Below are 278,877 nucleotides of genomic sequence, written 5' to 3'. Positions count from 1 at the left end.
TGAAAATGTTTATACGGCATTCCTGTCTGCTGCTTTATGCAGATAATAACTGGTTTATTTTAAATGGTTAACACCACTCAATGGTATCATTCATTCACCATTAATTCACTATTATTACCAAGTCTAATTTGTAGTCTCATCTCTTTTAAGATTTTAACAACAGAAAATAATTGAAGTGCACAGCAGTTTGATCAAACATCTAAAAGTATAAAATGCAGGTCAGTGTTCTGGGTGCGTCCCTGCATTAAAGATCTCAAGTATCATAAAGTGGTTCATAGAATCATAGAATTTACAGTGCAGAAGGAGGCCATTCAGCCCATCAAGTCTGCACCGGCCCTTGGAAAGAGCACCTTACTTAAGTCCATGCCTCCACCCCATCCCTGTAACCCAGTAACCCCACATAACCTTTTGGACACGAAGAGGCAATTTTGCATGGCTAATCCAACTAACATGCACATCTTTGGAATGTGGGAGAAAACCAGAGCACCAGGAGGAAACCCACGCAGACACAAGGAGGAAGTGCAAACTCCACACAGACAGTCACCCGAGCCAGAATTGAACTGGGGTCTCTGGAGCTGTGAGACAGCAGTGCTAACCACTGTGCTTAAGTATTTCATACAGCACTAGAGGCCTTAGTGTTGGAGGTGGAATGGGGAGAGATGAAGGCCAGGATTCTCCGACCCTGCCACGCTGCTTCGACTGCCACGGGCTGCCGATTCTCCGGCGACCCAAGAATCGGCAATCGCGCCCGCGTGGTCGCCGCTGGTCCGGTCGGAGGCCGTTGAAAGCACCCCACCCCCGGCGATTCTCCGCGCCTCGACGGGCCGAGTCCCACCGGCGTGTGTTACGCATGGTCCTACCTGGCGAGACCTCGGAGTTCTGACTGCGGGGGCCGCCCTGGTGGGGGGGGGGGGGATCCGACTCCGGAGGGGGCCTCCATGCTGGCCAGGCCCATGATCGGGGCCTACCGATCGGCGGGCTAATCCGTGGGGGGCCTATGTTCCTCTGCGCCAGGCCCCTGTAGGGCTCCGCCATACTGCCTGGGGTGCACATGCGCGGATCCGCGCCGGCCGTGCCGGAGCAGCGGACACCACTCCAGCGACGTACTAGCCCCCTAGGAAAGGGTAATGCCTGGGCCTGGAGGGCCTTTGATGCCGGAGTCGCTCGCGCCGCTTTTGATGCCGGCATCAGAACTTGCCCGCGGGATCGGAGAATCCCGGCCAAAATGTTTCCGCAGGAGACCTTCAGGAGGAAAATCAGAGAAAAATTGCAGCACAGAAGGAGGCCATTCGATCCATCTTGTCCATGCCAGCCCGACGACACCCAGGTGCCCTTTCTAATCCCACCTTCCTGCACCCAATCCATAGCCCTGCAGCTTACAGCACTTACGGTGCAGATCCAGGTATTTTTAAAAAGAGTTTAGGGTCTCTGCCTCCACCACCAACTTGGGCAGCGAATTCAAGACTTCCATACCTTCGGCGTAAAAATATTCTTCCTCATGTCCCCTCTACACTTTCTGTCACCTTGAATCAATGTCCCCTAGTTCGAGAATTCTCCACCAAGGGAATCAATTTATCCTGTCCATCCTAACTCTTCTCATAATTTTGTAGGCCTCAATTAAATCACCCCTCAGCCTTCTTTGTTCCAAGAAAAATAACCCCAACCTATCCAATCTCTCCTCGTAGCTATACTTTTCTACCCCTGGCAACATTCTTGTAAACCCTCTCTGCACTCACTCCAGAGCAATTACGCCCTTCCTTTTGTTTTGTTAAATTTAGAGTACCCAATTCATTTTAACAATTAAGGGGCAAAGCGTGGCCAATCCACCTACCCTGCACATCTTTGGGTTGTGGGGGAGAAACCCACACCATCACAGGGAGAATGTGCAAACTCCACATGGACAGTGACCCAGGGCCACGATTGAACCTGGGACCTCGGTGCCATGAGACAGCAGTGCCAACCACTGCGCCACCGTGCTGTCCTGCAATTATGTCCTTCCTGTAATGTGCAGACCAGAACTGCACACAATATTCTAGTTGTTGTGGCCTCACCAGTCTTTTATACAATTCTAACATTTTTTCCGTGCTTTTATATTCAAGACCTCTGCCAATGAAGGACAGCATTCCATGTGCTTTCTAAGCAACCTTGTCTACTTGAACTGCTGCCTTTAGGAACCTGGAATGGAATGGGAGCTTGTGGGTAAGGAGGTCAGTTCAAGAATCTGACCCGAAGGACCTGGCTGCCATGCTGGAGATGCCCAATGACTTTGTGGTCAGATTAGTGAATGCATCCTGAAATTACATTTCCTAGCCACTGCCAATCTTTCACACTGTTCAAAGCATGACAGTCCAATCACTCACCCATCACCATTAGGACTCTTGTCTAACATTTTGAGATTTAACTTCACTGTAACAATACTGCCCATCTTATACCTACTTCTGAATACCTCCGCGTTCCTCCAGCTATTCCACAATAGCAGAGACATCAACCAAACACATTTTAATACACTCGCTGACAGTCTTCCCTTTGCCTTGTGGGACATTCTGGGTCATAACCACAGGAACAGCAAAGAACTGACATCAGGCATCCTGATCCCTCTGGAGAAGATGGTGCTCTATATCATGAGGCTGGTTGTGACTGAGGTCATTGCATTCGGCATCAGCGAGAACAGGGCGATGCTCTTTATGCCTTCTCAAATCCCATGTCATCCTCATCCTGCTTCCTGACAACGATGAGCTGCTTCCCACCCAACTCCCTTCCCTCACCCCAATGTTTCCCTTCTGCATTTCTGCTTTCAGATACCCAAGACCTGCTGCCTGGCCAGCCTGTACAGCCTGAACATGAAGGATGAGAGCTAAACCAGAAATCTGATGAAGGAACATCGTCACTAGATCTTATAATCATAGCTACCAACTCAGATATTTGCACTGCACATAGCTTAGAGGGTGGTAGAGTCAGCAATTGGTGAATCAATGGGCATGAGTGGGTTACATCCAGGTCATGGGGAATGTTTGCGTGCAAGCTCATTGGGTGGGGCAAGGTTCCAGATGAGTGTTGTTGCAGAGGAATCAGCTGAGAGCGAGGACAGCATGCTGGAGATTGCTGATCAGAATGCACACTGAGATACGTTGCTGCATTGATTGGGTCTGCCAGACAGCCTCTGGTCACGATTAACAAACATGGAGGTACCTGGTTCCAATTTGGCACAGGGCTTTGTGTAGACTTTGGAAATTAATCCTTTCAGCTGTGGCACACCCATGTTTCTACACACTGATGGTTTGCTCCATGGTGGTCCTGGTGGCTTCATAGCTTTAGTTGTAGGTGAACTGTGTGATTGGGTAGGAGAGGGGGAGCCATGAGGTACATGTAGAGCAATTAGCCCTTGTTACCCAGCAGCCAGCTTCTGGGTCTTCATGGTGAGCCACTGATGACATGTACGGTTGTCTGGCAAAGGACAAAGCTGTCGAGGTTACTGTCAGGTTTTTTTATAGAATCCCCACATTGCAGAAGGAGACCATGCAGTCCATAAATCTGCACCAACCCTCTAAAACAGCACCCCGCCTCGGCTCACTGATGCGACCATCAATTCACACGAGACAGAGAGTTGAAGTGAACAGTGGCTTTAATCAACTAGAACAGTGCCTGCCTGCGACTGCTCTGCACTGAGAGCCGCCTACAGGACAGCTGCTCTATATACCTCCCCTCAAGGGGGCGGAGCCAGGGGCAGAGCCCACAAGGGCACCAACATGATACAATCAGTGTAGTACAGTACAATGGTCCATAGGTGGAGCCCACATGGGCAACAGCATAGTACAATGTAATACAGTTGTGAATGGTTACCATAATACTGGGGGTTGGCGTGAAAGATGTTCATACATCTTTGAATGTTGCCACTCAAGTGGATAGAGCTGTGAAGAAGGCCTATGGTGTGCTCGCGTTCATTAACAGAGGGATTGAATTTAAGAGCCGTGAGGTGATGATGCAGCTGTACAAAACTTTGGTAAGGCCACATTTGGAGTACTGTGTACAGTTCTGGTCACCTCATTTTAGGAAGGATGTGGAAGCTTTGGAAAAGGTGCAAAGAAGATTTACCAGGATGTTACCTGGAATGGAGAGTAGGTCTTACGAGGAAAGGTTGAGGGTGCTAGGCCTTTTCTCATTGGAACGGAAAAGGATGAGGGGCGACTTGATAGAGGTTTATAAGATGATCAGGGGAATAGATAGAGTAGACAGTCAGAGACTTTTTCCCTGGGTGGAACAAACCATTACAAGGGGACATAAATTTAAGGTGAAAGGTGGAAGATATAGGAGGGATATCAGAGGTAGGTTCTTTACCCAGAGAGTAGTGGGGGCATGGAATGCACTGCCTGTGGAAGTAGTTGAATCGGAAACATTAGGGACCTTCAAGCAGCTATTGGATAGGTACATGGATTACGGTAAAATTATATAGTGTAGATTTATTTGTTCTTAAGGGCAGCATGGTAGCATTGTGGATAGCACAATTGCTTCACAGCTCCAGGGTCCCAGGTTCGATTCCGGCTTGGGTCACTGTCTGTGTGGAGTCTGCACGTCCTCCCCGTGTCTGCGTGGGTTTCCTCCGGGTGCTCCGGTTTCCTCCCACAGTCCAAAGATGTGCAAGGTAGGTGGATTGGCCATGATAAATTGCCCTTAGTGTCCAAAATTGCCCTTGGTGTTGGGTGGAGGTGTTGAGTTTGGGTGGGGTGCTCTTTCCAAGAGCCGGTGCAGACTCAGGGGGCCGAATGGCCTCCTTCTGCACTGTAAATTCAATGATAATCTATGATTAATCTAGGACAAAGGTTCGGCACAACATCGTGGGCCGAAGGGCCTGTTCTGTGCTGTATTTTCTATGTTCTATGTATAATACGTTCACCACATTCACCCCCTGTTAAAAAATTGAAGTCTGGCGGGGGTGAAGGGCTCACAGGTCAGTCTGTCTGGCGCCCTGATTGTGCGCTGCGATTGCCGGAGCTCTGGTTTCGCAGTGGGCACGGGTGTCAAACTCGTCAGTGCGGGCATGGGTGTTGAACTCGTCGATGCGGGCACAGGTGTGGACTCTGGGAGCGTGTCTTCTGGAGCTTCATCCCTGTAGGGCGGCAATGGGGGGAGGGGGTATAGGAGGGGGTGTGGAGGCCATGTAGGGGTGGGGGCGCTGTTCGGTGTAGGTTGGGGGTGGTAGGTGATGGTAGGGCATCCTGCGGGTGCCAGGTCCCGGAGGGAGACCGTATCTTGTCGGCCGTCGGGGTCCACTACGTATGTATACTGGGGGTTGGCGTGAAGGAGCTGGACCCTCTCGACAAGGGGGTCGGCCTTATGGCTCCTCACGTGTTTCCGGAGTAGTACGGGCCCCGGTGTCTTCAGCCAGGACGGAAGCGAGACCCCGGAGGTGGATTTCCTAGGGAAAACAAATAGGTGGTCATGAGGGGTCTCTTTCGTGGCTATGCAAAGAAGTGACCTAATGGAGTGGAGCGCGTCGGGCAGGACCTCCTGCCAGTGGGAAACTGGGAGATTCCTAGAACGTAGGGCCAGGAGGTTGGCCTTCCATCGTCGCGTTCTCCCTCTACCCCTGTCCATTTCCCCGGGGGTTGTAACTGGTAGTCCTGCTCGAGGCGATGCCCTTACCAAGCAGGTACTGACGCAGTTCGGCGCTCATAAATGAGGAGCCCCGGTCACTGTGGACGTAAGTGGGGAAACCGAACAAGGTGAAGATACTATGCAGGGCCTTAATGACGCTTGCCGCAGTCATGTCGGGGCAGGGGATTGCAAAGGGGAAGCGGGAGTACTCGTCAACGACGTTGAGGAAATACGTGTTGCGGTTGGTAGAGGGGAGGGGCCCTTTGAAGTCGATACTGAGGCGCTCAAAGGGGCGGGACGCCTTTACCAGGTGGACCTTATCTGGTCGATAGAAGTGCGGCTTACACTCCGCGCAGATTTGGCAGTCCCTGGTCATGGCCCTGAGCTCCTCGGTAGAGTAGGGCAGGTTGTGGGCCTTGATGTAGTGGATAAGCCGGGTGATCCCCGGGTAACAGAAGTCATCGTGGATGGCCCGGAATCGGTCATCTTGCGCGCCGGCGCATGTGCCGCGGGACAGGGCATCTGGGGGCTTGTTGAGCTTCCCAGGACGACACACTTTATCGTAATTATAGGTGGAGAGTTCGATCCTCCACCTCAAGAATTTATCGTTCTTGATCCTGCCCCGCTGTGTATTGTCGAACATGAAGGCTACCGACTGTTGGTCGGTAACAAGGGTAAACCTCCTATCAGCGAGGTAGTGCCTCCAATGCCGTACAGCTTCCACGATGGCGTGAGCTTCTTTTTCGACTGAGAAGTGTCGAATTTCAGAGGTGTTGAGGGTGCGGGAGAAAAATGCTACTGGCCTGCCTGCCTGACACGTCGCTCTCCACCTGGAAGGGGACGGACTCACCTACCACGCGCATCACGGCTTTGGCAATATCCGCCTTGATGCGGCTGAAGGCCTGGCGGGCCTCAGCCGCCAGCGGGTAGATGGTAGCTTTGATCAGTGGGCGGGCTTTGTCAGCATAGTTGGGGACCCACTGGGCATAATAGGAAAATAATCCGAGGCACCTTTTCAGGGCCTTGGGGCAGTGGGGAAGGGGGAGTTGCTGGAGGGGGTGTATACGGTCAGGGTTGGGCACTAGGACTCCGTTTTCCACGATATACCCAAGGATGGCTCGTTTGGTTGTGCGGAAAATGCATTTCTCCTTGTTATAAGTGAGGTTGAGGGCTTGGGCGGTTTGGAGAAACTTCTGAAGGTTGGCGTCGTGGTCTTGCTGGTCGTGGCCGCAGATGGTGACGTTGTCCAAGTACGGAAATGTGGCCCGCAGCCCGTACTGGTCCACCATTCGGTCCATCGTTCTTTGGCAGACCAAGACCCCGTTGGTGACGCCGAAGGGGACCCGGAGGAAGTGGAAGAGGTGGCCGTCTGCCTTGAAGGCTGTTTAGTGGCGGTCCTCCAGGCGGATTGGGAGCTGGTGGTATGCGGACTTCAGATCTACCGTGGAGAACACCCGGTAGTGTGCAATCTGATTAACCATGTCCGCTATCCGGGGAAGCGGGTATGCATCGAGGTGCATGTACCGGTTTATGGTTTGGCTGTAGTCTACAACCATCCGGTTCTTTTCCCCGGTCCTAACGACCACCACCTGGGCTCTCCAGGGGCTGTTACTGGCCTTGATGATTCCTTCTCGCAAGAGCCGCTGGACCTCGTACTTGATAAAAGTCCTGTCCTGGATACTGTACTGCTTGCTCCTCGTGGTGATGGGTTTACAGTCGGCGGTGAGATTCACGAATAGCGGGGGAGGGTCGACCTTCAGGGTCGCGAGGCTACAAACAGTGAGGGGAGATCAGGGCCTGCCGAACTTTAGGGTCAGGCTCCTGAGGTTGCACTGGAAGTCCAGTCCCAACAGAAGAGGAGCGCAGAGATCGGGGAGTACACATAGTTTAAAGTTTGCGTATTCGACGCCCTGTATCGCGAGGTTTGCGACAGTGTACCCCCGGATCTGGACTGAGTGCGATCCGGAAGCGAGGGAGATTGTTTGGAATGCGGGGGAGATTTGGAGAGAACAGCGCCTTACCGTGTCTGGGTGAACGAAGCTCTCCTTGCTCCTGGAGTCAAACAGGCAGGGCGTTTCATGCCCATTGACCCGGACGGTCATCATGGAGTTCCTGAGGTGCTTTGGGCGTGACTGGTCAAAGGTGACCGTGCAGAGTTGCGGGTAGCTGGCGTGGTCAGAGGTGGTGGGGTGGTCCCAAGATGGCTGCCCCCGTCGGTCACACGTGTTGGGCGGCATTGAAGATGACGGCCAAGATGGCGGCGCACGTCGGTTGCACGTCTCGTGCAGCGGTGCAGATGGCGGCCAAGATGGTGGCCCCAGTGAGTCGCACGTGTTGTGTCGAGTCGAAGATGGCTGCCCCCACGGACAACACGATGTGGGTGACGCGTCCGAAGGGGGCGTAGCCGGCAGGCACGCAGCCACGCTGCGGGGTCTGCGGGCCTGTGAGTCTAAGAGTCGGGCCTGTGATTTGGAGGAATTGGACCTGGCCAGGCAAGCTTTGGCAAAGCGTCCTTTCTTGCCGCAGTCGCTACAGTTCGCGTTCCAAGCCGGGCAGTGCTGCCTGAGGTGCTGGCTCTGGCCGCAAAAGTAGCAGGGCAGCCCCCCGGGTTGGGCGGGCAGCCGCGCGGCACAGGCCTGGGGTACTCTCTGGTCGGGTGTCCACGAGAGGGTCGCGTGGTCGGAGGGGAAAGCGTTGAGGCTCTGGAACGCTACTTCTAGGGAGGTGACTAGTTTTACCGTCTCTTCTAGGTCGAGGGCGTCCTTCTCGAGCAGGCGCTGTCTGACATAGTTGGATCGGACTCCAGCCACGTAGGCGTCCCGGACGGCGGGTTCCATGTGTTGGGAGGCTGTGATGGCCTGGTAGTTGCAGCTTCGTGTGAGGACTTTGAGGTCACGTAGGTACTCCTCCAGCGAATCCTAGGGGAATTGACGGCAAGTGGTGAGGAGATGCCGCGTGAACACTTCGTTCACAGGCCTCACGTATTGGCGCTTCAGCATTGCGAGCGCGTCTGCGTATGTGGTCGCTTCCTCGAGTTGCACGGCGATTCGATGGCTCACCCGGGCATGGAGGAGGCTCAGCTTCTGTTCGGCGGTGATGGAGGGCGAGGGGGCGGCGGCGAGGTAGACCTCGAAACATCCGAGCCAGTGTGAAAAAACCCCTTCGGCTTCCGCGGCCTGTGGGTCGAGTACCAGTCGGTCAGGTTTGAGGGATGCTTCCATCGCAATGTTGTAGTTGATTAAATTGATGCGACCATCAATTCACACGAGACAGAGAGTTGAAATGAACAGTGGCTTTAATCAACTAGAACAGTGCCTGCCTGTGACTGCTCTGCACTGAGAGCCGCCTACAGGGCAGCTGCTCTATATACCTCCCCTCAAGGGGGCGGAGCCCACAAGGGCACCAACATGATACAAGCGGTGTAATACAGTACAATGGTCCATAGGTGGAGCCCACATGGGCAACAGCATAGTACAATGTAATACAGTGGTGAATGGTTACCATAATACGTTCACCACACTCACTCCCCCGCCCTATCTCTGCAACCCCATCTAACCCGCACATGGGTGTCGCTGGCCAGGCCAGCGATTTTATTGCCCATCCCTAATTGCCCTTGGGAAGGTGGTAGTAAGTTGCCTTCTTGAACCACTGCAAACCTTGTGTTGCAGGTACACCGACAGTGGTGTTAGGAAGGGAGTTCCAGTGACAGTGAAGGCTCAAAGTCCTGGAACTCCAGGATATAGTTCAGTCAGGAGGTGGTGTGGCTTCGAGGGGGACTTGCAGGTATGGTTTTCCCATGAATCTACTGCCCTTGTCCTTCAAGATGGTAGATGTTCTGAGTTTGTAAAGTACTGTCAAAGGAGCCTTGGTGAGTTGCTGCGATGCCATCCTGCAGATGGGACACACTGCTGCCACTGTGCATCAATGGTGGAGGGAGTGAATGTTTAAGGGGATGGATCAGGTACCAGTCAAGTGGGCTGCTTCATCCTGGATGGTGTGGAGTCTCTTGAGTGTTGATGGAGCTGCACTCATCCAGGCAAGTGGATTAGCAGGGAATAGGGAAGTATTAACAGGGAAAGCAGGGTAGATAAAGACAAATATTCCCACTGGTTGGACATTTTAAAACTAGGGGTCATAGACTAAAACTGAGGACCAGACCATTCAGGAGAGATGTTAGGAGAAACTTCCTGATGCAAAGGGTTGCAGGGTTTTGGAGCTCTCTCCCACAAACAGCAGCTAAAGCTAGACCAGTTGTTAATTTTAAACCTGAAATAGATAGATATTTGTTAAGCAAAGATATTAAGGGATTATGGGCCAAATGCAGGTTAATGGAGTTAGGCCACAGATCAGCCATGATCTCATTAAATGGCAGAACATGCTGAGGGGCTGAATGGCCTACTCCTGTTCCAATGTTCCGATGTTGAGTATTCCATCGTTCCCCTTACCTGTGCCTTGTAGATTGTGGACAGGCTGTGGGGAGTCAGGAGGTGAAATATTTGCCGCAGAATTCCCAACCTCTGACCTGCTCTTGCAGCCACATTTTTATATAGCTAGTCCAGTTCAGCTGCTGGTCAATGGTAACCCTTGTGATGTTGATGGTGGGGCATTCAGCAATGGTAATGCCATTGAATATCACGGAGAGATGGTTAGGTTCCCTCAAATTGGAGACGGTCATTGCCTGGCACTTGTGTGGCAGGAATGTTACTTGACACTTATCAGCCCAAGCCTGCATGTTGTCCAGGTCTTGCTGCATATGGGTATGGAGAGAGAGCGGGTAAATGGAGTTGAAATCAGCCATGATTGAATGGTGGAGTGGACTCGATGGGCCGAATGGCCTTACTTCCGCTCCTATGTCTTATGGTCTTATGGATTACTTCAGTACCTGAGAAGTTGAAAATGGTGCTGAACATTATGCAATCATCAGCAGTTCCTCATCCCTAAAAAAAAGTCTCATAAAACTTTTCTGCACTCCCTCTAATGATTTCATGTATTTCCTAAAGTGTGGTGCCCAGAATTGGACACAATACTCCAGATTGAACCAGTGTTTTAGACGGGTTCAACATAACTTCCTTGATTTTGTACTCTATAGCCCTATTTGTAAAGCCTAGGATGCGGTATTCTTTATGAACCACTGTCTCAACCTATCTGCCATCTTCAATGAATTATGCCCATATACACCCATGTCCCTCTGCTTCTGCACCTCCTTTAGAATTGTACCCTTTATTTTATATTGTCTCTCCGTGCCCTTCTGACCAAAATGAACCACTTCGTACTTCTCTGGATTAAATTCTATCTGGCACTTGTCCACCAACCTGTGTATTGTGACGTTTGGACGATTTTAGGAAAATTGGATTATAAACGTATTGGACAATTTAAGGGCTAAGTGTCTGGGGTCAGGATATGTCTGACTGAAATGGTCATTTTTTAAAAATGATTTTGATCATGGGCCTGGGTGGTTTTAGCAGTCAGCAGGTGAAATTGCCACAGGGATGTGTTTTTCAGTCTGGGCTAATGCATAGTGATTTGATTGGGGAAGTCCCTGGAGAATTAATATGCTTTCAGTCCCTGGAAAGATCATTTGCTTTTTTAGCTTGGGCAGATGATGTCAATGCTGGGTGGAGCTAAAAGAGTATTTTGTTAATTGGAGAAAGGTTTTTGGAAGTGAAGTCTGATCTGGCAACCTTTGTTCCTTTTAGACCACAAGTAAAGACAGATTTATTTCCCAGGAGGATAGTTGAAAAAAAAGAGAAATAATATTTCAAAAGCAGAGCAGTCTTCTCTAAAGACAAGGAAGAGGCTGAACAACCTATTTGAAGCAGCTATTTGAAGATATTCAGCCAGAGTCTGAAGGGTTTATAACAAGACCCAGAATCTGGGGCGTCATTCTCCGACCCGCCGTTGGCCGCCGTGAATCCCGCCCCTGCCCCCGCCGAAGTCTCCGGTACCAGAGATTGGGCGGGGGCGGGAATCGGGCCGCGCCGGTTGGTGGGACCCCCCGCTCAATTCTCCGGCCCGGATGGGCCGAAGTCCCACCCAGAAATTGCCTGTCCCGCCGGCGTAAATCAAAGCTGCCATTTACCGGCGGGACCAGGCGGCGTGGGCGGGCTCCGGGGTCCAGGGGGGGGCGCGGGGTGATCTGACGCTGGGGGGTGCCCCCATGGCGGCCTGGCCCGCGATCGGGGCCCACCGATCCGCGGGCGGGCTTGTGCCGTGGGGGCACTTTTTCCCTTCCGCCTCCGCCACGGCCTCCACCTTGGCGGAGGCGGAAGAGACTCTCCCCACTGCGCATGCGCGGGAAACTGTCGGCGGCCGCTGATGCTCCCGCGCATGCGCCGCATTTCCGCACCAGCTGGCGGGGCAACAAACGCCATTTCCGCCAGCTGGCGGGGCGGAAATCCCTCCGGCGCCGGCCTAGCCCCTCAATGTTGGGGCTCGGCCCCCAAAGATGCGGAGCATTCCGCACCTTTGGGCCGGCGCGATGCCCGTCTGATTGGCGACGTTTTTGGCGCCAGTCGGCGGACATCGCGCCGTTGGGGGAGAATTTCGCCCCTGTTCTGTAAAGCAAGTATCAATATATGCCCTGCTGAATTTTAAGCTGATTGACAGCTGTATGTTTCTTTTCTTGTCGTTAATGGGAAAATGAGTAGTAATGTTAAGTGGTAATTGTAAGTTGTTTTTAGGGTGTGAAGTTAAAATGTTTAATATTGTATTTATAATAATATTTTGTTTTAGAAATACCAAAGCCCTATTTTTTCATGCAATCACTCCTGGAGAGAATAATTTGTTTCCATACAGTCTTACAAATAAACTAAAATATTGGGGTTTCGGTCCAGTATCGTAGTCAATGTTGTGGTCTGGTCTGGGATCGTAACATATGAAATGAAATGATAATGTCCTTTTTCAGCTCTATCCTCCTTATGGTTCACAACATTTCCAAATTTCCTCTCATCTGAAAATTTTGAAATTGTGCACTATACACCAAGATCATTAATATATATCAGGACAAGCAGGAATCCCAACAATGGTTCCGCGACAACTTCAATCTAAATCTTCCTTTAGTCTAAAAAATAACATTTCACTGTTACTCTTTGTTTCTTGTCACTCACCAGATTTTGTATCCATATTGCTACAGTCCCTTTTATTCTAACCTTGCTGGCAAGTCTGTTGTGCGGCACTTTATCAAATGCTTTTTGGAAAGCCATGGACACAACATCGACAGCATTACCCTCATCAACCCTCTCTGTTACCTCATCAAAAGACTCAAACAAGTTAGTTCAATATGATTTATCCTCAACACATCCATGCTGGCTTCCCTTAATTAACCCGCATTTGCCCAAGTGATTATCAATTTTGCCCAAATGATTGTTTCTGAAAGTTCCCCCACCACCATGATTAAAGTGACTACTCTTTCAGTGTTGGGCTTATCTTTAGGATTCAGCTTTGCAATTCTTCAGTCCTCTGGCACCATTCCTGAGTCTAAGAAAGATTTGAAAATCATGGCCTGTACCTCTATAATTTCAACTCCCACTTCCTTCAGTGCCTTGGATGCATCCCATATGGTCTTGGTACTTTGTCAACTTTAAGTATAGACAACCTATCCAATATTGGATTGGATTGGATTTGTTTATTGTCATGTGTACCGAGGTACAGTGAAACGTATTTTTCTGCGAGCAGCTCAACAGATCATTAAGTACATGGGAAGAAAAGGGAAGAAAAGAAAATACATAATAGGGCAATACAATGTAACTACATAAGCACCGGCATCGGATGAAGCATACAGGGTGAAGTGTTAATGAGGTCAGTCCATAAGAGGGTCATTTAGGAGTTTGGTAACAGCGGGGAAGAAGCTGTTTTTGAGTCTGTTCGTGCATGTGCTCAGAATTCTGTATCTCCTGCCCGATGGAAGAAGTTGGAAGAGTGAATAAGCCGGGTGGGAGGGGTCTTTGATTTGTAGCCACTTGGGTTGGCCCCTTCCCGACTTAAAATGGAGATCCGCAAAGACTACAGGGAAATTCAGACAACACAGGCAAAAACTAGCAGGTGCAAAGTTCCTGTGTATTAAAACTTGCAGAAACCCAGACAGCACTGAAACCAGCAGCCATCTGCATATTAATGAGCGATCCCCAGGAACAATTGAAACATTTAAGGTGAATAAGGCCAAGCCAGACTCCTCAGCGCCAGCAGGAGCCAAGGCAAAGGAAGGCCAACGGACACTCAGGGACCGCCCAGCGATCAGGGAACCGCTCCAGTATTGGAGAAATCGATCCAAGTGATCGGAACGCAGTCCAATCACTTGGAACCAGGTACGGGGTCTGCCCAAAGGGGCGGAAAGCCCCTGGGGACTATAAAGTAGAGTCTCCAAGTTCAAATCGTCCTTCTTGGCAGGGTCATTCAGCAGCGAACCAACCCTTGACAGTGAACTGCCTAAGCTGCCGCATCAACCAAGTAAGTCTCCAGTCAACGCATGCTACGGGATAGGCGCTCCTAGCTACCAGTCCATACCAGCTTTTGAATCCTGCAGGCTCAGAATCGAACGAAAGGCCATTTGTTCCCCTGACCTGGTGGGCCAGTTCCAAAGCTAAGTATAGGCCTTTTAGTGATAGAGATAGCCTAGTAAGTAGAGTTTTATGCATGAGTAGTGATTGACTGTGTATAATAAATGTGTTTTGATTTGAATCTTACTAATTGGTGTGTCGAGTTATTGATCAGTACTTGAACTTGAACCTCGTGGCGGTATCATAAAGACACCTGGCGACTCTAGAGCAAAGGTTATAGAAACAGAGCAAATTAAGTAAAGACGCAACGGGCAACATTTAAGAGCCAACCAAAAGTTAGCAATAGATTATGCTGCCCGCTTTCCCCAGGCAGTGGGAGGTGTAAAAGGAGTCAGTGGATGGGAGGCAGGTTCGTGTGATGGACTGGGCGGTGTTCACGACTGTCTGAAGTTTCTTGCGGTCCTGGGCAGAGCAGTTGCCATAGCAGGCTGTGATGCAGCCAGATAGGATATCTCCTCTTTATCAATTTTAAATCCTTCAAGTATCTGAACTAATTCCTCTTTCACTACGATCTGCACAGCATTTTCTTCCTAGGTAAAGATGGAAGCAAAGCATTCATTTACTACCCCAGCCATGCCATAACCTCCATGCCTAAATCTACTTTTTGATCCCTAAACAGCCCACTCCTCTTTTATTTTATTACTTCTTGGGATCTCTGATTTGCTGGCTGGGCCAGCATTTATTGACCCATCCCTAATTGCCCTTTAGAATATGATGGTGAATTGCCTTCTTGAAACACTGAAGTCAATGTGGTGTAGGTAGACCCACAGTACTGTTAGGAAGGCATTCCAGGATTTTAACCCGGTAACAGTGGTGGAACAGTGATATATTTCCAATTCAGGATGGTGAGTGGCTTGGAGTGGAATTTCTAGGTGGCAATGTTTTCAAATATTTGCTACCCTTATCCTTTCACCATTTATATGCCTATGAAGACTTTTGCATTCCTTTTTATGTCTGCTGCCAGTCTCTTGTCATACTCCCGCTTTACTTCGCTTACTTGCTTTCTCAGTTACCTTTCATATTCTGCCTGTTTCTAATTGTACTATCCACCTGACATCTGTTGAGAGCTCATTTTTTTCTGCTTCAACTTAATCTCTATTTCTTTCAGCATCCAAGGCATCCATCTGAAATTGATAACCCTACCTTTTCCAATTGTGAGAATGTACCATGACTCTATTTGAACTCTCTCTTCTTTGAAGGCAGCACATTGTTCACTTCCAGATTTCCCTGCTTTGATACAAATTTACCTGGGCCAGATCCATTCTGCGAGCAAGAAATAGCAATGATACAATCCGACAGAAAGTACTTCACCTAACTACACCAGTAAAAGAAAGTTCGAAGAAAGTTGCATGGTTAGTCCTTCAAATAAAGCTGGGGAAAGGGGCGTTGTGATGGGGGGTGGGGGGGGGGGGGGTGATGGTGAGGTTCTCTCATACAACTGGGAATGATTAAGAGAGGGCACTGTCAGGGCTGTCTGATTAAAAATGGCAAACCATGTGCCAAATTAGCATTCCCACGCTCACACCTAGTCTACTCAATCTCTCCTCCTAGGAAACAGTTATCTCAGAAACCAGCCCAGTGAACTGAAGATGCTGCAGGCCACAGTGCAGAAGGAGACTATTCGGCCCATTGAGTCTGTACCGACCCTTCGCATTAGCACTCAGAACCCTGTAACCTAGTCTGCACATCTTTGGACTGTGAGAGGAAACCGGAGCACCTGGAGGAAACCCATGTAAACACGCGGAGAATGTACAAACTACACACAGACAGTGACCCAAGGCCGGAATTGAAACCGGCGCTGTGAGGCAGCAATGCTAACCACTGTGCCACCATGCCGCTCATATCTCAGCTGTGCCCCAGGGAGCAATGTGGTGGTGTTCTGTCACCACCACAACTTTATTTCGACAGGCTTCAGCTCTTTAAGAAACATTTTGTCTTTGAATTTTGCAGATTGCAATCCTTACATGTGTTGTAGTTTTAGGGTAAGGGAGAATGAGAGTATAGAGGTCAGGAGCACAGATTTGACGTCGCAGGAGGGGGCCAGTGTTCAGGTAGGTGGGTTGAAGTGTGTCTACTTCAATGCCAGGAGTATACGAAACAAGGTAGGGGAACTGGCAGCATGGGTTGGTACCTGGGACTTCGATGTTGTGGCCATTTCGGAGACATGGATAGAGCAGGGACAGGAATGGATGTTGCAGGTTCCGGGGTTTAGGTGTTTTAGTAAGCTCAGAGAAGGAGGCAAAAGAGGGGGAGGTGTGGCGCTGCTAGTCAAGAGCAGTATTACGGTGGCGGAGAGGATGCTAGATGGGGACTCTTCTTCCGAGGTAGTATGGGCTGAAGTTAGAAACAGGAAAGGAGAGGTCACCCTGTTGGGAGTTTTTTATAGGCCTCCTAATAGTTCTAGGGATGTAGAGGAAAGGATGGCGAAGATGATTCTGGATAAGAGCGAAAGTAACAGGGTAGTTATTATGGGAGACTTTAACTTTCCAAATATTGACTGGAAAATATATAGTTCGAGTACAATAGATGGGTCGTTTTTTGTACAGTGTGTGCAGGAGGGTTTCCTGAAACAATATGTTGACAGGCCAACAAGAGGCGAGGCCACGTTGGATTTGGTTTTGGGTAATGAACCAGGCCAGGTGTTGGATTTGGAGGTAGGAGAGCACTTTGGGGACAGTGACCACAATTCGGTGACGTTTACGTTAATGATGGAAAGGGATAAGTATACACCGCAGGGCAACAGTTATAGCTGGGGGAAGGGCAATTATGATGCCATTAGACGTGACTTGGGGGGGATAAGGTGGAGAAGTAGGCTGCAAGTGTTGGGCACACTGGATAAGTGGGGCTTGTTCAAGGATCAGCTACTGCGTGTTCTTGATAAGTATGTACCGGTCAGGCAGGGAGGAAGGCGTCGAGCGAGGGAACCGTGGTTTACCAAGGAAGTGGAATCTCTTGTTAAGAGGAAGAAGGAGGCCTATGTGAAGATGAGGTGTGAAGTTTCAGTTGGGGCGATGGATAGTTACAAGGTAGCGAGGAAGGATCTAAAGAGAGAGCCTAGACGAGCAAGGAGGGGACATGAGAAGTATTTGGCAGGAAGGATCAAGGAAAACCCAAAAGCTTTCTATAGGTATGTCAGGAATAAGCGAATGACTAGGGAAAGAGTAGGACCAGTCAAGGACAGGGATGGGAAATTGTGTGTGGAGTCTGAAGAGATAGGCGAGATACTAAATAAATATTTTTCGTCAGTATTCACTCAGGAAAAAGATAATGTTGTGGAGGAGAATGCTGAGCCCCAGGCTAATAGAATAGATGGCATTGAGGTACGTAGGGAAGAGGTGTTGGCAATTCTGGACAGGCTGAAAATAGATAAGTCCCCGGGACCTGATGGGATTTATCCTAGGATTCTCTGGGAGGCCAGGGAAGAGATTGCTGGACCTTTGGCTTTGATTTTTATGTCATCATTGGCTACAGGAATAGTGCCAGAGGACTGGAGGACAGCAAATGTGGTCCCTTTGTTCAAAAAGGGGAGCAGAGACAACCCCGGCAACTATAGACCGGTGAGCCTCACGTCTGTAGTGGGTAAAGTCTTGGAGGGGATTATAAGAGACAAGATTTATAATCATCTAGATAGGAATAATATGATCAGGGATAGTCAGCATGGCTTTGTGAAGGGTAGGTCATGCCTCACAAACCTTATTGAGTTCTTTGAGAAGGTGACTGAACAGGTAGATGAGGGTAGAGCAGTTGATGTGGTGTATATGGATTTCAGCAAAGCGTTTGATAAGGTTCCCCACGGTAGGCTATTGCAGAAAATACGGAGGCTGGGGATTGAGGGTGATTTAGAGATGTGGATCAGAAATTGGCTAGCTGAAAGAAGACAGAGGGTGGTGGTTGATGGGAAATGTTCAGAATGGAGTACAGTCACAAGTGGAGTACCACAAGGATCTGTTCTGGGGCCGTTGCTGTTTGTCATTTTTATCAATGACCTAGAGGAAGGCGCAGAAGGGTGGGTGAGTAAATTTGCAGACGATACTAAAGTCGGTGGTGTTGTCGATAGTGTGGAAGGATGTAGCAGGTTACAGAGGGATATAGATAAGCTGCAGAGCTGGGCTGAGAGGTGGCAAATGGAGTTTAATGTAGAGAAGTGTGAGGTGATTCACTTTGGAAGGAATAACAGGAATGCGGAATATTTGGCTAATGGTAAAGTTCTTGAAAGTGTGGATGAGCAGAGGGATCTAGGTGTCCATGTACATAGATCCCTGAAAGTTGCCACCCAGGTTGATAGGGTTGTGAAGAAGGCCTATCGAGTGTTGGCCTTTATTGGTAGAGGGATTGAGTTCCGGAGTCAGGAGGTCATGTTGCAGCTGTACAGAACTCTGGTTCGGCCGCATTTGGAGTATTGCGTACAGTTCTGGTCACCGCATTATAGGAAGGACGTGGAGGCTTTGGAGCGGGCGCAGAGGAGATTTACCAGGATGTTGCCTGGTATGGAGGGAAAATCTTATGAGGAAAGGCTGATGGACTTGAGGTTGTTTTCGTTGGAGAGAAGAAGGTTAAGAGGAGACTTAATAGAGGCATACAAAATGATCAGGGGGTTAGATAGGGTGGACAGTGAGAGCCTTCTCCCGCGGATGGAAATGGCTGGCACGAGGGGACATAACTTTAAACTGAGGGGTAATAGATATAGGACAGAGGTCAGAGGTAGGTCCTTTACGCAAAGAGTAGTGAGGCCGTGGAATGCCCTACCTGCTACAGTAGTGAACTCGCCAACATTGAGGGCATTTAAAAGTTTATTGGATAAACATATGGATGATAATGGCATCGTGTAGGTTAGATGGCTTTTGTTTCGGTGCAACATCGTGGGCCGAAGGGCCTGTACTGCGCTGTATTGTTCTATGTTCTATGTTCTATGTGTGCAGCACAGGCCGAGGCCTCTAAGGCAGCTTTGCCTGTATTGAAAGAAAGAGGTTGGACTTATAGCATTAAATTTGTCACCGTTGCTCCCTGGCACATGTTCAGCAATATTTTGGTCCAACACAACCCCCCTTTTTTTGTAAAATCCCAGCTACTACCTCCGATGATCCTGGGAGCTTCTGCCGCACTCCATTACAGGGAAGTTACAAATTTTGAAGTCAATCCAGAAGATTGGCCCTCTCCATTCCATTAAGCAGACTAAAATGGAGTCAGTAGTCTCACCCACCCCTTGCCTGTTTTCCTGAATGTCATTTTGAGTGGCCTCCTTCCATGCTGTGTCATTCGATGATTCTATGACATACAAGCTAAATCACACCACGCAGTTTATATCAAAAACCGTGTCGAAGCAAACTGTGCAGTGCAAGCGTCTTTTCATTATTCTAGGTTAATTGTTTGTTGGAACATTGGTCTCAAGTTCTCTGTTCCAGGTTTTGTCATTTGTTTTCATGCGGTGTGCTTCAACAATTCTTCCTCATAATATAAATAGGTGGCAAAACGCAATTTGCCTTTTGCTAAATGATACCCTGATGATATTTGTTGCTTGACCTGGAGGAACCTCATTGAATTTTCCAAGTCAAAGCATTTCCTGAGCCATGACTAATAATGTGTTGCCGGATGTATAACCACCTTAAAAAAAATGACCTGTGGCTATGCTGAAGTGAACAAACTTCAACTGAACATTATCCAGCTGTTGCGAGGTTTTTCTTTGCGAGCTGAGGTCAATTTGTCTCCTTCTTGTCAATTCTGAGTGCACTTGGGTCACATACGTTGAAGGTGTTGCTCAAACCCGTAAAACAACAGGCTCAAGTCGGGCACTGATTAAATTCTGAGCCGCAAAACAACTAAAAATGAGTGGATTTGTCTGTTTTGTGGATCATTAAAAAAACTAACAGGATTGCGGCCTTGGCTGTACCTCAGCTGTGGCAATGGCAATATTCTTTACAAATCTGCTTTGATTACTTACAGGCAAGGACTTGTAAAGACAGCCAATGAACTGTGTCACCAATCACAGTACAGCCAATCCATGCTTGCCAATATGAAATAAAAGTGTAGCAAGGTCAGGCAGGGTATTATGTTTTTTACTTTTTAATTTCTCTTTCTCATTTCATTGTGGTTGGTTTCACTCATCCCTACCAGGGCAGCACGGTGGCGCAGTGGTTAGCACTGCTGCATCACGGTGCCGAGGACCCGGGTTCGTTGCCGGCCCCAGGTTATTGTCCGTGTAGAGTTTGTTTATTCCCCCCGTGTGTGAGTGGGTCTCAACCCACAACCCAAAGATGTGCAGGGTAGGTAGATTGGCCGCACTAAATTGCCCCTCAATTGGAAAAAATAATTGGGTACTCTAAATTAAAAAAAGAAAAAAGATTACTCATGCCTCCCATTTCAACTGTGCACCATTTGTCTTGCTTAGAGGCTGAACGTACAACCTGTTCCCTGCTTCTCGCTGTATAACTAGTTTCAAGAGTTATATGTGTGTGTGTGTGTATTTGATTCTCCCCTGCGGGGAAATTCTTTGACTCCGGTGGGCTGGCTGATGTTCCCGGAGATCCGTTAGTGTATCTGTTTGCAACGCTCCCCATGTCTTTAGTCTCACATGACCGCCTTATATTGTTTTCAATGAGCATAAACAAATGGCACAGTTTTTAAGTGATCTTGTTTGCAGTGAGGTAGCAATTGGAAACAAATTTAGAAATTGAATTCCTGAAATTAATCTGTAAAAATTAATAAATGTCCTACAAAAGTAAAATACTGCAGATGCTGGAAATCTGAAATAAACACAGAAAGTGCTGGAAAAACTCAGCAGTTCTGGCAGCGTGACGGGAGAAACAGAGTTGATGGCCAAAACCTTCTGTCCTTGTTCACGGCTGGGACTTTCCGGTGATGCTGAAAGTGAAAGGCGTTCTGGATGGAACGCCAAATTCTCCAGTCTCCTTTGCAACAAGTCCCACCATGTGCGAGACCGGAGAATTCCGCCTGATGTTTTGAGTCAGATATGACTCTTTTTCAGAATTCTTATATATATATATATATAGAATAGAAATCTATAGGGTTAGATTTTCCAGTTCCCCCCGCCGCGGGAATTGTCTCAGGTGGGACGGACAGCCTGAGGTACCGGTTAAAGGTACCTCGGGTGGGATTTTCCAATCGAGGGGAGAGTGTGAGCAGAACATCCTGCCCATAGGATATTCTACTTGGCTCTATGATGCTGATTTTTAAAAATTCTTTCATTGGACATGGGTGTCGCTAGCAAGGCAAGTATCTATTGCCAATCCTAATTGCCCTTCAGAAGTTGGTGATGAGCAACCTTCTTGAACCACTGCAGTCTATGTGGTATAGGTACACACCACAGTGCTGTTAGGGAGGGAGTTCCAAGATTTTGATCCAGCTTCAATGAAGGAACAGAAACGTATTTCCAAGTCAGGATGGTGGGTGGCTTGGATGGGAACTTGCAAATGGTGATGTTCCCATGTGTCTGCTGCCCTTGTCCTTCTAGATGGTAGAGGTTGCGGGTTTGGAAGGTGATGTCAAAGGTGCCTTGGTGAGTTGCTGCTGTGTATTAGGTTAATCCCAGAGCTGATGTGGTTGGATTAAGAGGAGAGGTTGAGTAGACTGGGACTGTACTTGTTGGAATTTAGAAGGATGCGGGGGGGATCTTATAGAAACATATAAAATTATGAAGCGAATAGATAGAATAGATGCGGGCAGGTTGTTTCCACTGGCGGGTGAAAGCAGAACTAGGGGGCATAGCCTCAAAATAAGGGGAAGTAGATTTAGGACTGAGTTTAGGAGGAACTTCTTCACCCAAAGGGTTGTGAGTCTATTCATTGCCCAGTGAAGCAATTGAGGCTCCTTCAATAAATGTTTTCAAGATAAAGTTAGATAGTTTTTTTAAGAATAATGGGATTAAGGGTTATGGTGTTCGGGCCGGAAAGTGGAGCTGAGTCCAAAAAAGATTAGCCATGATCTCATTGAATGACGGAGCAGGCTCGAGGGGCCAGGTGGCCTGAATCTGCTCCTAGTTCTTATGCTCTTATGTATCTTGTAGATGGTACACACGGCTGCTACTGGGCGCCAGTGGTGTTGGGAGTGGATTTGATAGTATTGGAAGGGGTGCTAAACAAGAGGGCTGCTTTTCACTGGGGGATGTCAAGCTTCTTGAGTGTTGTTGGAGCGATACATATCCAGGCAAGTGAGGAGTATTCCATCACACTCCTGACTTGTGCCTTGTAGGTGGTGGGTAGGCCTTGAGCAGTCAGGAAGTGAGTTACTCACCACAGAGTTCCTAGCTTCCATCCTTATTTTGTAGCCACAGTATTTATATGGCTAGTCCAGTTCAGTTTCTGGTCAATCCCCAGGATATTGCCACTGGGAGATTCAGCGATGGTAATGCCATTGAATACCAAGGGGAGATGGTTACACGCTGGCTTGTTAGAGATGGTAAGTGCCTGGCACTTGTGTGGCGTGAATGTTACTTGCCACCTATCAGCCGAGGCCTGAATGTTGTCCAGGTCTTGCTGCAAATGTGATCGCTTGAGCATCTGAGGAGTCAGGAATAGTGCTAAATATTGTTCAATCATCAGTGAACATCCCCAATTCTCACCTTATAATAGAGGGAGGGTTTTGTTATGAAGCAGTTGAAGATGGTTGGGCCTAGGACACTACCCTGAGGAAATCCTGCATTGATGCCCCGGGACTGAGATGATTGACCTCCAACAACCACAACCATCTTCCTTTGTGCCAGGTATGACTCCAACCAGTGGAGAGCTTTCCCCGTGATTTTCTCCATTCCTCCAATTTTGCGAGGGATCTTTGATGCCATACTTTGACAAATGCGGTCTTGATTCTCACCTCACCCTGGAGTTCAGCTCTTTTCTCCATGTTTGGACAGTGGCTCGAATGAGGCCAGGAGTTGAGTGGCCCTGGCAGAACCCAAACTCGGCATCTGAGAGCAGATTGTTTCTGGGTAAGTGCTGCTCGATAGCACTGTCAACGACTCCTTCCATCACTTCACTGATTGAGTGTAGACTCATGTGGCGGTGATTGGCTGGGTTCGATTTGGCCTGCTTTTTGTGCACAGGACATACCTGAGCAATTTTCCTCATGGCTGGGTAGATGCCAGTGTTGTAGCTGTACTGGAACACTTTGGCTAGGGGCGCGGCAAGTTCTGAGTTCAAGTCTTCAGAACTATTGCTGGAATGTTATCAGGGTCCTTAGCCTTTGCAGTATCCAGTGCCTTCAGCCATTTCTTGATATTATGTGAAGTGAATCGAAATTGGCTGAAAACTGGGATCTGTGATGCTGGGGACCTCCGGAGATGGCCTGTTGCTCATATTAATGGTCAAATGCTTACTCTGTTTGCATAATATTTTTTAATCTGCTATTATACCAGAGCCATTTAAAATAAAGAGTCATGGAGGTCAACAGCACAGAAAAGGCCCTTCGGCCCATTGCGTCTGCACCGATATAGAAAGTAACATCTATGTTAAAACAGCAGAGAAATCTTTGTGGTCATATGTTAATATTGTCGCCATTAACTCTTAGATTTTAGCTTGATACACACTCAAATTACACAGCATACTCAGTGACACTGGAGCCAACTGCAGAACATTTACTATTTGCATGGTTGAGATCAGCTAACACAGTACAGTTCAAGAATCAAAGTCGGAGGGGCAGCACTGTGGCACAGTGGGTTAGCCCTGCTGCCTCACGGCGACGAGGTCCCAGGTTCAATCCCGGCTCTGGGTCACTGTCTGTGTGGAGTTTGCACATCTTCCCGTGTTTGCATGGGTTTCATCCCCACAACCCAAAGATATGCAGGCTAGGTGGATTGGCCACGCTAAATTGCCCCTTAATCGGAAAAAATGAATTGGGTACTCTAAATTTATTTTTAAAAAGAAATCAAATGAAAATCGCTTAGTCACAAGTAGGCTTCAAATGAAGTTACTGAGAAAAGCCAAGTCGGGGCCTTCCTAGTATGTAAGACATTGCTCTGTGTAGCGTAGATACTGAAGGAACCTTCAGGGACATTCTTCATAAAGATCATTTTTTAACGTTACTAAGTCAGCCCTTGTGGATAGCAAAGATATTTGTCCCAAATACTTTGGGGGGTTGTTTTTTTTGACAATGATCTGTGCAATGTGGTTTGACAGGCAAACTTTCAGCATGGCATTCCTGCACCCAAAAACAGAGTTGCTCAGTGTGAACCTTTGAGTGTGTTTAGATCCAATATCAAGAAGAACAAAGAAACAGCCACATACAAGTCCAAATAAGGAGAAATCTTTTCAAAGCCCCCTTTAACAGTTGCTGTAAAAGTACATTTCATACGATGTAATTCTAGATGACTTTCTATGAGTTTTTTTCCAAGCATTACACGCAGGACTGAATAGGATTACATAGAAACAGAATTCCACAAATGCCTTGGGTTCGCAGGATATGAAACTTAAACTGCTGTAAAAAAACAAAATTGATGGTATTTGAGGAATCCCCTTTACCCTATGGGCAGTGCCAGGGGTAAATAAATAATTTCCCTCTAACAGTTACCATCCAAAGCTTTAAACTATCGCCAGGGAGAAAGAAGAAAGATGGGGGAGTCTCTCTCGCACTCTCTTCACACTAACCTTTCACAGTGCAACACTGGGCTTAGACTGAATCTGTTTTCACTGTCCAGAATGTGGATTTTATAATCATTCATACAAGGACAGAGCGGATCAGAAAATTGGACAAGCAGTCTTTAGCCATGCTTCACACCAGATTAATTCTCGCCATTTTCTGTCCAGCTGTATTTTGTAGGCTGTATTTCTTTTTGCAGACATTTTATGCCATCAGAGGCAATTTTGACCTTAGCTGGTCAGTGGAACCCAGGTGGGTGGGCAATTAAAATTTGGCAGGTCACAAGGTCACCATTGAAGAATATCCTGAAAGCTGATGGGACACTTCTCTTCATTTGTATGTTGGTTCTCGATAATGTAAAAGAGCTAAATCATCTTGCCAGGCCCTTCAGACTTGATTATCTCTACTGCTATGCACCTAGCAACCTAGTCAGTCATGAATGTGAGTATGTACTTGATGCAAAGGTCACAAATGGATTAGGAAAACATGCTTACCTCATTTGGAGAATTTTGTAGCTCAGAAAGAGGCCACTTCACCCCTTGTACCCATTCTAGTCCCATTCATGCTCCACTTTCCTCAGAATCCATTGAATCAACATGCTGCAGAAAGAGGCCATTCGGCCCATTGAATCTGCGCTCCAAAAGAGAACTCTACCTAAGCCCACACCCCCGCCTTATCCCCACAACCCATATCCCATGCATTGATCATGGCCAATCCACCTAACATACACATCTTTGGGCTGTGGGAGGAAACGGAGCACTGAGAGGAAACTAACATAGATGCGGGGAGAATCTTTTGAACTGTCCTTCAAATATTTTCCACTTTCGTTTTAAAATCTGTTACTCATTCTTTGCCCGCCACTTACTGATAGGGCATTACTTTTTCTCTAATAATTTTTTCTGGAAACGTAATTTTCCCTAACCTCATCCTTAATTCAATTGGCGATGATCTTAAACACACACCTCTTAGTTTCTAACTTGTGAAGCAGTAAAAAGTGTTCTTGCCTATGTATCTGTCAAAAAGCACCTCAAACATATCTTTAACCTTCTTCCTTCTATTGTCAAGAGTTTTTCCTCATAACCTATCCCTGTAATTTCTTTGTAAATGTCTTCTTTTTGGGCTTTGCATCCTTTTAAGACTATCCCCAACAACATCACCCCATACAGGCCTCTCCTCTCTCACAGACCTCAGGCTTATCTTCTGTCCTATTTCCAGTGCTTTCATCTCTGAGCAGGACTGTTTTTTTCTGTTGTCTATATCTTTGTATATGTATGATCTAAGCTCGATATTCTTTTATCCCTTGGATGGAGTTATGTTTACTTGTCTTCTATTTTATCTGTCTACATAAAGAGAACCTAACAGCACAGCTCAATGTTTCCTAATTTGCTTCATTTTCTCTTCCATAATGTGCACATACATAGTTGTGATTTCTCTTGGGCCTCCACGTGTGTAAACTACTCCTAAAACTGCAACCTATCTCTCATAAAAAATGCAGCAAGTTCAATCTGCCCAGACCCACTTCCTTTGAGGTAGGCAGCATGTAAACTTCATGCCATCTCCTTGTTTGCATCATTGCAACATGCAGCCTTGTGTGACTGGCACTGCAGGCTGCACACACAACTGGGGCTCTGACAACATGTGGGGCTAGTACATATTCCAACTAGCCTCCGGTTGAAGGGATGTTGCTCTGAATCAATGGAAGCTAATGTTGACTGTCATTGCTGCAATTGGAGAGAAGGGAAATAAAACACTGGGGCAGTGAGTTGGCTCTGCAATCCACCGATGAACAAGAGGAGAGCTGCATGTTTCCACGGGGAGTTAGGACGCCCTCAAGGACTGCACTTTGAAAGGAATGGGAGAAGGTGGCCAGGGGGGGCCAACTCCCGGAGTCAGGCCCAGCAGACCCGAGTGCCAAAGAAGTTTAATGACCTTGCGAGTGTTGTTAAGGTCAGTGATTGCATCTTCAAAGGATCTCATACCAACTGCTCCACCCAACCATCCACACTGCTCAATGTACCCATCCCCATCACTCATCTAGCAGAACTCAGGTCTCAATTCTACAACACTGTAAGTTTTTTTAGGGGTTTTTAATCTCCAAATCTGTCCACTCAATATTTTTTTTGAGGCATTAACCATTCAGGCAATAGGAAACAACCTAATGATGCAACTCAGGAACATTTATTAAGCAACAAAAATAGTACCTAGCAAATTAGCAGCAACTAAACTGGCTCGACGTGGTTCTTGCTCCCCGATTCAGCCTGAGGTGTGAGGTGACACATGGTCTTCTATCTCTCGCAATCAGTTCTGTGGTTGTCGTCTCCCAGCAGGAAAGCAAACCCTAAGATGTAAGGGGCTGGATTTTCCGATTCTGAGGCTATGTCCTCACACCGGCGTAGAAACAGTGGCGTTTTACGACTGAACATTTGGCGCAAAATGGCCACCGATCCTCTATTTGGCTGGGGGCTAGTATGCCGACAGCATAGAGCACCCGGCTCTAGCTGCCGATATGGCCCGGAGAATTGCCAGGTCCGTGGTCGCGCATGCGCACAGCGGTGACCTGCAGTGGCCGCGCCGTGCAACACGCGCCGGCCACACTCTGACCCGGCCTGAAAAATATTTCCCCCCCCCCTTTGGCTGGCTCACGAGCCCCGGACCACCCTGCAACAGTGGCTCCAGGCCCTGACAAAGTTCCCCCTGCCGCAGATCGGCTCTCCCCCGCCTGTGGCAGCGCTGGACTGAGTCCACAGCCGCCCCGCCGAGTTCCCGACGGATGATAGCACACGCGACCGACTCCGTTGGGAGCTCGGCCGCTCAGGGGCAGAGCATCGGGGGGAGTGAGCCTCAGGCAACGTCCGGAGGCCGTCGTTACAGCGTGGCGTACTGGTGTGGCAGAGCATCACAAAAGTGGTGCCGCCTCTGATTTGGTCGGAAATGGGTATACTCCGGCTGATCGGCGAACGCAATTCCAGCGTCGGCGACCGGAGAATCCAGCCCAAGATATCCGAACCACAATCCATGTGCATCATTAGTCCCGTTTTGGATTCTGATTGGCTCGGTCAGTACATGATCAATTTCTGATTAGATTAGTTGGTGCATCACATCATCTATTCTGTTAAGTACTCTTCAGTCCACTCTCATTAACAGTCCATCTCCCTGTTGTTTTATGAAATGTTGTGACTTTCTACTGAGATTACGAGCCTTAAGGTCATTTCAGAATCAGCATTTACATTTGGCGTTTGCTTATTTGAGATAAGAGAGCCTGGTGTCTAGCATGACTGATTAACATTTAGACTCATTAACCCTAACATTTAATTGATATCTAGGTGTCTTGCAGAATTCTTATCTGCCTGTGTTTGGTAGAAGTTAATTCAAAAAATAGTAAAGGAGTGCAGAATATATTCTGTACATAGCCTGGCAGAAATTACAAAGTTACAGACGTTATATAAAGTTTATGTAAATGTGTAGAAAAATCAGTGTCTAGGGATGCTGCTGCGTTAAACTTTTTAATTATAAATTTAGACTACCCTATTATTTTATTTCCAATTAAGGGGCAATTTAGTGTGGCCAATCCACCTACCCTGCACATCTTTGGGTTGTGGGGGTGAAACACACGCAAACACAGGGGGAATGTGAAAACTCCACACAGCCAGTAGCCCAGGGTCGGGATTTGAACCGGGTCCTCAGCACTGTAGGCAGCAGTACTAACCACTGCGCCACATGCCGCCCTCCTGCTGCATTAAACTTAAGGTGAGAAGATACAGGCACGAGATACATCGGAATATATTGCATGTTCATAAAGAATGAAAGGTCAGAAAAATTATAGCTATGAAAATTGATTACAGAACTTAACTGAATGGTTACATATTTACAATACAACAAGTTAAAAAGACTAAACTAGTCCTGATAAACTGTTTAGAATCTTGCAGTTGAGTCTCTGTCCGCGAGAGAACCTGAGAACATCTCAGAAGGTAAGCAAGTGATTTTTACTTTTATACCTTTTTTCAAATTGTGTGTGTCGGGGGGGACAGAAAAGCTGTGACCTGAGTGGCTGGTTGGGATTCTAACCTAATTTTTTTTTTTTTGACTATTTGGGAACTAATTAAACATAACTTAATTATAATTTAGAGGATATCTAAGCCAGAGATCGGAGGATATTATAGTTAGCTATCGCATTTCTATTAGAAATCTAGTGCTAGGAAACAGATAGTTGACAGTAACTTTGTAATTTAAAAAAAAAGTATTTATTAAAAAAAAAAGACAAATTTTAATTTTAATTAATTGACGCAATGTCAGTTAGAGGGGTGCTGTGCTCTGACTGTGAGATGTGGCAGGTCCGGGAGGCTTCCAGCGTCCTGGATGGCTTCATCTGCAGAAAGTGCACCCAACTGCAGCTCCTCACAGACCGCATGGTTCGGTTGGAGCAGCAATTGGATGCACTTAGGAGCATGCAGGTGGCGGAAAGCGTCATAGATCGCAGTTATGTAAGTGTGGTCACACCCAAGGTGCAGGCAGAGAAATGGGTGACCACCAGAAAGGGCAGGCAGTCAGTGCAGGAATCCCCTGTGGTTGTCCCCCTCTCGAACAGATATACCCCTTTGGATACTGTCGGGGGGGATAGCCTATCAGGGGAAAACAGCAGCAGCCAGAGCAGTGGCACCACGGCTGGCTCTGATGTTCAGAAGGGAGGGTCAAAGCGCAGAAGAGTAATAGTTATAGGGGACTCTATAGTCAGGGGAACAGATAGGCGCTTCTGTGGACGTGAAAGAGACTCCAGGATGGTATGTTGCCTCCCTGGTGCCAGGGTCCAGGATGTCTCCGAACGGGTAGAGGGAATCCTGAAGGGGGAGGGCAAACAGGTAGAGGTCGTTGTACATATTGGTACTAACGACATAGGCAGGAAGAGGCATGAGGTCCTGCAGCAGGAGTTCAGGGAGCTAGGCAGAAAGTTAAAAGACAGGACCTCGAGGGTTGTAATCTCGGGATTACTCCCTGTGCCACGTGCCAGTGAGGCTAGAAATAGGAAGATAGAGCAGACAAACACGTGGCTAAACAGCTGGTGTAGGAGGGAGGGTTTCGGTTATCTGGACCACTGGGAGCTCTTCCGGGGCAGGTGTGACCTGTATAAGATGGACGGGTTGCATCTAAACCGGAGAGGCATAAATATCCTGGCCGCGGGATTTGCTAGTGTCACACGGGAGGGTTTAAACTAGTATGGCAGGGGGGTGGGCACGGGAGCAATAGGTCAGAAGGTGAGAGCGTTGAGGGAGAACTAGGGAATATGGACAGTGTGGCTCTGAGGCAGAGCAGACGGGGAGAAGTTGCTGAACACAGCGGGTCTGGTGGCCTGAAGTGCATATGTTTTAATGCAAGGAGCATTACGGGTAAGGCAGATGAACTTAGAGCTTGGATTACTACTTGGAACTATGATGTTGTTGCCATTACAGAGACCTGGTTGAGGGAAGGGCAGGATTGGCAGCTAAACGTTCCAGGTTTTAGATGTTTCAGGTGGGATAGAGGGGGATGTAAAAGGGGAGGCGGAGTTGCGCTACTTGTTCAGGAGAGTATCACAGCTATACAGCGAGAGGACACCTCAGAGGGCAGTGAGGCTATATGGGTAGAGATCAGGAATAAGAAGGGTGCAGTCACAATGTTGGGGGTATACTACAGGCCTCCCAACAGCCAGCGGGAGATAGAGGAGCAGATAGGTAGACAGATTTTGGAAAAGAGTAAAAACAACAGGGTTGTGGTGATGGGAGACTTCAACTTCCCCAATATTGACTGGGACTCACTTAGTGCCAGGGGCTTAGACGGGGCAGAGTTTGTAAGGAGCATCCAGGAGGGCTTCTTAAAACAATATGTAAACAGTCCAACTAGGGAAGAGGCGGTACTGGACCTGGTATTGGGGAATGAGCCCGGCCAGGTGGTAGATGTTTCAGTAGGGGAGCATTTCGGTAACAGTGACCACAATTCAGTAAGTTTTAAAGTACTGGTGGACAAGGATAAGAGTGGTCCGAGGATGAATGTGCTAAATTGGGGGAAGGCTAATTATAACAATATTAGGCGGGAACTGAAGAGCATAGATTGGGGGCGGATGTTTGAGGGCAAATCAACATCTGACATGTGGGAGGCTTTCAAGTGTCAGTTGATAGGAATACAGGACAGGCATGTTCCTGTGAGGAAGAAAGACAAATACGGCAATTTTCGGGAACCTTGGATGACGAATGATATTGTAGGCCTCGTCAAAAAGAAAAAGGAGGCATTTGTCAGGGCTAAAAGGCTGGGAACAGACGAAGCCTGTGTGGCATATAAGGAAAGTAGGAAGGAACTTAAGCAGGGAGTCAGGAGGGCTAGAAGGGGTCATGAAAAGTCATTGGCAAATAGGGTTAAGGAAAATCCCAAGGCTTTTTACACGTACATAAAAAGCAAGAGGGTAGCCAGGGAAAGGGTTGGCCCACTGAAGGATAGGCAAGGGAATCTATGTGTGGAGCCAGAGGAAATGGGCGAGGTACTAAATGAATACTTTGCATCAGTATTCACCAAAGAGAAGGAATTGGTAGATGTTGAGTCTGGAGAAGGGGGTGTAGATAGCCTGGGTCACATTGTGATCCAAAAAGACGAGGTGTTGGGTGTCTTAAAAAATATTAAGGTAGATAAGTCCCCAGGGCCGGATGGGATCTACCCCAGAATACTGAAGGAGGCTGGAGAGGAAATTGCTGAGGCCTTGACAGAAATCTTTGGATCCTCGCTGTCTTCAGGGGATGTCCCGGAGGACTGGAGAATAGCCAATGTTGTTCCTCTGTTTAAGAAGGGTGGCAGGGATAATCCCGGGAACTACAGGCCGGTGAGCCTTACTTCAGTGGTAGGGAAATTACTGGAGAGAATTCTTCGAGACAGGATCTACTCCCATTTGGAAGCAAATGGACGTATTAGTGAGAGGCAGCACGGTTTTGTGAAGGGGAGGTCGTGTCTCACTAACTTGATAGAGTTTTTCGAGGAGGTCACTAAGATGATTGATGCAGGTAGGGCAGTAGATGTTGTCTATATGGACTTCAGTAAGGCCTTTGACAAGGTCCCTCATGGTAGACTAGTACAAAAGGTGAAGTCACACGGGATCAGGGGTGAACTGGCAAGGTGGATACAGAACTGGCTAGGCCATAGAAGGCAGAGGGTAGCAATGGAGGGATGCTTTTCTAATTGGAGGGCTGTGACCAGTGGTGTTCCACAGGGATCAGTGCTGGGACCTTTGCTCTTTGTAGTATATATAAATGATTTGGAGGAAAATGTAACTGGTCTGATTAGTAAGTTTGCAGACGACACAAAGGTTGGTGGAATTGCGGATAGCGATGAGGACTGTCTGTGGATACAGCAGGATTTAGATTGTCTGGAGACTTGGGCGGAGAGATGGCAGATGGAGTTTAACCTGGACAAATGTGAGGTAATGCATTTTGGAAGGGCTAATGCAGGTAGGGAATATACAGTGAATGGTAGAACCCTCAAGAGTATTGAAAGTCAAAGAGATCTAGGAGTACAGGTCCACAGATCACTGAAAGGGGCTACACAGGTGGAGAAGGTAGTCAAGAAGGCATACGGCATGCTTGCCTTCATTGGCCGGGGCATTGAGTATAAGAATTGGCAAGTCATGTTGCAGCTGTATAGAACCTTAGTTAGGCCACACTTGGAGTATAGTGTTCAATTCTGGTCGCCACACTACCAGAAGGATGTGGAGGCTTTAGAGAGGGTGCAGAAGAGATTTACCAGAATGTTGCCTGGTATGGAGGGCATAAGCTATGAGGAGCGATTGAATAAACTCGGTTTGTTCTCACTGGAACGAAGGAGGTTGAGGGGCGACCTGATAGAGGTATACAAAATTATGAGGGGCATAGACAGAGTGGATAGTCAGAGGCTTTTCCCCAGGGTAGAGGGGTCAATTACTAGGGGGCATAGGTTTAAGGTGAGAGGGGCAAAGTTTAGAGTAGATGTACGAGGCAAGTTTTTTACGCAGAGGGTAGTGGGTGCCTGGAACTCACTACCGGAGGAGGTAGTGGAGGCAGGGACGATAGGGACATTTAAGGGGCATCTTGACAAATATATGAATAGGATGGGAATAGAAGGATACGGACCCAGGAAGTGTAGAAGATTGTAGTTTAGTCGGGCAGTATGGTCGGCACGGGCTTGGAGGGCCGAAGGGCCTGTTCCTGTGCTGTACATTTCTTTGTTCTTTGTTTGTTTGATTTACTTTGCACAATAATCTTTTGAATCTCAGGGAATACAAACTGATAAGTTTCAATTGCGACAATATGGTTCTACATTCTAATCTAATCAGCCTTGACTGACTGGCTTTACAGCACTAGCTGAGGGCCGTATGGTGTCTCTCACTTGTCAAGTGTGAATTTGACTTTTAACAAGGGCCTAGTCATGTGATATATCAGTGTCTGTATTCATAGAATCCCCATGGTGCAGAAGAAGCCGATTCAGCCCATCGGGTCCACACCAACCTTCCGAAAGAGCACGACACCCAGGTCCACTCCCGGCCCTATCCCCATAACCCCACCCAACCTTTGGACACTAAGGGCAATTTATCATGGCTAATCCACCTAACCTGCACATCTTTGGACTGTGGGAGGAAACAGGAGCACTTGGAGGAAATCCATGCACGGGGAGAACATGCAAACACCACAGTCACCCGAGGTCGAAATCGAACCCGGGTCCCTGGTGCTGTGAAGCAGCAGTGCTAACCATTGTGCTGGTGTGCCCCATTCATATAATTCAGCAAAATATAATGTTGGATTAAGTGATTAATATACTTTGATTGCTTGGTCATTACACATGACTAAACATTACGGTAATTATTAAACCAAAGCTTCTCCACCTCACTCACATAACTTCCAAAGGTGCTACCCTCTAACTCACTCTTGATGCTACCCGAGTGTGATTTTTCAAATCCGTTAGCCACGGGCGCAAATGCCGTTATGGCCGCTAAATCACGCAAGAGGACCATAACGGGATTTACGAGGGCATGAGCTCGGCTTGATATCTCCCCCCCACCCCCCCCCCCCACACTCGTCAATGACGTGATCAGATTCACACCCAGATGGGTGCAATCACCTTTAATTTACATACCTTTGAATATCATTAAATGGCTTTATGTTGTAGCGTCCAGCCCTGTGCAATGCTTCCCCCGGCAGCACAACGTCACAGCGGCGCAAATGACTCCTGGTGCTCGAAAATGAAAGCCAGTGGGGCAGCACAGTGCCACAGTGGTTAGCACTGCTGCCTCACGGTGCCGAGGACTTGGGTTCAATCCCAGCCCCGGGTCACTGTCCGTGTGGAGCTTGCACATTCTCCCCGTGTCTGTGTTGGTCTCACCTCACCTCCAAAAAATCAAAGAAAAATGTGCATGGTAGGTAGATTGGCCACGGTAAATTGCCCCTTAATTGGAAAAAAAACAATTTGGTACTCTAAAGTTACATAAAAGAAAGAAAATGAAAACCAGCCGTGGGAGTGCGGATGTGCCTGGAGGCTCCAGAGTTCAGAGCTTAGGCTGGGCATTGCCCTCTGGCACCCTGGCAGTGCTCCCTGGCATTGCCCTGGCCGGGGACACTGCTATGGGGGCACTGCCGGGGGCATTGCCAAGGGGTAGCCCTCCCCCATTGGGGGAGTGGGGCTTCCCTTTATGTGTGGTGGGGGGGTGAGGGTAACGCACCGACGAACACGCAGTAGTGGGAGAATGCCCCCGTTAGTTTTGTGGTTGGGGACAGGGTTACCCTGAAGCTTGGATGGGGGAGGGGGGATTGGAGGGAATTTATTTTGCCCGTTGACCAGGGTGCCCTTTAAAGATGACGTCCCGATCTCTGTGTAGATGAGCTTGCTGGCTCTGTATCAGGGTTTCGCCCCACCAGAGTGACTGCACAAACTCTGCTCCCTGATTGATTTTTTACAGCGTGTTAGAAGATCTGTTCAGAAAAGTTGACTATGGCTCAGGACAGAAACAGGCCGGGTTTCGGTTTTGGGATTTGGGGGGAAAGTTCCGCCCCACATATCTCCAACTAAAAAGCAAGGCAGGAATGTGTGTTATGAGGAAGATGTAAAGGGGCTACAGGAGGATTTGGACAGACGTAGTGGGCAGGATGCTCCGGTCTTGTTTGTGGCAGGACCCATTGAGAGCGAGAATGAAACATTTGCAGTTCCAACCAAAACTCCATCCACTTTCAGCGGCACGGGACAATCCCAGTCGGAAACGAGGATGGAAGATTTCAGCCAGTGAGTGGACAAGAACATGGCAGATGCAGTATAATGGTGAAAAATGTGAGGCAATCAACTTTGACAGAAGGAGCAAATGTGCAGAGTATTTCCTGAATGGGACCTGGGTTTCCTTGTCCATACTAACGTGTCGGTGCAGCAAGCTATTTGGAAGGCTAATGGAATGTTAGCTAATATTGTAGAATCTTGGCAAAGTGACAATGTGAAGGGGTGTCCCAGGTCATTATTGAGGTGAGGAATAGTGAAACCACGGTGATTGAAGGAAGTAGTGATATAGGAAGCAGAGTCTGAATGGACATGGTAGGACAGAGCAACCAGAGCAAAGGTATTTTGATGCCGCTTCCCCCTTCCCCCTTCTGAGGTGGCCTGATAGCAACAGCAGCACTCACACTGTGACAATGTTATGGAGGACAGCGCAGACCACCACAAACCTGGTGACAGGTCCCCTGAGTGGCCCAAGCAGCAGAGGTGTTTCTTCGGCACACCGATGGTCTGCTCCATAATGTGTATGATGGCTTTGTGCGTCTTGTTATGTGTCCTCTCATGGTTTGATGAGAAAAGGGGGGTATATGAGCCACGCGCACAGAACAGCCCCCTCTGTTGTTGTCTGGAGTTTCAAATATGGCGGGGTGGCTGACTGTTTCAGAAAGAATGACAAGATGCCAACTAAATGCCAATGATTCAACGAAACGGTGCATGGTTACACACCAGCATCACATTGATGGAGTGGTAGCCCCTGCAGCTCCTATATTTTTCCCCATTGATGAGGGGGCCCACACCATTGGTGATTCCACAATCCTGGCAAATCCATGCGCCCACTTATTCTGCTTCTCATTCCTTACAGATCACACAATGTACTCCTCTCCCTTTCTCCCATATATTGTGAGCAAATTCATCCTGCAAGAGAGAGGGAATCATTTCACAGTGTGTGACTGGGTGTCATTCCTGCCACAGCTGAATAGCTGGAGATATGTGGAGGCGTGGAAGGTGTATGAGGGTGGACTGGAGTATGTGAGGGTTAGAGGTGAGTGATGGCGGTGGAGTGTATAGAGCACCACAAGAGGCTGGTGGGTACAATATGCTGTGCGAAGATGCTTTCACTGACCTTGACTACCCTAGTGAGATCATGAAACACCTCGCAATAATAATGGCAGGTTGTCGGGGCCAGGCTCCTTGCGTTGACCTCCCTTGTCAGTTGTGTGGCCCTCCAGGCCCCCTACAGAATATGTTATCTGTCAACATCACCACCTCCATTACTCAGACCTCTAGTACTACATCGGCATACCTGGGAGTCTTTTCTCTGCCCTTTTATAGAATTGCACTATTATCAGCCAGCAAAGCCTCCTGTGGCTCAGTGCAGCTTCCCCTTAAAATGGATGAACTGCCTTTAAGAGCTAGCAACATCTGCTAGCCTCACAGGCTGTTAGCCCCCTGTTTGCATGTAGCCAGCTAGCCACAGGGATTACACTGTACACAGGCATCATAGGAATGAGGAGGCATTACAATGGTGCATTCAATGACCTTCACTATCCGCACAAAGGCATTAGATTTCTTGGAGTACTGCTGCCAGGTCCTCAGGGCAGACTCCTTTCATTGCCCTGCCTTGCCACCTGCTCCCACAAAGTGCCGTCTGCCTCAGCGGGAACAGGCAGGCGCGGGTCCTGTGCAGAAAAACGGCACAGGCTCATTTTTAGCCCAGGATGCTTGACAAGAAAACTGAAGTGAACAGAAAGTGGGTGACAGGCAAACCGATAATTGTGTGAAAAGAAAAGTTCCTTTTCTTTTGTCTCATCTGCAATACTATTTACATGAAAATAAATAGTTCAAACAAAACTGCAGGATCAAATCTGCTTAGAATTTCTACGTAACATTGTGCTGGAGGGAGAAGCAAATTCAGCCTTACGGAGATATTTAATGATTACTGCAATCTGTCGTTTAGCGACAATATGCCATTCTCTGTGAACAGTTTGAGTGAAACTGGTCTGATGCTCAAACTCCACGGGTATAATAATTGCTATTTTTCAAATGTTTGGATACCCTAGTGTCCGACAACATACAACACACTGGTTCTATATATATTTGTAACTCTGCTCAGGGGATGAACAGTAAAGGTATCAAAATCTATCATGTAAGCTGAACGAACCAACTTAATCGAATATCAGAAATATTCTTCCACTCACTGCACTAATTTTATACCAGAATGAACATGGTAGAGTTTAGAGTTTAGATTTATTGCCACGTGTACAGCGGTACAGTGAAAAGTATTGTTCTGCGCACAGTCCAGGCAGATCGCTCCCGTGAAAAATATAGAACATACGATAAATACATGATGTAAATACATAGACATAGGCATCGGGTGAGCATATGGAGTGCAGTACTACTCAGTAGAGAAGATGTGTGAAGAGATCAGTTCAGTCCATATTCAGGAGTCTGGTAACAGTGGGGAAGAAGCTGTTTTTGAATCTGTTAGTGTGCGTTCTCAGACTTGTGTACCTCCTGAAGAAGATGGAAGGGAGAATAACCTGGGTGGGAGGGGTCTTTAATTTTGCTGCCCACTAACCCAAGGCAGCGGGAGGTGTAGACAGAGTCAATGGATGGGAGGCGGGTTCACGTGATGGACTGAGCTGTGGTCACGACTGTAGTTTCTTACGGTCTTGGGCAAAACACACAAGGATAGGTGTTTGAATCGCCAGTGCTGAAGGCATCAGAATTGCAAAATTCTGAGTGGGGGAGGTTGGAAATGAGATTAAGAAACTAATTGTAATGTCTCTGCAGAAACAGATTAGAGTTTTGCTGCCATATGAACATAAAGTTTAATATCGTGTAGTTTCTCACATCTCTCACCAGGAATGGGCAATGCATCACTGGAGCAAAAGCACACAGCCCATATCAATCCTGTTCTGTCATAAATCTCTCAAAGATAATTTACATCTATGGACTGCCAACACCCCCCCCCCCCTTCCCACCTGCTCACCCCCCCCCCCCCCCCCCCAGACTGGTTCTATTTACTTTTTCCATCTTTCATAATTTTAAACAGCTCTGATTGAGCTCTTTTGTTATAATAGAATCAAATCCAGTTTTCCAAATCCATATTTAGAATGAGTGGAAGAAATGCCCACTTCACCAAAGAAGGTGGAGCGGTAGCGATAATGCAAATGTTGGGAGCTGAACAGAATTCTCTCACCTGAATTAGTAGCATAAGTGGAGATAGATCGGCTGTTCAATTATTGGTTATGGAAGCAAATGATGAAGAGGTTCTGACTCAGCAAGAGTACCAAAACAGGGTTGAATCAAAGGAAAGAAACATTGGGACATAGGAATAGGAGTAGGCCATTCAGCCCGTCGAGTCTGCTCCACCATTCAGTATGATCATGGCTGGTCGAACACTTCAATGCCTTTTACCCACACCATTCCCATAACCCATTACATTATTGTTAATCAGAGAGCTATCAATCTCCACCTCAAACATACACAACGACTGTGCTTCCACAGCCCTCTGGAGTTAGAGAATTGCAAAGATTCACAACCCTCTGTGCAAAGACATTTTTCCTCATCTCAGTCCCAAGTGGTAGCCCCCTTCTTTTGAATTTGTGCCCCTCTGGTTCTAGATTCCCCAACAAAGGAAAACATCAGACCTGCATCTACCCTGTCTATTCCTTTAAGTATTAGGAGGTTTCAATGAGATCACCTCTCATTCTTCGAAACTCGAGAGAATACTTGGCCCAGTTTGCCCAATCTCTCTTCATACGATTACACATCTGCAATGTGTGTTTAGATGGCGTTGGAGCCACAGCCTGGTGCCACTTGGTAATACAGTTAGATGTACCTCTTACATTTGCTTCATACGGACATACAATGCATTCAAGGCACCAGAGATGGAACTGGCAGAAATCCTTGCCAGTGGCGTTGTCCTTCTTGTCTTTCTGCCATGTCAACTTCATTGAGGCAGGTGGAGGAATAGCTAGCCCTCAGGACATCTTGCAGTTACGCAAATGGGATGCAGTCTCAAAAGTAACCAGTCCCACACCAAGCTCTGCTCTAAGTGCACCCTGAGTCTGACATGACGGCCACAGATCTTTGGCTAAGGTAGTTTCACATTTCAGGTGTGAGCTTGCACGTTCTGACAGGGCAGCACGGTAGCATAAGTAATTGGCACTGTGGCTTCACAGCGCCAGGGTCCCAGGTTTGATTCCCTGCTGGGTCACTGTCTGTGCGGAGTCAGCACGTTCTCCCCGTGTCTGCATGGGTTTCCTCCGGGTGCTACGGTTTCCTCCCACAATCCAAAGACGTGTAGGTTAGGTGGATTGGCCATGATAAATTGCCCTTAGTGACAAAAAAAGGTTAGGAGGGGTTGTTGGGTTATGGGGATAGGGTGGAAGTGAGGGCTTAAGTGGGTCGGTGCAGACTCGATGGGCCGAATGGCCTCCTTCTGCACTGTATGTTCTATGTTCTATGTTCTATGACAGTCGCTCCAGCATTAATTATCACCAAGATAGATCCTTAAACCTACATGCGTCTGCATGATGTGAATTTCCTTGCGCAATAGGGGTATGGAGGCTGCAGTTTCTATTCAGCAAAAATGCTGGGAATATATATCAAATCAAACCATCTCATCCAATCACTGTGAACAATAAATTCAGTCCTGGTGTTGTCCAGCATCATCAGAATGACAGTCAGTACTGGGCGCTTTTCCATAATCAATATCTCTTGGGTAGGTTGTGATGCCTGTGAAGTCGCATTTCTGATCTGACCTCTCACAGACCTCCCAGTATATATAATATGCTAGAACTAGTATCAACAGGGTCACCATTTGCAATGTCTTTTTATCTCGACATCAGAGATCTTTGGTTTTGGGTGGAATTTCTATTCATAGAATTGTGATCGGTAACCTCATGATTCTGTCCCCGATGTCATGAATAATACAATGTGTACGATTTACTGGAAAAGTTTCTAAGTGTGGTAGCGAGCGGGGACTGCCGCGAGCTTCCCGGCGCTTGGCGTGGCAAGGCCGTCACATGTATCAAACATTAATTTGTCCACTTAACGAGGCCCCACGGACTTCACGCGCAAATCATGGTCCCGCCGGCTGATTCGCTGGGACCGCGTCCGTCAGCTCCCTGCCAACAAGGGCGGGCAGCACTTAAACTGCTCCTGCAGAGCAAACCCGACACAGCTCACAGCCATGTCACTGAGGAGACCAGCCCCACGATTCGGGGATGCCTACCTGGCTAGATTGTTGGACGTGGTCGAGACCAGAGTAATTTATCTCCTGACTTCCAAAAGCCTGTCCACCATCTACATGACACAAATGAGGAGTGTGACAGAATAATCTCTTCTTGTCTGGGATCAGTACAGCTCCAACACTCAAGAAGCTTAACACCATCCAGGACGGATATGAGAAGAATTCTTGGCCACGATCTAAGAGCCGGTGCAGACTCGATGGGCCGAATGGCCTCCTTCTGCACTGTAAATTCTCTGATAAAAAAAGGTTTCTCAGTGTAATTTGTAGTGGGTTTTGCTGGTAGTTACCCACCGGCTCTATCGATGGGTTTCCCAGCGCAATCTAACCATACTTAGTCATTTTTTGGGGGCCCTGGGGAGTTCCTGCCCAGTGAAGCCCAGACTTAGAATTATTTTTATCACTGGGGAGCTGAGCTCGCTGGCCAGACCAGCTCCTCAGTGATCGGGCCACCGTTTTGAAAGGGTGCCTGGATCTCTAAGAGGGCTCACCCCCCACTCATGGGCAAAGTCACCCACACACCATGGGCATCACCCCTCTCCCCCCCCCCCCCCCAAGTGATGACACCCTGCTGTGGGGTCACTGATGGCCCAGTCCTTTCCAGGACCCCCACCCTTCACCCCGCACTAACCTCCCAGAGACCCCTTCATACCCACCCTACACGCCCACCCCACCCTTCATAACACCCTCCACCCGCCTTTCATGGGCATGGCTACCCAGGCCCTGACCCTTGGCAGTGCCATCCTGGCACTGCTCCTGTTGGCATTGCAATGCCACCTGGGCACCTTGGCAGTGCCAGCCTGGCACCGCTCCTGTTGGCATGGCAATGCCACCTGGGCACCTTGGTAGTGCCAGCCTGGCAATGCCAAGGTGCCCATGTTCAAGGGGGAGGGCCAGTGGGTCACCCTGCCCTGTCCCTGACCACTCAGGGGCCTCTGATGGCTCGGGAGACTTCTGCCTGGTCCATGTTTGTGTGGACCAATACTGAAACAAGCCAGGCTGGGTACTCCCTGAGGAAGCCATTAGATTAGATGCCAGGAGCACGGGAGAGCACGTCCAAGCAGGTTTAAAACCTACTTAGATGCGCGAGGCCTGGTCCCGACAATTGTGGGCTGGATCCTGATCGCAAAACCTCACGGGATCTGGGTAGATCCGCACTCCCATTCGGGCGCAATGCAGCCGTTAGATCGTGACCCTTGTTTCAGAGGGTCATGGATCTTTGTAACTTCTGGAAAGCAGTGAAGCAGGTTCAATGAATATTTTAAGGCATAAGTAGGTAGATTCTTGACTAGTGAGGGAGATGATTGTTATCAGGCGTAGGTGGAACGTGCCACAATCAGATCAGCCATGATCGTATTCAATGGTGGAGCAGGCTCGAGGGGCTGAATGCCTACTGCTCCAATTTATATGCTAGTTTGATAAGGTTCCCCATGGTCGGCTCATGAAGAAAGTAAAGAGGTGTGGGATAGAGGGAAATTTGGCCAATTGGATAAGTAACTGGCTATCACATTGAAGACAAAGGGTGGTGGTGGATGGAAAATTTTCAGACTGGAGACCAGTTACCAGCAGTGTACCACAGGGATCAGTGCTGGGTCCTCTGCTATTTGTGATTTTTATCAATGACTTGGAGGAGGGGGCTGAAGGGTGGGTCAGTAAATTTGCTGATGACACCAAGATTGGTGGAGTAGTGAATGAGGTGGAAGGCTATTGTAGGCTGCAAAGAGACATTGATAGGATGCAGAGCTGGGCCGAAAAATGGCAGATGGAATTTAACCCTGACAAGTGCGAGATGATTCATTTTGGTAGAAAAAATTTGAATGATTACAGGGTCAACGGCAGGGTTCTGAGGAATGTGGAGGAACAGAGAGATCTTGGGGTTCATGTCCACAGATCTCTGAAGGTTGCCACTCAAGTGGATAGAGCCGTGAAGAAGGCTTATAGTGTGTTAGCGTTTATTAACAGGGGGCTTGAGTTTAAGAGCCACGGGGTTATGCTGCAACTGTACATGACCCTGGTGAGACCACATTTGGAGTATTGTGTGCAGTTCTGGTCACCTCATTATAGGAAGGATGTGGAAGCATTGGAAAGGGTGCAAAGGAGATTTACCAGGATGCTGCCTGGTTTGCAGGATAGGTCTTATGAGGAAAGGTTGAGGGAGCTAGGGCTTTTCTCTTTGGAGCGGAGGATGAGAGGCGACTTAATAGAGGTTTATAAGATAATGAGGGGGATAGATAGAGTGGATGTTCAGAGACTATTTCCTTGGGTGGATGTAGCTGTTACAAGGGGGCATAACTATAAGGTTCAGGGTGGGAGATATAGGAGGGATGTCCGAGGTAGGTTCTTTACTCAGAGAGTGGTTCGGGTGTGGAATGGACTGCCTGCTGTGATAATGGAGTCGGACACTTTAGGAACTTTCAAGCGGTTATTGGATAGGCACATGGAGCACACCAGAATGACAGGGAGTGGGATAGCTTGATCTTGATTTCGGACAATGCTCGGCACAACATCGAGGGCCAAAGGGCCTGTTCTGTGCTGTACGGTTCTATGTTCTAAGTATGTAGGACAAAGCAGCTGCTTGATTAGCACCCCAGTCACTACCTTAAATATTCACCCCCTCCACACTGACATACATTGGCAGAGGTGTGTACCGCCTACAACATGCACTGGAGAAACTGGCCGAGGCTCCTTCGACTGCACATTGCAAACCTGTAACCTCTAATGGCTAGAAAAGAACAAGGGCAGCAGACACGGGGAGAGCCACCACCTGAAAATTCTGTTCCCACTCACGCACCGTTGCAAGTTGGAAAAACATTGCCGTTCCTTCATCGTCGGCGGGTCACAATCCTGGAACTCCCTCCCTAACAGCACTGTGGGTGTACCTACACAACAGGGACCACAGCGGTGGAGGGGTGGCAGCTGGCAGTGGACTGAAATCCTGCTTGGGAGTGAATCAAAGACTCAGCAGATTTTTATTTATGGACCCAATTTGAACCTAGGAAACAGCAGCTGGACAGCAGGTCAAGAGAAAAGGCCCGTTGGCCCATTTCGTCATTGCTGATCAAGTACAACCATCTAGGTATTCTAATCCCATTTTCCAGCACTTGGCCCATAGCCTTGTCTGCCTTGGCATCGCAAGTGCACATCTAAATACTTCTTAAATGTTATGAGAGTCTCTGTCTCCATCACCCTTTCAGGCAGCGAGTTCCAAATTCCCACCACCCTCTGGGTAAAAATATTTTTCCTCACATCCCCTCTAATCCTCCTGCCCCTTACCTTAAATCTGTTCCCCTTGGTCATTGTCCCCTCCAAGGGGAAAAGTTTGTTCCTGTCTACTCTATCCATGCCCCTCATAATTTTGTACATCACAATCTGGCCCCCCTCAGCCTCCTCTGCTCCAAGGAAAATAACCCCAGTCTATCCAATCTCTCTTCATAGCTAAAACTCTCCAGCAGGCACAGGCTGCACAGTAGCACAGGGGTTAGCACTGTTGCTTCACAGCGCCAGGGTCCCAGATTCAATTCCCACTTGGGTCACTGCCTGTGCGGAGTCTGCACGTTCTCCCCGTGTCTGTGTGGATTTCCTCCGGGTGCTCCGGTTTCCCCCCACAAGTCCCGAAAGACGTGCTCGTTGGGCAATTTGGACATTTTGAATTCTCCCTCTGTGTACCCGAACAGGCGCAGGAATGTGGCAACTAGAGGCTTTTCACAGTAACTTCATTGCAGTGTTAATGTAAGCCTGCTTGTGTCAATAAAGATTATTATTATTACATCCTGGTAAATCTCTTCACCCTTTCCAGTGCTATCACATCCCTCCTATAATGTCCAGAACTGCACACGGGCGGAATCCTTGAACCCCACAGGGGAGATTTATGTTTGAAAGTTATCTTGATGGGACTCGCAACGCAACCCTAATGCCCCCCACCTCCTCCAAACTAGGTCACCTGATGGGGCAGTTAAAATGCCATTGGGAGTTCCATTGGGCGTGGTTCCCCGGAAAGATGTCTAAGTGTGGTAGAGAGTGGGAACTGCTGTGAGCTTCATTGCACTGGCAATGCGTGGCACCGAGGCCAACACTGCTAGGGTGGCAACCGTAGTGGAGAGCCTGGTGCACGACGTCGGCAGCACGGGTAAAGGTGTCCAAGGTGTCGCGCAGTCGGTGACAGCCATGGCCAAGGGTCTCGACAAAATGTCTGCCTCGCTGGGGGATGTCACCCAATACCAGGCTGACCTTGATGAGGTCCTGCAGGACATGTCCCACTCTCACATGGGAATAGCCAAGGCGCTCCGGAACTTGTCCCAGTCGCAGGTGGGCATTGCTGAGGCGCTGAAGAGCACGGCCCAGTACTAAGGAGCATTGTCGAGGGCGTCAGCTCGGTGGTGTAGATCATGGAGAGCCGCTAGGACTGGCAGAGCCAGATGATGCAGGGTCAGCCGGGACTCGAACCAGCTGCCCCTCCGTCCCAAGGTGAACCCCAGAGCCTTATGGGCACTGACCGGGAGAAGGGGTGCTAGGTGCCAATCTGGACCCATGCCATGGAGTGGCGACGGTGGCCACCAGCGGCCCAGAGTTCCATCCCTCTGCTGAGGCTGTGACTCGAAGTCAGCACACGGGACAGGGCGGCACGACGGTGCATGTGTCACCGACAAGTGAGCCGGGGCCCTCCGATCCAAGAGGACACCTGCAGGGCCATTGAAGACCACAGAACGTGGTAAGCAGCTGGCTGCCTCCACCTCTGATGTGCATCCTGAGGACACACAGAGGCATAGTGGGAAAGCTAGGAACGCAAAGCATGTCGAGGATCACTGAGGGCACTGGTGGAGGGGGTGGGGAATTGATACACACAATGAACACCCTTGTGCACAGCTAGTATGATGCCTCTGTCACTTTCTTCCGCAATGCGGGCTGATCTCTGAATCCTTGGCCCATCTCTCCAGCATCCCCCCACTCCGTGGCACTCACCCACCCTCCGACCATGAACATGTCCCCGGAGCTGTGTCCCATCCCCTGAGTGTTTGACTGTTGGCTGCTGCATGTGTGGTGTTGCCTCCTGCAGTGTTCAGGCAATGTCCTGGCATCACAGTCTGATTGGGATGCTAGGCAATGGCTCCCACATGCTACATGACCCGCCCATCCACGGGAATCCACTTGGGTTGTATGAAGAGCCCACTTCACCATGATTGCCAATTCCCTATGAGCAGTAGCCTTCAGTCGTCTGGCCAGAGGTCTCGGCAGTCGGTGGGGGTTATGGGTGGTCAGTGGGGCAGACGGATAGGGGCACGGGTCGCCCCGAACGGATACACACGGTCTTGGAGTTGGCATGATGGTGGCACACACTGTGCTCCCCCCCTCCCATGGCAGCCAAACCCCCCCCCCGAACACTGGAGTGGCAAGCCCAGCATTTCCGGGCTCTTTGCCTGTGAGCAAAGATAGCTACTCACCTCCTCAGCTCCCCACGGAAGCCCTGCCGTCTGGTTCATGTTTTTTAATAGGAGTACTAATTGACGCCAGCATTACCACTTGCTGGGGAGACCGCTGAATCATGGGAGGCCATGGGATATGGATTGGCTCCCGTTAATTGTATGGAATTGGGGCTTAAGTGGTGATAATTGGTTTCTCACCACGCTACGGCAAGATCCCAATATCACCCACGGGAGCAGGCCGGCTGCATCGCAAACTGTTTGGCAATTGGCACAGTTCTAGTTTTCGGCCTTTCCCGCTATTCACCAAACTTATTTCGTTCGAGGGAGAGTGCAATGAAGACGGAGAATTGACTCCATGTTTATTAATTGGGAGTCTGTGGCAGGCACCACACCTCCCCCCCAAATCAGCCGATTTAAAAATCAGGAACGGAGTAAGAAATGCAGCCGTCCATTTCAATTTCTCTCTGCACTGCTCCCATTAAGCAGGAAGGGTTGATCACCCTGTGCAACACACCAATGTACAGTAATTTGATTTGATTTGATTTGTCACATGTACCGAAGTACAGTGAAAAGTATTTTTCGGCGGCCGAGGGAACGTACACAGTATGTACATAGTAGGCAAAAAGAATAATCAACAGAGAACATTGACAAATGGTACATCGACGAACAGTGATTGGTCACAGTGCGGAACAAGGGGCCAAACAAAGCAAATATATGACAAGAGCAGCATAGGGCATCGTGAAGTGTTTTTACAGGGAACAGATCAGTCCGAGGGGGAACCGTTGAGGAGTCTTGTAGCTGTGGGGAAGAACCTATTCCTATGTCTGGATGTGCGGGTCTTCAGACTTCTGTACCTTCTGCCTGATGGAAGGGTCTGGAAGAAGGCAATGCCTGGGTAGGAGTAGTCTCTGATGCTGTCTGCCTTCCTGAGGCAACAGGAGGTGTATACAGAATCAATGTGGGGGTGGAAAGCTTGTGTGATGTGTTCACCACACCCTGCAGTTTCTTGCGATCTTGGACTGAGCAGTTGCCATAACCCTCATGCCATCACCTGAAACTCTCATTCATGGTCTTATTGCTATGAGAAAGGAAGATTTATATAACACTTATCATTACCTCAAAGTATCCCAAATGCTTTATAGCCAATGAAATACTTCTGAAGTGTAGTCATTGTTGTAATGTAGAAAATGATTTGGACGAGGGAACTAAATGTATTATCTCCAAGTTTGCAGATGATACAAAGTTGGGTGGAAGGGTGAGCTGTGAGGAGGATGCAGAGATGCTTCAGTGGACAGGCTGAGTGAGTGGGCACCTGCATGGCAGATGCAGTATAAACGTGGAATAAATTAGGTTATCTGCTTCAGTACCAAAAATTGGACGGCACATTATTTAAAAAGGTGTACATTGTAAGAGCTGGATATTCAGCGAGACATTGATGTCCTCTTGCATCAGTCGCTGAAAGTAAGCGTGTAGGTACAGCAGACAGTAAAGACAAATGGTATGCTGACCTTCAAGTGAGAGGATTTTTGTATAGGAATAGGGATGTTTTACTGCAAGTGTATAGGGCATTGGTGAGGCTACACCTGGAGTATTATGTGCAGTTTTGGTGTCCTTATCTGAGGAAGGATGTTCTTGCTATGGAGGGAGTCCAGCGAAGGTTTACCAGGCTGATTCCTGGGATGGCGGGCCGGTTAAAGATTATATCCATTGGAGCTTAGAAGAGTGAGAGGGAATCTCATAGAAAATTCTAACAGGATTAGACAGTGTAAATTCAGAAAGAATATTCCCGATGGTGGGGGAGTCCAGAACTATAGGTCATAGTTTGAGAATAAGGGGTGAATCTTTTAGGGCTGAGGTGGGGAAGAAAGCTTTTCACCCAGAAAGTGGTAAATCTTATGGAATTCGCTGCCACAAAAAGTAGTTGAGGGCAAAATGTTATGCAAGAACATATTTCTTGGGGTTAAAGGGATATGGGGGGGGGGGGGGGGGTACAAGGAGTGGGGGGAGGGAGGAAGGCTGGATCAGGGTATTGAACCTGATGATCAGCCACGGTCAGAATGAATGGCAGAGCAGGCTCGAAGGGCTGAATGGCCTCCTCCTGCTTCGATATTCTATGTATGTTTCTATGCAAAACAAGAGCACTCAAAAGAGGTGTCTACAAAGAATTATGTGGAGCTGCCGGCGTTGGACTGGGGTGGGCACAGTAAGGAGTCTTACTCTGAGCAACATAGTGGTTAGCACAGTTGTTTCACAGCTCCAGGGTCCGAGGTTCCATTTCCGGCTTGGGTCACTATCTGTGCGGAGTCTGCCTGTTCTCCCCGTATGTGCGTGGGTTTCCTCTGGGTGCTCCGGTTTCCTCCCACAGTCCAAAGATGGGCAGGTTAGGTGGATTGGACTTGCTAAAATACCGTTCGTGTCCAAAAAGGTTGGGGGGGTTATTGGGATTGGATGGATGTGTGGGCTTGGGTAGGGTGCCCTTTCCAAGGGCCGGTGCAGTCTCGATGGGCCAAATGGCCTCCTTCTGCACTGTAAATTCTATGATTCTTACAACACCAGGTTAAAGTCCAACAGGTTTATTTGGAGTCACTAGCTTTCGGAGCATAGCTCCTTCATCTGGTGTTGTAAGACTTCTTACTGTTTCTACGAAGAATGGTAGGGAAAGTGCACAAATCTATGTTTAGCATAGCCTTTTAACTTAATTAATAGGTGAAATGTACTCCCGGTTTTGATGCCTATTTTCCAACCGCAGTTTTCTTTAACTTGGCAGGTGGCACAAACACACAAGGATTCCCCCATTTTCAGGGAGGCATGGTGGCGCAGTGGTTAACACTGCTGCCTACAGCACTGAGGACCCGGGTTCGATTCCAGCCCCAGGTCACTGTCTTTGTGGAGTTTGCACATTCACCCCCACAACTCAAAGATGTGCAGGTTAGGTGAATTGGCCACACTAAAATTGCCCCTTAATTGGAAAAATGATTGGGTACTCCAAATTGATTTTTAAAAAAAGAACTCCTCCATTTTCGCAAATGTCAGCCATTTTATTAGCCACTCCAAATAGACTACCCAGAGTCTCACCCCCATAACCCCAAAGATGTGCAGGTTAGGTGGATTCGCCATGCTAAATTGCCCCTTAATTGGGTACTCTAAAATTTAAAAAAACTAAATAAATAAGTCAGGCAACCAGCAAAACAAAATAATATATAACCAAAACATACAAAACCAGGACAAAATTGCCCGGGAGAGAGTAATGATCTCAGACCAGCGACTTAAGCCTCGAGTCTAATCAAGTATAAAAAAAAACATTAATCGTTTAAAATAAAGGCAAGATTCACAAAATCAAAGGTACAAAAAGGAAGAAATCAGAATGACTCGGTTTATTACATTCAATGTATAACACACAAGTGTGCAAAGTATCAAAAGTTATTGGTCTTGGCTCTGAAATAATTAACATTTCAGTAATAATAATAAAACATCCAAAAATCCCACTGTCTGAAGTGTATGTCAACAAATCAAAAAATATAAAAATAATGCATGCACGAAAGTTTCTCAAATAACATCACTTTCAATTTCTATTGTAATGTTTTCTTTCACTGACTTTAGAGTATAAACATTTTGAATCTCTATTTGTCATATATTGAAATAAATATTTTCCACTTTTTAGAAATACAAACTAGCTCTAACTTGGTGGAAAATAGCAACAGTACAGATCATAAAGAAGCATTCTTTGAGAAACATCAGCATATTAAAGTTGTCACAATTCCATCGATCCGATTTATTGCCATTATATTAAAAAAAGTCCAGACGCCTTTAAAAATTGACAAAATTTTCAATGCACAAAAACGATTTTTGCAAGGGTGGCATACATCATTGTGACATTGTTCTGTATTAAGGCAGAATGTATGCTGTGCCCGGAGACCTCTTAATGACTGACGGAGATATGGCTCTTCTTTTTTAACCCTTTCAATGAAAACAGCACAAAACGTCTGTGGCTTAGTCTTTGCATTGAGATGAGCACTTGAAACGCCGTAGCATACAAGGTTGTGGACCATGTGGTGGAAAATGGGATTAGAATTGATGGGTACTTGATAGCCGGCGCAGACACGATGGGCAGAAGGGCCTCTTTTTGTGTTCTAAAACTCTTGACTATTATGTTATCTTCAGAAACTGTTTTTGTCCGCCTCTGATCACCTCAAATGGTAGTTGAAAGGTATTAAAATAAATACATACTTATACTTCGTTCAACCGTATACACAGTTTAAACATAATCCAATCCTGCTGGAAACAATCCCAACACATTTTCCTGATACGAAAAAAGACAGGGAATATACAGCCACTGCGTCAAACTCGGTGTTACACATATTTTCTTAATTTTACAGAACAGTGAAGCAAAGGAAAATTGAAAGCTCCTCTGCTTTCAGGTTGTATATGGAGCAGTCTTGTTTAGCTGCATTAATGGACCCAATCTTTGGGATTTTTCAATACCTCTATAATTTCTGCCTCCTTTGTGCCCTTGGCAGGGTCATGCATGTATTCCCATCTGCGAGACAAAAGCAAACATGGAACAATAAAGTGCAGTCCTCACATTTTTTTTTGGGGGGGGGGGGGGAATCCACTCTTGTAATCGTTAATTTTCAGCATGCCAGGGCGGCTAACTGGCAGCAATTAACACTTACAATCTCGTGAAAAGATACTGTAGACTTGCACTGGCAACTTCATTGGCGAGTTTACATCGTAGCCACAGATAAAGGGACTTCACACCGCTTAATGCATTTGAGTGGGAAGTCATACAGACAGCGAGGTGCTGCTTTCACCAGGAATATGGTGAAATGGTACACTGCCGAATATAACGTCTTGATCATTGCAAGTTTGCCCTCGCCTGAAGTTGCTGTGGCATTTGAACTTAAATAAACCCTCACAATTAGTCTCACCATTATTTCGACAGCAATCTTTGGCCCAATATTGCAAACAAAAAGTGTGACAAATGGTACTGAAAGTACAATTTCTCGCATCATAATAGCGTTTGAAATGGCCTTAATCCTCATCTCTCTCTTTCAAAGGCAACTTGCATGCTAAATCAAGGCGGGACAAATGTAGCGCATTATTGTATCTTTCTGGCTGTGTGACGGGGTTCTCTGGTTTCCTGTCTTCCTTCTCCACTCTCCAGCCTCCATCACCTTGCCTAGGTTTTGCATCACAATTCATTTTCTGCTTGCTCCCAATTGAGAATGATTTCACTGATTGGGAGAACGTATCTGTCACGGCCCCTCCACAACACGAAAACAGCGGGCGGGAGTTTCCGCGCAGTCTGCCATGTGTTTCGCTTCGGCAGAGGCGGGCCGCCATTTGGCGGCATCTTCTGGCCCCGCCCATCAATGGGATTTCCCGTTAAATGCACCCCTCGTCGCCAGGCAACCTGGGTGAGGGGTGTGCCGTCGGCAGGATCTTCCGTGAACGGCCGGAAAATTCCGGCCACCGTCTTATAGTCATTTCTACACAGCTGGAGAACATAACTTACCTGTTTAGATAAGAGCAACTGAGAAGATGTTAATGAGGAGACAGTACAAAGGAAAGTAGAGGAAAGAAAGGAGGGAGGGCTATTGTTCGCAGAAGGAAAGCATATTTTCACAAACAAACCCACTTCAACAAATGTCAAAATCATCCTTAGGCTTCACATATGATGCAGAATAAACCTACGGGATAGAATAAGAGTACACAGCAGGGAAAAATAGCAAAATTGGTATGCATTTCTTCATTATAATTCAAAATAATTAATCTTTCAGAATCTTGCAGAGTATACATTATGCAAATAGGAAATACCGATAAAAACCAGTACAGTCTCATTTAATCCATCATTATGGATCTAATCCCTTGGTTTAAATTATGTCACCAGATCTCAGTACAATATCAAAAGGTTAATGGATAAGTCATGGTGAAAATATGAGTGCCTGTGCTGTGGCCCCTTACCTTGCTGTCAGTGGGAGGGACATCAGAATGCTTTCTATCCTGGATCCAGGAGTTGCAAGACCAAACTTTGTGCCTCGGTCATAGACCAGATTGAATTCCACATATCTGAAAGAGAGGCCACAGGGAAGTAAAGAGCTGATATTGGCAGCCAGGGAGGGAGTTCAGCCAGTTCAGGTTACGTCATTGCGATTGAAAACAGAAAATGTCAGACATGCTCAGCGGGCCCACAGCACCTTTGGAGAGAGAAACAGGGCCTGACCTTCAGAAGAAAGGTCACTGACCCAGAAAGTCAACTCTTGTTTCTCTCTCTCCACAGATGTTGTCTGGCCTGAGTTTTTCCAGCGTTTCATGCTTTTATTTCCGATTTCCAGCATCTGCACTATTCTGCTGTTGTTAGATTGAAGCCAAATGCAAAGTTAGTATTACCATACTGCATACACGTGATTGCTCGGTGATGGACAACATAATAAATCAGCGTCATTTTGAACCACCATGGGCCTTTCTCTACCTTCCTACTTCTACTACCGGTAGCTGAAACTAGGATTTGAAACGCCCCCATTGTTATAGAATCGCAAGCGAACAACACAAATTTGAACCGTGGAAACTGGCACGAAGAAGCAGCTGCCCAAATTATTGCCCAATAGTGCCACCTACTGGCACTCTTCTGCATTTTTCCAATCAGGATTTAATTCAAAAGGCACAAGAAAAAAGAAACGCTGTACTCTCGAAGGCAAACGGAAAAAGGTTAGTGGGGTTATTTTCTACTTCAGTAAACATTGGTGTGATCCAACTTGATCATGGTCTACAATTCCTTGCTTCTCAGGTGAGGTTAGAAGCAAACTTTCAGCCATCTTATCCATCCTGCCGTCCACCTTACTTAAAAGTTTAATGTCCTCTGGGCCAGTTTGTATCCTCTAAGCGGCTATGCAGTGATGGTGAGGTAGCGTATAGGCTGCTCACAAGCTTTAAGACAGTATGCATGAAGGACTTACATTTATATAGCGTCTTTCAAGACCAGATGTCTCAAAGCACTTTACAGCCAATTATGAATTTTCTGAAGCACCTGTTGTAATGTGTGAAATGGGGCAGCCAGTTCCGACTAACAGTAACTGGATGATAACCAGATAGTCTGTTTTTGAGATGTTGATTGAAAGATAAATATTAACCAGGGATAACTCCCTTGCTCTTCTTCAAAATAGTGCCGAGGAATCTTTTACACCTGCCATTGAAGGAGCAACCAGGACCTCGGTTTCAATGTCCCGAAATATAGTCTGCACCTCCATCAGTGTGACATCCCCTCCGGTACCACGTATTGAAGCAAACAGGTTCAATAAAACAAAGGAAATTTAGAGAGATCATTGTTTTTAGGTGCTGTTGGTCGTTTGTACAGAATTAACACCGATCATCATCAACTTCTAGAACAGTGCACTACTTTTCCCTGGAGCAGAGGACCTAAAGTTCTTTGCCAGTCATCGAACAACCGGTTTGGTACTCTAGCATTCTCTCGCTCTCATCCCCACAATGATCACCGGTTTGTTGGTGATTTGTGTTCTACACAGCCATCTTGATTCATTTTTGCATGCCATTCCTTCTCCTCCCACGGCCTTGCCAAAGTGCGTAGGCCCTCAAAATCCATTCGAAAAACCCTACAAGACAAAAGCTAAAGCACCCAAATCAATGTGTGCCGCCATAGACAACCACTCGCCGTTATGTGCCCACACCCCTTTATATTTGGCCTGACAGCTGGGTTCTGAAATATCCCCTATTAGGGCAGCTTGCTGTGTAGGCAACTATTAATAATTACTCATGTAAATTACATCTGGTGAGTTCAGTGCACGATTGGTTAGTTTTGCATCAACACATGAAGAACTAGCCTAAACCAAGCTTGAAGCAGAAAAGCCTAAACAAAATTAGGGCATAAGTTACATTCCTTATTACATATGATGTGTTTCAGTTTCCTTCCTCAGCCAATAAGGCTGGTCATAACAGTTCAACTGATGGGCCACCGATGGGACTTAATGACTTGCACATAGAAATGTAAAGGATGGTGCGACAACTCCCTACATTCTGAGAAACAGCAGATATCATCAGTACCTAGAAAACTTTGGAAACCTCTTGCAAACAGTAACATTTTGTTGTTTCAACTGTAAAAGATATTTATTCAGAAGAAAAAAATCCGTATTACTGGTAATGCCTGAACCATCATTCAAATCAGGCCACATACAAACCCAATCGCAATACATTTTGAGCCAGTCATTGCCCATGTGTTATGCTTCAGGACTCTACGCCCACTTTTCCAAAGATAGTTTTGAAAGGCTATTATAGTGTTAGGAGTAATGTGCATTCCCATAAGTTTCTGAAAAAAACGATAGGTGGTACAAAGTGAAATGTTGTTTCTTACAGTACGTTGTTTCACCTGGAATAGACCACATGCTAATATGCGAGAAAACATCTGCGAGGGGGCTTTTCAAGCATTGATACCAAGGCGGTGGTCTGGGTTTCAAAAACAGGGCTGCACAGGGAGGCAGGCAGAAACGGGCTGTACGAAGGTTGTAAAGAGATGACCGCAAGACTGAGGGGTTCTGACTGCGTTACTAGGCAGGGTTATTCTGCCGATGTTAAGTAAGATGACCCAAAAAGGAAGCGTTGTACGTACGTTCATGAGGGCATTTGCAGCAAAGATAAATCCGGTGGAAAAAATACAAAGCAGAGAGACGAAGGATAACAGGAGACTGGAAATGACGACAGCAAGGAAAGAGGGAGAACTCAGAATAAAATCTGATGTGCTTTCTTCTTTAGTTTGATTTGGGGTTACGAATAACATTTCCCTCTTATGCACACTTACTGGATAATAACCAAGTTATTACTGATGTGAAGAAAGAAAATCGCTCTTCGTTTGTTGATGCCCAACAGTGTCTACATTTCAAAAGTATTTCAAAGGCTGAAAATAGATTTTTGTGACGTCGGGAAAGGTATTACACAGTTGCAAACTTTTCTTTCATTCAACGGTTTGCTGAGCTGTGCCGGTCGCTCACGCCCAGATTAATCACGGCATCACCACATCACACTCCTGACTAAAATTTTTTAAAGGTTGTAGCATCCTTAGAACATCCCAAACAATTTAAATGCCAATTAATTTATTTTTGCAGTGTAGACATTGGTGTTTTGCAGGGAATCACGGCAACCAATTTGCGAGGGCCCCAAAGTTTGCAAATTAAAAAATGAAGTTTATTCGCTTTGATGGGAAATATTGGTCAAGGCACAAAAAAAACCTGCCTTACCTCAAACAATACTATGGAATCTGTTACAATCACCTGTAACCACAGTTTAATACCTCATCCATGTCAAAAGATGGCACCTACGACGATGAAGTATTCCCTCAGCACTGTACTAAAATGTTGTCCTTTTTTTCCTCTTTGTGGTGCCCTCATTACATGGTAGTGCCTGGCTAGAATAAGCAAGAGGCACATCGGGCAGTGACCCAATGATCGTCACAGTCACTGGCAGTGCCATATTCAGTATGGCTGAATGTTAAATAATTGTGCATGATACAAAACTTGCACTCTTGTAAATCATAGCTCATGCACATCTCTTGGGTTACTCCAGGCGAGTACGCCTCTTCCTTGAGAAGGATAGAGGTGGATCCCCAGCTGGGGATCTGAGCCTCGGTTATAAGCGCACTGGGGTCCTAGTTCCACAATGGGGGTGTCCGCATTGTGTAATTAACAGGGCCTTTGGCTGCCTGTCGCGAACATTTTGAACCCTTTCTGAAACCTGGAGGTTGAAATGGCGGTGGACAGGAGGGGTGATCGAGGAGATTGGTAATCGGATTCAATTTTGACTTCTGCATCGGCTTTGTTCCCGTCAGGCCCGGGGTGATTAAATTAAGTGTTGACGGTTCCATTTCCTAAATACTCTTGCTTTTCCTAAACTTGAATTTAGATGTGAAATTTAGCCTCAATGAGTTTCCTGGCACAGAAACAGCATTGGGTGGAATTCTCTCTGCAGTTCCTGATGAGTTTGTTTTCTGAAGAGAGATGTGTGGGGGGGGGGGGGGGGGGGGGGTGCTGGGGGGGGTGAGAAGCATGTCATCCGGATTAATTCTCCTAGAGTTTGGCAACTTCAGGTATGCAACTAAAAATTCTCCAGAAAACAATTGTCCAATGAATTTAAAACACATATTTACAACAATTTCATTGCATATGCACTAGTTGCCATGGCACTGGTCCTCTGCAGCAGTGGAAGTTACTGTCGTTGGACAATTTTAATAGATGCTTCACCCCTGTGGGTGGCAACCCCATCCTCAAGTTACCACAAAGTGAATAAACGGTCAGCTTCTGCCATAGTTGATTTTTTTTTTAAAAGAAAAGATTTAATTTAACCTACCTGCCTCTCCGAAGTTGCTGCCATGCCTTTTCTTCTGGCGTATAGGAGTCATGCAGGTGCTTCTTCACAATGGGTATATAGCAAGGAACCACAGCCTTGGCACAGCTTTGTACAAATCCGAACAGACCTTCTGCTGAGGGAGAATCCAAGTCATCAAAAAATATGCCACCCACTCCTCTCCGCTCTCCGCGATGTTTGATGGTAAAATAATCATCACACCTTTATTTGGGACAATGGGAGGAGGGAAGACAAACTGTTAATATAGGCATTAATATATCTTTCTAAATTTCCTCTCACAAAAATGTCACACATCAAGCCTGGGTGTACAGCCCGATCGTGATTTTATTAAGGAGTATTGAGGAACAGCAGTAAAATTAAAAATAATATTTGATATTTATTCCCAATTATTGCAAGACAATTTGAACACCGTAAAGACTCACACATTTCTTCAGCGACAACGTAAACTATTCTTGTACAGGTCCAAAGGAAAGCACCATGCAGCGGATATAAACATAATACGGCTTCTTGTGCAAATTGTCATCATAGATTATCATAGAATTTACAGTGCAGAAGGAGGCCATTCGGCCCATCGAGTCTGCACCGGCTCTTGGAAAGAGCACCCTACCCAAGGCCAACACCTCCACCCTATCCCGATAACCCAGTAACCCCACCCAACACTAAGTTCAATTTTGGACACTAGGGGCAATTTATCATGGCCAATCCACCTAACCTGTACATCTTTGGACTGTGGGAGGAAACCGGAGCACTCGGAGGAAACCCACGCACACACGGGGAGGATGTGCAGACTCCGCACAGACAGTGACCGAAGCCTGAATCGAACCTGGGACCCTGGAGCTGTGAAGGAATTGTGCTATCCACAATGCTTGGTTACAAAAGTATTTGACAGCATAGAAACAGGGCTTACAACCCAACAGGAGTGCGCGCGACATGAGCCTCCTCTGCCATTACTTCATCTCCCTCTATTCCTTGCTCCTTCATGTACTCAAGCAACGTCCTCTTCAATGCTATTGCCTCAAACATTCCAAGTGGTGGCATATCCCAGATAAAGAGGTTGCTTGACCAGCTTATATTTGTGGCATTAGAGCTAGTGTCCCCACATTATTTTTGCACAACCATAGATCCAGTTGTATCAAAACCCAGACTACAAATGTAAATCAAATCGCCGCAGACACAGTTCCTTTTTTAAAAAAATGCCAACCTGTACGCTTCTGCCTATTCTAGTGCAGGGGCACCTGCAGTCTGGCACGATACATTTCCAATGCTGACTGACCAGACAGACCTTCTTCCATTGCTGCTCTACCGTTGCCTCCCAAAGGCAAAGGTACATACATGGAGATTCCCAATGTGAAACCTTTCGCCCTCTCTCTCTCTCTCTCTAAAATGTCTTGGGGCAAACAGATCAAGTCAATAGCAGATTGTACGAAGGCAGATATTGTGATAGTTGTGAGGGGAAGAGGCAAGTCACTCTTATGGTGGGCTCTTAAATTGGTTTCTGCCATCACCAGAGCACCTGGATGTCTGGTACTTAAGAAACAAGGCAACAAAAATGGAAGTTACAGAAAAATAGTGCACTGGATGTTATTTTTTTTCTTTACTTGCAGTGAATTGCCCAAAACTCATTAGGTATTTTCTGCAGCCATCAGCGATGATGGTAGAATCTGGAGAGGACGCAGTAGTGAGCAGGGACCTGGCATCATGAAACTCTGCCAACCTTTCCAGTCGGGTGGGCACAATCAAAAAATCCCGGCTTTGGAGTCCACGCTTTGCAAACAAACGAGGTCACGAAAAACATCCAACTGGAGGGTGGTGGTTGATGGGATATGTTCAGAATGGAGTACAGTCACAAGTGGAGTACCACAAGGATCTGTTCTGGGGCCGTTGCTGTTTGTCATTTTTATCAATGACCTAGAGGAAGGCGCAGAAGGGTGGGTGAGTAAATTTGCAGACGATACTAAAGTCGGTGGTGTTGTCGATAGTGTGGAAGGATGTAGCAGGTTACAGAGGGATATAGATAAGCTGCAGAGCTGGGCTGAGAGGTGGCAAATGGAGTTTAATGTAGAGAAGTGTGAGGTGATTCACTTTGGAAGGAATAACAGGAATGCGGAATATTTGGCTAATGGTAAAGTTCTTGAAAGTGTGGATGAGCAGAGGGATCTAGGTGTCCATGTGCATAGATCCCTGAAAGTTGCCACCCAGGTTGATAGGGTTGTGAAGAAGGCCTATGGAGTGTTGGCCTTTATTGGTAGAGGGATTGAGTTCCGGAGTCGGGAGGTCATGTTGCAGCTGTACAGAACTCTGGTACGGCCGCATTTGGAGTATTGCGTACAGTTCTGGTCACCGCATTACAGGAAGGATGTGGAGGCTTTGGAGCGGGTGCAGAGGAGATTTACCAGGATGTTGCCTGGTATGGAGGGGAAATCTTATGAGGAAAGGCTGATGGACTTGAGGTTGTTTTCGTTGGAGAGAAGAAGGTTAAGAGGAGACTTAATAGAGGCATACAAAATGATCAGGGGGTTGGATAGGGTGGACAGTGAGAGCCTTCTCCCGCGGATGGATATGGCTGGCACGAGGGGACATAACTTTAAACTGAGGGGTAATAGATATAGGACAGAGGTCAGAGGTAGGCTCTTTACGCAAAGAGTAGTGAGGCCGTGGAATGCCCTACCTGCTACAGTAGTGAACTCGCCAACATTGAGGGCATTTAAAAGTTTATTGGATAAACATATGGATGATAATGGCATAGTGTAGGTTAGATGGCTTTTGTTTTGGTGCAACATCGTGGGCCGAAGGGCCTGTACTGCGCTGTATTGTTCTATGTTCTATGGTTTGTCACCAGTTATTGTGAGTGAAGCAATCAGGTTTGAACAGAGTGATCCACCCACGGCAAAATGACAAGTAATTGATTAAAATGCCAGGAATTGCCTTTTGTGTGCCCCTGATAAGAGCCCCTCAGTCCAAAGACATTGTGATCTGCCTTCACATACAAGATTCAGGCATAATCTTACAAGTCACAAAAAAAGTGTTCAGTCATTCAAGCTGACTCTTATCACTGTGACTGGGTTGCGAAACTCCACATCGAACATTCCTCAGTTTGCAAATGTAGTGTTGAATTTTAAACAGACTTAAAGACAGCAGCTTTTCAGGAAACAAGGTAGAGGTTTTGATAATACACTACCGAGTGAAATTAAATTGCAAATATGACAGCAATGTCCAGTAACTAAGGGCGGGATTTACCGACCATCCTACAACGTGTTTTTCAGAAATACCAGTCCCGCCGTTGTCAACGGGATTTCCGTTTGGTGGGATTTACTGTCTGTTCATGCCGGCAGACAATTCCAGTCCCACACCAGGTTTCCCGGCGACGATGGATGTTCCCGTTGACAACACCCTTCGTCGCCGGGAAACCTGGTGTGGGACTAGAATTGTCCACCGGCGTGAACAGACAGTAAATCCCACCCCACATATCCTCAAGTGAAATACAAGCAAAATACTGCAGGTGCTGGAAACGTGGGATAAACTCAGCATGTCTGGCAGATTCAATGTTTTGATCCCATTTGACCCTTCTAGGGATCAAAAACTCTTTCTTGTTCTCCACAGATGTTGCCAGACCTGCTGAGTCTGTCCAACATGTTCTGTTGCCATCCTCAGTGAGAAGAGAATATCAAGTTGCTGTGCTTCCAGAAGCCGTGCTGTCTCGATGACTCAGCGCTACAACGCACGGGCGACCAGAGCAAACAAAGAACAAAGAAATGTACAGCACAGGAACAGGCCCTTCGGCCCTCCAAGCCCGTGCCGACCATGCTGCCCGACTAAACTATAATCTTCTACACTTCCTGGGTCCGTATCCCTCTATTCCCATCCTATTCATGTATGTGTCAAGATGCCCCTTAAATGTCACTATCGTCCCTGCTTCCACCACCTCCTCCGGCAACGAGTTCCAGGCACCCACTACCCTCCGTGTAAAAAACTTGCCTCGTGCATCTACTCTAAACCTTGCCCCTCTCACCTTAAACCTATGCCCCCTAGTAATTGACCCCTCTACCCTGGGGAAAAGCCTCTGACTATCCACTCTGTCTATGCCCCTCATAATTTTGTAGACCTCTATCAGGTCGCCCCTCAACCTCTCTCGTTCCAGTGAGAACAAACCGAGTTTATTCAACCGCTCCTCATAGCTAATGCCCTCTATACCAGGCAACATTCTGGTAAATCTCTTCTGCACGCTCTCTAAAACCTCCACATCCTTCTGGTAGTGTGGCGACCAGAATTGAACACTGTACTCCAAGTGTGGCCTAACTAAGGTTCTATACAGCTGCCACATGACTTGCCTATTCTTATACTCAATGCCGGCCAATGAAGGCAAGCATGCGTATGCCTTCTTGACTACCTTCTCCACCTGTGTTGCCCCTTTCAGTGACCTGTGGACCTGTACACCTAGATCTCTCTGACTTTCAATACTCGAGGGTTCTACCATTCACTGTATATTCCCTACCTGCATTAGACCTTCCAAAATGCATTACCTCACATTTGTCCGGATTAAACTCCATCTGCCATCTCTCCACCCAAGTCTCCAAACCATCTAAATCCTGCTGTATCCTCTGACAGTCCTCATCGCTATCTGCAATTCCACTAACCTTTGTGTCGTCTGCAAACTTACTAATCAGACCAGTTACATTTTCCTCCAAATCATTTATATATACTACAAACAGCAAAGGTCCCAGCACTGATCCCTGCGGAACACCACTGGTCACAGCCCTCCAATTAGAAAAGCATCCTTCCATTGCTACTCTCTGCCTTCTATGACCTAGCCAGTTCTGTATCCATCTTGCCAGCTCACCCCTGATCCCGTGTGACTTCACCTTTTGTACTAGTCTACCATGAGGGACCTTGTCAAAGGCCTTACTGAAGTCAATATAGACAACATCCACTGCCCTGCCTGCATCAATCATCTTTGTGACCTCCTTGAAAAACTCTATCAAGTTAGTGAGACACGACCTCCCCTTCACAAAACCATGCTGCCTCTCACTAATACGTCCATTTGCTTCCAAATGGGAGTAGATCCTGTCTCGAAGAATTCTCTCCAGTAATTTCCCTACCACTGAAGTAAGGCTCACCGGCCTGTAGTTCCCTGGATTATCCTTGCTACCCTTCTTAAACAGAGGAACAACATTGGCTATTCTCCAGTCCTCCGGGACATCACCTGAAGACAGTGAGGATCCAAAGATTTCTGTCAAGGCCTCAGCAATTTCCTCTCCAGCCTCCTTCAGTATCCTGGGGTAGATCCCATCAGGCCCTGGGGACTTATCTCCCTTAATATTTTTTAAGACACCCAATTTTTGGATCTCAATGTGACCCAGGCTACCTACACACCCTTCTCCGAACTCAACATCTACCAATTCCTTCTCTTTGCTGAATACTGATGCAAAGTATTCATTTAGTACCTCGCCCATTTCCTCTGGCTCCACACATAGATTCCCTTGCCTATCCTTCAGTGGGCCAACCCTTTCCCTGGCTACCCTCTTGCTTTTCATGTACGTGTAAAAAGCCTTGGGATTTTCCTTAACCCTATTTGCCAATGATGTTTTTCAGTTCCCACCTAATATTGTTATAATTAGCCTTCCCTCAATTTAGCACATTCATCCGAGGACCACTCTTATCCTTGTCCACCAGCACTTTAAAACTTACTGAATTGTGGTCACTGTTCCCGAAATGCTCCCCTACTGAAACTTCTACCACCTGGCCAGGCTCATTCCCCAATACCAGGTCCAGTACCGCCCCTTCCCTAGTTGGACTGTCTACATATTGTTTTAAGAAGCCCTCCTGGATGCTCCTTACACACTCTGCCCCATCTAAGCCCCTGGCACTAAGTGAGTCCCAGTCAATATTGGGGAAGTTGAAGTCTCCCATCACCACAACCCTGTTGTTTTTACTCTTTTCCAAAATCTGGCTACCTATCTGCTCCTCTATCTCCCGCTGGCTGTTGGGAGGCCTGTAGTAAACCCCCAACATTGTGACTGCACCCTTCTTATTCCTGATCTCTACCCATATAGCCTCACTGCCCTCTGAGGTGTCCTCCCGTAGTACAGCTGTGATATCCTCCCTAACCAGTAGCGCAACTCCGCCACCCCTTTTACATCCCCCTCTATCCCGCCTGAAACATCTAAATCCTGCAACGTTTAGCTGCCAATCCTGCCCTTCCCTCAACCAGGTCTCTGTAATGGCAACAACATCATAGTTCCAAGTTCTAATCCAAGCTCTAAGTTCATCTGCCTTACCCGTAATACTTCTTGCATTAAAACATATGCACTTCAGGCCACCAGCCCCGCTGTGTTCAGCAACTTCTCCCTGTCTGCTCTGCCTCAGAGCCACACTGTCCCTATTCCCTAGTTCTCCCTCAATGCTCTCACCTTCTGACTGATTGCTCCCGTGCCCACCCCCCTGCCACACTAGTTTAAACCCTCCCCTGAGACACTAGCAAACCTCGCGGCCAGGATATTTATGCCTCTCCAGTTTAGATGCAACCCGTCCTTCTTATATAGGTCACAACTGCCCCGGAAGAGCTCCCAGTGGTCCAGATAACGGAAACCCTCCAGGTTAGGGCTTGACCATTCCGGTGGAAGTACATTTTTATATGTGTGATGAGACACACTGGATTGAAGGCACCCATCTTTCTCTGATACATTTAAAGGGGAAAATATCTGTGAACCATAAAACGACCATGTCTAAAAAGTTTAAATGTTTGTCCAAAAGATCAAAAAAATCTGTCAATCAAGCGTTCACAAATAAAACCCACAAGGTATTTGTATTTGAACCGAATGACTCTGCCACACCTTCTCATGCCACCACAACTGATTGCTAATTTGTTCATCTTGGCCTTTCTGCTTTTTCTCCGCCCTACCCTCAACCGCGATAAAGATAGCCAACTGATCCGTATGCCTATTGAAAGAATGTTTGCTTCATGCTGTCACTTATCTTCAAGGTGGAATCTCACAGTCTCTTGATGATGTTACTCTACTCTGCACAAGGCCAGAGCTGAACAGGAAGTTTTGATTAATTTTGCACATAAACACACCAATACTTCTTGCCAGCTCTGCACGTAGACACAGAGTGAATTTCAAAACGACCAAAAAAAGCTACCTCATCGTTTCGTAAAAAAGGCGCAACATCTTCCTTGTGGCTCACCATTTTTTAAAAGTTGGGTAATAACTTTGATCATGCTTGTCGCAAGCCTCCTTGAGGGTCTTGTGAAAATGTATAGCATCATCCTTATTCAGGTAGGTAGGGGTAAGGTCCGTTCCTCCACCAAACCACCATGATTTGTGACCTATTAAATAAGAATGCTTAAGTTTAAACTGTAGCTGGACAGAAATAATATTTACATTATTATTCATTCTGTGAGAGCAAGCCTTTGACTTTGTACCAGCAATTTCACCAGAGGCATAAACTGAATGGCTCAAGCCTCTATAGTCTGCCCCAGCAGGTAGACTAGAGATAGAGCACTAAATACTAAAAGGGTGACCGCCGGTGGGGCAGTTCATTCAGGACAGAGTGCGGACTTTATTACCACCTCAAAGAGTTTCAAAAGTTGAGTTTGAGCCAACTCCTGACTGTCTTGGGTGAGGGAAGATTGGCTAGGAATACTGTACTGAGAGCCAGCAGGGATAGCTGAGCCCGAATGGTTGAGGTGGCAGCCCTACCACCCTCAATACAGCACACTTGGGGGCAGATATGGCAAAAGATAAAGACAAGGCAATGTGAAACCATCTTAACTCCTCTTGCCTAGTGAAGTGACTCCGGAATCTCATGCGCGAGACTAGAGTTAGGATCTGCTCTAGGAAAGAACATAACAGACAGACTTTATATATAATTGCAAAGTTTAAAAAATAAATCAATAAAATTGGAACTTTCTGTATTCCTGTAATTGTTAGTTGTCCGGAGATATTTTAAACTGAATTGAATTATACGTCTCTCTTGGAAACAAACTAAGTTTAAAAACAATGTCCATAAAAAGCTTAGAGGGACAAAATTAGCTTTTTTGAGGGCGAGGTGGCGGTAGTTGATTTAATTCCAAGGATATGAATGATGCATTGGTAGGTCTGTCTGACCCTCAATGCATGATCCAAAATATTTTAGCGTTAAACCACATCTTTCCCTATTCCCACACATGGAATGTGTAATATTGCTCTTTACCTTTTGACCTTCGCACACTAGCGGAACACCGGGGAGAGGCACCTCATTCAAAAGGTACTCAGCGCCGGGATGGGCTGCCCTTTTGAGAGCCATCCCCCAGGCCTTTTCTTTCAACACTCTGCCCATCCCCCTCACTGGCAACCCTACCCCGCCTTCAGTTACCTTCCTCCAGGAATCCCTGTACGGACCTCACTCCTGCTGACGCTGCTGGTAATGGAGAGCTGTCGACCTCTAGCTAGCTGGCAGCTCTCGAGGGCGGGGCTGCTGCCTGACTGGGCAAAGTCCTGTGCTGGCATCAGCGGCAGAGTCCTCACTACCAATTAAAGGATTTGAATGCCTCAACTCCTGGAGAGCAGGTGCTCCCGTTTTTGGTGGTAGACATCAGGTCCCTGTTGCTCATTAAATTCCCATCACTCTATTGCCCCAGTTTGCTGCCACGAAAACAACCCATGCGTACAATATTGCTGGAAACCATTTTGCTGCACACTTACATAAAAGAGTAATTTACTATTTATTGAACATATAGGACATGTGAAGTGGACACTTACCATCTGCTTCTTCAATTTCAAAGTATCTGTAGTTGAAGTGGATGGTTGGAATGTGAGGATTCTTGGGATGGATGACTGAACTCACTCCCATCGCACAAAATGGCAGCTTCCCTGCATCCCAAAACACACCATACGGTGAAGAGACAGAGCTATGTTTACAGTGCCAACTCAATGCTTGCTTCCACATTCTGCAAAGTTAGAACCTTCAAGGTACTGCTTGAACTATATTTGGTAAACTGGGGCTGCAGAACTCATCTTTCTTACACCGCAGCCAAAATTGTACCACGGCAACTATTGGTTAACTTGGAAATAACGGCACACGTTCAAATTTATGTGTGCGGAGTTGTTTGAAAGTTGGAACTGTGGCAGGTCATTGGACCCTCCTGTCTTGCAAGAGAAAACAAGCCAGTGACAGAGGAATCCCTCCACAGGTGACCCATGTGATCACGGCCAGAAATTAAACGGCAGAATTTTGCCATGAACAGAATCGAACAGCACCCTTCAAGGTGGTGGACTTCTGCTTTGGAACCAATAACATTGAGTCATTCCTATTGTAACCTCAAAGCTGACAACAGGGGGACCGAGGACATGCCGGATTCGGATATTGCCAATTTTTAGTGGAGTCAAGCCGGGTTAGGTGGAGTCAAGGGTCGCTTGGAAAGTGGGAGAGCGGCATGTGTAGTCTGGTGCCACATTGCACCAATACAGCGCTTAGCTGAATTGTCCAGCTGTGTTAAAATTAATGCACAAAACATTTTAAAAGTGTCTGGTTTTTAGACAACTCCAGTTTGTGAACTGGCGGATTTTAGACACTATTTGTATCGTGCTGCCATTGAAATGGGAGCTGCTGATGAGCTCAGTGCTCCAGCCTGAAAAGGACATAAATCTACCCAAGAAGAGCAAAAGGAGGGAGGAAAAGAAAGAACGAGGGCGGGGGAGAGCGCATGGGAAAGAGAAAAAGTAATAAAGAAACGGAGGTGGTGGAGGTGAAGGTGGCAACATCAAGAAGACAGGATTCACCCAAGTCAAAACCCACATGAAATGGCTAAATGTCCCAGGTGAAATGAGTTTTGGAATTTTTAGGAGTAATATTGACTTAAGGTTATAGTGTAAAACCAAAAATGTTGCTTCAATAGTGCGGACTTCCTACTTTCCTGATTGAAAGGGATATCAATAACGCGTGTGTGATTCCATTGATGCATTAAATTCCAACTGATGAGAGCTTGAGAAAATAGCACCTTTTGTCTTTTAAATTTAGATTCTGAGATTCCTTTGTCTAATTTTAACTGGTACTCCACTGGGCTATAGAACATTGGTTTAACAACTTAAAACGCCAGGATCCAGCTCACAGTCACTGGGGTCTCATAATGCAAGTTCAAATAGAGACAATATACAAGCCCACAAGCAACGGGAAATTCAGAGTTTAAACCCTAAGAATGGAGACTCCTGGCTATGGGCAGGTGGAGCCCATGGTCATGGAAACAATAAACTTGAGGGGACAACACTCTTGAGAGTAGGACTTTGGGAACACATCATGCTGGTTTTTATAGCCACAATCAAAAATGCATTTCTCCATTAAGATGGTCAACATCAAAGGGAAAAAGCACGAGCAAGTTTGAATACACGAGAAAGAAAGAGAATTTTAAATAACATAGGGCAATGGCAAATGCAGAGACTTCTGATGCCCAGCAGATTTGCAGTCGGTGATTACTCCCTTACCGTCTTTCGATTTCAGTGACTTTCCTCTGCTCCTCATCTGTTTAGTAGCTTCCTCCGAAAGGTTGCCAAACACAACAGAAACATTGACCCCGGCTTTCTCAAATACTTTGCCATCCTGAAGTACGCAGCTTATGCCACCACCACCTGCAATAAATAAAAAATGTGTAAAACTCAAAACAAAAGTCAATCAATACCAGACCAGGTTTTTCAATAAAGTACAAAATACACACACAGGACTCTCACCCAAGCGTGACTTACATTGACGTATGCAAAGAGACTCAAATGTTGCTTTTCTTGACGTGAACTGCGAGAAGAGGTGCTGACCTGCTTTTCCTATAACCCCTCCTCTGCAATTATCATAGCGAGCTGTTGTCAATCGTTTTAAACCTGAGGAATCGACAGGAGAGGAGGTTCTACTACAGCATCAGACGTAGACACCTGGTTAGACCTCAGCTGGAGTACTGTGTATGGTCTGGACACAAACACTATTGAAAAGATGGACTGTTTGGGAAGAAGTGCAGATTCACCAGAATGACACCTGGATTCCAGTAGTTAGATTATGAGGAGAGATTATGTTAATACGTTAAAAGCCTCTTAAACTTAGAAAAGCTAACAAACAGCTTCAACAAAAAAAAAAAGCCCCCCAAAACTGTATCTCGGAAAATGACTAAAGAGCGATGTTAGTGAGGTTTTTAAAAAGTTGAAAGGAATTGGATTAGATGATGGAGAGAAACCTTTTTCAGCTGCTGATGGAGTCTACAGGAGGACACTTGACCTTAAAATCAGAGCCAGTCCATTCAAGACAGTTACATTTCTTCTAAAGGATGGCAGGCATATGAAACTCTTCCCAACAAAAAAGCTGTGGATAATTATTTTTCTGGTAAATAAGAGAGTGACCTATACACACAGATTGCTATCTGGAATATCGCTCAGAATAACATTCCGTTATGGGAGATTTCCTTTTACTCTCAACTTCCAACTATCTCTTTATCCATGGGAGGAGCACATTCGCTTTAGATCCATTAACTTCATCACCAATCTCTCACATGGTATCTTATCGGATGATTTTTGAAACTTCTTACACACTTCCATTATATTTCCTTTTGCTGTTCTGTTATTTTTACAGAGACTTATCTTGATTGGCGAAACTTGGGCTGCCTTTTACAAATCAACTGCCCTGCTTTGCCCATGGCTCTCCCAACTGCTTAGGAATTACATCCCATATCATAAACAGTCGAAAACCGAAAACAAGGCCCGAATTGCTGTCCACATGCACTGGTGTTTTGAAAAAAATTAATTTACAGAACGTGAGTGTCACTGCGGAGACCAGCATTAGTTGCCCATCATTAATTGCGCTGGAGACGGTGGTGGTGAGCTGCCTCTTGAACCGCTGCAGTCTCCGAGGTGTAGATATACCCACAGTGCTGTTAGGGAGGGAATTCCAGGATTTTAATCCAGCGACAGTGAAGGAACGACGATGGACAGGGTGGTGAGTGGCTTGGAGGAAAATTTCAAGTAGTGGGGTTCCCATGTATCTGCTGCTCTTGTCCTTCTAGATGGTAGTGATTGTGGGTTTGGAAGGTGCCAAAGGAACCTTGGTGAGTTCTCGCAGTGCATTTTGTAGGTGCTATACATGGCTGCCACTGTCTGATGGTGGTGGAGGGATTGAATGTTTGTAGAAGGGGTGCCAATCAAGCTGGCTGCTTTGTCCTGGATGGTGCTGAGCTTCTCGAGTGTTGTTGGAGCTGCACTCATCCAGGCAAGTGGAGAGTATTCCACCACACTCCTGATGTGTGCCTTGTAGATGGTGGACAGGCTTTGGAGAGTCATGAGGAGAGTTACCCGCCGCAGGATTCGCAGCCTATGACCTGCTCTTGTAGCCACGGTATTTAGATGGCTAGTCCATTTGTTTCTTTTCATTAGTGTGACAAATGTGGGATTTAGATATATTGGATTGTAAACATTTGGCAATTTAAGGGTAAAAGCCTGGGTTGCAGTGTTTTTGACTGCATTTGTCAAGTTTTTAAAAGAATCTTGTTTTTCAAGATTATTAAGTTTTTAGGAGCCAGAGATGAAATTGAGTTAAAAGCCTGTTGCACTGTTGTTCAACTAGGGGGAGTTCATGGGTGGGATTCTCCGCTACCCGAGGCTGAAATCGGGGCGTGCGATTGGGTGGAGAATAGCTGCCGACGCCAAAATCGCGGCATATATTATCAAAGGTCTTTTGAAAATCGAAATACTCTACGTACAGTCTTGTTACTTCCTCAAAGAATGTTGTGAGATCAGTCAAGCTGTGACTTTCCGTTTTGAAATCCATGATGACCACTCATTGTATTTTTGGTTTTTGGATTGGCTTTCAATTACACCCTTGGAACAAAGATTCTGTTACTTTTCTTACCACAACAAACTAACTGGATTCATTCCATCTCTCTCCTTAATGACACAAGTCACATTAGCCGTCCTCCATGTGTTTGGATATATTTGTGTGTGATGTACATTATATATATTTACACACAGACATACAATATATATTGTATAAATGTGTGTATAAATATATGTAATAGTGCCTCTGCTAGATCTTTCCTAAATTTTAATTTGTGCGAATGTAATTCCTCTGAACCAGGGATCTTATCCTTCTCAAATCTGATTAGTTTATCAGCTATCTCCTACCGTTGAATCTTAAATTTCTATCTCTCTCTTTTGGTTTCTCCTTCTAATACCAGGTCAATCCGATTAGACTCCCTGGTAAATACTGAGGAAAAGTAAGAAAAAATACTTGCCTTTTACAACCTCCCCAAAATGCTGTACAGCTAATGGGAGTAGATTTGAAGCAAAGACAGATAATTTCTGTTTTCATTTAGATTTCCAGCACTTGCAGCATTTTGCTCATGTGCTTCTCAAGCATTGTCACAGTTAGTATGTAGGAAACGCAGCAGCCAATTTGTGCACAGCAATACTTCACACGGTGACGATGACCTGGTAATTTGTGTTTTCCCTCCAAATATGTTTATTGAGGGATAATAATCACGCAAGTCGGCAGGTTGATTATCCCTTGCTCTTTACAAATGATTAGCTAGGATATAGGGCACAGGAACAGGCCATCTGGTCCAGCCAGTCCATGCTCCACTCGAGCCTCCTCCCACCTTTCCTCACCTCAATGCACTGTCGTCACCCTCTACACCAGTGATGGGCAACCTCAGCCAGTGAGTGGGCCGCATGAGTGACCCTCTTTAATTTCAGTGGGTCGCAAGATTGAAATCGGGCTTGCTCACTAACCACGATTTTATGAATAAGTTATTTCATAACGAGCTATAGAAAATGCTTCAGCATTCAACATTCATGGAACTATCAACTTCACATGCCAAAAACAAAAGAAATATGCTTTGGATGCAGAGGGAGCACACGGCTCTCACAGTCAATGCTGTGAGCAATCAACACATCTCACTTCACTTGCCCTTGTATCACTTCAGTCATCCTGGTCGAAAAAAAAACCTATGCATACATAATTCAGCAGAATGTGGCAACCCTGCATGTGGGCAACAGTCAACAAATTGTCCCGTGGGCCGCACTCAGATGGGCTGCATGTGGCCCAGCATTTCTCTACACCCTTCTCCCTTTCATGTGTTCTTCTTCAAGAGTTCTATATTTGCCCGAGGGACGGGGAATACTTTAATACATCTCTAGGTAGATCTGCCAGTGCAGCATTGTTCCCTCAAAAATGCAAGAGTGCCAGCCTTGATTCTGTGCTCAATCTCCACAAGCTTCTAAACTCGGAGGCAAGGTAACTAATTTACCAATGTTTTTCCCATGGGCGCTGGGCACTTATTTGGGAAGATTAATGATCTGACATTTTTCATGTCTACCTTACTTCAATAGAAAATGCATACGGCAAGGAGATAATCTGGTAAAAACAGAAGTGCAGCATTGATACATTTGATGCCGTGATTCTTCCTTCCCTCAAATTACCTCAAAATTGCTACAGAGGGGCCTTGGTGTGCATGTACATTGGTCCCTTAAGCTAGCAGCAGCAGATGGGTACAATGGTTGAGAAGGCATACGGTACACCCGCCTTTATGAGCCGAGACAAAGTGTACGAGCAGGAACTATATACTGCATTGGTTAGGCCACAGCTAGAGTACGGTGGTGTGCTGTTCTGGATTTAAGGTAAGGGGCAGGAGGTTTAGAGTGGATGTGAGGAAAATCCTTTTCACCCAGAGGGTGGTGGAAGTCTGGAACTCGCTGCCTGAAAGGCTGGTAGAGGCAGACCCTCATAGCATTAAAGAAGTATTTAGATGTGTATTGGCGATGCCAGGGCATACAAGGGCCCAGTCCTGTAAAATGGGATTAGAATAGGTGGTTGCTTTTGACCGGCGCTGATGTGATGGGCTGAACGGCCTTTTCTGTGCTGTAGACCTCTACGACTATGATTTGATGCAAAAATAATTGAACATACTCCAAATAGCCACAGTAATCAAGGTTTATTTACTGCCTTGAAAAGTCGAGCATGCATTTATCAAATGTTTCATTCACATAACCAGGAAAGCATCACTGACAGCTGGTATTGCGTCACAACTGTCTCTACTGTGCTCAAAATAAAACATGAGCATTTGCACGTAGACATACACGCATTGGGAATTGTTTACCTTCTTTGCGGTGCCATCGGTCGACTTTGAATGTCTGACCACCGTCCACCTCAGCCAAGGCTTTGCAAACATCAGCCTGAACATCCATGACCAGCAATTCCATCTTAGTCCTCATGTCATCCTTGTTCTCCAGCAGCTTGTTGATGTCGGTCACCGGATCCGACATGAAGTGTTTGCATTTTTGCAATATTTCGTTCAGCTCTCGCTGGTCCCGCTCGGCCGGTGTTCGCACGCTTTTCGCAGCCAGCACAGCCCGGCTGCGGCTGAGCCCGAAGCCGGCCACGGTAGCCCCAACCAGCGCGGCGCTGCCGAGCAGGAACGGCTTGTAGAAGCCGCCGGTGAGCCGTCTGGCGCCTGAGTAGGGACGACAGGCGGCGGCACCTCCAGCGTTGCTCAGAGCCAAGCGGCTTCCGCAGCGACTGAGCGCTGAGAGTGCAACAAGCTGGGACATTGCTACAGTCCGGCACGCGCTCCTCTCGCTGACACAACGTTCCAATCCCGGGGACACTGTCAATGGTCCCGGAGCTCGCGGCCCAGCTTCCTAATGTTACACTGCAGGACGAGGGCGGCGCCAGACCACGGCGCTACGTTCAGGCTCGGGGAGCGGACGGGATGTTTGCTGGGATTTGTAGTTTGATTGAGAAAGTTTTTTTCAAAAAGCCTGCATTTGCACGACCAAAGCAAATCAGCGAATGCTGGAATCTGAAACAGAAAATGCTGGACCATCACAGCAGGTCTGACAGCATCTGGGGAGAGAGAAGCGAGCCAACGTTTGGAGTCTGTGTGACTCTTTAAGTCCCCATTTACATCAGCTGCATTTCCTCCAAATAATCTTTGTTTGTGTCACAAATAGGCTTACATTAACACTGCGATGAGGTTACTATGAAAATCTCCTAGTTGCCACACTCCGGCGCCTGTTTGAGTACACAGAGGGGGAATTCAGAATGTCCAACTCACCTAACAAGCCCGTCTTTCGGGACTTGTGGGAGGAAACTGTAGCACCCGGAGGAAACCCACATAGACACAGGGAGAACGTGAAGATTCCGCATAGACCGTGACCCAAGCCAGGAATCTAACCCGGGTCCCTGGTCCTGTGAAGCAAGAGTACTACCAACTGTGCTACCATGCCGCCCATAATAAAAGCCCCACATGCAATGTGATCCCGTTGTGTACTGGAAGACACACACACACACCTGACAAAGTGACCACAGCCCAAAATCGTTGGATTCCCTCCCTGACAGCACTGTGCATGTATCTGTGTCATGTGGACTGCAGCGGTGCAAGGCAGCCCGCCACCAACTTCTCAAGGGCAATTAGGGATAGGTAATAAATGCTGGTCTAGCCAGTGAGCCAATAAAGAGCAAATCGCCAAAAACAAACTGATAATTGACAGGAATGAAGCCCCAGTTTTCAACCCCCAACCTCTCGAAGATGGGCCTAGGAAAATGTGGTCACTTGCTACACAATGTGGATGAGGAATAGGTCAAATTGTGGCTGGCCTTCCACGACAGAGAGATCCTTTCCTGGTGGCTTCACAACCATTGAGTTGATTAGGGCTGGACTATTCAGGAGAAACGTTAGGAAGAACCTGTTCACTCAAAGGGTTGTAGAGGTTTGGAGCTCTCTCCCACAAACAGCAGTTGGAGCTAGAACAGTTGTTAATTTAAAATCTAAAATGGATAACTTTTTGTTTAGCAGAGATATTAAGGGATACAGGCCAAAGGATTGGGTTGGATTTGTTTATTGTAGGCAGGTATATGGAGTACGGCCACAGATCAGCCATGATCTCATTAAATGGTGGGACAGGATCAAGGGGATGCTGAATTGCCTACTCTTGTTCCTATGTTCTCGACATCGAACTATAGCCGCTGAATCAGCTCTATGAATAAAAAACTAACTTAACACATGTTAAACACCGCCAATAAATTACTTTTTAAGCCTATTTACTATTGTAATGCAGTGGAAGGAGGTAGTGAATTTACAACAAAAAGATAAATGACCAGAAATGTGTCTTTATTCGTCCGTGGACATTTAAGAGTCAACCACATTGCTCTGTGGATCTGGAGTCATATGTAGGCCAGACCAGGTAAGGCTATTTCCTTCCCCAAAGGGCATTAGCGAACCAGATAGGTTTTTGCGACAATCAACAATTGTTGTCACCTTTAAATTTGTAATTCCAGATTTGTACTGAATTCAAATTTTACCATCTGAAGTGGCAGGATTTTAACCTGGGTCCCCAGAGCATAACTCTGGGTCTCTCGATTGCTAGTCTAGCGATAATACCTGTTGTAGTCTGTGTTAGAAGGATTACGGTACCTGGTAATGCCGGAATACCATTGGTGGAGAATGTTCCCATTAGTTAAGCCTGTATGTTAGCTCCGCTCTGCAAGGCGGGATATAAGAGCCCGTGCCGCCCCAGCAACTTTCTTCTGTACCTGCGCTGCTGGGGGAAACATCTAGCGTATTAAAGCCTTCAATTGTCTCCAATCTAGCTTTTGGAGTTATTGATCGTGCATCAATTTAACATGCTAGTTTTTAAAGAACGGAGCTCCGAATCAAACCGGAGCGTCTGCAACTCAGCCCCCACGCGGCAAACTCAGCGGCAACCTTCAAGCACTGGCTGGCGTGCTTCAACGGATATCTCGGGACGGCCGAAAACACACCCACGGGAGAACAGAAACTACAGATTCTGCACTCGAGGGTGAGCCCAGAAATCTACACCCTCATCGAGGACAGGGACGATTTCGATGCCGCAATGGAGCTGCTGAAAGGACATTATATTCATCCTGGTGAACCAGGTTTATGCCCGACATCTACTAGCGACGAGGCGACAAATCCCTGGGGAATCACTGGAAGAATTCTACCGTGCACTCCTGGGGAGTTGGGGAGAAACGGCAGCTGCCCGCAAGTTTCAGCAAACGACCACACAGAACTTTTGATTCGGGACGCTTTCGTTGCAGGTATGCTGTCCTCCCAAATCCGCCAGCGATTGCTGGAGAAAGAGACACTAGGCCTCAAGGAGGCATGGGCCCTTGCCGGCTCCCTGGATGTGGCCTACCGAAACGCCCGCGCTTACATCCCCGACCGTGCGGCAGCCCCCTGGGCAGCATGGAACCCCTCCGCGGCCGACCCCGAGGCATCTCCCATCCCCCCACAAGCTTGCGCTGCGAGAAGTCTTGGCAACCCCGGGGAGCCCCGCTGCTATGTTTGGGGGCAAGCCAAGCACCCCCGACAGCGCTGTCCGGTCCGTTCATCCAGCTGCAAGGGATGCGGCAAAAAGGGCCACTTTGTGGCGGTATGCCAGGCCCGGGCGGTCGCTGCGGTCTCCGGAGGCGAATACGGACTGCCACCACAACCCTCTCCACGGACCCCATGCGGCCAGCGGGTGCCGCCATCTTCCTCCTCCAGGGCCATGTGTGGCCTCCGGGCGCCACCATCTTGTCCCGCGGATGCCACGTGCGATGGATGGGCGGCGCCATTTTGTGCACCCCCAGCCATGTGCGACCAGTGGGCGCCACCATCTTGGATGGACTCTCAGGACCCCAGTTTGGATGACCACACACCGCCTGAAGAGAACATCCAACTGCTGCCACGAGTAGCCTCGGCGACCCTGGACCAGTCTCGGCCCCGAACACTCTCGACTGCTACGGCGACGGTGCTTATCAATGGGCATGAAACGTCCTGCCTAATCGACTCTGGGAGCACGGAGAGCTTCATACACCCCGACACGGTAAGGCGCTGTTCTCTCCCCGTCCACCCCGTTAATCAAAAAATCTCCCTGGCCTCCGGATCTCACTCAGTAGAGATAAAGGGGTTTTGTGTAGCTAATCTCACGGTCCAGGGAAGGGAGTTCAAAAACTACTGACTCTACATCCTTCCCCACCTCTGCGCGGCCACACCCCTAGGGTTGGATTTTCAGTGCAACCTCCAAAGTCTAACTTTCAAATTCGGCGGCCCTATACCCCCCCCCCCCCCCGCTGTCTGCAGCCTCGTGACCCTCAAGGTCGATCCGCCTTCCCTGTTTGCGAACCTCACCCCGGATTGCAAACCAGTCGCCACCAGGAGCAGACGGTACAGTGCCCAGGACCGGACCTTCATTAGGTCAGAGGTCCAAAGGCTACTGAGGGAAGGTGTCATTGAGGCTAGCAACAGCCCCTGGAGAGCTCAAGTAGTGGTTGTAAAGACCGGGGAGAAGCATAGGATGGTCATCGACTACAGTCAGACCAATAACAGGTTTACGCAGCTTGACGCGTACCCTCTCCCCCGCATATCCGACCTGGTCAACAGGATCGCGCAATACAAGGTCTTTTCCACGGTGGATCTTAAGTCCGCCTACCACCAGCTCCCCATCCGCACTAGTGACTGCAAATACACTGCCTTCGAAGCAGATGGGCGGCTCTACCACTTCTTAAGGGTTCCCTTCGGTGTCGCTAATGGTGTCTCAGTCTTCCAACGAGAGATAGACCGAATGGTTGACCAGTACGGTTTACGGGCCACATTCTCGTACCTCGATAATGTCACCATCTGCGGCCACGACCAGCAGGACCACGACACCAACCTCCGAAAATTCCTCCAGACCACAAAAATCCTTAACCTCACGTATAACAAGGATAAATGCGTATTCAGCACCGATCGCCTAGCCATCCTCGGCTACGTAGTGCGTAATGGAGTTGTAGGCCCCGACCCTGAACGTATGCGTCCCTGATGGAGTTCCCCCTCCCACACTGCTCCAAGGCCCTGAAGCGCTGCCTAGGTTTTTTTTCCTACTATGCCCAGTGGGTCCCCAACTATGCGGACAAGGCCCGCCCACTGATCCAATCCACAGTTTTTCCCCTGTCGATAGAGGCCCGCCAGGCCTTCAGCCGCATCAAAGCAGACATTGCAAAGGCCACGATGCACGCCATCAACGAGTCCCTCCCCTTCCAGGTCGAGAGCAACGCGTCTGACGTAGCTCTGGCGGCCACCCTCAACCAAGCGGGCAGACCCGTGGCCTTTTTCTCACGCACCCTCCACGCTTCCAAAATCTGCCATTCCTCAGTCGGAAAGGAGGCCCAGGCCATAGTAGAAGCTGTGCGACATTGGAGGCATTACCTGGCCGGCAGGAGATTCACTCTCCTCACTGACCAACGGTCGGTTGCTTTCATGTTCGATAATGCACAGCGGGGCAAGATAAAAAACAATAAGGCCTTACGGTGGAGGATCGAACTCTCCACCTACAACTATGAGATCTTGTATCGTCCCGGAAAGCTAAAGGAGCCTCCTGATGCCCTATCCCGCGGCATATGTGCCAACGCAAAAGTGGACCGCCTCCGAGCCCTCCACGAGGACCTCTGCCACCTGGGGGGTCACTCGATTTTTCCATTTCATCAAGACCCGCAACCTGCCCTATTCCACGAAGGAGGTCAGGACAGCCACCAGGAATTGCCAAATCTGCGCGGAGTGCAAGCCGCACTTCTACTGGCCAGAGAAAGCGCACCTGATAAAGGCTTCCCGTCCCTTTGAACGCCTCAGTATGGATTTCAAAGGCCCCCTCCCCTCCACCGACTGCAACACGTACTTCCTGAACATGATTGACGAGTACTCCCGGTTCCCATTCGCCATTCCCTGCCCCGACATGACCACAACCACCGTCATAAAAGCCCTCCATAGTATCTTTACGCTGTTCGGTTTCCTTGCCTACATACACTGATAGGGGGTCCTCCTTTATGAGCGTCGAACTGCGTCAATTCCTGCTTAGCCAAGGGCATTGCCTCGAGCAGGACGACCAGTTACAACACCCGGGGAAACAGACAGGTAGAGAGGGAGAACAGAACGGTCTGGAAGATCGTCCTACTGGCCCTGTGGTCCAGGAATCTCCCAGTCTTCTACTGGCAGGAGGTCCTCCAGGATGCCCTCCACTCCACCCAGTCACTGCTCTGTACCACGACCAACCAAACACCTCACGAACGTCTCCTGGTCTTCCCCAGGAAGTCCTCCTCTGGGACCTCGCTCCCGACCTGGCTGGCAGCTCCCTGACCCATCCTGCTCCGAAAACACGTGTGGGCGCACAAATCGGACCCATTGGTCGAGAGGGTCCATCTCCTCCACGCGATCCCTCAGTACGCCTATGTGGCGTACCCCGACGGCCGACAGGATACGGTCTCCCTACGGGACGTGGCGCCTGCTGGATCCACACACACACACCCCTGCCACCAGTCCCACCCTCCCTCCCACCGGCGCACCCCACAGCCGCCCCCTTCCCAGGTGAATCGGTTCTTCTACCAGCCCCGTCTAGGCCCTCCCGCCCACCGGCGCACCCCACAGCCGCCCCCTTCCCATGTCAGTCGGTCCTTCCACCGGCCCCATCTAGGGGTGGTGAAGCTGCCACAGAAGCCGAAACCACGCTCCCGGAGTCACAGACGCCCGAACCTCCACCGGCATCACCACCAAAGCTACGACGATTGCAGAGGACGACCAGGGTCCCCGATCGACTAATTGCTTAATTTTGAAATGTGCATTACTGTTGTAAATAGTTAAGATGTAATTAGGCAAAACGCTGTATGGAGGTATTGCGGTACCTTCATAACTGTAACTTCTACCACTTTACCACGTTGTAATACGAAGCCACCACCCCCGCTGGACTCTTTTTTAACTGGGGGTGAATGTGGTAGGCTGTGTTAGAAGGATTACGGTACCTGGTAATGCCAGAATACCATTGGTGGAGAATATACTTGTTCCCATTGGTTAAGCCTGTATGTTAGCTCCGCCCTGCAAGGTGGGGTACAAGAGCCCGTGCCGCCCCAGCAGCTTTCTTCTGTACCTGCGCTGCTGGGGGAAACATCTAGCGTATTAAAGCCGTCAATTGTCTCCAATCTCGCTTCTGGAGTTATTGATTGTGCATCAATACCACTATGCCACTGCCTCCTCCAATTTGTTTTTGTGTAGATGGCCAGGATACCAGAAATCGCACTTATTAGTGACATGGGATATTTTACATTCAACTGGGAAAGTAAGGGGGTTTAGCTTCCAGGCCACTTACTTCTCTAGATATTTTCATTGGGAACTGTCAGCATGACATCAACGGTCTCAATTTCTTGCTACAATCACTCAGCATAACCTATTTGCCTCTGGTGAATTCATTTCCTTCAGGTCCAACGCTAACATTGTCATGAACATGCTTACAAGGCAGCACTGTTGTAATTCGGTGTGCAGCCTCTAAGTTGCAGAAACTGAAAGCCCTCTACTCAACCCTCCTTTATATCTCTTGGTCCACGGCCCCACCAATATCAAGCCATTGATCCCCAGATCCGCACTGACCTCATCTCTTCTGGAGATCTGGTAGAACCCAATCTTCCATTGCCCATTCTACCTCCTTTTCAAAACCATAAACAGGACTGTCCATTTAGCTCAACTGTTTCAGCCTGTTCTTGTTGCACAGAATGTATTTCTTCCATTCTCAAATCTAATTTTTCTCCCCTTGTCCAGTCTCTTCTGACCTACATCTGTGACTCTTCCGGTGTCCTCTACCGCATTAACAGTTCCCGATTTCCTGGCCTTAACTGCTCCCTCTTCACAATCGATGTCTGCTCGCTCTACACAGCCAATCCAACAAAGGTGGCCCTGTGGGTGCTCTGCTTCTTCCTTGAACAGAGGCGCAACCAATCCCCAAATCACCACCCTTCTCTGTCTGGCATAATTTGCTGTGTGGGGGAGGGGGTGCATTTTGCTGTGTGGGGGAGGGGGTGCAATTCGCTGTGTGGGGGAGGAGGTGCAATTTGCTGTGAGGGGGAGGGGGTGCAATTTGCTGTGTGGGTGAGGGGGTGCTATTCGCTGTTTGGGGGGTGCAATTTGTTCTGTGAAGGCGGCATAATTTGCCCTGTGGGAGAGGGGGAGGATTGTAAAGGTGAAGGAAGTTCTAGAAATAGGGAACGGAAGGACTTGGATTAAAATAGTCACCTCAGGATGAAGGATTTTTAAAATCTCTGATAAAGTTGGATTCCCCATGCACTGCCTTAAAACCATTTGGCATGTATATAAATCCTGCAAAAGGATTGTCTAAAATGAGCTTTGTCAGCATTAAAGCGAAACCAGATCAAAGACATATCAATATTAAAGTCTTGTTCAGTATGCCTCTTTGCAGTTCAAATTATTCCGGCAAATCTATGTGAAAGTTCGGTTAAAATATTGCAGCGTAAGTGAAGTTTTGAGTTGCCAATATCATCGTCAACATTCCTGCACCAGGGTCTATTTATTTATTATTTGAAAAATACTTTTATTCAAAGTTTCAACATTTTTACAATACACAACCCCCCCCCCCCCCCCCCCCCCCCACCGCTTGACAGCAACCAGGTCTCCAAAATGTAAAACAAACAAGCCCGTCTCTTCTGGAACCCCTCATCCGCCCCTTTGAGAGCGAATGTCACCTCCAAATACAGGAACTCCATTAGATCCCCAGCCACACTGAGGCAATGGGGGGGGGGGAGGAGGGAAAGAGAAGCTGACCTCCACAACAGGACGCGCCTGCGAACAATCAACGAGGTGAAGGCTAAATCGTCTGCCCCCGCTCCCATCTGCAGCTCCGGCAGGTGTGACACCCCGAATGTGGCCTCCAGGAGAACCGGCTCCAATAGCACAGACGCGGTGCTGAAGAGCGCCCTAATATTTCTTCAGGATCTATTTTTGATAAACTTTTGCACAAGACAAGCTGTTTTTAGTTCACGATACGATACGATGGATTGTAGAGGTTCTGTGAGGGGGAAGAAAAGTGACTGCCTTACCTTTTTTCCCCCCAATCGTATTACCCCCCCAATCGTATTATTTAAGGAGTACTGTGGCGAAGCAGTCACTCAAGTAACGTTAGAATAATGTAATCTATCTCGTCATGTCTGATTCTATTGGAACTTCAGGAAACATGATAATTAAACATCATAAATTGGATTCCCAAGGATGACTCATAGTCACCCCCAATTGGATGTTAACAGGAGAAATGAGAAATAAAAAAAAGTGACATTTAGTGGTGGTAAAGAAAGATGCAGAACACCAGGGGGCGAGCTGATCCCTGCTATTGGACAGAAATGTGATACTGTACTTGGTCAATTCCGATTGAAGTATCCAGGAGAGGGAGCTCGCCGCACTGCAATGTGATTCCTTTCAAAGTACATGCACTCACATACCTGAAAACATGTTACACTGGTCGACATTTGAAAAGATGCGAGCTGTAATTTCCACATTGGGGTTTTGATTTGCAATGCAAATGGGCAGGCCAAGCTGCATTGAAATAGGGATGGTAAGTGTTGATGCTCACACAAGTGACTAAGCAAAGGTCTCCCGCGAAAGCCGGGGTATTCTGCACTCCGCTGAGAATACTTCCCTTTCTTGGCAAAGCAACAATACAGTGGACGTCACAGGTGCGTCGCTTTGCTTCTTGTGAATTATTCACAGAATTAGGAGCTGGCTTTCGCCTTGCTGCCACCTTCCTTGCTTGCCTGGCCAGTGTTTGCTGCTCACTGGCCTCCCAGGAGTCTGCACAACGAACCATGTCAAGACTACACTTTGAATACATGTTAAATATCCTTCTGGGGCTCCGGTGCTTGGATCCTGTTCACGTCCTCGGTGCACAAGGAACCGGGACAGAAAGCTTACAAGCCTCCATTAACTTAGGGCTAGTAGAGGAGACTGGTCCCCGCCCACAGCTTGTGACGTTCTCGTGTTGTCAATTCAGCAACCAAAACACTCAGCTGGATTGCAAAAGTTAGTCGAATGCGTTTTTAAAATTTTTTGACAATGCGTTGATGGCCAGAATGCGGAAAAGTCTAACGCTGTATGGAATCTGGAACGACTAGTGTAACTATTTACATATATGTGTGTAGATTTCGCTACCGGTTGCTGGGTGCTTCTGGGTTTGAGTTGGATAGAGCGGGTGCAACCCGGAGCCGGGATCTCCAGGGTCAGCAACACACACACACACACACACTTCTCCAATAACCGGCGGAGGCAGAGAACAAACCGGGAAGGGCAGACGGGACGAGGAAGTGAGGAGTTTCCCAGCATGTAGTGAACGTGACAAAAGCTCGTTCTGGCTGCAGGGAAGCCTCGTCGCCTTCACACACAGGCACAGAGAGAGAGAGAAAAAGATTTGGGATGGATACATGATGGAAAAATTAGTACTGCAGGGAAATATTCCTCCAATTGGGGAATGAAGATGGTACAAGGACCTGAAGGTTTTTTTTTCTCCCTCTCCCCAAAAGGATCAAGATATAACTGAAAGTCTGTCCCCCCTAAATCTAGGAGATTTTGAGGCTGAAACGCACCAGGATTATAAATTTGAAAAGGTTGCCAGAATTAAATCATCTCCGAGCAGTAGCATCGGTCTGTCTGTCGGCAGCAGAGAATACCTGGATTGCGCAACGTGAAACTGAGTTTATCAACAAACATCATTTACATTGACGTTTTTTTAAAGGATTTATCGTTCCTCTGTGGGAATAATAGCGTGAAGGATTCTAGATGCCCCACGTAAATAGAGAGTAAATGTTACCTCTCCTCTCCTGCTAAGTGCTATCTGGGCGTGGAACCGAAACTTTACAAATCAATGCCAAGAAACGCAAGTAAAGCAGTAAGAACGGCTGCGGTAGCAGGAAGAACAACATTGCCAGCTGAACCGTTCGAGGTGGCAATCTTTCGGGTGTCTCTTGGCAATGGGAGGTGGTAGCACGTGGGGGAAGGAAACTGCTTGCATTATAACTTGAGATCTGAGAACATTTGACAGACGCGAACAGGAATCGGCTGCTAAAAATTGCAGTCTGCAAACAAGGACACATCCAGGACTGGAGCCTCCACGGTGAAGCGTAAAACTATCGGTAATTTAACGGCGAAACAGTTGGCTCGCAGTCTGAACTGGGCGCGCCTGCCCCTGTCAATCTGCCCTCGGCTCGCACCCATTCAGGTATTGGATCTATACTGTCCCTGTGCCCCTCGGGGTGGGGGTTGGTCCTCTCCTTCCCGTGTTTCCCTCAGGATGAGGGTCTATACAGGATGAGGATGAGGGTCCATACAGTCCCTCAGTGTGTGTGTATGGGGGGGGGGGTGAATCTATACTGTCCCTGTGCTCCTCAGGTGTGAGGGGAGGGGGTTATACTGTCTCTGTGCCCCTCAGGTTGGGGAGGAGGGGGTTATACTGTCTGTGTGCCCCTCAGGTTGGGGGGGGGGTGGGGGTTATACTGTCTGTGTGCCCCTCAGGTTGGGGGGGGAGGGGGTTATACTGTCTCTGTGCCCCTCAGGTTGGAGGGGAGGGGGTTATACTGTCCCTGTGCCCCTCTGATGAGTGTGGGGTTATACTGTCCCTGTGCCCCTCAGGTGGGAGGGGAGGGGGGTTATACTGTCCCTGTGCCCCTCAGGTGGGAGGGGAGGGGAGTTATACTGTCCCTGTGCCCCTCAGGTTGGGGGGGGAGGGGGGTTATACTGTCTCTGTGCCCCTCAGGTTGGGGGGGGGGAGGGGTTTATACTGTCCGTGTGCCCCTCTGATGGGTGTGGGGTTATACTGTCCCTGTGCACCTCAAGTTGGGAGGGGGGTTATACTGTCCCTGTGCTCCTCAGGTGTGTGGTGTTATACTCTCCCTGTGCCCCTCAGGTGGGTGGGGGGAGTTACACTGTCCCTGTGCCCCTCAGGTGTGTGGGGGGGGGGCAGGAGGGGGTTATACTGTCCCTGTGCCCCTCAGGTTGGGGGGGGAGGGGTTTATACTGTCCGTGTGCCCCTCTGATGGGTGTGGGGTTATACTGTCCCTGTGCACCTCAAGTTGGGAGGGGGGTTATACTCTCCCTGTGCCCCTCAGGTGGGTGGGGGAGTTACACTGTCCCTGTGCTCCTCAGGTGTGTGTGGGGGGGGGGGGGGGCGGGAGGGGGTTATACTGGCCCTGTGCCCCTCAGGTGTGTGTGGGGGGGATATACTGTCCCTGTGCCCCTCAGGTGTGTGTATGGGGGGGGGGTATACTGTCCCTGTGCCCCTCAGGTGTGTGTGTGTATGTGGGGGTTATACTGTCCCTATTTCCCTCAGGTGTGTGTGTGGGGGTGGGGGCGGGCTTTATATTGTCCCTGTGCCCCTCAGGTGGGTGTGTGTGTGTGTGGGGGGGGGGGGTTATACTGTCCCTGTGCCCCTCAGGTTGGGATAGAGGGGGGTTATACTGTCCTGTGCCCCTCAGGTGTGTGTGTGTGTGTGTGTGTGTGGGGGGGGGGGGGGTAATCTGTCCCTGTGCCCCTCAGGTGGGTGTGTGGGAGGGGGGGTTTATACTGTCCATGTGCCCCTCAGGTGTGTGTGTGTGTGTGTGGGGGGGGGGGGTTATACTGTCCCTATGCCCCTCAGGTTGGGGGTGAGGGGCGTTTATACTGTCTCTGTGCCCCTCAGGTGTGTGTGTGTGTGTGTGTGTGTGGGGGGGGGGTTATACTGTCCCCTGTGCCCCTCAGGTGTGTGGGGGGGGAGTTATACTGTCCCTGTGCCCCTCAGGTGGGTGTGGGGGCGGGGGGGGGGGGTTATACTGTCTCTGTGCCCCTCAGGTGTGTGTGTGGGGGGGGGGGGGTTATACTGTCTCTGTGCCCCTCAGGTAGGTGGGGGGGGGCGGCGGCGTTATACTGTCTCTGTGCCCCTCAGGTGGGGGGAGGGTCTATTCTGTCCCTATGCCCCTCAGGTCTTGTGCTGTACCACCCGCCTGTCCCTGGGCCTATCACTCGCCTCAGGCCAGTGTGTTCTTAACCTATCGGTGTGCCCTCCCCTCGTTATTTCTTCAGAGGGACGCTTGGTGACAGTCCCTGTTTTCCCGCCCGGCTCTTCCAGGTCCCTGGTCCACACGCCTGAGAAGGACGTCACTTCGGAATGGGCGTGCAGGGAAGGATTTAAAAAGATGTGAACTGCTGGTTGTTCATACACCATGTCCCTGCTCGATGGACGTCAAACGAGGCAGATTCCAGTGCTTGTGATCTACATTCTACTAACCTGGACCAAAGAGATGGACGCTTCAGGCATCTTTTCAGGTACGCATAACTTTACCCAGAAACTAGTGGGAAATTGACAATGATCGCAAGGTAGTAATGTAATCACGAGTTTCAGCATTTGCTGCAAATATCTGTTTCAGTTTTACATGGGACTTTATTGCCATGCATATGAGCTTTTTACTAATTGTTATTGTCAGTAAGGAATACACAGTCACGTTGTTCATCCAGTCAGCGCACGTCGACTGTGTTTAATAGTTTTCCATGGATAAATTGTAAGAAGTTGGTAACCGAACTGGAGATTGTATCAGGAAGCACTTAGAATGGGAAAGCTGGATGAGGGAGAGGAGCGTCATTCCTTCCCAACCCAAATTGAAGTCAGTGTCATCACCAGTGAGCTAAACAATAGCGGGGAGGGGGTCCACGTGTATCGTTTTTGTTCAAATAAATGGCCATGCTGATGTTGACATTGTAAATACTTTTATTTTGCTGGGCATGTCACCACAACGGGATTGTCAGCATGAAAAAAAATCTTAGAATACTTAAATAAACTCTTGATTTTTGAGATTCTCTTTTTATTTTTCAATATTCCAAGGTTTACTTGGGAAACGCATAACCCATCTGCTCCCAATCCATCAACTTTCTTTATTCTGTCATGGGATGTGGGCACCGTTGGCCGAGCCACCATTTATTAATAATAATCGCTTATTGTCACAAGTCGGCTTCAATTAAGTTACTGTGAAAAGCCCCTAGTCACCACATTCCGGCGCCTGTTCGGGGAGGCTGGAACGGGAATTGAACCCGCGCTGCTGGTCTTGTTAGAGTACATAGAACATAGAGTGCAGAAGGAGGCCATTCAGCCCATCGAGCCTGCACCGACCCACTTAAGCCCTCACTTCCACCCTATCCCCATAACCCAATCACCCTTCCTCACCTTTTTGGTCACTAAGGGCAATTTATCGTTGCCAATCCACCTAACCTGCACGTGTTTGGACTGTGGGAGGAAACCGGAGCACCCGGAGGAAACCCATGCAGACACGGGGAGAACATGCAGATTCCGCACAGACAGTGACCCAACGGGGAATCGAACCTGGGACCCTGGAGCTGTGAAGCCACAGTGCTAACCACTGTGCTGCCGTCCTGCCCCTGTTATGTTCTGTGCTGCTAAACCAGACCCATTTATTGCCCCTTCTTAATTTCCCTTAGGAAGACAGTGGCGAGCCACCTTCTTGAACTGGTGCAGTCCATGTGGTGTAACAGTCTTGTTGGGGAGAGAATTCCAGGTTTCTTCAACAGCAACAGTAAAGGAGTAGCAATATATTTCCAAGTCAGGATGGTGTGTGACTTGGAGGTAAACTTTCAAGTGGTGATGTTCCCATGTTCCTGCTATACTTGGTCCTTCTATGCAGTAAAAGCCATGAGTTTGGAAGATGCTGTTGCGGTTCTCTTGGTGAGTTGCTGCAATGCATCTTGCAAATGTGCCAATGGGTTGTGGGAGTAACAAATAATTTAGGCTTGTATTGAGACAGTTCCACGTATGGTGCAAATAGAAATCCCAATGTTCTGTGTTCAGCATAAAGTTAATTTATACATAAGCAAGGTTAGAAATGTCATACCTTTCACAGTGCATCTTTTAGCTGCCACTCTGCATTGTTGGTGGAGGAAGTGAATGTTTGAGGTGGTGGATGGGGCATTGATCAAGCAGGTTGCTTTCTCCTGGATGCTTTTGAGCTTCTTGTGCTGTTGGAGCTGCACTTATTTGAGCAAATCATAGAACTTACAGTTCAGAAGGAGGCCATTCGACCTGTCGAGTCTGCATCGGCCATTGTAAAGGTCACTCTACTTAAGCCCATTCCTCCACCCTATCTCCGTAACCCACCTAATCTTTTTGGACACTAAGGGGCAATGTATCATGACCAAGCCACCTAACTGCACATCTTTGGACTGTGGGAGGAAGCCGGAGCACCCGGAGGAAACCCACGCAGACACGGAGTGAAAGTGTAAACTCCACACAGACAGTTGCTCGAGGCCGGAATTGAACCCAGATCCCTGGAGCTGTGAGGCACTGTGCCACACTGCCGCCCCTGTTTCTATGCTTGGCTTTAAATGTTATGAAACATACCATAGGCTAAATTTCAATGTTGGTGTGTATCAAACTGGCGATGGGTGCAGCAACTGCATTGCCCACTTGATTACGATAGCCAGAGAACTGAATTACTTTCATGGTTAAGACTCATTTGAATGTATAATGGAGCTACAAGCATTAATTGAGTATTGACAGGTAGCTTGCCAATGGAGAGCGGTGCAAAAATGGCAGGCAATTCATTTGCTGAGTCCAACTATCAATTTCATTTTGATAGGGAGGCTGGGTAGATCATCATGGGGTGATGATTGGAACTGAGTAGCTGTGGGGAATAGCATTAATTGCACCGTTATTTATGCCATGTTTTTGCTGTGGCCTGCAGCAGTACCAGTACGGACAACTGATTAGGTACCAGTGGGTGGCACATGTGCCACTTGTTCCACCCATTGGCATCTGCAAATGACATTATTTTCCAACATCAATGGAATGGTAGATATATTAAAACTCTGCTCCCTCCCCACCCCATTTTTCATTTTAACCTAATGTTAAAAACTAGCCATTTGGGAGAGCTGATCCTACTACACTTCAGCAGAGCTCTCTACCCTGGATAGGATGACAGCATGGTGCAGCCAGCAATGGATCTTGGCCCAGCAGCACACTGTACTGTAAATATAGTACAGCAGCAGCCAAGACCAGACTTTGAATGACTGCCATTCCGGGTTTCTCTGTAGGGAAGCTTTCAACCACAACTCCCACATGGGGCAGGGTAAGTTGGGCATGGCAGATACCAGACTGCCATCCCTCTGGCCTGTGCTCCAACATATTACATCATGCATGTTTTTTTAGTAACTGCTCTTTAAAAAGAATACTGATGCAGAGGTTACTTTTTAACAAAAATAGAAAATGAGAAGAGTTGAGGAAGTACTAAGCATGTTTAAACAGTTGTGTTAAAAACGCTAACTGTGGTACAAATAATCACAGGAATCATCAATCTGTGGCATTGGATGTCACACTGAATCAATACATTAAGCCCACTGGTAAATTAAATGTAAATTTTAAGGATAGAAGCAATATTGTTTGCAGAGAGCTAACCTTCTGGCCAGTGTTTTATTTTAATGGTACGTGTGTTCCTCTGCAGCTCGAAGCATCCTGTGTATATTTCTTGTGCATTATCAAAAACTATTTACCAGCTACCAATATATGGTTATGTGCAACTGTGGTATTATTTTGCTTGTTGCTGTTTCAGAGCTAGCTGTTTTGTGTTGTTACGTCACACAATGGATCATGTTAAATATATTGTCTCTGCTTGCAATTGTTGAGTGATTTGATCCAAATTAGCAGCATTTCTGCCAATGGGGTGGGGGGGGGCACGAACAAAGAATTTAGTCCTGTATTGAGCCTGTTCCAAGTGTGGTGTAAATAGAATTCCTGGCGTCTTGTGTTTGGCACAAGGCTATTTATATGTTAAAAAAAAAGAAAGGTTGGAAGTGTTGCACTTTTCTATTTGTTTAATGACAAACTTTGTGAATTCTCGGTGTCAATTATTTTAAGGATGGCATCAGGACCATACTGTAGAAAATATTACAGTTGTTAATGTTTAGACTTTAGCCGAATAATTCATTTTTCAAATTGATTACTTAGTTTGACATGTTCTTAGACTAACTCTTCCCAAAGGTACGGAGTTGCAAAACCAGGTTTCGGGACCGTAATCTACTGTTTCCGAAATTCAAACAGTGAGTCATGGCCATAGCTAGAAGCATGGGATTAACTGCTTCCTGAACTTCACAAATGGCAGGAAATTATTTACCACAAAAACCCTTACATTCATTTTGTGTGGGGAAGGATGAGGCTGTCCATGCCCCCAAGGAAAGGGTGAAAGTAAATGGAAACTTCCAGAAAAGCCATAATTAGGTTCATCCAACATGACTTATTTTAATTTGCCTTTTAGGTCACATCAAAAACAACTTGCGTTTGTGCTATGCCTTTAACATATCAGATAAAAATGAACTCCGAGCCAAAGCAGATTATATTAGGAGAGCTGACGAAAAGCTTGGTCAAAGACTTAGGTCAGCAAATCAGCAAGGTTTGAGGCTCGCAGAGAAACTCGCAGGTGGTGTTTTTAAAAAATTTGTTTACGGGACGTGGGCTTTAACCAGCATTTATTGTTCATTCATTATTGAGAAAGTGGTGGTGAGCCGCATTTTTGAACCGCTGTAGTCTATCTGGTGTAGGTACACCCACAGTGCTGTTAGGCAGTGAGTTCCCAGACATTGACCCAGCGATAGTGAAGGAACAACAATTTCCAAGTCAGGGTGGTGAGTGGCTTGGAGGAGGAAATTCCAGGCATTGATGCTCCCATTCTCATGCACCTACTGGCCTTGTCCTTCTAGATGGCAGTGGTCGTGGGTTAGGAAAGTTGTTGAAGGTGTCTTGATGAGTTCCTGCAGTGCATCTTGTAGATGGTAAACACTGCTGCTACTGTGCGTCAATGTTGGAGGGAGTGAATGTTTGTGAATAGGGTGCCAACCAAGCGGGCTGCTTTATCCTTGATGGTGTTAAGTTTCTTGAGTGTTGTTGGAGCTGCACTCATCCAGGTAAGTGGAAAGTATTCCATCACACCACTGACTTGTGTCTTATAGATGGTGGCACAGGCTTTGGGGAGTCAGTAAGTGAGTTCCTCACTGCCGGATTTCTAGCCTCTGACCAGCTCTTCCAGTCACAGTATTTGTATCGCCAGCCCAGCTGAACCTCTGGTCAATGGTAAGCTCCAGGATGTTGAATTTTGCGATGGTATGCCATTGAATGTCCAGGGGTAATCGTTCGATTCTCTCCTGATGAAGGTGAGCATTGACAGGCACTTAAGTGATGCAAATGTTACTGGCCACCTGTTAGCTGTTACAATCCCAGTTGATATTATACCTACGCAGGAAGATCCCAGAATGGAACCCTGGCTTTAATTTTTGAAATATAAAACATGGAGGAACAGAGTTACAGGACCACTAATTTATTTTAAAAATAAGAAAAAGGATTTCCGGTGGCGGCATGTAGCGAGTAGTCACACACGAGGTGGCGCTCGCTATGGTTCTTTATTTTCAGCCCTTTTTGCCCAGTATTTGGGGGATGTTTAGGGTAAAACGTCACTAATTCGGACTTCCGGTGATGGTGATGTGCTGAGCAAACACATATATGATGGCTCTCCTCCAGATCAGAACCAGGCACTTTTAGGTGAATTTTGCTCCAAAATTCGAAGGCACATTTACCTCAACGGCGAAATGAAAGCAACCACACCATAAAGCTAGAAAACGGGAGCTCGAGGGGTCGAAATGACGGCAGGAGTGATGGAAAGGGCCACAAGCAGCAGGCGGACAAGACGGTGGAAGCACGAGGTGAAGGGGTCTCGGCACCCAGGAGAGAACGAGAACAACAACCCGAGCATCAGCCCGCCCCCCCCCTCAATCCCCCACCGCCTGGGGATGGATGAAAGTACCTCCTTACGAAGGAGCTGACCACCATGAAAGAGGCAATCAGGATAGGCGGTCAAGGTGGCGGTGACGGAGGCAAAGTCAGCCCTATACAAGTTTGGGGTGTCATTTGTAATGCTGTTCCCAGCCAGGCTCTGGGTCACGCACCAGGACAAAGAGCATTATTTTAACACCTGGCAGAGGCGAACCAATTTGTGCGAGCCAACGGCCTGGACAAGGGGCAGATAAGACAATGATGAAGGCTGATCAGAGGAGAATCAGTAAAGGAACAGAGACTCATTAGACAGTGAATATGTGTGCGCAGGACTGTGCTGCCTCGCTCTGATCAAATCAGACTGGGTCACAGGAAAGAGTGCAGACAGGGGAATAGGCAGAGAAAGCAGGCAGTCAGCAGGCATACTTTAGGGGCTCGACCAGCCCCGGACGGGATTCACCACACTAGCAGGGGTAGCTAGCATGGGAAGACAAACAGCAAGGGGAGCTGTGGCGCAACTTCCGGCAGGGAGGGAGCGCCTGGCCGGAGGGGGGTGGGGCACAGGGACAGGGAGGGCATTCACATTGGGGGAGACGGGGAAACGGTGACACAGGAAGGGGGGATGGGGGGTTGGGGGGATAGGGGGAAAAAGGAACACAAAAGGAACAGGACTGGAAAATAAGAGTTGGTTTTTGGATTGGCTTTGCAGGTAAGGTGCAGGCTGAAGAGACAAGATGGCGCCGCAAGCAGCCACTTTGGAGGGTCTCTAAACAAAAGGAAACCCCGGAGTGCAGGGGCGCACCCACGTGGCGTACACACAGTTGGTGGCCATGTTGGATGCCTCTGGACAAAGGGAAACCCCGGAGTGCAGGGACCCAACCTCATGGTGCGAGGGCTAGGGGTGTAGCCACACTGATCAGCACGAGGATGAGGTTTACAGCGACAAGGATGGTTACGACCAAGGGGGACGGTGCCCTCGACGGGGCATCGGTAGTTCTGGTAAATGTCTACGCGCCCAACTGGGACGACACAGACTTCATAGAAAAGACCATGGCGGAAATCTCTGATATTGACACACTCATCATGGTGGGGGGGGGGGCAACTGCAAATGTGTACAGGACCCACTGACGGACCGATCAAACCCAAGATCGGGGACAGGCATGGCTAGAGAATTGGGAGCATTGATGGAACAGATGGGGCAGTGGACCCTTGGCGGTTCCTGCACTCCGGAGAGAAGCACTTCTCATTCTTTTTGCTGGTGCGAAAGCAGACTCAAGGATAGACTTCTTTGCAGTAGGAAAAGCGGTGCTTCCAGGAATAGTAAGGGCGGAATACTCTGCGATAGTTATCTCCGACCACGCTCCACATAACATGGATGTGAGGCTGGAGAAGGGCCATGCCCATCGCCCCACGTGGAGCTGGACACGGACCTCTTGGCCGAAGGTCTTCTGTCAGAAAACATCACAGGCCATAGGCGAGTACGTTACTAATAACCAGAACGGGGAAGTCTCACCTTCCACGTTCTGGGAGGCACTGAAAGCTGTGATTAGGGGAAAGATTATAGCCTACAAAGTACGTAGAGACAGGGAAGAGAGAGTGGCCAGGCAACAACTGATCGACTCCATCCTGGAGGTCGATAGAAAGTACTCCGAGGCCCCGACCGTAGAGCTTCTGGTGGAGAAGAAAAAGCTACAAATGGACTTTAACCTGCCACCCACCAGGAAAGTAGTGCACCAACTCAGCCAGACACGGGGGACCTCCTATGGACATAGATAAAAGGCTGACCGTCTATTGGCTCACCTGCTGAGAAAGCAAGCAGTCATGAGAGAGTTAGCTCAGGTGAAGAGTAGCAGAGGCAGATTGGTAAACCGAACCAAAAGAGGTCAGCTGGGCATTTGAGACCTTCTACTGGGGACTGTACACCTCTGAGCCCCCCGACGGGGATGCGGAGATGAAAATGTTCCCCGATGGATTGGACATGCCAGTCATGGGGGACAATAGGCGGGAGGGGGGGAACTGGAAGCACCAATAGAACTGGGAGAGATCATGGAGAGCCTCAGCTCCACGCAGGCGGGAAAGGTGCCGGGACCTGACCGGTTCCTGACAGACCTCGATTTAAATTCACACCAGTCCTGGCCCCACACTTACTGGACATGTTCACAGACTGGTTAGCAAGGGGCCCCCTGCCTCCAACACTAACACAGGCCACGATATCTCTGATACCCCAAAAAGACAAAGAGCTGATGGAATTTCGCTGTTCAGCGTAGATGTGAAGATACTCGCGAAACCACTAGCCAAGTGACTGGGGAGCTGCGTACCGGAGGTGGGCGCAGAGGACCAGATGCGCTTTGTCAAGAGTAGGCAATTAACTGCCAACTTTAGGTGGTTACTGAATGTAATAATTTTTAAAACTAAATAAATATAGAGTACCCAATTAATTTTTCCAATTAAGGGGCAATTTAACGTGGCCAATCCGCCTAGTCTGCAAATCTTTGTGTCGTGGGGGCGAAACCCACGCAAACACGGGGAGAATGTGCAAACTCCACACGGACAGTGACCCAGAGCCAGAATCAAACTTGGGACCTCGGCGCTGTGAGGCAGCAGTGCTAACCACTGCTCTACTGTGCTGCCCTACTCAATGTAATCTGGGGAGAGAACAACAGAGATGATCGTCTCCCCGGACACAGAAAAGGCCTTCGACAGAGTCGAGTGGAAGTACCTCCTTGAGGTACTGGAGCGGTTTAGACTGGGGACAGAGTTTACTTCGTGGGTGAAACTCTTGCACAACGCCCCCAAGCGAGCATTCAGACCTACACCACCAACTCTGAGTACTTCCAGCTGCACAAAGGCACAAGGCAGGGATCCCTCCTATCCCCGCTCCTGTTCGCCTTGGCAAGTGAACCCCTGGTGATCGCTCTGCGAGACACGAGGAAGGGCAGGCACAGAGGAGGCAGAGAGCACAGAGTGTCGGTCTGTGCAGATAACTTGCTCCTCTACGTCTCGGACCCAAAGAACGGTCTGAAAGCAATTATGCAACTCCTGGAAGAGTTTGGCGCCTTCTCAGGCTACAAACCCAACCTGGGCAATAGTGAGGCATTCCCGGTGAACCCGAACGGGGGAGGGACAGAGCTGGAGGCGCTACTATTCAAACTAGCCCAAAACAAATTCCGCTACCTGGGGATCCAGATAGTTCATGACTGGACACGGATCCACAAATGGAATCTGACCAGTCTGGCGGAGGAAGTTAAAAAGACCTACAGAGATGGGATGCACTCCCTGGCGGGGAGGGTACAGACGGTCAAAATGAACGTACTGCCGAGGTTCCTCTTCCTCTTTAGATCCATACCGATCTTCATCCCCAAGGCCCCTATCCACAAGATAGACAATATCATCATGCCGTTTGTTTGGGGGGTGTTAGTATTGACATTCAGAGAGATCTTGGTGTACAGATCCACAGGTCACTGAAAGGGACAACACAGGTGGAGAAGGTAGTCAAGAAGGCATACGGCATGCTTGCCTTCATTGGCCGAGGCATTGAGTATAAAAATTGGCAAGTCATGTTTCAACTATATAGAACTATAGTTAGGCCACACTTGGAGTATAGTGTTCAATTCTGGTCGCCACACTACCAGAAGGATGTGGAGGCTTTAGAGAGGGTGCAGAAGAGATTTACCAGGATGTTGCCTGGTATGCAGGGCATTAGCTATGAGGAGAGGTTGAATAAACTTGGTTTGTTCTCACTGGAACGAGGGAGGTTGAGGGGCGACCTGATAGAGGTCTACAAAATTATGAGGGGCATAGACAGAATGGATAGTCAGAGACTTTTTCCCAGGGTAGAGGGGTCAATTACTAGGGGGCATAGGTTTAAGGGGCAAGGTTTAGAGGGGATGCATGAGGCAAGTGTTTTTACACAGAGGGTAGTGGGTGCCTGGAACTCACTGCTGGAGGAAGTGGTGGAAGCAGGTGTAGAGTGTTACTGAATTGTGCCAGCTCTGAATGTTGGGAGTTTGGGACAGTTTTGGAAGATATGCTCCGGAACAGACTAGTTTCAGGCATTAACGAGGACAGCATTCAACGGCAATTGCTGGGAGAAGCCACACTTACTTTTTCAAGTAGGCTCTGGAAATTTCTCAAAGCATGGAAATGGCTGCCAATAATTCAAATATATTCAGAAGGCTAATGGCGGCACACAGGTGGGTGCATTGCATCAAGCAAAGAAGGAAGCTGCAAGTAAAAAGGTGAAGACAGTGGAGTGTTTTAGCTGTGGAGGGTCATTCAATGCAAATCATTGTAAGCTTATTATCGCTGTTTGTCACCAGTGCAACAAGAAGGAGTATTTAATGGAGACGTGCCAGGGTGCTAAGAGCAAGTTGAAGGCTGAGGAGCGATCTTCAAATGCAAGGAAACCTCAGACGTCGGTGCATCACTTGGAAAGCTCAGACTAGGCAGAGGAGCACTCTTAGACGTGTTTAATATGAGTGGGGGGAGGGGGGGGGGGGAAACATGCTTAATATGAGTTTGGGGCATAGAGCGCCAATTTATGCTACAGAAGGTTGGTGGACAGAAAATCAAGATGGACGTGGACACAGAAGCTTTTGCCTGGTAACCAGTGAGGAGACCTTCCGGAAAATTTGGGCTCGTAAGCAGACACAAGTCCTTAACTCAGGCAGGAACCAACCTTTGGATGTATACCAGCAAGACTATACCATTGCTTGGAGCGTTAGAGCTAGATATTGCATGTAACAGCCAAGAAGCAAAAGCACAGTTCCTGGTAGTAAAAGGACATGGGCCTAGCCTACTAGGGTGTGACTGGCTCAGGAAAATTCAGTTGGACTAGGCTGAGATAAAGCATACAAGTGACAGAGGATGTCATTCGGAAATATCCTGAGGTTTTAAAAAATGAACAGGGTACATTTGCAGGACGTTACAGTTAAATTGTTCGTAAATCCTCAGGCTGCTCTTCGCTTTTTCAAACCGAGGACAGTGCCCTGCTCCATGAAAGGCAAAGTGGAGGAAGAGTTGCCGCAGATCACAGCGTAGCCGCAAAGCTTGAAGACTGACGTATAACTAAGGCATTCGTTTCATTCTATTTCTGTCTTTAAAGGGGCTAAATTTAAGGGAGTAGATGTGTTATAGCGTGTTATTATTATGCATCATCTTATTTAAATCCATTGCTGATGTAATTGCTGCGATGTCATTTATTGTTGTTTCCTGTGTACATTTGTATTTAACTACCGTTAGTTCTGATTCTTTTCTGTTACTGCTGTTTCAATATTTCGCTAACTGTTCCTGTTTTTGAGTCCATACTCTATTTCAAACTTCATTATTTTTATATATTAAAGAAGATTAACTTTCACAATGTCTATCGACTACCTTTTGTGTGGTCACGTTACCACAGAAGATTAGGGTGAAAGAAATGGGGTTAGGTGGGAAGCAAGAGATCCATGGTCATGCCAACACCAGCTTACCCGTCATGCCGGACACCAGGATGAAGGTGAGCTGGGAACTGAGATGAGCCAAAGGACAGGAATATATCAGCATTCTTAATGCTCACAGCAATGTTGGAGGCCAGGGACTCTGGTGCCACAATGCTAAAAATAACCTCCTTTCGCAGATGCAGGCACCCTTACAGGCAGCCATGGTCTCTGTTGTAGACAACCGCTGATTTTGAGAGCTATATCCCTCATAGGTTACGGAGTTGCAGGTGTCCTTGTCTCGCACGGGTTCTGCTCTACACCCTGCTAGTGTCTTCTGCCTTGCCTTGCAAGAGAGAAGGAAACATGCCAGTGATTGTGTTGCATTGTGTTTGGTTGGTATACCTGCCATAGCTGAATAGCTGGGGGGGGGGGTGGATATGTGGAGCCAGTGAGAGGTGAGTGTGAGGTTTTCAGCACTGGAAAGTGTGTGAGGGTGAGGTGAAGCATCTGAAGGTTAGGCGTGAGTTCTGAGTGCCAGGCAGTGGCGAATTGTCATTGGGCTAGTAGTCCAGAGACCCAGGGTAATGGTCTGGAGGCCCGGGTTCGAATCCCACCATGGCAGATGGTGAAATTTGAATTCAATAAAAATCTGAAATTAAAAGTCTAATGATGATCATGAAACGATTGCCGTCCTTACCTGAACTGGCCTATATGTGACTCCAGACCCACAGCAATAGGGTTGACTCTGGTGATGGACAATAAATGCTGGTCCGTCCAATGACGCCCACATCCCTAATGAACAAATTTTTTTTTAAAGGTGGCGAATTAAGCAGCGTGAGAGGTCAGTGGTGTGGTGGGTAGGCGATGACCTTGAACAAACTGTGAGGCAGCCACTAGGAATTGACCTTGCTGGTCACTTCTTCCCACTACCCAGTGTTTCCCTTGAGGCCCCCCCCCCCCTCCCCCCCCCCCCCCCTCCATAACAGACAGAAACCGTTTCTTATATATACTTAAGACTAAAGCCCCTGCCTTTCCTCAAGGAGTAACCTCTGCTCTCCCAACTAGAGCATACAATTCATTGTCACAGAATTGCTACATTAACATAGGGGAGGACAGGACTGGTTTTAGCTTCAATATTTTCCACAGCCAAATAATACCAACATTTGCCCTCGAGACATACAGATGAGTGACGGGTACTTGTCACAAGGATTTTGTCACTCATGATACCATTGCATGAATTAATGCTTTCGGCAGATGAACAGAGAATAGGGAAAACTGTGTTCAATAACATAAGTCAAGTGTCGGTTTGATTGTTTAATTCTTCACTACACTTCAGGTCAGTGGGCAAATTCAAAGAATTTATTTGCAGAACATAACTGTCAAGGAAACTGTATGGGAATAAATTAAAATACTTCATAGGAGGTAATGGAGTTGTTGAGGGAGATGGAAACTACCACTGCACTATGGATCCGCATATGAAAAAAGGTCACATTAACATAGTGATACAATAGCTTATTGTATAGAGCCATAACAATTCTTGATTTAGATTACATAACTAATAGCTAAAAGTGGTTTACAAACCACCAATTGAAATGTTCAGATGGTGTTGCCTGTGTGTCCAACTTGAATGATTGATTTATTTGAACCGCAAAGTTAGATTATAGCTGTGTTAATACTCCAGGAGGTCCGTGTTAGTTTCTTTTCTCAGTGGGGCAATGGCGTTTGAGTCACAATGAAGTTGGGAATTTCTGTTTTTTATGCTTTCAGTGACTAGGGGCACGATCCAACGGCCAGGCTGTGCTTGAAAAGCAGCTCACCACTGCGCAGCCTGGCCGATAGAAGCCGGCAGACCCTGCTCGTGGGATCTGCCCTGCTTGCAATGCCTCGCGAGATCCAACGCAATCTTGCAAGACGTTGCCCATTGTGGGTGGGACCACTTTTTAGCAGTGAGTCTCACTTTAATGTGCAGATTGCTGAGATACCCGAGGCGTGGGATCTATCCCCTTTGCCTCACAGACCTCAGATGAGCACTGTTCAGCATTGGGCTCCACAAACGAGGACCAAACGAGGACCTCACAGACCTCAGATGAGACCTTGCGGAGGTCTCCCAGGGGATTGTACGTTCCCAGGTGCATTCCCTTTGGACAAGGTGGTACCCTGAAACTGCTGGTGCCATCTGGGCACCCTGACAGTGCCACTTGGTGCCAGCCTGACACTGCCAAGGTGCCCTGGTGGATCTGGCAGGGTGCCAAGCTGGCATTTGTTGTGCGCTGGCGATCAGTCTGGAGGTGCCCTGTGCAGGTGTTGGGGGATGCGGGGTGCCGGTAGTGTGTTGGGGCTTTAGGAGGATCAGGGGTCGCATTGGGGGCCTCGGAGATCGTGATGCCATTTAAAAATGGCATCCTGATCTCTCGCTGCACTGAAGAGTTCTGGCGAGCAGAGCTCCTCAGTGCACACAACGGGGCTATGTGCTGCCTTGGCCGCAGGTTCCCTGCTGAGGCCTCTTATCTAACACGGGTGGCGTTTTGTAGCCATGTGTTTCTCAGTGCTGCGAGAGCCGGGAAACATGCGGCTAAACACCCTCGCTATGGGACTTTGTTCCCTTTTAACTGAATTGCGTCATATCAGTGAGATTCCTGGGGCACACTAGTCTTTGTGTATTGATTTCACAATTTTAACAACATTTAAAAATTAATTCTCAACATGTGGGAATTGCTGGCAAGGCCGGAACGCATTGTCATCCCTCATCACGCTTGAGAAGGTGGTACAAATGATTAGTTTCTTAGGCCATTTCGAAAGGCTGTTTGCGTCTCAGATTGGGATGAGGCTAGTGTGCATACCACAGAATCACAGAATTGTTATGGTGGAGAAAGAGACCATTTTGGCCCATTGTGTCTGCAGCGACTCTCCAAACGAGCATCATGGATGGTGCCATTACTCAGCCTTTTCCCCGTACCGCTGCGCATTGTTGCTATTCATGTAATCATCTAATGCCCTCTTGAATGTCTCGATTGAACCTGCCTCCACCATAGTTCCAGGCAGAACATTCCAGACCCAAACCACTCGCTGTTTGAAGATTTTCTCACGTCACATTTGCTTCTTTTGAAAATCACTTTAAATCTGTGCCCTCTCGTTCTGCATCCTTTTACGAGTGGGAACAGTTTCTTTCCCTAAAGGACGTTTTAGTGAATCAAATTGGCATTTACAAAATCTAACACTTCATGGTCATTTAAAAAAAAACTATTTTTAGTTTTTTAATTCCAGATTTTAACAAATCAACTTCTTTGATAGTCCCAAGACACTGAGGTGAATTATTACGCCCTTGTTGAGATCAGCACACAATGCATGCAAAAATATACCCAGTTTGAAAGTAAGCCTCATATTCCCCGAATGATCGCTCGTTAAAACAATGGCTGCGTACCTTCAACAGCTCACTCTCCCGTAAGCTGTTAGGCTTCAACAACTACATTCAGTGGCCAGAATTCACTTTGGATGCTCGGATAATAGAAAAGTGAGGGCTGAATTGTAATGATCTGAATGACAATGGGCAAAGTAACGTGTAAAGTTGCAAGCAGAGACGCAGGACAGTTGGTATGTCATGATTCCTCTGGTTCACGTGCCCATTTATCTCCAATGGAATCATTCCCAGAAGATATGTCCTGTAATTTCAAAATTGGAAACAAATATGAAATTAAGGTAGAAATATTTCACTTGAGGCTATTAGGTAAATGGAAGAGTACTGAGGCAAGTTGTATGAATGAGTTTCAGACATAAAACATAGATTCAGATTTAATGAGAACGTTAGGCTAAGATCAGATTAAGATTTGGCAGGGTGCTCTTTCCAAGGGCCGGTGCAGGCTCGATGGGCTGAATGGCCTCCTTCTGCCTGTATATTCTATGATTCTATGATTTATTGTCACGTACCGAGGTAGAGTGAAAAGTATTGTTCTGCGTACAATCAGGCACATTGTTCCATGCCATGAAAAAAAACAGTGGACATATGATAGATACGCAATGTAAATACATAGACATTGGGTGAAGCATGCGGAGTGTATTGCTGCAACAGTAGAGAAGATGCATAGAGAGATTAGTTCAGTCCATAAGAGGGTGATTCAGGAGTCTGGTAACAGCGGGAAGAGACTGTTTTTGAATCTAATCGTGCGTGTTCTAAGATTATTGTGTTCTCAGATTTTTGTATCTTCTGCCAGATGGAAGTGGTTGGAAGTGAGAATAGACTGGGTAGGAGGGGTCTTTGATTATGCTGCGGGTTCGCGTGATGGACTGGGCTGTCTTCATGACTCCCTGAAGTTTCTTATGGTCTTCGACCAAGCAGTTGCCATACCAGGCTGTGATGCCGCTAAATAGGATGCTTTCAATGGTGCACCTGTAAAAGTTGGTCAGTGTCAATGTGGACATGCCAAATTTCCTCAGTTTCCTGAGGAAGTATATGCGTTGTTGAGCTTTCTGTCATCGCGTTGACTTGGGTGGACCAGGACAGATTGTTGGTGATGTGTACACCTAGGTATTTGAAGTTGTCAACCATCTCCACCTCGGCATCATTGATGTAAACATGGGTGTGCATGACACTTTGCTTCCTGAAGTCAATGACCAGCTCTTTAGTTTTGCTGACATTGAGAGAGAGGTTGTTGTCGTTGCACCATGCCACTCGGTTCTCGATCTCCCTCTTGTACTCTGACACTATGGGCGCTATTCACCCCCCCACGCCGGGTGGGAGAATCGGCGGGGCGCCGCGTGAATTGCGCCACGCCACCCCGACCCCCGCACGCGATTCTCCCAACCCCCCGGAAACCAGCGGCGCGCGATTCGCACCGGGCCGCTCGGAGAACCGGGGAGGGGCGATTCTCCGGGATGGGCTGAGCGGCCACTATGACACAACAGGTTCCCGCCGGCGCCGTCCACCCCTGGTCGCTGCCAGCGGGAACTCTGCCGGAACACGGGGGGGGGGGGGGGGGGAGGGGGGTGTGCGCGGCCTGTGGGGGAGGGAGGGGGGCTCCTTCACCGGGGTGGCCTCCGATGGGGTCGGGCCCGCGATCGGGGCCCACCAATCTGTGGGCCGGCCTCTCCACCCCCCCCGGGCCTATTTCCTTCCGCGCGCGGCCCCAGAACACCGGCGCCATGTTGGTGAGGGGCCGGCGTGCGTAAGACGTTCCCCGCACGTGCACAGGATGGCGCGGCCCAACTACGCATGCACAGGATTGGGCTGCCCCAACTGCGCATGCGCGGGTTGGCGCGACGCCCATTTGGCAGCGCGTAAGGGGCCAGTGGGGGCCAGAATAGGTCGTGCCCGGGCCCGGTTCGCGCCGTCGTGAAACGCGACAGCGTTAACACTTGGCCTCCATATCGGAGAATCACCCCCCATTGTTGTTTGAGATCTTACCCTCGACAGTTGTGTCATCAGCAAATTTGTATCAATTAGTAATGGCAGTCTTGTTCCAAAATTTCTTTTTCTATAATAATCAGTATCACATTGCACCCAGGAATACTGTCAGCAGGAGTTAAATCTGTTTGATTGTACTGCTTGTTGTTAATCATTTTGCCCTTTATCTATCATTTTGTTTGTCATAATTGCAACTTAAACTTTAATAGTCTAGATTGGAGATGCCGGCGTTGGACTGGGGTGAGCACAGTAAAAAGCCTTGCAGCACCAGGTTAAAGTCCAACAGGTTTGTTTTGAATCACTAGCTTTCGGAGCACAGCTCCTTCCACACCTGAGGAAGGAGCTGTGCTCCGAAAGCTAGTGATTTGAAACAAACCTGTTGGACTTTAACCTGGTTTAATAGCCTACATATTGCTACTTTTCAAAATAAATTTCACTCTGCCATTCTTATCTAATAATATTTTAGAATCAGATTTTTTAAAAAATTCATCGAAGCTTAAAAGACAAAATTTGTTGAGATGATCTTACCTCAAACTTGGCTCGTTTTATATGTAGTCAAGCTCTTGAAAAGTTACATTAGTGTTTTTCACGAGCACTCCAGTGACTTATGGTTTTGTAAAATACATTTATAAGCACTCTTAGCTGAGGTCAGTGCAGGTCCAATGCATTCAAATTATTTATAGACCTTTGCCATTGTTCTAATTCAGCTGATGATTAACTACTATTTTTGTATTACGTGGCCAAAGAACAAAATGTGCTGTACCTTTTATGTAGTATTTTAACCGTTTCTTCTTTCGCCAGTGTGATACTCTTGCATGGCCTGTTCAGATGGAATTCCATACGCAGCTTGTTAAAATTATAACTAGTACAATATGTATACAATAAAACACTTGTGTTTGTTTGCAACGATTGATTGCCTGTTCGGAAGAGGTGAACAACTTTCCTACATTATTTTCCAGTATGCTATTCCCCCTTCATCAGTTGTGAATGATAACTGTGGAACTCTATAATTGTTTACGAGTTCTGTGTTTTTTTCATGTCAAAATTATAGTTGCAATCGTCGGCAGTCATGCTCCTCAGCAGCATTCTCAGACACGGAAGTCAGAATGTTATTTATACTGCATTGTTGCAAGCACCATCATGTGTGCCACTAACGTAGTTAATAGTTTACAAAGAGAAATAAGTCCCTCCCTCTCCATTATTAGTTGGACAGCATATCAAGCTCATTTTGATCACCGGTCTACCCTGAGTTGTCTCTTAATTTCACAACTGGTTACCGTTGGCTCCTTCACCTAGCTGGCTTTGCACCAATTCTTTTTTGGCTTGGCCGCAGCGGACAAAATCACGGTTGAAGCTAAGTGGCAAGTCGTACAGGCAAATCATTAACTTGTAATTCTGATACTTGGAAATTGGGGATTTTTAAAAAGTTGCCTTTTTGGAGAATTCTAACCAAATTATCAGTCAAGTTACATAGCCTTTTTATTTTTTGAAAGTTGGAGTTTTTACATCTTGTTACCTAACTTAGAATGTTTTGCAAAAGTAATTTCGGCATACTATTTGACACACCTGATACAAATTAGAGATTTGCTTAAGTGTTTCCAAACCCTGCCTTATAAAAACATCCCTCAATTCCATTGCTGATCTATAGCCTACCTTGTTTTCTGTTCTTGTGTAATAAAGATTGCCAAATCAATATCAATTATGATGAACCATTTCTTCTGAACAAATGTACTGAAACTTGAGTTGTGAATGTCCAAAAGGAGGAAAGACACTTTCATTTGATCTTTTTATGTTGCCATAAAAATGATGGAACCAGCTCGATAGGCCAGTTGGCATGCCACAGTTTCCGTATGCTCAACTTCCAGTGATGGAAGAGTTTCCAGATAATTTTAATTTAATTAGAATGAAAGTAATTTGATTTAGCAAGCTGTTTTTGACACAGGCCTCAGTCACTGTGAAAAGTGTGGAGGTAACAGGGATGGTTTCATGCACATGTGCTTCTAATGGGGAACTGCTTCGATATGGAAGATGCTTATCTTGCAAAGAATTCCACTGCCAGTTCAGGCCATCCCACACTCATTTCTGTCTGTGAGAGATCCCCTTGCTTCAACTTTTGTTGCAGTAACTCTAGGACAATAGGGAACGGCTGCCACAGAGTTATTTCTCATGTTTGTGAATTCAAGAATAAGCATATTTTTGACCCCTTGCAAGATTATTTTTCGCTGATCTTGACAAATGTAATGATACAATGGAAGAATCATACAATAGAATCCCTACAGTGCAGAAGGAGGCTATTTGGCCCATCGAGTTTGTACCAACCCTCTGAAAGAGCACCCCACTTAGGACCACACCCCTGCCCGATCCCTATAACCCCACCTAACCTTTGGTCATGCTAAATTGCCCCTTATTGCCTAATCTACCTAACCTGCACATCTTTGGGCTGTGGGAGGAAACCGGAGCACCCAGAGGAAACCCACGCAGACACTGGGAGAAAGTGCAAACTCCACACAGGCAGTCACCCAAGGTCGGAATTTAACTCTGGTCCCTGGTGCTGTGAGGCAGCAGTGCTAAGCACTGTACCACCGTGCTGCCCAAAGAGATAATTTAAAAAAATTCCGACTGCTCCTAATGTGAAATAAAACCGAAAGGCTGGCAGATTGAAAACCAAAATGCGCAGGAATTGATACCAAGGAGAAAATACATTTTGGCACAGCCATCTGGAAAAAGGGAATACCATGGCGAGGGCGTTTTACTAGAGGATCCTCGTGCTCTGCATAAGGAATAGGAGGAGGTGATGAACGATATCCACTGAGGGGAGGTCCGAGAGATCTGTTGCCATTATGCCCTGTACAAATTACTGCCTTCAGGATAGGAAAGGTGAAAAGGGTAAATAATAAAGTAATATGTTTGTATAGTTTTAAAATAGCCGTGTTGATAACATATTTGACACGGTTGAGATAAGAACTAATATGGGCTGTTAGTCAGACTAGTTACAATAGTGCTTTCTGATTCAGCCTTGTAGAACTTTTGATTTGCAATCCACTATTGCAACATAATAAAAGGCCTTGGCGATGCTATTTTTCTTTTCTCACATGTATCTGATTTTTGTGATAGTTATTTCATGAACAAGGGTAAGAAAGGTGAGTTTGCAGATCAAAGAATGAATTGAAGGAATGATTACCCCAGGCTGCTTTCATACATGTCTTTCAGAGTCGTATCATAAAGGCTTTGGAGAGCCTTACGGCCAGGGATGATGTAAGGTACAGGAACAGGGTATTGCCATAAGGCGAACTGTTAGATTGGTGTATTCTGTTTGGTATTTAATTGGGGATTGCATTATGTAGACGCAGATTGTGTGTCATTGCACAGTTTGTTTTTTTCAAATGTTAGTTTAAAATGTTTCTTAAAGATCACACATCTTGCTGTGTCTTGGAAGATGAAAAATTCAAATTTTACCTAACCGGGCATATAATGCCTGGTGGTGGCATCATAAAAACTGATTTAAGTTAAGATATGTGTTATAATCATATTATATAATTAAATATGGGGAGTTAAGACTAAGCACGTTATTCCAGTGAAATAGAGTTGGAGGCAAAAAATAATTGGACCAGGTCAAGCAAATGAAATTCGATTCCAAAGCTGAGGTAACTATTTCATCATTATTTTTATTTAATTCTTTGATTTCACTTTCAGCTGTATTCATAGTTAAACAGATGAACATATATTGGTTGAAGCATTAAGAATTTCTCTGTAATACAGGGAGACATAAAATGGAGGTGCTGCAATTGCATCTTTAGCAGAAGGAGGCACAGCAGTGGCGCGATTAAGAATGGCAACTAATAAGTTTAAGTAGACAGTCTCAGTGTTCGTGGATGTAGGCATTTACAATGAAAAACGCCGACAGAAGCATGACAACAGAGTGTAAGCTTTTGGAGACAGACAATGCGTACAAGATATGAAGGAGCAATTTTGACTTTTTCACCACATTGTGCTGGGGAACAGGAGATGAGTTGCTCCTTGCATGATTCCCAGTTTTTGACATGTTCTTTTAGGCACAGTTTAATGTGGCTGTTTGAGTTCAGTTTCTGGTCAATGATAAGCCCCAGAATATTGATGATAAAGGATTCACCAATGGTACTGCCATTGAAAGTTGAGGGGGTATTATTAGTCTTTCTCCTTCTGGAGATGACCATGGCTTGATACTTGTGTGACATGAATGTGACTTGCCACTGTCAGCCCAAGCCTGAATTTTGTCCAGGGGTAGAATTCTTCCATTTAGAGACTAAGTTCCCATGGTGGGGGCAGTAACATGGAGTGTTTTCCACTGCAGAGTGGGCGGCCTGAAAATGAAGGTCCATCACTTGACCAGAAGATGGACCTCCTGAGAATGGAGCTGGGTCCCCAGGAACATTCTGAGGCTGGAAGATGGACCCCCTCCAGGATACCTAACCTGGAAAGTCTACCTGCAGATGCTCCCACGGCTGTGGTGTTCCAGGGTCCATCCCAAACTCCGGAGGCAGCCCGCGCATTGTTCAGATGAGTCCCGATGTCTGCATGCCACGTTGTCCCAAATGTGTTTCCTGCCGACATCACAGAGAATCCCATTAAAGGGATACAAATGAGGATCATGCCGACGTCTGGCAGGTTTTCCGATCCACCATGGTGGTCACCAGCTGAAGATTCCAATGTAAATTCACCCCGGTGTGAAACTGGCCTTTGGGCCTCCCACCATATTCTTTGCCATGCCCGCCATCGAACGTGCAGACAGGGACTGTGGAGAATTTTGTCCTGGGTCTTCCTGCATGCAGGCATGGACTGCTTCATTATTGGAGAATAGGAACAGGACAGAACATAGTGCACTCATCAGCAAATATCCCCACTTCTGACCCTATAGTGGGAGGAAGCTCATTGATGAAGCAGTTGAATGTGGTTGAGCCTATTACTCTGAAGTGAACCTGCAATTATGTCGTAGGGCTGAGATGATTGGCTTCCAACAACCGCAACCATCTTCCTTTCGAACTAGGTATGACTCCAGCTGGTGAAGAATTTTCCCTCTGATTCCCATTGACTTCAGATTATAATCATAGGTTCCAATTTTCTCAGACAACAGTTCATAGTTATGGTTCTGCTTTTGTCAGTTTCAGCTCGTCCAAACCCATCCTTTGTTTCTCCTATTGCCTTGTACAATCAACCCTTCCTACATTGAAACATTCCTACCTTCCACTTTATCATGTACCTTCCCATTTGTTTTCTCCCCTCACCCCTTTAATTTGACCTCTTATTTTTTTCAGTTTTATAAAAGGTCATCAACTTGAAACTTTGGGTGGAATCTTAATAACTTTGAAATGTTTCTGCCGTTGAGCCCCGTTGAGCAGCACAGTAGCATAGTGGTTAGCATAATTGCTTCTCAGCTCCAGGGTCCCAGGTTCGATTCTGGCTTGGGTTACTGTCTGTGCGGAGTCTGCACATCCTCCCCGTGTGTGCGTGGGTTTCCTCCGGGTGCTCCGGTTTCCTCCCACAGTCCAAAGATGTGCAGGTTAGGTGGATTGGCCATGCTAAATTGCCCTTAGTGTCCAAAATTGCCCTTAGTGTTGGGTGGGGTTACTGGGTTATGGGGATAGGGTGGAGGTGTTGACCTTGGGTAGGGTGCTCTTGCCAAGAGCCGGTGCAGGCTCGATGGGCCGAATGGCCTCCTTCTGTACTGTAAATTCTATGATAATCTATGAAAAGGTTGTTCTGATCCTGCTGGTGTTGGTTGGCAGTATGGCATTGTGATCAGATGAGTGGTAGCAACAAGAGACTGTCTCCACATTAGATGTCCAATTAAGGATGGGGGGGGTGAGTTTCCAAGGCAGGGGGCCAACAATTTCTGGGTATGAAGATCTGATCAAAGTACAGGAGCAAGGATGTCTTGCTGCATCTGTACAGGGCCTTGGTGAAACCACACCAAAAGTATTGTATGCAGACTTGGTCTCCTCGTCTAAGAAAGGATATACTTGCCACAGAGGGAGTGCAGCGAAGGTTCACCAGACTGATTCCTGGGGTGGCAGGATTGTTGTATGAGGTGAGATTGGCTGAGCCTGTATTCCCTGTAATTTAGAAGAATGAGAGGGTATTGTTAAGAACTGGGGAAAATTAAGATTGATAAAATGAAATTGTGATCAAATAAAACAAAAGAGGAATCGACAAGGGCAGCTGCCTGAAGAGATTTTGAGATGCGAATTAACATACGAGTGACAAAAGCAAGTATTTACCTATATGACTAGAGGAAAACAATGGGGTATAGAAGAGGTAACTTTTGGGGCGGCACATGGCACAGTGGTCAGCATTGCTGCCTGCGGCACTGAGGACCCGGGTTCGAATCCCGGCCCTGGGTCACTGTCCATGTGGAGTTTGCACATTCTCCCCGTGTCTGCATGGGTCTCACCCCCACAACCCAAAGATGTGCAGGATAGGTGGATTGGGCACGCTAAATTGCCCCTTAATTGGAAAAAAAAGAGAAATAATTGGGTACTCTAAATTTATATTAAAAAAATAGAAGAGGTAACATCAAAGTGGAGAGATCAGGAAATTGACACGTATATGCTAAAAGTGGACTCTAATGAGTTGATAACACCAAAGGGAAAGAATGATATGTCTCTAGTACAATGACTGGGGAAAAAGACACAGGAGCAGAAACCATCACAGCGGCACTCAGCTGCAGAAAGTCTCCTGAAACAAACTAAACAGGCAGCCGGTTAAGATCCAGAAATCAAACCAGGAAGACTTTACCTTCGCTGAAACTTAAGACGATTTTCCCAAATGTGGCCAAATAACCTGTGTGTGGTAATTATCTGCTGGATTTAGCTTGTAGAGTAAAAAAAATTGGATGTTGCTTGGGAACAAAGGGGCATGTCCGAGTTCAGGTAACATAGGTACTTGGAAACCAAGGGGTAATTTCGTGTAATTGTGTTGTAGAGTATTATAGGCCTTCTTGCGTTTTTTTCAAGTTAATAATTATTCTTTATTAACTGTTCACACAACAACTGGATTATTCCTCCCTGGTTCGCATATTTTTCATTACAATAATAATCTTTATTATTGTCACAAGTAGGCTTACATTAACACTGCAATGAAGTTACTGTGAAAATCCCCGAGTGGCCACACTCCGGCACCTGTTCGGGTACACTGAGGGAGAATTCAGAATGTCCAATTAACCTAACAAGCACGTCTTTCAGGACTTGTGGGAGGAACAAAAGGCCATCAGTGTGGTGATTTACAGGGCTGCTTGTGGCTGTGATTGTGGCATGCTCATTCCAGGGGCCCCATGTCAGTCGGTCAATATGACATGCTAATTCCCAAGTTGCCTCCAGGTCCCGCCTCTGCAGCACCAGGAAAATTCCACCCAAAGTGTCTTTAATGGTTAGGATTCTAATATGTCCGAAGGAGTATAGAGTCCCCAACGGTGGGTTTCATTTTCTCTTTGGGGTGGGGGTCTGGGTTAAAAGTTTTTAAAAAGTGGGGCAGGCACCAGGGTGGCAGTGGGTAGAGTGGGGGAGTGGGGGAGGGAGATTTCTGGGGGGAGGGTGTAAAGATGTTTTTGCCGTTTGCTGCTGCCACAGTTGTTTCTCGTTTCACTTCTTTGTTCTGTATATTTAAAAATGCCTCCAATAAAATAATTTTCAATAAAGAAAAAGATTCTAATATGTCAGCAACTGCGACTGCCTATCTATCAGTACCCTTCACTGTGATGTCTCAGTGTATTGTAGAATGTTCCACCTCGCAATAAAAGTGTGTGCAGTCTCAGGACACAAGTGCTATAAACCATGAGTGCATTGAGAGGATTACAGAATGATTTGTAACTTGAGAAGGGCTAAAACTCACTGCTAAATATTCCTGTATTATACATTCCAATAACTCCATTTTAAAAAGCGCAGTGTAAAAATCTAATTATCACAGTATTTCATTTTCATTTGTTTTAAGTCTGAACACTTTTAACTCCGTTCCTAGTGGTTGTAAACCTATAGTGTAAAATGACCAAAGGTTGGCACCAAGCCAATAATTTCACTCATAGTGTAGTATCTGGAACATTAATTATACAATTACTTGTTCACGCTGCTATCAAGTGAGAGAAAGCAGAACCTATTTAAATATTTGTACACAGCATTGAAATAGACCAAGCTATATTTTCTTGCAATAATTCAAATAAAACCTGAGCCAAATTGTTTTGATATCAGATTTGCACGATTGAATCAAAGATTATTATACCACCATGCCGGGCTTGATGCCATCAAATGGCCTGTACTACATTGTGCATAAAGGATGAGCTCAGAATTGGACAGAGTTGTGATATTCTCCACCGCTAAATAATCTGTCAACACTCACTATCAAGAATTGCAGATGAAAAATGGTTGCTTTGGTGATGCACCAGAGGGCTGCCAACACTTGTATAGGATGGGAAAACACGTATGAGGTGGATTTAAGTTACTTACTCTGCATCACAACAATATAATTAAATGAGTCTTGTCTTGCGTGACAAAGTTCTATTCATGCCGCCAAAGCGTAATAGAACAAGTGATTTCAAAATGTTTTTTTTTCAATTGAATTCCACTTCTGCAAAAAAGATACATCACCTCAATTTAAAGTAAATCAACTGTGTTAATAAGATGGTAATTGTGCCCGGTGGAAACACCAGTGTTTGTTTGCATGGAAACCTCTCGCCTATGCTCACTGGGCCAGATATTGCTGGCAAAACGACTCGTTTGAATATCGTAGTAACGTCGCATCCCATTATCCATTCAGAAAAAGCTCCCTAACATTTGCAGTGTACAAGACATACGCCATGATTTCCAATTCTCAGCTAAGTGCTGGATGATTTGCAGTGCTCAATCATTGGACACAACTGAAGCCAATAAAAGTTTGTTCTTGCCATAAACTTAATGGAGACTATGTGGTTAGGACAATATTATAAATTAGTTCCACTACCGCCATTGGGGGCTGATAATTAATGTCACAGAGGATCCTGGTAAGGAAGAGATATTATGGTCCTCACATCACACTCATTCTTGTTGGTCCATGAAAGAACCAATTAAGCTAATGTTTTAATCAGCAGCTAGTAAATAATTCCCAGACCATTTTTACTCTTTATCTGTCTTGGCAGTGTACATGTGCCAGCCCAGCTATCCAGAGGGCAAAGTCGGAGGGCAAACATTTTCATACTGGAAAGCAGCTTTGGCACACCGAAAAGGGTCACGCATAGAAATGCAAATGAGATAGATTTATTTCAGAAAACAGCATTTTAGGATACAGTATGTAAGAACTTTGAGACAAAACACGCGGTAAGTGTAGGAAACCCTGGAGGAAAGAAGTGACTTTGTTTTCCGTGCTCTGGGGTTCCCTCCCCACTGTCTATTTTGGGTCAGTGGTCTGCTGTGGTCGAATTGATAAGAGATTGATTGCCATGATTAGTGAGCAGTTCCACTATCTTTGCATCTACCAGGTAAAAAGCGAATTAGTAGACCTTGGTCCTGTTTTCTTTTAGAAATTCTAATGTTTCCAAGAAAGCAGCGTACAGCATTCCTATTGGGTACCATTCATCTGATAAGATGGACAGAGCTGCTGATTCTATACTTTATAGATCAAAAACATTTCGCACACCTACTCGAGGAACAATGCTGTAATTCCTAAAGCACAACTGAATTACAGTGTCCTCTTTTGCTACTTGCTCATTATAATTTGTTTCTTTATTTTCCCTTTCGGTCTTCCTGTTCTCAAAGGACAGAATTTAATTTAATGCTTCCTTAGAGGAGCTGTATATTGGAGGAGGATGACATGGTATGGAGAGCCTATTGCCTTCCTAGATAACTCCAGGGAAGGAAGGCTGTTTTTGAGGTAAAGCGAGAGTGACTGCCTTTGACGTCAAGGCCACATTTAACCAAGCTTACAAACTATTTAAAGGTTTGTCTTGTCACTGAGGGTAATTGGACAGTGGCGGGCACGGGCCAAGCCATGTGAGAAAACCATCTGGTAAACCCTGACGGACATGTCTGCACCTTATACCCAGCAGAGGAACCCACCATGTGCAAGTGAGAGGTCTACGGAAAGCTACCTCCTTTCACTCTACAACAACCTCCTTGCTGGGACCTCCCTGACTGATACCAGTGAACCCAATTCACTGATCTGTCCCGGGGCTCCAGCAACCTCAGATTAGTTCTGGGGGCAGGACATCTATCTTGCAGGAGAAATTGCTGTGGAAAATGCCCCTGAAAGAGCTGGGAATCTGGAAGGCAGGCAGTAGACTGCCTGATTAGAATTTAATCCTATCAGGGCTCCTGGAAGTCGGGTTGCTACCTGCAGAAGAGGAAACGCAGGTTGTGGGCGGGAGCATATTTGTACTGGTGGTGTGGACGTCAGGAATTTCAGGAGCAGAGTTTTTTATGAGGCTTTAACTTTCCTTATTTTGTTGAGTAATGCCAGGGGCAGTATGCAAAGCCCTTTCTCAAGAACCTTTTGGGTTTTCCCTTGTACCTGCATTAACTTTGACCATTTCCATCTGCATTATGTGTGAAATATGGGGCAGAGTATTAAGAAGGGACAGACAGATCACACCCGCCCCACAAGCAAAGTCAGTGTGGAGCCAACCTCTGGCACGGTAGCACAGTGGTTAGCACTGTTGATTCACAGCGTCAAGGACCTGGGTCGATTCCCGCTTGGGTCACTGTCTGTGAGAAGTCTGCACGTTCTCCCTGTCTCTGCATGGGTTTCCTCCGGGTGCTTCGGTTTCCTCCCACAAGTTCCGAAAGACGTGCTGTTAGGTAATTTGGACATTCTGAATTCTCCCTCTGTGTACCCGAACAGGTGCTGGAGTATGGCAACTAGAGGATTTTCACAGTAACTTCATTGCATTGTTAGTGTAAGCCTACTTGTAAGACTAATAAAGATTATTCTTATTATTGCCTGCTTAATGCCAGCCTGCCCCAAAGCCAGAGTGGGCTGTGGACGAGCTGAATTGGGACAATGTGGGGCTTCCACCCTTCACTGGGAAGGAAGTCTCACCCTTACAAAGAACAAAGAAATGTACAGCACAGGAACAGGCCCTTCGGCCCTCCAAGCCCGTGCCGACCATACTGCCTGACTAAACTACAATCTTCTACACTTCCTGGGTCCGTATCCTTCTATTCCCATCCTATTCATATATTTGTCAAGATGCCCCTTAAATGTCCCTATCGTCCCTGCTTCCACTACCTCCTCCGGTAGTGAGTTCCAGGCACCCACTACCCTCTGCGTAAAAACCTTGCCTCGTACATCTACTCTAAACCTTGCCCCTCTCACCTTAAACCTATGCCCCCTAGTAATTGACCCCTCTACCCTGGGGAAAAGCCTCTGACTATCCACTCTGTCTATGCCCCTCATAATTTTGTATACCTCTATCAGGTCGCCCCTCAACCTCCTTCGTTCCAGTGAGAACAAACCGAGTTTATTCAATCGCTCCTCATAGCTTATGCCCTCCATACCAGGCAACATTCTGCTAAATCTCTTCTGCACCCTCTCTAAAGCCTCCACATCCTTCTGGTAGTGTGGCAACCAGAATTGAACACAATACTCCAAGTGTGGCCTAACTAAGGTTCTATACAGCTGCAACATGACTTGCCAATTCTTATACTCAATGCCCTGGCCAATGAAGGCAAGCATGCCGTATGCCTTCTTGACTACCTTCTCCACCTGTGTTGCCCCTTTCAATGACCTGTGGACCTGTACTCCTAGATCTCTTTGACTTTCAATACTCTTGAGGGTTCTACCATTCACTGTATATTCCCTACCTGCATTAGCCCTTCCAAAATGCATTACCTCACATTTGTCCGGATTAAACTCCATCTGCCATCTCTCCGCCCACGTCTCCAGACAATCTAAATCCTGCTGTATCCTCAGACAGTCCTCATCGCTATCCGCAATTCCACCAACCTTTGTGTCGTCTGCAAACTTACTAATCAGACCAGTTACATTTTCCTCCAAATCATTTATATATACTACAAAGAGCAAAGGTCCCAGCACTGATCCCTGTGGAACACCACTGGTCACAGCCCTCCAATTAGAAAAGCATCCCTCCATTGCTACCCTCTGCCTTCTATGGCCTAGCCAGTTCTGTATCCACCTTGCCAGTTCACCCCTGATCCCGTGTGACTTCACCTTTTGTACTAGTCTACCATGAGGGACCTTGTCAAAGGCCTTACTGAAGTCCATATAGACAACATCTACTGCCCTACCTGCATCAATCATCTTAGTGACCTCCTCGAAAAACTCTATCAAGTTAGTGAGACACGACCTCCCCTTCACAAAACCGTGCTGCCTCTCACTAATACGTCCATTTGCTTCCAAATGGGAGTAGATCCTGTCTCGAAGAATTCCCTCCAGTAATTTCCCTACCACTGAAGTAAGGCTCACCGGCCTGTAGTTCCCGGGATTATCCTTGCTACCCTTCTTAAACAGAGGAACAACATTGGCTATTCTCCCGTCCTCCGGGACATCCCCTGAAGACAGCGAGGATCCAAAGATTTCTGTCAAGGCCTCAGCAATTTCCTCTCCAGCCTCCTTCAGTATTCTGGGGTAGATCCCATCAGGCCCTGGGGAATTATCTACCTTAATATTTTTTAAGACACCCAACACCTCGTCTTTTTGGATCACAATGTGACCCAGGCTATCTACACCCCCTTCTCCAGATTCAACATCTACCAATTCCTTCTCTTTGGTGAATACTGATGCAAAGTATTCATTTAGTACCTCGCCCATTTCCTCTGGCTCCACACATAGATTCCCTTGCCTATCCTTCAGTGGGCCAACCCTTTCCCTGGCTACCCTCTTGCTTTTTATGTACGTGTAAAAAGCCTTGGGATTTTCCTTAACCCTATTTGCCAATGACTTTTCATGACCCCTTCTAGCCCTCCTGACTCCTTGCTTAATTCCTTCCTACTTTCCTTATATGCCACACAGGCTTCGTCTGTTCCCAGCCTTTTAGCCCTGACAAATGCCTCCTTTTTCTTTTTGACGAGGCCTACAATATCACTCGTCATCCAAGGTTCCCGAAAATTGCCGTATTTATCTTTCTTCCTCACAGGAACATGCCTGTCCTGTATTCCTTTCAACTGACACTTGAAAGCCTCCCACATGTCAGATGTTGATTTGCCCTCAAACATCCGCCCCCAATCTATGTTCTTCAGTTCCCGCCTAATATTGTTATAATTAGCCTTCCCCCAATTTAGCACATTCATCCTCGGACCACTCTTATCCTTGTCCACCAGTACTTTAAAACTTACTGAATTGTGGTCACTGTTACCGAAATGCTCCCCTACTGAAACATCTACTACCTGGCCGGGCTCATTCCCCAATACCAGGTCCAGTACCGCCCCTTCCCTAGTTGGACTGTTTACATATTGTTTTAAGAAGCCCTCCTGGATGCTCCTTACAAACTCCGCCCCGTCTAAGCCCCTGGCACTAAGTGAGTCCCAGTCAATATTGGGGAAGTTGAAGTCTCCCATCACCACAACCCTGTTGTTTTTACTCTTTTCCAAAATCTGTCTACCTATCTGCTCCTCTATCTCCCGCTGGCTGTTGGGAGGCCTGTAGTATACCCCCAACATTGTGACTGCACCCTTCTTATTCCTGATCTCTACCCATATTGCCTCACTGCCCTCTGAGGTGTCCTCTCGCAGTATAGCTGTGATATTCTCCCGAACAAGTAGCGCAACTCCGCCTCCCCTTTTACATCCCCCTCTATCCCGCCTGAAACATCTAAATCCTGGAACGTTTAGCTGCCAATCCTGCCCTTCCCTCAACCAGGTCTCTGTAATGGCAACAACATCATAGTTCCAAGTAGTAATCCAAGCTCTAAGTTCATCTGCCTTACCCGTAATGCTCCTTGCATTAAAACATATGCACTTCAGGCCACCAGACCCGCTGTGTTCAGCAACTTCTCCCCGTCTGCTCTGCCTCAGAGCCACACTGTCCCTATTCCCTAGTTCTCCCTCAATGCTCTCACCTTCTGACCTATTGCTCCCGTGCCCACCCCCCTGCCATACTAGTTTAAACCCTCCCGTGTGACACTAGCAAACCTCGCGGCCAGGATATTTATGCCTCTCCGGTTTAGATGCAACCCGTCCATCTTATACAGGTCACACCTGCCCCGGAAGAGCTCCCAGTGGTCCAGATAACGGAAACCCTCCCTCCTACACCAGCTGTTTAGCCACGTGTTTGTCTGCTCTATCTTCCTATTTCTAGCCTCACTGGCACGTGGCACAGGGAGTAATCCCGAGATTACAACCCTCGAGGTCCTGTCTTTTAACTTTCTGCCTAGCTCCCCGAACTCCTGCTGCAGGACCTCATGCCCCTTCCTGCCTATGTCGTTAATACCAATATGTACAACGACCTCTGCCTGTTTGCCCTCCCCCTTCAGGATTCCCTCTACCCGTTCAGAGACATCCTGGACCCTGGCACCAGGGAGGCAACATATCATCCTGGAGTCTCTTTCACGTCCACAGAAGCGCCTATCTGTGCCCCTGACTATAGAGTCCCCTATTACTATTACTCTTCTGCGCTTTGACCCTCCCTTCTGAACATCAGAGCCAGCCGTGGTGCCACTGCTCTGGCTGCTGCTGTTTTCCCCTGATAGGCTATCCCCCCCCGACAGTATCCAAAGGGGTATATCTGTTCGAGAGGGGGACAACCACAGGGGATTCCTGCACTGACTGCCTGCCCTTTCTGGTGGTCACCCATTTCTCTGCCTGCACCTTGGGTGTGACCACATTTACATAACTGCGATCTATGACGCTTTCCGCCACCTGCATGCGCCTAAGTGCATCCAATTGCTGCTCCAACCGAACCATGCGGTCTGTGAGGAGCTGCAGTTGGGTGCACTTTCTGCAGATGAAGCCATCCGGGACGCTGGAAGCCTCCCGGACCTGCCACATCTCACAGTCAGAGCACAGCACCCCTCTAACTGACATTGCGCCAATTAATTAAAATTAAAATTTGTCTTTTTTTTTAATACTTTTTTTTTTAAATTGCAAAGTTACTGTCAACTATCTGTTTCCTAGCACTAGATTTCTAATAGAAATGTGATAGCTAACTATAATACTCTCCGATCTCTGGCTTAGATATCCTCTAAATTATAATTAAGTTATTATGTTTAATTAGTTCCCAAATACTCAATTTTTTTTAAATTTAGGTTAGAATCCCAACCAGCCACTCTGGCCACAGCTTTTCTGTGATGTCACTTCAGTTTCCCCCCGACACACACAATTTGAAAAAAGGTATAAAAGTAAAAATCACTTACTTACCTTCTTACCTTCTGAGTGTCTGAGATGTTCTCACGTTCTCTCGCCGACAGAGACTGCTCCTCCACCTCCGATCCTTGACCTGCACAATGCTAATAATATAATAATATAATATGGCACTTACCTTACACCAATGGGTCTTATTATTAGGTTAGAGGAGGAGGGCGGGTGGGAGACACTACACGTGTAGTGTCTCGGGTTTCCTCTCCACCAGAATTTATTGGTCGGCGGGGGGGGGACTTGCCAGAGGTCGAACTTCCGGTTCCCGCCTTATATAAAAACAAATAAAACAGAAAAGAAGAACAGACACGGGACCAGGCAAGGCTTTTTAAATTCACTACTCACCTCCCAGAAGGCCCCTGCGCACCGCTGCCGCCGAAATCCAAAGGGCTGCTCCTGTAAAGGTAAGAGCTTTTAAACTCACTACTCACCTCCCAGAAGGCCCCTGCGCACCGCTGCCGCCGAAATCCAAAGGGCTGCTCCTGTAAAGGTAAGAGCTTTTAAACTCACTACTCACCTCCCAGAAGGCCCCTGTGCACCGCTGCCGCCGAAATCCAAAGGGCTGCTCCTGTAAAGGTAAGAGCTTTTAAACTCACTACACACCTCCCAGAAGGCCCCTGCGCACCGCTGCCGCCGAAATCCAAAGGGCTGCTCCTGTAAAGGTAAGAGCTTTTAAACTCACTACTCACCTCCCAGAAGGCCCCTGCGCACCGCTGCCGCCGAAATCCGAAATCCTTGCGAACTGCTTGTCAATCCAATTGGTCAGCAGTTCCAGCAGTGCCAAGAGCATATTAGTGGATGTTGCTGGCATTGCAAGCAGGCCCAAGAAGAAGGCTGGACTTTTCTGGCCCCGCAGTGACAAGACCTGCTGCGGGGGATGCAGCGGGCCAGCCAGAACTGCATTAATTTCCAGCGGAACGAGAAAATTCCAGCCGAAGCCCCATGGATCCCGGAACCAAGTGGTCTTGGGCAGAGAGGGATTGGGCAGTTTAGGGTGGGGGGGGTAGGTAGGTGGAGGTGGTGTGTTTTATGGAACAGGTAAGTAAGAAGAATGGGGGTGGGCACCTGCCCTATTTTACACTTGCCCCCTGCTGAAAACACATCTGGTTGGGGCACGCTTTCCTATTATTCTGTTTTCGGTCAGACTTGCTACTCTTCATGCAACACGTCAACCGTTTCCCTTCAAGGCAATGCCAAGTCTTTAATCATTTGTTTGATGATGTAATGTAAAAGAGAATTCTTATCAGTCACATGCAAACTGCATCAAGTATAGGAACTGTACTTGGCATATTTCCAGCTTATAATACTTACTGCAAATGAGTAATGTGGTCTTATTTTATTTCTATGAATGCTAATTTTTTTTTCGCGGTATTACGATCCCCAATTTCATCATTCCCTTCTCCATTCCTGGCGCCTGCAACTTTCGCTGTGGGTAGCAAGCCCACAACCTGCAGTCCCCATTTGGCTAATTCCATTGCAGGGATGGGCATCTCAAACCCCACCCACCAGTCATTTTTGTGGCGTCCAGCCAGCTTCTTGAGGATTCATGCTTCACGGACACTCAGAGGAATCCTGAACCATAAACGTGATTTGGGAACCTACTGGAAAGTAAGTTTAAAAGGCGTAAGTCTCGGCCCCCTCATTTCCCCATCTCCCCTCAATGCCCTCATATCCCTTTCATGCCCGTTCACTCAGTATACAATGAACATTATTATAACAATTAAGTCTTGAAATGCTCATGAAACAAATACCCATTCAGAAATATGTTTGATAAAGAACTACTGCTGTTACAATTGTCATATGAGAGTACCTTTAAGAAATGGGTGTTTATAAATGGGTGTGTATATAAGTATATGTAGTGAGAGTACCTTTAAGATATGGGTGATTATTACTGCAGTGATGTCAGAGAGTGGGTGGAGCTGGGCTGTCTGTCAGTTTTTGACTTTTGTTTTATGCTGTTTGCTGCAGGATGTGTTTTAATTTTGTTTTCCATGTTGGAGCTGAAATCAGACCAAGCAGGTGTACTGCTGTTCTCTCTGCCACCAAAAGACTATCTCATGATCATTTGGTGAATTCAGAATAATAAATGTTCTCAGTAGTGAATGTAAACCTAATGTGCTTCTGTTTAAAGTTTTTTTTAAAAAGTCTTCTGGATGTTAAAAGGACAGCTTACGGATTACTTAGTGTTGTATTCTTTGGGGGCTGTATTTGAATTAATGGTTGCTAAGATGTTCACTGTTTGTTTTAAAAAGGTTAACTTGAGTTAATAGAATAAACATTGTTTTGCTTTAAAAAATACTTTTCCATTTCTGCTATACCATACCTGTAGAGTGGGCCGTGTGCTCCCCATACCACAATCTATTAAAAGTTGTGGGTCAGGTGAACTCCATGATACACTTTGGGGTTCTCTAAACCCTGGACCATAACAAATTGGGGGCTCGAGGGGGATAAAAGTCTATCTATTGGACTGGCTTAGTGAACTTAAAGACAGTGAGGGGTGAGCATATTGTGGGTGCTTTTCAGGTGTGTATTTCAGTTAAATAGGGAGTGTGTTGTGGACAATGGCTCTTTCAGAGCTCAGATGTTTTTGCGGGTGGAGACGGTCACACGCAATACCTTATGGACAGAGACTAAAAGCAGACTGTTAGATTTGGCAGAATTTGGTGGGAATCTATTTAAATGTGTCCAAGCATTGCCAAGGTTTGACGAGAAGGAGGTAGAAGCCTTTTTCATTTCATTTGAGAAGGTCGTTAAACAAATGAAATGGCCACAGGACATGTGGGTATTGCTGATTCAAACAAAGCTGATAGTAGGGCTAGTGAAGTGTTTGCATCTCTACCGGAGGAGGTATCTGGGACATATGAGGAGGTGAAAAAATCCATCTTAGGTGCACATGAACTAGTGCATGAAGCCTGTAGACAAAGGTTTGGAAATTTAAGGAAATAATTTGGTCAAACATACATGGAGTTTGAAAGTATCAAACAGAGTAATTTTGACAGGTGGATAAGGGTTTTGAAAATAAACCAAACGTATGAAGCTCTCAGAGAAATTATACTTTTGGAGGAATTTAAAAATTCAATTCCTGATTGTGAGAACTCATGTGGAAGAACAGAGGGTTAAAACTGCGAGATTAGCAGCAGAAATGGCAGATGATTATGAATTAGTTCATAAATCAAAGCTTGGTTTCCGACATCAGTTTCAGCCTGTGAGGGATAGAAACTGGGGACATGAGAAATACTCAAGTGGTAAAGGTAAAGGTGATCTGATGGGAGATAATAAGGAGAGTGTACCTCAATTAAAAAAGAAATCCAGGACGGCAGAAAATAAATGAAAAGTTTCAAATGTTTTCACTGTAATAAACTAGGCCATGTAATGTCACAGTGTTGGTGGTTGAAGAAAAGCACTGGGAAGGCTCATGTGATAAAACAGGATAAGACTGTGGGGTTTGTTGAAGTGGTAAAGGAAAGCCCAAGTGAAGTGAAGGAGGTGCAAAAGATTGTACAGCCTGATCAAGAGGTGGTTGATAAGAAGCTGCCAGATCTCTTTAAAGAATTTACTTGTGTGGGTAAAGTTCACTCATGTGTATCAGGAGGAGCAGGTAAAGAAGTACATTTTAAGAGATACGGGAGCTAGTCAATCTGAAATGGTAAGAGATGAGGAGTTATGTAGTTTGGGAAGAATGTTGCCAGAAAAAGTGGTAATATGTGGAATTCAGGATGAGAGGAGTAGTATTCAATTATATAAGGTACGATTGGAAAGTCCAGTGAATAGTGGTGAAGTGGCAGTAGGAGTAATAGAGAAACTATCTTGTCCAGGAGTAGAGTTTATCTTGGGTAATGATATAGCTGGATCGCAGGTGGGAGCGATGCCTACTGTGGTTGATAAGCCAGTGGAAAATCAGACAACTGAAGTGTTGAAGGACGAATATCCTGGGATTTTTCCGGATTGTGTAGTAACCAGGTCGCAAAGTCACAGGTTAAGACAAGAGGAGAAATCAAAGAGTGAAGATGAAGTTGAAGTGCAATTATCAGAAACAATTTTTGATCAGATGGTTGAAAAAGAACAAGAACAGGTGGAGGATGAGGTGGATATTTTTAGTTCAGGAAAATTGGCGGAGCTACAACAGAAAGATATAAAAATAAAACGGATGTATCAGAAAGCATATACGGAAGAGGAATCTGAGTGTATACCAGAGTGTTATGACCGTAAAAGGAATGTCTTGATGAGAAAATGGAGACCTTTACATATGCAGGCGGATGAAAAGTGGGCAGAAGTTCATCAAGTAGTATTGCCGGTAGGGTATAGAAAGGGGGTGTTGCGAGTTGCACATGAGATACCAATAGGAGGTCATTTGGGAATAAGGAAAATTCAAGCTAAAATCCAGAAACATTTTTATTGGCCTGGACAACATAAAGATGTAGTTAAATTTTGTCAATCATGTCACACATGTCAAGTGATAGGGAAACCCCAAGCAGTGATAAAAGCAGCGCCCTTAATACCCATTCCAGCATTTGAGGAACCTTTTACAAGGATCCTAATTGATTGCGTAGGACCGCTTCGTAATATCTTTTGACTATAATGAATGTGTCTACTAGGGTTCCAGAGGCCATTCCAGTACGTAATATTTCAGCTAAAAAGATTGTGGAGGAGTTACTTAAATTCTTTACTAGATATGAACTACCCACAGAAATACAATCGGATCAAGGATCAAATTTTACCTCAAGGTTATTCAAAGAAGTTATGGATAGCTTAGGAATAAAACAATTTAAATCAACTGCGTACCATCCAGAATCGCAGGGAGCATTAGAAAGGTGGCATCAGACATTAAAGACAATGTTGAGGGCTTCTTGTCACAATTATCCAGAGGATTGGGATAAAGGAATTCCATTCGTACTGTTTGCAATTAAGGATGCACCTAATGAGTCAACCGCATTTAGTCCTTTTGAACTAATTTTTGGTCATGAGGTAAGAGGACCACTTAAATTGATTAAGGAAATATTGGTGAGTGAGAAATCGGAAATTACATTATTGGATTACGTGTCAAATTTTAGGGAACAATTAAATAGACCAGAGAAATTGGCAAGATAACATTTAAAAGTTGCACAAAATGTGATGAAACGGGTAGCGGACAAGAAATCAAAGTTCGTAGTTTTGTCTGTGGAGATAAAGTTTTAGTGTTGTTACCAGTGGTAGGAGAACCTTTAAAAGCTAGGTTTTGTGGACCATATCAGATTGAAAGGAAATTAAGTGAGGTGAATTATGTGGAAAAACACTAGATAGAAGGAAGACTCACCGAGTGTGTCATGTGAATATGCTTAAAGGGTACTTTGAAAGGGAAGGAGAGAAAAAAGAGGAGTTTTATTGATTCTAACTCAAAGTGACAAACCAAATCCAGATGACTGTGTATTTGACACACCTCAAATTAAATTGGAAAATGAGGATGTTCTTAAAAATTGAGATAAATTGTTGAGTTACCTTCCAGAGGAAAAATGGACTGACCTGAAAGAGTTATTGATATCACATGGGCAAGTTTGTGGAGATAAATTGGGAAGTACTAAAATGGCGATGCATGATGTAGATGTGGGACATGCTGTTCCGATGAAACAACATCCATATAGACTTAACCCTTTAAAATTGGCACAGGTTAACAAAGAGATTGAGAGTAAGCTTAAAAATGGCATAATTGAAGTGGGTCGCAGCCAATGGAGCTCACCCATAATGATGCTGCCAAAACCAGACGGTACCCAACGGTTGTGTGTGGACTATAGAAAGGTTAATGCAGTCACAAGAACGGACTCTTATCCTATCCCACGTTTGGAGGATTGCATTGAGAAAGTGGGACAATCAGCTTTTATTTCCAAACTGGATTTACTTAAAGGTTACTGGCAGGTACCTTTATCCGAAAGGGCAAAGGAGATTTCAGTTTTTGTGACTCCAGATGGTGTATACCAATTCAAAGTTATGCCATTTGGCATGAAAAATGCCCCAGCCACATTTCAATGGTTGACTAACAAAGTCGTTTCAGGATTACCCAGTTTTGCGGTATACATCGACGATCTGGTCATTTTCAGCCAGACATGGACTGATGGAGTTATTCGATTGACTTCAGGAGGCGGGTTTGGTGATTAAACCTAGCCAAAAGTGAATTTGAAAAAGCCCAAGTCATTTTCCTTGAGAAGTTTCCGATACCCTCAAGACAAAGGGAAATAATGCGATTTCTTGGTATGAGTAGATTTGATCGAACATTTGTGCAAAAGTTTTGTGGAGTGATTACTCCACTGATGGACTTGCTGAAGAAACGTCAAAAATTTCAGTGGACAGTGGACTTTCAACAGGCATTTGTTGGCCTGAAAGCTGTGATAACCAATGCTCCTGTGTTGGAGAATTACAAGGGACTCTGATCAGATTGAACTAAAGTATCTGACTTTAAAGAGAAATGCCGAGGCGTAGAGAAATGGACGGATCATGCAGAGACCTTCTTGTTCAAAGAGGCTGTCAATCAAGAGGGATTCCAGTTGGAGGAGGAAAAACAAAAAATAGACTATATTGTTGTCCCTGTTCACGTGTGTTGTTTTTTTTAAAACAAAAAAGTATATTTACTGTGTGCATTTCTTAAAGGATAGTGAAAAGGTGAAAAGTGAAACCATCTTGAAGTTGATGTTTTTTTTCTTGGGGGGTGGTGTCATGTGAGAGTACCTTTAAGAAATGGGTATTTATAAATGGGTGTGTATATAAGTATCTGTAGTGAGAGTACCTTTGAGAAATGGGTGTTTATTACTTCAGTGATGTCAGAGAGTGGGTGGAGCTGGGCTGTCTGTCAGCTTTTTACTTTCGTTTTAGGCTGTTTGCTGCAGGGTGTGTTTTAGTTTTGTTTTCCGTGTTTGAGCTGAAGCCAGACCAAGCGGTTTACTGCTGTTCTCTCTGCCATCAAAAGACTATCTCTTGATCACTTGGTGAATTCAGAATGATAAATGTTCTCAGCAGTGAATGTAAACCTAATGTGCTTCTGTTTAAAGGTATTTTTAAAAGTCTTCTGGATGTTAAAAGGACAGCTTACGGATTACTTAGTGTTGTATTCTTTGGGGGTTGTATTTGAATTAATGGTTGCTAAGATGTTCACTGTTTGTTTTAAAAAGGTTAACTTGAGTTCATAGAATAAACATTGTTTTGCTTTTAAAAAATACTTTTCCATTTCTGCTGTACCACACCTGTAGAGTGGGCCGTCTGCACCCCATACCACAATCTATTAAAAATTGTGGGTCAGGTGAACTCCATGATACACTTTGGGGTTCTCTAAACCCTGGCCCATAACACAATCTTATAAAAGTATCACTTTGACACACTCATTCATAATTTCAGTAACAGATGTTTTACTCCACACCTTTTATTCTCATCCAAATAAACATGCAGACATTGAAAAATACATATAAAGAAAAAAAAATTCTTATAACCTCAGAAATATGTCAATCAATCAAAGACAACACCCTACTTCAGCCTTTGTAAACAGAAACCTGCTGAACTGATTCCATGTGTCATTCCTGAGGTTCAGCCAAGAATTCATCATGAGTGGTTAGCACTGCTGCCTCACGGTGCTGAGGTCCCAGGTTCGATCCCGGCTCTGGGTCACTGTCCATGTGGAGTTTGATCATTCTCCTCGTGTTTGCGTGGGTTTCGCCTCCACAACCCAAAGATGTGCAGGCTAGGTGGATTGGCCATGCTAAATTGTCCCTTAATTGGAAAAAATAAATTGGGTACTCTAAAATGTATGAAAAAAATAAATTAATTGAAAAAAATAAATTCATAATGAGGGCATCTGAGAAATGATGTCTGGGCATCTGTTACCTTTGATACAGTTGCCAGATGTAGGAGCAATAACCTGTGGGGGCCCTACCACAGTGCCATCTACTATGATGGGGTCCTTGCCCCCAAATCTGGGCTTCTTGAGCCTAACCATTTGAGCATGGGCTGTTACCTTACTGATAAGGTGATCGGAAAGAAGTGCTTGAGTTTTTACTACTTAAAAAAAGTAAGATTTAATTCAGCTGTTGGAAAATTCACTTTTTCTAGTTGTAAGATGGTGGCAGAGTGGGTCTCAGATGTTGGTAACAGAAGTTTTTGTTTGCTTCTAAGTTCTGTACATGGGCATCACAGTCTTTAATCACTATTGTTTCAACTATGAATATTGGCATTACTCCACTACAAACAGCCGTGATGAGAACATTTACTGCTATTAAGAGTCAAAGGTAAATAAGATATAATAGTTTCAATTCAATGCTAAGCAGGTATTAGACATTAATGCTGCAAAACCAAGCAAGGAGTTTGAGCTGATGCTATTTCAAAATTCTCACTGGGTACATGAAACAGAATCTGGGAAATGTAAGTGTCACATTGTAAAAGTAGAGGATTATCTTTCTGATTGAGGCACATTAGGCTAATGCAAGAAAGCTCTGGATTATATCTGTTCGAACCCATGCATGTCGCTAAATGTATTTCAGGCTGCCATCACTAAATGGCAATATGGAAACATTCTTAATAGTATTTGGCACCAAATATACTTGTTCATGACATAGAAAACAGAAATAAAAAGGAAATTTCCAGTGTGATACTGGGACTAATTACATAACACATGGTTTACAAACTCACAATGGGCCTGCATGAAGTGTTTGAATTAAATATTTTTATTTGAAATACGCTAGACCCATTTTATAGTCCTGATCATCTTGAAGGAGAACACAGTGGCTGTGTGTGGTGGTAATGCTAATTTTGTAAATTAGTGCCATTAGGAATTCAGAATGCTTTTTAAAAAAAAAAAAAAATTATTTCGGAAAATTATCGATTATTTTAACGCATAAAAGAACTTTTAAAAAAGGTATCAGCAATAAAATAGGTTTTCAAAATCATTTTCAAAACAATCTGAAATATACTTGCTTGGAATGTTTTTTAAAATTCATTCACAGGATGTCGGGGTTGCTGGCTGGGCCAGCATTTATTGTCCATCCCTAATTGCTCTTTAATTGAGGCCATTTCAGAGGGCACATAGCCGCATTACTGTGGGTCTGGAGTCACATGTAGGCCAGATCAGATAAGGATAGCAGATTTCATCATAGATAATCATAGATTTTACAGTGCAGAAGGAGGCTATTCAGCCTATTGAGTCTGCACCGGCCCTAGGAAAGAGCACGAGACTTAAGCCACACTTCCATCCTATCCCCATAACCCAGTAACCCCACCTAACCTTTTTGTACACTAGTCTGGCCAAGCCACCTAACCTGCACATCTTTGGACTGTGGGAGGAAACCGGAGCACCCGGAGGAAACTCACACAGACATGGGGAGAACTTGCAGACTCCACACAGACAGTGACCCAAGCCAGGAATCGAACCTGAGACCCTGGAGTTGTGAAGCAACAGTGCTAGCCACTGTGCTACCCTGCTGCCCCTAAAGGACATTAGTGAACTGGATGGGTCTTTACAACAATCAGTAATAGATTTTAACAATGGGTTCATGGTTATCCTTAGACTTTTAATTCCAGATTTTTATTGAATTCAAATCCCACCATCCGCCCTGACAATTATCCCACAAAATGTCCAGAAAATTGCTGGAGGTGTGAGCTGAAAAACACACAATAATATCAGGAGAACCCCCCACCCCAATGGAGTTACCATGTGGACTCCCTCCTGGAAACAAGAGGCTATATTTACCTGTGTGGCCCCGGCGAGTTCCCTTCAACTGCTTCACATTTTTAAAAAGTTGTTGGCAAGCGAGGGGGAGCTCCACATGTCAGGGGCCATATGGCAGAGAAGTCTGCTAATCATATTACAATGTATTGAAATGAAAGGGTGGGGACCTTGTCCTGACAAGGGCAGGGGAAATTCTTAAGCGATTTTGCGTTCATGGCAAACATGAGCGCAAAATTGCCCTCAGTGTCAAATAATGCACAGAAGGAGAAATCGAGAAGGAACAAATGGTTTGCGGAGATGAAGAGATATAAATTAAAGAAAATAATTTAAAATTAAAATGTTAATAAGAAAAGAAAATTCACGAAAACCCTAGTTCTAAAGGGATGTTACATAAATACCACTCAATGCAACATAACCACAGTCTCAGGCCCAGTACAGAACTAACATCATTCCATACGAATATACAGAGAGGACCAGCAGCTACATATTCGGATTATGACCAGTACCGTCAACACCTCCCAGCAGAAGGAACGGAGAATTGCATGGAGTGGGACCTAACTATGGGTCCTTATTCCCCCAGCGCTCGCCCACCCTCATTAATTAAAAAGAGATGGGGGAAAAAAACTGCTCAATCAAATAGGTAGCACCTGACCACAAGGTGGGCAACAGGTTATCAATCAAAGTGCAGAACGTGGCTCAACCCCAGGCCCCCATACATAGAAGTGTCCTTTCAGGATGTCCCTAATAAGTGCCCTTGAGAAGGGACACCCCAAGCTCTAGGGGGAACCAGGATACTAACCACCACATTGGACCTTGTCTAGCCCGGCACACACAAATGGACACCCCACGATTTCCAGCGCACCCCAAAGCCTATAACCCAGTTGGACCTGTATCTCCTCAACCATACCCAGGGCAGTACACCTCCTCCATTGCTACTAAAGAAAAGATTGCACCAGCCCCAACCAGGGAGACCCCATCACCAGAGGGAAGGACATTTGTCAAGACACTCAATAATTGGATGCCTGGGAGGGGGGGGGGGGCTATCCCGCCTCCACAGCACAATAAGGGGGCCTTCCCCATGGGGTACCGAACCAAATCAGGATTTATAACAGCACACTGCTAATCCCGATGAAGAGAAGAAGGGAATAAACCCTTAAGGGAAAAACACCCAAATGAGAAAGAGAGAAAAAAAACTGCTCGGCCAAATAAAAATCATCAAGGGGGGAGAAAGGTTATCAAAACAGCACTTTGCTCACCCAAATGAAGAAAAGAAAGAAAGAACCTTTAAGGAGCAAAGCGCCCAAGTTGGCCTCGGAGCAATCAATCCAGGATTAACCAAGCCCACCTCTGCGTGCGCCACTACTCATTTCCAAAGAACACCAACCTCAAATAAAAGTCAGAAGGAACCCGATCCTGCCCAGGGCACATAATCTGCCCAGGCCATCGACGGAGATGGGCACGGATTCTTAAATTCAACAAAACAAAAAGCTAAATAAAACCCAATACGATTGGGTGGAGCTGGGGGACTATCTTCAATCCCAGTGAGGACTTAACCTGACCACCCAACTCCACACCAATGACCCACCCATCACCCTGCCATGGTTCCACAAGACAAAGTGAGTCCTAAATACACTGTCCTGCAATAGGATTGCAAGGATAACTGCAACTGAAAAGAAAGGAGTAAAACTGCACAGACCACATATCACATAATCAACTTAATATGGTTTTTGCTGTAACAGGATAACAGATGACTTTAGCCCTCCTGCTCACAACTCACATGCTCTTGCAGGACAAAAGACAACAACAAATAATCAGCAACAAGGGAATAACTTCGAGGATTATTGAAGAACCGCAGGATAATGACACCATCCATGCTGCTTGAAAAGGCCAAATCCATGACAGGATCATCAAATACGTCTCTGGATTTCTCAATGATCCTACCAAGTCGTCGCCCTGACATCTGGTGTGGGGGGGAGAAGGTGACTCGACACAACTGGCCACCTCCATACTCTGACGATGATCATTGGAGACAGGATAATATAAGGCCAGCGGACAGGGGCCCCAACCGAACACCCACCTCGAAGACCGGATACATTGTGCTCTGTTGAACCTGGTACACCCAGCTTCCCAATCAGGATTACTAAAGTATGGCAATCAATCTTCAATCATAGTCGGGATCTCACCTCTCATTTCCCGCCAGAAACCTAACGCGTGGACACTCCGTGTCCGGCCCCTGCCTCCCAAAACCGTCAGGATATGTTATACACCATGCAGCAGGATCTCAATGAACCGAAGGCAGGCCTTAACCAGGAAAAATGTTCTATCTTTTCTGCAGCTCCATCCTCCTCCTAAGGATACCTTGGGTTCGTCAAGGTGAGATCCAAGGTGGTCATCATCCCAATGTCCACTGTACAGCTGAGCTGGAGTCTCGCTCATCAGCAATAATGCCACTGCAATCTGGGCTCCACCCCAGACATTTCCAACCACCTCACTTGCACGGCGATTCTTTATAATTTAAGTCAAATCCTCATCGCAAAACTCCAGTCAGAATCATTCAGGGACATGTTACGAAGCATATGTCCCAAGATAAGACAATTATGAAATGTGCACAAAGATAAAATAAAGGATTTACAGGAACTTGTCCAACGTTATTCCAAGCTTCCAACAGGCTCGCTTCTCCCTATTTCACTGATCCAAGAAGTCCAATAACCACCAAAAGTGGTTTTCCTCTGTGTTCACAGGATCCCCAAACTGACTTCAAGCAGCAAGGCCCACTCTGGTGACTTTCTTTATTAGAGTAAATCTTCCAGTGTATTTAAATCTCAACATATATTGTCTCTTCCACCAGAGTGGAAGCCTGTTGCTAACAGAAAGCAGCCTTTACCTCTGCTGTTCACAGCAGCTACTATTTTCCTGCCTCCCTCTCTCTCTCTCTCCCCCTCTCTCTCTCTTTCTCTCTCTCTCATTATCTCTGTCTCTCTCTCCCCCACCTCACATCATCTCTCCTTCTCTCTCTTTAGCTGGGCCAGCTGCCTTTCCTTTGTATCCTTCCAGAGTTTTAAAATTGGCATCTTGCTTTCAGTGGGGCCCCTTGTCCTTATGCTAGTCAAACCACATAGGCTTATTGTTTGGAAGAACTAGCAGGAAGTCACATGTCCTTCTCTACTACTCCACTTTACCTTGAATTAAAGAACGCAGCATAACCATCTTATTCCTCCTGCCTCTGTCATTGGCGGGTCGGGTACAGGCGGTTAAAATGAATGTGCTGCTGCGAGTTTTGTTTATTTGTCAAATGCCTGCCGATTTTCCTGCCGAAAGCATTTTTTTAGAGGGATTGAAGAGATGATTACCTCGTTCATATGGGAGGGCAGGTGGCCAGAATGAAAAAGGTGCTACTACAGAGAGGAAGGCAGGCAGGGGGTTTGGGTCTTCCGAACCTGATGTATTATTATGGACGGCGAATGTGGAGAAGGTACGGAGCTGGGTCAGAGGGGTTGACTCCCAATGGGTCAGAATGGAGGAGAGTTTGGGTAGGGGGTCGGGATTGAAGGCGCTAGCGACAGTGCCACTCCTGACGGCACCGGGGAAATACTCGGAGTCCGGTAGTAATAGCTTTGTTGAGAATTTGGAGGCAGTTTCGACAGCACTTCGGGTTGGGGGCAGGGTCAAGGGAAATGCCGATTCGGGGGAACCATAGATTTGAGCCAGGAAAGTGGGATGGAAATTTTCAGAGATGGGAGGAGAAAGGAATTAGGACACTAAAAGACTTGTTTCTTGGGGGTCGGTTTGCGGGATTGAAGGAGCTGGGAGCAAAGTATGAGCTGGAGCAGGGGGAAATATTTAGATACATGCAGGTTCGAGACTTTGCCAGAAAGGAGATACAGAGCTTCCCAGTAGAGCCGGCTTCGACATTGCTGGAGCAGGTGCTGACGACAGGCGGACTGGAGAAGGGGGTAGTGTCGGCAGTTTACGGGGATATTTTGGAGGAGGAGACGGCGCCGCTGAAAGGGATCAAGGCAAAGTGGGAGGAAGAGTTGGGAGAGGGTATGGAGGAGGGGTTCTGGTGTGAGGTGCTCCGGAGGGCGAACACCTCCACCTCATGTGTGAGGTTGGGGCTGATACAGCTGAAGGTGGTGTACAGAGCGCACTTACAAGGGCGAGGATGAGTCGGGTCTTTGAAGGAGTAGAAGATATGTGTGAACGTTGCAGGGAGGGCCCTGCAAACCACATTCACATGTTTTGGTCCTGTCCAAAGCTGAAGGATTACTGGAAGGAGGTGTTTAGGGTAATCTCTAAAGTGGTGCATGTGAAACTGGACCCGGGCCCTCGGGAGGCCATATTCGGGGTGTCGGACCAGCCGGGGTTGGAAACGGGCATGGATGCAGATGTTGTAACCTTCGCCTCGTTGATCGCCCGAAGGTGGATCCTGTTAGGGTGGAGATCAACGTCTCCACCCTGTGCCCTGGCATGGCGGGGGGACCTGCTGGAATTCCTAGCTCTTGAAAAGGTTAAATTTGAACTGAGGGGAAGGATGGAGGTGTTCTACAATTCAAGGGCATTATTTATTATGCACTTTCGAGAATTGGATCACATCGAACATTAGGGGGGTTGGGGGCTGGGAGGGTTGGGGGAAGGGGGACTGTCTGTGTTAATGGTGACTATGGGTGATTCCTGATTCCCTTTTGTCATTTGTATTTTTCAACATGCGGGCTAATGTTTGGGGTTTGGTGGGAGGATGGGATCGTTGTTATTAACATGGGGATTGACATTACATTCGTTACTGATTATTGTTTATAGTTGGGTGTAAATTTGGTAGAAAATGTGAAAAAGGAGAATAAAAAATATATTTTAAAAAAAATCTTGGGCGGGATTCTTCGGAAACCGGTGGGGCGGGCAACTCCGGCGCGAAGGAGTGGCGTGAACCACTCCGGCGTCGGGTCGCCCTGAAGGTGTGGAATCCTCCATACCTGCAGGGGCTAGGCGGGTGCCGGAGTGGTTTGCGCCGCGCTGGCCGGCGCAGAAGGGGCTTGGCGCCACGCCAACCGGCGCCGAAGGGCCTCCGCGGCTGGCGCGAGTTGGCGCCTACTACGTGTGCTGGCGTCATCCCAGCACATGCGCAGGGGAGGTTCATCTCCGTGCCGGCCATCGCGGACCGTTACACCAGCCAGCGCGGAGGATTAGAGTGCCCCCATGGCACAGGCCCGGCCGCGGATCGGCGGGCTCCGATCGCGGGCCAGGCCACCATGGGGGCAACCCCGGGGCCAGATCCCTCTGCACCCCCCCCCGAGGACCCTGGAGACTGCCCACGGAGCCAGGTCACGCCGGTAAGTACCTGACGTACCATACGCCGGTGGGACCCACCAAACACGGGCGGCCACTCGGCCCATCGCGGGCTGGAGAATCGGCGGGAGGGCCACTGCTAGCGGCCGTTGACCGATGCAGCACGATTCCCGCCCCCGCCAAATCTCCGGCGCCGGATAATTTGGCAGCTGGCGGGGGCGGGATTCACGCCCCCCCCCGGCGATCGGAGAATCCTGCCCACTATTCCTCGCATTCATAACAATTTAGAATTATTTATTTTCTGGGTAAGGTAAATTAATTGGCAGTCAATAATAATTATCACTTTGGTAAATGTTCTTGCGCTGGTAGTTAATTAACTTGTCTTTCTGTGGTGGGTTTGATGGGTTATTCATGTGCAGCACATCTTCATGAAAATCAGGAGGCAGTTCATCACCAGAAGCTGTCTTGGCGAAGCTAGCTGTGGAGCACCACAAATCAACCAGCGACTATTGCGGAATCCAGTTCTTGAGAAATCCCTTCCTTGCTCCAAGTGATTTGCTGACTTGCACATAAACACATTAAAAAAAAAAATCAGGCCCATTTTCCCTCATTGGCACATTCATAAAACAGCCAAAATACCAGTTGTGGTAATCATGGTATATGGTGGACTATTGAGAAAATGTTTGTTTGGTTCTTTAGTAGAATTTTAATTTTAAAAAAAACTTCAGACTGACACTGAAAATACAATCACTCATCTATCCATGCAAGACCTGGGAACAATTTACTGAGGCAAGTACGCATGTGTACCTTTTCTTGACATCTCTGTAATATTTCATTTTTGAGCATACTACAAAGGACATAATCAAGACTAGTAGAGATTTATTCGCAGTAACCTGAGATGACAGGAATATAATGTATATGTGCATCATATGTTATTTATCCTTTTATTGGCCAAGGCTGGTTTTAACTGTGAGGTTTCCAAAATAGTACTCTCTGTCCATATTATTTTTCTTGACTAATAAGACTGATAAATTACACATTTTTATCGCAAGACTTAGCATATGCATTTTGAAGAGCATTAATGCCAAAGTAATTTATATATACTAGTATCACTGAGGCTTATGGCATCTAATGTAACCTGATAGATGAATTATGCTAGTCTGTTTTGTATGAATGAACAGAGCACTGTCATGTGATTTTTGGTTACAATTGTATTGATACACTGGTATCAAAAATGCTGCGTAAATTCCATGGCCGGCATTCTCCGAGCCTCCGTGCAGAAATCACACTTGGCGCGGGGGCGGTGAAAAGGGTCGGAGAATGCGGACTGGAGAATCGCCGCCTGCCGCGATCATGCGGTCGACGCCGCGCCAGTCGGAGTCCGTTGAAAGAGGCCACCGCGGCGATTCTCTGCTTGATCGGCCGAGTTCCCGCTGTGTCCCACCGGTGTGGTTCCTGTATGGTTTCACCCTCCCTGCGGGAGCTCGGCGTCGCGGCTGCGGAGGCCGTCCTGGTAGGGGGGTGGGGGGATCAGACTCCGGGGGGGGGGGCCTCCACAATGGCCAGGCCCACGATCGGGGGACAACCGATCAGCGGCCGCGCGCATGCCGGGGAGGGCCTATCTTCTTCCATGCTGGCCCACTGTAGGCCGCCGCGCGCATGCGCGGACCCGCGGCCGGACTTGCAGGGCCCCGTATCGGCAGCAGCATCTGCAGGGAGCATGCCGGGGCCCTGCTGTCCCCCTGAACTCCGGAGAATCACTCCGGACTTTTCGAAAAAAGTCTGGAGCGCCCGTTTTCCGGCGGGTGAGGGGACATAGCCCCATTTTTGGAGAATACCGGCCCATATGCCTTCATTATATGTGGTCAAACCTAGATTACCATTTCATGAGCATTATACTTCAAGATCTTTCTAGCAAAACAACGTTTCATTAATTAGAGTTTTATTCATTGCTTTGACTGGCTTTAGAAATTCTTGGCTGAAATTGGGACTTACTTACAGTGTGGTTATAGTTAGAGTCCCTACCTTTCAGAGATTTATTGCCCAATAATAGCTTTTAGATTAAACAGTATATATTTGCAATTTTCTCAGAGCCTTGAATCTTAAAAACCTTAGGAAAAAGAAATTAATGAAGAAAACTGATTTATAATTTATATGTAATATATTGACTAGAATTTCTGTTTCAGTTTCTCTTTTGGACATAGTTTGCTTCTGAATTTTTCACCATTAAGACAACAGAGTTCATTTTCTTATCAGAAGTATTTGTTGAAAAATAATGGCCCAGATATTGTGGTAGTACTGACGGTGAGCTTTCATTGTCATTGCTGCTCTGGAACTGACAAAAACCCTGGAGTCCACATATACGCAGTTAAACATGAAATTGTCGGACAGCACGGTGGCGCAGTGGGTTAGCCCTGCAGCCTCACGGCGCCAAGGTCCCAGGTTCAATCCCGGCTCTGGGTCACTGTCCGTGTGGAGTTTGCACATTCTCCTCGTGTTTGCGTGGGTTTCGCCCCCACTACCCAAAGATGTGCAGGCTAGGTGGATTGGCCACGCTAAATTGCCCCTTAATTGGAAAAAATGAATTGGGTACTCTAAATTTATTTTTAAAAAACATGAAATTGTCAGTGATTCTGTGCTTCCTCAGAGGATGTGCTGTTGAGGTACCTCCAGCAAGCAAATAAGTAGAATTCTCTGAATTCACGAAAACGTGCCCTTTTATGTTGTCAGTCTCACTGTAAAAACTCTTTTTTTTTAAAGTTGCATCTTGTTGAGTGAGGTGTGACTGAGTATTTTATGGTGCACTAATTACTGTTGAGCCAGTGAATCCCAAATATTTTCCTGCTGTGATCCCATTCTTTTTTTATATAAATTTAGAGTACCCAATTCATTTTTTCCAATTAATGGGGCGATTTAGCATGGCCAATCCACCTAGCCTGCACATCTTTGGGTTGTGGGGGCGGAACCCACGCAAACACGGGGAGAATGTGCAAACTCCACGCGGACAGTGACCCAGAGCCGGGATCCAATCTGGGACCTCGGCGCCGTGAGGCAGCAGTGCTGACCATTGCGCCACCGTGCTACCCATGTGATTCCATTCTAATGCTTCGCACTCGGTATGACCCCATCGTGCCAATTTTTGGCCAGGGAAACCTGTTGCGCAGGATGGAAAAGAGTTGTTGAGCAGAAGTGGGATGCAAAGCAAGGCAGAGGGAGTAGCTGACCAGGCCTATTGACAGCAAATGGGCCACCCTCAGAGCTTATTCCACTAGGCCATGCTCACTGGAATAAATAATTATGCAGATTTAAAAGGGCCTTGGAGCCAATCCCAGGAGTGTCACATCTGAGTCTCCACTCCACAGCCACCCTTGCTGCTTCTGAAACCTGACCCCAATTGTTCGCACTGTCGTGACCCATAGTTTGGGAGCCACTATATTAAGCAGCCTCATTGAGTGTAATATGACTCTTCTCGGCTTTTATTACATTTTAAATGTCTTTTTTAAATTTCCCTTTGTCTTTAAAATAAATATTTATTGTTAAAACAGGACTTGACTGTCACTGCCACCTCAGATTCTGCCTGGTAAGCACGGCAAGACTTCACAGTTTTAGGAAACAGAGATAGTTTTAAGTAATCTATATTTCTATTTGTGGGAATTAGAAACAATGTGTAGCTTTGAGTAAATTTCATTTTGTTTCTGTGTAAGAAAGGGTTAAAATTGCACTCAGCTCATGTTAAACCAAGGTGTCTGCATGTCCCTTGGTTTTGGTTTCATTTCAAACTGTGCCTGCATTGTAATTAAAGTTTTATTTATGACATGCAAACAAACTAGAGAAGAATGACTAGGCTGTTGCTCAGCAACCAGGGGCCACTCTGGATTAGAAAGAACTTTTGAGTTTAGTTTTAAGCTGAACTCCAGAAGCACAGGATCAGGTAGCTGCAAAAAGCAAACTACCTTGAAGAACACAAAAAAGTTCAGAAACCAGGGAGTTGGGACTGTTGCAGAAAGACAATTAAATTAAAGAAACAAAGAACAAGAAGTTGAACAAGGTTTGCTTAACACTGTTAATTCTTATAATTGCATGTCATTTAAATATTATCTAAATAATCCTTTTCCATTGGTCTGATATTAATTGAATATTTGCTCAAGTTCCACATTGAACATGGACGCTTTTAACCTTTCAAAATGGTCGCGAAGTGCGCAAGACACTTCGGAACCCGCCGAAAACCACATTGGGAGACTCAAATCGTTTTCAGGTTCGAGCCTCACTTGATTTTGATCATCAAGTTTGGATGTCGAATATGTGCTCCACTCTAGCTCACCAGTCTCGGAAAAAATTTAGGTCAGGCCTGTTGGTGGTGGTTGGGAGGGATGCAGCTGCTGTTGCCTGGATGGTGGAGGGCCGAGAACAGGCTGGCAGTTGACCAGAATTTTGTGGAGCTGGGAGGGAACTGTGGTGATGTGCATCAATGCAAATGCATATGTAGGCTAGCTAGACACTAGAGGGAGCACCAGAAACATCACACACACACACTCAACCAATAGATCAGTTAGATAGGACATGACCAATGAACATTTACGATACACACAGAGGTGACACCACCACAGGAGGGCATTACACCAACCCATATATAAAGGACACCACACACATGATCTGCCTCTTTCCAGTGGAGACAGTCAATGAGTACAGACACAGGGTTGATTCAATATTACACCCACCACGTGGATTGCAGCAACTGGTTAGTCAGTCTGGGTAGCTATAGTAGGATTAGCAGTAGTGTCGAACCCGAGTAATAGAAGTGTAAATAGTTTAATAAACGTGTTGAAGTTATCTCCACGTCTGAACCTTCCTTTGTCAAGTGCACCATAAGGAAGCTGCTTATGTTACACCTACAACGTAACAAATCAGGAACCATGATTGTTTCTCCTGGCCTCACAAAGAATATTTTTCTTTTAAATACCAACAGTCTTTCCCTGAGCGGCCTGCAGCTGACCTTTTTACGGACTGCTGGTTGGGTCACTTGAAGTCCTGTATCACTGGGCCTAGCCCTCCCACTCAGCGGAAAGTTAACAACAAATGATCATCTTCAGCACTTTGGCATAAAGCCTTGTTTAGTAGTGTTCATAGAATCCATAGAATACAGTGCAGCAGGAGGCTATTCAGCCCATTGAGACTGCACTGACCCTCTGAAAGAGCACCTTCCCTAGGCCCACGTCCCCCCCACCCTATCCCCGTAACCCAGTAACCCCACCTAACCATTTGGACACCAAGGGGGCAATTTAGCATGGTTGGTCCACCTAACCTGCACATCTTTGGACTGTTGGAGGAAACCACACAGTCATGGGGAGAAGGAACAAACTCCACACAGACCCAAGGTTGAAATTGAACCCAGGTCCCTGGTACTGTGAGGCAGCAGTGCTAACCACTGCATTTGAATTTTCAATTCAGGGGAAGTTATTTTAGGTATTAGAAAATTTGAGATATTGCTTGGGTCAGAATAACACAACACTTTGAACAGGTGTGCATTTAACTGGGTTTTACTTTGTAATCACAGTTTAATCTTGTTAATCTGTTATCAGGGCTGATGGCAACTGTTGTCTCTGTTGCTTTGAAGTGGAGGCATTACATTTGAGCATTTGTGAAACTACATTAATGAGGATAGATAGTATCGGTTGCAGTACATTCCAGCAATTAAGCTGACATATTTAGTGCAGTTCATTCTTTGAAGGCTGGCCTAAAGCAAACTATTACATAGTCTGTTCCAAGCAGCATCTCAAATTATAACCAGCCACCAGAGTAACATGATACAATGACAAAAAATCCAACCCTTTAATGTTACTTTCCTTCAGTGGGATGGATTGAACTGAGAAAGTCTAATCAAAGTGGACTATAAGGATATTGTGGACATCTAAGCCGGTGGTTCCCAACCTATAGTCTGTGGACCACTATTGGTCCACAAGAGTAGTGCAGGCGGTCCATGGGGGGGGGGATACAATTACGTGTACCTTGTATATATCATAATCGATGTTACATTATTATTCGCAATGTATTTGTCAGTGCATCATAAACCATTAGAAATAGCTGCGTCTTTAATACCTGTTGATATATAAGTTTGACAACGGCGTGTGTATGTTGTGGTCCACACAACCTTTTGATGACAATCTGTGGTCCGCATAAAGGAAAAGGTTGGGAACCGCTGACCTAATCAAAGGAAAGTTTACAGAAAAATACTCTGGGGAACAACTCTGTGTCTTCATTTTCTCTGGTAGCTCACTACTTAACGTGTTCATGTAAAATCAGAGTGTAGCATTTCAACACAGTGTTTAGCCCATGAAAATGTGTATCCAGCTTCATTTATATACTCCCTACCCTTCACATGTTTAGGCTTATGACAAGGATTTAACTTCTCTCAATAGACATGTTGATGTTTGCTAATTTCCCCTGGCATATTTTCAGCTTTAAGAAAGACTTGGGGGTGCTGATTTTAACTGACTCTGCTGGGCACAATCTAATAATGCTGGCATTTTGACAAGGACCGTCAGAAGAGACAGCTGCCTACATGAAGCATGCATCAGTCTCTATCAAGTATTTAAATCAGGGTCATATGGGGCGGAATTCTCCGGAAACGGCGCGATGTCCGCCGACTGGCACCCAAAACGGCGCAAATCAGTTGGGCATCGCGCCGCCCCAAAGGTGCGGAATGCTCCGCATCTTTGGGGGCCGAGCCCCAACTTCAAGGGGCTAGGCCGGCGCCGGACGAATTTCCGCCCCGCCACCTGGCGGAAAAGGCCTTTGGTGCCCCGCCAGCTGGCGCGGAAATGACAGCTCCGGGCGGCGCATGCGCGGGAGCGTTAGCGGCCGCTGACGGCATTCCCGCGCATGTGCAGTGGAGGGAGTCTCTTCCGCCTCCGCCATGGTGGAGACCGTGGCGAAGGCGGAAGGAAAAGAGTGCCCCCACGGCACAGGCCCGCCCACGGATCGGTGGGCCCCGATCGCGGGCCAGGCCACCGTGGGGGCACCCCCCCCCGGGGCCAGATCGCACCGCGCCCCCCCCCAGGACCCCGGAGCCCGCCCGCGCCGCCTTGTCCCGCCCGTAAGGTAGGTGGTTTAATCTACACCGGCGGGACAGGCATTTTAGCGGCGGGACTTCGGCCCATTCGGGCCGGAGAATCGTGCGGGGGGCCCGCCAACCGGCACGGCACGATTCCCGCCCCCGCCGAATCTCCGGTGCTGGAGACTTCGGCGGGGGCGGGATTCACGCCAGCCCCCGGCGATTCTACGACCCGGTTTTTGGGGGGGGGGGGGGGGGGGGGGGGTCGGAGAATCTCGCCCCCTGGTGTCCATAGAATCCAGTGCCATGTTCACTGGAAAATAAACAGAAGGAGTGATTACTGTTGGATTCACTGAGTACTACCAGTTGTATAGAACCTTGTTAGGCCACACTTGGAATATAGTGTTCAATTCTGGTCGCTACACTACCAGAAGGATGTGGAGATTTTGGAGAGCATACAGAAGAGGTTTACCAGGATGTTCTCTAGTAAGGGGGCATTAGCTACCAGGAGAGGTTGATTAAACCCGGTTTGTTCTCACTGGAATGACCTAGGTTGCGGGGCGACCTTATAGAAGTCTACTAAATTATGAGGGGTGTGGACAGAGTGGATTGTCTGAAGCTTTTTCCGAGGGTGGAAGAGTCAATTATTAGGGGACATAGGTTTAAGGTGCGAGGGCAAAGTTTAGAGGAGATGTGCGAGGGAAATGTTTTACACAGAGGATAGTGGGTGCCTGGAACTCGCTGCCAGAGGAAGTGGTGGAAGCAGGTAGTGACGCCTAAGGGCCGTCTTGACAAATACAAGAATAGGATGAGAGTAGAGGGATACGGATCCCGGAAGCGTAAACAGTTTTAAGTTAAATGGGCAGCATGGTCAGCGCAGGTTTGGAGGGCCGAAGAGCCTGTTTCTGAGCTGTACTTTTCTTTGTTGTTTATTCTTTGAAATCTAAGGGAATGCAATTTAAAGGACCATCGACCCACGATCACTCAATCATTGGAAACTGAGTCTGCTTGATTTCACAGGATTTTAAAAAAGATCTGTCGACCTTAGAAATCACTGTACTTCTGTTTTTATGCAGCTTCAAAATCTTCAAAATGCTGAGGGAAATCTGATACAGAATAGGCTTCCACATCCTTAGGCCTGGATTTTCATCCTCATGGCAGCTAGGGGGAGTCAAGAAAATTCCTGGCTTGACCCCGCCCGGCCTCTGGAGAAAGTGGCTGCAAAGGCACGTTCTTCAGTGCTGGAGGTTGGATGCAAGCTGGAGTCGAACCAACTGAGCTGGGGAGAAGAGTGGAGGCACCTGCAGATTGGTGAGGGTGGCAGGGTTTTTTGAGAAAGTGGATAACGAGGAATAGGGAATCCTGTACTTTATAAATCTAAGCCATGGTGTGCAAAAATAAGGAAGCTGTGGTGAAGCTTTACAAAACAATGGTTCAGCCTCAACTGAAGTACTGTGTCCATTTCCAAGCACCACATTTTAGGAAGGATGTGAACGCATTGGAGCGGGTGTGGAAAAGATGTGTGAGAAAGTTGCCAGGGATGAGGGGTTGCAGTCAAATGGCTAGATTGGAGAAGCTTGGGTTGTGCTTCGCACAGAAGAGATGGTTGAGAGGCAATTTGATAGAGATGTTCAGTGTCATGATGGGTAGCACGGTAGCATAGTGGTTAGCACTGTGAAATGAAATGAAAATCGCTTATTGTCACAAGTAGGCTTCAAATGAAGTTACTGTGAAAAGCCCCTAGTCGCCACATTCCGACGCCTGTTCGGGGAGGCTGGTACGGGAATTGAACCGTGCTGTTGGCCTGCCTTGGCCTGCTTTAAAAGCCAGCTCTTTAGCCCAGTGTGCTAAACCAGCCACTGTGGCTTCATAGCACCAGGGTCCCAGGTTCGATTCCCACCTTGGGTCACTGGCTGGGCAGAGCCTGCATGTTCTCCCCGTGTCTGCGTGGGTTTCCTCCGGGTGCTCCGGTTTCCTCCCACAAGTCCCGAAAGGCGTGGGGCGGGAGTTCTCCGCCGGCTGGATTCTCCGTTTTGCCAGCGCCCGGGGGTTTCCCGACGGCGTGGGGCTGCCCCACAATGGGAAACCCCATTGTCCGGTCGGCGTAACAGAGAATCCCGCCGGCGGGCCGAGGCTGAAAAGTGGCGGGGCAGAGAATCCAGCCCCTGCTATTAGGTAATTTGGACATTCTGAATTCTCCCTCAGTGTACCCGAGCAGGCGCCGGAATGTGGCGACTAGGAGCTTTGCACAGTAACTTCATTGCAGTGTTAATGCAAGCCTACTTGTGACAATAAAGAATTTTCATAAAGAATTTTCATAAAGAATTTTCATTTCATTTCATGAGTGGCTTGAACATAGTACAGAGGGAGATGATGTTCCCAAATGGCAAAATATAAGTGCCTGTGTGTAAGGAAATTCTATAATTAGCTGAGGAGAAAATATTTGCAGGGCTATGGGGAGTGGGGCTAGCCTAGTTGCTCTTGCACAGAGCTAGTATGGACACGGCGGGCCAAACGGTGTTCCTTCTCCCGGCACACAAGCAGAAACTCAAGCGGGAGAATCCAGCTAAGAAGGTCGTGCAGTGCTGGTCCGAGGAGACAGAAGAGCTCTTATGTGACTGCTTAGAGACAGTGGACTGGTCCATATTTAAGAATTCAGCGACCAACTTAAATGAGTATGCCACCACCGTCACAGACTTCATCAGCAAATGTGTGGACGACTGCGTGCCAAAGAAAGCAGTACGTGCGTTCCCCAACCGGAAATCATGGCTCAATCACGAGATTGACTCCCTACTGAAGGACAGATCTGAGGCGTTCAAGTCAGATGATCCTGACCTATACAAGAAATCCTGGTACGACCTTCGCAAAGCCATCCGAGATGCCAAGGGAGAATATCAAACCAAGCTAGAGTCACAGACAGACTCCCGGCGGTTGTGGCAAGGACTAAACAACATAATGGGCTACAAAGCGAAGTCGAACAGTATCTCTGGCAGCAGCACACCCCTCCCCGATGAACTCAATGCATTCTATGCTCGGTTCAAGCAGGTAACCAACAATCCACTGGCGAGTGCCCCAGCAGCCCATAACTCATCCATACCCACTATCACAGCTTCCAAAGTCAGATTAGCCTTCCTGAAAGTGAACCCTCGGAAGGCGACGGGCCCGGACAGGATCCCTGGTCGTGCACTCAGAGCCTGCGCAGACCAGCTGGCAGAGGTGTTCGCGGACATCTTTAACCTGTCCCTACTCCACTCCGAGATGCCCACCTGCTTCAAGAAGACCACCATCATACCGGTGCCAAAGAAGAACCAGGCAACGTGCCTCAATGACTACCGTCCAGTGGCCCTGACTTCAGTCGGAATGAAGTGCTTCGAGAGGTTGATCATGAAGCGCATCACCTCCTTACTCCCAGAACGCCTTGATCCACTGCAATTCGCATACCGTCGCAACCACAGCAGACGCCATTTCCTTGGACCTACACTCATCCCTCGAGCATGTCGACAACAAGGACTCCTACATCAGACTCCTATTTATTGACTGCAGCTCCGCCTTCAACAGCATAATCCCAGCCAAACTCATATCAAAGCTCCAAAACCTAGGACTTGGCTCCCCACTCTACAACTGGATCCTCGATTTTCTGACCAACAGACCACAATCAGTAAGAATGAACAACAACACCTCCTCCATAATAGTCCTCAATACCGGGGCCCCACAAGGCTGCGTACTTAGCCCCCTACTTTACTCCCTGTACACACACGACTGCGTGGCAAAATTTGGTTCCAACTCCATCTACAAGTTTGCTGACGATACGACCATAGTGGGCCGGATCTCGAATAACGACGAGTCAGAATACAGGAGGGAGATAGAGAACCTAGTGGAGTGGTGCAGCGACAACAATCTCTCCCTCAATGCCAGCAAAACTAAAGAGCTAGTCATTGACTTCAGGAAGCAAAGTACTGTGCACATCCCTGTCAGCATCAACAGGGCCGAGGTGGAGATGGTTAGCAGTTTCAAATTTCTAGGGGTGCACATCTCCAAAAATCTGTCCTGGTCCACCCACGTCGAAGCTACCACCAAGAAAGCACAACAGCGCCTATACTTCCTCAGGAAACTGAAGAAATTTGGCATGTCCACATTAACCCTTATCAACTTTTACAGATGCACCATAGAAAGCATCCTATCTGGCTGCATCACAGCCTGGTATGGCAACTGCTCGGCCCAGGACCGCAAGAAACTATAGAGAGTCGTGAACACCGCCCAGTCCATCACACAAACCTGCCTCCCATCCATTGACTCCATCTACACCTCCCGTTGCCTGGGGAAAGCGGGAAGCATAATCAAAGACCCCTCCCACCCGACTTACTCACTCTTCCAACAGCTTCCATCGGGCAAGAGATACAGAAGTCTGAGAACACACACGAACAGACTCAAAAACAGCTTCTTCCCCGCTGTTACCAGACTCCTAAATGACCCTCTTATGGACTGACCTCATTAACACTACACCCTGTATGCTTCATCCGATGCCGGTGTTTATGTAGTTACATTGTATATGTTGTGTTGCCCTATTATGTATTTTATTTTCTTCCCTTTTCTTCCCATGTACTTAATGATCTGTTGAGCTGCTCGCAGAAAAATACTTTTCACTGTACCTCAGTACACGTGACAATAAACAAATCCAAACCAATGTGCTCTAACATTCTATGATGACATATCAGGCAGCAGAGCCTGTAGATACTTTTATCTAATCTCATCTTTCATCGCTTTCTTTGATCATGATCCATTGTAATATCATTCTGAGATTTACGCTTCAACAAGAATATACTTCTCGTGATTCCAGATACTTCAGAACGGTTTGTTTGAACCTGTGCAGCATTCATGATTGTTCGTCAGCCTTGGTGAACGTGTCTTTGTGGCTCTGTAAATCTTAGACTTTCACAGTGTTCCAGTTTTGACAGTGTATTATTCTTATTTGAAGATAAATAATCATGAAAGAACCAGCATAGGAAAGCAGTGGAACATGTCTTATTTACAGGAGGCTGGCGTGGAAACAACCTGGAGACTATTATCTGAGTGAAATGCCATGGATTCCTGTATGTGATGTGTGTATTCTAATTTGAGCTAATATGTATCTGTTAACTTGCACAATTGGGATATGTTTTTGGTCTTGAAGAGAAGTTTCTAAACAGTCATCGGGTCCTTTCCAGACTAGATTCCACAAGACCTTAACAATTGTTATTTCAACTATTGTAACCACAGCCTGATTAATCATAGTGTGTTCTCTTAGTTCAGGGTTCGGATCATAGAATCATACAGTTTACAGTGCAGAAGGAGGCCATTCGGCCCATTGAATCTGCACCCACCCTTGGAAAGAGCACCCTACTTAAGCCCACACCCCCACCCTATCCCAGCAACCCCAAAACCCCACCTAACCTTTTTGGACACTAAGGGCAATTTAGTATGGCCAATCAACCTAACCTGCACATCTTTGGACTTTGGGAGGAAACCGGAGGAAACCCACGCACACACGGGGAGAACACTCAGACTCCGCACAGACAGACAGTGATCAAAGCCAGGAATTGAACCTGGGATCCTGGAGCAGTGAAGCAACAGTGCTAACCACTATGCTACTGTGCCGCCAGATAAGATACATCCAATAAAGCTTGTAGAACCAAAGGAGGAAATTGCAGGAACTCTGACACATTTTCCAAAGGGCACTTAATATGGGAGAAGCAGTGCCTGGAGACTGGGAAAGGCAGATGTTGCTATTGTGTTTCTTAGAAAAGATAGCAGACTTAAACCAGAAAACTGCAGGTCAGTGAGGTTTATGTCTAGTATCGGTGAAATTGTGGAAATGTGTTGAAATAATAAGATCCAGGAGTATCTGGACAGAAATAAAACTGTGTAAGGCAGCAGTGTGAAAGGTCTTGCCAATACAACTTATTGGATTTCTTTGAGGGTGAGACAAGGGAACTTGTTAAGAATATGACACTCGATGTCATGTACTTGGATTTCATTATAGCCTTTGATCTGCTTTCTCAGGAATAGCTGATACTGGGAATAAAGAAATCAGTGGAAATATTTTATTGTGGATACAAGATTAATGAAATTACAGAATCCAGAGAGTGTTGGCTCAGGAATTCTTATGAATCTGGGAAAATGTTACCAATGGAATCACACAAGAGTTTGTTTTGGGATTATTTTTGTTCAATTTCTGGATAAATGATTTGGAGGTAGAAATCACAAGCACAGAGGCTAAATTTTAAGGCGATACGAAGCCGAACAGAATGAGCTGCAGGAGAATTTGAATATACTTTGAAAATAAGAAGCTCATCACCAGTGAGCAGGAGCAGGTGTTTGAGACGGGAACGGGATGCTCCGTCCAGCGATGCCATAATCGCAAAACGCCACGGGCCGGAGAATCGCGCCAAATGTTGAGGCCGGCACCTGGCGCCCAATGGAATGCCATGCTCCGGTGTTTCGACAGCGGTGTGAATGCATCCCATGCCGCACACCAGCGTGGGCATGCAAATTGTACAGTAAAGGCCATTGGCGTATCATTAATGCTCCACCGCTTCCTCCGGGGTCGGAGGCCGTAGCGGGTGGCAGCAAGGAGATGGGTCTGGGTGGCCGGGCACAGACCACCATTGCCGCAGCCTGCAAGACAGCCAAGCAGCTGCGCATGCTGCTGACTGCCTGCCGTGAACTTAGTGCCACAGGTCGCACGTGTGCCTCTCCAGGCCACCCCCCCAGATACCCTCTGGCCACAGCCGACCCAGCAATGGGATGGGCGTGCTCCAGCGCAACCAGCGCCAACATCCTGGCTGGGATGTTGAAGCTGGTGCGCTTCTGTCAGCCTTTCCGGAGGCAGAGTGCACCCTGGGAGAGAGGTGGGAGTCATTCTCAAACCTTTGTGCTGCCGACTATTTCCATTGGAAGAGTGGCCAGTTGCATGGAGCATCAGACGTGACCGGCAACTGGGTACATACTGATCCTCACCAATGGCCTGCATACTGAGTCTGCCAATTAAGCCTTGTCTTGGCCATTAAGTGCCCCACTGATGTGCAGCAAAGTGCTTGCCACCTCATGGCAAGTGCGACTGGGCAATGAGCGGGAAGATGGAGACAGGGCACATGGAAAAGGGATTCCACTCAAAACCCTTGGCCATCTGCCCCCCCCCCCCCCCCCCCCCCCCCCCCCCCCCCCCCCCCACACACCAACCCAGTCAGAGGCCCACATCCTGCTTCCGGTCCTGATGTTCAAATCTGCCCCTGAGCAGATACAGGTGGGGCAAACTTTTGCAGCGCCCCAGACTCCAAAGCCTGGAGGAGGTCAGCCGACATCATCTGAACAGGGGAATGAACAGCCTGTTTCTAGCTTTACTGAAGCCATGTAGATGAAAAAGAAAAAGTCCTGCGAGCAAATGTCTTTCTTCACCAGGACAAAAACTCTGGGTGGGATTTTCTGTGCACCCCTGCGGTTTGTTTCACTGTGGCATATGTGGATCGCCAATGGCCAGCGGCAGGTTCTACGGATTCTGCTGCTGTCGACACTGCTTCCATTTTATGCAGCCCTGCCGCTGGGAATGCCGTGGCGGGGGTTCAGCGTCAGCAGGACCGGAAGATCCCTCCAGCGAGAATGGCCAGACAATTCCAGCCCCTGTATGAACAGACTTTTTCCAACCTGCCAAATGGTAAACCCCATCAGTTCCTGATGTCCTCTCCCTTATTCAACCTGGCAAATTCCAGTGAGCCCAGGAAACTCATGACTGGCAGTTAAAGCCACTGGACTGTCAGAGGATACAGCAGGATTTAGATCGTTTGGAGACTTGGGCGGAGAGAAGGCAGATGGAGTTTAATCTGGATAAATGTGAGGTAGTGCATTTTGGAAGGTCTAATACAGGTAGGGAATATACAGTGAATGGTAGAACCCACAAGAGTATAGACAGTCAGAGAGATCTAGGTGTACAGGTCCACAGGTCAATGAAAAGGGCAACATAGGTGGAGAACGTAGTCAAGAAGGCATATGGCATGCTTGCATGCTTGCATTCATTGGCCGGGGCATTGAGAATAAAAATTGGCAAGTCATGTTGCAGCTGTATAGAACCTTAGTTTGGCCACACTTGGAGTATAGTGTTCAATTCTGGTCGCCACACTACCAGAAGGATGTGGAGGCTTTAGAGAGGGTTCAGAAGAGATTAACCAGGATGTTGTCTGGTATGGAGGGCATTAGCTATGAGGAGCGGTTGAATAAACTCGGTTTGTTCTCACTGGAATGACGGGGGTTGTGGGCCGACCTGATAGAGGTCTACAAAATTATGAGGGGCACAGACAGAGTGGATAGTCAGAGGCTTTTTCCCAGGGTAGAGGGGTCAATTATTACGGGGCATAGGTTTAAGGTGTGAGGGACAAGGTTTAGAGGAGATGTATGAGGCAAATTTTTTTACACAGAGGGTCGTGGGTGCCTGGAACTCGCTATCGGAGGAGGTGGTGGAAGCAGGGACAATAGCGACGTTTAAGGGGCGTCTTGACAAATACATGAATAGGATGGGAATAGAGGGATATGGACCCCGGAAGTGTAGAAGATTTTAGTTTAGACGGGTGATGCACGATCAATTACACAAAGATAAGAGTTGAATGCAACTGAGGCTTTATTACACTAAGATGTGTGGCCTCCTACAGCAGCTGGCGAAATGGCTGCTGTACGGGAGCACACATATTTATACTCCGCCTACTGGGCGGAGCCAGCAGGCAGGGAACTACCCCCGTACCTGTAGTACAGGGCCTTACCACAAATCACCTAATATATACATCAGTGGTGACTATCACATTCACCCCCTGTTAAAATTGAGTCCGGCGGGGGTGGTGGAGAACTATATACAAACATGTTTTAAAATACAGAGTAAAAAAATTGAGTCCAGATCAAGTTACAGGTTCAGTCGGTCTGGAGCCTTGATCTGCCGTTGGGAGCGCCACAGTGGTGGCGGCGATTCCGGTGCCCCGGTGACTCCGGGAGCGTGTTGAAATCCTCTTCATCCTCGGGCGTGGGCAGAGGGAGGACGGATTGTCCTGGGGCAGGGGTTGCGGTTGGGTGCGCCGGCGGAGGGGAGGGTGTCGCTGGGCCGGAGGGGTGTGTGTCTGTGGAACCTGCTGGTGCCAGGTCCCTGAGGGAGACAGTATCTTGGCGGCCGTCGGGGTCCGCTATGTAGGCGTACTGTGGGTTGGCGTGGAGTAGCTGTACCCTTTCAACCAATGGGTCCACCTTGTGGAGCCGTACGTGCTTACGGAAGAGTATGGATCCAGGAGCTGTGAGCCAAGTAGGGAGCGACACCCCAGAGGTGGACTTCCTGGGGAAGGCGAAGAGACGTTCATGGGATGTGTCATTAGTCGCAGTGCATAGGAACGAACGAATGGAGTGCAGTGCGTCGAGGAGAAACTCCTGCCAGCGGGAGGCCGGGAGATTTCTGGACCGTAGGGCCAGCTGGACGGCCTTCCAGACTGTCCCATTTTCCCTCTCCACCTTCCCGTTTCCCCAGGGGTTATAGCTGGTTGTCCTGCTCGAGGCGATACCCTTGTTGAGCAGGAACTGACGCAGCTCATCGCTCTTGAATGAGGATCCCCTGTCGCTGTGAACGCAGGGGAAGCCGAACAGAGCGATGATTGTGTTGAGGGCTTTGATGACGGTGGCAGACGTCATGTCGGGGCATGGGATGGCGAAGGGGAATCTGGAGTACTCATCGACCACACTGAGGAAGTACGTGTTACGGTCGGTGGAGGGGAGGGGCCCTTTGAAGTTCACGCTGAGGCGTTCAAAGGTCTGGCTGGTAGAAGGGCGGTTTGCACTCTGCACAGACCTGGCAGTCTCTGGTGATTGCCCTGACTTCCTCGATGGAGTAGGGCAGATTGCGGGCCTTGATGAAGTGGTACAAACGTGTGACTCCCTGGTGACAAAGGTTGTCATGCAAGGTCCGGAGTCGGTCCACCTGTGCGCTGACACATGTACCTCGGGGTAGGGCATCGGGGGGCTCGTTGAGCTTACCGGGGTGATATAAAATCTCATAGTTGCAGGTGGAGAGCTCGATCCTCCACCTCAAGATTTTATCGTTTTTGATCTTGCCCCGCTGTGTGTTGTTAAACATGAAGGCTACCAACCGTTGGTCAGTGAGGAGAGTGAATCTCCTACCGGCCAGGGAATGCCTCCAATGCCGCACAGTTTCAACGATGGCTTGGGCCTCTTTTTTGACGGAGGAGTGCCGAATTTCGGAGGCGTGAAGGGTTCGTGAAAAGAATGCCACGAGCCTGCCTGCCTGGATGAGGGTGGCGGCTAGAGCGACGTCTGATGCGTCGCTCTCGACTTGAAAGGGTAACGTCTCGTCGACTGCGTGCATCGTGGCCGTGGCAATGTCGGCCTTAATACGGTTGAAGGCCTGGTGAGCCTCGGCCGTTAGGGGAAAAAGAGTGGATTGGATGAGTGGGCGGGCCTTGTCTGCATAATTTGGGACCCACTGGGCGTAGTAAGAAAAGAACCCCAGGTAACGTTTGAAGGCCTTGGGGCAGTTGGGGGTTCCATGAGGGGGCGAATGCAGTCGGGATCGGGCCCCAGAACTCCGTTCTGGACCACATAGCCGAGGATGGCTAAGCGGTTTGTGCTGAACACGCACTTCTCCTTGTTATAAGTTAGGTTGAGGAGAGTGGCTGTGTGGAGAAATTTGGCAAGGTTAGCGTCATGGTCCTGCTGATCGTGGCCGCAGATGGTGACATTGTCTAGGTACGGGAAAGTGGTCCACAACCTGTACCGGTCGACCATTCAGTCCATTTCCCGTTGGAAAACTGAGACCCAGTTGGTGACGCCGAAAGGAACCCTGAGAAAGTGGTAAAGGCGGCCATCTGCCTTGAAGGCAGTATATGGGCGGTCCGCCTTACGGATGGGGAGCTGGTGGTAGGCGGATTTAAGCTCCACAGTTGAGAAGACCCGGTGCTGTGCAATCTGACTGACCATATCAGATATGCGTGGGAGGGGGTACGCGTCGAGCTGCGTGTACCTATTGATGGTCTGGCTGTAGTCCACGACCATTCTGCGTTTCTCCCCAGTTTTCACCACTACCACTTGGGCTCTCCAGGGGCTGTTGCTGGCCTCGATGATGCCTTCCCGAAGCAGTCGCTAGACTTCGGACCTGATGAAGGTCTTGTCCTGGGTGCTGTACCGTCTGCTCCTACAATTGACCTGAAATCCGCCTACCACCAGCTCCCCATCCGGAAGTCAATCCCGGCCATGCACTGCCTCCGAGGTGGACGGTAGCCTCTACCACTTCCTTAGGGTCCCTTTCGGTGTCACAAATGGGGTCTCGGTCTTCCAAAGAGAGATGGACTGAATGGTCAACCAGTACGGTTTGCGGGCCACCTTTCCGTACTTAGATAATGTCACCATCTGCGGCCAGGACCAGCAGGACCACGATGCCAACCGCGATAAATTCCTCCGCACTGCCACTCTTCTCAACCTGACCTACAACAAAGAGAAGTGTGTGTTCAGCACAACCAGGTTAGCCATTCCCAGCTATATAGTCCAAAATGGACTTCTCGGGCCCGACCCCGAGCGCATGCGCCCCCTCATGGAACTTCCCCTCCCCCATTGCCCCAAGGCCCTCAAACGCTGCCTGGGATTCTTTTCCTACTACGCTCAGTGGGTCCCAAACTATGCGGACAAGGCCCGCCCACTCATTCAGTCCACCCAATTCCCCCTTGCGGCCGAGGCACAACATGCTTTCGCCCGCATCAGAGCAGACATCGCCAAGGCCGGGATGTGCGCAGTGGACGAGTCACTGCCTTTCCAAGTAGAAAGCGACGCTTCAGACGTCGCCCTTGCTGCCACTCTAAACCAGGCAGGCAGACCCGTGGCATTCTTTTCTCGCACCCTTCATGCCTCTGAAATTCGACCCTCATCCGTCGAGAAGGAGGCCCAAGCTATCGTTGAAGCCGTGCGGCATTGGAGGCATTACCTGGCCGGTAAGTGATTCACTCTCCTTACGGACGAATGGTCGGTAGCCTTCATGTTCAATAACACACAGCGGGGCAAGATCAAAAATGATAAAATCTTGCGGTGGAGAATCGAGCTCTCCACCTATAATTATGAGATCTTGTATTGCCCCGGTAAACTCAACGGGCCCCCAGACGCCCTCTCCCGAGGTACATGTGCCAGCGCACTAGTGGACCAACTCCGGGCCAAACACGACAGCCTTTGTCACCCGGGGGTCACTCGATTGTACCATCTGGTCAAAGCTTGCAATCTGCCCTACTCTGTTGAGGAAGGGACTGCCAGGTCTGTGCGGAGTGCAAGCCGCACTTCTACCGGCCGGACAGTGCGCGCCTGGTGAAGGTTTCCCGGCCCTTTGACTGTCTCAGCATGGATTCAAAGGGCCCATCCCCTCCACCGACCGTAACACGTACATTCTCAGTGTGGTCGATGAGTACTCCAGATTCCCCTTCACCATCCAATGCCCCAATATGACGTCTGCCACTGTCATCAAGGCCCTCAGCACCATCTTCGCTCGTTCGGTTTCCCCGCCTACATCCACAGTGACAGGGGATCCTCATTCATGAGCGATGGGCTGCGTCAGTTCCTGCTCAGCAGGGGCATAGCCTCCAGCAGGACGACCAGCTACAACCACCGGGGAAACGGGTAAGTAGAACGGGAGAATGGGATGGTTTGGAGGGCCGTCCAGCTGGCCCTACAGTCCAGGAACCTCCCAGCCTCTCGCTGGCAGGAGGTCCTCCCTGACGCTCTGCACTCCATCCGGTCACTATTGCGCACCGCCACTAATAACACACCCCATGAACGTGTTTTTACCTTCCCCAGGAAGTCCACATCTGGGGTGTCGCTCCCGACTTGGCTCGCTGCTCCAGGACCGGTCCTTCTCCGTAGGCACGACCGACTCCACAAGGCGGACCCCTTGATAGACAGGGTTCACCTGCTCCACGCCAACCCTCAATATGCCTACGTTGAGTTCCCCGACGGCCGGTACGATACTGTCTCACTCAGGGACCTGGCACCGTCAGGTTCCACCCCAACACACCCCCCCACCAATGCGCCCCCCCCCCCCACCGCGCCGCCAATATTGACCCCACCAGACCACCACTCACCCCCCCACCCCTCCCCTTTTCCGAACAAGAGGACGAAGAGGACTTCGGCACACTCACGGAGTTCCCTGATGACTGGCCAGCTTCAGCACCGCCACCACCGCCATTGGTGCCACCTCCACCATCGCCAGCACTGACTTCGCCGCCACCGTTACGCCGCTCCCAACGAAGCACCAACGCCAGCTGAACCTTTGACGGACTCCGGACCGTCAACATGGACTTTTCTTTCCCTACCACTGTACATAATTGCACTAATTGTATATAGTTTCAAGTCACCCCCGCCGGACTCATTTTTAATTTGTGCAATTGATCGTGCATCAGTGACTATCACAACGGGCAGCATGGTCGGCGCAGGCTTGGAAGGCCGAAGGGCCTGTTCCTGTGACGTACTTTTCTTTGATGTGGAGATGCCGGAGTTGGACTGGGGTGAGTACAGTAAGAAGTCTTACAACACCAGGATAAAGTCCAACAGGTTTGTTTCGATGTCACTAGCTTTCGGAGCGCGGCTCCTTCCTTGGGTGAATGAAGAGGTATGTTCCAGAAACATATATATAGACATGTCTATATATATGTTTCTGGAACATACCTCTTCATTCACCTGAGGAAGGAGCCGCGCTCCGAAAGCTAGTGACATCGAAACAAACCTGTTGGACTTTAACCTGGTGTTGTAAGACTTCTTACTGTACTTTTCTTTGTTTGTTAAAGCTGCAATAATTGGCTGTTAGCATATGTTAGTAGCAGACTCACCTATCCCATGGGGATTTCCCACAAACAAGCTTGAATTAAATGTGAAAGCTGATGGGATCCTGCCGGTGACCCAGCACTCCTGTACTTGTTGATGTTTTAAACCTCCTACCACACTGGCAGGTTGAAATTTCCCTCACAATAATAATAATCTGTATCAGTGTCATAAGTCGGCTTACATTAACACTGCAATGAGGTTATTGTGAAAATCCCTAGTCGCTACATTCCGGCGCCTGTTCGGGTACACCGAGGGAGAATTCAGAATGTCCAATTTCGGGACTTGTGGGAGGAAACCGGAGTGCCTGGAAGAAATCCACGCAGACACGGCGAGAACATGCAGACTCCATACAGAGTGACGCAAGGCGGGAATCGAACATGTGACCCTGGCACTGTGAAGCAACAGTGCTAACCACTGTGCTACCATGCTAAGTCTGCTGAAGCACTTCACTACTTTAGCACCGTACTCCCTGTTCCTGCATCTGCTTTAAAATTGTGTCATTACATTGACGCTTCCTCACCTCATTCTTTATCCTCAGAAATAATGGGCTAGGTTCTCCGATTCTGAGGCTAAGTGCGGAGGATCTGCGGCGTTTTACGTGGGAAATATTGGCACCGCATCTCACCGATGCTGCGACCGGTGAGGGGCTGGCAGCTGTGCCATGTAAAACACCCGGCCTCCAAGAAATGAACGGCCGGAAAATGGCCGTGTCCGTGGCCACGCATGTGCACGGTGACGACCTGCAGTGGTCGCGCCTTAAAACATGGCGGCAGCCGTGCACGGACCCAACCTGCCAGATAGTGCCCCCCTGGCCACCCCCTGGCCAGCCCCCAGTAGTCCCCCACCCCTTGCAGAAGCTCCCCCGGCCAGCAGCACGGCTCCAGCCCGACTGTGGCGGAGCTGGACACAGTCTGCAGCCGCCACGCCGGGTTCCCACACAGCTGAGACCACAAGTGAAGCACACTGTTGGGAACTCGGCCCAATGGGGGGGGAGCATCGGGGAACGGCCTTCAGATGCCATGCACGTGCCGCGATGATGCCGTTTTGGAGGAGGGGGGGATCATAAAAAATCTATGTCAACAAGCGGCGCCCCCGATTTTGGCGTGAAAAGGGATTCTCCGCCCAATCGGCAATTATGAAATCGGCGTCGGGGAACGAAGAATCCCGCCCAATTCGTTTTTGAAAGTTTACAAATAATTAGGAAAAGAGACTGGGTCCATGCATATTGCGGAGGGGGGGGGAGGGGGGGTGGAAGGGGGGAGTTGGTGTGTAGCATTGCAAATCCTGCCTTATACGGTAGTAGGCTTTTTTCTGCATCTCTTTAGTGAAAAAGCATTTGCAACTTGCTTGGGAGGTTGAACATGGGAGGATGATTTACTATTTATTCTCATGACTTAACACTAATTAAAGTAATTTTTCTGTAAGTGATTGCCAAAGATTTACTGTAACCAAAGAGTATTTGGCTCTTAGCCTTGGGGCTAAATATCAGACTTGATTTTGCCACGATAATGTTGATGAATGGGTGAATTAATGAAATGGATGAAAAGGCATACTGTAAATAGAGTACCTGGTATCTGACTGCCCTACTATCCTTCTCATAATTAGTCTGTCGGTTACATTATTGCTAAACAAAGGCATGGTAATATGATCCAATTGAGTATAAAACCAAATGTATTACGTCTAGGCTCTGTGATATTATTTAGTTAACATATGTTGTTTCTGTGTTTCCTGTGGCAAGGGGGCAGTTAGAACCTCAAAGCATGGTGTGGGCCATGTGGGAGGTTACAAATGTTATAATTCCGAATCCCGGCCCCCAACTCCAGTTCCCCCACTTCTGGTTCAAAGAGAGGCATGCTGGGAGGTGGCCACCCAACCGGCTGCCAGGAAGACTACCACTTGTAAGGCTGCGCACCTTATTTCTAAACCTGGATTGCCTGAGTTGCCTAAGCCTTGGGAAAGCTACAGGGAGGCGAGGACAGTTGGATCCAGAAAGTAAGTGCCACCATTAGTGTTCACCCCCACCCTCCCAAATCCACACCTAAGCCCCCCAACGTCTGACACCCTTGAGGAACCTCCAACTCCCACCCATCCCACAACTGAGGTGGAAGCCCTCAATCTGGAATTGATCCCTCCCTCTGGGATTCACCCCACCCCACCAGTTGAGCTCAGACTTAGTTAGTCCTGCAGCCTCTCCTGCAGATTCCCCGACCCTACTGGAAACCAAGCCTGTCCACCAGGCTGACCTCCGGGTGGGAAACCTGTCAGTAATGTTACACCCGCGCTGTGAATTTAATACCCCACAGCGTGCAAGTTAACCTTGACATCTTCGTTTCCTGTGATCCCCCCCACCCCCATCTCCTCCCAATGGGTCGAAAAGTTAAAAGTTTCTTGCCCCGCAACCTTTTTTCAAAACCTCAACACTGTTCTTTTTTGTTCCGATAGATTACTTATCCAAAGTTTTGCGTCGCCATACGGAGCAAGCTTGTGATGGTGGCCATCTAAACCTGTATTGCCCTCGACATACGACGATAAGTATACAGTCAGCATTTTATGGACGCAAGGTGCCAAGTTCCCTTTTGTGCCCTGGTTCACATCCCAGAAATTCAGTGGAAGAAAATCGAAACTGCACAGCACCGACCACTTTACAAGTACAGCAAGACTTTATTATGTGTTTGTTATTGTCCTAGCAATGGAACATAAAAATAACAGTAAAAGCAACAACTGTACCCTAATGTTATGTTAATAATGGTCATCTTTTAAGATTACAATCTTCTTGGATAATGCAGATCCAGCATCTGCTAAATCTATTTGAATCAGTGGGATAAATGTTCGGTCCCGCCCTTTGCAGGAATCATTGTGAGCGGGACAGAAAAGTCTTCGGACAGTTGAAAGGTCTGCTGACCTCGGCTGGAATATTCTGGCTGTTCACGTCGGCGGGATCTTCCGATCACACTGCGGGTTTCCCGGCAGCAAGGGGTACATTCAATGGGGAAACCTCTTTGACAGAGGACTGCAGGACGGGAAGATCCCACCGCCAGCCGAAGGCGGGGCTGCCTCTGCTGCTGTGAAACATGTGGTGGGTTGCACGGAAAATCCTGCCTCTTGAGTGGGAATTTCAGGTCGCAGGGTGGGTGGGACTGGAAAATCCCAACCAGAGAGCTTCAACTGAAGTCAGGACTTGCAAGCTATCAAATTTTGCACGGGAGTTATAAAGCTTTATTAATTTTTTAACAAAACTTTTATTTTACCCGACCAATTAAATGTTTGTAATGGGATTTGCACTGTTTGGCCCATGCACTAACTCTTTTGTTTCCAATTTTGGGCTGTGTCACGTTTTTGGCATGATATTACCAATGCCCAATCACGTTTGTCCATGGTACTTGTCTGAAATATAATAACTTAAAAACTGAATTAATCGTTACTTTTTTTAATTGGCCGAGAAATTTTACTAATCCAATTGGCCAACATAACCTAATAAAGCAGGGATGGCAAATAAGTTATAATAACCAAAAGATATATATCTTGTATGGCTTGCTATAAACTTAGTGTTATAAAATTGCTTTTCTGCCATTGACAGAACAACTAAAGTAATATCCAGTTTATCTTCAAAGCAACTGACCAGTGATACTGGGATGTTGCCAGGGATAATGGATTACAGTTATGAAAATTTAACTTAAGGACTATTTTTTCTGAAGTTAAGGAGGTTGATAGGTGACCTAGTCGATATGTTGATGTGTGATAAGCACAGACCAAAGAAGTGTATTTCTCCTTGCAGATTCAGGGCTCGGACCTTGTGGTTGTTGCAGATACTTTACCATATAATCATTGGGTGTAAGCCAGGATGGAATGGACTTGGGCACTCAAAAACTCATGTGCACAACAATATCAGAGCCTCTGTTTCTCTTGTTCTCCTATGCATGCATGTGTACATATGTGGGCACAGACATAAAGGGGCAGAGTTTTCAGCCCTGGTTCGAGGCCGCACAGAATCGGGAAATAGAAAACAAAATGGTCACTGAGTGCAAAGATGCAAATTCCACCTCCATTTCCATTTCTGAATATTTTGAATGTAGCAGCTACGGGGTGGGTTGGGAATTCCACATACTACTGCTTAGATGTTGCCAGAACCATCCACTTTCAAATCTTCTTCAATTTCTAATGCCAAGTTTTGGGAAGCCTTCCTGAATCACACCTGCAGTGTGGAGGAGTGATGCATGGATTAGAAGGTTTCAGATGCATTAAAATAGATTATCCACTGGATAAAGTGCAAACAGAGACACACTATGCACTCAGAGGCTTCACATTTTTGGAGGAAAAGGGGATTTGGGGTGAGTGAAGAAAGGAGGAGAGGCTAAGCAAATCGGGATCTATCCAGGAGGGAGAATTTGTTTTAATAGAAAGACTAAAAATTGAAGTACAATGAAAAAGATATAAAATAATGGCTGCTGTCCAGTTTTGTAACGTTCTAAATAGTCCACAGCATCACAATTTGCTTGGACCAATTACCGATATTACAGAAACGTTGTAGTATTACAAATACATCTGTTCTTGATGTGAGCATTTTTTTTGTATCCAAACCTTTTGAATGATATGGGTTGCAAAAACCCAAGAATTTTAACATATTTTTCAAAAAAGCTGGTCTCAATCAAAGTGATGTTTAATCATCTTAATCTATATTGCCAAAATAGAACCTCTAGCATATTGTGTAACTTTTTCTTTAACATGCTAAGCTTTTGAGACCATTGCTTTTTGTTTAAAATATCGATATTTTTCAAGTTCTTAACGCTCTTTTAAATTGTGAAAGCTGTTTAGATCATACTTTCAATCGAAAGGTAATGCATGGGTCTGTGCTTGCAGATAATTCCCTTTATTCCTGAACCATGTCTTCTTTCTTTCATTCTGCCAGAAAATACTGGATGAATGCCAGGATCAGCAATCCTGCCAGCTCCCAGTCAATAGACGTGTTTTTGGACTTGACCCTTGTCCAGGCACCAGCAAATACCTCCTCGTGTCCTACAAATGCAAACCTAGTAAGTTACACACCAGTACTCAATGAATGCACATTTTCGAGTTCAACCTTTCAGTTCAAATTACATCAAGCGATAAAGGGAAATTGTATAATTAGGTCAATGTATTTCATATGGTTTATGTGATAGTGTTAACTAAAACTTGTCTTACTCATAGCTAATTTGGAATAATATACTAATTTCATCCCTTGAACTAATTTCCTAATTCAGATTTAAGTATTAATAATAACCTGTGAGCCAACGCAGTGTTATCTATTTTCATTTGTTTACCTAATTCCGTTCTATCGTCTTCCAGCCGAGGACGACAGGAAAGTCCCTGAGGGACTTCCCACTGAAAAGGAACGCTGGTCAGCAATTTGGCACCACGGTGTTGGAGCCCTTTCTCTGACCATGTTCCTGTTGGAAATGCATTTTATAACCTGTTCTTGGTGGGAAGGTGGAGTGATTTGGATGGTGATGTTCTTTTTCCATTTCGTCAGGATAGGCTGCATGTTCCTAAATGTGTTGGGCATATCTACCAGTTTTTAGTGAGTGTGGGCAAATGAGCCAAAATGAAAGTAATTTTATTGGAAAGTTTTTGATTTTTGTTTTCTTGCAGTAATTTTTTTGATTTTACCTGTGAATTATTAATGGTGAGAAGCAGAACATGTTTCTGTTTTGGTCACACTTTGTCAGTGTAAAATACGGGGTTAGATATTGCATAACACCCAACAATTTGCCCTAGTTTCAGTCTCAGTAAGACTCCCCCCCCCCCCCACTGTACTGATGAGACATTTGCTACTTTTCACACTATCCACCTTGTGGCCTCTCCAATAGGATTAGTATTCGTTATTAGTTCATGGCCATGAAGAAGCAGCTGAATCTGCTTAAAACTCACAGAACACGTAGGAAAAATTGACGTTCCTCTAATCTGTGTGGGTCAGGTTTGAATCCAAGAAGTAAACGTACAGTGTACTAACTCCACTGTGCCATCCAAATCCTTTGATTTACATTTTGCAGTGACTAGCAGCTCCATGAATCCATTCATTAACCTGTTTTTTTTTTTGCAACGAATTGAATGGTAGGCACGATTACAACTATAGGAGAGTGGTTCTTCAGGCCCCTGGTCATATTGCACTACATCGCATTAGACACCCAAGGTTTATTGCAGTGATTTCCTGATTTGCGCAATATGCAAATAAGCCAGACTGACGTCAAAAAAGTGGCCAGGGGCCAGAGTGGGCTATTGGAGTGGGAAGAACTTCTATCTTAATCAACATGCAGCAGTATTTTACCAGAGTAGAATAACCTGGCATATCTATAATTAGCATGTGTGTTACAGATGTTGAATCCAGTGCACCTATGTTGGCTTATTTGTTTAGAAGCTGAACCTATAGTCTAAGTGGGCGGCACAGTAGCACATTGGTTAGCACTGTTGCTTCCCAGCGCCATGGTTCCGGGTTCGATTCCTGGCTTGGCACACTGTCTGTGCGGAGCCTGCACGCACTCTGTGCGGAGTCTGCACATTCTCCCCGTATCTGCGTGGGTTTCCTTCGGGTGCTCCGCAAAAGTCCCGAAAGACATGCTGTTAGGTGAATTGGACATTCTGAACACTTCCTCAGTGAACCCGAACAGGCGCTGGAATGTGACGACTAGGCGCTTTTCACAGTAACTTCATTGCAGTGTTAATGTAAGCCTACTTGTGACAATAAAGATTATTATTAATTATTATTAAGATGTCAGTATTCTAACCATTCTTTTAATACCCGATTGTGTGCAGTAGGGGCCATTTCATAGGATTAATTTTCCAAAAGTCAATTTACAGAATATTTATTATTTCTTTCTTTGTCTCACACTTATGTGCCATAAAGCCATATAGCTAAACAACTTCACTATCCTCTTAAAGATTTTAAGAGGGCAACTTTAAGCCACATACCATGAGTCTTAAGCTGCAATGACATTTTAGCCCATGTTTTGTGCAGCATGTCATCTTGGTAAAGATATTGAACTCCATCCTAATAACGGATACCCAGGTATTGTTAAAGACTAATTGGCAATTAAATTGCTTGCTGGGATCTCATTAAAAAGGCTGTATGCCATTTTGGTGGACAACTGTCATTTAATTACCTCTCCTGATAGCAATTAGCCGAAAAGGATGAACCAAATAATTGTGGAGACTCTCAAACACTACTTAAAGGTATATCACCTTTTACTGTTCACTTGCTGCTGCTGAGGCACAGTGGTTAGCACTGCTGCCTCACAGCGCCAAAGACCTGGGTTCGATTCCAGCCTTCGGTTACTGTCTATATGGAGTTTGCACGTTCTCCCCGTGTCTGCGTGGGTTTCCTCCGGGTGCTCCGGTTTCTTCCCACAGTCCAAGGATGCTCAAGTTAGGTGGATTGGCCATGCTAAAATTGCCCCTTAGTGTACAAAGATGGGTAATTTAGATGGGATAATGGGGATAGGGCTGGGGAGTGGACCTACTTGGGGTGCTCTTTCAGAGGGTTGGTGCAGACTTGATGGGCCAAATGGACTCCTGCATTGTATAGATTCAATGGAATGCACAATCGCAACAACAACTTCTATGGAGACTTTCGAAACACATCAAGATACTTTCTTCGACATTTTGTCAAGATGCTTCCAATACTCTATGAACATTTAGTCTTTAAATTATCTGAGGATGTCACTTAAAAAGAGTGAGGGCTTTACTGCTGCACCTTATCAATGTCACCAGGAGAAAGAAGTGTTTGGTCACCAGCACTTTGCAAGGGTCTACAGGAGGCCTGGGAAAAGGAGGTGAAGCCAGGCATCGCAGCACCAGCTGTTGTAAGAGAGATAGATGGGCAAGGCAGACTGATTTTCTCCTGCAGATGCAGGACATCGCTATTCCTCTGGACCTCCTCCACCAGCACTTTCAGTGCCCTGTCACTTGCTCCCTTAGCCAACCTGAAGCCTACTGCTGTGTGCCAGCCAATCCACTCCACAGAAATTGTGTGTGGGACTTTCCACCCCCTCCGTAGCATGTTTTGCAGCGGCACAGGGCGGCTCGCCAATGGCCAGTGGTGGGATCTTCTGGTCCTGCCATTGTCAATGGGATTTCCCGTTGAGCACACCCGTCACTGCTGAGAAACCAGGCAACTTCAAATTATGCTAATAAGCAGTTAGGACCAAAAATGCGTGCTTAAACCAGACTTTGAAACAGGTGTGCCTTGTTTGTACAGCACCCATTTAGTGTCCATGTTCACTCTTTTTCACCACAATAACCCCCTACTTCCTTTATCTCTTGACACAACAGAAGTTGTGAAGATATATTCAATGCCCTATAAACTTTGTAATGCATGGAGAAGATGAATGAGCCAAGACATAATGTTGATATCAAATACGTTTTGTCTAAAACAAAATCTATGTGGCTACCCCTATAAGTGCTTAGTATAGGGTTTTGTACGTAGGGTAACCTTTACAGTAGCTAGAAAAAATACTCAATCTACAAATTAGAGGAAGCCTTGATCAAATATATTTTGATCTAGCACTTTTCAGTCCTAAAGAAGAAAATAATCACACTTGCAGGGGTATATGTGAAATAATAAACAATACCAAAGGTGATACAAGAAATTACTTGAAACTAATTGTGACAGTAGGACATAGGAACATACAAACCTAGGAAATAGGAGCTGGAGTAGGTTATTTGGCCCGTTAAGCCTGCATTACCAATCAAAACAGATCATGCCTGATCATCGACCTCTTATACCATTTTTCACTCTATCTCCATATTCCTTGATGCCAATAGTCTCCAGAAATCTATTGATGTCTGTCTTGGGCGTGCTCAATGATTGAGCTTCCACAGGCCTCTGGGGTACAGAATTCCAAAGATTCGCCACCCTCTGAGTGAAGAAATTCCCCCTCAGCTCAATCTTAAATGGCCTATCCCTGATTCTGAGACTGTGTCTCCTGGTTTTAGACTCACTGGCCATTCTATCCACATCTACCCTGTCACGCCCAGTAATAATTTTGTAAGCTTCAGTCAGATCATCTCTCAGGACGAGGGAACGGAGATCACAACTTGCGAAAAGAACATTTTAAGTATGATTTTAGAATGTTCTTCACACACTGATTGATCGACACATAGCCCAGACTTTTAAGTATGATAGTGGAGGCAAAAACCATGAAAGCACTTGAGAAGCAATTGGATGACATGATGTTGAGGCAGGGGGACTTCAGGGTGTATCTAAATTGAGGAGTTAAGATAGGATGAACAAATGGCCTTTTACATCCATTTTCATCTTGTGTCCTCTGTATTTCAAATGGCAGCAAATATTATCCCAAGGTGAAAAGAATTGCATAGAGCAGTTAACGACTGTTGCCAAGTTGATGAAAAGATACAATTTGGAAGCTTATTGTGTCGGTGAAAAGGGAAACTGCAAATTTTAGTCAGAGTTTTATGTTCAGAACAAAAATTGTATTTGTTGCAATCAGTCAGAGGCAGTAATTTAATTATAGCAATTTAACATTGTGTCCTTTCCTCACAGATGAGTACAAAAGCAAAGTAGCCTGCGAGGGAAAGGAACTTAAACTTCGCTGTAAAAACTCTACATTGATTAACATCTATTCTGCCACATATGGCAGAATGATGAATGGAAATAAGGCTTGCCCTTCAAACCCTAAACTGCCTAATATAGGTAAGTTACAGAGTTCATCTATCTTAACACGTTATCCAAATATTCATCGAATGCAAGTGACGGGTTTGTTATTAATGGCTGCACACTGGAAAATTGGTGAAGACGAAGGATAGCCGTTTTGAGAATGTAAATACAAAAAACTTGAAATGTTCTTCTCTGAAAGTAATGCATTAAGTCTAAATTCACCATGAATTTCAATTACAACCTAATATTTTACAAGCGCAGATTTCCTTGCAAAATTGAATAAATGATCTCGGTTGACGTCATTGGAAATGGAAATGATGGCGTGATGGGTTATCTTAACCAGTAAGTCAAAGAAACAAGTTCAGATTCCACCACGGGCAGGTTGAGAAATGGACTCGGTTCACAAAAATCTAAAAATAGAAAGTTTGTATAACCATGAATCTGCCAGAATGTTCAAAAGCTCAACTGGTCCATTGTCGCCCTTGATGGAAGGAAACCTGCTGCTCTTATCTGGCCTGGCTCATTTGGTTCTCCAGTTTCACCCCCATGTGTTTGACTAACACTCCCTGGGCAGTGAATGATGGCCTTTCCAGTGATACCCACATCCTGAGAATGAAACCAATGTAAGATAATCAGTCATGTGATGTGGATTTGTTACAAACCTAATCATGTCACCAATCTGACGGTAGCGTCTCTCAACGAAACTTGCCAGTCCCTCTGGTATCATCGTTTTAAGGCATTGAAGCTATTAAGTCGGCATCGAAAATGCCAAAGCCGGTATTTCACCTACACTTCTATCATATATTTTATGCGTTGACTGTAAAAAATTATTTTGGGTCACGATCCTGGTGATGCACATTCTCCGAATGAAGCTGCTGGCAGGACCACAGGAAATATTACCGCCAGCCTTGTTAAGGTAGAAATGGTCAGCTGTGAGTGCATGGAGTGGCTCCAGTGATATTACATCATCAGTGGGCCTTGGGAACATCTGGAATGGGAAGTCATAGAGTCATAGATGTTTACAGCATGGAAACAGGCCCTTAGCTTGTCCATGCCGCCCAGTTTCTATCACTAAGCTAGTCCCACTTGCCTGCATTTGGCCATATCCCTCTATACCCACCCTGCCCATGTAACTGCCTGACTGCTTTTTAAAAGACAAAATCGTACCTGCCTCCACCACTGCCTCTGGCAGCCCGTTCCAGATGCTCACCACCCTCTGTGTGAAGAAATGTCCCCTCTGGTCTCTTTTGTATCTCTCACCTTAAACCTACGCCCTCTAGTTCAAGACTCATCTACCTTTGGGAAAAAATGTTGACTACCTACATTATCTATGCTTCTCATTATTTTAGAGACCTCTATAAGATCACCCCTAAGCCTCATATGCTCCAGGGAAAAAAGTCCTAGCCTATGCAGCCTCTCCTTATAACTCAGACCATCAAATCCTGGTAGTATCCTTGTAAATCTCTTCTGCAGTCTTTCTAGCTTAACAAAATCCTTCCTATAATAGGGTGACCAGAACTGAACACAATATTCCATGTGTGGTCTTATCAATGTCCTGTACAACTTCAATAAGACGTCCCAATTCCTGTAAACAATATTCTGACCAATAAAACCTAGCATGTCAAATGTCCACTTCACCATCCTGTCCACCTTCAAGGAGCTATGAACCTGTACTCCTAGATTTCTTTGTTCTGTAACTCTCCCCAACTTCCAGTGTGCTCTTCCTCCTGGCTTTACAATCAGGTAAGTAAAATAATTTATCTTTTGGGTGGCACTGCCCCAGCAGCCTTTTAAAGCCACCGGTTTGCTTGCTGTGAAGCTAAAGCAAGTTGACCCAATTGGTGCAATGCCAGCGTCAGCCATGTACCTGGAATGAAGACTGAGCAGTTTGATGCAGCATAGTGGGTGGGGTGCACCTGGGGCATTGAATGAATGCTTGTACGCTGCTGGTAATATCAGGCATCCAGTTTTATGCCTGTAAAACAGACAGAGACGATCCAATTTCTGGGCACAGATTTATGTTGCAGTCACACAGAGAGTGTAACTTGCATTACGTTCCACAGATCCTGTTCTTGGTTTCCAAGTAAAACAGTTCCTCAAGACTGGTCAAGCCCTTGAAAGGATATTTGGTTTCATTGGTGCTTCAGTGCTAATAGTTGAGCCTTGACTATTGAATTCAGGACCAGTAATTGGATAAGTAAAGTTATTTTGGCAGTGTTAAATTGGGTTTCATTTCAAAGCCACTTTCACTTCTGGAAATTGAGTTTTCCTGTTTGTACAACTAGTAATTTAAAGGAGTTTTCATGAGATTTGAACCTAAGAAAAATGGAAACCGTTTTAAACTTGCTATGATTTGGGCTTGCTGAGATACAGTTAGTGTATGTGTTACATTATGCCCTGAATTTACAATAGATCCATTTATTGTCTCGAGATTACATGTTGTAAAGTATGTTAATTTACAGAATTAGTTATAAGTAGGCTATTGAGTTGGTTAAGATAATATTATGTCCCAGCCACACCCATAAATTAACCTACCTTTTTGAACCCGAGTTCAGTGCATTTCATCACCCTGTGTGGATCTCGGACGATAAATCTGTTGCTCAAACTGCCTGACTCTTTGAGCTAGAGGAAGCGGCAACAATGAGAGTAAACGGCCTATAAGAAATTACAAATGGGATCAAATATAAATTTTAGAAACCGACGTGACTAGAAAACACAATTTAAGGATGCTTTGCCGCGTGGAAGCGTTTACAAAATGAACTTAAGTACCATAGGATGAATAAGAAGGTGACTGAGTGACAGGACACAGAGAGTAATGGCGAACTGTGTTTCCCTGACTGAAGGAAGCTATACAGTGGAGCTACTCAGGCGTTTGTTTAAGGACCAATGCTTTTTGTTTAATCTATAGTAATCTATAGACCTAGAATTGGATGTGCAGAGTACAGTTTCAAAATTTACAAATGATACAAGACTTAGAAGTATTGTGGATTGCGAAGAGGGAGAGTGGTAGACTTTAAGGGGACATAGGTTTGTGTAATGGGTGGACAAGTGGCAAATGGTATTAATGCAGAGAAGTGTGAAGTGATGCAATTTGGTAGAAAGATCAGGAAGAGGCAATATAAAATTAAGGGTACAATTTGAAAGAGAGTGCACGGGCAGTGGGATCTCCGGGTATATGTGCAGAGACTGGCTGAGATTTTCCGTGTCCAGCAGGCGTGTTTGGAGGTGTGATCAGAAAATCTGGTGAGAAGGCCCTAGTTGCATTTCCCAGTGACACAAATCTAGCGTGTGATCGTTCCCTCCCCCCATTAATAGCGGGCCCCGCTTCCCACCATTGATTAATGAATTTGCATCTCATTATTGTGGTCACACCCTAGAATAATCCCCCTCACATCAAATTTAAACCATGACTTCAGAACGGCTTGATTTACAAATGCCTTTAAAGGGCATGCACCTGTCAACCTGAACTTCGAGGGGAACTCTGAGGTGAGCGCACACAATTTAGCGCAGCACTCATAAGGATCCCCATAGGAATTCAAGGAAGCGGCGAGTCACAGACAAGTATCCAAAATGGCCTCTTCCCGACTGCCACTTAGCGCAAGGATTCCAGTGCAGGTGGGGAGTGGCGTGGGGGGCAAGGCAGCACCAATAGGAGCCTCAAGCAGGGGCTCCAGTGTGGGAGGCAGCTAGGGCCGGAAGGGGGGGGAAGAGGAGTGGGGAGACAAGTGAGCAGAGATTGAAGGGAGTACACAAGCACATATAGTTTGGACTTGCTGTTGTTATAAAGATCAAGCGTTGATGAATGTTTTAGAAACATGTCACTCGTCCAAAATGGTCCAGATTTCTCATAGAATCGTAGAACCCCTACAGTGTAGAAGGAGGCCATTCGGCCCATCGGGTCTGCACCGACCCTTCGAATGAGCACTCTGCCCATTTACAAGTGTCGCCCCCTATCTATTCCCGTAATCTCATAACCTAACCTGCACATCCCTGGATATTAAGGGGCAATTTAGTATGGCCAATTCACCTAATCCACACATCTTTGAACTGTGAGAGGAAACCGGGGCACCCGGAGGAAACCCACGCAGACACGGGGAGAACGTGCAAACTCCGAACAGTCACCTGAAGCCGGAATTGAACCCAGGTCCCTGGTGCTGTGAGGCAGCAGTGCTAACCACTATACCACCATCCTGCCGACTTGGGGGCTCTTTAGAAATGGTGGGCAGGGTCAGATTCCCAGACTTTCACCCCATTCCGGGGGCGGGGGTGGGGGGGGGGGGGGGGGGGGGGGGAGTGGGTCTGCCAAGTCGAGAAGCTCCCTGACTCGGCCTTCCAACCTCCTCAAGAAAATCTAACCAAAAATATATGATTTGCAATGCCGGTGTCGCCTCGGCTGTGAACTTCTTGTATATTATGAACAAGTGCTCCTTGGGAGGTCAACTTGACCTCCCCACTTGGTCATCTCATTAGTCATGCCTCATATCTTACTGGTTTCTTCATAGAAAATAAACGGAATACAGAATAGGGAGCTTGTGTTTTCCTGCATGCAGTGATTTTTCAATGATCTGTCAAAATTTTCTAGCAATGCCAATTGCTGATTTCAATGGCCGTCAGGATGTTCTGGTCATTAGGCGTCAAGAGTTTACATTTGCACTAAGAATATCACCACTACAAGTATGCAGATTCAACAAGTATCAGTCAGAATGTGTGAAGTGCCACCCAGTTAGTAATCATTAGTCCATTCACATTGTATGCCAAAGTTGTTCGTGGAAAGAAATTTGTAAATTTTTAGTGGTTAACAAGAAGTAATTGCACGAAATCCACCAGTTACCTGGTTTGACAGGAGAATAAAGACATTTTGGAACCCCAAGGGGAAGCATCTGTAGAGTGAGAACCATCTACTGTTTCACGTCAATAACCATTCATCAGCACTGGAAAAGTTAGAGAAGCAACAGGTATCGAGGAATAACGGAGGCAGGGAAAGTGGGGAGAGGAGGAAAGAACAAAGAAGGCAGAAAAGATTAAATGGCAAAAGGGACGATGGTGTAAGGGGGTGGTAAAGAAACAAGTAAAGGAACAAAAAGATGGGTCGGTGAATTTGTAAATGGCAATATCAGAAACATCGCTGTCACCCAGAAGTGGAAAATTCCATCAAGTTCACATCCAATTTCCCTCCCTTTACAAGATCCATCTTTGACACATCCCTTCCTCAAATTTCTATCTCCATCTTTGAGGAGAGCAGCTATTGGTAATGATTGGTAATACTGTTGGTAATATTGAATAAGCTTCTCCCCCAACAAATTAATTTAATGATCCTTATTACTCCTCTATCTAAGACATATATCTTCTTCCTTAAATAGCAAGACCAAAAATATCCAGGGGTGTGGTCTCAATGGTACATTTGTAGCAAGGATTCTTTACCCCCCGTCTTCCAAAACTTGCATTGAAGGTTTTCTTTGAGCTCAGTGGTGAGTGAGGTTCTTCACCGCTGACTGTGAAGCCCAAGCCACTTTGTGTGCTCATGAGCTGTTGTGCCTCACATTTTTGCAACAAAAGTCTTGACGCATGTGATAAACCATCATTCCAATCAATGCAGTTCGAGATTTGGTATTGAAGTAGCTTTTTAATATAAACAACAAAGGCTCTGATTCTGTTCAAGGTTAGCAGCCATTGCAAATACAATTAAGAAAATATTTGTTGTTGCTCACTGAATCACAGAATTGTTAGGGCGCAGAAGGAAGCCCACCATGTCTGCACCGGCTCTCCAAATGAGCATCATGGCTTAGTGCCAATCCCCAGTTTTTTTCCCTGTACTCCTGCACATTGTTCCTATTCAAGTAATCATCGAATGCCCTCTCCAATGCCTCGATTGAACCTGCCTCCCTCATAATCCCAGGCAAAGCATCCCAGTCCCGAACCACTCGCTGTGTGAAAATGTTTTTTTCTCACATCACGTTTACTTCTTTTGCAAATCCCTTTAAATATGTGCCGTCTCGTTCTAGATCCTTTTACGAGTGGCAATAGTTTCTCCCTATCTACTCTGCCCAGCCCACAACTTTATGAACACCAAGAATAACCAATGCCAATTTTCGCAAGGAAACAGAAATGTTGCCTTCTTATTTGCATGCGGTACCTGCCTGTTAACTTGCTGTATTTTGTGTACAAGGGCAAGCAGCTCACTCTGAACATCAATATTTAATCGTTTCTCAACATTTAAAAAATATTATGTGGAATTCTCCCAAAAAGTGACTAGGGGCGCGATCTAATGGCCACGGTGCGCCGGAAAAGCAGCTCGCCGTGGCACAGCATGGTCAATGAAAGCCGGGAGACCCTGCTCCTGGGATCTACCCGGCTCGCAAAGCCTCGTGAGATCCAATGCGATCTTGCGAATCGATGCGCCGTAAATACCACCGATTGTTGGCGGGGTCACTTTTTGGTGAATCTGCATATTAGGGTGAGACAGCTAGCCTCACTTTAATGTACAGATTCCCGAGGTACCTGAGGCTTTGGGATTTATCAGAGATCTTGGGCGAGCGCGTTTAGCACTGGTCCCCACAAACAGGGACCAGATGGAATGGCACTCATGGGGGTCTTCCAGGGGATTGGAGGCCCCCCATCTGCAAGCCCTTTTGGCAGGGCGATGCCCTGGCACTGCTTGTGCCATCTGGATACCCTGGCAGTGCCAACCTGGCATCCTGGTACTGCCACCTGGATACCAGCCTGGCACTGCCAAGGTGCCCAGGTGGCATTGCCATCTGGCTTGGGCACTGTCAGGGTGCCAGATTGGTACTGCCAAGGTGACAACCTGACATTTTTTACGCGTGAACGATCGGGCCAGGGTGTTCATTCCCATTGTTCATTCAGGCTGGGGGGGGGAGGTAAGGGATCGCTTCGGGGGGCCTCGTGTATCGGGACAAAATTTTAAAATAGTGTCCCGATCTCTCGTTACACTGGGAAATTCCGGTGAGTGGAGCTGGCCATTGTACAAAACAGGACTGTGTCCGGCCTTGGTTGCGCGTTGAATAGCCATGAATTTCCCGACACTGCGAGCGGCAGGAAACACGCGGCTAAACGCGCTCGCTATGGGACTTGATTCCCATTTGGGTGAATCATGCCCTAAGTGTCATTTCGGGTTGGAAGACCGGTGCAAATCCCGCCAGCTGTTTGGGTGTAATTCCTCCCAAAGATTGCTGGCATCGGGGCCCTCCCAAAGGATCTCTCTTAAAGCCCATCCTCCGTATAAACGGTACAGCCCCCACCTTCAATTGCTGGCACTAGACACCCCCCCTCACCCCCCCCCCCCCCCCACTCAATGAGAGATGCCATGGTCTGGAGTCACCAAATACTCTCCCTGCTTCTTGCTCTTTCCACCCCCACCGACCCCGTGCTCTTCCTCGTCCCTTCGTGCCCTCCCCTCCATCCCCGCATTTCATCAGCCCCCCTAATCTTCCCCATTTTCATGGTCATGCCCCCTTTCAGGCCTGGCACCTTGGCAGCGCCAACCTGGCACATGGGCAGTGTCAACCTGGCACGGTTGGCAATGACCTGTCCCCAACCACCCGACCTCCGAGCCCCCGGCATGGTCATCACAGCTGGTTCCCGTTGATGGAGATCAGTAGTGATTCCCACCGACCACACGCTGCACCGGAGAGAGGGGAAAATCCTCGGAGCTGGTAAACTCCAGCTTTAAACAGGGTGAGCATTTTTAAATGCTTGTTTAAATTGCGCTCCGTTCAGCATTCTCCATGGATGTGCGGCAGGCGCAGTGTGGGCGGAGAATCACCCCCATTGTTTAATTCTTCCTTTGAAATTAAATAACTGCACATTTCCACATATTATAAACTATCTGCCACCCATGTGTCCACTAGCTTAATCCATTAATATCCCTTTGTGCCCCTTTACTTTCCCAACTAGCTTTGCATTAACAGCAAAGTTGGATATTTTACACTTGGTCATTAATATAGATTGTAAATTTCTGAGACTCCTGCACTGATCCTTGCCCAGCCCCAAGAGTAATAGCCTGCCAACCTGAAAATGATCCATTTATTTGTATTTTGTTTTCTATGCTTTGATTAATCCTCCAACAATGCTAATATAATAGCAGCAAACCTGGGAGTCTTACTTTAAAATAAAATTCTCTGGTGTGGCTCCCATTGATTGAAAATCAAATATAATAGATCCACTGGTTCCTCTTTATCTACCCTTAGTTAATTTTTCAAAAAGTCTATCATGTTTGTCAAACTCAATTTCTGACGTAGGCAACTAACAGGTTGCTGTTGGGGCTTCCATCCTTAAAGGTCCCCAGGAACTGTTGGCCAGTTGGAGGAACAGCTGCTCAGCAGCCTCAACAGCGCCACCTTGAGCGGTGTCCGCTGTTGGGATTTCACCTGTACCAAGAGTCTATCATGGAAGGATGCTGCACCCTCAGACATGGGGTGGGGGGGGGAAGTCGGGGTCGCTTCAGGAACCTCGGAGATCGGGCCTGGGGACACTGGGGCCAATTGGGCAGGCCCCAGTGAACGGGAAATGTTTGGTGAGGGCTTGGCAGTGCTTTTGCCACAGGCATGGCCATTACTCCGCATGGCCCCATTGTTGGCCAAAGAGTGCCCAAGTAAGAATGTTCTGGCCTAGAAGCTGCTGGGAGAGCACCAGGGTTCACTTAAATGGCTGAAGTGATCTCTGGGAGGCTTTCTAACACCATCCCTCACCATTTTAAGGATTTTCCAACCTCCCAAACTTTTCTCTCCCAGACTTTTCCCATAGCTCTGATAACATTCAGCGCAAAATATTTGTGAGATGTCTCTGCCATTTCCCTATGAATCTAACCTCTTTAGCTAGCCATACATGATCACTTTCCCCGTGATGTTTTAAATATCTCACTGGAAAGCAGAATTCTAAAATATTTATTTCAATAGTCATCAGAGTATTGCTGTAAAAAGAGACATGCCAGCGAAGCTTTTCACCTTGCACTCAGCAGAGCAGCGACACAAGATAAACTAACAGTAAAGGGAGCAACAATTCTTACTGCATGAGAAGAGACACAATTTAAGATTATCATTCGGCCTTGCAGTGTGGCTCACTTGCACATGTTTGAAGCCACAAGGCCCTGTTCTTTGCAAACATAAGGAGTATAACCAATCATCACGTCTTTTACAACTAAGCTTGGGGAACAGCCATTCCCTGGTTCATTCCCTATGGCATTGCTTTGACCATTTTGACCAATCAGTTAATAGTTAAAATGTTCTCTGCTGCGTTCTCCATGGCATTGCTTCCAGCAAATTGGGAAGATGGTGACATTGTGGTAATGCCTCTGGACTAGGAATCCAGAGACCCAGGCAAATGCTTGAGGGACATAAGTTCTAATCTCACCACCGCAGTTGGTGGAAATTAATTAAAATCAAAACAATCAGTGATGACAGCCATGAAAACAATCATCATTAATGTGAAAAATCTATTGGTTAGCTAATGTCCTTTAGCGAAGGAAGTCTGCCATCCTTACCTAGTTTGACCTACATGTGAGTCCAAATCCACAACAATGTGGTTGACTCTTCACTGCCCTTTGAAATGGCCTAGGAAGCCACTCAGTTATACGGACAATTAGGGATGGGCAACAAATGCTGGCTTGCCAGTGATGCCCACATCCCACGAAAGAATTAAAAAAAAATCAGAGTCCACTTGCCAACCAATCAACACTCTCTTATCATGCAGTGCAAATTGGTGTTCCTTTCATTGATGGCTTATCTCACGTAACTATCCTGATGAGTGCAAAACAAAAAGCTTTGATAGATATTTTTTTTTCAGCAAATTATCTAGATGTTCACCATTGCTCACCTCCTGTAAAACATTTTAAAATCTAATTTCCTAACCTACCTTAGCCAATTTACCCCTCAGACCTGTGTAATGGAACTTAAATTTAAGTTCAGTAACCTAGTTTCAGACTTCGGTATGTAACTCTCAAACTCAATGTGAAATTCCATCATGTTATGATTGCTCTTTCCTAGATCAGCACTTACTATGAGATTACTAATTTACTCCGTTTCATTACACAAAGCAAATGTAACATAGCACCTTCTCTGGTTGGCTCCACGATGTACTGCTTTGGGAAATCATCTCAAATGCATTTCATGAATTCATCCACCTGGCTACTTCTGTCATTTTGATTCAGGCGGTATATTTTCAGTATTTTCCCATTCTATTTCAAATTTCCAGCTTCAAAAATATATATTTTTTGTTTTACTTTGGTTTGACCTTCTCAGAGTCATTGAAATCTCCATTGCATCGTGACACTCATAGTAAAAGCAGTTCAGAAGATTTCTTCTGTTCAGTTTTACCAATGTTGTATTAAATATGTTCCTTTAGACTACATTTAAAACTTTGCTCTAATTAATAAAAGAGGAAATCTTCATGAAGGTAATTGAGAGGAACTGCGCTTACTCCATCATACCAGTTCAATGAAAAGGAGCTTCATGTCCCATTGTTTTACAAGTTTGCTAAGGGCAGCAATGCTGAAGTTAGCATCTAATTTTTAAAAATATAACCATCGAAGCAACAGACATGAGCCATCAATTGAACTAATGGTTCTATGTCTCCAACAGCTAAGCAACCTCGCCTCATAAACAATTGGAAGCTAAATCAGATGCTTTCCATTAACAGATGGCACACAGGAAATGCAGCATCAGCACAGGAAAAACAGTGCACTCATGAATATAAATGTTGATTTCTGTAGAACTGTTATGTTCTCACAAGCATCCTATACTTGCCGGTGACAGAGAGGATGATGGCCATTTGTTAATTGCTGCCAGCCCCAAGATACAATAAATAGATAAGAAAATATAGGGCATTCAAGAGAATAGAAACATTATTGGCCTAGATTTTGCCAGGGTGAGATATCCTGCAGCGTTCCCTGTTGGTTAGATTTTCTAGCCCACCCATCACTCTCAAGTCATCCTGTGAGTTTCTGGATAATGGTGGGGTACGGGGAACAGGGCACCTGTTCACACGATGAACATTGGGACCAAAAATATATCTCCTTAATGCGTGAGATATAGGATAAAGGAAGAAACAGAGGAGAGATGGAAAAGGAAACCGGGTCAAATCAGGTACAGAAAGAGAAATACGGAGGTAGAGAAAGATTGGATTAAAAGACAGAGATAAAAAAACAAGATGTGAAGGAAAAGTAAGAAATTTAAAGTTTAAAAACCTCTAACAACAATTTGCTACCTATAAATATGAGATGCCGCAGTTAAAGGTTTTCCCTTTCCAGGCTGGAGAGTTTGTGTGCCATTGCAAGAACATAAATCTTCCAAATAAAAGGGACTTAGGTTATTATGAAGCTGCTCTCACTTTCTGGAGTAGGTTTAATTGGCATTTATTACACAAACTCAGCAATCTCCTGACCCTCACAGTGACATTGAGAACACGTTGCTGTTTTTGCGTGGCTAAATCTGAAATGGCACAATCATCCAGCAATTTGAGATTTGCAATTCATGTGCACGTCTTAATCATCAGTGCTGGACAATTTACACACCAATAATAGTGAGCACCCTTAATCCTGCTGCTCTTTCGGCAACAAAAGTTGGGTCAATGTTATTGCAATATTCATCCCTGTGATTTTATGAAATCTGTCAATGTTCTCCCGAGTAATTAGGAGAGACTTTCCTTAGTTTTGGATTCCAAAGATCCTGATTCTGCATCCAGTTCTCCTTGTTAAATAATTTCTCTTTTTGAAATGGAGAAATTACCCAACGTGAGATATTACTCCTTTGAAATCATTGAAGTGCACTCATGAAGGTGTCCCAGGTGATCAGAGGCTCCCAGGTGCATGTCCTTTGGGCAGGGTGGCACCTTGGCCCTACTGATTCCAGCTGGACACCTTGGCACTGACAGCAAGCACTCTGGCAGTGCCACCTAGGTGCCATTCTGGCACTGCCAAGGTGGCACTGCCAGCTGTCATGGGCACTGCCTGGGTGCCAGGTTGCCACAGCCAAGATGAATTTGACACCACCAACCCCCCCCCCGGCAAACCCCTCACCGTGGAATATTCAAAGGCATGAAGCATATAAAGTAAAGTGGGTGGTCAGCCCACACACAACCTGTCCCCTATATTAAACAACTAAGGTCAGCCCACCTGTCCTCAATCCACCTGCATCACAATTTTTCATTCGGTGGGGGAAGGTGGAACAAAGGCGAACTGCCCAGCAGTTTTGACAGCACAGGCTGCTGTCAATCAAGAAGGAGGGGTGTACCCTTAGGGGGTTACCATTTTAGGGGTCTGCATCCCATTGTCCCTCCCCCACTGGCCATTCTAACCCAATCTCCCACCTCCATTCACTGGGGTCTCCTCGCCATACATGCCCTAAATCTCCAGATTGAAGCTCTTGAGACTTCTTCATTTCCTCCTCTAGACTGCTTGTACTCCCAGCAGTGTCTACTACTATCTTCGCTAGGGTGAGCCTTGCTTTCTCCGAGGGGCAGTAGTCTCGCTTTCCCAGCGTATTATCGTTGCGGGGAAGCCAATTTTCATGTCGGTGAATTGCCAACGAACTTTTAGTTCCAAGGCGTCGGTGATTGTTCTTCCTGTAAAATGCACCCTGTGGAAACCAACTTCCTCTCCTTTCCCTGCAGAGCCTGGAAGCCCACCAAAATCATGGAAAGAACTCCTCGGGCCAGAAACCTGGGTCAGGGTTCCATTTCTGTGGTTGATGAAAAGATGCATCACAATTCTACTGTAGTAGAAATTCGAGCCTTGAATATCGGCAGGCTATTCAACCATGATGAAAATAATAACTAAATTCCATCAGTTCCCTGCCAGTTGATATTTCAACAATTGTAAATTTTTGGAGGGCTCACAAGTAACACTTTGTGAACCACATCCGTTTTACCTTCGTAACCAAGAAACAGGGAGGCAAATTATTGCATTGCCATCACGAACCCAAGGCAATCCAGCAGCTGAACGCAGTCTCCATGATTCTATTTCAGACTGGACACCAGTCTTTGTGAACGGATCATCAAAGGATTATTTGAATGTAAAATATTTAAAGCTTTCTTTTTAAAAGGAAAGCCCTTTGTTGCTTAGTTAAAAGACGATGTTGTCTTTTTCAATGCAAACATATAAAGAAAATACCAAACAAGCCTACCACAATGTTTTTTAAAAAAAAGATCCTGCTGTTTCTTTATGAGTGTGAGGGACTTGAAGCTGTATCCTGCTGTCTTTCTGCTCCTTGTACAATTGGCTGTCACTCACCCCAGTACAAGGCTTTCATTCCTCTCCGAAAAGTCAGCAGTTCAGTAGATTTGGAATTTGGCACAGACTAATAACTTTGTAACTGACAGGAAAACATTTGTTTATTCAAAACGTTTCTGGCACTAATCGAAATCTCAAGAAGAATGAGATTCAAAATAAGTTGAAAATGGACACGTTGCAAAATCATACTTTTAGAATACAATTTAAACGAGTAGGGGTGCGATTTAACGTAAACGAGTCCCATGCCGAGCGCAACCTGCAGACGACCCCCCCCATTGAACAAGATTCTGCTTCACCAGTGTGCCTGGTCCACGTTGGTGGAGACTAGTGCTAACTGGCTCAGGGCCTCCGAAACATAGGGGCTGGATCCCACGTCTTGGGTAACTCCGGCGAGTGCATATTAAAGTGAGCCTTACTGCACACTTTAACATGGAGATTTGGGTCCCGACCATTGTGGGCTGGATCCAGATCACGACGTCTTGCGAGATCCCGTTAGATCTCACGAGGTATAGTGAGCCGGGTAAATCTCGCGTGAGGCCTCTCGCGAGATTTATCGGCCGTGTCGTGTCCGAGTTGGACGCAGCCGTTTGATTTCGCCTTGAATATTTGCCAATCTATTTAATGTAATTTTGATGACCCATGGGGGTATCAATGATTGATCTCCCCGTGGGCTTCATAGACTGCGACTTCCTGGGGTGAGCAGGTGGAGGCCCACCCAGCTGGGGCTCGTTAACGGGACCTTTAAATGTAGTCCCCAGACTCGGATCAGCAGTTCTTGGGAATGGCCATGAAGACCATGGGTAGGGGTGCACGTGGACTTCGCTGGCCTGTGCTTGGGATCGATGTCCCTCATTATGGTCAACCCCCACTCAAAGGTTAGTACATTGTATGTCCTCCACAACTTCTCATCCAACAACTGAAAAACTCTGGAAAAGATTCTGTACCCATGGCATACCAGAGGTCCGATGATGGTACTCCCTTTATCAGTGGAAAATTTCAGGCATTGATGAAGTTGAGCGGCATTAAAAAATCTGAACGGTGCCATACCATCCATCGTCGAGAGGCCTGGCTGAACAGGCAGTTCAGACATTCAAAATGGGAATGAAGCCTGCTGTTTCCATGGATACAAAAATGGCCCGGTTTATCTCTGATTATAGAATCATGCTGTTTAGCACAGGGCTAAATTGCTGGCTTTGAAAGCAGACCAAGGCAGGCCAGCAGCACGGTTCAATTCCCGTAACAGCCTCCCCGAACAGGCGCCGGAATGTGGCGACTAGGGGCTTTTCACAGTAACTTCATTGAAGCCTACTTGTGACAATAAGCGATTTTCATTTCATTTCATAAACTTCTATGATTCTATTGGGCCAAGTGCGGGCAACTGGGACTAGCTTAATGGTAAAAAACTGGGCGGCATGGACTGGTTGGGCCGAAGGGCCTGTTTCCATGCTGTAAACTTCTATGATTCTATGATTTCATTTCATGCCTCACACGATGATGGGAGTCACACCAGGAGAATCTGTGTACAGGCAGAACTTTGGAGATGACTCCCAGTGGTTCCCAGGAGTCATCCTGGAAAAGACTGGTCCAGTTTCTTACAAAGTCACAGTCCAAGGAAAGACCATGAAAAAAACACCTGGACCACCTGAGAAGTAGGTCTCGCGTCACCCAGTCCGGCTCCACCTGCTCTGACTCAAGGCCTGGTGCCATGTGACGAAGGAGGCCTCATCACTGCAGGAGCGAGAGGCACGATTCAGATTTGAGGAAAAGAGGTGTGTGATGACCCTCACGAGGACCATGGGGAATTGATCTCCCCGTGGGTTTCATGGAATATGAGTTCCCGTGGTGAGGGGCAGAGGCCCACCCGGCTGGGCTCATTAGCAGGACCTTTAAATGAAGCACCCAGACCAGGACGGTCAGATCCCAATGGTCCTGGGCTGGGACATTTGTTTTGTGTGCCTCAGTAGTGGCTTTAATTGCAGTTTAAAATAAACCAGTTTGGCCTTTCACTCTACGACTCTTGGAATTATTGCAGTGAGGTTGATAGAGCTCTAGAGGCTTAATGGAATTTGAACTGACCAAATCATCAGAGTGTAAACTCTAGAGAGGAAGTAACATAAACTTTGGGATCCAATTTTGCTTACAGTAATTTTCCATTATTTCATTGTGACAAATATAGAGCTACGTGCAAAACTAATGTCATACACAGTAAGGAATCTAGTCCCTTCTTATCATTGTGTTCCTTGCATACTGTGAAATATTCCAGCTAGGTATTAAATCAATGGCAGAGATGATTGAATTCCTAAGGGCAAAATAAATTTTCTCAAGGAAATACAGAATGTAATGATTTTTGGAGGTGCGAGCAACTTGCAATATTGGCTGGCGCCTGAGCAAGAGGCCAATAAACAGCGAAGTTGGCATTTGCTGGATGCTGATATTATTTAGATCAGTAAAATGTAGTCAACATAAAGCTGGCAAAGGGCGGCATGGTGGTGCAGTGGTTAGCACTAGTGCCTCACGGCGCTGAGGACCCGGGTTCAATCCCGGCCCCGGGTCACTGCCCGTGTGGAGTTTGCACATTCTCCCCGTGTCTGCGCGAGTCTCACCCCCACAACCCAAAGATGTGCAGGGTAGGTGGATTAGACATAGATACATAATTTGCAGTGCAGGAAGAGGCCATTCGGCCCATCGGGCCTGCACCGGCCCATGGAAAGAACACCCTCCCTAAGCCCACACCTCCACCCTATCCCCGTAACCCAGTAACCCCATCTAACCTTTTTGGACACAAAAGGTAATTTAACACGGCCAATCCATCTAACCTGCACGTCTTTGGACTGTGGGAAGAAACCGAAGCACCCGGTGGAAACCCACGCAGACACTGGGAGAACGTGCAGACTCCGCACAGACAGAGATGCAAGTGGAAATCGAACCTGGGACCCTGGAGCTGTGAAGCAACTATGCTACCGCTACCATGGTACTGATTGGCCACGCTAAATTGCCCCTTAATTGGAAAAAAAAATTTGGTTACTTCAAATTTTTTAAGAAAGAAAGAAAATATAAAGCTGGCACGCTGGTTGTATTGTGGTCAGCCGGCGTGGATTAATCACGCACCACAAACCCCATGCTCATTTTCTGGGGCTATTAAGTTTAGCCGCTATAATCTTTAGGACTCAATCACATCTGGGACACAGTAGTGGGAGCCATTTGTAGGATTTTCGGCATCTCTGACAAGCATAGTCCCAAGACAGAACAATCTTATAAAACCTTGCGTTTGTCACATATATCAAACCTGCGTGTGGCTAATGCTGACAGACATTTCTGAAATGGGAAAGCATTTCATTCTCCAGGATGAACATCACTTCCCAGAAACGAGGGTGTAGAAAAGATTTTACTTCCTTGAATGTTTTACAAACTCCCCAGATATGTTTGCGTGTGAATTTCCTATAAAATAGTGTCCATTTGTAATGCCAGTCTCATATATTAGTCTACAGGGAAATTTTACGATTAAAATAATCCTTAAAAATTAAATTGACTAATCCCGGCAAGCTCCCAAGAGTGAGCTGGTCAGGAAGGACGTGAGGTTTGAACCTATAACATTGGCTTAGGTTGACCTCAAAACTTGCATCGTTATAATTGTGCTGCTGTGTCACAGAACAGTTGTAGGAAACCTCATCCACATGCGACCCATCTTGCTTCTGGGTGCGGCCCACGAGACATTTTGCTGCTCGTTGCTCATGCACAGGGTTGGCACATTCCGCTGATTTCCATCCATGTAGTTGTAATGTTCTTGTCGGGTGGTCTGATTTATTCCAAAAACACTTGCAGCTAAAGTTATAAACGATTTATTGACATAACTGGGTAAACTATATATAAAACAACAGACGAACAACAGTAAAATCTTGCACAAGCAACATCTCCGCCAATTGAAATTTACACACTTCTGGATTTTGCCAATTACTAATAAAGACAATTATCTTGAAAAGCTGATTGATCCACTTGAATAGTTGATTAATTATGATCTTACTAGGAATTGACATCACTGTCCTGCAGTCAGGCATATAAGGGTCAGCCTGGTTATCTGCCTTCTCCCTCTGATGTATTTAATGTAGCAAGGAGGAGAGAATCAATATCAGGGTGAATAAGAACTGGATTTAATTGGATTCAGCCATTTGATAGAAGCATCAGTATTTTATTTGTTTTGCGGAATCAAATCTTTAATAGATAAATCTGGAAACACAATTCCTATGTTATCTTCAATCTCAGGATTCATAGTCAATAAGTTAAATTGCAGCATTTTACCTCCCTGATAAAGAAATTGCACCACTGACAGTGGAATAATTGTATTTACCGTTTGTTTTGCAGCTTCTAATTCACTGCCATGATCAATATGATATATCTAATTAGAAATGTAGGAAAATAGGAAGGGAGTTGTCAACAGTGAGATCCGTAAGCTAGATGATAACGTTTACGGTGTAAGCTATCTATCTTGCCATTGCAGGAGAATCTCTGAGTATAAAAACCTAACGGTAACTTCCTGTTTTCCCGTTTTTTTTCTTCAAAAGTGACGTCAGAGGGAAGCTGTGATCTGATTGGTTGATAGCAAATCTGCCCCAAATTTTTTTGAAAAACAGCTCAACTCGTAAACTTAAATTAAACTAATTAATTAATTAGAGATGGCTGGTCAGATTATGTGCTTGAGCTGCTTGATGTGGGAGCTGGCAGATCCCATTGCGAGCTGCAGCGACCACATCTGCAGTAAGTGTTGGCTGCTCGAAGAGCTCCGGCTCAGAGTTGATGAGCTGGAGTCTGAGCTTCAAACACTGAGGCACATCCGGGGGGGGGGGGGGGAGACTTACCTGGACACTGTGTTTCAGGAGGCAGTCACACCTGTCAGAGTAACTAGTTTAAATCCTGCCAGTGGCCAGGGACAGCAGGGTGTGACTGCAAGTCAGGCAGGTAAACATAGAACATAGAACATAGAAAAATACAGCACAGAACAGGCCCTTCGGCCCACGATGTTGTGCCGAACCTTTGTCCTAGATTAATCATAGATTAACATTGAATTTACAGTGCAGAAGGAGGCCATTCGGCCCTTTGAGTCTGCACCGGCTCTTGGAGGGAACCTGCAGTCAGTAACTCAGGGGCCTCAGCCCTTGACCCTGTCCAACAGGTATGAGGCACTTGCTCCCTGTGTGGATGGCGAACAGGGCTGCAGGAAGGATGAGTCAGCTGACCAAGGCACCATGGTTCAGCAGGCCATTCAAGGGGAGGGAGTAAATAGGCAAGTTGTAGTTGTAGCAATTCTATTATCAGGGGGATAGATAGTATCCTTTGTGAGCTGGATAAAGAGTCCCGCATGGTATGTTGCCTGCCCGGTGCTAGGGTGCGGGACATCTCAGACGGGCTTGAAAGGATACTGGAGAGGGAGGGGGATGATCCAGTTGTTGTGGTGCATGTCGGTACCAACAACATAGCCAAGACTAGGAAAGAGGACCTGTTTAGAGATTATAAAGAGCTAGGATTTAAATTAAAAAAACAGGTCCTCAAGGGTCAGAATCTCCGGATTACTGCCCGAGCCATGTGCAAATTGACATAGGGAGGCAAGAATGAGGGAAGTTAACACGTGGCTGAAAGAGTGGTGTGGGAAAGAGGGGTTCCTTTTCATGGGACACTGGCATCAGTTTTGGGGCAGGGGGGACCTATACCGTTGGGATGGTCTCCACCTGAACCGAGCTGGGTCCAGTGTTCTGGCAAAAAGAGTAAATAGGGTGGTCAATAGGACTTTAAACTAGAGATTGGGGGGGAAGGGAAAGTCAGGGAACCAAGAGGTGAAGTAATCAGTGGGAAGCGTAGCTGCTTAGGAATACAAAAAAGCACGAAAAGACAGAACTCAGGAGAGGTTACGATAGTCCCCATCCCACAAAATATGACACAGTGTATGGAAAGGCTCAGTAAACCAAGGTCCACCACACTAAGAAAACAAAAAGGGACGGTCAATAGAGAATTAAAGGTGCTATATTTAAATGCGCGCAGTGTACGGAACAAGGTAGATGAGCTTGTGGCCCAGATTGTGACTGGCAGGTATGATGTGGTAGACATCACAGAGACGTGGTTGCAGGGGGTTCAGGACTGGCATTTAAACATCTAGGGATTCACAACCTATCGAAAAGTCAAAGAGGTGGGCAGAGGGGGCGGGGTTGCCTTGTTAATTAGGAATGAAATTAAATCAATAGCACTAAACGACATGGGGTCAGATGATGTGGAGTCTGTGTGGGTAGAGTTGAGGAACCACAAAGGCAAAAAAGCCATAATGGGAGTTATGTACAGGCCTCCTAACAGTGGTCAGGACCAGGGGCACAAAATGCACCACGAAATAGAAAGGGCATGTCAGAAAGGCAAGGTCACAGTGATCATGGGGGACTTCAATATGCAGGTGGACTGGGTAAATAATGCTGCCAGTGGACCCAAGGAAATGGAATTCATTGAATGTTTACAGGAGGGCTTTTTGGAACAGCTTGTGATGGAGCCCACGAGGGAACAGGCCATTCTGGATTTAGTGTTATGTAATGAGCCAGACTTGATTAAAGATCTTAAAGTAAGGGAACACTTAGGAGGCAGTGATCATAATATGGTAGAATTCAATCTGCAATTTGAAAGAAAGAAGGTAGAATCAGATGTAAAGGTGTTACAGTTAAATAAAGGGAACTCCAGGGGCATGAGGGAGGAACTGACGAAAATCGACTGGGAGCACAGCCTAGTGGGAAAGACAGTAGAACAGCAATGGCAGGAGTTTCTGGGAGTAATTGAAGACACAGTGCAGAGGTTCATCCCAAAGAAAAGAAAGGTTAGCAGAGGGGGGATTAGGCAGCCATGGCTGACAAAGGAAGTTAGGGAATGCATCAAAGCAAAAGAGAAAGCCTATAATGTGGCAAAGAGTAGTGGGAAGTCAGAAGATTGGGAAGGCTACAAAAACAAACAGAGGATAACAAAGAGAGAAATAAGGAAAGAGAGGATCAAATATGAAGGTAGGCTAGCCAGTAACATTAGGAATGATAGTAAAAGTTTATTTAAATACATTTAAAACTAATGGGAGGCAAAAGTAGACATTGGGCCGCTCCAAAATGACACTGGTAATCTAGGTAATCAAGGAAATAGCTGAGGAACTAAATAAGTACTTTGCGTCAGTCTTCACAGTAGAAGACATGAGTAATATCCCAACAATTCAGGAGAGTCAGGGGGCAGAGTTGAATGTGGTAGCCATCACAAAGGAGAAAGTGCTAGAGAAACTAAGAGGTCTAAAAATTGATAAATCTCCGGGCCCAGATGGGCTGCATCCTAGAGTTCTAAAGGAGATAGCTGAAGAAATAGTGGAGGCATTAGTTATGATCTTTCAAAAGTCACTGGAGTCAGGGAAAGTCCCAGAGGATTGGAAAATCGTTGTTGTAACCCCCCTGTTCAAGAAGGAACAAGGAAAAAGATGGAAAATTATAGGCCAATTATCCTAACCTCGGTTGTTGGCAAGATTCTAGAATCCATTGTTAAGGATGAGATTTCTAAATTCGTGGAAGTGCAGGGTCAGATTAGGACAAGTCAGCATGGATTTAGTAAGGGGAGGTCATGCCTGACAAACCTGTTAGAGTTCTTTGAAGAGATGACAAATAGGTTAGACCAAGGAGAGCCAATGGATGTTATCTATCTTGACTTCCAAAAGACCTTTGATAAGGTGCCTCACGGGAGACTGCTGAGTAAAATAAGGGCCCATGGTATTCGAGGCAAGTTACTAACATGGATTGACGATTGGCTGTCAGGCAGAAGGCAGAGAGTTGGGATAAAAGGTTCTTTTTCGGAATGGCAACCGGTGACGAGTGGTGTCCCGCAGGGTTCAGTGTTGGGGCCACAGCTGTTCTCTTTATATATTAACGATCTAGATGACGGGACTGGGGGCATTCTGGCTAAGTTTGCCAATGATACAAAGATAGGTGGAGGGGCAGGTAGTATTGAGGAGGTGGGGAGGCTGCAGAAAGATTTAGACAGTTTAGGAGAGTGGTCCAAGAAATGGCTGATGAAATTTAACGTGGGCAAGTGCAAGGTCTTGCACTTTGGAAAAAAGAATAGATGCATGGACTATTTTCTAAACGGTGACAAAATTCATAATGCTGAAGTGCAAAGGGACTTGGGAGTCCTAGTCCAGGATTCTCTAAAGATAAACTTGCAGGTTGAGTCCGTAATTAAGAAAGCAAATGCAATGTTGTCATTTATCTCAGGAGGCTTGGAATATAAAAGCAGGGATGTACTTCTGAAGCTTTATAAAGCATTAGTTAGGCCCCATTTAGAATACTGTGAGCAATTTTGGGCCCCACACCTCAGGAAGGACATACTGGCACTGGAGCGGGTCCAGCGGAGATTCACACGGATGATCCCAGGAATGGTAGGCCTGACATACGATGAACGTCTGAGGATCCTGGGATTATATTCATTGGAGTTCAGGAGTTTGAGGGGAGATCTAATAGAAACTTACAAGATAATGAATGGCTTAGATAGGGTGGACGTAGGGAAGTTGTTTCCATTAGCAGGGGAGACTAGGACCCGGGGGCACAGCCTTAGAATAAAAGGGAGTCACTTTAGAACAGAGATGAGGAGAAATTTCTTCAGCCAGAGAGTGGTGGGTCTGTGGAATTCATTGCCACAGCGGGCGGTGGAGGCCGGGACGTTGAGTGTCTTTAAGACAGAAGTTGATAAATTCTTGATTTCTCGAGGAATTAATGGCTATGGAGAGAGAGCGGGTAAATGGAGTTGAAATCAGCCATGATTGAATGGTGGAGCGGACTCGATGGGCCAAATGGCCTTACTTCCGCTCCTATGTCTTATGGGGCAGTTGGGATGGTAATTCTTCAATTCTACTCTCTTTAAGCAATCTTCCCCATTGAGAGAATTTTTTCTCTCTGCATTTTAAGACCAGAGGAGCAGAATTAGTCTACTCGGCCCATCGAGTCTGCTCCGCCATTCAGTCATGGCTATTTTTCTCATCCCCATTCTCCTGCTTTCTCCCCATAACCCCTGATCCCCTTATTGATAAAAAACCTATCTATCTCTGTCTTAAACACACTCAGAAAGAAGTCCTACAACACCAGGTTAAAGTCCAACAGGGTTGTTTCAAACACTAGCTTTCGGAGCACGGCCCCTTCCTCAGGTGAATGGAGCCTTCTTACTGTGTAAGACTTCTTACTGTGCTCACCCCAGGCCAACGCCGGCATCTCCACATCTTAGTCACACTCAGTGATTTCGCCTCCACACCCTTCTGCGGCAAAGAGTTCCGCAGATTCACCACCCTCTGGCTGAAGAAATTCCTCCTCATCTCTGTTTTAAAGGATCGTCCCTTTAGACTGAGATTGTGCCCTCTGCTTCTAGTTTTTCCCACAAGTGGAAACATTCTCTCAAGGTCCACTCTATCCAGGCCTCGTAGTATCCTGTAAGTTTCAATAAGATCCCCCCTCATCCATCTAAACTCCAACGAGTACAGACACAGAGTCCTCAACCATTCCATTTTTCTAGTATCTTTAACTAGAATCATTACCATCAAATGGTGATTTCCTCTAAATGTTCTAGCAATATTGTGAATAAATCCAGGAAATTCTCTGGTTGGTATTTCAGGTGAAATCATCAGCATGTTATTTTTCTCTTAAGAACAGAGACAAGATAAATCTTCTGGTTTTGCTTATAATGCAAAAAGAAAATAGAAGGAAACTTCCTCATAGGTCATTTTAAGTACATTTTTAATCCAGATCTTCATATTATTTATTTTGGGACGGCACGGTAGCACAGTAGTTAGCACTGTTGATTCACAGCGCCAGGGTCCCAAGTTCGACTTGGGTCACCACCTGTGCGGAGTCTGCACGTTCTCCCCGTGTCTGCGTGGGTTTCCTCAGGTTGCACTGGTTTCCTCCCACAGGTCCCGAAAGATGTGCTGTTAGGTGAATTGGACATTCTGAATTCTCCCTCTCTGTACCCGAACAGTCGCCGGAATGTGGCGACTAGGGGATTTTCATTGTAACTTCATTGCAATGTAAATCTAAGCTTACTTGTGAAAATAATAAAGATTATTATTATTGTTTAAGCCTATCTGCACCACACGCTGTTCCACACTTAACATCATTTAGCCTGGATCGTTCCTGGAGAATAAAAACAGTCTAGTCATTCCCTTTTAAGACATTTTCTTTGTTCTTATGTTATCCACATTGTCAAAGAAATAGGAGCACGAATAGACCAAACAGCCTTCAAGCCTGCTCAACCATTAAGTATGACGGATCTTCTACTGCACTTCCACTTCTCTGCCCTAGTCGCCTAATCGTAGGTTCCCTTGGTGTCCAGTATTCTATTGAAATCAGTCTTAAAGAACTGGTCGTCCACAGCTCTCTTAGAAAGGGAATTCCAAAGATTCACAAACCTCTGGGTGAAGAAATTTCTCCTTATCTCAGGATAAAGAGGTCAGCCATTTAATAATGAGACTATAACCTCCAAGTTCTCGACTCCAGTTCCCAGCAGGGGAACCAGCCTTTTCATCAGGTACTCTGTCACGTCCTCTAAGAATATTATACATTTCAATATTGCCACAGGATGTCCACACTCTGGATTCTTGTAAAACACAATGAGAGGTTAATTAAGAGGTTTTGCTCATACAACCAAGATGGCAATCTGCCCAAAGCCCACGCAGACACTCTGCTGATGTCACTATACAACATGTGACACATACCAAGAATAATGTATTCTCTGATACATAACACCGTCCATGACAACAATTAATATTTATACAATAGATCACCTGATATGTTATTTCTATGCATGTATACAATTCAATAAGACAGTCTCTGTAGTGGTAGGCTAGTATTTTTGGTAGAATCTGGCGTTCTTGAACTTGGCTATTTGTGACCTCAGAGGTGTCCTCATTTCTTTCTGTAGGTGGTACTTCTTGAATAATTATTTCAGTATGTGTCACTATAGGCATTAAAAAATCTTCATAAACAGAATCTGAACTCGCCACTGCCTTGGTCTCTGTTCAAAGTATCGCTCAATATTCTCTGAAGGTAGAAACTCTTGAGAAGTTTCTGCAAACTCATTTAATGTAGCAAGTAACTGATCCCATGACATCACCAAACTCTTTCATCATCCACCTGTACGGCGTATGATATTGGACTTGCCTTTTTTAAGATCATATAAGGTACCCAGTTAGCACTGTTGCTTCACAGCGCCAGGGTCCCAGGTTCGATTCCCGGCTTGGGTCACAGTCTGTGCGGTGTCTGCACATTCACCCCCATGTCTGCGTGAGTTCCCTCCAGGTGCTCCAGTTTCCTCCCACAAGTCCCGGAAGTCGTGCCGAGTGCGTCCACAATCACTGAGAACATGTGTCCCTCTAGTGGACCAGTATAATCAATATATATGCTCTGCCATAGCTGAGTCGGCCATTCTCACGGATGTAATGGTTGTAATCTAATGTAATGTATGTAATGTGTTCCTTAGTTTTGCACAAGATTGACATTGCCCAATTCTCTCTTCAATTTGAGTATCTAATCCTGGCCACCAAAAATAACTGTGTGCCTATTCTTTCATCTTTACCGCATCAGGATGTCCCTCAGGCAGTTGGTCAAGGACTCTACTACGCAAGCATGGAGGAATAATCACACAGATTCCCCACAATAGAACTCCATTCTGCACTGTCAATTCAAGTCTTTGTATGAAGTAAGGCTTGAGGTCTGGACATTTCCGATGAAAGTCTGGCATCGTTCCATTTTGGACCAAGTCCATCACCTTCCCCATTGCTGGATCAGTTATTGTTTATCTTTGAATTTGAGATGAAGTCACAGGTACATTATCCATGAGTGGAAAAACAAAGTATTGATGACATTTTTACCTGAGTCATGCTTCATGTGAAATGAAAATGAAAAATGGGTAATGGCAATCGTGATAGAGCATCAGCTTTTGCATGCTGCTCGGACTTTGGATACTGCATATCATAAGCGTGTGCTAACAACCAGTGTGGGGCTGGTTTAGCACAGGGCTAAATAGCTGGCTTTTAAAGGAGACCAAGGCAGGCCAGCAGCACGGTTCAATTCCCGTACCGGCCTCTCCGAACAGACGCCGAATGTGGCGACTAGGGGCTTTTCACAGTAACTTCATTTGAAGCCTACTTGTGACAATAAGCGATTTTCATTTTTAATTTCAATATCAATGCCCAATTTTCCTATCTAATAGCTGCAAAAGAAGGTATGCCTTTATATGGCCTAAAGATTGTCGTCAATGTTTGATGATCTGTCAAAAGGGTAAAATAACGCCCATTAATGTAATGGTGGAAACCTCCTTGCACCAAAAATGATGCTCAAAGCTTCTTTTTCTAGCTGAGCATAATTCTTTACTCTGCCAGTTAGAGTACGTGAAGCAAATGGTATCTGTCGTTCCTCTTCTGAAGGCATAGTGTGCGTGTCAACTGCACCAATCCCACAGGGTGAGGCATCGCAAGCTAATTGCAACTTCATTTTGGGATTATAATGAACCAACAGCTCTGACTTCAGTACAGCTTCTTTAACTTCATTGTATGCATTTCTAACATTCTTTAGACCAGTGCCCTGCCTGTTTGACACACAGCAAAGTATGTAAAGGCTTCAATCGTGTTGCTAAATTTGGCACAAATTTATCATAATTGATCAATCCTAAAAACGACCTTCCCTGTGTCACATTTTGAGGATTATGGTGCTTCTAAGATTGCTAATATTTTCTTTGCCTCTTTGTGTCAACCATCTATGTTGATGATATAGCCTTGATAATTTATGGATGATAATTTATGGATTGGGGCAGCACAGTGGTACAGCACCAGGACCCAGGTTCAATTCCAGCCTTGGCTGACTGCCTGTGTGGAGTTTGTACATTCTCCCTGTGACTACGTGGGTTTCCTCCATATGTTCCGGTTTCCTCCCACAGTCCAAAGATGTGCAGGTTCGGTGGATTGACCATGATAAATTTCCCCTTATTGTCCAGGGGTATGCAGGTTAGGTTATGAGGTTACGGGGAAAGAGGGGAATGAGCATGGGCAGAGCGCTCATTCAAATGGTTGGTGCAGACTCAATGGGCCGAATGGTCTCCTTCTGCGCTGTAGGAATTCTGTGATTTGCAGATGTCATACTTTTCCTTCTGAACTCTCAGGTTTTGGCTCTCACCACTTCAGTGTAGCTTCCAAATTCTCCAAGTGTTCCGATTCACTAAAACAGGTGATGAGTCTGTGATCTAAATAACATTGCACTGCATTCAACTCACTTAGAATTTAATCCATGGATCTTTAAAAAAGAGCAGGCACAGATGTTATTCCAAATGGAAGTGTTCTGTGTATTACGATGCTGAGTATTTACTGTGATTCGGCAGCCAATTTCATCTCTAATTATGCCTGTGAAAGATCAATTTTACTGAATTTCTATCCTCCAGAAAGTCCAGCAAACAAGTTTTCAATCAACGGCAGCAGATAACGATCTATGCACAAAACTGGGTGATTAGTAGTTTTAAAATTTCCAAAAATTCTCACTGAGCCATCCCGTTTTAATACAGGAACAATTGGTGTCACCCAATCACGTAGCAATAGTGCCAATGACACCTGTCCTTATTAATCTTTCTAGTTTTTCTTCAACTTTAGGCGTAATGGCATATAGTATGGTTCTAACTTTGAGACATTTGGGTATGCTGGCTGGCTTGACTTTTAGTTGTAGCTCAACTCCAGTCAGAGAGCCTAGTGAATTTTTGATCACCTTCTTATACTTCCTCAGAGGTTGCTGCAGGTTGTTCTTTGAATCTGTATATTGATTGACTGTTTCCCAGTTAAGCCTAATCTTAACCAATCATGCTCTGCCAAATAGAGCAGGAAACGTTCCATGGACAACGTGAAGAGGCAACTTCACTATCTGCCCATTTGTTTCTACTTTCACCATAATGCATCTTTTTAATGCTGAAACCTCTACAGTGTACATCCTTAGGATCACACATGATGGTCTTAAAGGCTTTTGATGATAAATTGACTTCGGTATTAGTGATACTACTGCACCCGTATCCACTTCCAGTTTAATTTCATGACAGTCAAGTTTTTAATAAGCCCAAAAATATTGTTGATCGCCCTGCATTGACAAAACACCTTCCTTAAGCTCTTGTAGTAGTTTGGTTTTGCTGTCTTCGAATGATCCTGAGCTTCATCCACTAATTTGTAGACATTACTAGAGTGTTTACTTGTATTGTTCTTCTTGCGCTTTCTTGGTTCGAAGAGGTTTTCTGAGCCCAACACGCCTTGGCAATGTGGCCCTTCTTGCCACAGTTCTTGTATTCAATTTACTCCAGCATTCCCCTACTGAGTGTCCAACCTATGTACTATGGTGCACCTTTGCAGCCCTGTTCCTTGCGGTGTTCATTTTGTAAATCTTCGCTCCAGCCCTTATCTACGAAGCTTCTCTCGTTGCACACTCCATAAATGTGCCAATTTCCACAGCAGCTTTTAGAGTTAAATCACTTACAGTAAGCAGCTTCCTCTGAATAGCTTCACTGCATAATCCACAAACCAGCCAGTCTCGAAGAGCATCATCGAGTGTTGTACCAAAATTGCAATATCTAGCTAATCATCTTAAAGATGCTACAAACTGAAGATAATTGCACCTTCTTCCTGACTACGTCAGTGGAAATGAAACCTTTCTGCAACCTATGAAGGTTTAGAAGAGAAATGTCCCTCTGGGATATTTTCGTTGATTTACTGAAGGACTTGTCTCCTGATTTTGTTGGGTGAACAAGATTCTGTAGCCGGATAAACATTCTTCGGCCAGCTGAATAGGTAACTGTTGCAACCTTCAGGTACTCAGGTGTCTGATTAGCTATTGAAAACAATTGGAATCTTTCTTCATAGGAATTCCGTTTAATTAATCCTCACCAATGCGTCCATGGCTCCCGTTTTTCCTGCCATTTTTGCATCCCGGCTCCCAGGGTCTACACTTCCTCTTTTCTGACTGTATTAGAAGTATGGCGCAAACAACCCCATGAACAAGCAACTCGGAATTCTTTCCCATTTTATGCCTGAGTATTTTGACTTTCTGGCTGAGTAGTGGCCCACGCAGAGTTGGCATACTTGAAAATCCCCGTTCCCTGCAGCCTGTGTACCTTCACAACGTGCACAGTCCCTACAGCCCAGACCTCACTCACTTCAATGGAAGCAGGTCTTCCCCGACTGTCAGTCTTCTTTCTGACAGTTGCGATTGAAAAGTTGTTTTTAACCTTGACCTTGCTTCTCCCGACATCTGTGTGTGTGCGAGTCTAGTCCCAAGAATCATCCATTTCTCCCAATGCCATCCCATAATTAAGTGACAAAAATCTTTCCCGTGATTTTTCCGCCTCAATTCTCATCACCAGTTTGCTCTCCTGTTACATTTCTTTGTTGCCGCAAAGAGAAACGGTATGGGTGTTGTTCATAACAATAAAGATGGTGATCTACTCAAAGCCGGCGCAAACACTCTGCTGACGTCGCTACACATCACGTGATACCGAGCCAGCAATAATGTATTCCCAGATACGTAACAAATGTGATTATTTATTCTTGCCATACCCATAAGACCTCAACAAAAAAGATCATACATAAACTGTTTAAATTAAACATTATTTTCTGATTGTTTAAAAATTGGCTTTGCTGGACCAAAAACATGACTGCTACAGGTCACACAATTTTCAAGTTGGCTACAGTTCTGGAAATTTCCAACAGTAATTGCAGGACAAAGCTTAATCCACATCATTGTGGAATCTAGCACCTATAATTGTGTGGATCTGTTACAAGCAATGAAACAAGGCAACAACAAAAGGGCTGCCTCCTCAGCCTGCACTTATAACAGAGAACCATCAAAAGTGGTTATACCTGCAGAGGTGCTAATAACCACCATCTATCGCCTAAGGTGAACAGTGGATTTTGACCAATGGCATAGAAACTTATTGTTAGCCTGAAACTGACTCCTCAAAGGGTAACTACCACATGAACTAAGCTCATTTGGCATATGGAAAGTTTTAATGTTACATTCCTGGAGTCCCAGCACAATCTGCTTTTAAACATTCAGCCTGTGAACATCAAAGCAGAACTCTAGGCTGACGTCAAAGCCTGTCTCAAGTCTGAACCTCCTTGAAGCTTGGTTCTCTGGAAGATTCCTGCCATCATCTGTAAGGTGGACCATGTCTCTGGTTACCAAACTCAGCTTGCTGCGCCATCACCAGCTTTGAAAGAATTCAGCAACTCATGCTTCAGCTAGCTGGGCCCACCTGAACTTTACCTCCTACATGAAGGAGCGTTCACTGGAATCTGACATTAACTAATATTCATATCTTTATGGGTTTTTCTTTTAAGTTATTACCAGTTTAAAAACTCTTTTTTTTCCTATCTCCATGTGTGTATGTAGTTGTGACAACCATCGCCCAGGTTTGAATGTATGAGTAAACAATACTTCTGATTTAACGCTAAAGAGATTTTGCTGCAAGTCACTTTAAAATTAAATTCACAAACAAAGGGTTTGGGGAAATATATCACCACCTAATTCAAAAACTAAACACCTTTCCTTACAGAAATATGGTGAGAAAATAAGGAAGTTTGGTTTGCTCCTTCCCACTGCCCGTAAATCCTTCCGAACGCCGAAAAATTAAAGGGTCATTTTACTTGATCTCTCCTCTCATGATAGCTCTCTTGTACCGGGAATAAGTCTGCAGGGCACACCCAAGCCCGATCACCGCCACACAAAAAATGCTACCTTGGCACCCTGGTAGTGCCACCTGGGCACTCTGGCAGTGCCACTAGGGCGCAAGCCTGGAATTGACAGGGTGCCTAGGTGGCACTGCCAGCCCAGGGTGGCATTTTGCCCATGCTGAGGTTCAGACCTGTGGGAGCTGTGCGCATATGAAGTGGGAGGATTGAGGATCCCCCCACAGATGAGTTGGGGAATGGGGAGGGGTGGCAAAGAGATCAAAAATGATGGCCCGATCTCCTCAGTGCAGGAAATGTGACGGAGTGCTGCCTTGGCGGGGTGTTCCCCCCGGGTTTCCTCCGGGTGCTCCGGTTTCCTCCCACAGTCCAAAGATGTGCAGGTTAGGTGGATTGGCCATGATAAATTGCCCTTAGTGTCCAAAATTGCCCTTAGTGTTGGGTGGGGTTACTGGGTTATGGGGATAGGGTGGAGGTGTTGACCTTGGGTAGGGTGCTCTTTCCAAGAGCCGGTGCAGACTCGATGGGCCGAATGGCCTCCTTCTGCACTGTAAATTCTATGAATGTAGAAGTAACCTGGAGTTCCCCGGCGAGGCCTGAAAAAATAACACAGTCCCTTTCGATAGTACCGGGAACGATCCCATTAAACCCGCCCAAAATGGGACGCTGCTTTTTGTTCATTTGATCGGACCCCTTATTTCTCATCCAACAGGGCCTTCAGCACAAGGTTCGCATTCGGGCCAATATCTTTCTGGAGAGACAATTTATTTCACATCAAACCTTGCTTTCAGCTCGTAGTTTGTCTGCAGTCCCAAGAGAACAGCACCCAGAGGCTTGCTGGAGAGAAAGCCAGACCTCACAGGCCTTCTGGAGAGAATTAGCTGGATCGTTTTGGAGAGAGTTCGTTGGATTGCTTCAACGGGCTGCCGAAATCAAAACTGAACCCAAACTCAAGCCTTGAAGCTCTGAAAAACATTCCAGTGGGATCATACCCAATCAACCACCACCTGTTACTGGGCAGAGCATAGCACTCTGGGCCCATTCATTGGCCACCAGCCAAATCAATCAAACCGAGTCCTCACTGATGCCGGCCAGTCTGCAATCAGCAGTTTAAAACAGCACAGCATTTCAGATCCTTCTGTTTGAATTAAAGGCACTGGCTCCCCACAGGCTGCATGCCTTAAAGTGGCAGGCCCATTAATCATCAATGGAGCATAAGTGCAACAGGAAAATAAAAGAAAGGGGAAAAAGGGAATAAACAGGAAGGATCATGACACATCATTTATGTTGAGTTGAATTTGGATGAGACTGCTATAGTTATAGAACATAGAACATTACAGCGCAGAACAGGCCCTTCGGCCCTCGATGTTGCGCCGACCTGTGAAACCACTCTAAAGCCCATCTACACTATTCCCTTATTGTCCAATGACCATTTGAATGCCCTTAATATTGGTGAGTCCACTACTGTTGCAGGCAGGGCATTCCACGCCCTTACTACTCTCTGAGTAAAGTATCTACCTCTGACATCTGTCTTATATCTATCTCCCCTCAATTTAAAGCAATGTCCCCTCATGCTAGACATCACCATCCGAGGAAAAAAGCTCTCACTGTCCACCGTATCCAATCCTCTGATCATCTTGTATGCCTCAATTAAGTCACCTCTTACCCTTCTTCTCTCTAACAAAACCAGCCTCAGGTCCCTCAGCCTTTCCTCATAAGATCTTCCCTCCATACCAGGCAACATTCTGGTAAATCTCCTCTGCACCCTTTCCAATGCTGCCACATCCTTCCTATAATGCGGCGACCCGAATTGCACGCAATACTCCAAATGTGGCCGCACCAGTGTTTTGTACAGCTGCAACATGACCTCATGGCTCCGAAACTCAATCCCTCTACCAATAAAAGCTAACACACCGTACGCCTTCTTAACAACCCCCTCACCCTGGGTGGCAACTTTCACGGATCTATGTACATGGACACCGAGATCTCTCTGCTCATCCACACTGCCAAGAATCTTACCATTAGCCCAGTACTCTGTCTCCCTGTTATTCCTTCCAAAATGAATCACCTCACACTTTTCTGCATTAAACTCCATTTGCCACCTCTCAGCCCAGCGCTGCAGCTTATCTATGTCCCTCTGTAACCTGTAACATCCTTCCGCACTGTCCACAACTCCATCAACTTTAGTGTCATCTGCAAATTTACTCACCCATCCTTCTACGCCCTCCTCCAGGTCATTTATAAAAATGACAAACAGAAGTGGCCCCAAAACAGATCCTTGTGGTACACCACTAGAAACTGGACTCCAGTCTGAACATTTCCCATCAACCACCACCCTTTGTCTTCTTCCAGATAGCCAATTTCTGATTCAAACTGCTAAATCACCCTGAATCCCATGCCTCCGTATTTTCTGCAGTCGCCTACCGTGGGGAACCTTATCAAACGCTTTACTGAAATCCATATACACCACATCAACTGCTTTACCCTCATCCACCTGTTTGGTCACCTTCTCAAGGAACTCAATAACGTTTGTGAGGCACGACCTAGCCTTCACAAAACCGTGTTGACTATCTCTAATCAAATTATTCCTTTCCAGATGATTATACATCCTATCTCTTATAAACCTTTCCAAGATTTTGCCCACAACAGAAGTAAGGCTCACTGGTCTATAGTTACCGGGGTTGTCTCTACTCCCCTTCTTGAACAAGGGGACACATTTGCTATCCTCCAGTCTTCTGGCACTATTCCTGTGGACAACGATGACTTAAAGATCAAAGCCAAAGGCTCAGCAATAACCTCCCTAGCTTCCCAGAGAATCCTAGGATAAATCCCATCCGGCCCAGGGGACTTATCTATTTTCACACTTTCCAGAATTGCTAACACCTCCTCCTTAATAACCTCAAGCCCTTCTAGTCTAGTAGCCTGAATCTCAGTATTCTCCGCGACAACATTGTCTTTTTCCTGTGTGAATACTGACGAAAAATATTCATTTAGCTCCTCTCCTATCTCCTCGGACGCCAAGCACAACGTCCCACTACTGTCCTTGACTGGCCCTACTCTTACCCTAGTCATTCGTTTATTCCTGACATATCTATAGAAAGCTTTAGGGTTATCCTTGATCCTACCTGCCAAAGACTTCTCGTGTCCCCTCCTGGCTCTTCTTAGCTCTCTCTTTAGGTCCTTCCTGGCTAACTTGTAACTCTCGAGCGCCCTAACTGAATCTTCATGTCTCATCTTTACATCAGTCTCCTTCTTCCTCTTGATAAGTGTTTTAACTGCTTTCGTAAACCACGGTTCCCTTGCTCGACCACTTCCTCCCTGCCTGACAGGTACATACTTATCAAGGACACGCAGTAGCTGTTCCTTGATCAAGCTCCACATTTCCATTATGCCAATCCCCTGCAGTTTTCCTCTCCATACGATGCCTCCTAAGTCTTGCCTCATCGCATCATAGTTGCCTTTCCCCCAGATATAACTCTTGCCCTGCGGTATATACCTATCCCTTTCCATCACTAAAGTAAACGTAATCGAGTTGTGGTCACTATCACCAAAGTGCTCACCTACCTCCAAATCTAACACCTGTCCTGGTTCATTACCCAGTACCAAATCCAATATGGCCTCGGCTCTCGTTGGCCTATCTACATACTGTGTCAGGAAACCCTCCTGCACACATTGGACAAAAACAGACCCATCTAACGTACTCGAACTATAGCGTTTCCAGTCAATATTTGGAAAGTTAAAGTCCCCCATAACAACTACCCTGTTGCTTTCGCTCCTATCCAGAAGCATCTTTTCAATCCTTTCCTCTACATCTCTGGAACTTTACAGAGGCCTATAGAAAACCCCTAACAGGGTGACCTCCTTTCCTGTTTCTAACCTCAGCCCATACTACCTCAGTAGACGAGTCCTCATCAAACGTCCTTTCTGCCACCGTAATACTGTCCTTGACTAACAATGCCACCCCTCCCCCTCTTTTACCACCTTCCCTGAGCTTACTGAAATATCTAAACCCCGGCACCTGCAACAACCATTCCTGTCCCTGCTCTATCCATGTCTACGAAATGGCCACAACATCGAAGTCCCAGGTACCAAGCCATGCCGCAAGTTCACCCACCTTATTCCGGATGCTCCTGGCATTGAAGAAGACACACTTTAAACCACCTTCCTGCCTGCAGGTACACTCCTGTAACTTTGAAACCTTACTCATGACCTCACTACTCTCAACCTCCTGTACACTGGCGCTACAATTCAGGTTCCCAAGCCCCTGCTGAACTAGTTTAAACCCTCCCGAAGAGCATTAGCAAATCCACCCCCCCCCAGCATATTGGTACCCCTCTGGTCCAGGTGTAGACCATCCCGTTTGTAGAGGTCCCACTGACCCCAGAATGAGCCCCAATTATCCAGGAATCTGAAACCCTCCCTCCTGCACCATCCCTGTAGCCACGTGTTCAACTCCTCTCTCTTCCTATTCCTCATCTCGCTATCACGTGGAACGGGTAACAACCCAGAGATAATAACTCTGTTTGTCCTAGATCTAAGTTTCCACCCTAGCTCCCTGAATTCCTGCCTTACATCCCTATCCCTTTTCCTACCTATGTCGTTGGTACCTATGTGGACCACGACTTGGGGCGGCTCCCCCTCCCGCTTAAGGATCCCGAAAACACGATCCGAGACATCACGCACCCTGGCACCTGGGAGGCAACACACCAACCGCGAGTCTCTCTCTCGTTTCCACAGAATCTCCTATCTATCCCCCTAACTATTGAGCCTTCAATGACTAATGCTCTACTCCTCTCCCCCGTTCCCTTCTGAGCAACAGGGACAGACTCTGTGCCAGAGACCTGTACCCCATGGCTTACCCCTGGTAAGTCATCCCCCCCCAACAGTATCCAAAGCAGTATAGGGATTAAGGGTTATGGTGTTCGGGCTGGAAAGTGGAGCTGAGTCCACAAAAGATCAGCCATGATCTCATTGAATGGTGGAGCAGGCTCGAGGGGCCAGATGGCCTACTCCTGCTCCTAGTTCTTATGTTCTTATATACTTGTTACTAAGGGGAATGACCACACGGGATCCTGACTGCTTCCTCCCAGCCCCTCTCACCGTCACCCATCTATCTTTATTCTTCGGAGTAACTACATCCCTGAAGCTTCTATCTATGACTACCTCTGCCTCCCGAATGATCCGAAGTTCACCCAGCTCCAGCTCCAGTTCCCTAACGCGGTTTCTGAGGAGCTGGAGATGGGTGCACTTCCCACAGATGAAATCAGCAGGGACACTGATGGCGTCCCTCACCTCAAACATTCTGCAGGAGGAACATTGCACTACCTTCCCTGCTATCCCCTCTAGATAAAAAAAGAAAAAGAAAGAGCTTACCTGTTATTTATTCCCCTTCTCTGCAAGCACTCACTCAGCAACCTCTGCGCCCCGCATGATAACACCGGAGGGAAAATAAAAGAAAAAGTATTTACCAGTCACCAGCCAGTCCCTTACCTGCAGGCTGTGACGTCACGGTTCAACTTCTTTCGACTTCTACCTGCCATCGAGTCTTCCTCTTGATCTTTACAGCATTTTTCTTTTTGGTTAGAGGAGAGGGTAGGGAGGGAAAGACTGAAGAAGTGTTTCGGGTTTAAGTGTCACTTGACAACAGCTCCTCCACAAACCACCTTCAAGTTAGGGTGAGCACATGGACGTATGCAAATTCCCCCCGCAACAGCCAATCAGCAGCTCTGCTCTACTGCCCTCTGCTGGATGCTTGTCTTCACTTGAACAGATAGGGTCTCTTGTTCAGGTACACCTTCAAGTTAGGGTGATCACACGGACGTATGCAAATTTCCCCCGCAACAGCCAATCAGCAGCTCCGCTCTACTGTCCTCTGCTGGATGCTCGGGTTTATGGGCAGCAGCACGATTGAGATACAAATATTTTCCAGAATTCATCACAAATGTGTGAGTAAAATACATTGGGGCAATTCAAAGCTGCTGCTCAGGTTTAATTAACTGAGGCAGGCACAGATATTGCTAAGGATTCCAGGATAGTGCCAGAGAATTTCGGATGACCGACAAATGTTCCTAGATCTTCACAGATAAAGATGTTTCCTTTGAAATTTAGATTTAAACAGAACGTTAATCTGGATGTGGGTTCAGTAAATCCAGATGAGGAATTCGGGATCATCACAACAGTTTGTTTTTTGTTAATTGTGGTGCTGAAGTATTGCTGCCAATGTCAAAGTGATAATCTGAAAGTCTAGACTTTGGTCAGAAGCCAAATCTGATAGACTTTTGATGAATTCCTGAGGAAATGGCAGCTTTTAATTAACAAAATGATGGAAAATCTGATGTGCCTTGAGGCAAAAAAAAATCTCTTAATATGTTTGCTTCTGTTTCCGGACAATGCACGTCAGGGTCAAGTATAATCCACAGTACAGACTCATCTAGCTTCAAGTGGGGGGGGAAATGTGATCATTGAGATGCCAGAAGTTTTGAAACATTATATATTGTGAACAAAATGACAGTTGGATTGGATGCTGTGCCGATTTTAGATTTCAAAAATACCTAACACGGTTAAATCTACGTTTGTCAGCTTGTTAACAAATAGAGCAGGGAGATAATGTACTCATAATAGATTCAAGCTGTTTTTCCAGAGGCACCCATTACTCATAACAACCTAAAACATAGACAGTCAGACAGCAAACTCGAGTCTGGAAAGAAACTGGGCGGGCCCCTAGTGCATGTTTTGGGGGGGTAACCTGTCGATGGCCGGCAGTGAGATTTTCCAATCCCGCCGCTGTCAGTGGGGTTTCCCGTAGTCCACACCCTCCACCGCCAGAAAACCCACGGTAGAGCGGAGTGGACATCAGTGAAACAGCCGGAGAATCCCGCCCTGTGTTATGCTGCAAGATCCATCCCATTCTCTGTTGATACTTGGTGATGCACTGATAATGTTATGCTTAGCAAAGCTTGAGCTCCTGGTATCCAAATGATAATCAATTTTCAAATGATAACAAAGTGAGAATACAACTGTCAGATTTGTTTTTTATCATCGTGAAGTTCAAAAATGATTGCTATGCAATGGTTGCAACTGTTGCAAAACCAAAGTAGTGTGAGACTCCCTGTTCGAAGTAGCCTTGTATTAATTGTGTCTCGTATTATTAGACAAACCATTTTTGTTTATTTATTAAACTGAAATGTGTGGAGACTATTGTCGTCATGCTGCAGATTTGATGACAATTTGGAACAGGTGAACGAGCAGAATATCTGCAATATAATTGGCCAGTAATAAAGCAGCAGATTTGTTTTGTGAAGTGAGCTGAAGGGATAGCATATTTCCCGTGTGTTAACGTTCTAGATTGGGTAGGTTAATTGAGTCGCACCAAGCAGAGCTCAGGATAGGGCAGGAGAATTTGAATCTGGTTGATTAGCGACATTCTGACAGTAGCCAATACCTTGGTTAAAGTCTTTTACCCTTTTGTCTTGTTTGGAAAATAGCACAGTGTGGTCAGATCAATCATTTGGCAAAATAATTGCTTTAAGGAATAGTACGAAAATCAATATTTTTGAACTATAAAGGAGAAAAAGGTTTTTGTTGCAAAATTTGGCTCCATAGTAAGTAGTTTTTTATTTCATAATCATTTACGGGATGTGGGCGTCGCTGGTTAGGCCAGCATTTATTGCTCATCCCTAGTTGTCCCTCAGAAGTTGGCGGTGAGTTGCTTTCTTGAACCGCTGCAGTCTCTGAAGTGTAGCTACACCCACAGTGCTGTTAGGGAGGGAGTTCCAGGATTTCGACCCAGTGACAGTGAATATTTGCAAGCTGGAAACACCGCTGGAGCTGGGCGAAATGGTGGAATGCATTAATTCCACGCAGTCAGGGAAAGCTCTGGCACTGGATGGGTTCCCGGTAGACTTTTACAAAACGTTTGCAGTGGCGCTGGCTCTGCATTTGCGGGAGATCAAAGGGGGCCCTGCCGCCCCTGCTGGCTCAGGCCTCAATCTCATTGAACCCCAAAAAGGACAAAGACCCAACAGAGTGTGGAGCTTACAGACCCATCTCTCTCCTAAATGTTGATGCAAAGGTCCTAGCGGAAGCGCTGGCAAGGCACCTGGAGAGCTGCCTGCCAGAAGTGATCGCGGAAAATCACTCTGAGCTTGTCAAGGTCAGACAAATAATAGTGAACATCAGACGCCTGTTGAATGTAATTATGACCCCACCCAGGGAGAGGTCAAGTAGAATGGAGTTACCCATGGTGGTACTTGAACGGTTTGGGTTCAGGGCAGGATTCACCGGGTGGGTGAAGCTCCTTTACATCAGTCCCAAGGCGAGCACGCGGATGAACGCCACCAGCTCTGAATACTTTCAGCTGCACAGGGGAACAAGGCAGGGGGGCCTGCTATCCCTGCTCCTGTTCACACTGGCAATTGAGCCACTGGCCATCACCTTTAGATGACTGGAGTGGTGAACAGGCATTCGGAGAGGGGGAAAGATCATAGAGTCTCACTCTATGCAGATGACCTGTTCCTTTACGCGTCAAACCCCATAGCCAGTATGGGAAAGATAACTGGACTCCTTAGGGAGCTCGGCGCCTTCTCAGGTTACAAACTCAACCTGGGAAAGAGCAAAATCTTCCTGGTGAACGCCTGAGAGGGAGGAGCTACCACTTAAAGTGACCCAAACCAAGGTAAGGCCCCTGGGAATCCAAGAGGCCCACACCTGGAAGGATCTTCACAACTGGGACGTCTCCAGCCATGTGGAGGAGGTGAAGAGGACAATGAAAAGATGGGACTCACTCCATCTTTCGCTGGCGGGAAGGGTACAGAGGGTCAAGTGAACATGCTGCCTGGGTTCCTCTTCGTATTCAGATCACCCCCAATCTTCATCCCCAAATCCTCCTTCACCAGATTAACAAGTTAATAGATTATCATAGAATTTACAGTGCAGAAGGAGGCCATTCGGCCCATCGAGTCTGTACCGGCTCCTGGAAAGAGCACCCTACCCAAGGTCAACACCTCCACCCTATCCCCACAACCCAGTAACCCCACCCAACACTAAGGGCAATTTTGGACACTAAGGGCAATTTATCATGGTCAATCCACCTAACCTGCACATCTTTGGACTGTGGGAGGAAACCGGAGCACCCGGAGGAAACCCACGCACACACAGGGAGGATGTGCAGACTCCGCACAGACAGTGACCCAAGCCGGAATCGAACCTGGGACCTGGGAGCTGTGAAGCAATTGTGCTATCCACAATGCTACCGTGCTGCCCTTTAATCACGGCCTTTGTCTGGGGGGAGGGGTGGGAGGAGGTTCCTAGGATACGCAAGACCATCTTACAACGAGGGTGAAAAGTGGGAGACCTTGCCCTACCGAACCACCTATTCTACCACTGGGCGGCCGTGGTAAACCACGTTATTGTGTTTATTGTATTATATTCACTGTGCTGTGTTGTACATGCCTGGGCTTGTCCAGGCTGGCTCCGCCTGTGGCTCCTCCCCTCGGGGCTTCTGTATAAAAGTGCAAGTCTCCGCCTCCGGGTCCAAAGGCAGGAGACTTGCTGTTTAGTGTATTAAAGCCTCAGTTACATTTATCACTCGTCATCTATTATTGATGGTGTATCAATTTAATACACTAAACTTCTAAAGAGGCACTCTTCACTCAAGATGAACTCCTCACTCAAGCCCAACTGGACCCACAAGCAGCTGACGCTATAGAGACTTTTGAACACTGGCTAAGCTGCTTCGAGGCTTACCTCGCATCTTTCAACGAAGACTTCACAGACCTCCAGAAGAAGCGGGTCCTCCACGCACGGGTGAGCCCAAGAGTCTTTAACCTCATCAGGGGCGCCCCCTCGTACGTGGAGGCAATAACACAGCTAAAGGGACATTATGTGAAATCCGTCAACCATGTATATGCTAGGCACCTCCTCGCCACGAGACGCCAACGCCCTGGGGAATCACTCGCGGAATTTCTGTGTGCCTTGCGCATCCTCTGTCGAAACTGTGACTGCCGGGCGATATCAGCTACCCAGCACGCGGAGCTGCTGATCAGGGACGCCCATGTCGCGGCCATGCACTAGAACTATATCCGTCAGCATTTATTAGAAGGGGGGACACTCGGTCTCCCGGAGACAGTACAACTCTCCAACTCACTGGAGGTGGCATCCCAGAACATGGGGGCCTACACCTCCGACCGTGCGGAACCCTTGTGGGCTTCGTGGGCGCAGCCATCAACCGATCCAGGCACGACGCAAGCCTACGCCACACAGCGGCCCGCCAACGCCGGAGGCCCGAAGTGCTACTTCTGCTGCCAGGGTACTCACCACGACAACGCTACCCGTCACAGAACGCTACTTGTAACGGCTGTGGGATGAAGGGCCACTTCGCAAAAGTCTGCCAGGCCCGACCCCCCCCAAATCTTCTATACCCAGCAGCGCTGCCTGCTGCCGGTCGGGGCCGCTCCCAGCTGCTGCGCCACCCGCCATGTGCGACCCATGGCCGCCGCCGCCTTCAATCTCGGCTGAGACGTGCGACACATGGGGGCCGCCATCTTGGATGCCATCTTGCATCTTGCCACTACCGAACGGTCCGCCGACCGTCTTCCGACACTCGCCTCCGTCACACTGGACCGGCTCCGGCTGCACCACCTTGCGAAGTCTACAATGATTGTCCGGATCAACGGGCTCGAGATGGCCTGCCTTTTCTACTCCGGGAGCATGGACAGCTTCATACACCCAGATACGGTGAGGCGCTGCTCCATCCCCATCCTACCCGCAACCCAGAAAATCTCCCTGGCTTCCGAATCCCACGCAGTCGAAATCCGGGGGTACTGTGTCGCGACCCTCACTGTGCAAGGCGTCGAATACACCAACTTTAGGCTCTACGTCCTCCCCCATCTCTGCGCTGCCCTATTACTGGGGCCCGACTTCCAGTGCCACCTCCAGAGCCTTACCCTAAAGTTCAACGGACCCCTGCCCATCCTCACCATCTGTAGCCTCGCGACCTTTAAGGTCGCCCAACCCACCCTCTTCGCAAACCTCACCCCGGACTGTAAGCCCATCACTACCAGAAGCAGACGCTACAGTGCCCAGGACAGGACCTTCATCAAGTCAGAGGACCAGCGACTCCTGCGAGTGGGGATCATTGAGGCTAGCAACAGCCCCTCGAGAGCTCAAGTGGTGGTCATCAAGACTGGGGAGAAGCACCGGATGGTCATCGATTATAGCCAGACCATCAACCGGTACACGCAGCTGGATGCGTACCCCCTCCCCCGCATATCTGACATGGTCAATCAGATTGCGCAGTATTGAGTCTTTTTGATACTTCAGCAGTCGACTTGAAGTCTGCGTACCACCAGCTCCCTATCCGCCCGGAGGACCGCCAATACACTGCCTTTGAGGCAGATGGCCGCCTCTATCTCTTCCCCAGGGTTCCTTTCGGTGTCACCAAAGGGGTCTTGGTCTTCCAAACGAAAATGGACCGAATGGTTGACAAGTACGGGCTGCGGGCCACGTTCCCGTAACTAGACTACGTCACCATCTGTGGCTGTGACCAGCAGGACTATGACGAGATCCTCCGGCGCTTCCTCCGCACCGCAAAACTCCTGAACCTAACTTATAATAGAGAGAAATGTGTCTTTCGCAGAACCCGCCTGGCCCGACCCCGATCGCATGTGCCCCCTCCTAGAATTCCCCCTCCCCCAGTGCCCCAAGGACCTGAAGAGAAGCCTGGGGTTCTTCTCTTACTATGCCCAATGGGTCTCCAACTACGCGGACAAGGCCCACCCACTGATCAAGTCCACCACGTTTCCCCTGGCGACTGAGGCCCGACTGGCCTTCGATCGCATCAAAGCAGACATCGCCGAAGCCTCGATGCACGCTGTGGACGAGTCCATCCCTTTCCAAGTAGAGAGCGATGCGTTGGACTTTGCTCTGGCCGCTATACTCAACCAGGCGGGCAGGCCCGTGGTTTTCTTCTCCCGTACCCTCCATGCCTCCGAAATTCGACACTCCTCCGTCGAAAAAGAGGCCCAAGCCATAGTAGAAGCTGTGAGACATTGGAGACATTACCTGGCCGACAGGCGATTCACTCTCCTCACTGACCAACGGTCGGTTGCCTTCATGTTTAACAATACACAGCGCGGCAAAATCAAGAACGACAGGATCCTGAGGTGGAGGATTGAGCTCTCCACCTATAACTATGGCATCTTGTATCGGCCCGGGAAGCTCAATGAGCCCCCAGATGCCCTCTCCCGCGGTACATGTGCCAGCGCACAAGTAGACTGACTCAGGGCCCTCCACAACGACCTCTGTCACCCGAGGGTCGCCCGCTTTTTCCACTTTATCAAGGCTCGCAACCTGCCCTACTCCATCGAGGAGGTCAGGTCCGTCCGTGACCAGGGACTGCCAGGTCTGCGCGGAGTGCAAACCGCACTTCTATCGGCCAGACAGAGCACATCTGGTAAAGGCCTCCCACCCTTTTGAGCACCTCAGCATGGACTTCAAAGGGCCCCTCCCCTCCACTGACCGTAACATGTACTTCCTCAAAATCGTTGATGAGTACTCCAGATTCCTCTTCGCCATCCCCTGCTCTGACATGACCTCTGCCTCCGTTATCAAGGCCCTGCACAGCCTTTTCACCCTGTTTGGGATCCCCGCCTATATCCACAGTGATCGGGTCTCCTCCTTTATGAGCAACGAGTTGCGTCAGTTCCTGCTCAGCAAAGGCATCGCCTCCAGCAGGACGACCAGGTATAACCCCTGGGGAAACGGACAGGTGGAGAGGGAGAACACGACGGTCTGGAAGGCCGTCCTCCTGGCCCAAGGTCAAAAGGTCTCCCAGTCTCCCGCTGGTAGGAGGTCCTTCCCGATGCGCTCCACTCCATCCGGTCGCTTCTATGTACGGCCACTAACCAGACTCCTCATGAGCGCATGTTTACCTTCCCCAGGAAGTCCACCTCCGGGGTCTCGCTTCCGTCCTGGCTGACAGTCATGCGAGGAGCCATAAAACCAAAGCCCTCGTCGAGAAGGTCCTGCTCCTCCATGCAAACCCCCAATATGCCTACGTGGCACACCAGGACGGGCAGCAGGACATGGTCTCCCTTCGGGATTTGGCACCTGCAGGCTTCCTGGCGACAAACACCACCACCCCCCACCCTACACCGGCTCCCCCCACCTCCGCCCACCTCCCTCACGAGCTGACTCCCGCAGGTCCACCGAGGACAAGCACCACCACCCCCGCCCATACACCGCCCCCCCCCTCCCCCCCTTCGCCGACTCAACATCTGGGTGAAGATGATGACAACACGCTCCCGGATGCACAGGTCACGATGTCGGCGCCAACACCACAGCCGGGAATGAGGTGGTCACAGCGGAAGGTCAAGGCCCCCGACAAACTTGACCTTTAACACCACTTCACCTCCACCGGACATTTTTTTAAACATGGGGTGAATGTGGTAAACCACATTATTGTTTTTCTTGTATTATATGCACTGTGCTGTGTTGTACATGCCTGGGCTTGTCCAGGCTGGCTCCACCTGTGGCCCCTCCCCTCGGGGCTTCTGTATAAAAGTGGCAAGTCTCCGCCTTCGGATCCAGTTCGGGTCCAGAGGCAGGAGGCTTGCTGTTAAGTGTATTAAAGCCTCAGTTACGTTTTTCACTCGTCGTCTATTATTGATGGTGTATCAATACCGACCCACCTATTCTACCACTGGGCGGCAAACATGAAGAGGGTGAAGGGGTGGCTAAGGGAGCCGGAGGTGGACTGGGTCCAAATGGAGGAGGTCTCCTGCATGGGGACGTCTCTCCGAGCGCTGGCCACCAGACCCCCCCACCCCACACACACACACACACACTCCAGGAAGCCGGTGGTAGTGGCTACACTAGGACATGGAACCGGTTCAGGTGCCATTTCAAGCTTGGAGTGTTGTCCATAGAGGCCCCCGTCTGAAACAACCACAGATTCACACCAGCGAGGATAGATGCCCCATGTGGGACATGGTCGGAGGTCAGATGACACTGAGAGTGAAAGACATGTACGTGGATGGGGGACTGGGGGAAATCTCAGAGAGGCTCCAGCCCCTCAAAGGGAACAAGCTCAGGTATCTGCAGCTGCGCGACTTTATCCGCAAGGAGACAGAAATGTTCCCCAGAGACCCGGACACATATTTCTGGACACAAAGATAGGGATGGACCGGTTTGGAGACGACAAATGTGGCAGCATCTAAGACGACTCATAGAAAAGGTCAGGACCCCGCTGGATGAGACCAGATGGAAATGGGAGGAGGAGCTGGGCATAGAGACAGGGGGAGGCCCTGCACAGAATTAACTCCACCTCCTGTTGTGCCGGGCTAAGCTTGATGCAGCTCAAGGTAATGCACACCTACAAAGAACAAAGAACAAAGAAATGTACAGCACAGGAACAGGCCCTGCGGCCCTCCAAGCCCGTGCCGACCATGCTGCCCGACTAAACTACAATCTTCTACACTTCCTGGGTCCGTATCCTTCTATTCCCATCCTATTCATATATTTGTCAAGATGCCCCTTAAATGTCCCTATCGTCCCTGCTTCACTAAGATACGCATGAGTGGGTTCATCCCGCAGGTGGAGGATCAGTGCGAGTGGTGTCAGGAGGGCCCGGTCAACCACACCCACACGTCCTAGTCCTTCCTCAGACTCGGAGTTCTGGACAGCCTTTTTCGAGGCGATGTCCAGGGTTGTGCGGGTCGAGATGAAGATGTGCCCATCTTTGGCGGAATTCGGGGTGTCATAGCATCCAGAGCTCTGGAAAGGGAAGGGGGCGCCCGCCCTGGCCTTCACCTCACTGATCGCCAGGTGGAGATGTTTACTAGGCTGGAAGTCAGCAGCGCCACCCAGGGCCTCGGAGTGGCTCTCAGACCTGGCCGAGTTCCTGAAACTGAAAAAAATAGAATTCTCGATAAGGGGGGTCCTAGGAGAGATTCCACGGCACGTGGAAGAATTTCACAAACTTCTGCACAGACCTGTTCGCAACCGGCAACTAACGGGGGGGTGGGGAGCCGATAGGGAGGGAGGGTACTGGCGGTGGGGGTAGGGCGAGGAAAGGGGGGGCAGGGAGCACCGCCTGGATGAAAGGGAGCTTGCGTAAAGTAGAGAGGACATGGGAGGAAGGCTATTTGCAGGAGGGGACTAGGATACCTCCCCATCTTTTAAAAAAAACTATAAATACACACTGATGTAAATAATGTAGGAAATGAGGGGACTGCGACTCGTGTCACTGATGCAGTGGCAGCCTGTGATACCTGTGTTGGTGTTATTGTTTTGGTTACTATTATTGTTTTTATATTGTTCTGCAAAGTTTTGCTATTACATGCAAAATTCCAATAAATATATTTTCAAAATTAAAAAATCTTGAACAACAATGTAAAAGATGTTAAAAAAAAAGAGCATTTTAACCTCTAACAGCAGAATAGATACAAAAGTCTTGGAAATCAGAAAGGTGGCTGGTTTAGACTTCTTTCCCCCTCTGGATAGCAGTGACATTGAAAGGACTGCTTCCATTGCTGGTCACTAGTTAGGCGCTGAGTGACTATTTTAAAATGCATTAGGGTATATATTGTCCAGCACATACAAGCCAAGTGTCGGCCACATGAAGTGGGGATGTCATATCCCCTTAACTGAAAGACAATAGTTCAGTTAATTTTTTTTTGTCAAAATTATTTTCATTTTTTTCCGCCTTTCGTACTGCTGCATAAATTACTTGTATTTGTTGCATGTTGTGATTTAAACTCATAATCTCGGGGTTGCTATATACTACTGCACTACCAAACCCGAATGGTTAATGAGAGTGTTAATTTGTATCTATTTTCCGGTGCTGCAGAATGTTTATCGCACACTGCCCTGGAAATTGTATCTACAAGTTGTTTCGGTAAACAAAACTGCAAGATTATCGCCAGCAGCCGCTATTTTGGAGACCCTTGTTTTCCTGGAATGCAGAAGTATCTCCGCGTCATCTATGTATGTGGTAAGTGTAAATCATTTCAACATTAAAATATTTATTTTCAGAGATAAATGATCGGAATTTCTTTTCAGGGGAGATTTCTTAATTTTTCCTTTTATGGCATACCAGAAGCCTTATCAGAAACATAAAAACTGAAACCCATCTCACTGCAATGCATTCCAGCCCATCAACAAATACATAATCTTCTGAAACTATTGCTGGTTTTAAAAAATCTGTCTTAAGAACCGGACAGAGGTCGAGTGACAGAGGCAATATCAGAAGTCTTGGCAGATGGCAGCTGCATGTGCATCACATGGGGCTGGATTTTACTGTGGTTTTGCAGACCCCAACACTTCAGCACAAAGCTGACTCAGAGTCAGAAGCCCGGCTTTTATTCTTACCTTGGGTGACTGTGTGGAGTTTTCACGTTCTCCCTGTGTCTGCGTGGGTTTCCTCCGTGAGCTCTGGTTTCCCCCCACAGTCCAAAGATGTGCTGGTTAAGTGGATTGGCCATGCTAAATTGCCCCTTAGTATCCAAAGATCTACAGGTTGGGTGGGGTTGCGGGGATAGGGTGGGGGAGCGGACTGAGGTGGGGTGCTCTTTCAGAGATTGGTGCAGACTCGATGGGTTGAATAGCCTCATTCTGCACTGTCGGGATTCTATGTCTATGTTCTATACCTGGCACAAAGGAAGATTCTTGTGGACGTTGGAGATCACTCATCTCAGCTCCAGGACATCACTGTAGGAGTTCCTTAGGGTAGTTTTCAAGGCCCAGCCATCTTCAGCTGTTTCATCAATGACCCTTCCTTCCATCACAAGGTCAAAAGTGGGAATGTTCACTGATAACTGCACAATGGTCAGCACCATTTGTGACTCCTCAGATGTTGAAGCAGTCCAAATGCAGCAAGACCTGGACAGTATCCAGGCATGGGCTGATGAGAGGCAAGTAACATTTGCTTCACACAAGTGCCAGGCAATTACCATCTACAAGAAGAGAGGAGCTATCCACTGCATCGTGTCATTCAATGCTACTATCATCGCTAAATTCCCACTATCAACACCTGGGGGTTACCATTGTCCAGACACAGCTGTACTCGCCATCAGAGGTGGACTTACAATTTTGCAGGCCTGATACTCTCCCTTTTCGCAGAGCCCCCCCCCCGCCGTGTCACGACCCGCTCTCTGGTGACATGGCACCCCACCCCAAATGACATCAAGCCCTGCCCCAAATGACACCAAACCTGGTGCCCAATGAGGTCAATGCCCTTCTGACCCTGCCCACCCTTTGCTCACACAATGCATGCCATTAAAATACAAAAAAAAAAGGCGACACGGTGGCGCAGTGGTTAGCACTGCTGCCTCACGCCGCCGAGGATCCGGGTTTGACCCCGGGTCACTGTCCGTGTGGAGTTTGCACATTCTCCCCGTGTCTGCATAGGTCTCGTCCCCACAACCCAAAGATATGCAAGGTTAGGTGGATTTTCCATGCTAAATTGTCCCTTAATTGAAATAAACAAACAAAAAAATACAAAGCCCACTGCTGGTGTGTTGGTGGCTCACTGGCTGCTTGGCTGCTCATGTTGGCTATCCAGCCTCTGCTCTCGTTCTCGCCAGTCAAGTTGCCCAGCCCTCCTCATTCTCAGCCCTGGCCTCTGGTCGAGTTGCCCCATTGCCCCTGAAAACCATGCTGCGCTTGCCTGGCCCTCGCACCTCCCAACTGCTCACATCTCTCACTCGGCTCGGGTCTCAGGGCCTCGAGCCTCGATGACCACGTAGGCTCCTGGTTGGCTAGCTGCTGCTGGCTTGCCCTCTGCTCTCACTGCCCAGTCCAAATAGTGCCCAGCCCTGCCCTCTCAGCTCTGCCTGGCTGACCTCTGGCCCTCTTTTGATGCTCCCGGATTCCCTGAGACATAATGTCGGTGCTTGTCTGGCCTCCTTCACAGTTCCCAACTGCTGCTCTGCTCTCGCTCGTGTGGGCGAGTTTCAACCCCCGACTCTGCTGCTGCTGGCTATCTGGCCTAGTGGCCTCTGTTCTTTTTAGTGAGTTATCCACTCTCTTCAGTCCTGGCCTGGTGGTCAAGTGTACCCTGCTGCTCCCCTCAATAGCCATCGGCCAGCATCTCCTCCTCGTCTCGCTAAAGGCTGTGCAGGCCCGCACCCCGATGTTAGGCCTCAGGCTGCCCGCTGGAACAAATGCCAGAACGTTGGCTGCTTTGCAACTTTATTCAATGAAAGTTCAGAACCACACCAATTCAGGAGATCCGTGAACTGCTCTGGGTCTCCACCATCTCTCAACATCTGGCAAACTGTTTTACTGCTCTAAAGGGGAGTCCACCAATCAGAGTCCGATGTTGTTCTGTATTGTCTGCTGATAGGCTCATTCTTGAGCCTATGCCTGTCAGCAAATTTAGAGCTACCAAGGTTCACCTATCAGTATGCCCCCCCTCCCCACCCCCACATTGGCCAGGGCCCTGCGTTGCACCGCTGTGTGTTTGATTGAAGGTCCACCTGCTAGCCATATAAATACTGTGGTTAAAGGTGAGGAATCCTACAGCAAGTAACTTACCCCCTGACTTCCCAAAGTCTGTCCACAATCTATAAGGCACAAGTCAGGAAAGTAATGGAATACTCTCCACTTGCCTGGATGAGTGCAGCTCTAACAACACTGAAGAAACTCGACACGACCCAGGAGAAAGCACCGCTTGATTGGCACCTCTACCACAAACATTCACTCCCTCCACCACTGACGAACAGTGGCAGCTGTGTGTATCATCTATAAGTTGCACTGTGGGAACTCACCAAGGCCCTTTAGACAGCATCTTCCAACCCCACAACCACGACCATCTAGAAAGACAAGAGCAGCAGACACATGGGAACCCCACCACTGAGAGGTTCCCCTCCAAGTCACACACCAATTACTCCCAATTTGAATTTGAAATAGGTGGGTGATTGTCATTTTTCTACCTCCCTGTTTACATTTAAAAATGTATGCAAGCTGCAGTCTTGAGTCCTGCTTGTTATCCATGCATTCCAATTTCCAATGCCATATCCTAAGTTTATGGAACATAGGAAATAGGACCAAGAGTAGGCCATTTGACCCACCAAACCTGTCATGTATCTGCATGTAAACGCTCATCTTTACTCCAATATTCTCTTCAGTTAATTAATTAATTAAATGTGAAATTACAAAAATATCAGTTCAAAGGCTTTTGAGCGACAGGATTCCAATTGACAAAGGTTATGCGATATGGTAACAGGTGGATGTTTCAGCAATTTGTTCTCAAGTGGCAAATTCTGAATTGTTTGTGGAAATATTTGGTTCTTCCCTCCCAAAAAAATGGATACACATTGAAGAAAACAGATATGTTTAGCAGTGTGGCCTCATTATTATAAGATCTTAGTGCCAAGCAATCAGTATTTTCCAATATTTGACTACTTAGTGACATAGAACATAGAACATAGAACATAGAAAATACAGCACAGAACAGGCCCTTCGGCCCACGATGTTGTGCCGAACCTTTGTCCTAGATTAATCATAGATTATCATTGAATTTACAGTGCAGAAGGAGGCCATTCGGCCCCTTGAGTCTGCACCAGCTCTTGGAAAGAGCACCCTACCCAAACTCAACACCTCCACCCACCACCAAGGGCAATTTGGACATCAAGGGCAATTTATCATTGGCCAATTCACCTAACCCGCACATCTTTGGACTGTGGGAGGAAACCGGAGCACCCGGAGGAAACCCACGCAGACACGGGGAGGACGTGCAGACTCCGCACAGACAATGACCCAAGCTGGAATCGAACTTGGGACCATGGATCTGTGAAGCAATTGTGCTATCCACAATGCTACCGTGCTGCCCTTAAGAACAAATAAATCTACACTATATCATTTTCCCGTAATCCATGTACCTATCCAACAGCTGCTTGAAGGTCCCTAATGTTTCCGACTCAACTACTTCCACAGGCAGTGCATTCCATGCCCCCACTACTCTCTGGGTAAAGAACCTACCTCTGATATCCCTCCTATATCTTCCACCTTTCACCTTAAATTTATGTCCCCTTGTAATGGTGTGTTCCATAAAGAATAAACAGGTATTTTTAACATTGTCTATAAACCAGTGAATAGGAAAAAACCATATGTTCATATGACAGATGAAGTTCAGACAGATGAAGTTCAATGCAGAGAAGTGTGAGGTGATTCATTTTGACAGAAAGAATGTGGCGAGACAGTACAAAACAGAGGGAGAAACTCTAAAGGAGGTGCAGGAACAAAGGGACCTCGGTGTATATGTACATGTCATTGAAGGTGGCAGGGCCTGTTGAGAGAGAAATTAATAAAGTACATGGTATCCTAGGTTTTATTAATAGAGGCATTGAGTACAAGAGTAAGGAGATGATGTTGAACTTGTATAAGATACTAGTTAGGCCTCATCTGGAGCACTGCATCCAGTTCTGGGCACGATACTTGAGGAAGGATGTGATGGCATTGGAAAGAGTCCAGAGGAGATCCGCAAGAATGACAGTAGCAATGAGGATAGATTGGAGACGATGGGTCTGTTGTACTTGAAGTAAAGAAGGCTGAGATCAGACTTGATAGATGTATTCACGATTCTGTAGGGTATAGACAGGGTGATCGAGAGGGCACAGATTCAAAATAATGTGCAAAAGGAGTAAAAGTGATGCAAGGATAAAGTATTTCACCCAGAGGATGGTTGGAGTCAGGAGCAAAATTCCTGAGAGGATGGTTCGATCGAGGTATTCGAATGGGAATTGATTTGCTATCTGAAAAGAACGAATGTGCAAAGTTATGGGGACAAGGCTAGGGAGTGGGACTAGAGAGAATGCTCTTTGAGAGAGTCCATACAGCCTTGATGGGACGAATGGCCTCCTGCACTGACAGGATCTGTGATTCATTGTGTTACAAACAGTTCAGGAGAGCTTGAATGGTTCTCCTCCTTGACCTCTCGTTTGACCACCACTGGTTTTAAAAGAAAATACACTTGCTAACTCGGTGAGTGTTAAATTGTTTACATGCTGTAATAAAAGAACCAATCAGATATGTTTTTGGAAGTTTAATGTAGAAAGAGGTTGATTTTATTATACTTAAATCAATCTGAGTAGAGTCAGAGAAGCATAGAATCCCTACAGTGCAGAAGGAGGCCATTCAGCCCATCGCGTCTACACCAACCCTCTGAGAGAGCACCCTAAATTAATAAAATACCATTCGACATCCGCCAATACACACACTTGAATTTTGCACGTGCACAATCATAGGGACTAGGGGGTGTTCTCCACCCCTTCATTTTGTTTTGATGTTTTGAGTTTCCTTTGAGATTCTGTTTGCTTTGATGCCGTACCCTTTCAAGGAACTGCATTTTAATTTATCCCATAGCTTGTTGATTTAGTTTATTTGGTTAACCAAAAGAAGCACAAACATATTTGAGAATGGGGAAGCATAGGTTGACCAAATTTGAGTCCATAATAAGTAAAAACAAATATACAGTCTGTATGTTGGTGACTCAGTTGGCTTCAGACTTTACTTCAGTGGTCCCAATTCCTCCGAGTTCAAGGTGTATCCGGCTGATTTGGATTTTCTACAGTGAAGACAGATGCCAATCTGATCAATTCATCTCCTATTTCCTTATTTTACATTATAGATTCACCAGACACTGTCTCTAGGAGACCAGCGCTCAGCGAACTTATTCTTCCTTTTTAAATACCTGTAGAAACTCTATTTGTTTTTATATTTCTAGTTAGTTTTCTCTTGTACTCTAATTTCTCCCTCCTTATTATTCTCTATGTAATCTACTGAGCTGCCACTCATCTTGTAGAATTGTATGTATTTTCATTTCAATTTGATACTACCTTTAACTTCTTTAGTTAGCCGCTGATGGTACCTCCTCCTCTTAGACTCTTTCTTTCTCACTGGACTGTTTCTTTTCTGAGTATTCTGAAATATCTCCTCAAAATGCCTGCCACTACATATGGACTGACCTACCCCTAACCTGATGTCCCTGTTCACTTTACCAGCTGTCTTCAAGCTCTCATAATGCATTTTGGAAGGTCTAATTCAGGTAGGGAATATACAGTGAATGGTAGAACCCTCAAGAATATTGACAGTCAGAGAGATCTAGCTGTATAGGTCCACAGGTCACTGAAAGGGCAACACAGGTGGAGAAAATAGTCAAGAAGGCATACGGCATGCATGCCTTCATTGGCCGGGGCATGGAGTATAAAAATTGGCAAGTCATGTTGCAGCTGTATAGAACCTTAGTTAGGCCTTGGAGTATAGTGTTCAATTCTGGTTGCCACACTACCAGAAGGATGTGGAGGCTTTAGAGAGGGTGCAGAAGAGATTTGCTAGGATGTTGCCTGGTATGGAGGGCATTAGCTATGAGGAGAGGTTGAATAAACATGGTTTGTTCTCACTGGAACGACGGAGGTTGAGGGGTGACCTGATAGAGGTCTACAAAATTATCAGGGGCATAGACAGAGTGGATAGTCAGAGGCTTTTTTCCCGGGTAGATGGGTCAATTAAGAGGGGCAAAGTTTAGAGGAGATGGACGAGGCAAGTTTTTTACACAGAGGGTAATGGGTGCCTGGAACTCGCTGCCGGAGGAGATGATGGAAGCAGGGACGATAGTGATGTTTAAGGGGCGTCTTGACAAATACATAAATAGGATGGGAATAGAGGGATACGGACCCCGGAAGTGTGGAAGATTTTAGTTTAGACGGGCAGCATGGTCAGCACAGGTTTGGAGGGCCAAAGGGCCTGTTCCTGTGCTGTGATTTTCTTGGTTCTTTGTTCTTAATTGCCCTTATTTATGTTTAAAACACTAGTCTTTGATCCATTCTTCTCTCCCTTTGCTGGTTTGTGTTAGTGAGGTGACCACTGTGCTCGTTGTAAGTTTGAAACTGATTTGGATCTTGAAATCTGGCAAGAAAAACAACAGAACATCCAGAAGATTATGCACCACTTCATTCTTTTAGAGCTCTTCAAAACAATACATTTGTTGCACTTAATATTTTAAATAGGTGGTAATCCTAAAACTGTTGTATTGCTGATTCTATAGTAACAGCAGCAAAAAAGCTCTTTTCATGAAAACAAATGAAAAGTGAAATCATCTGTTTTATTGAATGGTTTATTTTGCTGAGGTCATTAAACAGTCTTCTATCAAGCTGTTGACTAAGTCCATACCAGTGAAGGATGAGCATCATTTAACACGCTGATGAAAATGATCTTCTATCATGCACGTCGATTAGTAAAATGTACAACAGTGCGGCTGGGGGATGTGGTGACAGATTGCTACACTGAAAATATGAAACTGGGTGAAGGTGTATTGTTTGTCAGAGTTCCAACATCTTTTGCACTGTTCTGTTGATTTCCTAGACAAATTTCAAGATGCAAATCGGTTTCACACTTACAATTTGGGTACACATCCAGCAAAGTTTCAAACAGAATACCCTCCACTTGAACACCAACTTCACTTCCATTTTAATAAAACAACACATTCATGCAATGAATAATACGCAAGCTGTGCATTACAATTGTAAACTAACAGGTCTTCTAATTGATTCAGACTTGTCAAATTGAAGTGAATTAAGCAGGGCTGTTGATCTAGTTTCTCCTAATCGTAGCTCGTTCAGAGAATGAAATTGGTGATTACTTGAAGTTTTTGGATGCTGTGCATCAGTCAGCAAGACACAACGGGCAGAATTTTTCGAATTCCATGGCATCAAGGGTGGTCGTTTTGATGGGAGGTTCCAGTGGATATATGTCATATTTCTTTTTTCGACCAATAAACGTGCAGAGTCTTAGTGATATCCTTAAAGTGGTAGTGTCTTGGTGAAAAATAATTTGACAAACTTCTTTATCACTTGTTTACAAACATGGTGCAATCATGTTGAAATACAGCTTCACAGCATTTGCTTCTGACATCGTTATTCTTAAAACCGTGAGCAATTATTTGGATGTTCTCCTCCTCAACCAAACGTGTTTGCTCCTTTCAAGCGTTTGACATTGTCTATGCAGGGGACCATTGTGATTTTCAATGTTCCAGCCGAGTACATGGAACAAATTAAACAACCTTGGGGGTGAATTTCTGTGGGGCTTCATGTTCCTGTCCAGTGTCATTCTGAAGAGGTCACAAGAGACCAGAATTAAAGAGCCTCTTTTTAACTTCATGGTGTCCTGGGAGCTGGAATTGGTGACGTTGGCACGCAGGGAGCATAGAATCAAGTGCAACCTGACTGTCTGTGCTTTTGAACCCAATCAGTTCAGGAACATTATTATTTCTGGTGTTCTCTGACAATTAGCTTGATCACTTGTGATGACGACCCACATGAGTCGATGTCAACTCCAGTATTTAAAGACCCATTGCAAGCATTAAATTTGATGGATTTTGGAGACATGAGGAGAACACAAGGAAGTGACAGGATGGAGTGCAAATTCAGAATCTACGCCTCAATTTAGGAATACCTCCCTGGATGTGACGCTGGGGACTGTGAGAGCCTGCAGGGGGATACTATTTCCTACTAATTTACGGGATGTGGGCGTCACTGGTTAGGCCAGCATTTATTGCCCATCCCCAGTTGCCCTTCAGAAGGTGGTGATGAGTTACCTTCTTGAACCGCTGTAGTCCTTGAGGTGTAGGTACGCCCACTATGCTGTTCATAGAATTTACAGTGCAGAAGGAGGCCATTCGGCTCATCGAGTCTGCACCGGCTCTTAGAAAGAGCACCCACCGAAGGTCCACACCTCCACCCTATCCCCATAACCCAGTAACCCCACCCAACACTATGGACAATTTATCATGGCCAATCCACCTAACCCGCACACCTTTGGACTGTGGGAGGAAACCGGAGCACCCGGAGGAAATCCACGCACACACGGGGAGGATGTGCAGACTCCGCACAGACAGTGACCCAAGCCGGAATCGAACCTGGGACCCTGGACCTGTGAAGCAATTGTGCTATTCAGTATGCTACCGTGCTGCCCACAGAGCCCGTGCTCTGTTGGGGAGAGAGTTCCATGATGCTGCCCCAGCAATAGTAAAGGAGCGGCGATATATTTCCACATCAAGGTGGCGAGTAACGTGGAGGGGAACGTCCAGATGGTGGGGTTCCCAGGGATCTGTTGCTCTTGTCCTTCTAGATGATAGTGGTCATGGGGTTGGAAGGTGTCTAAAGAACTTTGGTGAGTTACTGCAGTGCATCTTGTAGATGGTACACATGGCTGCCACTGTTCTTCGGTGGTGGAGGAGTTGAATGTTTGTGGAAGGAGGAGCAATCAAGTGGGCTGCTTTGTCCTGGAAAGTGTCAAGCCTCTTGAGTGTTGTTGGAGCTGCACTTATCCAGGCAAGTGGAGACTATTCCATTGCACTCCTGACTTGTGCCCTGTAGATGGTGGACAGGCTTTGGGGGTCAGGGAGTGAGATACTCGCCGTAACATTCCTAGTCTTTGACCTGCTCTGGTAGCCACAGTATTAATGTGGCTGATCCAGTTCAGTTTCTGTGGTGCAATGCCACTTGATTCGATGTCAAATGTGGTTTAATGATCCAAGTGGAGCAGTAGAGGTAAGTACAGTTACATTCACTGACATCCTGATGTGTGTCACCCTAATCCCCATGCTCTGCCTTCTCAAACCTACTCTAACTCATCATTCCTCACACCAACTTACTTTGCACCATCTTTCTCCATCTGTGTGCTTCCTCACATCCCCATTGTCTATCCATCACCCACCCTCATCTTTATGAAATGTATGTCTCTCCCTCACCATCAGACGTAATAAGTGCTTTTCATCTACCCGTTTAACTCTGTCCTTTTCCAACTCAACAAAGAACAAAGAACAAAGATAAGTACAGCACAGGAACAGGCCCTTCGTCCCTCCAAGCCCGTGCCAACCATGCTGCCCGACTAAACTACAATCTTCTACACTTCCTGGGTCCGTATCCCTCTATTCCTATCCTATTCATGTATTTGTCAAGATGTCCCTTAAATGTCCCTATCGTCCCTGCTTCCACCACCTCCTCCGGTAGAGGTTTCCAGGCACCCACTACCCTCTGTGTAAAAAACTTGCCTCATACTTCTACTCTAAACCTTGCCCCTCTCACCTTAAACCGATGCCCCTGTAGCGCACAAAGACTCACGAGAGACGAATAGAGATGAAGTCGATGAGGCTTTATTAAGCGTGACTTGTTCCCCGCAGTTCAGTAACAGACTGGCCTGCGGGGGAGAACTCCTGGTTCTTATACTCCGCCTTCAGGGCGGAGCTAGAGGTCAACAGCCAACCAGGACCCGGGATCTGTCAGCCAATGACATCACGGCTTCACAGTCCCATATGACCCCTAATGCATACTACCACATTCACCCCTTGTTAAAAATTAACCCGGCGGGGTGGTGCTTCGCATGGTGGTAGGGGTTTACAAGGCTGGTCCTGGGAGGAAAAACTTTTGCATGTCATCACAGTATGTATAGGGTTTTTTTTTTTTTGTTTTGAACTAATTACAGTATTCGTAAGAGGGAAAAAGTGAAAAAAATTCTCGTTAAAGTCCACAACATTCTGGTGTTACACCGATGCCACAAGTCGGTCGGGCGGTCTGGTCGTCCTTGTCGATCACCTCAGCCCCGGTGGTGGTGGTGCTTGTTCCAGTGTTGTCGTCTCCGGGAGCTTTATGGTTTCTGCTTCAGCTTCACCTCTGGTCGGACCTGGGAGGAGGACCGATCCTCCCGGGAAGGGGGCGGTCGCGGGGTGCGCCGGTGGCAGGGAGGGGGTGATTGGTGTCGGGGGGGTGTGCGTGTTGCCGGCGGGCGCCAGATCTCGCAGGGAGACCGTGTCCTGTCGGCCGTCGGGGTACTCCACGTAGGCGTACTGCGGGTTCGCGTGGAGGAGGTGAACCCTCTCGACAAACGGGTCCGACTTGTGCGCCCGCACATGTTTCCGGAGCAAGATGGGTCCTGGGGCCGCCAGCCAGGTCGGCAGCGCCGTTCCAGAGGAGGACTTCCTGGGGAAGACAAGGAGGCGCTCATGAGGCGTTTGGTTAGTAGTGGTACACAGTAGCGACCGGATGGAGTGGAGGGCGTCCGGGAGGACCTCCTGCCACCGTGAAACTGGGAGATCCCTGGACCATAGGGCCAGTAGGACGGTCTTCCAGACCGTGCCGTTCTGCCTCTCTACTTGCCCGTTCCCCCGGGGGTTGTAGCTGGTCGTCCTGCTCGAGGCTATACCCTTGCTGAGCAGGAACTGGCGCAGCTCGTCACTCATGAAGGAGGACCCCCTGTCGCTATGGACATATGCGGGGCAACTGAACAGTGTGAATATGGTGTTAAGGGCTTTAATGACTGTGGCCGCTGTCATGTCAGGGCAGGGGATGGCGAAGGGGAAACGGGAGTACTCGTCCACCATGTTCAGGAAGTATGAGTTGCGGTCGGTGGAGGGGAGGGGCCCTTTGAAATCCAGACTGAGGCGTTCAAAGGGACGGGAGGCCTTGATCAGGTGCGCACTATCCGGCCTGAAAAAATGCGGTTTGCACTCTGCGCAGATGTGGCAGTTCCTTGTGACTGTACGGACCTCCTCCACGGAGTAGGGGAGGTTGCGGGACTTTATAAAATGGTAGAACCGAGTGACCCCCGGGTGGCAGAGGTCCTCGTGGAGGGTTTGGAGACGGTTAATTTGTGCGTTGGCACATGTGCCGCGGGATAGGGCATCGGACGGCTCGTTCAGCTTTCCGGGACGGTACAAGATCTCATAGTTGAAGGTGGAGAGCTCGATCCTCCACCTTAAGATCTTGTCATTTTTAATTTTGCCCCGCTGTGCATTATCGAACATGAAAGCTACCGACCGTTGGTCAGTGAGGAGAGTGAATCTCCTGCCGGCCAGGTAATGCCTCCAATGTCGCACAGCTTCCACTATGGCTTGGGCTTCCTTTTCCACTGAGGAGTGGCGGATTTCTGAAGCGTGGAGGGTTCGGGAGAAAAAGGCCACGGGTCTGCCCGCTTGGTTAAGGGTGGCCGCTAGAGCTACATCGGAGGCGTCGCTCTCGACCTGGAAGGGGAGGGACTCGTCGATGGCGCGCATCGTGGCCTTTGCGATATCCGCTTTGATGCGGCTAAAGGCCTGGCAAGCCTCTGTCGACAGAGGGAAGGTCGTGGTCTGTATTAGGGGGCGGGCCTTGTCTGCGTACTGGGGGACCCACTGGGCGTAATATGAAAAGAACCCCAGGCAGCGTTTTAGGGCTTTTGAGCAGTGAGGGAGGGGAAATTCCATGAGGGGGCGCATACGTTCGGGGTCGGGGCCTATTATCCCATTGCGCACTACATATCCCAAGATGGCTAGCCGGTTTGTGCTAAAAACGCACTTGTCCTCGTTGTATGTGAGGTTCAAGGCTTTAGCGGTCTGGAGGAATTTTTGGAGGTTGGCGTCGTGGTCCTGCTGATCGTGGCCGCAGATGGTTACGTTGTCGAGATACGGGAACGTGGCCTGCAACCCGTGTTGATCAACCATTCGGTCCATCTCTCGTTAGAAGACCGAGACCCCGTTTGTGACGCCAAATGGGACCCTTAGGAAGTGGTATAATCGCCCGTCTGCCTCGAAGGCTGTGTACTTGCGGTCACTTGGGCGGATGGGGAGCTGATGGTAGGCGGACTTGAGGTCCACGGTGGAGAAGACCTTATATTGGGCAATCCGATTGACCATGTCGGATATGCTAGCTGTGTGTACCTGTTGATGGTCTGGCTATAGTCTATGACCATCCTTTGTTTCTCCCCTGTCTTTACTACTACCACCTGTGCTCTCCAGGGACTATTGCTGGCCTGGATTATGCCTTCCTTCAGTAGCCGCTGGACTTCGGACCGAATGAATGTCCGGTCCTGGGTGCTGTACCGTCTGCTCCTAGTGGCGACGGGTTTGCAATCCGGGGCGAGGTTTGCAAACAAGGATGGGGGCTCAACCTTGAGGGTTACGAGGCCGCAGATAGTGAGTGGGGGTATTGGGCCGCCGAATTGGAAGGTTAGGCTTTGCAGATTGCACTGGAAGTCTAATCCCAGTAATGTGGGCGCGCAGAGTTGGGGAAGGACGTAGAGCCTGTCGTTTTTAAACTCCCTCCCTTGCACCGTTAGGGTCACTATGCAGAAGCCTTTGATCTGGAGTGGGATCCTGCAGCTAGGGAAATCTTTTGCGCACTGGGACGGATGGTCAAAAAACAGCGTCTTACCGTGTCGGGGTGGATGAAGCTTTCTGTGCTCCCGGAGTCGACCATGCATGGTGTCTCGTGCCCGTTGATCAGCACCGTTGTTGTCGTCGTCTGGAGCGTCCGGGGCCGTGCTTGGTCCAGCGTCATTGAGGCCAGACGTGGTCGTAGTGCTTCAGCGCCTTCCTCGAACCCCGTGGAGCCGTCGATGCTGGGGTCCATTGTTGCCGTCCAAGATGGCAGCGGGGGTGAACAAAATGGCCGCCCCCATGCATCGCACATGGCAGGGGGTCACAAGATGGCGGTGGGGGTGGACAGAATGGCCGCCCCCATGCGTCGCACAAGTCTGGGGGTCCCAAGATGGCGGCGCCCCTCCTCCCCTCGTGGTGGCCGGGACCCAAAATGGCGGCGCCTGCGGGTCGCACATGGGGCGCTGGGGGGGTTGGGGAGCGTTAGAAACGCGCAGGACTCCTTGTTCTCCGGGGACAGCGGTGGCCGGGACCCAAAATGGTTGCGCCTGCGGGTCGTACATGGGGCGCTGGGGGGGTTGGGGAGCGTTAGAAACGCGCAGGACTCCTTGTTCTCCGGGGACAGCGGCGACCTCCCGGGACCGGCACACAGCCGCGAAATGGCCCTTTTTCCCGCAGCTCTTGCAAATCGCTGCGTGGGCCGGGCAGCGCTGCCGGGGGTGTTTCGCCTGGCCGCAGAAATAGCAGCGGGCTCCCCCGGGACGACTTGGCGTCTGAACCGCGCAAGCCTGTGGGATGGGGGGGGGGTTTGTCGCGACGGGGGTCCACGGAGCCCAAGGGGCTGCCGCGCGGTCGGGGCCGTACGCGCGGGCGTTTCGCGCGGCCACATCTAGTGAGGCTGCAAGGGCCCGTGCCTCTGAGAGTCCTAGCGACTCTTTTTCTAAAAGTCTTTGGCGGATTTGGGGAGAGTTCATACCAGCCACAAATGCATCGCGAATTAACATGTCCGTGTGTTCAATCGCGTTTACCGGCGGGCAGCTGCAGGCCCGTCCCAAAATTAGCAGCGCGGCATAGAATTCGTCTAGCGATTCTCCGGGACTTTGCCGTTTCATTGCGAGTTGGTAGTGTGCGTAGATCTGGTTCACTGGGCGAACATAGATGCTTTTTAGTGCTGCGAACGCCGTCTGGAAATCCTCTGCGTCTTCTATGAGAGGGAAAATATCCGGGCTTACCCTCGAGTGCAGGACCTGTAATTTCTGGTCTTCTGTGATCCGGGGGCCGTTCGGAGGTATGCTTCGAAACAAGTCTGCCAGTGTTTGAAAACTGCTGCTGAGTTCACTGCATGGGGGCTGATCCTCAGGCATTCCGGGATGATCCTGAGCTCCATAGTCCTTTAAGCACGCTTAATAAATTGTAGCGCACAAAGACTCACGAGAGACGAATAGAGATTAAGTCGATGAGGCTTTATTAAGCGTGACTTGTTCCCCGCAGTTCAGTAACAGACTGGCCTGTGGGGGAGAACTCCTGGTTCTTATACTCCGCCTTCAGGGCGGAGCTAGAGGTCAACAGCCAACCAGGACCCAGGATCTGTCAGCCAATGACATCACGGCTTCACAGTCCCACATGACCCCTAATGCATACTACCACAGCCCCCTAGTAATTGACCCCTCTACCCCGGAGAAAAGCCTCTGACTATCCATTCTGTCTATGCCCCTCATAATTTTGTAGACCTCTATCAGGTCGCCCCTCAACCTCCTTCGTTCCAGTGAGAACGAACCGAGTTTATTCAACCGCTCCTCATAGCTAATGCCCTCCATACCAGGCAACATTCTGGTAAATCTCTTCTGCACCCTCTCTAAAGCCTCCACATCCTTCTGGTAGTGCAGCAACCAGAATTGAACACTATACTCCAAGTGTGGCCTAACTAAGGTTCGATACAGCTGCAACATGACTTGGCAATTCTTATACTCAATGCCCCGGCCAATGAAGGCAAGCATGCCGTATGCCTTCTTGACTACCTTCTCCACCTGTGTTGCCCCTTTCAGTGACCTGTGGACCTGTACTCCTAGATCTCTCTGACTCTCAATACTCTTGAGCGTTCTACCATTCACTGTATATGCCCTACCTGCATTAGACCTTCCAAAATGCATTACCTCACATTTGTCCGGATTAAACTCCATCTGCCATCTCTCCGCCCAAGTCTCCAAACAATCTAAATCCTGCTGTATCCTCTGACAGTCCTCATCGCTATCCGCAATTCCACCAACCTTTGTGTCGTCTGCAAACTTGCTAATCAGACCAGTTACATTTTCCTCCAAATCATTTATATATACTACAAACAGCAAAGGTCCCAGCACTGAGCCCTGTGGAACACCACTGGTCACAGCCCTCCAATTAGAAAAGCATCCTTCCATTGCTACTCTCTGCCTTCTATGACCTAGCCAGTTCTGTATCCACCTTGCCAGCTCACCCCTGATCCCGTGTGACTTCACCTTTTGTACTAGTCTACCATGAGGGACCTTGTCAAAGGCCTTACTGAAGTCCATATAGACAACATCCACTGCCCTACCTGCATCAATCATCTTTGTGACCTCCTCAAAAAACTCTATCAAGTTAGTGAGACACGACCTCCCCTTCACAAAACCATGCTGCCTCTCACTAATACGTCCATTTGCTTCCAAATGGGAGTAGATCCTGTCTCAAAGAATTCTCTCCAGTAATTTCCCTACCACTGAAGTAAGGCTCACCGGCCTGTAGTTCCCTGGATTATCCTTGCTACCCTTCTTAAACAGAGGAACAACATTGGCTATTCTCCAGTCCTCCGGGACATCACCTGAAGACAGTGAGGATCCAAAGACTTCTGTCAAGGCCTCAGCAATTTCCTCTCCAGCCTCCTTCAGTATCCTGGGGTATATCCCATCAGGCCCTGGGGATTTATCTACCTTAATATTTTTTAAGACACCCAACACCTCGTGTCTTTTTGGATCTCAATGTGACCCAGGCTATCTACACACCCTTCTCCAGACTCAACATCTACCAATTCCTTCTCTTTGGTGAATACTGATGCAAAGTATTCATTTAGTACCTCGCCCATTTCCTCTGGCTCCACACGTAGATTCCCTTGCCTATCCTTCAGTGGGCCAACCCTTTCCCTGGCTACCCTCTTGCTTTTTATGTATGTGTAAAAAGCCTTGGGATTTTCCTTAACCCTATTTGCCAATGACTTTTCATGACCCCTTCTAGCCCTCCTGACTCCTTGCTTAAGTTCCTCCCTACTTTCCTTATATTCCACACAGGCTTCGTCTGTTCCCAGCCTTTTAGCCCTGACAAATGCCTCCTTTTTCTTTTTGACGAGGCCTACAATATCTCTCGTTATCCAAGGTTCCCGAAAATTGCCGTATTTATCCTTCTTCTTCACAGGAACATGCCGGTCCTGAATTCCTTTCAACTGCCACTTGAAAGCCTCCCACATGTCAGATGTTGATTTGCCCTCAAACATCCGCCCCCAATCTATGTTCTTCAGTTCCCACCTAATATTGTTATAATTAGCCTTCCCCCAATTTAGCACATTCATCCGAGGACCACTCTTATCCTTGTCCACCAGCACTTTAAAACTTACTGAATTGTGGTCACTGTTCCAGAAATGCTCCCCTACTGAAACTTCTACCACCTGGCCGGGCTCATTCCCCAATACCAGGTCCAGTACCGCCCCTTCCCTAGTTGGACTGTCTACATATTGTTTTAAGAAGCCCTCCTGGATGCTCCTTACAAACTCCGCCCCGTCTAAGCCCCTGGCACTAAGTGAGTCCTAGTCAATATTGGGGAAGTTGAAGTCTCCCATCACCACAACCCTGTTGTTTTTACTCTTTTCCAAAATCTGTCTACCTATCTGCTCCTCTATCTCCCGCTGGCTGTTGGGAGGCCTGTAGTAAACCCCCAACATTGTGACTGCACCCTTCTTATTCCTGATCTCTACCCATATAGCCTCACTGCCCTCTGAGGTGTCCTCCCGCAGTACAGCTGTGATATTCTCCCTAACCAGTAGCGCAACTCCGCCACCCCTTTTACATCCCCCTCTATCCCGCCTGAAACATCTAAATTCTGGAACGTTTAGCTGCCAATCCTGCCCTTCCCTCAACCAGGCCTCTGTAATGGCAACAACATCATAGTTCCAAGTACTAATCCAAGCTCTAAGTTCATCTGCCTTACCCGTAATACTTCTTGCATTAAAACATATGCACTTCAGGCCACCAGCCCCGCTGTGTTCAGCAACTTCTCCCTGTCTGCTCTGCCTCAGAGGCCCACTGTCCCTATTCCCTAGTTCTCCCTCAATGCTCTCACCTTCTGACCTATTGCTCCCGTGCCCACCCCCCCGCCATACTAGTTTAAACTCTTCCGTGTGACACTAGCAAACCTCGCGGCCAGGATATTTATGCCTCTCCAGTTTAGATGCAACCCGTCCTTCTTATAGAGGTCACACCTGCCCCGGAAGAGCTCCCAGTGGTCTAGATAACGGAAACCCTCCCTCCTACACTAGCTGTTTAGCCACGTGTTTAGCTGCTCTATCTTCCTATTTCTAGCCTCACTGGCACGTGGCACAGGGAGTAATCCCGAGATTACAACCCTAGAGGTCCTGTCTTTTAACTTTCTGCCTAGCTCCCTGAACTCCTGCTGCAGGACCTCATGCCCCTTCCTGCCTATGTCGTTAGTACCATATGTACAACGACCTCTACCTGTTTGCCCTCGTCAGAGTACAGATCACAAAGCGAACCAGTTCATTGCCAGAGGGAAGAGTGGGTGGGCTATGAGAGTGAGGGTGGAAGAAAACAAGGAAGCGAGAACTACTCCTCTTCTCACTTGTTGCTCCACAACCCCCACCCCTCCCCCGACATTGCCACCCCCCCTCCCCCAAGTCAGTACCCTACATAGTGCTTCATGTAGCAATGACAGTCTTCCCCACACAGGAGTAGGTGGAGAAGGATTCTAAATCCCAGTGGACATTGGCCAACTGTATCTCAGCGGCTAGGGCAGGAATCTGAGCATCCTGCCTGGACGTTAGCTGAAGATCCACAAGGATTGCACCTAAATGCCAGGAAGTGGAAAGCTTTGTAGTTCCACAATGACATGCACAGGGGTTGCAATACAATGTTATAATGTTAAGCTTCCGTTTAATTTAAAACCATGTAAATATTATTTGATTCCACGAGTCCCCTATGTTGCCCATCTTTGGTTGCCCACTGGCAAGTGGCCTTTTCAGTTATAATGCATGGTAAGACAAGAATTGGTGCTGAGCACTCGGGAACTGTGAAAGTCGTGCTTAGTTGGTTCCGATTATTGAAGGAAATGGTGTGCGGATGGAAGTGTTTTTTTTCATATGGCTGTCAAATGGGTGGATTGATTGAATCCAGATGAACCTGTCAATAATAAGAGCATCCTGGCAGCAATGTGGTCACCATTAATGCCGTACCTGCATCACACTCTGTCTCCTTCTCCTTGGAGTGGTCTGAAGAGAATCTATGTCCTGCATCTTGTTCCTCCTGCTGGTCCAAACACATCTGCTGTGCCAGGTAAAGTACACCATGACCATTCCAGAGATCCTAGATGGTGCATGCTTGAGGGCACCTCCAGGTCTGTCCTGTCACCTGAAACACATCTTCAGGTTGTCACTCTCTTGTTCATTGATGCACCAGATTGTCATATGGCTTTCCATTGCATCGTACCCGGGTCACTTTGGTTGAGCTGTTTATTGGTGTTGGCAGTCATGTTTCAATGTGGGTATTCCGTGTCTCCAAGCAGCCAGTCGATAAGTTTCAATGTGTGAAGAGATCAAGGGGGGTGGACTGAGGAAGGGTAAAAGCATAACGGCAGCTGCTTAGAAAACATACACGCATCTCCATAGAAATCTCTTGATTGCACACCGACTGCACATAGATGGAATGGAAACCCTTGCAGTTGATGAATACTCCAGAGTGATCTGGGGGTGCCTTAATTTGCACATGGACCTATAGAACCATAGGAAAGTTACAGCACAAAGCAGCCATTCAGCCCATCTTGTCTATGCCAACCCGAGAGCACCCAGGTACCCTTTCTAATCCCACCTTCCTGCACCCAGTCCATAGCCCTGTGGCTTACAGCACTTAAGGTGCAGGTCCAGGTACTTTTTAAAAAGAGTTTAAGGTCTCTGCCTCCACCATCAATCACGACAATCAACAATTCGGGGCAGCACGGTAGCACAAGTGATTAGCACTGTGGCTTCACAGCGCCAGGGTCCCAGGTTCGATTCCCCGCTGGGTCACTGTCTGTGCGGAGTTTGCACGTTCTCCCCGTGTCCGCGTGGGTTTCCTCCGGGTGCTCCGGTTTCCTCCCACAGTCCAAAGACGTGCAGGTTAGGTGGATTGGCCATGCTAAATTACCCGTAGTGTCCATAAGGGTTGGGAGGGGTTATTGGGTGGAAGTGAGGGATTAATGTGGGTCGGTGCAGACTCGATGGGCCGAATGGCCTCCTTCTGCACTGTATGTTCTATGTATGTAATGGTTTCATGGTCATCATTAGACTTTTAATTTTTTTTATTGGATTCAAATTTCACCATCTGCAGTGGCGGGATTTGAACCTGGATCCCCAGAGCATGACTCTGGGTCTATGGTTTACTAGTCCAGTGAGACTACCACTATGCCACCACCTCCCCTGTATCTAGTGAGGATTGGAAAATCATCCTTAGAACATCTGCAATCTCATCCCTGACCTTATTCAGCAGCCTCAGAAACAATCCATCTGGCCCTGGTGAATGATCAATTTTCACGAATTCCACTCTCAAAGTACTTCCTCTCTCTTTATGATTATCCCTTTCAATATCTTACAGTGTTCTTCCTGGGCTACGATACCTGCATCATCCCTTTCCTTTGTAAAAACAGAGACAAAATATTCATTTAAAAACTTTCCCATGGCCTCTGCATATACACACAAGTTCCCCATTTCATCTCTGATAGGTCCCACATTTTCCTTAACTAACATTTTACCATTAATAGATTGGTAAAACATCTTTGGGTTTTCTTTAACTTTACTTGCAAATCTTTTTTCATGCCCTCTCTTTGGTTTCCTTTTTTGCTTATCCTTGCACTTCCTATACTCGTCTAGACTAACTCAGTGCTTAGTTCTTTGTGCCTATTGTATACTTTTTCTGTTTGATCTTCCTCTGCATTCCTCTAGACAATCAGGCAATCAGGGAGGCCTAAATTTGACTGCACCACTCCTATATTTGGAGGGGACAGGTCCATTTGTCCATTGCCTTTTAGTGCTTCCCACTGGTTTTCCATCGATTTAACCTGTAGCAGCGCTGTCTATCCGTCTCAGTCAAGTCCCTTCTCATTTATCTCTATCCTTTTCCATGGTAACACTAAATCTAACTGAATTGTGATCACTGTCCCCGATAGTGGGCAACTATCACTTCACCCACTTGCCCTTCTTCGTTCCCCAAGACAAGGGGCGCGATTCCAGGGGCTGGCGTGAATCTCGCCCCCGCCGTGTCCCGAATTTTCCACCACCAGAGAATTGGCGGGGGCGGGAATCACGCCGCGCCGGTCGGCGGGCTCCGCCCGGCAATTCTCTGGCCCGCGATGGGCCGAAGTCCCGCCGCTGTCAACCCTCGCCAGCCGGCGTGGATTGAACCACCTACCTTACCGGCAGGGGCAGACGGCGCGGGCGGGCTCCGGGGTCCTGGGGGGTGCCCCCACGGTGGCCTGGCCCGCGATCGGGGCCCACCGATCCGCGGGCGGGCCTGTGCCATGGGGGCACTCTTTTTCTTCCACCTTCGCCACGGTCTCCACTATGGCGGAGGCGGAAGAGACCCCCTCCACTGCGCCAAAGGCCTTTCCCGCCAGCCGGCGGAGCGGAAATCATTTCTGCGCGGGCCTAGCCCCTCAAGGTGAGGGCTTGGCCCTTAAAGGCGCGGAGAATTCCGCACCTTTGGGGCGGCCCGACACCGGAGTGGTTCCCGCCACTCCATTACGCCGGATTTCCCCGCCCCGCCGGGTACGGGAGAATCCCGGCCAAGGTCTAGAATTGCATCTCCTCTTGTTGGGTTTGTCATTAATTGGTTAAAAGCATTTTCCTGGACTCGCTGCATGAATTTTTCTCCCTCAGTTCCCCTTAGATTGTTTGAATCGCAGTCGATATTCGAATAGTTAAAGTCTCCTACTATTATTGCCCTCTTGTTCTTCGAGGGAGAAATTTGCCTACATGTTTGTTCTTCTATCTCCCTTTCACTATTTGGGAGTGTGTCGTATATTCCCAGTAGTGTGACTGATGCACGATCAATGACCACTGAAGCGAGGTTGTAGTCCAACTGAAGGCTTTAATAAGCTAGATGTTTCCCCCAGCAACTCAGGTACAGAAAGAAGGCTGCTGGGGCGGCATGGGCTCTTATACCCCGCCTTGCAGGGCGGAGCTACTATACAGCTTGACCAATAGGAAACATACAATATCTACCAATGGTGTTCCAGCATTACCAGGTACCGTAATACCTCTACACAGACTACCACATTCACCCCCTGCTAAAAAAGAGTCCGGTGGGGGTGGTGGCTTGATATTACAACATGGTAACGTGGTAGAAATTATAGTTATGGAGGTACCGTAATACCTCCGTACAGCATTTTGTAACTATTTACAGATTCACAATTAACTATATACACTTTAAAATGAAGCAATCAGTCGATCGGGGGCCCTGGTCGTCCTCTGTGATCGTCGGAGCTTTGGTGGCGACGCCGGTGGAGGCTCCGGGAACGTGGCCTCGATCTCTGTGGCAGCTTACCCCTTTTATTTGACATGTTTTCTAGACTGGCCTCAAGAAAACTGTACATAACAAGTGGTGAGAATATGCAAATCTGCACACTGTGAAAATGATAAAAGTAATACAGCCCCCTAGACAGCGCTGGTGGGGAAAACGGTTGACCTGGGAAGGGAGCGTCTGCGGGGTGCGTCAGTGGGTGGGGGGGCCTAGACGGGGCCGGCGGTAGGACCGATCCTCCTGTAAGGTGCCCCGGTGGGAGGGAGGGTGGGACTGGTGGCTGGGGTGTGCGTGGGGATCCGGCGGGCGCCAGGTCCCGTAGGGAGACCGTATCTTGTCGGCCGTCGGGGTACGCCACATAGGCGTACTGGGGGTTAGTGTGGAGAAGATGGACAGCCAGGTCGGGAACGAGGTCCCAGAGGAGGTCTTCCTGGGGAAGACAAGGAGACATTCGTGAGGTGTCAGGTTGGTTGTGGTACAAAGCAATGACCGGATGGAGTGGAAGGCATCCGGGAGGACTTCCTGCCAGCGGGAGACTGGGAGATTCCTGGACCGTAGGGCCAGTAGGACGGTCTTCCAGACCGTTCCATTCTCCCTCTCTACCTGCCCGTTACCCCGGGTGTTGTAACTGGTCGTCCTGCTCGAGGCGATGCTCTTGCTGAGCAGGAATTGACGCAGTTCGTCGCTCATAAAGGCGGATCCCCTATCACTGTGTATGTAAGCGGGGAGCCCGAACAGCGTAACGATGCTATGGAGGGCCTTGGTGATGGGTGGTTGCGGTCATGTCGGGGCAGGGGATGGCGAATGGGAACCGGGAGTACTCATCAATCACGTTCAGGAAGTACGTGTTGCGGTCGGTGGAGGGGAGGGGGCCTTTGAAGTCCATACTGAGGCGTTCAAAGGGACGGGAATCATAGAATTTACAGTGCAGAAGGAGGCCATTCAGCCCATCGAGTCTGCACCAGCTCTTGGAAAGAGCACCCTACCCAAGGTCAACACCACCACCCTATCCCCATAACCCAGTAACCCCACCCAACACTAAGACGCCTTTATCAGGTGCGCATTCTCTGGCCGGTAGAAGTGCGGTTTGCACTCCGCGCAGATTTGGCAGTCCCTGGTGGCTGTCCTGACCTCGATGGAGTCGGGCAGGTTGCGGGTCTTGATAAAGTGGAAAAAGCGAGTGACCCCCGGGTAGCAGAGGTCCTCGTGGAGGGCTCGGAGGCGGTCTGAATAAAGATTGTAGACTTCCAGTTAACACAAATACTTTATTCAGTGGGTTTGTTCTGTTTCCAGAGCTTAACTATATATAATACAGTCAAAAGGTATGACCAGTGACGCTAAGGTAAGCTGCCTATGCTGAGCTGTCTCTGTGTGCTGCTGCTCACTAGCCCTGTGCTTCTGAAAGAGGCGGATCCTCCCTTGGGCTGGACCCTTTATAGCCGTCTCTGATGCTGCCCTCTAGTGTTGCTGTGGCTGTTACATCTGTGCTGCAGTCCCTGGTGTATGTGCAGATGTATGTACAGATGGACAGATCACTACATCCCCCTCCCTTTTATTTGACATGTTTTCTAGACTGGCCTCAAGAAAACTGTACATAACAAGTGGTGAGAATATGCAAATCTGCACACTGTGAAAATGATAAAAGTAATACAGAAACAATTAACTGTGTTGTGAGTCCATCGTGAGAAATGTCCATATTTGTCTTGTGCATGTGTTGAAGTATCGTCACAAATCTAGCCGGTCGGGTGCCTTACTGCTTCTGCTGGAGCGTCTTAACAGTGGTGGTAGGGATGATGGTTTGATGTCATCAAGAGTACTGTCTGGCGTTGTGTGGCGAGGAACGTCCTGTGGGCAAATGGACTCGGTCAAGTCCAGTGTGGGAAACACTGGCGTTATAGGTCGAATCTCTAATAGATCCCGGCGGTTACGGCAAAAAAGTACTCCCACAGACAATTTGACAATGTAGGACCGCGGTGCCTCCTGCCTGATCACCGTGGCTGACTCAGACCATCCGCCTTCTGGGTCCCTGATTCTGATGGTGTCACCTATTGTCAGGGGCTTGAGTGGGATCGCATGTTGATCGTAGTATAGTTTTTGTTTGGAGCATAGTGCCCGTTATCGAGAACCGGTGCATTGCCGGGGTCTCGGAATTGCTTTGCCGGTAGGGTAGTCCGGATGTCTCTGCCGAACAGCATTTGCGCTGACGGCAGTCCTGCGCTCAATGGGGTTGCTCGGTACGATAACCGAGCTAGGTTGATGTTAGAACGTGACTCGGCTGCCTTGCTGATGAGTCGTTTAATGATGTGGACACCTTTTTCCTCTGTTCCATTTGATTACGGGTAGGGATTCTGTGTGGCACCATTGTCTGACCTCGACTTTTTCCTGTGTTTGTGCTATTGATTCTGTATGTCATCGTTCGCGAAAGCTGTTTTGCTAATTTATTCTGGAGCAGATGTGAATTCATGAGATTCTTTGTCATGCCATGGCATGTTTGCAGTCTTGTCATTGTTTCGCAGTGTGCTGTGGCATTGTCCTTCACGTACAGAGTTGTACCATGTTGTACAGGTCGTTGTTTCATTGTTGTTGTTTCTGTCATTCCTGCCTTGGTTGTTTTCGTTGGCGTTCTTGTTGTTTTTGTTGCGCTTGTTGATTCTGTTTTCGTTGTTTTGCTTTTATTCTTGTTCTTTTTCTTGTTGTGCTTGTTGTCTCTGGGATGCTTCTTGTTGCTTTTGTCGTTCTTGTTGCGCTGCAAGTTATTTTTGTTGTTGCTGTTGTCCTTGTTCTGCTGTGCTTCTTGCGGTTTTTATTGTTCTTGTTGCGCTCAATGAGTGTGCCATGTGGATGATTTGAGTCATTGTCACAGTTATTGGTGTCAGTGTCCTTTGTGGTATCTGCTGCATTGAGCATGTCTTCTTGAGAATTGTGAGAATGATCTGATGTTGCATTGATGTTGGTGACATCAGTCATTTGTGGTGGATTCGATTCCTTTTCTTTGCTTACTTGGTACTCCTCTTCTAGAGTCATTTCTGGTTCACTTGAATCAGCATTGATTTCTAGGTGCTCCTCTTTTGGAGTCATTTCAGGCTCATTTGAATCATCTGTGATATCCTTGTGCTCCTCTTCTGGAGTCAAAATCTTCAAGATTTCTATTGACGTGGTCTCTCTGGACTCTTGGGTGGCCGTCCTCTGATTATTGAGTGCTTCTGTGCAGACGAGCTGAGATATATCAGTCTCGCTGTGATCCTGCACATCCTGTATGGGAATTGTGATTTCTTCGTCACTTGTCTCACATACAGTGGGTAGACATTCAGTGTCTTCTTCTGGTGGCTCAAATAAGCTTGATAGATCTTCATGGTCTTGTACATGCATGGCGTTCGCTATGGAGTGTTTGCTTGCTTCCATTTTTGAGTCTGTCACCAAGCTGTCTGTGGAGGCTTGCATCACTCTCTTTATGGAGGCTTGTGTTGCTCTCTTTGTGGAGTCCTTCATCGCTCTCTCTGTGGAGTTTGTCATCGCTCTCTCTCTGGAGTTTGTCATCGCTCTCTTTGTGGAGTCGTGCAGTGTTCGCGCTGTAGAGTCGATCTGTGCTCTCTCAGTGGAGTCGTTCTGTGCTCTCTGTGTGGCATCGTCTTTGCCTTGGGTATTGCTGTCATCCAATGTATCGAGATCTGCCATGGCACCGTGGTATTGGATTCATTTACCATGAGAAGAGTCGTATTGAGCTTTGCAACCGTGTTGCTGATGCTGTGATCTGCATATCCGAATAACTCAGCTATGTCTGAGTAGTATTGAGTGTATTGTTCGATAGACAAATCATCGCTTTTTGTTTCGGAGTTGTGATCGTTCTCTTCATGTTCAATGAACAAATCATCTTCTTGTGTGGAGGCTGGGACCCTTCGTGGTGCGTGGACCACTCTCTGTTTCTTGGCGTCAGGCCGCAGCATAATCCTGCACTCACAAGTCGGGATGTCATATATGCTGGGCTGAAGATTCCCCAATCCGAAGAACTCATCGTCGGGGTCTTCACGGTACAACACCTCTAGTTGCGGTTCAGATTTGGTAGTGGGGTAGCCATCACCCAAGATGAAATCTTCGTCTGAGTCATAGTCTACAAGGACCACATCATCTTCTAGGGCGGTGCTAACTGCTTGTTCCAGGGTATTGTGACAGTTATTTTCAACTGCTGATGTAAGTTTGGGCATTGTTCTGTCTTTTGAGGCAAGAAAATTGGGTTTTGCAGCTTTAAATTTCTTTTTGTTCATTTTCGTGCATTTCACTTTTAAGTGGGTGTGGCCCTGGTCCTCTGACGTCATGACGCTCGTGACATCATGCGTAGGACTCGATTGCCCATGCGCACACCGAGTTTCCTGTACTGTGCGCTCTTTTCGCAACTGAGCATGTGCGGCTCCTTTCCCAAGATGGCTGCCGCTCAGAACCTCCGTCTTCCTCCGATTCAACCCTGCCTCCGTCTCGTGGTGAGTGTTCGTGCCATTTTTACCTATTTTCTTTTCTAACTGATGATTCTGTGTTTGTAGAGACTCAAAGTACTGATTTTGTTTTTGTTCATAAGCAAGGCATTTTTGTTTAGCGATTTCTAGAGTTAGATACTTATTTTGTGAAAGTTCTTCCCTCAAATTTTTAACAGATAGTCCTGAAATTAATTGATGCATTAGCACAGTGTCTCTGAAATCAGCATAATCACACCCTTGTGGTATTAACTTGAGATTTGTAATAAAATCAGAGATGGGCCCTCCGTTTCTCTAACAAGAGTTAAATCTTTCCAGCATCTCACCAGCCTGACTGTTACAGCGTTCATCAAATTTTTTGAGTTTAAAGTCTACTTTGGTGTTGTCCTCACCTTCTAAGTAATTAAAGCAATTATAGATTTCTCTAGCTTTATGCCCTCCCGTTGAGAGTAGTAGGGCTATTTTTGTTGCGTCAGAGGCAGTGCTTAAATCATTAGCTGTGAAAAATATTTGGAACAGCTGTTCAAACATTTTCCAGTTATAACTTAAATTACCGGTTGTTTCCAGCTGCCATGGAGTTCCAACAAGTTCCATCGAATCAGTTAGTCGTCGAGGATCCACTTGCTGCGAAGTCTTCCACATTCAAATATCTGGTTTTGGTTTTTCTTCTCTTGCTGGTGTCTAGCTAGCTTTCTGAAATCACTCCGGGTACCATATGTTATTCTCTAAGTCTGAATAAAGATTGTAGACTTCCAGTTAACACAAATACTTTATTCAGTGGGTTTGTTCTGTTTCTAGAGCCTAACTAGATATAATACAGTCAAGAGGTATGACCAGTGAAGCTAAGGTAAACTGCCTATGCTGAGCTGTCCCGGTCTGCTGCTGCTCACTAGCCCTGTGCTTCTGAAAGAGGCGGATCCTTCCTTGGGCTGGACCCTTTATACCTGTCTCAGATGCTGCCCTCTAATGATGCTGTGGCTGTTACATCTGTCTGTAGTCCCTGGTGTATGTGCAGATGTATGTACAGATGTACAATCACTACAGCCATCACCCCGTCCAATTTCTGAAGCAATATATCTATTTGTAAGGGGGATGACCACAGGGGACTCCTGTACTCCCTTTCTGAGTCTTTTACTGTTCCTGATGGACACCCATTCCCTTTCTGTCTGTGCAATCCTCACCTGCGGTGTGACCACCTCATTAAACATGCTGCCCCCAACTTCCTCAACATGCTCCACAATGAGTCTACCCTCTGCTCCAACTCCAGACTCCAGTTAGCTAGAAGCTCCATTTGGACATGCCTGCACATACAGATAGATGTAGAAATAAAGGGTTGTTGTAGTGGGAGACTTTAATTTTCCTCATATTGACTGGAAATCCATTAGGGCTAGGGATCTGGATGGTGTGAATTTGTTACGTGTGTGCAAGAAGGTTTTTTGGAACAGTATGTGGATAGTCCGACTAGAGAGGGGGCTGTATTGGACCTAGTACTAGGGAACGAGCCTGGCCAGGTCATCAAAGTTGCAGTGGGGGAACATGTGGCGAACTGTGACCTCAATTCCGTAAGCTTTTGGATACTCATGGAAAAGGACGAGTGTTGGCCTAAGGTTTCGGTGCTAAATTGGGAGAAGGCTACAACCAGATTAGGCAGGATTTGGAAGCTGTTGTTGCGAAGAGGCTGTTTGAGGGTAAATCCACATTTGGCATGTGGGAGTCTTTTAAGGAGCAGTTGTTGGGAGTGCAGGATAGGGAGTGCCGGTAAAAAGGAAGGACAGGAAAGGCAGGATTCAGGAACCGTGGATGACCAGGGAAATTGCGAGTCTAGTCAAAAAGAAAAAGGATGCATACGTGTAGTCTAGGCAACTAAAAACAGATGAAGCACTTGAGGAGGTTAGGAGGGCAAAGAGGGGTCACGGAATGTCCTTGGCAGACAGGATTAAGGAGAATCCCAAGGCATTTTATACGTATATAATAGGAACAAGAGGGTAGCTAGAGAAAGAGTTGGTCCACTCAAGGACAAAGGAGGGAAATTATGTGTAGAATCAAAGGAAGTAGGTGAGGTCCTTAATGAGTATTTTGCATCGGTATTCACAAAGGAGAGGGACACGTTGATTGGTGGTGTCTCAGAGGGATGTGTAAATACTTTAGAACAGGTCGTTATTACGAAGGAGGAAGTGTTAGGTGTGTTAAAAAGCATTTAAGGTAGGCAAATACCCAGCCGGCACGCAGCTTTACCTGCGGATATGGCTGGAGAATTGTCGGGTCCGTTGCGGATAGTGATAAAGATTGTCAGAGAATACAGCAGGATATAGATGGGCTGCAAAATTGGGCAGAGAAATGGCAGATGGAATTTAACCCGGACAAATGCGAGGTGATGCATTTTGGTAGATCCAATTCAGGTGGGAGCTATAAAATAAATGGCAGAACCATCAGGAACATAGACACACAGGGGGGAGATCTGGGCGTGCAGATCCACAGATCCTTAAAAGTAGCAGCACAGGTGGAAATGGTGTTAGAGAAAGCATATGGCATGCTTTCCTTCATAGGATGGGGTATATAGTATAAAAGCTTGAAAATTATGTTGCAGTTATATAGAACGTTGGTTAGGCCACATTTGAAATACTGTGTCCAATTCTGGTCACCACACTACCAGAAGGATGTGGAGGCTTTGGAGAGAATACAGAAATGGTTTACCAGGATGTTGCCTGGTCTGGAGAGTATTAGCTATGAGGAGAGATTAAATAAACTGGGATTGTTCTCCCACATCACTATCTGAGCCAGCGTTTGTTGACTGCTCTTCCTCTAGTTGAGGACCAGATCCTCTTCAATCCCCTCCTCGGTAATGGTGACTAAGCCAAGTTTTCCCAGTGACTCCTCACCAATGGTGTTTGTTGAGCATAGTCAGTGAAGTTCCACAATAGACTTTTTAGTCAACTATGGCGTGTGACTTTTGTTAGCAGGACCAGCATTTATTGTCCACCCCGCTTGCTTTTGTGAATATGATGATGAATCGCCTTTTCAAGTGGCTGGAGTCCATGTGGTGATAGTTATAGTGACAATGCTGTTATGTAGGGAGTACAAGGAGTTTGACCCAGTGACAATGAAGGCTCACCCTAACGGTTCCGAGTGAGAATAGTGTCTTACTTGAAGGGGAACCTGCAGCTGGTGGTGCTCCCATGCGCCTGTTGCCCTTTTCCTTCTAAGTGATAGACATCATGGATTTGAAAGGTAATGTCTAAAGAGCCTTTTTGACTTGCTGCAGTACATCTTGCAGAGGTTACATACTGCTGCCACTGTGCTCCAGTGTTGACGAGAGTGAATTCTTGAGGTGGTGGATGGAATGTCAATCAAACAGACTGCTTTGTTTTGAATGGCATTGAGCTTCTTGATCGACCCGATCGACCCCCCTCATCCCACCCGACCTATCCCCAACCCAATCCTGTCCTCCAACCTATGAGCCCGACCCGTCCCCCACCAAACGTCAGTCCTCCCACCACCACCCTGCCCCCCGACCTCCTGTACCACCACTCCCCACCAATCTGACCTTCCCACCTCTGAACTCTAACTTCGTCCACCCCATCCCCCAACCTCTCAGGACGTTGATTGTGAGGAATTCAGTGATGGCAATTGTGGTGATGTGCATCACTGTAAATACATGTAAGCTAGACAGACACTAGAGGGAGCACCAGAAACATCACACACACACACTCAACCAATAGATAAGTTACATGGGAGGCGACCAATGGACATTCACGATACACAAGGAGGTGACACGACCACAGGGGGGCATTACACCAACCCATACATAAAGGACACCACACACATGATCAGCCCCCTTCGGCCAGTGGAGACAGTCAGTGAGGAGAGGCACAGGGTTGATTCAGTATTACACCCACCACGTGGAAGACAGCAGCTGGTTAGTCAGTTTAGGTAGCTACAATAGGATTAGCAGTAGTGTCGAACTCAAGTTCTAAAAGTGTACATAGTGTAAATAAATGAGTTGAAGTTATTTACACGTCTCGACCTTCCTTGACAAATGCAACACAAGGAAGCCGCTTATGTTACAAAGGAAACATAACAAAACAGCAATGACATTGATTATCTAGAGAAGATGATTAGACTCTGTCTTGTTAATCATTACTTGGTATTTGTATTGTGCAAATTTGCTACTTACCAGTCCAAACCTGAACATTGTCCAGATCTTGCTACATATGCACTACTTCATTATGTGAGGAGTTATGAAGGAGACTGAAAACTGCAATCATTAGAAAATATCCTCTCTTCTGACATGACAGAGGGAAGGCCAGTGATGGAGCAGCTGAAGAACCTTGGGGTTAGGGCACTGTCCTGATGAATTCCTGCAGAGTTGTCCTAGGGATGAAGTGATTGGCTGCCAACAATGAGAACCATCGCCATTTGTGTTAGATATGACTCCACCCAGAGGAGATTTTTCCTGTTTTCCCCTAATTCCCATTGACTTCAGTTTTACTGAGGCTCCCTGATGCTACATTCAGTGAAATACTCACTTAGAGCGCTGAAATTCAGCTCTCTTGTCCAAATTTGGTTCAAGACTATATTAAGGTCTGGAGCTAATTGGTTTTGGCTGAACTCAACTGAGCATGGTGAGCATGTTACTGGTGAGTAGATGAAGCTTGTTAGCATTGTCAGTGACACTTCCTATTACTTTGGTAATGATTGAGAGTAGAAAAATTGGGATTTGTCTGACTTATTGTGGGCAGGACATATCAGAATCGTAGAATTTACAGTGCAGAAGGAGGTCATTCGGCCCATCGAGTCTGTACCAGCTCTTGGAAAGAGCACCCTACTTAAGCCCACGCCTCCACCCTATCCCCGTAACCCAGTAACGCCACTTAACCTTTTTGGACACTAACGGGCAATTTATCATGGCCAATCCACCTAACCTGCACATCTTTGGACTGCAAGAGGAAATCGGAGCACCCGGAGGAAACCCACGCAGTCACGGGGAGAACGTGCAGACTCTGCACAGACAGTGACCCAAGCCGGGAATCAAATATCTGCCACCACCTGATGCCTGACCTTGAATCTCCTGAGGTACCTGGTGTTGCAACATATCGAGAAAGCTCATCCGGCTTGGCTGATATGGCTTCTCTCAAGCTGTCGCTCTCTACTTCCTTGGAGCAGTAGGTGTGTAAGGAGCAAGATGCTGTTAGTCCTGCTGGTGCTCTCCCTGCTGCGACTGGTGCTGTTGGTCATCTCAGCCCTCATCTGCGGTCCAAAGTAAAACAGTGCGAGTGGAAACCATGCTGATCTGAGAGACCGCAGCTTCAAATTGGAGGTCAGGGATGGAATTCTCCAGCCGTTGGCATTCTCTTTCCCCGCTGGCAGTGCACCCACGCACGGGGGTTTCCAGCGATGTGGGGTGGCTTCAATGGGAAATCCCATTGACAAGCGACGGGAAGTGAGAATCCCGCCGCCAGCGAACAGCGCGCCACCCAGAAACACGTGGCTGGGAGAACGGAGAATCCCGCCACAGATGTGCAAAGCTCTAACGTTGTGACAGCTTAAGTACTGTGAAAAGAAAATTCAGTAAGGCAAGAAATCAGTTATGAGGCTTCAGAACTAATTGGTGTCTGTCGCTGTCACATCCTTAATTGTCACTGTGTTCTCACCTTGCTGTCACTGGTGAGTGCCAAGATACATGGGAATCCCCTGCACCCACCGTTAAATCCCAAACGCCATTGTCAAATCATTCTAGCTGATTGATTGAGATACTAAAACTGACTGCCTAGCATTCCCAAAGGGGAATGCTGCAACGCACCCCAGTGCGTTCAAGTTACATGGAAAGGTCAGGGATTTGAGCCGTTTCCAATATGCTCTAAATTTTCACACGTTTAACCCCTTCCTGCACCCAAACTCTCATGCCCCCACAAGTTAAAATTCATCCCAAAGGAACAGGAGGTTCAAAGACAGGATACATTATTTTTGAAACGGTTACAGAGATCGGTGGTGTGGGGCGGTGGGGGTGGGGGGGATGCGGGCAATGGGTGAAGTTATGAACGGTTTCGCCATAGCGTTGATAATTGTAAATGAAGATGTTGGGGGACCAGTGAGGGATGCAAACTTAGTCAGAGATTGGATACGGGCAGCAGAATGGAGGCATGAGCTGAGGTTTCTGGAGTATAAGGATAGGAAGCTGGCCAGAAAAGTATCAGAGTAATTGAAACTTAAACAGAAAATACTGGACAATCTCAGCAGGTCTGACAGCATCTGTGGAAAGAAAAAGGCGCGAACGTTTCGAGTCTGGATGACTCTTTGTCAAAGCGTTTCGAGTCTGGTTGACTCGAAGCATTAGCTCCCTTTTCTCTCCACAAATGCTGTTAGACCTGCTGACATTGTCCAGTATTTTCTGTTTTTGTTTCAGATTCCAGCATCCGCAGTAATCTTGGAGTAATTGAATCTGGATGAGACAAAGGCATGGATGAACAATTCAGCAGTAAATAAGCTGAGTTAAATCAGACATCAGTAGCAGTTTATTACATTTTTAAAAGATCACAACGTTGCCTTGTAAAGTGAGGCTATATTTAGAAACATAATTAAGTTGCAGACTGATTATTTTTCATAACTGATATATGTTTGCATAGAAAACCTGCTGTTTCTGTGCAAACTATATAATGTTCATTTGTTTATTTTAGGTAACATAAACCAGTTCCACATTTGAAATTATGCCTTGTTTTATTGGAATGTTCTTCAGCCTGTACATGGCAGTGCATGCAGAGTCTCAGTAGCTGTTGTATGGAGCTGATATATTAATTGCAATCTTTCGGAGTTGCCTAGATCCAGGACTAGTCCCTGTGCATTAGAAAATTACACATGTCACTCCACTTTTTAAGAAGGGTGAAAGGGGGAAACCAGGGAATTGCAGACCAGTTAGCCTGTGGTGGGGAAATAGCTGGAATTTTCAGGGATAGGATAGCTGAACACCTCAAAACATTTTGGTCGATCAGGGAGAGCCAGAATGGATTCGTGAAGGGAAAGTCATAGAACATACAGTGCAGAAGGAGGCCATTCGGCCCATCGAGTCTGCACCGACCCACTTAAGCCCTCACTTCCACCCTTTCCCCGTAACCCAATAACTCCTCCTAACCTTTTTGGTCACTAAGGACAAATTATCATGGCCAATGCACCTAACCTGTACGTCTTTGGACTGTGGGAGGAAACCGGAGCACCCGGAGGAAACCCACGCAGACACGGGGAGAACGTGCAGACTCTGCATAGACAGTGACCCAGCGGGGAATTGAACCTGGGACCTTGGCGCTGTGAAGCCACAGTGCTATCCACTTGTGCTACCATGCTGCCCAGACAAATTTGTCATGCCTGACAAATCTCATTGAATATTTTGAAGAGGTGAGTAAGATTGTGGACAGGACAGGGGCATGTCTATGGATGTTCTTTATATGGACTTCCAGAAGGCATTTGATGAAGTCCCATATAAAAGAACTGTTAACTAAAATGGAAGCCCACGGAGTTGACATGGTTAGGAAATTGGTTGAATGGCAGGTGACAGAGAGTGCGGATAATGGGTAAGTACTCTAATTGGCAGGATGTGACTAGGGGTGTACAACAGGGATTTGTGTTGGGGTCTGAATTATTCACATTATTCATGAATGACTTGGATGATGGCACAGAAAGTCATATATCCAAATTTGCTGATAATACAAAGTTAGGACAGTCGAGATGATAGCATAAGATTGCAAGGATATTTGCCAGACTAGGTGAATGAGCAAAAGTGTGGCAGTTGGAATTCAATGTAGCAAGTGAGAGGTTATCCATTTTGGACCAAAGATGGATAGAGCAGGGAGCTTTCAAAATGGGAAGAGGTTTAGTACAGTGGATGTCCAAAGAGAATGGGGGATTCAGGTTCATAGTTCTTTAAAATGCTACGAACAAGTGCAGAAAATAATCAAAAAGGCTAATGGAATGCTAGCATTTATATTTCGAGGATTGGAGTATAACGTTATGCTGCAGCTATACAAAACCCTGGTTAGACTCCACCTGGGGTATTGTGAGCAGTTCTGGGCACCACCTTAGGAAGGATATTTTGACTCTTGGAGGGAGTGCAACATAGGTTTACAAATATGATACCTGGACTGCAGGGGTTGAGTTATGAGGAGAGATTACACAAATTAGGCCTGTTTCTGCTAGAATGCAGAAGGTTAAGGGGTGATCAGATCGAAGTCTTCAAGATGTGAACAGGAAAACACTGGGTAGATAAAGATAACCCATTTAACTGGTTGGAGATTCTAAAACTAGGGGACATAGTCTAAACATCAGGGCGAGACCATTCAGGCGAGATGTTAGGAAGCATTACTTCATGCAAAGGGCGGTAGAGTTTTGGAATTCTCTCCCACAAACAGCGGTTGAAAATAGAACAGTTGTTAACTTGAAATATGAGCTAGATAGATTTTTGTGCAGCAAAGATATGAAGGAACATGGGCCAAAGGCAGGTATATAGAGTTAGGCCACAGATCAGCCATGATCTTATTGAATGGCGGGTCAGATTCAAAGGGTTGAATGGCCTACTCCTGTTCCCATGTTATAATCTCTAGGTAACGCTAATGTTTAACCAGGTTTTCAGCATTAAAAATGTCACTCTGGTTAATAAGGAATATAAGGATCACTTATATTGACCAGTAATGTAGAACCTGAAGAAACAACTGATTTTAAAAGTTCCAATGGGCCTAAAATATACCAATAGAAGACAATCTGTGCTACTGTTTGGTTTGCAAATTATTGTGTGGTTACATTAAGGAACAAAGGCTGTAATTACTGTTTTTTAATATAACTGAAGCTTCTTTTCACGTTCTTTTCCAGTTTCCAACTTGTTGCTACAGGAAGTTGATCCAGGTTTCTCTGGTTTCACACCCTCATGGGTTTATAATGAAAATGGTAGGTCTACCACCTATTGCCAATTCTATAACAGCCCAATCGTTTATGGTGCTGGGATTTGGAACATTTACTGTGATTCTTCAATACATTATTTGGAAATTGTTAACCAAGAAGTGAAAGGTAGGTGCGCGCACAAGCCATTTCGATACATGGGGTGGAATTTATTCCAGCCTGTCGCAGAGGGATGCGTGGTGGCTGGGCTAATCATGGGAGAGGCCATGTGTCAGTTTACCAAGAGTCCCGGAATTTAGTGGTGATTCAGGGATTAAATGGGAGTCACATGGTTCTTCCATAACTCTGGAAGGCCACACTGCGGCCCATCAATGTTGTTGTCAGGCACCTAGTGCCCGATCGAGGGACCCAGCATCGGGAAGAGGAGGTGGGAGGGGAGTACTAAAAGCCAAGCTTGTCTCTGACCTCCCCCACCACCCGGTGACCACCATCCTACCCTCACTCACTTGTGTTCACGGATTCAGTGACGATCCCTGAAGTGCTTGGAGCATGAACAGCAGTATGCCCTGTGGGTGCTGAGAGTAATGGAGAACTGCCAGCCTCTAACTTGCAGTTTTTAGTGGGTGGGATTCCCGTCCTTGGTTTCCTAAATCCCAGGAAGTGCTGAGGGCTGTAGAGTCAGGCCCCACCCGTGGATGTGAAGCAGGGTTACTACCAGTTCGGCAACAGATGAGCAGAATCCCCAGCACCAGCAAAATATTCAGCGCATCAGGGTGGAAGCACTACTATGCTTATTGACCAGGAATGGCACGTCAGTCACCTGTTTGATATATCTACAGGGGTCATTTGGCTGGACGGCTGGTTCATGATGTGGAGCGACGTCACCAGCACAGATTCAATTCCCCTACTGGCTGAGGTTATTTATGAAGGCCCAGCATTCTCAACCTTGTCCTTCACCTGAGATGTGCTCACCCTCAGGTTAAATAACCACCAGTCAGCTCTCAAAGGGGAGAGCAGCCTATGGGCCTCTAGAACTGTGGCAACATTCTACCTGTTTACAGCACATTAGCTTATAGTGTGGATATACTCTGAGGAGCACAGAAAAATGCGTGCAGTTTTGGCTGCAGGTGTCCTTGTCGATGTTCTGGAACAGCTCCTGTTGAATCTGTGAATGAAGTTCTCCTCTGAGATAAAACAGAGCGTGCTGTAAAAGCTCGGCAGGTTTGGCAGCATCTATGGAGAGAGAAACTGAGTTAATGTTTTGAGTCTAATGTGACTGCCTCTGACATTGCCTGGTTGCTGTGCCTTAACCTGGAGGCATAGCGCATATACCCATGCAAAAGTCGATCTCTGGTAAAAGTAGACCCTGCCTTAAAAGTTCATAATTTTTCACATTCTTTATGTAAAGGTCGACTAAGTTTTTCAATGCAGCTTTAAACCGGGCAGGCCAATACTACAGGTACCAACTCTATAGATTGCTTCATGTGAGCTAGAGATAGTTTTTTTTATCGTGAGGAACTAAAGTCTAAAACTGAAGAAACTGCTCATTCCCCTGCATTCACTCTTATTCTTCAATGCGCTCTTGTAGTAAATGTTGTCATGGTTCTTCCACCGGCACACTCACTCATTAGTGGGTGTAAATTTGATCACTATTTCCATGGAGAGCCTTTGGCCATCATCCCTGCTCAAGAAATTGAGCTTTTCTACTGGCTGGGCACCCAGAGCTAGCTAAGCAGGGCTTCATCGATGGGTTAGTTCTTTCCCGCGTCCCTGTACTTGTACCCCAGGTTCTCTCCACAACCCCCCCCCATCATGCAGCCATTCCCCTGTACCCTCCTCTTCTTGATGATTCCGGAGACGGAGGAAGTGGTGAACTCCTACTCCCAGGCAATCTCCTTCTGTTTGAAGGAGGGGTTTGTTTAGCTTCAACATGATGTGAACTTTCTAAGCCAGTTTGATGACGGCCCTTTCGACTTTGGGAGTCTCAGCTCCTGTTTTTCAACATGCCTGACTGGCAATCCCGTTGTATACTGGATATTTGGTTGCTATGCGAGCACAGAGTCAGGAAGCATATGCAGTATGGAAGCTAACAGGCTCCAATGTCTCTGTTCTTTGAATTTCACTCAAGATGTTGTTTAGGTCTTTGTTTCATGCTGCGTGGGCACAAAGAACCTCTCAAAAATGTTATTTGTATAAAAGTCAACCCTTAAAATTTTGCCGAAAATATATGTCGTAAAAATGTGACTTTTGCATCGCTGTATGCAATAACTGCTCAGGTAGTAGCAGATCTGATGCAATCGGGTTTCTCTGCCATGCCTTGGACTTTTTTGCCCCTGTCAATTACTCCAGTGAGAGGAAGGCACTGAATTTGATCCATATACCTTTAAATAGAGTGGCAGGAGAATGAAAGATTTACCCTAACTTTAAGAGATGGCTTTCCATTATGTGAGAATCTGATGGACCTCTAATGGGCTGGGTGGGAATTCCGCATGAAATTGAGGGCTGTATCCCAATACCGTTATTGTCCTGGCTTTTCTTACTTTCCCTTTTAAAAAAAAATATTTTAATTTAATTTTACATATGTACACTGTACAGTAGGTGAGTAAGCTGGTTCTTATGTACAATTTACATCTTCCCCTTTCATCGGCCCTCCCCTCACTCTCCCTTGCTCCCCCTTCTCCCCCCCCCCCCCCCCCATCCCCATCACCCTTATTATTATTCAGGCTCCATCTTGAGCCCTTCCGTCATAGATAAGAACATAAGAACATAAGAACTAGGAGCAGGAGTAGGCCATCTGGCCCCTCGAGCCTGCTCCACCATTCAATGAGATCATGGCTGATCGTTTGTGGACTCAGCTCCACTTTCCGGCCCGAACACCATAACCCTTAATCCCTTTATTCTTCAAAAAACTATCTATCGTTATCTTAAAAACATTTAATCAAGGAGCCTCTGCTGCTTCACTGGGCAAGGAATTCCATAGATTCACAACCCTTTGGGTGAAGAAGTTCCTCCTAAACTCAGTCCTAAATCTACTTCCCCTTATTTTGAGGCTATGCCCCCTAGTTCCGATGTTGTAGTCTCTCTTTGTATCTGTTTCTGTTGCCCCTTTGGCTTTGTTGAGGGGGGGTTCTCTGACCCCCTCCTCGCTCTTTCCCCTTGTCCCCCCCCCCCCCCCCCCCCCCCCCCCCGTTGTTCCTATCTGTTCTGTCTGGTCCTGTCCGCCCTCATTGGCCCCCTCCCTTCCTATCCGTTATTGGCCTCAAACAGGTCGTGGAACAGGCTAATGAATAGCCGCCAAGCTTTGTGGCAGCCCCTGTCCGGCCCTCGGATGGTATATTTGATCTTCTCCAGGTGGAGAAATTCCGACAGGTCTGCCAGTCAGTCTGCAGCTGTGGGTGGCACTGCTGATCGCCAGCCAAGCAGGATTTTCCAGCGTGCGATTAAGGAAGCAAAAGCAAGGTCATCGGCCCTCTTCCCCATGTGTAGTTCTGGTTGTACCGACACCCCGAAGGCTGCCACTCTCAGGCACGGCTCCACCCTCACCTCCACAGCCTTGGACATTGCCTTGAAGAAGGCTGTCCAGAACCCGACAAGTCTGGGGCAGGCCCAGAACATGTGGGTGTGGTTGGCCGGGCCTCCCTGGCACCGTTCACACTTGTCCTCCACCTCCAGCAAGAACCTGTTCGATATGGCTTTTCAATCTCTCGTGAAGCTCTTGCATGTTCTGTGTGCTCAAAGCATCTAAAGGTAATCTTTCTGTTTCACCACCTTACAATAACTCTCCTTGTCTCTGTGGTTCTGATGAACACTAAAGATCCTGTGACATTATTCAAAGAAGAGTAAGTAGTTTTCCAGCATCCAGCCTGAAGTTGACCACCACTACAGAAAAAAAAGTCAGATTAGCTGATGATTCACCTCACTGTGGAATCCTGCTGGATGCCATGTTTGTCAATGTATTGGCTGTCACTGCACTTTAAAGTTATTAATTACATAGAAAGCAGTTTGAGGTACAAGCTATTTGGTTACAATGTCTTTTTTAATCTTTTTGCATCAATAGCCAATAATTCCGTGGACCCTCAAGAATCCAGGTTCTCAATGAAAGGCGGCAAAATTGTTATCGGCGCTCTGGTTATGTTAGCTTACATCAAAAGTAGGTATACAGCATTTTGCCGTATGTTAATTGATATTGGGGTAATGCTGTGTTTCGTGGCAATTCGATGTGGATGAGCCTTTAAGATCTTCTAGAATTGATCAAAATTACTAAGAGTTTTGGCAAGGAGGCGGCTCTGAGAGTTTGGGGACAGTGGCGGAAGCATATGGGAGTGGAGGGAGCGTCGGTGTGTGCTCCAATTTGTGGCAATCACCGGTTTGTCCCAGGGAGGTTGGATGGAGGGTTTCGTAGGTGGCAGAGAGCACGTATTGAGAGGCTGGGGGATCTGTTTGTCGATGGGAGATTTCCTTGTTTAGAGGATTTGTAGGAGGAGTTCGAATTGCCGGCTGGGAATGGGTTTCGCTATCTGCAGGTGAGGGATTTTGTGCGAAGGCAGGCTTCGACTTTTCCGCTTCTGCCGCCACAGGGGATACAGGATAAGATAGTTTCTAAAACAGGGGTGGGGGAGGGGAAGGTCTCGGAAATTTATAAAGAGCTTATGGAGTGAGAAGGAATCCAGATAGGGGATGCGAAGCGCAAGTGGGAAGATGAGCTGGGTAAGGAGCTGGAATCAGGTCTGTGGGAGGATGCTCTGAGCAGAGTCAACACGTCCTCATCATGTGCCAGGCTCAGCCTGATACAATTCAAGGTGGTTCACCGGGCACACATGACGGTGGCCCGAATGAGCAGGTTTTTTGGGTAGAGGACAGCTCTGTGAGGTGTGCAGGAGGGCCCGTAAATCTTGCCCACATGTTTGGGCATGTCCGAAGCTTAGGGGATTCTGGCCGCGGTTTGCCGATGTCATGTCCAAACGAGGGTGGGGCCGGGTACAGAGGTGATGACCTTTGGACTGTCGGAAGACCCGAGAGTCCAGGGGGCGAGAGAGGCTGACGTTTTGGCCTTTGCCTCCATGGTAGCCCGGAGATGGATCCTATTATCGCGAAGGGACTCGGAGCCCCAAAATCGCGGGTATAGGTTAGCGACATGGCTGCGTTTCTCAGATTTGAGAAAATTAAGTTCGCCCTGAGAGAATCAATGTTAGGGTTCGTCCGGAGGTGGCAGCCGTTTGTCGACTTCTTCGGGGAAAACTGAACTGTTAGCACATACAATAAGGGGTTGGGGGGGGGGGTGTTAGGGAATGAGGGGGGTAGGGGGAGTTTGTTTAGTTTAGTTTCGGCGGGATCAACAAAAGGAGATGGAGAAATTTGGGAATTGTTTGTATCAGCTATGTTGGCGGGGTATGGTTGTTGGTTGGGAGGGTGTTATGTACTGAATTATGTTTACATTTGTATCTGTATCTTTTGTTGTTATAAAACCATAAATGCCTTAATAAAATGTTTGTTAAAAAAAAAAAGAGTTTTAGCAAGGAAACAGTGAAAAACTGTTAAACTATAACCACTGAAGAGTGAGGCAGTTATTGACAGCATAATCTTAAGACTAAAATTTACTCAAATAGTTGCTGGGACATTGAATGCCTTAAGTCAAAAGTGATGGAAGCATAATCACTAGTCACTTTGAAAAATAATTATCGGCTTTTTAAAAGAATTAAGGACAGAACAATGGGATTAAATGGATAGCTCTTTTAAACATCCAGTACTGAATGATGGATGAATGACTCCCTACTCTGCTGTAAGATTCTATGATTATATGAAGACAGAACCTGGATTCAGCCCCAAAAGCTGCTATGGTCTTTGAAAAATAAGTACAGAATGGGGATATTTTGATTTCAGATTAGTAGGAGGTATATGATACTTTTAATTTGTTTAGCCTTTGAACTTCCTAATGGCTACTACTGAAGACAAAACAAGGCCATGAAATGACCTTCTAGAGTGATTATCGCCTTTTGGTATTTTGAATAGATACGTTTCCCCGTGACAACTCACTCGCACTGCGAGCGCCGGGAAACATGCAGCTAAGTGTGCTCGCTAGGGGACTTTGTTCCCTTTTGGGAGAATCACGCCTCAAGAGTAGCTTTGGGCAGGAAAACCGGTGAGAATCCCACTGACTGTCCCAGCACGATTCCCATCACAATCCACCCACAATTAGTCATTTTTTTATGGAACTTGGGGTGTTTCCTGCCGGGAAAGAGAAGTGCTCGACTTAAAGACGCTGGCCTGGCTAGCTCCTCGGAGATCGGATCTCCATACACCTCTGCACTGCCCTCCCCCACCCCGACTCACCCCTACTCACCAGCAGAGATTCTCCCACAGGTATCAGGTCCCCCCCCCAAACCAAATCGTTGGTAGCAGCGCCCGCCCCCCCATCAGGTGACCACATGCTGCTGTGAGGTTGTCAAAGGCCCCCCCCCCCCCCCCCCCCCACACACTCAATCCCACCCCCCCTTTCATGGTCATGCTGCCCCTCAACCCTGAGAGGTGCTGAAAGGATCAGTGCTTGGGCCTCACTAATAGTCTGTATTGATGACTTAGATAAGGGGAGATAAGGGGTAGAATTGTAACGTACCTAATTTGCGGCAATACAACATTTGGTGGGAAAGTAAGCTATGAAAAGGATGTAACGGGATATTGAATGTGTATTTTGTATCTGTTTGCATGGTAGATAACAATAAAAGGCCTCCCAAGCAGAAAGGAAGGGCAAAAGGGAGGGAGGCAATTAAAGCAATCACTATCACTAGAGAAAAGTAAGTATGAGGAACGTTAATGGGACTGAAGGCTGCCAAATACCCTTTACCTGATGACCTGCATCCTTGGCTGTATTGGTAGTGAATACATTGGTTATAATCTTCCAAAATTCCATGGGCGGGATTCTCCCGTCCCCAAAGCCAATTTCGGAATCAGTGATCGGGCGGAGAATCCCTTTTTACGACCGAATCGGGGGTGGTGCCTGTTTTCAGATGCTCCGCCCCCTCTAAAACGACATCATCGGGGAGTGCGCCGCACACCGTTGGGGCGGCCTCAGAGCATTACCTGAAGGCCCTCCCCTGATGCTCCGCTGCCAATGGGCTGAGTTCACGGCGGCGCGGTTCACTTGTGTTCTCAGTTTTCATCAACCTGGCGTGGTGACTGCGGACAGTGTCCAGCGGCACCACAATCTGGGGGAAGCCATGCTACTGACCAGGGGGACTTTGGCGAGGGCTGGGGGGACTTCTGGGGGGGGTGGTCCGGGGGTGGGTGCCCAGGGGGTCACTACCTGGCAGGTCGGGTCTGTGCGTGGCCGGCGCCATGTTGTACGGGGCGACCGCTGCAGGCCACAGGATCGGAGATGGGGCCTCGCCAATTTTTTTCATCGTAGAACCAGACACTTCCTCCAGACATACCCTCAGATTCGGAGAATCCAGCCCCATAGGTCCCAGAGGATTGAAAAACCACAAATGTAAAGCCCCTATCCAAATAAGAAGCGAGACAGAGAGCAGGAAACTGGCCAGTTAGCCTAACATCTGTCATTGGAATAATGCTGGAATCCATCATTAAGGATGTAGTAATAGGATATTTAGAAAATCATAATGGAATCAAGCCGAATCAACATGTTTTTGTGAAAGGAGAATAGTGTTCGACAAATTTATTAGAATTACTAGAAGATGTAGCAAGCAAGGTGAATAAAGGAGAACCAATAGCTGAAGTGCTTTTTGAATTTCTAAAACTACATAAGGAACCACATAAAAGATTGCTACACAAGATAAGGGAGTGGATTTTCCATTTAACGCCCCTGCGATTGGAATTCCTGATCGGGCGGGGAACGAAACATTGAGGGAAAAACGGGTTTCCCGTTGCAATGCTCTGATCCTATACCGGCGGCCTCAGTGTGGTACCCACCCCATTCGGGAGGATGCAAATCAAGCATTTAAATAATAACAGAACTACCAATCCATATGGCAATAGTGGAATGTGTGGAACTATTTGGAAAAAAGGTAAACACCCATTCACAAACCTTGCTTTGAAAAAAATACTCTTTTTATTACCCTATAAAAGTGCCAATCAAACAGACCATTAATGTATCAATAACAGAGGCTTCAACACTTCATACCCCTTAACCTTGGGAAAATAAACATTTAGACATTGGCAAAAGAGATCACAGAAAGAATAATTTAGTATAACCAGTTAAAGATGTCAATTAAACAATTGTCTCCAGTTGCCAAAACAGAGCACCTGCACCTGGGCTCTCAAACAAGCATGCGTAGTGAAGACAGGTATAGGAACTGTTTCAATGGAACTGGATGGCCTCATTATGCATGTTTCTGTGATCTCTTTTGTCAATGTCTTGATTTTTATTTGCACAAGACAAAGAGGTGAGGTTTTGAAGTCTCTGTTATTGATAGTTTAATGGTTTGTCTGTTTATACCTTTATAGGGTTGTAGGAACAACAGGTTTTTTTTCAAAGGTGATTTGTGAAGGGATGCTTTTTTCTTCAAAATGGTTCCTCACATGCCATTGTTACAATATTGCTCATCGGTTCTGTCCGTGATGTATACTGGGTGAATGTACTTGGAAGGGCCATGGGTAGGTATGAGGTCTATAAGACTCCATGAGGAGTACATGGGAGGGGGGGTTTGGGGAGGGGTGGTGAGTTGGAGGTGACAAGGCTGAGATCAATAGAATCTGGACACCAAGGAGTCAAAGGACATGAAAAATAGGCTTGAAAGTGCATTAGAGGTTAAAAGCCAATCATGATCTTATTGAATGGCAGAGAAGACAGGATAGCCCATATTGCGTTTTGGTGCTCCTGTTTCTTACATTTTTGTGTTGCTTTAGCAAGTAACAATTATTAATGATTTCGGGCACAGAAAGCGAATAGTTTAAACTGTGGAACCTCATTCCTTCAGGTAGCTAATTGTCTTGGGGATTTAAAAGTGTTGAATTTTAATTTATTTTTTCTTTCTTACTTTTCCTTTCTGTTTTTTCTCTCCCCCTCCTAATCCAATCTTTCCTCTATTTATCTTTCTGCATCTGATTTGACTTGACGTCTCCCACTGAAATTCACCTTCCTTCTCAGTTGGTCCTCTGTTTACTCCTCAATCCGTCAGCCACGTTGGTTGAGGAGATATACTGTCATCCCTGCTGTTCACTGAGATCCCAGGTGCCCTGTGCCCTCCCCAAGCAGTTATCAGCTTCCACTTCCAGTAATTTAGGGTGGCAAAAAAAATTTTGAGCTGAAGGATGCAGGAAAAAGTCCAGAAGTGTTGCCCGCAGCAAGGCCCGAACCAAAAAGATCATGACTGATCTGACTTTAACTTCAACTTCACATTCCGACCTACCGCCGATAACCTTTCGCCCCCGGCTTATCAAGAATCTACCCGCCTCCGCCTTAAAAATAGTCAAGGACTCTGCCTGACACCACCATTTCGGAAAGAGAATTTCAAAGTCTGACAACCCTCACAGAGAAAAGAAGATTTTTTTTTTTAGTTTTCATTCAGTTTATTTTTATTTTAAGTGTTTTTTATTCGAACTACAGAATCTATACCGGGCCTCAAGGAGCCTGGACTAAGAATTCCAGTCACAATCCAGATTATTTTTCCCGACTGGAAAGGGCCTAAATAGGAATTCACTAAAGGATTGATTGTGATGCATTGGAACAGAAGTAAGTAACTGAGTTCTCAGGCCTGTTCCTCGCCGGTTAATAAAATCATGGCAGATCTGAGTCTTAACTTTAAAACAGAGATGAGGAGGAATTTCTTCAGTCAGAGGGTGGTGAATCTGTGGAACTCTTTGCCGCCGAATGGTGTGGAGGCCAATCACTGAGTGTCTTTAAGACAGAGATAGATCGGTTCTTGATTAATAAGGAGATCAAGGGTTGTGGGGAGAAGGCAGGAGAATGGAGATGAGAAAAATATCAGCCTTGATTGAATGGCGGAGCAGACTCGATAGGCCGAGTGGCCTAAATTTGCTCCTATGTCTTATGTCACGCAGCAGAGGAACCCATTGTGCCCCTGCCAGCACTTTTAAAGAGCTTTTAAACACCTTGCTCTTCCTCCAGTGGCCCTGCAGATTTTTCCTTTTCAAGCATATATCCAATTTCCCTTTTGAAAGTTACTATTGAATCTGCTTCCAGCACCCTGACAGGCCATTCCAAATCATAACAATTTGCTGCTTCAAATAATTCTCCTCATCTCCCCTCGGGTTCTTTTCTCAATTACCTTAAATCTGTGCCCCCTGGTTCCTGATCTTCTTGTCAGTGGAGTCAGTCCCCCCTTATTTTACCGATCAAAGCTTTTCTATTTATTCACTTTGGATTGCCTTTAACCTATCAAAGGCTATCAACTCCCGTTGTGAAATTCTCAAACTGACCGAACCGTAACAGCTTTTTAAGGGAGCTCCAAACACCCACTGATCTTTGTGTCAAGGAACACTTTCTTACATCCCCTTGGATGGCTTAGCTCTAATGTTAAGATTATATTTCTTCTTCTGGGCTCCCCCCAACTGGAGGAAATAGTTATTCGCTATCTGCCCTATCAAATCCTGCAGTCATCCTAAACACCTTGATTGAATCACTTTTTAATCTTCTGCAGTCCAGGGAATGTAAACCTCATCTCAGCAACCTGCCCTCATAGCTTAATCCTTTTAACCCTGGGATAGTTCTGTTGAATCTTCTCTGCATTGCCTCCAAATCCAATCTATCCTTCCTGAGGTGTGCCTGGAGCTACCGTAGTACTGCAATACAATGCTAGCCAGAGTTGCTTTGAACGTCTAGACTTCTGAATTAAGCAAACAGCTTTTCACAAATTATAATTGCAGTCATTTCATTACATTGAACAGTATTTCCATATCTTTGAAGGGCAATTTTGCATCATTTTAAAATAAATTGAGTTATAACGAGGATGCTTGTATCATTTGTAAGCCCAATGTTTTTGTGTTGTTACAGGTCACCCAGAACTGGTGGGTTTATTGTTTGTATCCAGTGTCTGTGTCGGCTTGATCTTCACACTCTGTGCGTTAGTGATTCGAGTGTCCTGCAGACCAGACCTGCGAAAAGTTTGCAAAAGTAACTCTGATGAAAGGAAAGTGGACGGTTGTCAGGATGAGGAAGAGGGCGACAACAACCGTGATGAAGATGAAAGTAGTGATGATAATGAAGAAAGTTCCTCGGATTTTACTTTTGAAGGATTAACAAAACCTTATGGGACGCTAGGATCCAACAGTGTGGAAGCAGCAGAAATAGCTGAGCGGATAGAACGTCGAGATCGGATAATACAGGAAATCTGGATGAATGGAGGTTCAGAACTGCCTGTCATAAGAAATTTTAATCAGTATTATTGATATCTAAGAGTATCAAGATCACCAGTCTAGGTGCATTGGCAATTTACTATGGTGGACAATGTCACAACATAGCCTTTATTATAACTACAAAGTACTTTTTATTTTTTATTTCTAGTGCTCTTTATTTAGTTACAGCTTCCTTCTATGAAGGAAATTGCTCACTGTAAAATGTATTAAGTGAAGTCACAAATGAATATTTTTAACAGGGTGAAATCTTCTGGCCAGACTTCAACTTCAGGGAAAGCACTGTGAACAATTTACTAATTCATCGAGTTTACTGTAAGATTACAAATTTTGAAAACACTGTACAGATCAAAATATTCCAATTGGGTGAGGTTAGTCATTTGACAAAACCATTCTAAAACAGATGTATTCAATCTTTGACCATTAGCAGATTCCTTAGGTTTATTGCTGTACATTTTACTCAAAGTCTGAATAAAAGGAACAAAATAATAATCTAATAATAATAATCTTTATTAGTGTCACAAGCAGGCTTACATTAACACTGCAATGAAGTCACTGTGAAAAGCCCCGAGTCGCCACATTCCGGCGCCTGTTCGGATACACAGAGGGAGAATTCACAATGTCCAATTCGCCTAACAAGCACGTCTTTCGGTACTAGTGGGCGGAAACTGGAGCACCCGGAGGAAACCCACGCAAACACGGGGAGAACGTACAGACTCCGCACAGACAGTGACCCAAGCCGAGAATCGAACCAGAGTCCCTGGTGCTGTGAAGCAACAGTGCTAACCGCTGTGCTACCGTGGATCAGAGAATGGTTTCAATGTGCCATGACCTTACCATGAATGAGCTTTCTGCTAAAATTATTGTTTAGATCATAAGAAATCGCCATTGAATACTTTGAATATATCTGATTGCATAAAGGCAGCAATATAAATATTGATTCTTCCAGTCTACTTCATTTGTATGAAAATGCCACTTTTCTTTTCACTAGTTGAGATTTGATGATAATACTTTGTTTGAAGAGCTGGGACACCTGTTGATATTTAAATATCATGTGTCCCCATTGTATATCATGTTGTGTTCGACAAAGTGCACATGCTGCTGAAGGTGGTTTAAGGAATATACTTAGAGTCAGAACTTACTTTCTGTTATGTTTTTTAAATATGCATCGAACAATTTGAGTGTATTGTCTACCAAATCACATATGGAAAAATCTACCCAGCTTTTTCCACTGTATCATTCAGTGCAAGCCTCATAAATGGAGAACTATGATGGAAAATCAGCAGCCAATTTTATTTTCCAATCTTGTACAGTATTTCAGTCAAATATTGTAGGTCCCCTTTTACCCCAAAGCTGGAAACTGTGGAGGATAGCTGCATGACGAGAGATGCAGCAAAAGCCAAAATTTTCTGCAGTTGTTTTAAATAATCATGCGCCAATTAGTTTTAATAATAATAATCGGGGGGCAGCACGATGGCGCAGTGGGTTAGCCCTGCAGTCTCACGGCGCCGAGGTCCCAGGGTCGATCCTGGCTCTGGGTCACCGTCCATGTGGAGTTTGCACATTCTCCTCGTGTTTGCGTGGGCTTCGCCCCCACAACGCAAAGATGTGCAGGATAGGTGGATTAACCACGCTAAATTGCTCCTTAATTGGAAAAAATGAATTGGGTACACTAAATTTAAAAAAAAAAGAATTTTAATAATAATATTATTCATTGTCACAAATAGGCTTACATTAACACTGCAATGAAGTTACTGTAAAAGCCACTAATCAGCACATTCCGCCCACCTGTTCGAGGACACAGAGGGAGAATTCAGAGTGTCCAAATTACCTAACATGCCCTTCTTACGGGATTCGTGGGAGGAAACCGGACCACCAGGAGGAAACCCACGCAGACACAGGGAGAACATGTTGACTCCACATAGACAGTGACCCAAGCCGGGAATCGAACCTGGGACTCTGGCGCTGTGAAACAACAGTGCTAACCACTGTGCTACTGTATATAATATATCAGAGAAAATTGGTGCAGGAGTAGACCATTTGGCCCTTCGAGCCTGCTCTGTATATCTAAGATAAAGGCAAAATATTGCAGATGCTCGAAATCTGAAATAAAAACGAAATGCTGGTAAAACTCGGAAGGTCTGGCAGCATCTGTGGAGAGAGAATAATAATAATCTCTATTAGAAGTCACACTACAATGAAGTTACTGTAAAAAGCCCCTAGTCACCACGTTCTGGCACCTGTTCAGGTACACAGAGGGAGAATTCAGAATGTCCAATTCCCCGTTCCACCGCGTTCTATGCAAATCTGGAGATGGTGGCGGTCTACCTGGTACTCCTTCCATTTCGGACCCTTGCTGCCACCTTTCCTTCATCCCCTAGTTCCTCCTCGGGCTCGTCCTCCAGCCCCTTCTGGCCCACCCTTCTCCTCAGACGAGGCCGCATGCCTCTCCTCCGTGTCGTTCCGCTGCTGTGCCAGGTTGCGGAGGGCACAGCAGGCCCTCTGGGGGGTTTACTGCAAGGGCACCACCAGAATGCATTTTGAGCAGTTCATGCACCACTCAATGACAGCATGGGTGGCAACATGGCCTCATTATATCGAGTCTCTGCCTCAGTCTTAGGCCTCCACACTGGCGTCACCAGCTATGACATCAGCAGGTATCCCTTTTCCCCCACGAGCTTACCTGTCATCTTGGGGTGGTCCTTGAAGACCTCCGGGTACCCCATGATGCAGCTGTCATGCATCCTCCCAGGGTAGCTGGCACACACGTGCATGATACGGCAGCAGTGTTTGCACACAATCTGAACATTCAGGGAGTGGAATCCCTTTCTGTTAATATAGGGCACACCACGATGCCCTGGTGCTCCCAGGGTGACATGCGTACCCTCGATCACCCCCTGGACCCCGGCAATGACAGCAAATCCTGCAGCCTGGGTACCTTGGTGAGCCCAGTCCAGGTGGAAGGTGATATAGCCGGATGTCCGAACATACGGAGCATCCTTCACCTCCCAGATGTGTCTGTGGGCTGTAGATTGGGATATGCCAACAGGTCACAACTTAAACCCTGGAATGACCCAGTGCCATAAGGGTTGAGGGCTGTAGTGATCTTCACGGCCACCGGGAGCATGTGTCCTCCTCCTCCACAAGATGCCAAGCCAGTCAGGACGTGGCACAGGTGCCACACTGTCTCTCCGCCGAGACGCAGTCTTCGGCGACATGTGGCGGTATTCTCCGTTGACCGAAGCTGAAATCATGAAACATGATTGAGCGGGGAATCGGTTCCGACGTTGAAATCACGGCGAGCGGCGATTTGACGACAAATCACGATTCTCCGTAACCTCAACAGCAAATGCGTTCCAGAACCTTCAGTAAACACCATTTACATATCATTAGTGGGACTGACCCGGTATTCTCCGGGGCTTCCGCGGTTCTCCTTCTCCGATGGGCCGAATTCCCATTGGCAAGGTCACGTCTGCTTTTAAAAATCGTGAAACCGGTGTGGTGGCTGCTGAGGGCGGGAGGGAATACGGTAACTGTCCAACATCGCCATAGTTTGCTGATAGTTGTGCCACAGGTCCACACCCCAAGCCCTCCATGGGGGTTATTACATCCCTAACCCCAGTTAACCTCCACATCTTTGGACACTAAGGGGCAATTTAGCATGACCAATCCACCTAACCACCTGATAATGGTGAATACAAGATCAGGTTCAACCGCAACATCTCCCCCTGTTGAAGAGCTTTCCAACAATCATAGTCTAAGCCACTGAGGTCCTGGAGAGGTTCAGTGATCTTACATTTAGTCCTATGTTTTATACAAGGTGCCAATCTGATCCGGTGAAGCTCAGTCAAGATCATTCAAATCAATTAAAGTAAATTACAGACTCTGTAATTAGAATGTCATTCCTGCTCTCCTGCCTCTAAACATGAACAATTAGTCAGTATTTAAATCTAAGCACTCCTGCAATTGGAGTAATATGTGTGCTGTCTGGATAAGGAACAGGAGGCTATGTATAGCAACAAGCATCTGGTCAGATATGGCAAAGGCGGACCATTTTCTAAATGTTTTACAGACGAGAAGAGGAATGTGTTACCTGAGAATGGGCAGAATTGAATTTCTACCTCAGCCACGTCAGAGCCAATTCTTTTCTCATAGAATCATGAAACATGCTGAGTGCCAAGAAAGTGATGAAATTGTCAAGGGAGCTATTGGAGAACTTCCACGATATAATGCTGCTACTATGATATGAAAGAGGATTCTGCAAAGAAATCTCATCAAAAGAAAGGCAGAACAATCAATGCACAGTACTCCGCTGAGAACGGGCTACCAATTGCGAGTGTAATTCTTCAATTACAGGATTTGATCTATTGTCAGATACTGGTTTAACCAAAGTCTTGGCACTAGACATCAAAACAGCCATTGAGGGCAGCAAGGTGAGTGCATTCTTATGTTGGGATGTTAGTTTTACTAACCATCTGGATTTTACATTCACAGTAGGACCGAAGTTCAATTTTATTCCAATGTCTTTTTTGGGGGCAGGGGGATAGGCGGAGTTGGTGGTACATAAAACCAGCTGCGATCCGTCCAAACGTAACAGCAAGGGCAAATATTTCAATAGAAATGTCCTTTTTATTTCTGAATACATTTTCTGAAACTTAGATTATTCATGATCAACTGATCAATGATAAATATGTCGACTCCTATGAAAAGTGCACCATCAGAAAATAAAACATGCATGTTATTATACATCTTTTAATGCATTTTTAAAAGTTTTTTGTTTTCATTCCTTTGTTGCCACACACACACACAGTCAAAAGGCATGGAACGGAAGGAAAGAAAAACGGCTACTATTCAATCTGGAATTGGGTGGCAGTGAGCCCCAGCCGGGGTTTGAGACCTGAATCGGTCTGCTGCCTGAAAGGTGAAAAATAATGGTCAACTTTATTGGCCTGCTTTGTGGGGGAATCCTGGAATCCTTTTGAATTCAGGAACACTACCTAGCCACTATTACATTGCTGTCATCCCAGTGGCACTGTACCCACCTGACCTTTTTAAATTAGCAATAACTTGCTGCAAACCTTCATACGGTCAGTTCTGGTGATCCCTGGCAGGTACATTCCAACAATTACACTGATGTTTGTGGCTTCGTATTATTTTCACAAATGAAAGAATTATGAATTAATTTTCACAATATAATGGAAATATTCAGTAATTTATGTTTATAGCTGTTTACAAAAGAAAAGAGGTTGGCAGAAAATTAAACAGCACTGTATGTAGTGGTTAGTACTGCTGCCTCACAGCACCAGGGAGCCGGATTCAATTCCTGAACTGTCTGTGTAGAATTTGCACGATTTTCCCCCCCCCGTGCCTGCGTGAGTTTCCTCCTGGTGCTCCGGTTTCCTCCCACAGTCTAAAGATGTGCAGATTAGGTGGATTGGCCATGCTAATATTGCCCAAACGTTAGGTGGGGTTACGGGGATAGGAGCTGGCGAATGGGCCGAGGTAGAGTGCGCTATCGGAGCAAGGGCCGGTGCAGACCCAATGGGCTGAATGGCCTCCTTCTGCACTGTAGGGATTCTATGATTCATAACTAAGTACTGATGACCGTGACTCATTGGCCAAAGACTCTCCTTCGGTCATAGACTGTGTGCTACATACAAATTTCCTGCTTTTCAATAGAATGCGTTTCCAGCATTGTGGCAACTGTTATATGGACTTTAACTTGACAAAGGGAGGAAAAGTGTCACTTCCCATTGTGTTGATGTTGATGTAATATATTCCGCTCTATAAGGCTCCACTCTAGCTGAGACTTTGTGTTCTTGGCCGAACCACAGGCGAGGAGTGGGTGGAAGTAAAGTAACTGCATTTGTAATCAAAAGTAACCATAGATGGTGTACAAGGTATACACTAGAGGATAGATCATTTCCTTACGGTCTCCCTTTATAAAAATGAGTCATAGGAAATGAATGTGGTTTCCAATAAATACACTTCCTAAACCCTGGCCACTTGAATGCATGTGAATCTTTAAGGTAGCGTTCTACAGCTCTTTCCAGAGGAAGGAAAGGACCAAAGGTTCCACCAGATAAGAAAGTCCAAGATTGATTACAATTTACTACAGAAAAAAATTCCCACTATGTTGAATTCTTTTAAACAATAAAAATCCCCCCGAAATTAAGTATAAGCAGAAGTATCCCAGCAATATAAAATTGCTGAAATTCAGTCCATAACATAATTCAGGTTAGCAAGACTGACAGCCCAGAATATTTTCAATGATGTACATGAAGCTGGTAAAGCCAAGTGGCCCGATTCTCCGGCCACGTTGCGCTCTCGCTTGAGCAAAATGAGGCCGGTGAATAGTGGGAGAGGCCGAAACTGAGAACAGCGTCAGGCGGCAAACAGTCTGCGATACGACAAGCCCGCTATCGTAGGCGAAATTGGGATCTCGCCATCGTGTGGCGCGAGACCAATTATCACCACTTAAGCCCTATTTCCATACAATTAACGGGAGCCACGGGTGATGATAACCCGCAGAGAGCTGAACGCTGGTGCTCCTCAATGTATACCATAGTCTGACCCCTGCCTGTCTGCTGAGTGTTCGATCTCACCCATTATCTGCAGGCAGTGTGCCCGGGAACCAGTGGCAGATGCCTGGAGAGATGGGTCAGGGGTCGGAGATCAGCCCCCTTTGCGGAAGAAAGTTCCGAAGCATCATACTGGCTGTGCTCAAAGGTGTTTAATGTGTTTTCCAATTTCCCACTCTCCCGATGGTGCCCCCCCCCCCCCCCCCGTCTCTCTCCCTCCCACGGTGCCCTCCGAGATCCTCGATGTGTTTGGCCCTCCTAGCTCTACCGCTACATCTAGGTGTGTCGCCAGGATGCACGTCAGAGGCTGAGGCAGCCAGTTGCTGACCTCGCCCTTTGATGCCCTGGCGAACGTCCTGGGGCCGGAGGGCCCTGGCACACTTGTTGGCAGTGCCTGCACAGCCGTGCCACCCTGTCCTGTGTGCTGACTGTGAGACTCGGCCTCATCAGAGGGGTGGTGCTCGGGGCAGTTGGCGGCCACTGTCACCACTCCATGGGAAGGACTCGGGCTGGCACCCAGCAGCCCCTGCTCCCGCTCGGTGCCCATAGGTACCTGGCATTCACCTTGGGACAGAAGGACAGCTGTTTCGAGCCCCAGCTGCCCCGCACCATCTGGCTATGCCAGCCCTGGCAGCTCCCCGATGTCTGCACCGTAGTGTCGGCACCTTCGGCGATGCTTCTCAGTGATTCGACCATTTTCAGCAGCGTATCAGCAATGCTCATCTGCGACTGGGAAAATCTCAGCAGCGCCTTGGCCATTCCCATCTGAGAGTGGGACATGTCCCGCAGCACCTCACCAAGGATGGCCTGGCATCCCCCAGCGAGTCGGAGATTCTGCTGAGACCCTTTGCCATGGCCGCCACCGACTGCGCGACACCTTGAACACCTTCACCAATGCTGCCGACGCCATGCACCAGGCTCTCCACCGCGGTCGCCACCCTAGCAGTGTTGACCTCAGTGCCACGCATTGGCGATGCCATCTCTTGCCTCCGTAGCCTCTGTGCCTCCTCCAATCAGCTATAGATCTACTGGAGTGTTGCTGACATCTCCCTCTGAATGTCCTGACTGTACCCTAACATCTCCATTAGCTCCAGGAAACCCTCTTCCATAGGCTCAGCATCAGGCTGGGACCCAGCTGGGTCCTGGCATCCAGCAGAGCCCCAATAGCTGTCTCGCTTGGGGGTTCCTGCCTCCACCTGATGTGCATCATCAGCGGTGTGGTGCTCACCAGATTGTGCCCCAGAAGCCTGTCCACAAACATAGAATCGTAGAATCTACAGTGCAGAAGGAGGCCATTCAGCCCATTGAGTCTACACCGGCTCTTGGAAAGAGCACCCTACTGAAGCCCACACCTCCACCCTACCCCCGAAAACCAGCAACCCCACCTAACCTTTTTTTGGAAACTAAGGGCAATTTATCATGGTCAATCCACCTAACCTGCACATCTTTGTACTGTGGGAGGAAACCGGAGGAACCTATGCAGATACAGGAGAACATGCAGACTCCGCACAGTCATTGACCCAAGCCTGGAATCTAATTTGGGCCCTGGTGCTGTGAAGCAACCGTGTTAAGCACTGTCCTTTTGTGGCTGACCCTCCAGGGAAGGCCGTCTCGCTTGGTCTCCACCACATCTATGAGCCTCCCTAGGTCAGCATCGCTGAATCTTGGGGCCGGTCTCCTCAACGCCATTGTTGCGAGCTAACTGGGGTTGGTTGGGCAAATGCTGCTTAAGTGCTGCCTGACCTTGTTAGTGGGCAGTTGGCGAGCGTGGTCCCGGCGAATCGGCTGGCGAACCTTCAATTGCAGCGAGAAGCATGTTGGGCCTGGTTAAGTGGACCAATTAACATCGAATAGCGCTGCCGGCCTCCATGGGCCAAGCGCCGGGAAGCTCGCGGCAGTTCTCGCTCGCTACCACACATAGAAACCTTTTTGGAACCATCTCGTCCACGGTTTTGTTAAAACATGAAGCACTTAAATTTGTAGAACGGTGTAATATTTACCAAGTTAAAAAACATAAGCTTATTATAAGGAAAAGAGACGAGACAAATTAGGAGATAATGATTAGGTGATATCAAGCTTGAATCTTGAAAGCCTCATGATTGAAGGGGAAATAAGAAGCTGAGTGAAGTAGTTTCAACTTGAGGTAAAAATTACTTGAAACACTCAGCATGTCAGTCAGCATGAGTAAACAGGGGGAAATATTGAGGTTTTAAGTGTAACCATTCCGGTTTTGTTCCGATTTCCAGCATCTGCAGTATTCTTCTTGCCATCCCAGGTCCTGGGAAAGGTTCTAACCATTTATCACAGGAAGTATAGAATCCAAGGACTCAGTATAAAAGCGACAGGCTTCAATTTGAGTATTGTGTGCAATACTGGACTCAAAACTATAGAAATATTGAGGCTTTAGACAGAATACAATGCAGACTCCTAGTGCACCGCTCACCATGAGGAAATACAAACACAACGAAAGACTTGGAAAATTGGGTCCCTTTTTTGCGCAAACAATGCAAATGAAGTAGTGATTTAATGAAGTGTTTAAAATAATGAAAGGATGTGACTGAGTAGATAGGAACAGACAGTTTACAATAGCCGCGGGTCAGTAAAGAGGAGCAAAGATACAAAATTAAATGAATATTTGATCAGAGAACAGGAAACTCTTCCTCAAAGACCCACGGGGCTGTGTCATTTGCTTACCATGTTAGTGGAAACTGCGTAAACTTTTAAGATTTGATTGGATTGATAGATGAAGAAAAGACATCGAAGGGGCATGGGAACAGAGCGAATAAATAGTCTAAAAACTACTGTCTTGTGTGGAGGCTAAATGCCAACACCAGCTCATTGTACTGAAGGGTCTGTTGCTATGTTGTAAATGTTCTTTTATGTGATTTATAAGTCTATGCAGACTATGAGATGGCATAATTAATGTTAATTTCAAAGCATCTCGAAAGAAGAAAATATAGAAAATATTTGATGCTTAGGAAGAACATGAATCTGTGAACCAACATCATAGTAATATTGATGAAATTGAGAGAGAAATGAATGGAAGTGATGGTGAATGAAAGAGATGCCCTCTGCTTTGTATTCAGAAGGAGGAGAGCTTTTTTTTAAGAGATACTTTCTTGATTTGAAAACTGTGGTTAAATCTTGAACAAATTTAGGCTAAACAAAAACAACACAACTTGTATTTATTTTAAAGATTTAAATTTTTTTTTAGAGTACCCAATTGGTTTTTTTCCAATTAAGGGGCAATTTAGCGTGGCCAATCCACCTACCTGCACAGCTTTGGGTTCTGGGAGTGAAACCCACGCAGACATGGGAAGAATGTGCAAACTCCACACTGACAGTGACCCAGGGCCGGGATTCAAGCCCGTGTCCTCAGCGCCACAGTCCCAGTGCAAACCACTGCGCCGCATGTCGCCCGACAACCTTTATTTATATAGCACCTTTAACATAGTAATGTTGCAAGGTTCCTTCCATGACGATGTCCATGTCAAAGTAAAATTGACACCGAGTCACGTAAGGGGATTTTGGGAAGATGACCAAAAGAGATTTTAAGGAGTGCCTTAAGGAGTAAAGAAAGATTTAGAGAGGGAATTCCAGAGGCTAGAGCCTGGACAGTTGAAGACACTGTTGCCAAGGTTGAAGCGAGTAAGAAGAGAGCTGCTTAATAGGACAGAACTGGAGGAGCACAGATATCTCGGAACCTTCTGAGTGGTGGTGGTGTAGTGGTTTTGTCCCTTGACTAGTAATCCAGAGACCCAATGTAATACCTGGGGGCAGGCATGGGCAGCAGAATTTTGGAAAGGGGGAAGCCAGTCACTGGTGCATTGGAATAGCTAAAGTTTAGAAGTAACTAAAAATCATTAATGCGGGTTCAGCAGCAGCGGAGCTGAGGCTGGAGAGAAGTCGGGTGGTATGAAAGGTGGAAATGGGCAATCTTGGCAATAGCATGGGTATGAGGCTGAAAATGTATATATGACACCGAGGTTCAGCCTCGGATAGTTGTCGGGAGAGGGATGAAGTCTGACTAAGGAATAGAGTTTGTGGCAGCAACAAAGACAATGGGGTGATTATCCCATCCCACCTGCAGAGGGAATTGTCACAGGTGAGATGGAAAACTCGACAGACCAGCAAAAAGATACATTGAGTTTGGGTGGACATTTCCTGGTAGGCAGGGTGGGAAAATCCCGTTGAGTCATTTTGGTCTTGCCGGTATTTAATTTGAGAACATTTCTACTCCTCTAATTCTGGATGTTGGACAAGCACTCTGACAATTTAGAAGAGTTGACCGAGGTGGTGATGAGGTCGAGTCAGATGTTGGCAATCTATTTATGGACACTGATGTTGTGTTTTTAGATGATTTGGCTGGGAGACAGAAGGAAACCAAGTGTCAAGGTAACAACATGGGAATGAGAAGAGAAGCCATTGCAGCTGATACTCTGACTGGATCGATAGGAATGAAATCCGGTGGATGCACCTTGTTAAGTGTGAGAAGGCGGTGCTATTGTCAACCATGTTAGAGGTTGCAGGTAGGTTCAGAAGAAAGGGGAGGGACGATTTTCTTTGTCACAGTAATTCAGAATATCATTTGGGACTTGGATAAGATCAGGAATGGGTTTTCCAGTTTCCCCCCCCCCTCCATCGCAGCACAGAGGGTTTAATGCGTGTTATGGGAGGCCATGCGGTGGGAGCTTAAAAATCAGTTTCCAGCGAGATCGTCCACCTCTGTCCGCCATGGTGGGTCACAATTCTCACCAGTGAAACTGACATGCAGATGAAGGCCCGACCGGTATCAGCCCACCACATCCGATCATACTCGATGCCAGTGGAAAATCCCACCTGTCCAAAACATGTCCAAAAACGTGACCATAAAAGTCAGCATTTAACCTTAAGACAGCCGAGAGCAGCCCACAGAGAGGGAGAGAAGATGAAGGCCTCCAGTGACCGGACCCTGGAATATCACATGCAGTACTGGGTGGTTGGAGCAATAGCCAGTGCATATCTCTGCTCAGCAGCATCCAGGAGGTGGTTGTTCTAGGTGCAGCAACTTTGCCATGGATCAGACCTTCAACTGGGGACTTCACCCAGGGATCGGGCCTTCATCCAGAAACTTCACCCAGGGATGTGTGGGCTTAAAAAGGGTGCTCTTTCCAAGGGCCAGTGCAGGCTTGATGGACCGAATGGCCTCCTTTACTGTAAATTCTATGATCCAAAAACTTCACTCCGGGATTAGACCTTCAACCAGAAACTTCACTCAGGGACCAACCTTCATCCAAAAACTACAAGTCAGGAGTGTAATGGAATACTCTCCACTTGCCTGGATGAGTTCAGCCTCAACAACACTCCAGACGCTCGACACCATCCAGAACAAAGCAGCCCGCTTGATTGTTCCCATTCAAATCCTCCACCACCGACGAACAGTGGCAGCCGTGTGTACCATCTACAAGATGCACTGCAGGAACTCTCCAAAGTTCCTTAGACAACACCTTCCAAACCCACAACCACAAACATCTAGAAGGATGATGCACGATCAATTGCACCAAGACTAAAGTTGGGTACAACTGTGGCTTTATTACAGCCAGATGCGTGGCCTCCTGCTGCAGCTGGCGAAATGGCAGGGCAATGGAGGTCATGAATATTTATACAGTTCTCCGTGGGCGGAGCCAGCCGGCAGGAGCTATGGCCGTGTATGGGCGGTCTGACTTTCGGATGGGGAGCTGGTGGTAGGCGGATTTCAGGTAAATTGTTGAGAAGACCCGGTACTGCGCATTCTGATTGGCCATATCAGATATGCGTGGGAGGGGGTACGCATCGAGCTGCATGTACCGATTGATGGTCTGGCTGTAGTCCACGATCATCCTGTGTTTCTCCCCAGTTTTAACCACTACCACTTGGGCTCTCCAGGGGCTGTTGCTGGCCTCGATAATACCCTCCTTAAGCAGCCGCTGGACTTCGGACCTGATGAAGGTCTTGTCCTGGGTGCTGTACCGTCTGCTCCGAGTGGCAACGGGCTTGCAATCCGCAGTTAGATTGGCAAAAAGGGAGGGGGGATCGACCTTGAGGGTTGCGAGGCCGCAAACGGTAAGGGGGTATAAGGGCCCGCCGAATTTGAGGGTGAGGCTCTGGAGGTTACACTGGAAGTCCAGGCCCAACAGGAGTGCAGCGCAAAGATTAGGAAGGACATAGAGGCGGAAGTTACTAAATTCTACGCCCTGGACCGTGAGGGTGACTGTACAAAAGCCTCGGATCTGGACAGAGTGGGATCTGGAGGCTAGGGAGATCCTTTGATTGGCAGGGTGGACCGTGAGGGAGCAGTGCCTTACCGTATCTGGGTGAACAAAGCTTTCGGTGCTCCCGAAGTCCAGCAGGCACGAGGTCGCTTGGCCGTTGATTTTAACCATCGTCGACGCGGTGGCCAGGTTGTGCGGGCGAGATTGGTCCAGCGTCATCGAAGTGAGCTATCGGATGCTTCGGGTGGCGAGCGTGTGCGGTTCCGATGTCGGGCTGTCCGGAGACCCTGTGGGGGACAAGATGGCAGCGCCCATGGTAAGCACATTGCGGAGTTGGGACAAGATGGCGGCGCACGTGGCCGAAGGGGGACAAGATAGCGGCGCACATTGGTCGCACATGGACCCGGGAGGAGAAGATGGCATCTCCCATTGTGCGTCTGGCGTGGGGAAGGGGGCGATAGCGGGCGCGATCGCAGCGACTGGGCGGGCCTGGCAAACAGCCGTGAAGTGGCCCTTTTTACTGCAGGCTTTACAAACTGCAGTGCGGGCCGGGCAGTTTTGGTGGGTGTGCTTCTGCTGACCACAGAAGTAGCAGCGGGGACCCCCGGGGTGCGCGGATCGGCGTGCGGCGCAGGCGTATTGAGAAGGCAGGGCCCCAGCTGAGGAGGTCGGCGGCGGTGTCCAGGAGGGGTAAGAAGGAGTAGGAGGGTGGGCAGCGTGGCGGGAGGGGTGCGATTGTACGTTACGGGATGCGAACGTCATGGAGAGCGCCAAGGTTTTCTTCTCCGCCAGTTCGAGCGTGGCCCCTTCCAGTAATTGTTCTCGGATGCGGTCCGACGCAATCCCTGTCACGAAAGCATCGCGCATGAGGAGATTCGCATGTTCGGCGGCCGTAACGGCCTGACAGTCACAGTCCCGGATGAGTGGAATGAGGGCCGCCAGAAGTCTTTGATGGACTCACCAGGTAGTTGCGAGCGGGTGGCGAGTACATGCCTGGCGAAGAGTGTGTTCGCCTTCTGCGCGTAGTGTTCCTTAAGGAGTTCCATTGCTTTTGTATAATTCGTGGCGTCTTGGATCAACGGGAACACGCTGGAGCTCAGTCTGGAGTACAAGACGTTTATCTTCTGAGCCTCCGTTGGCGCGGGGTCCACATCCTTGATGTAGGCCTCAAAACATGCTAGCCAGTGAGCAATGTCTTTCCTGGTGTCGGGCGAGTGCGGATCCAGCTGCAGACGATTGGGCTTAATTCAGATATCCATTCTGTGGAAAATCTGACTAATAAATTGATGCACGATCAATTGCACAAACTAAAGTTGGGTACAACTGTGGCTTTATTACAGTCAGATGCGTGGCCTCTTGCTGCAGCTGGCGAAATTGCAGGGCACTGGAGGTCATGCATATTTATACAGTTCTCCATGGGCGGAGCCAGCCGGCAGAAGCTACCAGCGAACCTGTAGTGCAGGTCCTACCTTGCATCTCCTATTACAGTGGTTCCAGGACAAGAGCAGCAGATACCTGGGAACACCACAACCTGAAAGTTCCGCTCTAAGTCACTCACCGCCCTGACTTGGAAATATATCGCCATTCCTTCACGGTCGCTGGGGCAACATCCTGGAACTCCCTCCCTAACAGCACAGTGGATGTACCTGTACCTCAAGGACTGCAGTGGTTCAAGAAGGCAACTCACCACCACCTTCTGAAGGGCAACTAGGGATGGGCAATAAATGCTGGCCTAACCAGTTAATTTAAAGGGATGTGGAGCCCACATCCCTTTAAATTAATTTTTTTTAAACTGCATAATTAATTATTTGTTATTTTTAATTTTTGCAATTTAGCATTGCCAATCCACCGACTCTGCACATCTTTGGGTTGTGGGGATGAGACCCACGCAGACATGGGGAGAATGTGCAAACTCCACAAGGACAGTGACCCGGGATCGAACCCAGGTTCTCGGTCCGTGAGGCAGCAGTGCTAACCACTGTGCACCCAAACTGCATAATTAATGAGCTTGAGGTGTGCGATACCGTGTAAATTCCCATCAGCCTCCACGGCGAGAACATTCCCCATCCCTGCCTCTGCCACCGGACTGGATCGGAAGGGAAAATCCTGCCCTAGTTTGGAGTGTTGATAAAGAATTAAGAATTGCTGTGGGGTAAAGAAATGTTTTTGCATAAGCTAAACAGGAGATAAACATTTTCACTTAAAGACCATTCTTTTATTAATTAATTGCATTTTGATTTCAGCTCCCCTGCTGGCAATGTATGGTGTGACACTGATCCTTTGTAACTGGTATGTATACGTAGTCTTTATTGCCTCAATTTCAACAATTCAATTGTTCTACTCCATTCAATAGCAATTTTTTGCCAACAGATGAAATTAAGTTCCAGTCTACTTCTCTATAAGGTGCTACACCACCAGCTGCTAGAATTTTAGCATGGATTTTAAGGAGTATGATTCTGAGCCAGACAGGCCTGGAATTGTTCATGTGGTGTAGGCACACCCACAGTGCTGTTAGGTAGGGTGTCCCAGGACTTTGCCCCAGCAACAGTGAAGGAACGATGATATATTTCAAGTCAGGATGGTGAGTGACTTGGAAGGGTAATTCCAAGTGGTGGTGTTACCAGGTATCTGCTGCCCTCGTCCTTTGAGATGGTAGTGCTCGTGTGTTTGGAAGGTGTTGTCAAAGGAGCCTTGGTGAGTTCCTGCAGCACGCCTTGTAGATGGTACTGAGCGTTCATGCTGAAGCGAGTTAATGTTTGTGGATGGGGTTCCAATAAAGTGGGCTGTTTTGTCCCGGATGGTGTTGAGCTTCACGAGTGTTGTTGGAGCTGCACTCATCCAGGGAAGTGGAGAGTATTCCATCAAACTCCTGAGTTGTGCCTTGTAGATGGTGGACAGGCTTTGAGAGTCAGGAGGTGAGTTACTCGCTGTAAATTCTTCACCTCTGTCCAGCTGTTGTTGCCACAGTATTTATATGGCTAATCCAACTTAGTTTCTGGTCAGTGGTAACCCCTAGGATGTTGATAGTGGGCGATCAGCGATGGTAATGTCATGGGGACATGGTTAGACCCTCTGTTTTTGGAGATGGTTATTGGCTGACGCATCAGCCCAAACTTGAATGTTGTCCAGGTTTTGCTGCACATGTGCACAGACTGTGTCAGTATCTGAGGAGTTGTGAATGGTGTTGAACGTTGTGCAGTCATTGACAAAAATCCCCACTTCTGACCATCTGATGGGGGAAAGTTATTCATGAAGCAGCTGAAGATGGTTGGGCCTAGGACACTACACTGAAGCACTCCTTTTTTTTTTTTTTGAAAATCTCTTTATTGGCTTTTCTCATTTATAAATTATATACATTACATTTTTCTTGCCGCGCTAATTTGCTTTATTTTACAGAGAGGTTTGTTTTATCCTTCTTTTGACTAACTGTACATATATTTTGCTGCCCTCTGGATCAGTCTATGATATCCCCCCTGGTTGCCAGATTTCCTAAGCAAAAGCCTCCCAGGCTGGAGGGTTAGGTCGGTGTGCTTCCTAGAGCCTTCCCTTGGGTAGAGGACATGTCTCTGCACCCAGACTCCTTGAATCAAGGTCTCAAGGCCATGGCGGAGACTACTTCTTGAGGCTGCTAGCCTTTCGCCTCTGGATTCTGGACTCATGCACTGTCCCGTGAAGACTGGTGGGCTGGAACAAGTGATGTGAGTGTGCTGGGCTGGTGCTAACGTTAGGCGACTCGACCTTCAAATCTGACGGAGGACGGGCAAATTAGCTCCTGATCGCCCCAGGTGAGTCAAATGCTCGCACTTGCATAATTAATGAGGCTGCAAGTGCAGAATTGAGCAGACCAAAGTATTGCTGTATATCTTTACTGAATACCTTTCACCTGAGATGTTCACTATCATGGTGGAGACCTGGCTATTCAGATATTTATTACTAGCTGAGCATTCCTTATTCAAAATCCTTGGGGCCGAGAGTGTCTCGGATTCTGGAATATTTCAAATTTTGGAAGCCCTGTACAGGTATAGTTGTGCAACGTCGCAGAGCTAGCCGATCTCGGATGAACACCATGTTACTTTTTACTAGAAAGATGATTTTGGCGCTTGAAAAAGTGCGTATTTCAGAGCTTTTCGGAATTTCGAATAAGGGCTACTCAACCTGTGCTTATTTATAGGATTTAAAAAAATAAATTTAGAGTCCCCAATTATTTTTTTCCAATTAAGGGGCAATTTAGTGTGGCCAATCCACCTAGCCTGCACATCTTTGGGTTGTGGGGGTGAGACCCACACAGATACGGGCAGAATGTGCAAACTCCACACAGACAGGGGCCGGGATCGAACCGGGCCCGTCCTCTGCACCTTGAGGCAGCAGTGCTAACCACTGCACCACCTTGCCGTCCTATTTATAGGAAATTTAATCCTCCCTTATTTAGGTTGCCAGCCAAATAAATATCTTTATTAATGAAAACAGAGGCTCCTTCAAACTTCAAAATGAGCGTGCATAAATAGAAACAGCACAAGGTATTTTTAAAAATAAAGTCATTTTTCACAGTGACAGCAGAATCTCAGGACCTACATGCCAAATGGAACATGAACATTCAAAACCTTTTATCTGTACGAGCTAGGTCACCGCGGACTCTTGCACTCACTGAAAGCGAAAATATGCCCACAAGTTCCTTTAGCTGAAGTTCAATTCTAGTAAACATCCGTTTTAAGAGTTAATAGCAAAGCTATTCGAAGAGGAATAAGAAATCAGCGTACAACATTTGCAACAAATCAGCATTAAATACACCCCTGTGGCAAATTTGGCAGTGGTCAACATCGTTATCAAATGTTGTTGTGTTTCTTTTTTTTTCTGTGATTTGGGACTGAATGCCTCATTGAAGGCTGTGGTGAAGTGCAGGTCGGATGTGCAGGCTGGATTAACGAGAGGCGCTGCTGCTAAACCTGGGATCTCTGCTTGCAATGACAGGGGTCAGCCACGGCACCACATGACAAGCCTTTGGAAGCTCAAAAAAACAAGGAGCATTTCCGGATGTGTAAACCTCCTTAACCACCCTACAGCACGCAAGAACAAAAAGAAATCTGCAGAGAAGGGTTAAGGCCAGCAGCTTTGGACCGTTGCATCTCCAAAAACAATTGCTCCTTTGTGATGTCTTGTGTGGCGACCAGATCCTTTCAGGTTTACATTAAACATAAACATTTGCACGTGATTCAGCAAATCTTGATTGAATCTGGCTTTATTTTTTTAATGTGTTCAATAGGAACGTATTCACTCAAACAGCTTTTCTGCTGTCATATTGCCTGTCCCTATTGTGCTTGTCGAAATGAGAATACCACCCAGTTTCGTACTGAATCTATTTTCTTTTCCTGGTGGAACCCCCCACAGGACATAAAGAAGCTAAGCCAGTTTAGATGCATTCAAATTGTGTCATCAGAAAGCTAGGCTTGGATCACTTTTCTCTGGCAATAATTCAAGATCTTTCTTGCAGGATACTTCCGTCATTCAAATATTTTTCTCCTTTTCATTAACCTTTTCATCCTTACTCCGTCGCATCACATTCATCCCCATGATCAAAAGGACAGACCCAAACCTGTTTCTAAATTTCTCTCAAGTCTGCTCTGTAACCAAACGCTGCGAGAGCCAGATTGGTTGGATTATTTGCCAGTTTTAGCACTGTTTCCCAGACCTTCCTGTCGACTATCACGGAGGTCATAGGCGACAGCGAGCTGGAAAACCTGGACAAACCACTAACACTGGATGAACTGACAAAGGCCGCCAAGTCCTTCGAGACGAGTAAAACTCCCGGAAGCGACGTCTTACCGGTTGAGTTGTATTCGGCTCTGTGGGACTGGATGGGCCCAGACCTGCTGGAAGTGTACGAGAGTATGCTTCTGGAAGGCAGCATGTCAGAGTCCATGAGGAAAGGCATCATCACCCTCATCTACAAGCAGAAGGGGGAAAGGGAAGAAATTCGAAATTGGCGACCCATTTCACTGTTGAATGTGGATTACAAAATTCTAGCCAAGGTCATCGCCAATCGGGTCAGGTCTGCTCTGGAGTCGGTGATCCACCCTGACCAGACCTGTGCTGTAGATCTCTGATAGCCTCGCGCTACTCAGGGATACGATCGCCTACGTGCAGGACAGGAGGGTGGACACTTGCCTCATCAGCCTTGACCAGGAGAAGGCTTTTGACAGAATATCGCACACCTACATGATGGATGTGCTCTCCAAAATGGGGTTTGGGGAGGGAATTCGCAATTGGATCAAACTGCTCTACACAAACCTCTATAGCGCAGTCTCAATCAATGGGTGGGAATCAGAAAAGTTCCAGATCAAATCCGGAGTCAGGCAGGGCTGCCCTCTCTCCTCTGCCCTTTTTGTGTGCTGCATAGAACCTTTTGCCGAGTCCATCAGGAAGGATCCGGGTATAAGAGGAGTGACGATCCCAGGCAGTGGAGGCACGCAAGTCAAGGCCTCCCTGTACATGGACGACGTTGCCGTCTTCTGCTCGGATCCTGCATCTGTACGCAGGCTCTTGACCACCTGCGACCAGTTTGAACTGGCCTCGGGAGCCAAGGTAAACCGTGGCAAGAGCGAGGCCATGTTCTTTGGGAACTGGGCCGACCGGTCCTTTGTCCCCCTCACTGTCAGGTCAGATTACCTGAAGGTGCTGGGGATATGGTTCGGAGCTGCTGGGGCGTGCACCAAAACCTGGGAGGAGCGCATAGCAAAGGCAAGGCAGAAACTGGGCTGGTGGGAGCAACGCTCCCTCTCCATTGCGGGCAAAACCCTGGTCATCAGGTGTGAGGTATTCTCGGTGCTACTGCACATGGCGAAGGTCTGGCCCATAACCCGACCCTACGCCGCAGCAGTCACCCGAGCCATCTTCAAATTCATCTGGAGATCCAAGATGAACCGTGTCCGAAGGGACACCATGTACAAACCTCTGGAGAAGGGAGGGCGGAACGTACCCAACGCCTCCCTCATCCTGTTGGCCACCTTTGTGTCCAGCTGCATCAAGCTGTGCATGGACCCCCAGTATGCAAACACCAAGTGTCACTACATACTGAGGTTCTACCTGTCCCCGGTGTTACGAAGGATGGGCCTGGCCTCATTGCCGCGGAACGCTCCCAGTAGTTGGACCGTACCGTACCACCTGTCCTTCGTGGAAAAGTTTTTGAAGAAAAACACCTTTGACCACAAGGCAATGAAGCAGTGGTCAGCACGTAATGTCCTCAAGGCCCTCAGGGAAAAGGAGACCGTGGAGGACGTTGGATGGTTCCCTGAGCAGACTGCCAGAGTCATCTGGCAGAACGCCTCATCACCAGAACTTTCAAACAAGCACCAAGACCTAGCTTGGCTGCTGGTGAGAAGGGCCCCCCTGTCAGATTCTTCATGCACACCCGAAGGCTCTGCGCCAATGCACGCTGCCCTCGGAGTGGCTGTGGGGGAAATGAGACGGTCACACACCTCCTTGTGGAATGTGCCTTTGCAAAGAAGGTCTGGAGAGAGATGCAGTGGTATTTGTCAAGGTTTATCCCGAACAGATCTGTGACACAGGACTCTGTGCTCTACGGACTGTTTCCAGGGACACACACCGAGACAAATATCAACTGCTGCTGGAAGGTCATCAACTCGGTGAAAGACGCTCTTTGGTCTGCCCGAAACTTGCTGATCTTCCAGTGCAAAGAATTGTCCTCGACCGAGTGTTGCAGACTGGCACATTCCAAGGTCCAGGACTACGTGCTGAGGGACGCACTCAAGCTTGGGGCAGCTGCCGCCAAGGCGCAATGGGGAAAGACCACTGTGTAAGGTCTTTCCAGCAAATGTACACCGAGGGGCGGGTAACAGTGTAAACCCCCCTCGGTCTGGGCCACCAACACTCCGATGTATAAAACAAACATGACAATGTAAATATTTAAGAAGGAATTGTAATGTAAAGAGTGATATGTGTATAATAATATCAAAATTGAATGGAAGAAAGTGAAGGCAATGTGTAACTCTGCCGGAAATGTACAGTCAAGACAGTTTGAAATGTTTCTGTAATGCTTATGATAAATTTTATGAATAAAGTATATTTTTTGGAATTAAAAAAAAAAAAAACATTTTGCCAGTTTTTCTTCCCTTCGTATGAGAAAGGGACTCTCCTGCATCCCTGTCTAAACAGTGCAGCTAAGGTCTGTAACTCACCACATGACGGGAGCAGCATGGTAGCATAGTGGTTAGCATAGTTGCTTCACAGTGCCAGGGACCCAGGTTCGATTCCCGGCTTGGGTCACTGTCTGTGCGGAGTCTGCACGTTCTCCCCGTGTCTGTGTGGGTTTCCTCCGGGTGCTCTGGTTTCCTCCCACAGTCCAAAGATGTGCAGGTTAGGTGGATTGGCCATGCTAAATTGCCCTTAGCGTTCAAAAAGGTTGGGCGGGGTTATAGGGAGGGTGGAGGTGTGTGCTTGGTTAGGTAGCCCTTTCCAAGCGTCAGTGCAGACTTGATGGGCCGAATGGCCTCCTTCTGCACTGTAATTTCTATGATTCTATGATGACAGGTCCAATCCAGCACTTGGCCCACTCTTGCTAATGAGCTCTTAACTGTATTTCGATTTTGACTGATTGCACCAGTGATATGTGGAACTTGTTATTCATATTCTGGTTTGTTGGCGGTGCCACGTGATAGCAAGGCTAGGGATAGGGAGAGAGTGCAGCTGAACACGTGGCTGCAGGAATGGTGTAGGAGGGAAGGCTTCAGGTATTTGGATAATTGGAGCGCATTCTGGGGAAGGTGGGACCTGTACAAGCAGGACGGGTTCCATCTGAACCAGAGGGGCACCAATATCCTGGGAGGGTGGTTTTCTAGTACTCTTTGGGAGGGTTTAAACTAATTTGGCAGGGGAATGGGAACCGGATTTGTAGTCCAGCAACTAAGGTAGCCGATATTCAGGACGCCAAAGCGTGTAGTGAGGCAGTGGGGAAGGGAACACTGACAAAGGAGAGTACTTGCAGGCACGGAGATGGGTTGAAGTGTGTATACTTCAACGCAAGAAGCATCAGGAATAAGGTGGGTGAACTTAAGGCATGGATCGGTACTTGGGACTACGATGTGGTGGCCATCACGGAAACTTGGATAGAAGAGGGGTAGAAATGGTTGTTGGAGGTCCCTGGTTATAGATGTTTCAATAAGATTAGGGAGGGTGGTAAAAGAGGTGGGGGGGTGGCATTATTAATTAGAGATAGTATAACAGCTGCAGAAAGGCAGTTCGAGGAGTATCACCCTATTGAGGTAGTATGGGTTGAAGTCAGAAATAGGAAAGGAGCAGTCCCCTTGTTAGGAGTTTTCTATAGGCCCCCCAATAGTAGCAGAGATGTGGAGGAACAGATTGGGAAACAGATTTTGGAACGGTGCAGAAGTCATAGGGTAGTAGTCATGGGCGACTTTAACTTCCCAAATATTGAGTGGAAACTCTTTAGATCAAATAGTTTGGATGGGGTGGTGTTTGTGCAGTGTGTCCAGGAAGCTTTTCTAACACAGTATGTAGATTGTCCGACCAGAGGAGGGGCAATATTTGATTTAGTACTGGGTAATGAACCAGGGCAAGTGATAGATTTGTTAGTGGGGGAGCATTTTGGAGATCGTGACCACAATTCTGTGACTTTCACTTTAGTAATGGAGAGGGATAGGTACGTGCAACAGGGCAAGGTTTACAAGTGGGGGAAGGGTAAATACGATGTTGTCAGACAAGAATTGAAGTGCAAAAGTTGGGAACATAGGCTGGCAGGGAAGGACACAAGTGAAATGTGGAACTTGTTCAAGGAACAGGTGCTATGTGTCCTTGATATGTATGTCCCTGTCAGGCAGGGAAGAGATGGTCGAGTGAGGGAACCATGGTTGACAAGAGAGGTTGAATGTCTTGTTAAGAGGAAAAAGGAGACTTATGTAAGGCTGAGGAAACAAGGTTAAGACAGGGCATTGGAGGGATACAAGATAGCCAGGAGGGAACTGAAAAAAGGGATTAGGAGAGCTAAGAGAGGGCATGAACAATCTTTGGCGGGTAGGATCAAGGAAAACCCCAAGGCCTTTTACACATATGTGAGAAATATGAGAATGACTAGAGCGAGGGTAGGTCCGATCAAGGACAGTAGCGGGAGATTGTGTATTGAGTCTGAAGAGATAGGAGAGGTCTTGAATGAGTACTTTTCTTCTGTATTTACAAATGAGAGGGGCGATATTGTTGGAGTGGACAGTGTGAAACAGATTGGTAAGCTCGAGGAAATACTTGTTAGGAAGGAAGATGTGTTGGGCATTTTGAAAAACTTGAGGATAGACAAGTCCCCCGGGCCTGATGGGATATATCCAAGGATTCTATGGGAAGCAAGAGATGAAATTGCAGAGCCGTTGGCAATTATCTTTTCGTCCTCACTGTCAATAGGGGTGGTACCAGGGGATTGGATAGTGGCGAATGTCGTGCCCCTGTTCAAAAAAGGGACTAGGGATAACCCTGGGAATTACAGGCCAGTTAGCCTTACTTCGGTGGTAGGCAAAGTAATGGAAAGGGTACTGAAGGATAGGATTTCTGAGCATCTGGAAAGACACTGCTTGATTAGGGATAGTCAGCACGGATTTGTGAGGGGTAGATCTTGCCTTACAAGTCTTACTGAATTCTTTGAGGAGGTGACCAAGCATGTGGATGAAGGTAAAGCAGTAGATGTAGTGTACATGGATTTTAGTAAGGCATTTGATAAAGTTCCCCATGGTAGGCTTATGCAGAAAGTAAGGAGGCATGGGATAGTGGGAAATTTGGCCAGTTGGATAACGAACTGGCTAACCGATAGAAGTCAGAGAGTGGTGGTGGATGGCAAATATTCAGCCTGGATCCCAGTTACCAGTGGCGTACCGCAGGGATCAGTTCTGGGTCCTCTGCTGTTTGTGATTTTCATTAATGACTTGGATGAGGGAGTTGAAGGGTGGGTCAGTAAATTTGCAGACGATACGAAGATTGGTGGAGTTGTGGATAGTAAGGAGGGCTGTTGTCGGCTGCAGCGACATAGATAGGATGCAGAGCTGGGCTGAGAAGTGGCAGATGGAGTTTAACCCTGAAAAGTGTGAGGTTGTCCATTTTGGAAGGACAAATATGAATGCGGAATACAGGGTTAATGGTAGAGTTCTTGGCAATGTGGAGGAGCAGAGAGATCTTGGGGTCTATGTTCATACATCTTTGAAAGTTGCCACTCAACTGGATAGAGCTGTGAAGAAGGCGTATGGTGTGCTCGCGTTCATTAACAGAGGGATTGAATTTAAGAGCCGTGAGGTGATGATGCAGCTGTACAAAATTTTGGTAAGGCCACATTTGGAGTACTGTGTACAGTTCTGGTCGCCTCATTTTAGGAAGGATGTGGAAGCTTTGGAAAAGGTGCAAAGAGGATTTACCAGGATGTTGCCTGGAATGGAGAGTAGGTCTTACGAGGAAAGGTTGAGGGTGCTAGGCCTTTTCTCATTAGAACGGAGAAGGATGAGGGGCGACTTGATAGAGGTTTATAAGATGATCAGGGGAATAGATAGAGTAGACAGTCAGAGACTTTTTCCCCGGGTGGAACAAACCATTACAAGGGGACATAAATTTAAGGTGAAAGGTGGAAGATATAGGAGGGATATCAGAGGTAGGTTCTTTACCCAGTGAGTAGTGGGGGCATGGAATGCACTGCCTGTGGAAGTAGTTGAGTCAGAAACATTAGGGACCTTCAAGCAGCTATTGGATAGGTACATGGATTACGGTAAAATGATATAGTGTAGATTTATTTGTTCTTAAGGGCAGCACGGTAGCATTGTGGATAGCACAATTGCTTCACAGCTCCAGGGTCCCAGGTTCGATTCCGGCTTGGGTCACTGTCTGTGCGGAGTCTGCACGTCCTCCCCGTGTCTGCGTGGGTTTCCTCCGGGTGCTCCGGTTTCCTCCCACAGTCCAAAGATGTGCGGGTTAGGTGAATTGGCCAATGATAAATTGCCCTTAATGTCCAAAATTGTCCTTGGTGCTGGGTGGAGGTGTTGAGTTTGGGTAGGGTGCTCTTTCCAAAAGTTGGTGCAGACTCAATGGGCCGAATGGCCTCCTTCTGCACTGTAAATTCAATGATAATCTATGATTAATCTAGGACAAAGGTTCGGTACAACATCGTGGGCCGAAGGGCCTGTTCTGTGCTGTATTTTCTATGTTCTATGTTCTATGTCAAAGTGTTCTTAATCAGGCATCA

The 278,877-nt window shown here is 47.0% G+C and overlaps 2 protein-coding genes across 4 annotated transcripts; one reads left to right on the top strand and one right to left on the bottom strand.

Moving 5' to 3' along the window:
- Positions 1–49,005: 49,005 nt before the first annotated feature.
- Positions 49,006–71,693, bottom strand: cpox (coproporphyrinogen oxidase). Its single transcript, XM_072513435.1, has 7 exons — positions 71,119–71,693; positions 66,476–66,619; positions 64,757–64,867; positions 63,201–63,342; positions 56,001–56,219; positions 51,615–51,719; positions 49,006–50,187 (listed from the first exon to the last, which is right to left on the bottom strand). Exons 1-7 carry the CDS (start codon positions 71,567–71,569, stop codon positions 50,100–50,102), a joined length of 1,260 nt encoding a protein of 419 aa, XP_072369536.1. The 5' UTR covers positions 71,570–71,693; the 3' UTR covers positions 49,006–50,099.
- An 8,869-nt stretch (positions 71,694–80,562) lies between these two features.
- On the top strand, positions 80,563–255,285 carry eva1c (eva-1 homolog C (C. elegans)). 3 transcript variants are annotated; one of them, XM_072513434.1, is made up of 10 exons: positions 80,563–82,039; positions 83,921–84,117; positions 154,059–154,264; positions 156,523–156,646; positions 161,149–161,298; positions 207,094–207,237; positions 242,477–242,551; positions 246,561–246,653; positions 249,213–249,294; positions 253,470–253,738. In XM_072513434.1, the coding sequence occupies exons 2-10, from the start codon at positions 84,015–84,017 to the stop codon at positions 253,591–253,593; spliced, it is 1,101 nt and encodes a 366-aa protein (XP_072369535.1). In that variant the 5' UTR covers positions 80,563–82,039; positions 83,921–84,014; the 3' UTR covers positions 253,594–253,738. The 3 variants fall into 3 exon arrangements, with proteins under 3 accessions (XP_072369535.1, XP_072369534.1, XP_072369533.1); XM_072513433.1 differs by lacking the exon at positions 249,213–249,294 and having other exon boundaries at positions 80,566–81,953; positions 253,470–255,285; XM_072513432.1 differs by lacking the exon at positions 249,213–249,294 and having other exon boundaries at positions 80,566–82,039; positions 253,470–255,285.
- The last annotated feature ends 23,592 nt before the right edge of the window (positions 255,286–278,877 follow it).

The sequence above is a fragment of the Scyliorhinus torazame genome, chromosome 8 (assembly GCF_047496885.1).
Source record: "Scyliorhinus torazame isolate Kashiwa2021f chromosome 8, sScyTor2.1, whole genome shotgun sequence".
In the NCBI taxonomy this organism is placed as follows: domain Eukaryota; kingdom Metazoa; phylum Chordata; class Chondrichthyes; order Carcharhiniformes; family Scyliorhinidae; genus Scyliorhinus; species Scyliorhinus torazame.
The sequence above is the reverse complement of the archived record's forward strand: the minus strand, read 5'-3'. Positions and strand labels throughout refer to the sequence as shown.

Bases quoted from the DNA above. Each gene is read 5' to 3' on its own strand.
- cpox (XM_072513435.1), bottom strand. From the start codon at position 71,569: ATGTCCCAGCTTGTTGCACTCTCAGCGCTCAGTCGCTGCGGAAGCCGC. The intron at 64,868-66,475 runs GTAAGGGAGTAA...TTTGGGATGCAG, and splicing joins GTCACTGAAATCGAAAGACG to GGAAGCTGCCATTTTGTGCG. The intron at 63,343-64,756 runs GTAAGTGTCCAC...CTTATTTAATAG, and splicing joins TGAAATTGAAGAAGCAGATG to GTCACAAATCATGGTGGTTT.
- eva1c (XM_072513433.1), top strand. From the start codon at position 84,015: ATGTCCCTGCTCGATGGACGTCAAACGAGGCAGATTCCAGTGCTTGTG. The intron at 84,118-154,058 runs GTACGCATAACT...TTGTTCCGATAG, and splicing joins CGCTTCAGGCATCTTTTCAG to ATTACTTATCCAAAGTTTTG. The intron at 156,647-161,148 runs GTAAGTTACACA...CTTTCCTCACAG, and splicing joins GTCCTACAAATGCAAACCTA to ATGAGTACAAAAGCAAAGTA.